Below are 243,793 nucleotides of genomic sequence, written 5' to 3' on the forward strand. Positions count from 1 at the left end.
TACCCCTGAAGGACCCCTACCCAACGTCACCGGACAGGAGGGTCCACACATGTCCACACCACCAACAGAAGAGGTCCACAGTGATGACAGCAGCTCTGTCCAACTGGATCTAGATGACCAGCCCAGCCCATCGGGGACCTCGGGACAGTCAGTTCCCCTCACCCAGTCACAAACCACCACAGACCTTCCCCCTCTGGAAACACCAGCACAGCACCCACCCAGGGGGCCCATACCTCCGTCCCGAGGACACGTCAATCAGCTGTGTGTCCACCACTACAGGGGCAGGAACACAGGGGAACTTGGAGGGCTGCTGTGCGACAGGGGGCGGACAGGCCAAGGTAATCCACTCTCCACGAGGCCCTCTCCTCCATCATGGGAGCCTACCACCACTCCCAGGAGACGATGGCAACGGTACTGGCCAAGTTTCAGGAGACCCAGCGCCTGCAAGAGGAACAGTATATGGGCTTCAGGGAGGAACTCAGAACCATCAACTCCACCCTGGGCACCATCCTAGGGGTGCTGAAGGAAGTACTCAACACCAGGAGGGACACTGTGGCACTACAAGGGGCCCCTGACACTAGCATGGACGATCAACTGCCCACCACCTCCGCTAGTGGACAGGACGCCCCGCCACAGGACCACCACACCATACACTGGGTAAAAACGAGAGACAGTAGAGAGGTAGTAGTGTTAAAGTACATGTAGTAGGCAGGTCTGTACTCTTACCTGTGTCTCACTGGAAATATTGCTGGATCACTGAGTCCCTGTTGTTCATGTCTTCTTCCTCTGCTTCCTCATCTTCACTGTCCACAGGCTCCACAGCTGCAACCACACCACCATCTGGACCATCTTCCTGCAGAAAAGGCACCTGTCATCGCAAAGCCAAGTTGTGAAGCATACAGCAGGCCACGATGATCTGGCACACCTTCTTTGGTGAGTAGAATAGGGATACACCTGTCATATGGAGGCACCTGAACCTGGCCTTCAGGAGCACGAATGTCCGCTCGATCACCCTCCTAGTTCACCCATGGGCCTCATTGTAGCATTCCTCTGCCCTTGTCCTGGGATTCCTCACTGGGTTCAGTAGCCATGACAGGTTGGGGTAACCAGAGTCACCTGCGAATGATGAGGGACAACTGTTAGACACGCACTAACCTGGAGGGATATCCCCAGACCCAGACAACCATTCCCACTGACTTGCTTCCAGGTGCTCACCTAATAGCCACACACGGTGCCTCTGGAGTTGACCCATCACATAAGGGATGCTGCTATTCCGCAGGATGTAGGCGTCATGCACTGAGCCAGGGAACATGGCATTCACATGGGAGATGTACTGGTCTGCCAAACATACCATCTGTACATTCATCGAATGATAACTCTTCCGGTTTCTGTACACCTGTTCACTCCTGTGGTGGGGGGGCAAAGGCACATTGGTCCCATCAATGGCAGCTATGATGTTGGGGATGTGTCCCAGGGCGTAGAAATCACCTTTCACTGTAGGCAAATCTTCCACCTGAGGCAAAACTATGTAGCTCCGCATGTGTTTCAGAAAGGCAGACAACACTCTGGACAATACGTTGGAAAACATAGGCTGGGACATACCTGATGCAATGGCCACTGTTGTTTGAAAAGACCCACTTGCAAGGAAATGGAGCACTGACAGCACCTGCACTTGAGGGGGGATTCCTGTGGGATGGCGGATTGCTGACATCAGGTCTGGCTCCAACTGGGTACACAGTTCTTGGATTGTGGCATGGTCAAACCTGTATGTGATAATCACATGTCGCTCCTCCATTGTCGACAGGTCCACCAACGGTCGGTACACCGGAGGATGCCGCCATCTCCTCACATGTCCCAGTGGACGTTGCCTATGAAGGACAACAGCGAGCACAGAGTCAAACAACTCAGAGGTACGTACCCACAGTTTATACAGAACACCATTCATACACAAAAGATGGCCTGTATGTGTGTAGAGTCTAGGCTTAGGTATGTGTGATACAGTTGAAAATGAAGCCATGGTGGCCCCTCAAATGGCGGCTGCCTGACCTGTAAAGTGGGACAATGGGATGTGAGGTAACTGCGCTGGTGTTGTACACCGTCGCGGTAGGCGGTTGAAGACCGCGGCACAATGCTGCATTGGTTAACATTGGACCCTATGGGTCCCAGGAGCCAATGACGATGTACGCCGGCGGTGACGGTACGCACCGTCGCGGACGTGACCGCCATTTTCTATCTGTTCAATCACTCGATACCTGATCTTCGACAGGAGAGGACCTACACTGCAAGTGCTGCTGTGACCTCGGTCTGGAAGAGACAATGGCTCGAGTGTCTGGGGAAAGTGACCCTGCCTTCACATCGGAGGAGTTGGAGAAGCTCGTTGATGGGGTCCTCCCCCAGTACACGCTACTCTACTGTCCTCCAGACAAACAGGTAAGTACACAGGGAGCATGTTGTATGGGCTATGCCTGTGTGGAGAAGGCTGGATGTAAGAAGGAAGGGGGGAGAGTGCTGCGTGCATGAAAGACGGTGAATGCATGTGCCACATGGCAAGGGTAGGGATGGGGACCAATCAGTTTGACGGTGCAGTTGGTAATAACTTCTCTTTTTCTCCTGTACATTTTATGTAGGTCAGCGCCCACCAGAAAAAGGATATTTGGCGTGCCATCGCCAAGGACGTCCGGACCCTGGGGGTCTACCACAGACGGAGCACCCACTGCCGGAAAAGATGGGAGGATATTCGACGCTGGAGCAAGAAGACGGCGGAGGCTCAGCTGGGGATGGCCTCCCAACATGGGAGGTGTGCCCGTCGCACCATGACCCCCCTGATGTTCAGGATCCTGGCGTTGGCCTACCTGGAGTTGGATGGGCGCTTGAGGGCATCACAGCAGCCAGAAGGGGGTGAGTACACTCTCATTCTGCTGACTTTGCGTGCAGTGGAGGTGTCTGGGTGGGGGAGGTGGGCTGTGGGTTTCCCTAGGCCAGGGCGAGTTCCGTAGGCAAGGCCCCTCCGTAAGGCAGGCCATGTGGCACCCCACCCCAACTCTGTAGAGTGCCAAGTACAGCTAGTCATGCCCCTGTGTCATCTATGTGTGCAGATGTCGTCCATAGCCTCGTAGGCCATTTCCCAGCAATTGAACAGTGGACCCCAAGAGTGCAGCGTAGTGCAGGGGGCTTCTGTGTCTGTCGTGTCCGCCAACAGTAGCGGTAATGCATGCACTCAACATGTCTTTCTTCTGTCGTCATCCCCTTTTTGTGGTCTCCCTGTTCTTGTGTGCATTAGCATCATCAGGCGGAGGAGCAGTGGCACCGGAGCACGAGGGAGCTGCATCCCACATGGCCCTGGAGGGCGACACTACGGATTCAGAGTTCACCAGTGGGACGGAGGGCGAGGGACAGGAGCTGACACCAGCGACACAGACTCGTCCTCTGATGGGAGCTCCCTTGTGGGGGCGGCAACATCTGTGCCCCCGCATCTACAAGTACAGCCGCCACCCCCCCACCAGCACCGCCCTCCCAGCAGCTCCTCAGCCTTTGCCCCGTGCCCACTCACCCAGGAGGGTGGGCATCACCTTTGCCCCAGGCACCTCAGGCCCTGCCCCAGTCACCCCTGCTGCCCTCAGTGAGGAGGCCATTGACCTCCTCAGGTCCCTCACTGTTGGGTAGTCTACCATTTTGAATGCCATCCAGGGTGTAGAGAGGCAGTTGCAATAAACAAATGCATTCCTCGAGGGCATTCATTCTGGTCAGGCGGCCCTTCAGCGAGCTTTTCAGACTCTGGCCTCAGCACTGATGGCAGCAATTGTCCCCGTCTCTAGCCTTCCCCATCCAACTTCCTCCACCCAGAGCCAATCCCCTGTACCTCAGCCTATCCCAAGCACACCTACAGACCAGCATGCACACACGTCAACACACAAGGGAAGCTCTGGCAAACATAAGCACCACACATCCCACAGGCACTCACACAAGCATCACATACATGCAGACACACCAACATCCACTGCCTCCACTGCGTCCCCCTCCTCCTCATCTCCCTCTTCCCTCCCAGTCTCGTCTACACTCACACCTGCATGCACTACCTCTACAGTCACTACGTCCCTCTCCTGCACACCCACCACCACACCCCGCTCACGTGCAGTCACCACCCCCACTACCATTCACACGTCCGCTGTGTCCTCTCCCAGTGTGTCTGTGACGCCCCCTCCCAAGATACACAAACGCAGGCACACACCCACCCAATAGCCATCCACCTCACGACAGCCTCCAGCGCATGCACCTTCACCCAAAGTCACCAAACGTGCACCTCCTACAACTACCACCTCTTCCTCCACTCCCAAACCCCATCCAGCTACCCGTCCCAGTGTGTCCCAAAAACTTTTCCTGTCCACCCTTGACCTCTTTCCCACACCTCCCCCACCCCGTCCGTCTCCTAGGTCCCGAACTAGCACCTCAGCCACAACATCTCCAGGACCAGTGGTGCCTGTAGTCACCGGAATCTGGAGTACACCGGCCACCAGGGCAGCCAGTGTGGCACGGAGCCACAGCACAGAGAGTCCCCCACCTGTGAAGCATCAGAAGTTGGCCAGTGCCCGGCGGGAGAGGGGGAAGACTCCAGCCACCAAAGCCGCTCCCAGGGGTCCCGGTGGGAGTGTGGAGTCAGCTGGGACACCTTCCAAGGTGGGGAAGGGCCACAAGAAACCCGGCAAGTCTAGGAAGAGTAGCACGGCGGAGAAGACCGCCATCATCCCCGATGCCCAGGAGCCCACCTCCAGCACAAGCCCAGCTGCCCAGGACAGGTCCGCCAGCACTATACCACCTGCCCAGGAGGGGCCCGCCAGCACCAGCCCAGCTGCCCAGGACAGGACCGCCAGCACTAGCCTACCTGCCCAGGAGAGGCCCGCCAGCACCAGCCCACCTGCCCAGAAGGCCACCACCAGCAGTAGCCCCGCTGGGCCACGAAGGACCGCCAGCACAAGCCCCGCTAGGCCATGAAGGACCGCCAGCAGCTGAGATCCTGCAATGGAGACCACCATCTCAAGCACCGCTGCACAGGGCACCGCCGTCTCAAGCACCGCTGAACAAGGCACCGTCAACTCAAGCACCGCTGCACAGGGCACCGCCATCTCAAGCACCGCTGAACACGGCACAGCCGTCTCAAGCACCGCTGAACAGGGCACCGCCGTCTCAAGCACAGCTGAACAGGGCACCGCCGTCTCAAGCACCGCTGCACAGGGCACCGCCGTCTCAAGCACCCCTGAACAGGGCACCGCCAACTCAAGCACCGCTGAACAGGGCACTGCCGTCTCAAGCACCACTGCACAGGCACCGCCATCTCAAGCACCGCTGGCCCATGAGCGGCAAGGGCACTGACGCAACTGAGTCCGTCAGGGGGTGAATGATGCACTCTGGGCACCATGCCCCCTCCAGAACCAGTGGGGACTGTCATCCACTACCTCTGTCCTTAGCAGGATGAAGCACTCTGGGCACCATGCCCCCTTCAGAACCAGTGGAGAAAAGCATCCACTACCTCTGTCCTTAGCAGGATGAAGCACTCTGGGCACCATGCCCCTCCAGAACCAGGGAAGACTCTTATCCACTTGTGAGACTGTGGCTTTTCCCTCCCCAGGATATGGCAGTGGGCAGCCCACCCACTGTAGAGACTTGAGAGACTGTGGCTTTGCATTCCCCAGGATTGAACAGTGGGCAACCCACCCACTATATAGACTTGAGAGACTGTGGCTTTGCACTCCCCAGGATGGAACAGTGGGCAACCCACCCACTATATAGACTTGAGAGACTGTGGCTTTGCACTCCCCAGGATTGAACAGTGGGCAACCCACCCACTGTAGAGACTTGAGAGACTGTGGCTTTGCACTCCCCAGGATTGAACAGTGGGCAACCCACCCACTGTATAGACTTGAAAGACTGTGGCTTTGCACTCCCCAGGATGGAACAGTGGACAAACCACCCTCTGTAGAGACTTGAGAGACTGTGGCTTTGCACTCCCCAGGATGGAACAGTGGGCATGTGGCCCCCTCGTGGATTTGGCGTTGTGCACTCAAGCGGCTGAGGTGCCCCCCTTTCCCTCCCCCTGAGGTGCCTGTTTAGTTGCTCTCTGATGCCCCTGCAGTGTTCTCTCTGTCATGGTCGGGGATCTTGTGTGGGCCTCGCCCATACCGTGTGGTCCCAGTGTTCCACGGACTTTCTTAGAGCACTACCTAGACTACTATGCATGGTATATATTATGTACATGGTGTATTTATATATTTCTGCCTACTTGCTTTAAATATATTACAATGGTTACACTCATTTTCTATTGTCTTTGCATTCTTCCGGGGGGGGTTGGGGGTGTAACAGTGATGTATTGATATGCATTAGTGTGTGTGTTGTAGTGGGTGAGGGTGGGGGTGTTGCGTGTGTGTGTCCCTGTTTTTTGCCACCCCCTCCCCTGTGTCGTAGGTGCAGTACTTACGTGGTCTTCGACGCCGGCGTTCGTGCTCCTGGTAGAGGAGCAGGAAGACTATTGCAGGGAGAATTTGGAGTTCCGGGTCCATGGCGCCCTCGTTCCTCGTGGGGTGTGTAGAGGTGAGCGTTTTCCCTTCGGGATTCCTGTTTCCGCCGTGTTTTTATCCGCGGTGAATCCACCCCGGAAAAGGTGGCAGATTGGCCTGTCATAATAGTGTGGGCGGTACATTGTCTCCCGCCTGTCTGTTGGCGGTGGCCGCTGCGCTGTTTTTTTGTACCGCCGTGGCGGTCGGAGTGTTAAAGTTGCTGTGTTGGTTGGCGGTTTCCGCCACGGTCATAATTGCACATTTTTTTCCGCCGGCCTGTTGGCGGTCTTACCGCCCCTTTAACACCGACCGCCAGGGTTGTAATGACCACCTTAATGTAGATGTTGAATAGCGTTGGTGAGATAATAGTGTCTTGGGGGGCCCTTGCTTTTGTAAAGTATGGTTTAGATGAGAAAGGGGGCTTATCAGTGACATTTGTCCTGTTTTGAAGGTAGGATTTGATCTAGTCAACAGCAGTCCCCTCTATGCCGGCTTCATAGAGTCTCTAGATTAGAGTGGCATGGTCAACTGAATCAAAGGAAGCTGAAAGGTGCAAGAGAAGTAGTATAGTGACCCCATTTCATCTACTGTGTTTTTAAGATCATCCCAGATGACTATAAGGGCAGATTCTGTAACTCTTACTGGACTATTTGGAAGTTGGAAATTTTGAAGTTATCTTCAATTATTTGTGCCATCTGGGCAAATGCTCCTCTTTCTATCAGTTTGTCCAGGAAAAGTCCATGGGTTATTGCTGTGTAGTTGGTTGGGTCATGTGAGTCGATGTTTGTTTTCTCTAATAACCAATGTATGTATGCCTTTTTAAAGTCTTCTAGAGAGATTCCTAGAGTTAAAACAATATTGAGGATTTTTCTTACTGGTGTAGCAGGAGGGGTAGTTAAAAGGATGTTCTTGAAGATATGTGGTGGACAAGGGTCAGAAATGCAGCGGGAAGGCCTGCTTGCTTTAACCAGATCCATAAATTCAATTTGTAATAGTTGTTTGAAAGAATGCAGAGGCTGGGTTAGCCTTCCCTTTGAGGGGATTGTCAGAAACGGTTTGATGTTGGTGGCTTTCCTTTGTTTTAAATAGGAGTCCAACATGTATGCTTTGGTTGTGTGATGATTTGCCAGTGGGTTAGTAAATTCTTGAGTCATGGGACGAGTTCCTTCAATGCATTTAGGTTTACGAAATTCTGTGAGGATTTTATAAAATTCTTTCGTTGTCTATTTAGCATTTTGAATTCTGTTTGTATAGTACTATTTTAGCTCTCCTTATTGTTGACTTGCATATTCTGTTACGTTTGTGTAGATGAAGTTTGTCTTGATTACTATTTGTTTTAAGCCAGGTGTGTTGCAAATTTGAAAATAGTTTTTTTAACCTTTTTTAGTTCAGCATTATTCCAAGGTGCTTGTTTTCGATTGTCCTGTTTTGTTGTTCTTAGTGGTATTAGCATATCAAACGCTTCCTGGAGCCAGTCATAACGTTTTTAATGGAATTTATTGTTATGAGAATAGTGTTGGAAGTTAGTTGTGTTTCTAAGTGTTCAAAATTGGGTTTTTTCACAGTCAATAGTATAGGGGGACGCTTGTAAGGTGGTCTTAGGTATGTTGATTTGTGGTGGTTTGTGTTGGGCAGCTACCAGATGCTGGTCTAACCCTGTGACTGGAGTAATCCTTTGAAAGGTAAATAGTATTGGATTTGCAAAAATGGCATCTAGGATGTGTCAAGCGATGTGTGTTTGGGTTTGCGAATGATCTGATGTAGATGTAGTATGTCTAGGCCAGTGACGATAGTTCTTGGATGTGGCATATTGGGTTTGTCAAACCATATGTTTAGGCCACCAATGATGCATATGTTGGAGTGTTGAGTCATAAAGTTTGAAAGTGTATCTAGAAACATGTCTGAGAATGTTGCATTGATGGGCAGTGGTCTATAAAGAAGAAGGAAGTTGGTGTAGGGTTGCATCTGGGTGTTAAACTGTGTTCCAGTGGCGGAATCTGCTAAGTTTTTCCATTCTGCACGCTGCTTGGAGTGCGCAGTTTGGCAAGAAGTCCTCCAACTGCCACATAGCGGTGTTTACCAGTGCCCGAGTTGTTTTCTACACCTAATATAATGACACATAATCCACTCTATTCCTGAATATAAATGTGATTCTGAATAGTAGTCTATGTTGTCATAAAGCAGAAATGTTCACAGCCATTCGGGAGGTGCACAGCATGATAGACTGTTCTGGAAATGCCGGCTGCATGCTTCCTTGCTCCTTTTCCTTCCGACTCCAAGGCGGCGTGTTGGAGGCCACACATTACTCCATTCCAAGCGACCTGCCTGGACACCCCAAATTCATCCATGTCTGCATGTAAATATCAGTGTGGCTTGTGGGCTCAGGACGTGCTATGGACCAACCTGGGCCCAGAAGGGACCATGAAGAGATGTGAATGGTGGCTACACAAGGTTATAGGTTGAGGGAGCTACTATTCAGAGTGTTATTGTATTATGTGTGCGGTGGGAGGTGGTGTGCCCATCACTGCACATAGCATTGTCAAAATCGACATTCATGATTGCTCAATACTCACTGCAGCTGAGTGACAGTGTTTAAGAATCAAATAATGCTTAAAACTATGGTGTAAAATTAAATAAAGTGTTTTGAAACCACTCTATCCAATGCAACACCAAAAGACCAACAACAGTATTACTTCTTCCTGTGTCCCAGTTTCCATGCCCATGTTGAAGCATTATGAATAATAAATGCTCTGGCCATTTGTGTAAATGGATAGACTTTTGCTGTGCCTTCTATCATGTCCAAGTAATATCTGTTGATAGAAAAGCTGGGGTAATAAAACTCTCTGCACACTGACCCCATGGAGTGAATACCAGTAGACCTACGCAGTCGATCATCCTAAGCGATTTTGATCAAATTAGGCATTAGTTATACCTTTTGTTTACAGCAAAAGGAAACAGGTGTGCAAACTGGTTACGATGATGATGATTATCATATGCTGCTTTTCTCCCTCTTGTGATATTTAGGAGCAGATTTATGGAAAGTGGCACTGCGCTGAGTGCAGCACCACTTTCCCTGCACTCCTTAGCACCCCACTACCACCACAGTGTGTGCCGTATTTAAAATATGGTGCACCATGGCGCAGGGTAAGGGGCAATAGTGTCATTTTTTTTATGACGCTATTGATGTACTCTGCAGGAGTAGTGCCAAAATATTGGTGCTACTCCTGCAGAGTACATAGGGCCCCATTCTAAAGAATGGCAGCCCCCTTTTAACGCCTGCTCTTGAGGCCTATAAATATGCCCCTAAATATAGCTATTAAATGCATCACTGCAGAAGGCCCCGGATTCAATTGGTTACACTAGGCCTCTGCCTCCCAACCTTGCGATCTAGCCTGTTTCAGACAGAAGCATGTAGCACATCAAAGAAAAGTCAAGAGAATAATATATTCAGCTGCATTTTTGCTCAGGCAGCTACCATTAGTATGCACTACGGCAGTCATCATTATTTCAATGGGCCACAGCACTAGTGTTACAAAGCTGAGAAATAACCTTTTAGACCTCATGGATATATTTTGTGGCACTCTGATGGTTTGTTGCTGCATGCAGAACTCCATTGTTTATTTTTAGCATCCTCCAATGTTGAAAAACATTTCTGCTCGCTGTTTAGGAAAAAGAGGGTGGGAAGGAAGGAATCAAATTGTCCATTGTTTCTATGCCAAAATGAATTAAATATTAGCACATAGTGGAACTCTGCCAAGTGACTCTGCTACACCTCCTTGAGGTTGAATGTTCCATCTGTAGGACTCTTAAAAGGCTGAAGGGAGGTTTTCTTTTATATTCTTGCTCAAGGCTTGTTTGGAAAGGAGAAAACACGCAGAAGTAAGTCAGCACGTGTCCCTCGAGGTATATGTGAAGGAAAAGAAAAACACCACAAAGGGTTGGGGAGCTCTGCAGTATTGAGTGGTGTTTATATGAAACTCTGCAGAACTCCGCAGAGTGCACCTTTGCGAGTTCCACCCACCCCTAGTCATAACCTCACAACCTTGTATGAAAATGTCATCAACTTTGTTGAGATGTATTGTTTTCTTGAATATAACAACTAGTCCACCTCCTCTTTTGCCTATGTGATTTTGCGTGACAGTTTGATAGCCTTGAGGAAAGGCTTATGCAACACAGGAGCCATGTCATCTCCCAACCATGATTTAGTTATGAAGAGTAATTTAGGTCGTGTGTCAGAGAATAGGTCTTAGATGTGGTCATTGTTTTTAAAGAGTGATCGAGCATTTATTGGTAGGCAGTCTAGAGATTGTGTTTTGGTTATGGTGTGACTGTGGAGTTGAAGAGTGAGTAGCAGGTGTATTATTAGTGTTGGCATTAACTGTTTGAAGATAGCCAGAATATTGTTTATCTATATTGTAATCCCCGTCCAGCAAGCTCAAAAGGTGTTTTGTTGGGTCTGCATGTATAGGTGGTGGAGATGGTGGTTAAGAGTGAGTTGGTGAGCTGTGTTGTTTTTGTAGAGTAGCCTTGTTGTGTAACAGACATGCAGATGCAAGGTTGTGGTGGGTGGCATGTTAATTTGTTTGCTTCTGTTTTGGGTGTAAGGTGTATGGGTTAGGGTTGTGGTGGACCATGTGGGTCATGTTTAAGGCACTAAATTGTTCAATAGATGAGAGACAGATGAATGAGTGTTGTTGTGTTAGAGTGTTTGTGGTATGTGAGGGTGGATATAGAAGATATGGGAATAAAGATTGTTTAGGATCTGTATTATTTGTGTAGTCATGAGGGTGGGTGTTCATTTCTATTTTGTGACAGAATATAGTATGACGTGTGTGAGATTTTGTTGTGCTGGTGTGTGTTATACTTTGTTTTGTGGAGTAATAATGAGTTGAGATATCGATGTAGTGAATATCTCTGATGATTTGAATGTAACGTACTGTTGGAGAGTGGATGTTGAGTGGAAAAGGAAGTGATGATGGGCGTTGGAGGAGAGTGCATGTTGTGTATGAGAGGGTAAGGACAGGGGCTATAAATGTTTGTGTTACATTTGGTAGCAGGAAGAGGTAATGATGGTCTTGTTGGTTTGAGGTAGTTCAACTGACAGGATGGGGTGCATAGTGTGGGAGGGAAAAGGGGAATTTGCACAGCCAGCCATTTTGTAGCTTGCACAGATGTTGATACACAGGGCTAGTGACCCACTCACTGATAATGTGACATGTAACAAACCATGAAGGATGCATGGTGTAACACATCACCAGTGCCAGCACACCTGTACTGTACCACATACAGGCCCTCATTCCAACCGCGGCTGTCAATGACCGTCGGGTTGGTGGACCGCGGGAGCACCGCCGACAAGCCGGCGGTGCTCCAATGGGCATTCCGACCGCGGCGGTAAAGCCGCGGTCGGACCGGCAACACTGGCGGTCTCCCGCCAGTGTACCGCCGCCCATTGGAATCCTCCAAGGCGGCGCAGCTAGCTGCGCCGCCGAGTGGATTCCGACCCCCCCTACCGCCATCCAGTTCCCGGCGGTTCTCCCGCCGGGAACCGGATGGCGGTAGGGGGGGTCGCGGGGCCCCTGGGGGACCCTGCAGTGCCCATGCCAATGGCATGGGCACTGCAGGGGCCCCCGTAAGAGGGCCCCTAAATGTATTTCACTGTCTGCTGCGCAGACAGTGAAATACGCGACGGGTGCAACTGCACCCGTCGCACAGCTTCCACTCCGCCGGCTCGATTCCGAGCCGGCGTCATCGTGGAAGCCTCTTTCCCGCTGGGCTGGCGGGCGGCCTGAAGGCGGCTGCCCGCCAGCCCAGCGGGAAAGTCAGAATCACCGCCGCGGTCTTTCGACCGCGGAACGGTATTCTGGCGGCTCCCGCCGGCCGCGCGGTGACCGCGGCGGGCGGGAGTCGGAATGACCCCCACAATGCCAACCAGACAGGGTCATTTTGATCCCCTCCGCTTAATGGCCTGAATCATAAGAGGGCTCAATAATTCTTGCAAAGCACAACAGGTACTATCATGTTTAGACCATCACAAAATAGACATTGGCCTCTTGCAGGATGCACATGTTGCAGAGCAAGCATGCGCTACCATAGTCTCTAAATGGAGTAGAAACCACTCAGTCTTCAACTATTCCTCATATGCCCGCGTGTCAACTTTGCCAGTTGGATGCGGACAGCCCATCCACCTACTGCATGAACAAAACTATTCTGTATGTAGATACATTCTCCAACTTGTAAGAAGGTAAACACATATTATTATTAAACTCCTATGGCCCCAACACAGATGACCTAGACTTTAATAGATGCATATGCAATAAATGTTATGCCTCTACACCACAAACAATACTTTGGGGAGGTGACTTTAACTTGGTCCTCAATAAGCATTTTGACTTGCCAAATGCTCAAACATGCACCCACCACTCGGCCGCAAACATGCTGGCTCACCAAAAGAATGCCTATGACTTGAAGGCTATCTGGAGAACATGATCCACCACCCAGGGGGAAGGTACACACATCTCCACAGTGAATGGGTTCTGAGCAAGATTGGATCACTGGCTAGGCACACCAGTGGGTAGACAATGGAAATTTAACATCTCCTGTGCACAGTGTCCGACCACTGGCCAATCAAGCTAACCATAACAGACCACTGCTCATTCATGTGGTGACTGTGGCCCCAGTCTCTTCTCAATGCTGCATGTGCAGAAGACCTAAAAAGGGAAATTCTTAATTACTTTCAAACAAACAACAGGTCCACACACTCACTAGGCAAGCTGTGGGAAGCCTTCAATGCCTATTTGAGAGGCATTTGCATTGCAAAGGAACATGGCATTAACAATGCCCTTTGTGACAGCCTTGCACAAGATTAGGTCTAAACACAATGAAGACATTGAGACAGCAGAACTGGAGGTAAAACATGCACACAATTACTCTTGTGCTAGGGAATATGCTGGGGCAAAGAAACCGAACAGGACTCTCGCTGCTGTGGTACGACCTAACAGGCACATATTAGCAATCAAATGTTTGCAGAAGGAGGACAGTCCTGTACTGCACTGTTCTAATGCAATTATGACTAAAATTATTGATTACAATTCTGGGTTGTAACGCATTGCACGTGCCTTCACCCTGCAAAGAAGTCATTGAGTACTTCAAATGTGTCGCTCTGGCCTGGTTTGAGGGTTCCTGGAAGAACTCCTTTCAATTCAGAAAATCAGGGCCACAATAGCAGTCACTCCTTTACTCTTGCAGTCCTATAATGATGTATAAAAAGCAGGGGACCTTGCCCTCCCAAGCTGTGTCAATCAATAATAGTCACTTACCTTCAAATGAGTAAACAGCCTGAACATCTGTAATACTACAGATCGTTCTCCTTCATAAATATGAATGCAAAAATTCTAGTCAAAACTCTAGTTAATAGACTAACTTTCTTGATTCCCAAACAGGTCCTCCCAAATCAGGTGGGTTTCATACCAGGAAGGTCCACAGCACATTATCTAAGAACGCTATCTGTTCTTATCCACCAACTGGTCCAAAGCAAGAAGCGGACGGCGGGTTCCTCGATGCCACTAAAGCTTTTGATTCAGTTGAGTGGCAGTATGTTTTTGTGGTCTTACTGCACATGGGCATACTCAGGTACTTTGTCAGCTGGGTGCAGCTTCTTTATTCATCTCTGATGTCTCGAATTGGAATGAGGGCCTACGGACTGAACCATTCTTTGTCAGCTGTGGCACTCAACAGGGATACCCATTGTCCTCAATACTCTATGCCCTCACTACAGACCCCCCTGGCTTGCGGCATTGGCCAAATACATGGGAAGTGGGGCCTTGCATTTCACACTGCAACCTGATAGTTTCTCCCTATGCAGATGACATACCCCTCTGCCTATCCAAACCAGTCTCTGGTGATACAAGTGTTCACCTTATTTTGTGGGGTCTCTGTCGTCACCAGCATTTGGAACACACCCACAATCGTTCCGCTTACACAGGCTACAGTGCCTTACAAACTGGACTTACAACTATCCTGGTCATTAAACATCTTGAGGTCTGGATCTATCATGATAATGAAGCAGTAATAAGGGGCAACTATGGAACACCCATGAAGCACACTGAGGAGCAAATCTGCTGCTGGATATTGCTGCCTTTATCCTGAAATGGAGGAATAGAATTAATCAAGATGATCATCCTACCCAAATTGCTTCGCTATCCTAAAACATCCCTATACTGCTGACCAAGCAGTTTTTAGGACCCTTAAATCACACTTGACCACATTAACCTGGGTGGCCCCCGATTTCAAAATTTACTACTGGTGCATTCAGGTACATTTTGCGTACATCTGGCATCGACCCCTACCATACATGGAACACTTGATAATCAAACACAATAATGTCTACCCAGTCCCACTGAAAGAACTGCTTGGATAGAATCCATGCTATAGCTGGTGGAGATTGACACAGTCAGCAGCACACAGCATGCATCGTAAAGATACATAAGTGACTCAAGCACCCAATTCTGTACTCCCCCAAGCAGCTATTGACCCAGTTCTGCCTCTGACCTCGCTAACTCATACCATACACCTTCACCGACAGCTGACTAGATGGAGAATACACAACCTAGATGATCTTTTTCCATCGAGCTGCTTTTTGGACAGCCCTACCGAGGTGGATGGTGATGCACCTCCCATTAAATACATTCACATATTACCTTCTTCAGGTAGTGTACAGAGACCACTACTCAACCTTCCCTCAAGGTTATTAGTAATTTTAGATTTTGTAAAACAGGGAGTTGCCCAGTTGATTCCACAAGAACTTGCAGAATTAAATTTTTTGTCTAGTTCCTGTCAGCTCTTGTGAGCTCGTGCTACCTCCTAAATCCTGTGAGTTGTTCTTAGCTTGAATTTCAGGCATGCAAGGAGAAGATTGTGTTCCTTTACACTTTCAATAACATCTTTTTTTTGGTGGGGAGCTTACCATAGGAAGGAGGGGAGCAATATGTTCTGAATTTTCATTGTGTTCTTTCACTGGAGATACTTCTTTACTATAGCTATTTACTCCACAACTTAATAGTAGATTTGTTTTTTGTGCTTGCATGCAGATTGCAATTTCTAACTATATATTTGCGTATATTTCTGTATTCTTATAATGTATATTATTTGTATGTATATTAAATATTATTTAAAATGATTTGACAAATTTCTAACATGTTTTTCATAATCTATTTACAATTTTGATACTTCTGTTTTTTTCCTCTTGATAGGTTTAGTGCTTGTTAAAGGGTTGTTCTTTTTCTTTTTTTCATTATTTGTTTTTGTTTTTTATTTGCACTGTTGAGAAAAAGCAATGTTTTAGTTATGGAAGTTTAATAAAACTTTTTGAATTTTCATTGTCTATTTTTAAATTTTCGAAGGTGTATTATTCATTTTTTTCAGGGGTTACACTGTTTTTTATTTATTTAATATAGTTACATGAGTTACACTTTGTTTTTTATTTATTGAATATAGTTACATTTTATTTTGCTATTGTTGCAATATGCTTTTTCTTCAATTTTGTAGCTTGCTCTTCCTTTTGCAATGTTTGTTTTTTTGCAGTTTAATTGGTATAGATTCCTGAGCCAGACTCCATTTATAACTTAGCCTTAGCTTGACTGAGTTATTTTCCATTGTCAGCCTCAATCAAGCTGTCTGCACAAAGGTACATACAGTTTTCACACAACATCTAATCATTGATTATCAGCAGAGAAAGAGACAGGATTCTGGCCAAGATGCCCAGAATATCTGCTTCTCGTGGTCGCCCTCAGGGTCTAAACCAAGGTATAGAGATGGTAGGCGTGCAAGAGGTAATGCGTGTTATGAACACTGGTTTTGGCTGGATTTTCACTCTGTGTTTCTGCCTTACTTTTCAGTCACAATCAGATAGATTACACAGTGGTCAGTTTGTTATTTAAACACTGAGATTTGACCATTTAGGTTAGAGAGGCTTTCATTCCAGAAGGAATTCCGAAGAGGTCAGATTCCAGACTGCTGATTGCTGTCCATTTTAGGCAGATATTATACATACGGAACAGAAGCTGAGCTCAGTTGATTTCGCAGTCAAAAAGCATGTTTTCCTTGAGAGAACAGCTGCGGCATCCACTCCTCCCTCTGATCCAGCTGAGAGTTTGATAAACACAGAGGCACACTGTGTTGCAGATATGCAGGGTGACAATCCAAATACTCTAATTGGTCACAGTTCGTTTACTTTATGCGCTCAGAGCAGTGCTAAAGATAGGGTGTAGGATCTAGGAAATATATTTCTGCGAAACATGGTAGAAATGTTTGCCATATTTACATTTATAGCAACTCCATAACAGAAATATGCTGTATATCTCTTTTGGACAAATTGCCTGTACTAAGTAGCAAGTTAAGGTAATAATTGTTTTTCAAACACACATTTTGTCATTATTAGTACAGATGCTTCCGTGTGACATTCTAAACACAAGAGGTGGGTTTCCCAATCACCACTGCCTTCTTGAGAACGAGGGGCCTGTATTATTTAACAGAAAGGACCTCTCCCCAGCAAGACGGAGCAAAGTGTTGGTCTGCAGTAAACCAGATTTGCCTTCCTCATAAATAGCACATTGAACTATGTTCTTCTGTTAAGGGTTAGGGGATCTAAACCTGTAAACTTAGATAAATAACTTGTATAGCAGTATTTTGGAACTATAATTTAAAAATTATTTTAAGATGAGCTTACGTACAAAAAATATATTTCATTTTTTTATAGTTAAGATAAAGTTAGATTTTAATTAAGTACTTACTGTCTAATTGTAGAGGAGTTATTCCTTGAGAGTGTTGCAGCCTTTCTGTTTATAACTTCAATTGCTCTGAGTGATGGTTTGCAGCACTGGTAGCTTGTTCTGTGCAGTTTCTTTATTTTTTGCAATTGGGAAAGTGTATTTGCTTACCAATTGGTTTCAGGTTTATTTTAATTGGCTGCAGAATTAGTACTTGGATTTTATGTTTAATTTTTTTAACCTTTATCCTTTTTTGTTGGTATTCATTGGTGTGGTTAAGTAAAATATGTTTAATTTCTTTATAATTATTACATAGAAATGCCCAGCAAAACTCCATTTAAATTACAATAACTCATACACAGAAATTAGAAATTCACCAAAATAAAGCAGAAAAGGAGTAAACTAAGGACCTCATTACGACTCTGGTGGTCTGGTGGCGGCTGGACGGCAGCACTCCAGGTGATCCAACTGACAAATTATGACCCTGGTGGTCAGACTGCCAGGAGACCGCCACCACCACCTCCATGAACATGGTTCCTCAAGGGGTGGCAGCGTCGGAGTTGTGGTCAGCCACTGCAGCGCTGAGTTCAGCACCACCATGCTGATCACAAGTCCAGTTTCCGCTATCCTTTTAATGGCAGGGACCCTGCCATGAAAAGGCTGGCAGAAAGACAGTGCTGGTGGCCACAGGGGGGCCCCTGAACTGCTCACGACCATGTCTTGGGCAGTGCAGGGCCACCCCTGCCCAGCACCTTCAGAATGCACACTGTCTGCTACGGCAGACATCGTGTATTGTGAGGGTGCTGGGAGCACCCTCTGTGCGACGGCATTAGCTGAGGCCAATGTCGCTGCACAGTTTCCAATGTGCTGACCACAGGAAATCTCTGATTTCAGAGGCGTCTGCCCCAGTGGAAACCTTGTAATCGGTCTTCTCTCAACAGGGCTGGCGAGCCGACGGTCAGCCCACCAACCTATGAATGAGGCCCTAAGTCTTACAATTAAAAAAAACACATCAATGATCAGTTAGCAGTAGATACTGGCAATCAGTCTTACAGAATTTGAAACTCATTCAGTCACACTTTTCCCTGCTAGCTGCCCATCTGTAGAAAATCTTTCAAGTAAATTGCAGGTATCCTTATGTAGTTCTTGCAATTTCTATGTGTTTTGTAGGGGTGGGTATCCTTGCGTAATTCAGTGCAGCGTAATCATGCATAATTACTGGTGGATTCTTCAAGATTATGCATAACTATGTCAAGAAAGTTAATTCTGTATTTAGCGCTATTTTTCAGCACAAAAAAAGGGTTCAAGAATGCTTTTTGTGCTAAGAAATAGCGCTGAATGCAATAGAACACCAGTAGTGAGCAAGAGCAGCCGCTTCAGATCTCTAAATGTAGCACTTTTCCTCTGCAAGTTACTCATAATTATGCAACAGGCCTAATTGCATAATTATCTGTAATTTTGCATGAAAGAATAATGTGGAATTACTGAAATTATCCCAACACTTTAGCATCATTAAATTCTGCCGAAATTCAGGGGCTCATAATGAGGTGGAAAAACGTCTGCCAAACGTCTGATGGGAGGGTTACTGCTACACAGGCTACCTCTCCACCGGCCCCATTAAGAGTTTCCTGCTAGGTCAGCGGGCAAAAATCTGAGTTTCTGCCCGCTGGCCTAGCAGGAAACAGCCTACAGCATTGTCTCCAGCTCGTAATTGAGCCGGCTGTAATGCTGTAGGGCACAGGGTTTACCAGCACCCTCGCAATGTTCACTGTCTGCTTTGCAGTGAACATTGCGAGGGCGCTGGCCAGGAGGGGCCCATGCCAAGTGCATGGGCAAGGCAGGGGTCCCCCGGGGGCCCCCTGTACCCATTCTCAGCCAACCTTTTGATGGTAGTGGTACCACCATGAACAAACGGGTGGAGAACGAGGTCATAATCCCCAGGGCAGTACAGCACTGGCGGATTAGGACTGCCACCCCATCCAGCCCGACTGTCAGGGTTGTGATAAGACGCTCGAACCGCTGCATTGGCTTCAGTCCGTCCACCATCTGTGAGTCTGGTGGTCTAGTGACAGCCAGACTCATAACAAGGCCTTTATCGTATTGCCCATTTAACACTTGGGGGTATATTTACAAGGCACAGTGCCACTCAGCATCAGTTCTGAAACACAGGGATGCACCATATTTACAAAAATACAGCACACCCCTGTGTTTCCCCTAGCGCTGGCACTAAATTTAGCTGCCAATACAGGCATCCTTACACGATAGTGCAAGGGTGTCTGCGTTGGAAGGAATGATTGCTTACATGCAGGAAAGTGTCTTTTTCTGCATATTAACAATCTACAATGGTGATTTGGCACTTCTATGTGTTAGTAATAATAATAGTAATAATAATAGTAATAATAATAATAATAATAATAATAATAATAATAATAATAATAATAATAATAATAATAATAATATTAATAATAGTTGTTGGTCCTGGCGCTTTTTGCAGGTTCATCCCCGGAGTTTTTGCCTCCCTACTCCAATTTTTCCCGACCTCTTGTTGTTGGCTCCAGGACTCTGAGCACTTTATCACTGCTGATCAGTGCCAAAGTGTAGGTGCTCTCCTTTCTAAAGTTGATATGATTGGCTTATACCTAATTAGCACATTTAATTTACCTGTAAGTCCCTTGCACTGTGGTATCCCTGTACCCAGGGCCTGTAAATTAAATGCTACTAGTGGGACTGCAGCTCTGCTTGCGCCAACCACTGGAATAGCCTTTCAAACTTGTCTCAGGCCTGCTGGCGTAGGGCCTGCATGCACAATTTTCTGCCACAGGGACCTGGCATCTAAATTTACTTGCCAGGCCCAGAACTCCCCTTTTACTACATGTAATTCACCCGTAAGGTAGGCCCAAGCTAGCCCTATGGGCAGGGTGCTATGTATGTAGCAGGCAGGAAATGTGCCTGGTTACCTGGCCTGTCCTGGTAGTGACTATTTGGTTTCTCACTGCTGTGAGTGCTGCCTCCTCATAGGATTACATTGAAAATGCCCTGCTTTATGTCTAGGGGGGTCTTGTCTGATTTTTGAGGGGTAGCGTAGGCATATTTAGTATGGTTGTAATGGTAGTGAGAAATGCTGCTTACTGGTGTAGGTGGATGTTTTATTACCATTTCAGAAATGCCACACCTAGAAAGTGAGCATTTCTCTGTGCTTATGACTCTGGTGTTTTGCAGTTTGACTCCAATCCACGTCTGGGCAGAGTGATAGTTAGGCTTTGTGCATGCTTTTCATAAAGCCTATACACAGGGAGGGTGGAGGTGTCACAGAGGTGCATCTGCATTTTGAATAGCCTTCCTGGCCTGAGATAAGGGGAGGCAGGGCACACTTGCTTCTGTAAAGGCTGTGCCCTGGCCTCACACAAAGGGCTCTTTACCCCCAACTCATGTCTGGAACCTGTGCTGGGGGAGAGAGGATACACTCCCAGAACCAGTTGTAATTGGTTGGAACCTCTTCTCCCCCTCTTTGTTAAACCTTTGCAAAACTGAGTGTAGGTACAGGGGATTGTTCCCCACATTCAGAGACACTTTAGAGGCACTTTTAACATGCTTAAACTGGACACAGAATGTTGCTGGAGGGACTCACCAGGAACTGCCTTAGGCTGATGCTGCTCTGCTTACCTGTGACCTGCTGGGTCACTTGGAGGAACTGCCACTGTCTGCATTCCCTTTGTGCTAGCCTGTTGCTGGGCCCTGCCACCCTGTGCTCTACCTTTGTGTCCCCAGGGGCTGGGTGCTGTGGCCCCTGATCCCTGTGATTGCCTGTTTGAAGCGCAGGAGGAGCACTTTAATTCTTACACAGTGCCTGAGGAGCGCTTCATTTTTTTTGTTGCCTAGTGCCTTGAGAGCACTTTATTTCCTTGCCCATAGCGCCTTGTGAGCGCTTCACGGTGTTGCAGAGCAGAGGGATCATCAACGCAGCCCAGATGGGCTTCCGCATCAAGCGCAGGGCACTGCACTGTCCTTACTGTCCCTAGGGCAGTGCTGGAAGAAGAATGGGGTGAGCGCACCCCTAGCAGTGCCCCCGGGCCGAAGCACACTCCGAGGAGTGCCCCTGGGGCACCAGCTGGCCCGACTTTGGGTAGGTCATCGCTGTGGCCTGGGCAGGCTTTACTTTGGATCCCGCACCATGTTGGCATCCGTCTGAGCGGGAAGGAGGCCTCATCGGAGGCCTCATCGGAGGCCACTTAGTTCCACTGAGGCCCCCTCAGTTGCATAGAAGCCGCAGGCAGTATGGAAGCCTCATTGGAGGCCCCCCGCACAGCTGGGCCCCTTTCTTTGGCACCACAGGAGTCGCAGGCCAGGCGGAAGCCTCATCGGTGGCCACCCAGCACTGCTTGACCCCTGTCATTGCTGCTCTGCTCCCCCTCGGGAGGGCTGGTTGTGGCCCCAGGGCCGCAGGGCCTGTAGATGCATCAGTTCGGCACGGGCCCCAGGAGGGGCCCCTGTATGAGAAGGTAGGGGGTGCATGTTGCCGCCCTCCCCTAATCACCAAGCGGCCCATATTTTGGCACTGAAGAGCACCGGGGGGAGGGGGCTTTTCTTCCTCATGGCACTGGCAGTGCCTTCAACATAAAAAGACAGGTACATTTCAGGTGTAACGTGTTCATTGTGGGCATTCTGGCTGATATGTTTCTGCGCATGACTTGCCATATATTTCGAATGTTCCTTTTATTAAGGGCATGCTGGAAATCATATGCTAAACTGTTTCTTTTTATGATGTGCCATATGCTCGCTAATGTTCCTGTTATGGACATTCATGCTAATCTGTGTTTATGACTTGCCATGTGTTTCCTAATGTTCCTGGTATGGGCATTTATGAGGATCTTGTGACATGTGGATTATTGTTGTAATGTTTTCCTAACTACTGCTTATGTTGCAGAATAATGAGCAACCTGTGTGCTATATGTGACTACTGCTTATTTCTGCAGGGAAACAGTACTGTGTAATGTTCTGACAACTGCTTGGGTGGCAGGGTATTACTGAAATGTGTCTGGTCTAATGATGTTGTGTACAATACAGTTTATTTTTATATAACTTGGTGTTGTGTTTCCTTTGTGGTGGGGCTAGTGCTTCACGTGTGTTATGTGTGTTGTGCCTTTTGGATAGACCTGGCTGCTTGTGCCAAGCTATCAAGGGAGTGAGCAGGGGTTATCTTGGGTGTGTAACTCCCTCGCCCTGACTAGAGTGGGTGGGTTCTGCCTGGCTTAGGTGCATACCCTAGCCAATCAGAAATCCCATTTCTAACAATAGTAATAATGTTATTATTATTATTGTTGTCATTATTATTATTGTTGTTGTTCTTCTTCTTATTATTATAATTGTTATTGTTATTATTATTATTGTTGTCATTCCGTATTTTTAAAGCTCCTCCCCCCGAGCAATCTGTAGACACTATTTAGTTCCAGAGGTGCATTAGCAGGAATCAATGGTGACTATAACAATATGCCATGTCTACAATCCATAACTCAGGCTAACCAGCAATGAGTATGTCTTTCAGGCCTTTCCCCACAAAGAAGAAGTGAAGAAAGCCATCAAACCTGTCAAGCAAAGTTTACATTCCAGGAGAAACAGCATAGACTTCCTGAATAGGATCACAATGATCCCACAGCAAGGCAAAGAGGGAGGACATTGATGTAGAGTGATAGGTCAGGTGTATGAAGCGGAGGTAGGCTTATCTTCAGTCAGGCCTGAAGGGAGACCTGCCCAGGGCCAACACTGGTTTTGGTTAATCTTTTCAAAGTCATGAAATCTCAGTTGCTGCTTTATTAAAGGATTCACACAGTTTCCCCTGTTGCTTAACATCTACATTGGAATATGGAATCCTGTTCTATATGCAAGAAGACAATATGTTACTTCTTTTGTAAATGTCCAATGCTATGTTCTCACTGTGTAATGTCCAATTCACTTTGTCCAATTCCCTAGCTATCATTCATTGGTGAATGTCCACTACTCACATGAAACTAAATCTAGACAAAACAGATAGGCTGATGGTCTCTTTGCAGGCCTCATCCAAGATATCTTTAGTATAGCCTAAATTCATTGCCACTTTACCCACTCCTTTGGCTGTGATCTGTAGTTTAGGTATTTTGCTAGCTGGTAGTCTGTTAGTAAAAGCTTAGATCAATCGTATCTCTGAAATTGACTTTTGGCATCTGCAAATCTTACAATCTATGTTCCTGTTAATTGATCCAGCTTATCTTATCAACAAACTCAATGCCTTGATTCAATAAAGGCTTGACTATGGAATCGCCATATATTTGGCCTCCCATGAGGCTTCAGTCCATAAGCTGATTCAAAATGAAGCACCCAGACTAATCATTCATATATATATAGAGAAGTATATCACACCTGGACTGTCACAACTGCATTGGCTTCTAGGGAAATGTTGGGTTGTCTTCAAACTATTGACATAAATAATATTGAGACACTACAGTATTGTGTCAAAACATTGTCACTTTTACTATCATCCTCCTATACTTAAAAAAATAAAGGAAAAAAATTGGTGTCAAAAATATTGTGGAAGGGAGGATTTATATTAACAACAGTAAATAAACACCAGTTTTTAATACACATTAAAATACTAAAAGTAAATGTAATGTAACATTTAAAAAAAAAATTACAATCAATTAATATAACACTAAGAATATTAACATAGACATATAAATATAGTTTAGTTTTCTTTAGCACTTTAAATAAAGTATACAAAATAAGCATAGAATTTTACTATTTATGCAACAGGTTGGAAAATTTTCAGCAAACCCGGTAATTTTACTTTGGATTTGACCACTGGTGTGATTAAGGCCCTCATTATGAACACGGCAGAAAATACAGTCGACCGCCGTGGCAACAGCTAACAGAAGACCGCCATTGGCGGTGAACAAAAACCTGCCAAATAATGATTAAAAAATCAGAACCCGACAAAAATCTCCCTGCCACCAGTCACTGCCAGGACCTTGTCGGCAGAAATGCTGGACCTCCCACCCCACCACCGCCGAGCACACAAACACCCCACCCTCCAAATAATGAAGCATAAATCACCACGGCGGTCAGTGGAAGCCGAACGACCATTGGCTGTACAGACCGCCACGGACGGCAAGTGGACCCAACATTAAGAAATGCACACATTGGCAAGTTTGAAACCCAGACACCTGACACACATCCACAACACTATAAAACACTCACAGCCACACCCCACAATCCTTTGCGACAAAATTAGGACAACTGCCCCGGAAGCAGAACCGAATGCCACAATACACAATACATACACCCAACCACACAAGAGCACCCTCACCTAGATCCACACAAGACACCATTCACAACACACACCATGGCACCCCCCAAACACCCACGCTTCACAGAAAGGGAGCTAAGGACCATGGTGGACGAGATACTGAAGGTGGAGCCACAATTATTTGGGGCACAGGTCCAGCACACACCCATTGCCAGGAAGATGGAGCTATGGCAGACAATAGTGAACAAGGTCAATGCAGTGGGACACCATCCACGCACCAGGGAACTACATCTGCAAGAGATGGCACGACCTGCATGGGAAGGTCAGGTCCATGGCATCCCGGCACAACATTGCAGTCCAGAAGACTGGGGGAGGACCTCCACATCACCACCCAACTATACTGACTGGGAGGAAAAGGTACTGGCCATCCTGCACCCTGAGGGACTCACTGGACTCACTGGAGGAATGGACTCGGGTAAGTCATCTACAATTACCCCATATCCCTCACACCTGTAATGCATGCACCACCCCAGCCACCAGGACCACTACCACACCCAGGCCACAATCACTACATCCAGTCACCCTGCATGCCCACAAACACACAGACAGGCCCACATCCCTCCCCCTGTGCAAAGCCACCTACCCCTGCAAGGAATCACAGAGGGGCTACACCACCGACAATGCACCTCCACATCCAAAGCAAAATGCAATGCAAACCTCACAAAGGCACCCTGCATGGCCCCAAAGTGTGACAACCTGCAAAAAAAAGCCCAGTCCTGTGCACCCCATCTGATCATGCAATTGTAATAGACATGTCCATTCCCCCCAACAGGCACCACCACCCATGACACCCTGACAGACAGGACAAGGAGTGGCAGTGCCCCACAGGGAGACAGAGGCAACACCCAGGACACTGGAGATGGAACCCTGGACATTGACGATCAGCCTGGCCCCTCACACAGTCCTGGACTGTCATCATCCAGCAGCCCCCCCAGGACACCACTGGCACCCCTACCACCCAGCCAACAACATCAGCCCAAGGCAACCGTCCCCACACCTGTGTATCCAGGCCACAGACTGGTGGTACACATGGACAGAGGCCACAGTCACCCCCTACCAATAGGCAGGAAGACGATGGCCCCAGTACAAGTAGTACCGCCAGATCTGTGCAGGGGACACAGGCACAGGGTGCTAGGCCCAGTGGGATGGCATCACTGGCCCAGGGGGAGGCACAGGATGGATGTTGCAGCCCAGGACGTGATCTCTGAGGTCCTGGGAGCAAATCACCATACTAAGGACAGATTGGCCCAGATAGTGTCCACCCTGGAGCAGAGTCAAAGGATGCTGGTAGCACACCACCAAGAGGCCATGGAGCAGTGGAAACTGCACAATGCCACAATGGCCACCATAGCAGGTGTGCTGCATCTTGTCTCAACACAGCCTGAGATCCACACAGACAAGGAAGCCCCTACTTCAGGCCAAGATACAAACCGAACAACAACATCATCAGCAGCAACAGCATATGTTCCACCATCTCAGGAAACATGCATCTCAACCCGTAAGAACAAAACCAGGCACCCGAAAGGTCCCTCAGGGCCAGATATGGCACAGTAACACCTGCCAAGACCAAGGCCCCCTCAAAGAAGTGACTCTGGCAAGAACTGTCATCCAAGTGTCACACTGAACCAACGACCAAACCTTGTAAAAACAACACCAAACACTGGAAAACATAGATGGACATACCACTACTGCCAACAAATGCTGCGACCATGTTGCCATATTGTACAACCACCAGTAGCCCACTACCCATCACTGTAAACTGCACAAGGTAATCCCTGCACCAAATAAAACACCAATTCACCAGTTACAATGTCCCCTGTCATTATGTCAAAACAAATTGAAGTATGGATGCAACTGTATTATACATCATTTATTCTTATCTGAGTAGCAGGAATTGCACCCCACGCATAACATGTTGTTGTGCCTACAGATTTGTCGAACTATTATACTATAATGTTACGTGTCCTATGCAGACCTGGTCACAGTAGCAATGTCTATTGACCCAACACCCCCCTAGATGAAAAGGCACACTGACAGTATGCTGCAGAGACAGCAATCTCATCGATTAGTCCCACATAGTTACTGGAAGTAAAGTTGTGTCAGTTGGGTCCTGGAATGTGCATCTTCCCCCTCCTCATCATCACCATCACTCACATCTTCTCACTGAGGAACCAGGTCTGAATATACAGCATCCTCCTCCTCCAAGAGGGGGATAGAATTCCTCACAGCCACATTGTGCAGCATGCAGCAGGCCACCACTATTCTACACACCTCTTCAGGCCCATAGGCCAGGTAACCACCAGAGATATGTAAGCAACGAAACCTAGCCTTCAGGAGACCTATTGTGCGCTCTATCACCCTCCTAGTCAGTCCATGGGCCTCATTGAAATTCTTCTCTGCATCTGTCCCAGGATTCCTCACTGGTGTCAGGAGCCAACGCATGTTGGGGTAGCCAGAATCACCTAAAAAGGGGGCAAAACAGGACTGACAATGACAACCCTCAGTGGCAGACAGCCTGGTTGTCTGCTATGTGCCAAAAAGTGTCAGACACACCTACCTATGATCCATCCTCTGTCCCCTTGTAGTTGTTCCATCTTGTGTGGCACACTACTGTTCCTTAGCACAAAGGAATCATGGACTGACCCAGGGAACATCACATTCACATGTGAGATGTACTGGTCTGCAGTACACACCAATTGAATGTTCATGGAATGAAAGTTCTTCCTGTTCCTGTACACTTGTTCACTGACTCTTGGGGGGATCATAGCTATGCACCTATCACATGGGGTATGTTGGCAAAGGCATAGAAGTCTGACGTGAAGGCAGGGAGGTCAGCACTTTAGGGAAACCTCCCAGAGGACTGCAGGTGTTGTACAAATGCATTCAGGAATCTGGACAGTTTAATGCTAAACATTGGCTGTGAAAAACCTGCACCCATGCCCACTGTCACTTGAAATGAGCCCGTGGTCAGGAAATGGAGCGCAGAGAGCACCTGCACTTCAGTAGGGATGGCATGCTGATTATGATTAGCCGGTCTCAGTGCTGGATCCAGTAATGCACAAAGTTCATGTATAGTAGCACAAGTGAGTCTGTAATTGATAATGATGTGACACTCCACCATGGTCCGCAATCAACAAGTGGTCTGTACACCGATGGGGCCTCCCTCGCCACAAGGGTCTGTACCTAGGTGGAGTATAGAACACATGTGAGGAACACACATACATCTGCACACAATGTTTCCTATCCAGCACTGCTGGCATGATTGTCGACGTCAAAAATGTGTAGTATGTGTGACATTAGGGCAACATGACCTCAATGATATGTCAGGACTGTTCAAGTGAGCTAATGTATATTGTTTCATGCCTATGGGTGTTTGGGGACAATAGGGCCTGCATGGTGCAGACAAGGAGTTTACAACTGCGTAGTTGAGGCCAAAATGTCTGCCCCCTGTAATCCAGAAGTGTTGTGCTGGAAGTGACCTCATATCACTAGCTTTTGACGTAATAGCGTAAGGCGGTGTTTACCGCTGTGCGCAAATTCATTGGTTAACATGGTTGTCAATGGGCATTTTTAGCGTATCACGATCTCCGCCGGTGGTGACAGTGTACACTGCCACGATGCATACGCAAACTTGTCACCCCAACTTCACTTGACTCCCGGATCTCGTGCATGAAGGTACTCCACTGAGTGTACTGCTGTGTCCTGCCTCTGGTCATGGAAATGGCACGTGTGGCGGGGGAAAGGGCCCCGGCCTTCACCAGTGAGTAATTGGAGAAGCTTGTGGACGGGGTTCTGCCCCTGTACGCCAAGCTATGCAGTCGGCCAGAGGTACAGGTGAGTAGGAGGATTGGGGTGCATGGATGGGTGTAATGGTGGTAGATGGCTGTATACATGTGTGCATGTGTGACACTGTATAGTCCTGGATTCCTGAAATGCTGTGTGTGTGTGTGCTGTTAGGCTGTTTAAAATGCCCGTCCCATAGTGGACATATAGCCAGCTATATATAATGGCCATTGTCTGACCTCAGTGTTACTTTTTCTGTTTCCCTCATAGGTAAGCACCCATCAGAAGAGGGGACTTTGGCAGGCCATCGCCAGGGAGGTGCGGACCCTGGGGGTCTACAACCGGCAGAGCACCCACTGCAGGAAGCGGTAGGAGGACCTGCGGCGCTGGGCGAGGAGGATCTGTGAGGCCCAGCTGGGGAAGTCCTCCCAACGAGGAAGGGGTGCCCGTCGGGCTCTGCCCCCCCCTTATGCAGTGCCTTCTGGTGGTGGCGTACCCGGACCTGGATGGGCACTTGAAGGCTGCACAGCAGTCACAAGGGGGTGAGTACAAATACCATACTTTGGCTCCCTGATGGATGTGTGCGGTCGTATGTATGCTGTCTAGTGGCAGGTACTCTGAATGATGTCCATCTACATAATGACCCCCTTGGGGAGTAGGGTTGTAAGGGTCAAGTCTGCAGTACTGTTTGTTAATCTTGGCGTGATTCTCATTTTGAGTGATTAAATTATGATGCCGGGGGCTCAGAGCCAATTTTAACCTAGCTTTCACTCTCCTCCTCTTTCTTTGTCAGTATGTACTGCAGACCCTATTGGATCTGCCATACCATCTCCGGTTGAGTGCCACCACTATATATGGGGTGGTCCGCCAGACATTGCAGTCACGGGCATAGCTATGTGAATAGTGCTAGGTGCAATATTTTGAGCGTGGGTGTATGTATGAACCAGTTATGTACCTCCATTCAGCAATTTACAATTGTCTCTCCTGTTTTGTCTCCCCATCCCTGTACTCTTGTGTTGTCTGTGAACATCAGCATCATCTAGCGAGGGAGCTGAGGCACCGGCGAGTGGGGATACAGTGACCCACGGTTCCACGGAGGCAGAGTCGTCCGACGCCTAGGGGACCAGTGTGTTGGAGGGCGAGGGGAGTACCATGGGGTAGGCAACTACCACTGGAGGTAGTGACTCTGATACCTCCTCCGATGGGAGCTCCCTGGCGGACCCTAGTGGGCCCACCCATTGTGTGTCATCTTCCACCACTCCCATACCATCACCGCCCTCCCATTTGTTACCCACCGAGTTGCCCGTGCCCACTCACCCAGAAGGGTGGGCGTCTCCTTCGCCCCAGGCATCACATCCCCTGCCCCAGTCAGCCCTGCTGCCCTCACGGAGGAGGCTATTGACCTCCTGAGAACCATCTCTGTAGGGCAGACAACTATCGTCAATGCCACCCAGGGGCTAGCATCAGAGGTGCAGCAGACCAATGCCTATCTGGATGGCATTCACGGTGCCATGTCTGGCCTACAGGGGTCTTTTCAGGCTCTGGCCTCCTCTTTGGCGGCAGCCAGTGTCCCTGGTCATTCCGTTCCCCCTCCAACCACCTCTACCCCTTCCAGCACCCCACTCCCTTCACCCGTCCAAAGCACACAATCTGACACACAGACACACACCTCAACACACAAGAAGCACACTTCGAAACGCAAGCACCACACCTCCACCACAGGCATACACACACCCAACATACACATTCACACACACCAACATCCACTTCCCCCAGTGTGTCCACCTCTTCTGCCTCTCTGTCTATCCCCTCTACATGCACACCCAGAGGCACTGCACCCTCATTCAATGTTGCTGGCCCTATTCTTGCAGTCACCACAATATCAAACATCCATTCATGCACCCCAGACACCACACCTGCACTCACCACAACGACTTTAGACACATGCAGCACACTCACCAGACTTGCAGGCACCCAGACAACATACATCTACAATGGCAGCCTGTCTTGCCCCACTGTGTCCACCCCCCTCCTCCCAAGACACTCAATCACACCAAAACACCCACCCATCACACATTCACCACACCTCAGCATACTGTCCAGTCACCTGCACCCATGTCACGCACACCTACACCTTTCACGTCTGCTCCCTCTACCTCCACTCCCACGCCTTCCTCCAGGTCCACCCCAATTGCCCCTAAAAAACTTTTCCTATCCTGTGTAGACCTATTTGAACCCACTGTCCCACCCCATCTCGTCCGTAAATGTGCACACCTTCTTGCCCTGTCCACTCCTCCCACATCACAGCCCACCCCTGTCCACCCTTCCCATTCCCAAGCTACCTTCCCTGTGAGAAAGAGACTCCGTGCTGGTCCTGGAACATCTGCCGCACCCCAGGCCAAGTCAGTTCCACCAGCTGCGAGCACAAAACCCAAGCCCCTTCCACCTTCCAAACGTAAATCAAAGCCCCCCTCCCAGTCGTAACTCCCCACTCCCACCACCCCCTGCTCCCTGAGGTGCATGGATGCTCCATTGTTGCCCCTATGAGGTGGAGTACCTTTGCACTTGTGGGAGTCAAGTTGGGGCCAATGTGGCCCATCGGACTACGTACACTGGACTGGGCATTGGCCTTATGTTGCACTTATATTGCTCATTGAGCTGAATAAAAATTAATGTGTGGCCAGTGTTGTTTATGGCACACTCTGGATCCGTGGTTCATCGTTTCATTGGTTGGGGGTGTTAGGCACATGTGTGTACTTTGGGAAGGTTGGATTTGCCTTGTGTTGGGTAAGTACCCCTTGCTGTGGGGTGCATGGCTTGTGCTGCTGTGAAGGATTGTGGGAGCGTTGTGGGGTGGGTGGGTATGTAACTGTGCCCTTTCTTCCCTTTTTTAGTAGGTTGCAGTACTTACCATCATCATGTTCGTCGGCGGTCTCGGTCGTGTAGGTATATGCAAAGGAGCAGGGCTGGCATGATCTGCAACTCTCTATCCAAGTCTGCTTCGGCGTGTTGTGTGTGCCTACGGCGATTGTTTCCTTTTATTTGGTTTGTTTCCGCCTGGCTTTGAGTGGCCGTGGTTTCCGCCCCAGAACTGACGGCAGTCTAGTGCTTCATTATTTGATGGGTGAGTAGGGCCTTTTCGTCGGCCGGTGGGCGGGCTCTGCCGTCATTGTCAGCACTCCTCTGCTGGCGGTGAGTGGTTTTCAGGCTGCCTCTGTTTAAGGTGGTTCATTATTTGGCAGTTCAGACCGCACGTCTGTTGGTGGTTGTTACCGCCACCACCGGCAGTGCGGTGTTTACCGCTGTGTTCATAATGAGGGCCCAAATGTGTAGTAATGTTTTGATTGGCTTCAGCAGCCTACAAATGATGAAATGTACACCTACTAAGGATGAAATATAAAAATGTGCAGGACTGCTTTCATTAGGATGCACTTTGAAACTCACTTAGAGGCGCACTAAGGCAGAATTTGGGTAGGCCCCTAGGCTGAGGGGTATTTAACTGAGTAATGAGGTGCCTGCAATTATCGGCTGAACTCAGGCATTCCGCCTGTGAACAAGGTCGGAGATGTCTGAAACACGTAAGGCCTGGAGAAATGCTAAAGAATTCTCTCTATGTTACTGGATTTGCTGCATTCCGAAATAAATATGAAACTGTTTGGGAATACGCTTTCGCTTTCATCTAAGGACAAATTTGTTTGCATATATATGTATATATATGCATTTGAAAATGGTATCAAATAGTACCACTTTTAAGAAATCCACAAATAATATTAACAGTGCAGCAGTTAGAAAAACATATATAACTAAATATAACAATTAATTAAACTGATAAAATAAATATTTTAAGAAATTAAATGAAAAATATAAGAAAGAATAATATAAATCCTAATAAATTGAAATAATATAAAACATATATTAACATGAAAGGGCATATTTACAAGGAATTGGTATAGGGCAGCCCCACAAGTCTTCTTGTTGCACTGCCCTATGCCAATATGAAAGGAAAGGCAGGAATGCACCATATTTACATTTTTGTCCTTTCCTCCTGCGCTGAGCACAATTGGCAGCCTAGCGCCAATGCAGGCACCCTTGCCCATGGTACAAGGGTGCCTTCTTTGCATGCAGGATTATTTTTGTGAAGGAAAGGGCACCTTCCTGCACAAAAACAATCCGAAGAGACATTTTCCTCTTGCCATGTGTGCTGAGGAATGCAGCTCACGTGAAAAGGGGAAAAAACTAGGAGAAATGAAAATATATCTCCTTGTTATGCCTGCTCTGGTTATACATAAGGTTTGGGTGCTGCCCAATGATTACAGGCTCTAGTAAATCTGGGGCAGTGTCAAAATCCATGGGTGTTGTGTGAGAATCCCCACTGCAACACTCATGGAATGCCTCCCTGGTGCAGAGTTGCGCTGCTTTGTCCTACTCCATATCTAAGAGGCCATGAAAGCCACGCAAAGTGGCTTTGCGTGGCCTCATGGATATGGTTGAAAGATTTGTGCCACAGAGCGTAAATAAACTGATGCGCCGGTGACACAAGCCTCTTGTAAATATGACCCACAGTATGAAACAGTAATAAGAAATACTGTAATGCATGTTAACAAACATTACCAACAGTATTTACCTTACAAAGAATTATTTTACTATTCCCATTGCATCCTAAAAAACAGTAGGGAAAATATTGAACTACTGAGTGGTTAGATTACTATTCCCAATGCAATCTAAGTAACAGTAGGGAAAATGTTGGAATCCAGAGGGGTTCCCACTATAGTCCATACAACAGTAGGGAAAGTGTTGAATTCTGGAAGGGTTAGATTTACTATTTACACTTCAGTGTAGCTAATAGTACAGAAAATGTAGTGCTTTGGAGGTAAAACAAACAACATTGCACATCCTAATCATTTGTACAAAATAAGTAAATACCTAAAATAAAAAAAATCTTATTATAAATGAAAAACACATGTATGCTACTAAAAAAATAAATAAAGAACACATAATCAAATTGTAAAAAAATAAAATAAATGTGAATAAATTGTACCTCCCTTCCACAACAAAATGAAAACAATAAAACACAGTCTTTACATAATTAATGCAGCATTTCTGTTTAACAAGAATAAAAATTCAAATAGAAAATATATTTTGCAAACATTAAACTATTCAAAACACAGGGGCATGGCCACGCAAGATGGCCAACAGGATGCGCGTTTGAGAGGCTCCCTCGTCCTCAGTGAAATCCTTTAATTAATCCTGCACAACTGGGCACACCGTGACAGAGCGCTGATAGCAGGGCCCCCGACTGCCCTGTGATTTTGTGGGGCTCCCTGTCTGCGGCGGAGCGCCGTGGCCGCATCGCTGGTGCTTGCGGCCTACCTGGTGGCTGCAGCCGGGGCCTGGAGTGTCAGCTTGGCTGGGTGCTGCAACCCTGACACGTGGCGGCCGGAGCTCGAGGCCTCAAGGGAAGCAGCGCGGAGGAGAGAGTGGCAGAGGAGAGTACAGCAGAGGTGGAAGAAGTTTGTCTCCCTCTGCTGCAAGGTGTGCTGCCCAGTTCTGTGGCTGGAGTGCGGGCCCACCCACGTGTTGTTGGAGTGGGAGGGCCATCGGGGAGGAGTGTCATAGCCGGGCAGGTCTTGGACTTGGCCGGGCCTGCGGTGGAGGACGTGGTGCGCCAATGCCAGGGCCCCTGAGAGGAGTGTGATGGGGGTGGGCCGTGGCTGTAGGGCCTGAAGACCAATGAGGGCCCGAGGCAGAGGCAGAACCGGCCCTCGGAGCCTGAGATGCTTCTGGAAGCTGCCCCTGAGGGTGACTGGGCTTAGCCTGGGGGGTCCCTAAGTGGAGCAACATTACTGACGGTGGAGAGGAGACACTGCGCCCTGAAGGTGTGCTGGGACCCAGGTCCTCGATAGATCCCTTGAAAGGGGGAGGAGTCCTTGTCGTTTGACCGGAGCTGTGGGGATGAAACTATGTGACTGCAGACACCAGGGGGTCACTAGGACTTATTGAACTGGAGGGGGTTGCCTCTCACCCCCTGTGGCTTCTCCTTCTGTCAAATTTTTACTGTTGCGCTCATTTGGGCTCCTCTGATGGGTAAAAGCAAGCGACTGGCCTCGTTGCAGGGCAATACCACAGAGTTATACACCACCCCTGCCATGTCTGGACAACGGGAGATGCACCTGACCAGGCGCAGGACTGATGTGGGTTTGGTAACCCCTGTCGCAGAGCCCATGAGAGCTGAACTGTTGGCGGCGATTCAGGGATCTAGGGAGGCATTGGAGGGGAAGATGAAATCAGTGGCAGTCGAGGTCAATCTTCTCCAGGTAGACCTCTGGAAGGTATCCGACAGGGTACACATCACGAAGGGCTCGATCTCCGAGTTACGGACGGAGGTAGACACACTGCGGAAGCAGATGGTGGAGGTTACTTCCAGAGCTGGGACCCTCGAAGATAGAGTGGAGGACGCGGAAGGTGGGTCCCGCTGCAACAACATCCGGCTTATTGGTTTCCCGAAGTGGGCTGAGGGGTCATCCACGGAGGCTTTTGTGGAGCATTGGGTGTGAGAGGTACTCAAACCCGTTGGACTGTCTCCTCTATTTGCGAGCAAAAGAGTGCATCTTGCATTGGTTGCTCCCCTTTGGCCCAGAGCACCCCCGAGGGCCATCTTAGCCTGCAAACTCAACTATAAGGACAGGGATTGCATCCTCCGGGACAGTCGTGAAATGGAGTCAGTTCACTTTGACAATCACAAGATTTTAATATATCTGGATTACACCAACAAAGTACAGGGATCCAGGAAGGGATTCTTGGGGGTCAGGGCTAAGCTGCGCTCGCTGAACATATGCTATATGCTACTGTATCCTGCCCGGCTAAAGGTCCTTCATGGCGGCAAGTCCCATTTCTTTGACATGCCAGAAGATGTGTGTAAATGGTGGGAGATATGGGACAAGGTACCTCATGGGGGAGTGAGACCCCGGAGGAATGTTGATGAAACTAGATGGGGTGCCGTAGATCGACATGGAGGTCTCGGGAGGCAGTCGGACAGTTGGAGCTGTCACCTTGAGAGGGTGGCAAGTCAGACCAGGGTCGAGATCCAGAAAGATGGCACGATGACACTGACATGTGAGGATGTAACAACTGAGTCCATGGAGATGGCTGATGCAGAGGGGGCGGAGGTTGTTGACACTGGCACTTGACTGTACAGTTGCTCGATGTACTGTGCACGCCATGTTTCTGACTTGTTCTCCCCCATTTTCTTTTTTTCTTCTGTCAGTTCTCTCTTGTCTGCTCTGGCACTGTGGGAGGGGAGGGCTGATTCCATCGGTTGGTGCTGGTGGGGCTATGGATACCTTAACTTGTAATACTTGGTCACGGGTTGGGACGTTATATGGTTTGGGGGCGTGACAGCCTCTCTCCACTATGAGTGGTAAGCCTTGTTTCAGAGGGATGGGATTAGGCTGTGGGTCCTGACAGCATGGTACTTTATGGATGAGCAGTAGTTGTTTCGATTGTTTTGCTGCCTGCCTGGGGGGGAGGGGGTGTTGAGTGTTTTGACTTCTTTTATACTGCTCCTAGGTTTAAGAAGAGGCTGTGTTCATGCAGCGCATGTGTTAATTCATACACATCTCTAATATCTGGAGGGGCAGGGGAGGGTGGTGGTTCAGAAAGGTGGAACAGCTCATCCGTGCTGAGAGAAGATCACAGATCATTATGGCGGAGCGCACGAACATCTTGACCAGGAATGTCCGGGGCTTAAAGGGCCACTTTAAACATTATAGGGTACATTCATTCCTCCACTGTCATAAGATACAAATAGCTTACCTACAGGAGACCTATTTAGTGGGGAAGGAGGTTCAGTGGTTGTGGAAGAAATGGAGGGAGCAGCTGTACTCTGCAACTTACTCTTCTTATGCGAGAGGGATTGCCATATGGATTGCACCTGGTGTGCCTTCAGACACACGTATAGCGAAGCAGATGTGGAGGGATGCTATGTGTTGGTCAAGGGGATGCAAGATGGTAGAGAGGTTATACTGCTTAACACTTATGCACCCAACATAGATGATAAATTATTCTTCATGCATCTACGAGAGTTATTGGAGGGCTGTATAGGGACACCAATCATATGTGCAGGGGACTACAATTGTGTCCTGGATGACTGTATGGATAGCTACCCACCCCAACAGGGCAAAAACCACTGATGTTGACCCTGCTTGCAGCAGCTATGCATGATTTGGGGTTCAGGGATAGCTGGTGGGATTTAGATCCAGAGGGTCATGAATTTACATGTCATTCACTGACACATAACACTTATAGTTGTCTGGATCGTATATTAGTGAGTGGCATATATCTGCAGTCCTTGGTGGAGGTGACACATTTGGGTCGGTTCCTATCTGATCATGTGCCGGTGTTGTTGGCGTTGCAATAGGGCCCGCCTGGGGGACATGTCCGCAGCTGGAGCATACCTCCGGATCTTTTAGCGGATCCAGCATGCTGAGAGGCCATTGCTGTTACGCTGACGGATTATCTGGAGTTAAATTGTCAGTCTGCGACCACCAAGGCATTGGGCTGGGAGGCACCGAAGGCTGTCATGCATGGGGCCTCTATGGGTGTGACATGTGGAGTGCGACGCCAACTAAAGGTGACCTTTGGGGTGCAGGAACCCAGGCTGGCAGTTCGGCAGGGCTCTGGGGAGACATTGTAGGTGGTGCGCCAGGAAATGCTACAAGTGCAGCACAAACGGCAGTTGGCATGGGACTCATTAGACAGGTGCATGCTTAGGGCATATTGTCAGTGACTCAATAGCGAGGGGGACAAATCGGGGAAGCCCCTTGAATGGATATTGAGGCCGGAACAGGAAATCCCCCCTATCCTGCAGGTCTGCACACTGAATGGGGACCTTGTAACTAATCGGCGGGAAGTCCTGGACGTATTTGTGGAGCACCTTCGTGGACTTACAGTGCTGGGGTGGCAGGTCCGCCGAGTGGAATGTGGGTTACCTGGATGGAGTTGGGCTGCCCAGGCTGGCCCATGTGTTCTGCAGGAATTGGACAGTGAGTTAGATGTGGAGGAACTAAGAGTGGCTATTCAGGCCCTCAGCAGATCCAGAGCTCCGGGTGGATTTCCTGCAGAGTTTTATAAGCTTATTCTGCCACATTGACAGGAAAGTTGTTAGAGGTATTTTATGAGTCTCAGGAAGGCGGGATACTACCAAGTACAATGTGGGAGGGGGTTATCTGTTTGTTGCTCAAGATGGGGATGCGGCCGACCTGTCTTCGTATAGGCCCCTTACGATGCTCAACACGGATATAAAAATATTGTGCAAAATGTTGGCAATGCGGCTGTTGACGGCGGTTCACACACTGCTCCATGAAGATCAATGTGGCCTTATGCCTGCCCATAGTACCACCCTTAACATCCGCCGACTCGCTCATGTATGACATGAAACGATGGACTGTGCCTCCAACTTGGCATTAGTATCACTCGACCTGGAAAAGGCGTTTGATACAGTGGAGTGGCCATATCTTATGGCTGTGCTGCAGGGAATGGGTTTTGGTCCTGACTTTTGCAGTTGGGTGCGCCTTTTGTATACTAGCCCTTCAGTTAAGGTTCGAATCGGGTGAGACATATTGGGGGAGTGGGAGGTGGGAAGAGGCACAAGACAGTGCTCCCCTCTCTCGCCACTATATTCACCCCTGCTATTAAGCCATTGACAATTCTCCTGCGTAGGGAGATGGAACGATGGGGTATTAAACTTGGTGATTCAACTCATGTTCTCTCTTTATACGCAGGTGATGCATTGCTATATGTCCATACCCCTGCCCGGGCGGTACTGGTCTTGCTTGAGACCTTTGGCGCGGTCTCGGGTCTCTGAGTAAATGTTGGGAAGTCACTCCTGTTTTCAATGAGCAGCTTGATGGGGGTTCCTGCTGATCGATTGCCTGAGCTTGGCCTCCGCTGGGAATTGGAAGGTTTTCAATACTTGGGTATCTGGGTGGCCCATATGGAGGAAACATAGAGACGCCTCAACGAGGATAGGGTTATGACCAATCTTGAGGGGTTGGTGGTCTTTTGGAGTAGACTGCCCCTGTGATGGGTAGGGCAGCTGTGGCGAAGATGGATTTTTCTTCTGCATTGCCTTTATCTGATTCAGAATGCCAAGTTCCCGATCCGTTCCTCCTTTTTTCCAGAAGTTATACAGTTTACTTATCTCCTTGGTCTGGGCTGGATGTCGTAGTAGGGTGGCATTGCCAGTTCTTAAATGGGATATGGAGGATGGTGGTAATGCCCTGCTTGATGTGCAGCATTACTATTATGCAGCCCATTTATGCGGCATGATGGCTGACAGTATCAGATAATTGGGAAAAGAGGTAGTTCCTCGGTATGTTGGGTGGTGATGCCCTGGTGCAATTACTGATGAGAGGAGGGAGGTCGATGGAGGGAGCTCCTTATCTAGTAAGGCAGACTGGGGAAATCTGGGAGGCATTTGTGGGTAAAGTGCTGGGTAGGGTACCATTTGACAGGGAGTTTCGCATTTGGGATCTTGCTTCATTCAGGGCCATCGACGCTGATATGTCTATGGATTGTTGGAGGGCAGGTGGATGCCAGAAAGGCGGGGATCTTTACCCCGGGGAAGTATTTACCGAGTTCCCAGAGGCTCAGGAAAGCTTTGAAGTGGGGCCTGGCCAGTTTCTGCAGTATGTCAAGATGGAGAGTGTGGTGCAGGAGGTCTGGGTTGGGTTCCTGGCTGCCCCGCAGCCATCCCAAGTGCTGGGAGGCTTGCTCTGATGGGGAGAGGGGGGGACACCTCATTTCATTATTCTATAAATCTGTCAGAGGTGATCAGGTGCTACCCCAGTGTGTGGCACGTGCTACGTGGGTGAGGGAGTTGGAGGAGCTGATAGCAGATGAGGATTGGGCAAAAGCGTGTATGCTGGTGAAGAAAGTGTCCTGTAATCACAGATATAAGTTGCTCCATTTTAACTTCTTGCACCACGCATATGTGACCCACAAGCGCCTTAATCAAATACCTGCTGATAGGGAAGCAAAGTGCGCGAGATGTGGACAGTTATGCGCTAGTTTTTTGCATTTAGCCTGGACATGCCTTGGGGTTCAGGGGTACTGGGAAAAGGTGGTTCCAAAGATAAAAGAGGGGACTGGCATGGCGATACCCTTGACCCCGAAGACCTGCCTTCTGGGAGTGGTACCTAGACCCAGGGGACAACAGATACATCATAAAATGGCCCAACTAGCGTTGCTGCTAGCCCAGAGACGAGTGGCCATATGCTGGATGAGTGCTTGGGTACCCAGAGAAGCATCATGGCAGAAGGATCTCCTTGAATGGGGAGTAGCGGAGGAGGTGCAAATGCATAATGCCCGAAGGGACAGGGGGCCTCGGAGGCTATGACGTTGCGTGTGTCCCTACTACACAACTTTACAGAGGGGGATGAGTATGATTCTCCTGATGGCTCAAGTGAGGAGGAGTGTTGTGCAGACACCATTGTAGTCTTTTTTCTATTAATGATCGTAACGTTTAATGATGAACAGTGTTGCTGGGTGGGCCCCATGTGTGGTTGTTGGGTCACCTGGGCATTAATGTGCCTTGCAATGCAGGGGACCCAGCTCTGGTGGACATGTGATCCAGATTGTATGTAGTGCCCTTACCCATGCTCGGGTGTCTGAAATTGTTCCTTCATTGAATTGCCGAAATGCACTGCTTGTTATGTTTTGTGTTATTGTAATGTTCAATCATGACTGATACCAGATGTGATAAAAATACCAATAAAGAAAGTTTAAAAAAAATATATATTCAAAGCACATAACACTGCATTATTCAATAAAACAATGCACTTGATATTTTCAATAATAAAATAGTTATTAATTATATATTATTAGCAATTAGTTAAAAATGTATAATTTCAAAACCTGCTCATCTTATTCTGCTACAAAACCAACAACCTGTTACTAAAATAGAAATCACCAAAAATCTCTGCAAAGGGCCGCAGAGGAGGAGATGCGTGGAAAAATGGTATGTGCGTCGATTTTGCCCCTTCACACCCGGACTTGCAGAGTTATTTTGCACGCGGGGAAGACGTTACATCGATTTCCGGGGCGCGGACGGGCCTCCTCTTCGGGTTGCGGGGTTTTCAGACGCCCCGGGGTCTGTGCGTGGAATCCTGGGCTTGTTGGCAAGCTCTGCGTCGTTCTGGTGGGCGATGCGGGGAAATTTCTCCCTCACGGCAGGCGCTGCGTCGATTTCCCCTCTGGGAGTCAGGCGGTGTTGTTCCAGGTCGGCTGTGCGTTGATCTGATGGGTCGTGCGTCGAAGTTCCGGTCGCACCGCAGGCGCCATGTCGATCTGTTCCTTGAGAAGTCGAGCGGCGGCGGCCCGGGTCGGCATGCGTGAATTTTTCACCGCAGAGCAAGCTGTGCGTCAAATTTTTCCCCGCACAAGGAGTCCAGTTGCAAGAGAAAAGTCTTTTTGGTCCTGAGACTTCAGGGAACAGGAGGCAAGCTCTATCCAAGTCCTTGGAGAGCACTTCTTCACCACAGCCAGGGAACAGCAAGGCAGCACAGCAACAGCAAGGCAGCAGTCCTTCAGAGAAAGCAGTCAGGTGAGTCCTTTTGGCAGCCAGGCAGTTCTTCTTGGCAGGATGCAGGTTCTGGTTACAAGTTTCTTCTCCAGGAAGTGTCTGAGGTGGTAGGGCAGAGGCCCTTTTTTATACCCAAATGTGCCTTTGAAGTGGGGGGACCTACAAAGAGTGGCTTAGAAGTGCACCAGGTCCCCTTTCTGTTCAATCCTGTCTGCCAGGGTCCCATGAGGGGGTGTGGCAGTCCTTTGTGTGAGAGCAGGCCCTCCACCCTCCCAGCCCAGGAAGACCCATTCAAAATGCAGATGTATGCAAGTGAGGCTGAATACCCTGTGTTTGGGGTGTGTCAGAGTGAATACACAAGAAGCTGTCAACTAAACCCAGCCAGACGTGGATTGTAAGGCACAGAAAGATTTAAGTGCAGAGAAATGCTCACTTTCTAAAAGTGGCATTTCTACAATAGTAATATTAAATCCAACTTCACCAGTCAGCAGGATTTTGTATTACCATTCTGGCCATACTAAATATGGCCTTCCTACTCCTCTCAGATCAGCAGCTACCACTTCAATAATGTATGAGGTCAGCCCCAATGTTAGCCAATGAAGGTAGCAGGCCTCACAGTAGTGTAAAAACGAATTTAGGAGTTTTACACTACCAGGACATGTAAACTACACAGGTACATGTCCTGCCTTTTACCTACACAGCACCCTGCTCTAGGGGTTACCTAGGGCACACCTTAGGGGTGACTTATATGTAGGAAAAGGGGAGTTTTAGGCTTGGCAAGTACTTTTAAATGCCAAGTCGAAGTGGCAGTGAAACTGCACACACAGGCCTTGCAATCGGAGGCCTGAGGCAAGGTTAAGGGGCTACTTAAGTGGGTGGCACAACCAGTGCTGCAGGCCCACTAGTAGCATTTAATCTACATGCCCTGGGCACATACAGTGCACATTACTATGGACTTATAAGTAAATTAAATAGTCCAATTGGGTATGATCCAATGTTACCATGTTTAAGGGGAGAGAGCATATGCACTTTAGCACTGGTTAGCAGTGGTAAAGTGTGCAGAGTCTAAAAACCAGCAACAACAGTGTCCAAAAAGTGGAGGGAGGCAGGCAAAAAGTTAGGGGTGACCACCCTAAGGCTGTCAGGTCTAACAACTCTCCAAAACTTTTAGTGAACAAAATGCTCTTGTTATCACCCTGCAATATCTTTATACTAAACTCTTGCTTGTTATCTGACCATCCCCAGAATTTATCTCTGCAGAGGTGTTTTGGTTGCAGCAGCAAAGGTATGGAATACTATCCACTTTGCTCTTCACTCTGACTCTGATTTGTCTTCATTTAGTAGAGTAATGAAGACATATACATTTTAGTTAGGTCACTTCAGCAGTCCTTGGGCTTTCTAGCACCATGATGCTTCAGTGAACGAGTGCTGTATAAGGGCTTGATTACGAGTTTAGCAGTCGGACGAGGCAACTGGCAAACTCGTAGGATGAGACCACTATCAACGCGGCAGCCTTACCCCCAGTCGTATTACGATGTTCCTACTGAGTTGACCGGTGGGAACATCGTATTACGACGTTCCTGCCAGTCAGCCTGGTGGGAACAGTGCACCGTTATTGGTCTTGGTTTCCCTAAGAGAACCGAGGCCAATACTGTAGCACAACAGTTCCCACGGAATGCGCACTGTCTGCAGAGCAGACAGTGCACATTCTGAGGGTGCTTGGCAGGGGTCCCCTGTGGCCCCAGTACTTCCTTTCTGCCAGCCTTTTGATGGTGGTTAAGCCAGCATCAAAAGGCTGGCGGAAAGGGGACTCATGATCAGCATGGCAGTGATGAACTCAGCACCCCGAGGCTGACAACAACTCTGACTGCTGTTAACAGAAATCTCCAGGCCCGTCTGGAGTGTGGTGGTCCAACCACCACAGCAAGGCTGGCAGTCACAAGACCACCAGTCTCGTAATGGGGCCCCAAGTCTTTTCCATAGACAATAGAAATACATTACTGATAAAAGTAAGGACATAAGCCATCGTCAAAAGGTCTTCCTGTGAACACATAATACCTTCAAAGGAGAGAAGAAAGGTGGTGGTATTGCCTGGGGAGAGAAGTATGGTATGCAATTCAGGACAAACTCCATAGTCATCTACAGACGTTGCAGCTAGCTCTAGTCACAAGGATCAAACCGGCCAAGGGCATGGCTGTCAAGTGTGGACATATACTAGAAAGATGTCAACAAGATTATTTCTCCAACCCATGTGGCCCCTGGGTCTATTCTATATGGGAGGCACAAGAGGAATTATAATACTGCTCGCAGAATTCGCAGAATTTGGGTGACTCCATGTTATGCTTGTGATGCAGAGTTCCTGCCAAATTTCACCAATCTGTGTGTGGTGGAATTATTTTGCCGTTTGCGTCTTACAGGAACAATGCGAGGCTCCTCAACACATGCTTGCGAGTGGGATTTGCCAGCCCTTGGTGTGATTTCCAGTCCCGGGGAGCCTACTGGTGCCATTTTCTAGCACCGGTGGGAGCGAGTGGTCTGGGTCAGAGAGGGCTGCCGTTCAAGTAGATTTGCTGCCACTCGAGTAGATTTTCTATTCGAGCTGCAGCAAGTCAACTCAAATGGCTGGTGCTTTTGCACAACACATGGTGCCGTATGTGCAGATTTTCAGCACTGCTCACACTAATTATGCTAAATTTCAGGGCGAACAGCATATTTTCTGCCCATTGTTGGAATTCTGTGCAATTTTGAAGATTGTTTCTGAAACTCTGTGGAATTCTACGAAGTGAAACTCTGTGACTTCTTCCTACCCCTACCTATTAGACAGCAATGGAATGGAGATCACAGGGGCAGGCGAGTTGGATACAGTGATAGATGTGTTAATTTCCAAGTTGTAATGTGACTAATGACAGTGTTAAACGTCTTAATAGGAGACAACTAGTTCCGAATGAAAATGTCAGTTATAATTATGTATTAGCCAATTGATGGATAGATATCTAGCGACTGTAACAAGAGTAAGTGTCAGTGAAAGGACAGGTGCCTTTAATAGCCCTTAATATGGAATGAAGGAGCAGATGGCCCAGAAGTGTGGCACTAGAGACTCTGTATTGCATGCTCATATAGCAAGTAGTTCTTGGACAGCATGTTGAGGGGCTACAATAGCCGTTGCATCTGAGTGCCAAAACGGCAGTAGAGTGAAGAACTATCAATGATAATACACAAGTGAGATGGAGAAATAAACCAAACAAGTCTATATTAACCAACTAATGTATGCCTATAGATTGCAAATTTATGACCTGCATGTTACACACTATGCTTCACAGCAGGAACACTATGGCCCTCATTACAACCCTGGCGGTCGGTGTTAAAGTGGCGGTAATACCGCCAACAAGCCGGCGGTAAAAAAAATGGGATCACGACCATGGCGGAAACTGCCAACACAGACAGCCACTTTCACACTCCGACCGCCACGGCGGTAGCAACACCGCGGCGGTCACCGCCAACAAACAGGTGGAAGACAATGTACCGCCCACTCCATTACAACTCGCCAATCCGCCAGCTTTTCCGGGGCAGTTCCAACACCATTAAAAGCATGGCGGAAACAGTCTTTGGAAGGGAAACCACTCACTGCTCGACACTCAACGAAGAACCAGGACGCCATGGAGCCCGAGCTGCAGGTCCTGCCGATGCTGGTCTACCTCCTCATACACGAGGAATATCAAAGGCAGCGGTGACAACCACGGTGAGTACTGCACCTAGCACACAGGGGAGGGGGAGGAAAAAGAGAGTGACACAGACACGGTACACGCAACACCCCCACCCCCACCCTCACCCACAACACCATACACACAAACACATGCAACAACACTACATTTACACTCCATTACCCCCTGGAAGGACAAAAGGAATTGAGTGAAATAAGTGATATTTTTAAAATATGCAAATATACGTAACAAATAGAAAAACAGTCTATACAAATATTTACAATATGTACAGAAGGCCATACATTGTCCTTTGCAAGTCTCTGTGGCCCACTGGGCCAAAAATCATGGGCTAAGCCCACACTTGACTCCTGCTGGCTCAATACGGAGAGAACACTGCAGGGGCATCAGGTCGAAAACACACAGGCACCTCAGGGGGACAGGGAAGAGGGGGACACCTCAGCCGGAAGATGGAATAATGCCACTACTCCTCGAGGGGGCTCCATGCCCACTGCTAGGTCCTGGGGAGTGCAAAGCCACAGTCTCTCACGTTTCTCAAGAGGATGGCTTCTCCACTGGTTCTGGAAGGGGCTCTGTGCCCAGTGTGCTTCATGCAGCTAAGGATAGGGTGAGTGGATGCATTTCTTCACTGGTTCTGGAGGGGGCCTTGTGCCCAGTCTGCTTCATCCTGCCGAGGATAGGGTGAGTAGATGCATTTCTCCATTTGGTTCTGGAGGGGGCCTTGTGCCCAGTCTGCTTCATCCTGCCAAGGATAGGGTGAGTGGATGCATTTCTCCACTGGTTCTGGAGGGGGCCTTGTGCCCAGTCTGCTAATTCCTGTCAAGGATAGGGTGAGTGGATGCATTTCTCCACTGGCTCTAGAGGGGGCTTTGTGCCCAGTGATGCAGCACTTGGGGTGTGGCAGTTCACATTCCCTCACCTGGGTGTCTGAGGCATGAGATTTGCATGGATGAAGTAGCATAATACTCCATGGCGGCAGCGCCACACTCCATCCTGCGGCGACTTAGGCTGCAAACTGGTGGTAGTGCTGGTGCTGGTGGGGTGCTTCCAGTAGTCGTGGAAGGCTCCAGGCCATCTCCTGCAGCCTCAGACGGACGCACACTGGGGCTGCTAGTGCTGGTAGTGGTCCTACTGTCAGCGGTGCAGGTGGCAGTGCTTGCAGCGGAGCTTGCGGTGGGGATGCTGGTGGTGCTGGCCGTGGTGCATGTGCTGGTGCTGCCAATGGTGGAGGGAGGCACCAGCCCATCTCCTGCAGCCTCGGACGGCTGCCCACTGGGGATGCTGCTGCTGACATTAGTGGTGCCAGCGGTGGGGCAGGTGGCAGTGCAGGTGGCGGTGCTTGTGGCGGTGCTTGTGGCAGCACAGGTGGCGGGGCTGTCAGTTCTGATGGTGGGCACCAGGCCCTCTCCTGGAGCCTCCGCGGCCTGAAGTGCCTTGCCTTGGCTTTTCTGCCCCTTCCTCACCTTGGCAGATGCTGCTGGGACCTTGACTCTGGCAGCTGGAGTTTTGAAGGCGGCCTTGCAGGGTGGGTTGTACTCCTTGGCCTTGCTGCATGCTGGCCCCTTCTTCACTTTGGCAGGTGACGGAATGGTTTGGTCCTTTACAGGGGTCAGTGGCACACTGCCTAGCCTGACGGGTGCCCCCTTTAATCCTCTGGGAGTTGCAGGTACCACAGCGGACACTAACTTGGTGGCTGAGGTGCTGTCCTGGGATCTGGACACCATGGCCCGAGGGGGAGTATGAGGGAGTGAGGGGTAGTGAACAGGTCAATGTTTGTAAGGAAAAGTTTTTTAGACACACTGGGACGGGAAGATGGAGAGGGTTTGGGAGTGGAGGAAGAGGGAGTGGTTGTAGAAGGTGTCTGTCTGCTGAGTTTGGGTGAAGGTGCATGGGTTGGATGCTGTTTTGAGTAGGATGGCTGTTGGGTGGGTGGGTGCTTGCGCTTGTGTACTTTGAGAGGTGGGGTCACGGACACACTGGGAGAGGGCACAGGGGACGTGTGTATGGTTGTGAGGGTGGTGACTGCTTGTGAGGGGTGTGTTGTGATGGGTGTGCTGGTGATGGAGGTAGTGGATGAAGATGTAGTGCATGCAGGTGTGAGTGTAGACACTACTGGACTACTGGGAGGGAGGTGGACGATGAGGTGAGGGGGACACAGTGGAGGCAGTGGATGTTGGTGTGTTTGCATGGGTATGGTGCTTGTGTGAGTGCCTGTGAGATGAAGTGTGGTGCTTATGTTTGCCTGAGCCACTTTTGTGTGGTGATTTGGGTGAATGCTGGTCTGAAGGTGTGCTTGGGATAGGCTGGGGTTGAGGGGATTGGGTCTGGTTAGAGGAAGTTGGAGGGGGGGCTAGACACAGGGACAAGGGCTGCCATCAGTGCTGAGGCCAGAGCCTGAAATGCTTTCTGTTGAGCCACCACACCAGAGTGAATGCCCTCCAGGTATGCATTTGTTTGATGCACATGTCCTGCTACACCCTGGATGGCATTGTGTGGTTGACTGCCCAACAGAAAGGGATCTCAGGAGGTCAATAGCCTCCTCACTAAGGGCAGCATGGCTGACTGGGGCAGGGCCTGAGGTGCCTGGGGCGAAGGAGATGCCCACCCTCCTGGGTGAGCGGGCAACAGAAACACGCTGAGGGGCTGCTGGGAGGGTGGTGCTGGTAGGGGGGGTGGCAGCTGTACTTGTTGTTGGGGTGGGCACAGAGGTGTCCCCCACCGCCAGGGAGCTTCAGTCGGAGGAGTCGCTGTCTGTGGTCTCCCCTCCTGTCCTCGTTGTGGTGTTCCCCTCACCCTCCATCCCACTGTTGCCCCCCCCGTGGATTCGGCCTCCAGGGCCATGTGGGATGCAGCTCCCTCTGTCGCCGGTGCTTCTGCTCTTTCACCAGATGATGCTAATGCACAAAAGGACAGGGTGACAAAACAAAAAGGGTGGGAAGAGACAGAGGATACACTTGGTCAGTGCCAGCAACAACACTACCGTTGGTGTACACAACACACAGGGAGCAGCCCTATGCACTAGGCCATGCCCAACCATTTACTGAGACAGTCACCAGCCCATGGGGTACAATGCCTAATGCCAGCATCTGCACACCAGAAACCTACAGGACCAGAAACCTACAGGACCTTACACTATTGGGGTAGGAGTGCGCCAGAGCCTGCCCAACAAGGGACCTACCCTGCCATGATCGCCCTGGCCTAGGGGCACCCACAACCCACATCCCCAACCCAGGGACCTCCTAACGCATGCAAAGTCAGCTTTCAGAATCTGTACTCACCCTGTTGTGGTTGCTGTGATGCCCTCAAGCACCCATCCAACTCCGGATAAGCCACCCCCAGGATGGGGGGGGTCATGGTGCGATGGGCACCCCTTCCTCCTTGGGAGGCCAGCCCCAGCTGGGCCTCCGCCGTCTTCTTTGACCAGCGGTGCAGGTCCTCCCATCTCTTGCGGCAGTGGGTGCCCCACCTGTGAAAGACCCCCAGGGTCCACACCTCCTTGGCGATGGCACGCCAAATACCCTTTTTCTGGTGGGCACTGACCTGGAGGGAAAAGACAGCAGAAAAGGGAATTATTCACCCATCCGGACCGTCAGACTCATTGCCCACCAGTTCCCACCCATCCCCTGATGCACATACTCTGACCACCTTACAAGCTGCACTCTGGCCAGGACGCCTCAGCACCCCCCAACATGTAAATTACATCCACAGCACTCCATACATTCATGGCCCACACATCATGCTCACAGTGTACTCACCTGTTTGTCTGGAGGACCGTAGAGTAATGTTAACTGGGGTAGGTCCCCATCCACCAGTTTCTCAAACTACTCCGCAGTGAATGCAGGGGCCCTTTCCCCAGACACATGAGCCATTGTCGATTCCAGACACAGGTCACAGCAGCACTTGCAGTGTAGGTCCTCTCCTGTTGAAGGTCAGGTAGCAAGTGAGTGAATAGACAGAAAATGGTGGTCACGTCCGCAGCGGTGCGTACTGTCACCGCCGGCGTACATCGCCATTGGCTCCTGGAACCCATAGGGCCCAATAATAACCAATGCGAAGTTGCGCCGCAGTCATCGACCGCCTACTGCGACAGCACACAACACCAGCGCAATTGCCTCATTTCCACTTGTCCCTCCTCACAGGTCAGGCAGCCGCCATTTCAGGGGGGCACAGGGCATGGCACCTAACTGCGTCACAGCAGATATTGGCACATCAACTGACTCTCGAGTTCACATACTGTTTCTGTAAAGTAAATAAATCAACATTAGTGCAATAGATGTGGGAATATGACCTTTTGCTCACCGTTCTTTTCCATAGGCTTCAACCGCTGAGGCAGAATATGAGATGGTGGTATTCTCCGGTGCACAGACCCCTGGTGGACCTTGCGACTATGGAGGACAGAAACATTATCCTAATATAAAGACTTGATCATGCCACAATCCAAGAACTGTGTGCCCAATGTCAGCTATCCGCCAGCCCACAGGAATCCCCCCTCTAGTGCAGGTACTGTCAGTGCTCCATTTCCTGGCAAGGGGTTCCTTCCAAACAACAGTGGCCATGACATCAGGGATGTGTCAGCCAATGTTCTCTAACGTGTTGACCAGAGTGTTGTCTGCCCTGCTGAAGCACATGTGCAGCTACATCATGTTCCCCCAGGTGGAGGATTTGGCCACAGTGAAGGCTGACTTTTGTGCCCTGGGACATATCCCCAACATCATTGGTGCCATTGATGGTACACATGTGACATTTGTCCCCTCCTCCCCCGGACAAATGAACAGCTTTACAGGAATAGAAAAAAGCTATCACTCGATGAATGTGCAGATGGTGTGTTTGGTGGACCAGTACATCTCCCATGTGAATGCCTAATATCCTGGCTCTGAGCATGACGCCTTTATATTGAGGAATATCAGCATCTCATAAGTGATGGGCCAACTCCAGAGGCACCGGATGTGGCTAATAGGTGAGCCAAAGGCCCCCACCCAGTATATGTTGGTGTCTGGGTATGGGATTGTCCCTAAGGGTTAGTGGGTGTCTAACAGTTGTCCCTCGATATTTGCAGGTTTCTGGTTACCCCAACGTCTCCTGGCTACTGACCCCAGTGAGGAATGCCAGGACAAGGGCAGAGGAACATTACAATGAGGCACATGGGTGTACAAGGAAGTTCATTGAAAGGACCTTCTGCCTCCTGAAGGCCAGGTTCCGGTGACTCCATCTGACAGGTGGATCCCTGTACTACTCACCCAAGAAGGTGTGCCAGATCATCGTTGCATGTTGCACAACCTGGCCTTGAGACGCCAAGTGCCTTTTCTGCAGGAGAATGTGCCTGGAGATGGTCTTGTGGCAGCGGAGGAGCCTGTGGACAGTGAGGAAGAGGAGGCAGAGGAAGAAGATGTGGACAACAGAACAAATATAATACAGCAGTACTTCCAGTGACACACAGGTAAGACACTGTACCTCCACTTAACATTTCAGTAATCTGTTGGACATTGTACAAGGCAGCCTCTTTCCCTATGTCTATGGCCACTGACTGTTCCCTTTGGAATCTCTATTTTCAAATCTCTGTGCCCCATTCTGGCTCCCGCGTATATGTACTGCTGCCCACCAAGGGTCATCCTGTAGTATATTTCACTGTACATTTGCATTGCAATGCTTTGATAATGTTGTACTAATACATTTGTGAATCATTAGACTGACCCCAGATTGGTATTTGTTTCAAGGGTGTTTATTTAGGTGCTCATAAGTATAGGGGTATATGCAAGGGGCTGGGGTGATGGTGGAGGAAAGTCCATGGTAGAGTCCAGTCTCTTGGTATCACAGGTGCATTGTCGAAGGGGCATAGAAAGGGGAGCAATGGTAGTTCAAGGTGGACAATGTAACAGAGTGGGACAGAAGGGTGACTATCAGGGGAGTCCTATTTCCTGGCGGGGTCTTGGCAATATTCTCTGGCTTCTGTCTGGATCGCAGGGACCGTTTGCGGGGTGGTTCTCCTTCTGCAGGGGGTGGAGTGCTGGTGGCCTGTTGTTCCAGTGGCGGGTAGTCCTGATCCCCAGGTACTGTCCCTCCTGCAGCCGCTGGGTCTCCTGCAACTTGGCCAGTATCTGGCCCATCATCTCCTGGGAATGGTGGTATGCTCCCAGGATGTTGGAGAGTGCCTCGTGGAGAGTGGATTCCCTGGGCCTGTCCTCCCCTTGTTGCACAGCAGTCCTCCCAGCTTCCCTGTTGTCCTGTGCCTCTGTCCCCTGAACCGTGTGCCCCCTGCCACTGACCCCAGTTCCCTTGTCATCCTGGGTTTGTGGGGTTGCCTGGGGTCCCTGTAGTGGTGGACACACTACTGATTGATGTGTCATGAGGACAGTGGCATGGGCCCGCTGGGTGGGTGCTGTGCTAGTGTTTCCTGAGGGGGAGGCTCTTTGATGGGTTGGGACTGTGGCTCGGTACCCGACTGTCCAGAGGTCCCTGATGGGCAAGGTTGGTCATTGTGATCCAGGCGTGCAGAGCTGCTGTCATCACTGGGGGCCTCTTTAGAGGGGGACTGGATGTAACTGGCACCTCCTCTCCGATGACGTTGAGTATGGGTCCTATTGGGATGCAAATGCATTGTTAATGTATCTGCGTGGGCCATATTGTTCATGGGTGTGTCTCCCTCTATGATTGTGATTTCCCTGTCGGCTTGGCCTTGTGTGAGTGGTGATTTTGTGGGCTGGGTGAGTCTCTCTACTGGGCATGCTGGGGTGATGGGTGTCCATGCAGGTCTATCATGGGTGTCCATGCATTGTTGTTGCATGCAGGGCTTGGCATTGGGATGGGTGGGTTGTGATGGTGGGGTATATGTGAGGTGGTGGAGTGATGGGGTGAGGGTAGGGGTATGAGTTTGTGATGGCATGCAGGTGGGTAGGGCGGGTTGAAGTAGTTAAGGTTTGACTTACCAGAGTCCAGTCCTCCTGCTACTCCTGCGAGGCCCTCAGGATGCATTATCTGCAAGACTTGCTCCTCCCATGTTGTTAGTTGTGGGGGAGGAGGTGGGGGTCCACCGCCAGTCCTCTGTACAGCTATCTGGTGTTGTGCAACCACGGAACGCACCTTCCCCCGTAGGTCGTTCCACCTCTTCCTGATGTCATCCCTGGTTCTTGGGTGCTGTCCCATGGCGTTGACCCTGTCCACGATCCTCCGCCATAGCTCCATTTTCCTTGCAATGGACGTCTGCTGCAGCTGTGATCCGAATAGCTGTGGCTCTACTGGGATGATTTCCTCCACCATGACCCTAAGCTCCTCCTCAGAAAACCTGGGGTGTCTTTGGGGTGCCATGGATGTGGTGTGAGTGATATGTGTGAGGATGTGTGGGGTGATGTGTGGGTGATGTGTTGTGGTGTATGCTGTGATGTGCGTGAATGGTATATGGGTGATGGTGTTCTGTGGCTCTGATTGAGTGGGTGCTCCTGGCTTGTCTCTCTCTGCTTGCTATCTGTTTTTCGCTGTAAGGGGTTGTGAGTAATGTGGGTGTGTATTTTATATTGGATTGGGTGTGTGGGTGTGGTGTGTGTATGTGTGTCAGGTGTATGTAGTTTGAATTGTCCAATGTGGTGTAGTTTTGTTAGTGTGTGTGCATTTTGAGCACGGCTGTGTGTACCGCAAATGGTTTAGCGTGATTGAAAGACTGCTGTGGTGATTCATGGGTCGTGATACTGTGGGCGTATTCCTGTTGGCATAACGGTGTGGGTTTTGCTATCACCAGTTTATCATTGACCTTTGGGCTGGCGGACTTGTGTGGGTGTCTGTATAGTGGCAGAATTCTCAGTGTGGGTCATAATACCCGTGGCAGAATACCGCCACGGTCACGATATGTTGGCGGCCATCAGAACGGGGGTAGGTGGCATTTACCACCAGGATTGTAATGAAGGCCTATATCTCTGTGCTATTTTATGATGGGCCAAACCTGTGACTAGACTGCACACAGATCTCTCCGGCAAATGCATTAGCAACCGCAACTATTTACACTACTATAATACCCTGGGTTAAAGCACCTGCTGCTGTCTATTTGTGACAAAAGACGTAATCCAAATGAGATGTGTTATCACATTTGTCCTTTTTGCCATTTCTATAGGGGGCAGAATTTTTTTTTAAAACAATGTATAAGGTGACATTCAGACTCCACTCAGTCTGTGTCTCTCGCGACTTCATTTTCCTTCTACTTCCAACCCTTTCCCAAATGTATAAATATTTCCATTTCCACTTTCCTTTACAGAGCTCAACCCGACCGAAATCTCGAAATGCTCTAACAGTTATGGGTCTGATGCAATGGTTTGGGTACTCGGCACTTGCGGTTCTTTAATTTGGAAGGAAGATCGCCTACACTTCTTAGCAGGGCTACAATACTTTCAATAAGGAAAGTATCTGCACTTTTCAGTATTAAAAATGTAATCTGGGATAATGAAGACCTACACTTTTATATTTTCGTTTCAAGAAGTGGTTTGATCCGAGTTAATAGTATATGTTTTTTTTTACCGAATCCGCCAGGATGAACGTTTGGTGGGGTTCATAAATGTGACTTGGCTTTAAGCACACTTCTTTGCATCAGGTGCATTTTTCAAGCTACTTTACAAGATAACAGCACGGTTTGTGAAGTGGGACAGAAAAAAGTTAGACTAAAATGTTTTGCAATAAAACTTTTGAAGACACAATAAACCAAAATTAGTTTCCATTAATATAGTCCCCTTCTACCCTCCAGTAAATTAATTACTTTTGGTGACTGTGACTAGCTCTATGGGGGTGGGGGTGGCTGTCTTTAAGACGCCAAGGCAGATATGTTGAGCAGTTTCCACTGTGATAAATGGTTGTGGTTATCTGCGTCCTTCAGACACTCTAAGTATAAGAACGGCCTGCAGTGGGGGCCTGAAGTTCATGGGCTGCCGTCCTTACGGTCACTCTCTCTCCCTCGGGTCCCTGGGAGGCCGGCGTGCTGTCCAAATGGCGACAAGTGATTTTCTAGGAGTACCTCTGCTCTGATCGAGGCTGCTTCGTCTGTACCTCCCCAGGCAGGTCTGAGGTGCGCCTCTCCTTAAGTGGGCGGGGTACAGAAGAGGCGGCCGAGCTGTGAAATAGGGCAGAGCTCCGAAGACAGGCGAAGTACATGGGATACCAAATACTGCACAACTCGGGCGCAAGGATGCTCGCTAGGGCTGCCTCCCGCTGGTCAACATGGGGTGGGTGCTGCTGCACAGCGGCGGTCTCCTGGCGCCACATCCATGCCCTGACCAGCGAGCCGGTGTCCTCCTCCGTTCAAGGAAAGCTGGCCCGGCCCTTCGATGAGATCCCGGGCGAGTGGAAGAACGGTTGGGTGAACCTCTACCGCTTCTGGAAGGAGGACGGCTTCCATAACATCCATGGCCTCATGGAGAAGAAGTTCCAGACCTTCGGGCCAATATACAGGTGAGAGGGAGTGGCTGGCGTCAGTGGCGAAGGAGCCTCGGCCTCCGCTCTATACATAACAGGAATTAATATGCTTCAAGCTGAATGTGGGTCCCTGATGGGTGCCCCTCTCCACCCTGTGCGCCGGGGCCTGTGGTACATCTTTCTTGCTTGGCTGCCTTAGGCTAGGATTGATCTAGGTAGGTAGAGGTAGGCGAGTCACTGAAAGCTGGAGCCAGACTCGAGCCAGGCTCGAGCCTCAAGCCTGGTTCTATGTCAGCATGGGGTCTCGTTGGAACCTCGAGCCGAACATTCATGTGGCTTCAGCCTGCCACCGTCATTCTACACTTCCTGCACAAAGAGGTAAGAGACAAGCAGAACCATTTTAGTTTAAAATGATAGCAGTTTAGTGGTTGATTTGCACAAAGTAAAACCAGAAAACCTGGATTAAACGTGGCTTCCTGTTTTACCAAATGTGTGATTTTAGGCAAGTGTTTTATTTTGGCGTCATCATTTTTCTTCAGTATCACACATGAAAGTACCTTCAAATGCGTGAACTCAGAGCACCAGCTGTATAAAAACTATTTGGGTTTGATTTAATACACTATAATGTTGTTTTGTCTATAGGAATGTCGGCCACAAACAAGGTTCGCATGACAACCGTCATGCCTCTTATCACTATCTTCAGGGTTGGGGCAGAGAAAGGAATGTTTCTAAGTTCATATTTAAAAACTATCACTTTTAATAAGCACTTATTATAAGTACAGTTTTATAATGTTACATGTTAATGTCAAATCTTCCACATGTTAAATGCACTTTTTTTAAAATTTGAAGAGGCTTTATCATATTTTGTGTGATGTTTGTTGTGCGATTTACATTATTAGCACTCTGCTTATGCACAGGCTCTAAGAGCCAAGCCGGACATTAGGCTCAGCTCTGGCTTGCCTTGTCAGTTTGTTGGCTCTCCCTTGGTATTCTGTGGGTAAGGGTTCACTGGTCAGTGGCAGAGGCTGACAGAGCTACAAGGCTATATAACCTTTCTTAACCTCTTTAAACTGAGCCATGCTACATTTGGCATGCAATTGACCGCCCTCTAGCACACCAACCCTCAGTTTGGAGTAGGGCAGAAAATAGGTCTGGCACCACATTAAAAATGGCCCCCATGAGTGAATCAGAAAGCTAAATAAAAGTGGTACATGATTGCCAATTGAGCAGTTATGAACTTGTACCAACACACTGTTTAAGTATTATGCAAGGTAGGGCAGATTGCATGGATTTGACTTTAATGCAGTCAATGTTTGTTTTAATATCAGGGAAACCAGCAGTAAAACCCAGTCCAGCAGACCACAGATGAGACCCACAAACAGCGGAAAGGCACAGCACTGTCAGACCAGTCCATCTGACATAGTCGGATAGCCCTGTAGGTCACCCCTACTCTGCCACCCTTTTAAATTTCCCCGCATTGGCTTCAGTAGAGCCATATTGGTGGTTATCAAAAGTCCGCATATTTCAGCATTGCTTTGTGGTGCATGTTCTCACTTGCAGCTCTGGTTGTGGAAAGAAGGTGTACTCTGTAAGAAAAAAAAAACGTATTTCCTATTTGGAGCATCCTACTAGTCTGAAATCCACCTCCACGAGTGAATGGGTGTGGAGATTACACTTCTATCTTGGGTTTATTGAATTTGAACAAAATGGGCATGAAGACTTCTCTGCTAGATTTACCCCTACAGAAACAGTTCAATAGCTTCGTGGCTGTAGAGATTAAATCTACTGTTTATACTCAGATTGGTAGTCCTAAAAGGAACGTGTGACTGAATTAACAAAATGCCCAAATGCCCAACCCTGTTGTTCTCCACCGAAAGGCACACTGGGGCAATGTGAGAAACCTTAGGGCTACTATCTGATGCTGCATCTCTTTTTTGCCTAGTTATGGATTCATTGCATTTACCGCATAATCCATCATCTGCTGCATAATCAGCATATTGTAACAAAAAACTATTTCTAGCTCCAACGGATCAAAAGTTGCTAAGATATGGCAAAATGTTTGCAAGCAGTGGAAGGCCCTTTGCAGAGGTCAGATGGTCATCTTTCAATTGCTTATTTCTGTATTTGGTTGTTAGAATGGTACTAATGAGGTAGACTTTTACCCAGACAGCATTACCAAGTGTTAAAGTCATTCATTAATGAAATAATAGTATTAAAAAATGTGTTACATAATTTGCCTCTTCTTGCCGCATAGTTTAGTCAACCGTGCTGCATAATTTGGTGCTCTTCTCCAGTGTCCCTGGTCAATACCCATGGATGACATCATAAGGTCTAAGTTGTTATTTGGAGAACCTGGAGACCTGGGTTTTATCTTGGTTTCCTCACTTGACCACATTGTGTGATCCTCGGTAATCACGGTGTTTCCAGTGGTTCAGTGCTTGTATTCTCCATACACAATAATTCCATTCATAGCTCATCAAATTAGCTGTTTGAAGAGAACATCTCGGCAAGAAGAGTGGTCTCAAGATGGGTACAGAGGGGGTAGAGACGTTTTAAGATATGGGCAAAGTGGGCTCAGGCCCAGGGTCCCACCCTTTCATGGGAGCACTGATAGAGCCAGCTCACTTGCCCTGTTGACCTTGAAAATATTCTTAAACTGATTATTTTAAATACCGTTTCCTTTAATTTATTTTTAATATGGATGATGTATGAGTCTATTACAGACATTTTGCAGAGAAATGTTGTGTTTATCTTACATGCAACTTCCGTGAAAAAAGTTTCCTTTAGGTCACAAAAGGACCTCACAAATGAGAAATGGGAGGGTGTCACCGTAATATTAGTGAGCTGCTGCTGTGTTACAATATTAAAACCGCACATTACTATTCCTGAATATTACATGAAAACACATTTTGAATTTGGACACTGTCAGTGACCTGGCCAAAGAGGTCAACAAAGAGTCGAAATGAAAACCTGTTTGGAACAGGGGGTGCTCCAAAGTACGTTTGGCCCAGGGCCCCCCAAGTCCTTAAGATGTCCCTGAGAGCGCCTCAGAAAGTGCGGCCTTTAAGATTCTTTCTGATGGGCGAATAGTTTAGCCGACAGACAGTTTCCCTTTTGGCTAGCTTTCATAGGAATTGCACCATAACTCGCAAGTTAAATGACTACGTCAAATAACAGTTGGGTGTGTGGGGGCGGGGAGGGAGGGGGGGCAGGGGTGCAGTTGCAGTTGCAAAACGGCTAAAGCTTTAGGGCGGTTTCAACCACAAAACCAGTTTTTTTTACCAGTTATCAGTCGTTCCCGCATCTCAGTTATTTTGCCGGATTCTGTTCCAACTTTTAATTGCTGCACCCCGGTTCACAAATCCCCCGTCGTGAAAGTTGTCAGTTATTAGAGCGCCAACTCTCCAGAGCCGCTCAACGTTATAGTGAGTCGTGCTCCCAGAGTGGGATTTCTTCTGTTATTTTGTCACTAGCATCTATCAGAACCGGGGTGGTGGTGAAATGGTGCGAACGGGGTGATGATGTTGTGAAGGAGAATACGGAGGGGATTGCAGTGAGCGAGGCCAGTAAGCGGTTATGTTTTGCATATCCATGGCTTTGTCAGAGGAGTTGTTGACGACGAGGATGAGAGGTAAGTTTACAAACGCGGAGGTGGTTATGGCATCTCTGTTTCTCCTAAATATAATATTTACTTCATACAGTGAACAGTTAATGGATTGAGCATTGCGGAGGGGTAATATCTTAAACACCCAAAAGGTGATGGAGGAAGGCTTGCAATCAGTGGCGTGACGCAAAATGATGGGGCCTCCGGTGCAGAATATGACGAGGGACCCATACGTCTCTCTTACCTCACAGATATTTAGTGACATTGGCCAGAACTGGGGACCCCACGGGCCCGAGAAGACATGGGGAGGGGGCTGCGCTGGAGGGGCGTGTGTTACGCCCCTGCTTGCAATGTCTAACCACCTTTACAATTTAGATCTAGGGCCGTAGCTTGGTCAATGATATTAGGGGAGTTGTGGTGGTGTGTGTGTGGGGGGTCGGGGGTGGTGAGGTTTCTCAACAAGTAACGGAGTGTACGAAACGAAAAAGGACAAGGGCAGCTAGTGGGAAATCTTTGGTAACATTAAGATACACATAAAAAGTCCAAAGCTGATGAAAACAAAAATATTCACCTTTACAGCTGATGAAAACAAAACTGTACACCCGTACGCAAGTACATGCAATACAGCCAAAATATATATGGAATCAATACTGGGAATACTATATACGGCAGTCCTTCAAAGTGGCAGGTTTACAAAGTGCTACATATAGGGCAACTCAATAACCCGTTGTCAGCTTGGGTAACAGTATAAACTTAAACAGCCAACAAGGGTGATGTTCACAAAAACAAAACTGCAGTAAATAAATATGCCTTCAGAAACCAATAGCGCACCGAATGAAACTCACAAGAAATATCAGACATTAAGGAGTCATGGAAAAAAAACAAAGAATGAAGGAGCGTGCATATCAGCAATGTAATGACAATTAGTTGACATGTCTTGGAAATAGAGGTATTAAGAAGTTATTTCAACAACAAAACATACAGATCTATCTAGAGTATTGTTTTGTTCATTTTTCCATATAGTGTTTCACTGAGATAGAAGTGTGCAATCCACTCATTACAAGGAACATTACTGGCAAAAGGCATCCCTGGGTTGTAGGAAATGCCCCAATTATGCCAGATCTATGTAAAATTATTGGGATGTAGGTCGACATTCCCTTCTCCTGTTGTACAACGTCGCCACACCGTCCTCAGGACTGAAAGTAGTAGAAAGTTACTGTAGACAACCCCTGAAAAGGTTCTAAATTAAAACAAACTGAAAAAACGAATTAGCTGTACGCCTAAAATACAATTCTGTAGGTGATGGTGTTTGCAGCACTGCAACCGTGAAGGCATGTGTGTAGCACAGTTCACACTTATCTGTGGTGAAATCAAAATGAGAGCAAAACATGCTGAATACAAAAACATGCTCGAACTAAAAAGCCAAAAAAACATACCTTTCTATAGGAGGAAAGGAACAAGCTTAATCTGAAATATTGGTAAGTGCATTTAGGACTCCATGTACCAAAAGTTCGTGAGGAACAAACAATATCCATTCGCACTATTCTATTCTGCTTTGTATGATGATGCAATATAAATAATCTCGAGATTAGTTGGAGGGTCAAGGCTCCGTTGTAATGAATTAAAACATCATGAATCTATCCCAAAGCATGCTGAAAACAGTCAATAACCATTTCTTGCTGATCAAGTTAGTAAGTAATAAGATTTATTGTTTAGTTTCTTAAAACCATAACAAAGGTGAAACGAAGCAAACACTTAAAAATACAATTGTGATGTTACTAAATCATCATCAAAGGATTGAGCGCATTGTACAGTTATTTCGATATGCGCTCCATGGGAGCTCATTTTAAACATAATAAAACATTGCTACTTAAGATTTTGCTTGCTTCAGTAAGAGTTGAGCATCGCTTAATGTCATTAAAGTCCATTGTCAGGCGTTGGGCTGTGAACTATCCTCCTGTGAATCGCAGGGACGATGGTACTGATTTATTAAATCTTGCTTTTGCGTCACCTGCAATAGAAACTTCACCAAAGCACAGTTCAGCTGCAGGTTTCCAGGTGCAAAGCACGTCATCACTGCTTGTCTCCGTGGCCGACCTGTTTCATTAAATTTGTTCTTTAGTAGGGCTTTTCGTTATAGTGCAAGATAGTTACATGAGCAGAGGACATGCAGGAGTTCTTCCGTGTCCTCACCACACAGGCGGCAGATAGAGTTGGTTAGGTCCCTCAGCCAGGGGGCTGCATTTAAAGCAAGTGGGAAGAGTCCAAGTCGATACTTTAAGAATTGATCCTTTATTCATCTCGAGAAACCCTGGCCAAGTTATAACTGTGGTGCCAAAGACGTGTAAGTGTGCAAAGTCATCCATGCATGAGACCTCTGAGAGAAGGAAGCTTTGTCCTCCAGTAGTGACTGAAGCCTAATCAATTTCTCAGTTGCTTTCTTGAAGGTGTTGTTCGGGATTGGGCTCCTCCAAAGATCAGTGAGCCCGCTCTTCTTAAGTGAATCATCTAAGTGGATTCTAAACAGGGAGATTTTCTCACGTTCAAGCTCTTGCCACATATGGTAGTTAAGAGTGCCGAGGGAGGCACCATGGGCTTTGCTCCACAAGTTTATGTAGGTAACGCATCGATCCAGGGATTGGTTCAGTAGACAAAACTCCAGTCTCAGTTGGGCGGGGGAGGTGAATCTGGGAATGTTAAATATCGTCCGATAAACTTTGCTCATTGCGTGGTTTAAGATATCTAAATCCCTGCCTCTTTGTGCTTCGCTCCCATATGCTATTGCGGGCAGGAGCTTGGCTTTTAACACTTGTAATGGGGGGGGGAGTGTAAGAAGGCCCATTCAGGTAAGTTTTTCGTCTTTTTAGAGATAGCGCTATGGCTAGGCTTTTTCCCATTAGACTTTTCCTTTGATGCACGAAGTTCCCCGATTCGTCAATAAAGACTCCAAGGTATTTGTACTTGTCTGTTTGAAGTCGTGTCTTACCCCAAAACCATGCTCTTGAGGGTGCTTTTGATCTAATTGACAGTGTACGTGTTTTACAAAAGTTTGCTGTCAAGGCATTAGTGGCTGAGTAGTGTTGAGTGGTGTTTAATAGTCTCTGAAGGCCTATTTCCGTATGGCTGATCAGTACGAGGTTGTCAGCGTAGATGAGGCATGGTAGTTCCAGGTCCCCAATTTTTGGGGGGTGCAAGTTGGTGAGGGTGAGTGAACCTGCTAAATCTGCTAAATATAGATTGAACAGTGTGGGGGCCAAAATACAACCCTGTTTTAGACCTTTGGTAGTAGGGATCCACCTTGAAAGATGAGTGCCTGTACCCAGTTTTATCTGGACTCATGTGTCCGAATGAAGGGCTATTATCAGGTGTAGAAGTGGATGTGGAAACCCCCAGTTTTCACGTTTCTTCCACAGCAGATTTCTGTCCACAAGTCCTTGAAGTCAACAAAGCATAGATGGAGCTGACGTTTCAGTGTTACAACTTTGTCAGTTAAAAGGGCAATGGCCATGATGATCGTGATGGTGCCAGTATGTTTGGAGAATCCTGTTTGGGTCATGGGGATTATTCCCTTTTCAGTGGACCATGCAAGCAGATGATCCAATAACAGACCTGCAAAGTACTTTGAGTCATTGTCAATTAAGGCAATCAGATGATAGCTATTGGGGAGCGACCTGTCCCCAGTTTTAAAGAGGGGGAAATTATGGACCCCTTCCAGGACTGTGGGACTATTCCTGTCAGACCTATTTCCAGATAGAGAGGTTTGAAAATCTTTTCTCAGAAGGGTCTTTTGTGCTTAAAGACTGCAGGTGGAAGTCCATTCGGTCCCGGTGCGCCTTCTCTCCTGCCCTTGACTATCTGATTTTTTATAGTAATCGAGTCAGTGAGTAACGTGAGCGGAGTCTTTAATAAGGGCCTGTGTGGAAGAAGACTTCCTGGCGAAGTCGTGCTTTGTGTGGCCATGCTAAGTGATGTCAGGCCGTTGAAATGGACTCCAAGATGTTCAGCCCAGACAGCTTCTCGTATATGCGATGTAATGTCACCATGGTATGGACATGTGAGGTTGCATATTGTACGCCAGGAGCGTGCGCTGTTGTTGCTCTTTGCATCCGAGTGTAGCCTGGCCCACAAGTCTTTACTGCGATTCCTAGTGATTGCCCATTTTAGCTTATTCAGTGACTGTTTATGTTGCCTTAGGATTGTCTGAAGGTCTGGATTGACCGGGCTGCTGTTGAGACGCCTTATACTGGATTTTATTTTTCTCTTTGCATCTCATAGTGCTGTCCTGTGGGCTTGTGCCAAGTGAGTTACGTCTGAAGGAGGTAACAGTTGCAAAAGTTGCACTAAGCCTAGTTGTAAGTTGTTCCCATTTCTGCACTTCGCTGGCGTTATTTGTTTCTGGTTCAAGTGCGAGATCCATTGCTGCTTTGGTGACATGATCAATGTTTGATTGCCCACATTTGACACGTTTGCAGTTTGCGGTGAAAGTGGTAATATATGAAATATTCGTTTTCTCCATTTTGGTTATCCTCAAGATGATGGAAAATTCCTGTGGGCAATGGTCGCTCTCGCTCCTGCTGCCTAGATGGTAGGAGCCTACTTGTTTGAACAGTGGAAGGGTGACAAAAGTGTAGTCAATTGTGGTAGAGGCTGTAGTAGAAAAATATGATGCTGCTGGAGGCGAGTCCTCAGTAAATCTGCCGTTCAGGGGTCTTAGCCGTAACAATTCTAAGCCATTGAGCAAGGTCCTGCTGCTCTTTGTGGGACGGCCGTATTTGTTTGCCCCTTGTGTATGAAGGTCCCAAGAGCTGGAAAGGGCAATTGAGGTTTCATCTGTTGAGGATCCTAGTAGATGCAAATTGAAATCGCCTGAGATGACGATGTCAGTCATGTCGGCTATGACACCGCTACTTTTACAGTTCTCGAGCAGAGCCACTAGGGGCCATATGTACAAACACATTTTCCCATAGACACAGAATGGGTAAAACCCTTTGTTACATCTGGCCCTAGGTTATTAGCATCACTGAGTTAAAGTTTGGGATGAAGATAGGTATATCCGAGAAGTATCTCTGCTGTGGGTGCACTCGTTATGGCGGCAATTGACACAATATTGATAGAGGAGTAGGTGAAGTGGAATGGGGTGGCTCTGACCGATAGTGCTAAAGAGACATAAGTGGCCAGGCCACCTTGTGGGTGTCCATACTTCGCCTTCTTAATTACTGGGGTGATTAAGCACATGTGGCCCTGCAAGTGGAATGGTTCATCCAGCCAAGTTTCCTGCATTAGTGTAATGTCAAAAGTGCTGATGTACTGGATGAAGTCAGAGTCAAAAGCTTTAGAAAGGAGGCCATTTACGTTTCAAGAACACATGTTTGACGATGGAGAGACCAGCTTTTTGTCTGAGGCTTGTCACCCTTGCCTATTGCAATTGTTGATTGTTTTTGAAACCCACCTTCGATCATTATTGATTAGAGAGAAATTGGCTGAGGTGAAGAGGTTTTGGGGCCGAGAGTCGCCTCTAGTAGTAGTGGAGGTACTTGAGGACACAGGAGAGCAGCCCCGGGTGCTGCTAGGTGTGGATCGTATTTCCCTGCACTAGGGGCCTGATTCAAGGGCAGGACCCGTTGTTAGCAGAGGAGTAGGGTATGTGATAATACTGATACCCCAGCGTTCGAAGGTTGAGCTTTCTCCTAAGATTGTTTAGGTGATTAGGCTTGACTTCCATGTGGCTTTGGTGGATTCAGGCGCAGTGGCGTTAGTTGGATGGAGAAATTCAACTGCTAGGAGATTAAGTTGAATTGAGACCACTTTTGGAAGGAATGTGTGAAAGTATCCAAAGAATACTCCCCCTGTTCAAGATCTCACCAGTTCCCTTAGATTTGTAGTGAGGATGAAAAATTAATGAGTTGGTGGTTAAGGGATCTCGTCGAGTTTTGAGTTTCTGCTGTGGATGCAGAGGGTTCCAAGGTGGGAGTCTCCTCCCAGATTCCAGCAGTTGTTCAACCTATTGGTTGTGGAGTTCCCCGCTTGTACATAATGTGGGGGGGGCTAGAAGGTATAGTAGTTGCTCCCAGGTCCTGTGGAGGAGGGGCCATTAGCTGGACTGGGGAGGAAATGGGGGAAGTTGCTTGTGTACGTTGACAGTAACTTCCAGAGAAAGAATCCACAGCAGGATGCTGGGGAAGCTGGAATTAGAGTTCCTTGGCTATACCCACCCCTTCTGCAGGCCAGGGGTACTCACTATTGGCTGCGTTTGTCTGCTTGATGGCTGAATTCGAGGGTGGGACCTCAGATGTTGTTGCTTGAGCAGATGGCATGGAAGACACAGCTTTTTTGGAGGCCCAGATATCAGATATTGTTAGCTTGGTGGCAGCTTCTGGGATCGCTCCATTCCCTGCGATTCCCTTCTTGCGGCCTTTCCTCCGCTGAGTACATCTCTACTTGGCATTAGGTTTCACCATAGCATTGCCACCCACGGGACTGCTAATTGAGTGTCTATCCCTTTAAAGGTTCGGGTGCAATAACTGTTGGGATCAAATTGCAAGAGGTTGCTGTTGCAGGAGTCTCCTGGAAGGGTCAGTTTGCCCTGTCATCGTTATTTGGCCCCAGGCCGATGGTTGTAGTCTTGAGTGGATCCAAGTGAATTTTTTCCAGAGCATGTGTGGAAAGGACAGATGAAAGATGCAAGTGTGGGTGCTGACTGGAGGCTCCAATTTTTTAGAGTTGCTCAGAGGTTGGTTAGCATCAGAGGTAATGTGGCTAGTTTGTCTATTATTGGCCTGCATGAGCAGCTTGTGGAAGTGCTCATGGGGTTATTTTGTGAATGGGTGAAGAGGGATTTGAGATTGCCTAATTTCTCATCAATGCCTGCTACAAATACTGCCAAGGTGTTGAGCTGGATTAGCTGCACATCCATTTTGTCAGATTGATAGTGGAGAGCTTCAACGAGAAGCTGCATGGTGTTAAGCAGGGGCTCCCAGGTGCCATCCAACTGCGGATTGTGGTGGTTTGTAGCAGGGTTCTGACCAGTTGTTGATGTAGCGCTTGTGTCTACGCTCACTCTAGTCCTTGCGCCGAAATTGGTAAACGGCTGACTAAGTGGTGGAATTATCACGTTGGTCCTTGCTTCGTCATCTGGAGACTGTTGGCTGGATTCTAAAGCAAGTTGAGTGGCAGAAGGGGAGTCCTAGGAGTATGCATCAAGCATATCTTCCCACTCTTGAGTGTTTAAGTAGGAGAGAGTTTCTTTGTCTGCCCCTGATCTGAGGCCCTCTGTTTTTGTATTTGGTGGATGAAATGGGGGGAGGGGGGCTAAGATCCTTCGTATGTTGCCGTTCCTTGGCAAGCAACATCTGGAGCCATCAGGAGTATGGCCATGGAGTCTGTGGGCAGCTGTCCCACCTTGATAATAAAGTCGGGCTGTGCCACTTTCAATCCACGGAGCGCCAGATGGATTTGGTGAACCGTGTTCTGTTGGGGGGAAGCCCACCAAGAATTCTCTGGAGTCTGCCTGGGCTCTTCATGCACCTCTGCTCTGAAGAATTTTGCAGGTTGCCCCAGGGGTGTCAAGGTTGTGCTGGTTGCGGGAGCCTGAGCCGGGCTTCGGCTTGAAGAAGCCCCCGTTGCTGAGGAGACATTTTGTGATTGAGAGCTTCCTGCTGTGTTTGTAAAGATCAGCTGGATTAATGGTGGCACTGCTATTGGAAAGGAGAACAGGTCTGCTGTTTTTTAGAAAAGAGAACTTAGTGTAGTTTTCGATTGGCAGTTACTGATGTGGCATTTTTTGGATTGTTCTAGGCTGTTTTTGGGTTCCAGACTGTGTCCAGCGTAAGGTCTGGAGATGGGTTGCTCTCCTTCTCCATCCAGGTCTGGCTCTGACTCAATCTCAATGAGGGGAATGGCATTCTGTGCCTCATGCTGGCTATCCGGAGCTTGAGGTCTCCTCTTCCTTTTTCCCATTGCAGTTTTGTTAGGGGGCGTCTTTCTTGTTTTGCCTGACCGCATGGTCATAAGGTCCCCTTTCCTTCTCTTCCTTCACTTGTTTTGCCTCCTGCAGTACCCGTGGGATTCAGCTGATGAGGTAATAGTGGTAGAGGAAGAGGTAGCGTAGAGGAGTTGATGGTTGGCTGTTGAACTGTCGCTCATTAGGACACTGGGCTCCACTGAGATAGAGTCAGATGCTGGTGCTACTGATGCTCCTGGCTTGGCAAGTGGGGCTCACCAGCCGTCCGCAAACCTCACCCATCCTAGGAGGGCCACATCCGTGGTTGCTGGGGCATGCCCTTTGCGGTTACTGAGTACAGTCATTGCACTCGCCTGACGCCTGTACACTGAAAAATAGGTCTAGTTGATCTAGGTGTTGTCCCCCGGGCTAGTTAGGTTGGGTTTGCTTTGGGATTGCAGCGTCTAGCCTAGGGTCAAAGGGTCCAAATGCTGGGGACGAGGGGGCCTGTATAGCCTGTTTGGCTGTGATATCCCCAGGGAGGGCAGTATGAACGAAAGAGCGGTTAAGGGCAAGGCTGAGTAGTCTGACCAGCACGTCCCCCACTTGCCGCCCTCTGCCTGTCCCTGCCTGCTCATCGGCACCACCAGGCAGGGGGCTCAGGAGGATCAGGAGCCTGGGGTTGGGCACAGGGGGTAAGACGCAAGGCAGGGGTGAGATGGAGGCCCCAGCGAGGCAGGGACAAAGGAAGGTGGGAGAGCGAGGACGGGGGCAGAACCAAGTGGGAGGAACCGGGGGCAGGAGGGAGGGAGAGGGAGAGGAGGGAGCGCTGGTGCAGATGCCTATAGCAGCAGGCCAGCAAGCCAGGCAATTAGGCGAGTGGGTGAAGCCTCTACCTGGCCAGTCCTGCTCTCCCTGCTACCACAGACCTTTGACACCCCCCCAGCCACACAGCCAGCCCAGCCTGGCCCAAACCAGCCCGACCCTGACACCTCACCAGCTCCCTGCCCCAGCACCGCACACTGCACGTCGTTATGACCTCCTCCTCTCAGCGCCAGCGCCTTGCACCACCCCTCGCCTTACCTCTTACTCCTTCCCTGTCCCGACCTGCCCTCTCCACTATTGGACACTGGGCTCCACGGCAAGACACGGACACGGATGGCAGACGACGCTCCTCGCACTCCTCGGTCAGCTCGGCTCTCTTGGGCTTTCGTTTCCGCTTCCGGGTCTCTGGCGTCTCGACTGGCCGCATGAGCAGCGAAAATATTTCTGGCTGGTCACTCACCTGTACTCACCTGTACGCTCTTCAAGTTGTCACCTCAGAGTGAAACTAGGAATGAATTTGGAACCACAGCATTTAACTGTCAAAATAGACAGGAAGCAAGCATCTATGATAAAACACCATCCACTTTATGATATCAGTGAGAGAATCAACAAAAGAACTTAGAATAACAATTGGTCAAAATGGGAAAGAATCAAATCTAGAGCAGATACCGCGCGAGAAAGCCAACTAAATGTGTTCCACGGCAGGAGCAACAAATCCGATACAATAGAACTACCAGTTAAAACACTAGAGTGTAACTCTATTTCAGTGGCCATGACATTAGACCGAATGCCGGCCGTCTTAGTATGGGACTACAAATCAGCAGGGGCAGTTCCTCTGAAATTGCAGAGGAGCGTCACCCCACTGGCTAAGAGCCAGCAGCTGGAAAATAATACAATATTTCCTTATCGTTTTATTTTTCAGCTGCTGGCTCAGCCAGCATGTGCAGAGAGGGGCAGGGCTGGACCATGGGAAGGGAGAGCAAGAGGGAGCAGTGGGGTGCATTAAGTGCGCATGTCAGTTTTGCCGGACACCTTAGGATGGCAAAACTGACATGCGCACTTAGATGTCTCCTACCCGGCTATGTTGCACACCCGGATTGGAGAAACTGCACAGGCCCCAGTGCACTGTCTCAATGGCAGACCAAGCTGCTCAGACCAATCCTGATGCTGCTTTCCTGCTAGGTATAGCATGAGAGAAGCACTGGGATTTCATGGGGAGCCTGTGCTGGTGTCTAAGGGACTGCTGGGACAGCAGGAAAGTAGAGGAGTGAGGTGGCAGGTGGCAGGTGGCGGAACGCAAAGTTTTTTTTTTTATTATTTGTGTTTCCCCTGTCCCTGTTGTGGTCCCCCCAGCCTCCCTCTTGACATGTGTGGTGGCTGCCGCTGCAAATCAGAAACAAACTCAGAGTAGAATCACAGGCCACAGTGAGTAGAAGTAAACTCTGTATGCGTCCCAATTCTGGCAAGACAACAAACATATGCATGGTGATATCTAACCAGAATATTAACTATATGGGAAAGTCAACTACTAAGCAATAATGGAGCTAATGGGTCAATATAACCATACAGAATAGAGCTGATCTGAATGACAGAGTAGCAATATTAGAATCTTATGTATGTGTGGGGTGCAGTGATTTCTTGGAGTAATGTATACATAAAATATTGTCAGAGATCCAACCTAATACTGAATTCAGAATGATGGATCAGTCATTTTTCTGTAGCGGTATCACATGAAACCGAACCAACAAGTGAACATGAAGGTGCATGAGTGCATCTATAATTGAATCATAGATCAATTAAGGGATCTATTAAAACAAAATACATTACAATATTGGATGTACAAAGATAATGATATACACAGAGTATTGAGCAGAGGTCATACTCGATGACAAACCAGTCTGTACGTACATTACAATGAGATTGTGATATATAGTAGGCTGTCTAAATTTGGAGAAGGAGCCATTTTCATGTTATAAACACAAAACAATCAAGTCAGTCTAAAATCAGATGACGATAACATGAGGAACCTCCTCAATTAAGTAAACAAAGCCAGGTGAGGAGGGTCATATACAGCACTGATCTACCTCTTGAGAGTGGCCATACCAACCTAACCATAACATATGGACTTCTTTGAAGGGAATGGTGAAATTACAATGGGGAAAAGCAGTTAAAAGTATCCATTGAAGCCAGGCAAGGATCTCAGACATGAACCCAGTTTAAAAAATATACACAAATTAACATGCACAGCAATATACAAAGATCATCTCCTTTTTAGGGTCGAGCCTGCGTTGCATGCGCTCGCGCATGCGTAACGCAGGGAGACTCTTTAGTATTTAGAAAAGGGCTCCGAGCCCTGTCAACTTCACGTCAGTGCTTTTTATTGGTTCGTGGGCTTCCCTAATAAAATCTGCTTGCTTTCATTAGTCGAAGGCACCCATATGTCATGCCTTTTCCGGTGGCAAGCCCTCCTCCAGCGCAGCGACCAAGTACAGAAAACATGCGAGGCTCGCTGTTTTCCATCGGGCTCGTGGACTTTTTTTTCCTCTAATTTAGAGCGCGATCTCGCTTGGCAGAAGTCAAGCACTTTACAACCTTGAATTCACTTTTTCGGGTTGTGTACATAAATACACTTTTGCCCGATAGGTGAAAAGTCGGGTTAAGAGTTTACAACGCGATCAGCTCTAACATGAGCAAACGCGAGACCCGTCGCATTGTAAATGCTTGTTAAGTTTTGCCTGCACGAACAAACTGTTCTTGCAAAATCTTTTGTGAGTTAAAAAATTCTTAAAAGGAGCTTAGAACCCGCCCATTATTTGCCTGAATTTACCATTGGTGGATTCCAAAGACGCTCTCATTTATGTGTTTCTGATTGGCCAGCACGTCGGCTGCTTTCACTTCCTGTTCCACCTTGCCATCCATGCTGTCGTGTGGAGGATGGACTAAGTACAGCTTCCAGTCACTGGCCACTGGCTACTGGTCAGTGTCCTTCTATTGGCTACTCACTGTGCAAGTACTCTCTGCAAGCACATTTCTTTGAAATTTGGGACCAGCAGTTTTATACGTGTCACATGCATTTCCAGGCCGTCTCTCTCCTCCCAGTTCATTGCCACCATCCTCCCCCAAGTGCCTGCAGAGGTCTTTAGTCTGATCGGGCACACTGCCACAGTATGATTGTGAGCAAAATGACCGGCTCCTCTTTTATTAATGTTCCAATTTATATTATTAGGCTTTTCAAACCATCCTCACATGTGCCGCCATAGACAGGGCCACACACCTGCATTCTACGAGCAGTGCATTTATGTTCGTTCAGTTAATGCACGGATGCCTGGGCACAGCTTCAAATGCTGATCATTTTGCTACAATATGTCTCCCTAGAGCGTTCTTGGTGCTGCATTAGTGTAGAATTAATGGGCGCTATTGGTGGAACAACTCCCACACCAATGTCTAAATACATTGCCCTGTGTATGCCCGTTTTGAAAAAATTAGTTGCCAGATGTAGGCCTAGTGTTGCATCAGTGTTGAAATAATAAGTCAACACTTGTGGGCACAGTGCAGCATCCATGTGTAAATACTAATTCCTCCCATGCGGACACAATGCAGCACCCATGTTGAACTAATGAGTCCCCTACATGCAGACCCAGTGTAAAATCCATGTAAAATCTGTGTTAAAACCGCTCAATGTGCAGGTGCCTTGTACACTGCACTTTTCTGCCACCACATTCCGAAGGGGACACTGTTGAAAGGTCTAGCGCATGGTGTGAGTTACCCTATGTAGGAAGTTGGCTCTGTATGTACTATTTCAAAGTAAGAAATAGCATGCACAGAGTCCAAGGGTTCCGCTTAGAGGTAAGATAGTGGCAAAAAGAGATAATTCTAATGCTCTATTTTGTGGTAGTGTGGTCGAGCAGTAGGCTTATCAGAGGGTAGTGTTAAGCATTTGTTGTACATACACAGGCAATATATGAGGTACACACACTCAAAGACAATTCCAGGCCAATAGGTTTTTATATAGAAAAATATATTTTCTTAGTTTATTTTAAGAAACACAGGTTCAAGATTTACAAACAATACTTTAAATGAAAGGTATTTCACTTAGGAGCTTTAGGAACTTTGAATTAGCAAAATAGCATATACAGTTTTCACACAAATGGCAATAAGCTATTTTAAAACTGGACACTGCAATTTTCAACAGTTCCTGGGGGAGGTAACTGTTTGTTAGTTTTGCAGGTAAGTAAACCACCTACAGGGTTCAAAGTTGGGTCCAAGGTAGCCCACCGTTGGGGGTTCAGGGCAACCCCAAAGTTACCACACCAGCAGCTCAGGGCCGGTCAGGTGCAGAGGTCAAAGTGATGCCCAAAACACATAGGCTTCAATGGAGAAGGGGGTGCCCCGGTTCCAGTCTGCCAGCAGGTAAGTACCCGCGTCTTCGGAGGGCAGACCAGGGGGGATTTGTAGGGCACAGGGGGGGACACAAGTCAGCACAAAAAGTACACCCTCAGAGGCAGGGGGCGGCCGGGTGCAGTGTGTAAACAGGCGTCGGGTTTGCAATGTAATCCAAAGGGAGACCTAGGGGTCTCTTCAGCGATGCAGGCAGGTAAGGGGGGGGGCTCCTCGGGGTAGCCACCACCTGGGCAAGGGAGAGGGCCACCTGGGGGTTGCTCCTGCACTGGAGGTCGGATCCTTCAGGTCCTGGGGGCTGCGGGTGCAGTGTCCTTACCAGGCGTCTGGTCTTTGAAGCAGGCAGTCGCGGTCAGGGGGAGCCTCTGGATTCCCTCTGCAGGCGTCGCTGTGGGGGTTCAGGGGGGTCAACTCTGGCTACTCACGGGCTCGCAGCCGCCGGGGAGTCCTCCCTGTAGTGTTTGTTCTCCACAAGTCGAGCCGGGGGCGTCGGGTGCAGAGTGCAAGTCTCACGCTTCCGGCGGGAAACGTGTGTTCTTTCAAAGTTGCTTCTTTGTTGCAAAGATGCTTCTTTCTTGGAGCAGAGCCACTGTCCTCTGGAGTTCTTGGTCCTTTTAGATGCAGGGTAGTCCTCTGAGGCTTCAGAGGTCGCTTGTCCCTGTGGAACGCGTAGCTGGAGCAGTTCTTTTGAAGTGGGGAGACAGGCCGGTAGAGCTGGGGCCAAAGCAGTTGGTGTCTCCGTCTTCTCTGCAGGTTTTTCAGCTCAGCAGTCCTTCTTCGTCTTAGGTTGCAGGAATCTAGTTACCTAGGTTTTGGGAGCCCCTAAATACTCGATTTAGGGGTGTGTTTAGGTCGGGGGTTAGTAGCCAATGGCTACTAGCCCTGAGGGTGGCTACACCCTCTTTGTGCCTCCTCCCTGAGGGGAGGGGGGCACATCCCTAATCCTATTGGGGGAATCCTCCATCTGCAAGATGGAGGATTTCTAAAAGTCGGAGTCACCTCAGCTCAGGACACCTTAGGGGCTGTCCTGACTGGCCAGGGACTCCTCCCTGTTTTTCTCATTATCTCCTCCGACCTTGCCGCCAAAAGTGGGGCCGTGGCCGGAGGGGGCGGGCATCTCCAATAGCTGGAGTGCTCTGGGGTGCTTTAACAAAGGGGGTGAGCCTTTGAGGCTCACTGCCAGGTGTTACAGTTCCTGCAGGGGGAGGTGAGAAGCACCTCCACCCAGTACAGGCTTTGTTACTAGCCACAGAGTGACAAAGGCACTCTCACCATGTGGCCAGCAACATGTCTGGTGTGTGGCAGGCTGCTAAAACTAGTCAGCCCACACTGGTAGTCGGTATGGTTTCAGGGGGCATCTCTAAGATGCCCTCTGGGGTGTATTTCACAATACAATGTGCACTGGCATCAGTGTGCATTTATTGTGCTGAGAAGTTTGATACCAAACTTCACAGTTTTCAGTCTAGCCATTATGGTGCTGTGGAGTTCGTGTATGACAGACTCCCAGACCATATACTCTTATGGCTACCCTGCACTTACAATGTCTAAGGTTTTGCTTAGACACTGTAGGGGCATAGTGCTCATGCACGTATGCCCTCACCTATGGTATGGTGCACCCTGCCTTAGGGCTGTAAGGCCTGCTAGATAGGTGACTTATCTATACCTATAGGCAGTGTGAGGTTGGCATGGCACCCTGAGGGGAGTGCCATGTCGACTTAGTCATTTTATCCCCACCAGCACACACAAGCTGGCAAGCAGTGTGTCTGTGCTGAGTGAGGGGCCCCCAGGGTGGCATAAGACATGCTGCAGCTCTTAGAGACCTTCCCTGGCATCAGGGCTCTTGGTACAAGGGGTACCAGTTACAAGGGACTTACCTGGATGCCAGGGTGTGCCAATTGTGGAAACAAAAGTACAGGTTAGGGAAAGAACACTGGTGCTGGGGCCTGGTTAGCAGGCCTCAGCACACTTTCAAATCAAAACTTGGCATCAGCAAAGGCAAAAAGTCAGGGGGTAACCCTGCCAAGGAGGCATTTCCTTACACCCTATTAGTCATTCCCCAGCCATTTCGTCCTGCATGTCCAATCGTTCCTACACGCCAGGGCCTCTTTCAGCTGTTCCTGGATGCCACGGCCCCTCTCAGATGCCACTGCACACTCAGCCACACCCAGCCATTCTTTTGCTAATAACAGCCAACAGTTGGTGTGCAGTGGAAACAAAGCCGACCAGACAGTTAAGCCTTCCTGCCAGGGTGCCTGCTTGCCGTAATGAAATACAAATGTGCACTACGTGTTAATCTGCAAATGTAAAGGGTGCTTTGGAGCCAGTACTGGCTTTGATTGACTTAATCACTCAGAGCTTTGTGATGACAAAGAATTATTCTTTTTGAGTGGTAGTGCAAAGAGTTAACAACTGGGCTGTGAAGTGCATGCTTTTAATTGTAATTGAATTTATATTGCGCTTACTACACCTGGAAATGTTGAAGGGACAGATGTTTTGTAGGAAGTTGGCTCTGTATGTGCTATTTCAAAGTAAGGAATAGCATGCACAGAGTCCAAGGGTTCCCCTTAGAGGTAAAATAGTGGCAAAAAGAGATAATACTAATGCTCTATTTTGTGGTAGTGTGGTCGAGCAGTAGGCTTATCAAAGGAGTAGTGTTGAGCATTTGTTGTACATACACACAGGCAATAAATGAGGAACACACACTCAGAGACAAATCCAGCCAATAGGTTTTGTTATAGAACAATATCTTTTCTTAGTTTATTTTAAGAACCACTGGTTCAAATTCTACATGTAATATCTCATTTGAAAGGTATTGCAGGTAAGTACTTTAGGAACTTTGAATCATTTCATTAGCATGTATACTTTTTACATAAAACACAATAAGCTGTTTTAAAAGTGGACACAGTGCAATTTTCACAGTTCCTGGGGGAGGTAAAGTAATGTTAGTTTTAACAGGTAAGTAAGTCACTTACAGGTTTCAGTTTTTGGTCCAAGGTAGCCCACCGTGGGGGGTTCAGAGCAACCCCAAAGTTATCACACCAGCAGCTCAGGGCCGATCAGGTGCAAAGGTCAAAGAGGTGCCCAAAACACATAGGCTTCAATGGAGAGAAGGGGGTGCCCCGGTTCCAGTCTGCCAGCAGGTAAGTACCCGTGTCTTCGGAGGGCAGACCAGGGGGGTTTTGTAGGGCACCGGGGGGGACACAGGTCAGCACAAAAAGTACACCCTCAGCAGCGCGGGGGCGGCCGGGTGCAGTGTGCAAACACGCGTCGGGTTTGTAATGGTTTTCAATGAGAGATCAAGGGATCTCTTCAGCGTTGCAGGCAGGCAAGGGGGGGGCTCCTCGGGGTAGCCACCACCTGGGCAAGGGAGAGGGCCTCCTGGGGGTCACTCCTGCACAGGAGTTCCGTTCCTTTAGGTGCTGGGGGCTGCGGGTGCAGGGTCTTTTCCAGCTGTCGGGAAATGGAGTTCAGGCAGTCGCGGTCAGGGGGAGCCTCGGGATTCCCGCTGCAGGTGTCGCTGTGGGGGCTCAGGGGGGACAACTTTGGTTACTCACAGTCTTGGAGGTGCCAGAGGGTCCTCCCTGAGGTGTTGGTTCTCCACCAGTCGAGTCGGGGTCGCCGGGTGCACTGTTGCAAGTCTCACGCTTCTTGCGGGGAGTTGCAGGGGTCTTTAAATCTGCTACTTGAAACAAAGTTGCAGTTCTTTTGGAGCAGGGCCGCTGTCCTCGGGAGTTTCTTGTCTTTCTCGAAGCAGGGCAGTCCTCAGAGGATTCAGAGGTCGCTGGTCCCTTGGAAAGCGTCGCTGGAGCAGGTTTCTTTGGAAGGCAGGAGACAGGCCGGTAAGTCTGGAGCCAAAGCAGTTGGTGTCTTCTGTTCTTCCTCTGCAGGGGTTTTTCAGCTCAGCAGTCCTCTTCTTCTTGTAGTTTCAGGAATCTGTTTTCCTAGGTTCAGGGAAGCCCTTAAATACTAAATTTAAGGGCGTGTTTAGGTCTGGGGGGTTAGTAGCCAATGGCTACTAGCACTGAGGGTGAGTACACCCTCTTTGTGCCTCCTCCCAAGGGGAGGGGGTCACATCCCTAATCCTATTGTGGGAATCCTCAATCTGCAAGATGGAGGATTTCTAAAAGTTAGAGTCACCTCAGCTCAGGACACCTTAGGGGCTGTCCTGACTGGCCAGTGACTCCTCCTTGTTGTTTTCTTTGTTTCCTCCGGCCTTGCCGCCAAAAGTGGGGGCCGTGGCCGGAGGGGGCGGGCAACTCCACTAGCTGGAGTGTCCTGCGGTGCTGTGACAAAGGGGTGAGCCTTTGAGACTCACCGCCAGGTGTTACAGCTCCTGCCTGGGGGAGGTGTTAGCATCTCCACCCAGTGCAGGCTTTGTTACTGGCCTCAGAGTGACGAAGGCACTCTCCCCATGGGGCCAGCAACATGTCTCTAGCGTGGCAGGCTGCTGGAACCAGTCAGCCTACACAGATAGTCGGTTAAGGTTTCAGGGGGCACCTCTAAGGTGCCCTCTGGGTGTAGTTTACAATAAAATGTACACTGGCATCAGTGTGCATTTATTGTGCTGAGAAGTTTGATACCACACTTCCCAGTTTTCAGTGTAGCTATTATGGTGCTGTGGAGTTCGTGTAAAACAGACTCCCAGACCATATACTCTTATGGCTACCCTGCACTTACAATGTCTAAGGTATTGCTTAGACACTGTAGGGGCACAGTGCTCATGCACTGGTGCCCTCACCTATGGTATAGTGCACCCTGCCTTAGGGCTGTAAGGCCTACTAGAGGGGTGACTTATCTATACCTGCATAGGCAGTGAGAGGCTGGCATGGCACCCTGAGGGGAGTGCCATGTCGACTTACTCGTTTTGTTCTCACCAGCACACACAAGCTGGCAAGCAGTGTGTCTGTGCTGAGTGAGGGGTCTCCAGGGTGGCATAATACATGCTGCAGCCCTTAGAGACCTTCCTTGGCATCAGGGCCCTTGGTACCAGGGGTACCACTTACAAGGGACTTATCTGGATGCCAGGGTGTGCCAATTGTGGAATCAAAAGTACAGGTTAGGGAAAGAACACTGGTGCTAGAGCCTGGTTAGCAGGCCTCAGCACACTTTCAATTCAAAACATAGCATCAGCAAAGGCAAAAAGTCAGGGGGTAACCATGCCAAGGAGGCATTTCCTTACACAACCCCCCCCCCCCAAACAAAAGAGGATGAGACTAACCTTTCCCAAGAGAGTCTTCATTTTCTAAGTGGAAGAACCTGGAAAGGCCATCTGCATTGGCATGGGCAGTCCCAGGTCTGTGTTCCACTATAAAGTCCATTCCCTGTAGGGAGATGGACCACCTCAACAGTTTTGGATTTTCACCTTTCATTTGCATCAGCCATCTGAGAGGTCTGTGGTCAGTTTGAACTAGGAAGTGAGTACCAAAAAGGTATGGTCTCAACTTCTTCAGGGACCAAACCACAGCAAAGGCCTCCCTCTCAATGGCACTCCAACGCTGCTCCCTGGGGAGTAACCTCCTGCTAATGAAAGCAACAGGCTGGTCAAGGCCATCATCATTTGTTTGGGACAAAACTGCCCCTATCCCATGTTCAGAGGCATCTGTTTGCACAATGAATTGCTTGGAGTAATCTGGAGCTTTTAGAACTGGTTCTGTGCACATAGCTTGCTTCAGGGTGTCAAAGGCCTGTTGGCATTCTACAGTCCAGTTTACTTTCTTGGGCATTTTCTTGGAGGTGAGTTCTGTGAGGGCTGTCACAATGGATCCATATCCCTTCTCAAACCTCCTATAGTACCCAGTCAAGCCAAGGAATGCCCTGACTTGAGTCTGGGTTTTTGGAGCTCCCCAGTCTAGAATAGTCTGGATCTTAGGCTGGAGTGGCTGAACTTGGCCTCCACCTACAAGGTGTCCCAAGTAAACCACAGTTCCCTGCCCTATCTGGCATTTGGATGCCTTGATAGAGAGGCCTGCAGATTGCAGAGCCTTCAAAACCTTCTTCAGGTGGACCAGGTGATCCTGCCAGGTGGAGCTGAAGACAGCAATATCATCAAGATAAGCTGCACTAAAGGATTCCAACCCAGCCAGGACTTGATTCACCAACCTTTGGAAGGTGGCAGGGGCATTCTTTAAACCAAAGGGCATAACCGTGAACTGATAATGCCCATCAGGTGTGGAGAATGCTGTCTTTTCTTTTGCTCCAGGGGCCATTTTGATTTGCCAGTACCCTGCTGTTAAGTCAAAGGTACTTAAGAATTTGGCAGCCCCTAATTTGTCTATTAGCTCATCAGCTCTAGGAATGGGATGAGCATCTGTCTTGGTGACAGAGTTGAGACCTCTGTAGTCCACACAAAACCTCATCTCTCTCTTTCCTTCTTTGGTGTGAGGTTTGGGGACTAGGGCCACTGGGCTAGCCCAGGGGCTGTCAGAGTACTCAATTACTCCCAATTCCAGCATCTTGTGGACTTCCACCTTGATGCTTTCCTTAACTTGGTCAGACTGTCTAAATATTTTGTTTTTGACAGGCATGCTGTTTCCTGTGTCCACATCATGGGTACACAGGTGTGTCTGACCAGGGGTTAGGGAAAAGAGTTCAGCAAACTGCTGCAGGACCTTCCTACAGTCAGACTGCTGTTGGCTAGAGAGGGTGTCTGAGTAGATCACCCCATCCACTGAGCCATCTTTAGGGTCTGATGAGAGGAGTTCAGGGAGAGGTTCACTCTCAGCTTCCTGGTCCTCATCTGTCACCATCAACAGATTTACATCAGCCCTGTCATGGAAGAGCTTAAGGCAGTTCACATGGATCACCCTCTTGGGGCTCTTGCTTGTGCCCAGGTCCACCAGGTAGGTGACCTGACTCTTCCTCTCTAGTACTGGGTAAGGGCCATTCCATTTGTCCTGAAGTGCCCTGGGAGCCACAGGCTCCAGAACCCAGACTTTCTGCCCTGGTTGAAATTCAACCAGTGCAGCCTTTTGGTCATACCACAACTTCTGGAGTTGTTGGCTGGCCTCAAGGTTTTTACTTGCCTTTTCCATGTACTCTGCCATCCTTGAGCGAAGGCCAAGTACATAGTCCACTATGTCTTGTTTAGGCTCATGAAGAGGTCTCTCCCAGCCTTCTTTAACAAGAGCAAGTGGTCCCCTTACAGGGTGGCCAAACAGAAGTTCAAAGGGTGAGAATCCTACTCCCTTCTGAGGCACCTCTCTGTAAGCGAAAAGCAGACATGGCAGGAGGACATCCCATCTCCTTTTGAGTTTTTCTGGGAGCCCCATGATCATGCCCTTTAATGTCTTGTTGAATCTTTCAACAAGGCCATTAGTTTGTGGATGATATGGTGTAGTGAACTTGTAAGTCACTCCACACTCATTCCACATGTGTTTTAGGTATGCTGACATGAAGTTGGTACCTCTGTCAGACACCACCTCCTTAGGGAAGCCCACTCTGGTAAAGATACCAATGAGGGCCTTGGCTACTGCAGGGGCAGTAGTTGACCTAAGGGGAATAGCTTCAGGATACCTAGTAGCATGATCCACTACTACTAGGATGTACATATTTCCTGAGGCTGTGGGAGGTTCCAGTGGACCAACTATGTCCACACCCACTCTTTCAAAGGGGACCCCCACCACTGGAAGTGGAATGAGGGGGGCCTTTGGGTGCCCACCTGTCTTACCACTGGCTTGACAGGTGGGGCAGGAGAGGCAAAACTCCTTAACCTTCTGGGACATATTGGGCCAGTAGAAGTGGTTGACTAACCTCTCCCACGTCTTGGTTTGTCCCAAATGCCCAGCAAGGGGAATATCATAGGCTAAGGTCAGAATAAACTCTCTGAAACCCTGAGGCACTACCACTCTCCTAGTGGCACCAGGTTTGGGATCTCTTGCCTCAGTGTACAGGAGTCCATCTTCCCAATAGACCCTATGTGTTCCATTTTTCTTGCCTTTGGACTCTTCAGCAGCTTGCTGCCTAAGGCCTTCAAGAGAGGGACAGGTTTCTTGTCCCTTACACAACTCTTCCCTTGAGGGTCCCCCTGGGCCCAAGAGCTCAACCTGATAAGGTTCCAGCTCCATGGGCTCAGTTCCCTCAGAGGGCAGAACTTCTTCCTGAGAAGAGAGGTTCTCTTTTTCTTGCTGTGTTGCAGTTGGTTTCCCAGCTGACTTTCCTTTCCTCTTGGTAGGCTGGGCCCTTTTTCCAGACTCCAGCTCTACTTTTTCACCCTGAGCCTTGCACTGTGCCCTAGTCTTGACACACACCAGTTCAGGGAAACCCAGCATGGCTGCATGGGTTTTCAGTTCTACCTCAGCCCATGCTGAGGACTCCAGGTCATTTCCAAGCAAACAGTCTACTGGGATATTTGAGGAGACCACCACCTGTTTAAGGCTATTGACCCCTCCCCACTCTAAAGTTACCATAGCCATGGGATGTACTTTAGTCTGATTGTCAGCGTTGGTGACTGGATAAGTTTGTCCAGCCAGGTATTGGCCAGGGGAAACCAGTTTCTCTGTCACCATAGTGACACTGGCACCTGTATCCCTCAGGCCCTCTACACTTGTCCCATTAATTAAGAGCTGCTGCCTGTATTTTTGCATGTTAGGGGGCCAGGCAGCCAGTGTGGCTAAATCCACCCCACCCTGAGAGACTAATGTAGCTTCAGTGTGACACCTGATTTGCTCTGGGCACACTGTTGATCCCACTTGGAGACTGGCCATTCCAGTTTTAGCTGGATTGGAGTTAGAAGTGGTATCTTTCTTGGGACAGGCCTTGTCTCCAGTTTGGTGTCCAGACTGACTACAGCTACGACACCAGGCCTTTTTGGGATCAAAGTTTTTACCCTTGTACCCAGAATTGTTTTGTGAAGAGGCTCGGGGCCCACCCTCCTGTGCAGGTGTTTGGGGGCCTGTAGAAGACTCTTTACTATTTTTGTTTTTGGCTGTCTCACCACCCTTCCCCTGGGGAGGTTTTGTGACCCCTTTCTTTTGGTCACCCTCTGTGGAAGTTTTGGACACCCTAGTCTTGACCCAATGGTCCGCCTTCTTTCCCAATTCTTGGGGAGAAATTGGTCCTAGGTCTACCAGATGCTGATGCAGTTTATCTTTGAAATAATTACTTAATAGGTGTTCTTTCACAAATAAATTGTACAGCCCATCATAATTACTTACAGCACTGCCCTGAATCCAACCATCTAGTGTTTTTACTGAGTAGTCTACAAAGTCAACCCAGGTCTGACTCGAGGATTTTTGGGCCCCCCTGAATCTAATCCAATACTCCTCAGTGGAGAATCCAAAGCCCTCAATCAGGGTACCCTTCATGAGATCATAAGATTCTGCATCTTTTCCAGAGAGTGTGAGGAGTCTATCCCTACACTTTCCTGTGAACATTTCCCAAAGGAGAGCACCCCAGTGAGATTTGTTCACTTTTCTGGTTACACAAGCCCTCTCAAAAGCTGTGAACCATTTGGTGATGTCATCATCATCTTCATATTTAGTTACAATCCCTTTAGGGATTTTCAACATGTCAGGAGAATCTCTGACCCTATTTATGTTGCTGCCACCATTGATGGGTCCTAGGCCCATCTCTTGTCTTTCCCTTTCTATGGCTAGGATCTGTCTTTCCAAAGCCAATCTTTTGGCCATCCTGGCTAACTGGATGTCCTCTTCACTGGAGTTATCCTCAGTGATTTCAGAGAGGTTTGTCCCTCCTGTGAGGGAGCCAGCATCTCTGAATATTATGCTTGGAGTCAGGGCTTGAGAGGCCCTGTCCTCCCTAGATAGGACTGGTAGGGGGGAATCACCCTCCAAGTCACTATCATCATCCTCTGAGTTGCCATCTTCAGAGGGGTTGGCCTTTTCAAACTCTGCCAACAGCTCCTGGAGCTGTAGTTTGGAAGGTCTGGGGCCCATTACTATTTTCTTTATTTTACAGAGTGACCTTAGCTCCCTCATCTTAAGATGGAGGTAAGGTGTGGTGTCGAGTTCCACCACATTCATCTCTGTACTAGACATTATGCTTCTAAAAGTTGGAATACTTTTTAAGAATCTAAAACTAGTTCTAGAATCTAATTCAAACTTTTACCAAACTTTTAAACTCTAAAAGAAATGCTAAACAGGATCTAACACAAGGCCCTAGCAGGTCTTTTAAGAATTTAGAAAAAATAGTTCAAATTGCAAAAACAATTTCTAATGACAATTTTTGGAATTTGTCGTGTGATCAGGTATTGGCTGAGTAGTCCAGCAAATGCAAAGTCTTGTACCCCACCGCTGATCCACCAATGTAGGAAGTTGGCTCTGTATGTGCTATTTCAAAGTAAGGAATAGCATGCACAGAGTCCAAGGGTTCCCCTTAGAGGTAAGATAGTGGCAAAAAGAGATAATACTAATGCTCTATTTTGTGGTAGTGTGGTCGAGCAGTAGGCTTATCAAAGGAGTAGTGTTAAGCATTTGTTGTACATACACACAGGCAATAAATGAGGAACACACACTCAGAGACAAATCCAGCCAATAGGTTTTTTATAGAAAAATATCTTTTCTTAGTTTATTTTAAGAACCACAGGTTCAAATTCTACATGTAATATCTCATTTGAAAGGTATTGCAGGTAAGTACTTTAGGAACTTTGAATCATTTCATTAGCATGTATACTTTTTACATAAAACACAATAAGCTGTTTTAAAAGTGGACACAGTGCAATTTTCACAGTTCCTGGGGGAGGTAAAGTAATGTTAGTTTTAACAGGTAAGTAAGTCACTTAGAGGTTTCAGTTTTTGGTCCAATGTAGCCCACCGTGGGGGGTTCAGAGCAACCCCAAAGTTATCACACCAGCAGCTCAGGGCCGGTCAGGTGCAAAGGTCAAAGAGGTACCCAAAACACATAGGCTTCAATGGAGAGAAGGGGGTGCCCCGGTTCCAGTCTGCCAGCAGGCAAGTACCCACGTCTTCGGAGGGCAGACCAGGGGGGTTTTGTAGGGCACCGGGGGGGACACAGGTCAGCACAAAAAGTACACCCTCAGCAGCGCGGGGGCGGCCGGGTGCAGTGTGCAAACACGCGTCGGGTTTGTAATGGTTTTCAATGAGAGATCAAGGGATCTCTTCAGTGTTGCAGGCAGGCAAGGGGGGCGCTCCTCGGGGTAGCCACCACCTGGGCAAGGGAGAGGGCCTCCTGGGGGTCACTCCTGCACAGGAGTTCCGTTCCTTTAGGTGCTGGGGGCTGCGGGTGCAGGGTCTTTTCCAGCCGTCGGGAAATGGAGTTCAGGCAGTCGCGGTCAGGGGGAGCCTCGGGATTCCCGCTGCAGGCGTCGCTGTGGGGGCCCAGGGGGGACAACTTTGGTTACTCACAGTCTTGGAGTCGCCGGAGGGTCCTCCCTGAGGTGTTGGTTCCCCACCAGTCGAGTCGGGGTCGCCGGGTGCAGTGTTGCAAGTCTCACGCTTCTTGCGGGGAGTTGCAGGGGTCTTTAAATCTGCTACTTGGAACAAAGTTGCAGTTCTTTTGGAGCAGGGCCGCTGTCCTCGGGAGTTTCTTGTCTTTCTCGAAGCAGGGCAGTCCTCAGAGGATTCAGAGGTCGCTGGTCCCTTGGAAAGCGTCGCTGGAGCAGGTTTCTTTGGAAGGCAGGAGACAGGCCGGTAAGTCTGGAGCCAAAGCAGTTGGTGTCTTCTGTTCTTCCTCTGCAGGGGTTTTTCAGCTCAGCAGTCCTCTTCTTCTTGTAGTTTCAGGAATCTGTTTTCCTAGGTTCAGGGAAGCCCTTAAATACTAAATTTAAGGGCGTGTTTAGGTATGGGGGGTTAGTAGCCAATGGCTACTAGCACTGAGGGTGAGTACACCCTCTTTGTGCCTCCTCCCAAGGGGAGGGGGTCACATCCCTAATCCTATTGGGGGAATCCTCCATCTGCAAGATGGAGGATTTCTAAAAGTTAGAGTCACCTCAGCTCAGGACACCTTAGGGGCTGTCCTGACTGGCCAGTGACTCCTCCTTGTTGTTTTCTTTGTTTCCTCCGGCCTTGCCGCCAAAAGTGGGGGCCTTGGCCGGAGGGGGCGGGCAACTCCACTAGCTGGAGTGTCCTGCGGTGCTGTGACAAAGGGGTGAGCCTTTGAGGCTCACCGCCAGGTGTTACAGCTCCTGCCTGGGGGAGGTGTTAGCATCTCCACCCAGTGCAGGCTTTGTTACTGGCCTCAGAGTGACAAAGGCACTCTCCCCATGGGGCCAGCAACATGTCTCTAGCGTGGCAGGCTGCTGGAACCAGTCAGCCTACTCAGATAGTCGGTTAAGGTTTCAGGGGGCACCTCTAAGGTGCCCTCTGGGTGTAGTTTACAATAAAATGTACACTGGCATCAGTGTGCATTTATTGTGCTGAGAAGTTTGATACCACACTTCCCATTTTTCAGTGTAGCCATTATGGTGCTGTGGAGTTCGTGTAAAACAGACTCCCAGACCATATACTCTTATGGCTACCCTGCACTTACAATGTCTAAGGTATTGCTTAGACACTGTAGGGGCACAGTGCTCATGCACTGGTGCCCTCACCTATGGTATAGTGCACCCTGCCTTAGGGCTGTAAGGCCTACTAGAGGGGTGACTTATCTATACCTGCATAGGCAGTGAGAGGCTGGCATGGCACCCTGAGGGTTGTGCCATGTCGACTTACTCGTTTTGTTCTCACCAGCACACACAAGCTGGCAAGCAGTGTGTCTGTGCTGAGTGAGGGGTCTCCAGGGTGGCATAATACATGCTGCAGCCCTTAGAGACCTTCCTTGGCATCAGGGCTCTTGGTACCAGTGGTACCACTTACAAGGGACTTATCTGGATGCCAGGGTGTGCCAATTGTGGAATCAAAAGTACAGGTTAGGGAAAGAACACTGGTGCTAGAGCCTGGTTAGCAGGCCTCAGCACACTTTCAACTCAAAACATAGCATCAGCAAAGGCAAAAAGTCAGGGGGTAACCATGCCAAGGAGGCATTTCCTTACACAACCCCCCCCCTCAAACAAAAGAGGATGAGACTAACCTTTCCCAAGAGAGTCTTCATTTTCTAAGTGGAAGAACCTGGAAAGGCCATCTGCATTGGCATGGGCAGTCCCAGGTCTGTGTTCCACTATAAAGTCCATTCCCTGTAGGGAGATGGACCACCTCAACAGTTTTGGATTTTCACCTTTCATTTGCATCAGCCATCTGAGAGGTCTGTGGTCAGTTTGAACTAGGAAGTGAGTACCAAAAAGGTATGGTCTCAACTTCTTCAGGGACCAAACCACAGCAAAGGCCTCCCTCTCAATGGCACTCCAACGCTGCTCCCTGGGGAGTAACCTCCTGCTAATGAAAGCAACAGGCTGGTCAAGGCCATCATCATTTGTTTGGGACAAAACTGCCCCTATCCCATGTTCAGAGGCATCTGTTTGCACAATGAATTGCTTGGAGTAATCTGGAGCTTTTAGAACTGGTGCTGTGCACATAGCTTGCTTCAGGGTGTCAAAGGCCTGTTGGCATTCTACAGTCCAGTTTACTTTCTTGGGCATTTTCTTGGAGGTGAGTTCTGTGAGGGCTGTCACAATGGATCCATATCCCTTCACAAACCTCCTATAGTACCCAGTCAAGCCAAGGAATGCCCTGACTTGAGTCTGGGTTTTTGGAGCTGCCCAGTCCAGAATAGTCTGGATCTTAGGCTGGAGTGGCTGAACTTGGCCTCCACCTACAAGGTGTCCAAGTAAACCACAGTTCCCTGCCCTATCTGGCATTTGGATGCCTTGATAGAGAGGCCTGCAGATTGCAGTGCCTTCAAAACCTTCTTCAGGTGGACCAGGTGATCCTGCCAGGTGGAGCTGAAGACAGCAATATCATCAAGATAAGCTGCACTAAAGGATTCCAACCCAGCCAGGACTTGATTCACCAACTTTTGGAAGGTGGCAGGGGCATTCTTTAAACCAAAGGGCATAACCGTGAACTGATAATGCCCATCAGGTGTGGAGAATGCTGTCTTTTCTTTTGCTCCAGGGGCCATTTTGATTTGCCAGTACCCTGCTGTTAAGTCAAAGGTACTTAAGAATTTGGCAGCCCCTAATTTGTCTATAAGCTCATCAGCTCTAGGAATGGGATGAGCATCTGTCTTGGTGACAGAGTTGAGACCTCTGTAGTCCACACAAAACCTCATCTCTCTCTTTCCTTCTTTGGTGAGAGGTTTGGGGACTAGGGCCACTGGGCTAGCCCAGGGGCTGTCAGAGTACTCAATTACTCCCAATTCCAGCATCTTGTGGACTTCCACCTTGATTCTTTCCTTAACTTGGTCAGACTGTCTAAATATTTTGTTTTTGACAGGCATGCTGTCTCCTGTGTCCACATCATGGGTACACAGGTGTGTCTGACCAGGGGTTAGGGAAAAGAGTTCAGCAAACTGCTGCAGGACCTTCCTACAGTCAGACTGCTGTTGGCTAGAGAGGGTGTCTGAGTAGATCACCCCATCCACTGAGCCATCTTTAGGGTCTGATGAGAGGAGTTCAGGGAGAGGTTCACTCTCAGCTTCCTGGTCCTCATCTGTCACCATCAACAGATTTACATCAGCCCTGTCATGGAAGAGCTTAAGGCGGTTCACATGGATCACCCTCTTGGGGCTCTTGCTTGTGCCCAGGTCCACCAGGTAGGTGACCTGACTCTTCCTCTCTAGTACTGGGTAAGGGCCACTCCATTTGTCCTGAAGTGCCCTGGGAGCCACAGGCTCCAGAACCCAGACTTTCTGCCCTGGTTGAAATTCAACCAGTGCAGCCTTTTGGTCATACTACAACTTCTGGAGTTGTTGGCTGGCCTCAAGGTTTTTACTTGCCTTTTCCATGTACTCTGCCATCCTTGAGCGAAGGCCAAGTACATAGTTAACTATGTCTTGTTTAGGCTCATGAAGAGGTCTCTCCCAGCCTTCTTTAACAAGAGCAAGTGGTCCCCTTACAGGGTGGCCAAACAGAAGTTCAAAGGGTGAGAATCCTACTCCCTTCTGAGGCACCTCTCTGTAAGCGAAAAGCAGACATGGCAGGAGGACATCCCATCTCCTTTTGAGTTTTTCTGGGAGCCCCATGATCATGCCCTTTAATGTCTTGTTGAATCTTTCAACAAGGCCATTAGTTTGTGGATGATATGGTGTAGTGAACTTGTAAGTCACTCCACACTCATTCCACATGTGTTTTAGGTATGCTGACATGAAGTTGGTACCTCTGTCAGACACCACCTCCTTAGGGAAGCCCACTCTGGTAAAGATACCAATGAGGGCCTTGGCTACTGCAGGGGCAGTAGTTGACCTAAGGGGAATAGCTTCAGGATACCTAGTAGCATGATCCACTACTACTAGGATGTACATATTTCCTGAGGCTGTAGGAGGTTCCAGTGGACCAACTATGTCCACACCCACTCTTTCAAAGGGGACCCCCACCACTGGAAGTGGAATGAGGGGGGCCTTTGGGTGCCCACCTGTCTTACCACTGGCTTGACAGGTGGGGCAGGAGAGGCAAAACTCCTTAACCTTCTGGGACATATTGGGCCAGTAGAAGTGGTTGACTAACCTCTCCCACGTCTTGGTTTGTCCCAAATGCCCAGCAAGGGGAATATCATGGGCTAAGGTCAGAATAAACTCTCTGAAACCCTGAGGCACTACCACTCTCCTAGTGGCACCAGGTTTGGGATCTCTTGCCTCAGTGTACAGGAGTCCATCTTCCCAATAGACCCTATGTGTTCCATTTTTCTTGCCTTTGGACTCTTCAGCAGCTTTCTGCCTAAGGCCTTCAAGAGAGGGACAGGTTTCTTGTCCCTTACACAACTCTTCCCTTGAGGGTCCCCCTGGGCCCAAGAGCTCAACCTGATAAGGTTCCAGCTCCATGGGCTCAGTTCCCTCAGAGGGCAGAACTTCTTCCTGAGAAGAGAGGTTCTCTTTTTCTTGCTGTGTTGCAGTTGGTTTCCCAGCTGACTTTCCTTTCCTCTTGGTAGGCTGGGCCCTTTTTCCAGACTCCAGCTCTACTTTTTCACCCTGAGCCTTGCACTGTGCCCTAGTCTTGACACACACCAGTTCAGGGAAACCCAGCATGGCTGCATGGGTTTTCAGTTCTACCTCAGCCCATGCTGAGGACTCCAGGTCATTTCCAAGCAAACAGTCTACTGGGATATTTGAGGAGACCACCACCTGTTTCAGGCTATTGACCCCTCCCCACTCTAAAGTTACCATAGCCATGGGATGTACTTTAGTCTGATTGTCAGCGTTGGTGACTGGATAAGTTTGTCCAGCCAGGTATTGGCCAGGGGAAACCAGTTTCTCTGTCACCATAGTGACACTGGCACCTGTATCCCGCAGGCCCTCTACACTTGTCCCATTAATTAAGAGCTGCTGTCTGTATTTTTGCATGTTAGGGGGCCAGGCAGCCAGTGTGGCTAAATCCACCCCACCCTCAGAGACTAATGTAGCTTCAGTGTGACACCTGATTTGCTCTGGGCACACTGTTGATCCCACTTGGAGACTGGCCATTTCAGTTTTAGCTGGATTGGAGTTAGAAGTGGTATCTTTCTTGGGACAGGCCTTGTCTCCAGTTTGGTGTCCAGACTGACTACAGCTACGACACCAGGCCTTTTTGGGATCAAAGTTTTTACCCTTGTACCCAGAATTGTTTTGTGAAGAGGCTCTGGGCCCACCCTCCTGTGCAGGTTTTTGGGGGCCTGTAGAAGACTCTTTACTATTTTTGTTTTTGGCTGTCTCACCACCCTTCCCCTGGGGAGGTTTTGTGACCCCTTTCTTTTGGTCACCCCCTGTGGAAGTTTTGGACACCGTAGTCTTGACCCAATGGTCCGCCTTCTTTCCCAATTCTTGGGGAGAAATTGGTCCTAGGTCTACCAGATGCTGATGCAGTTTATCATTGAAACAATTACTTAATAGGTGTTCTTTCACAAATAAATTGTTCAGCCCATCATAATTACTTACACCACTGCCTTGAATCCAACCATCTAGTGTTTTTACTGAGTAGTCTACAAAGTCAACCCAGGTCTGGCTCGAGGATTTTTGGGCCCCCCTGAATCTAATCCTATACTCCTCAGTGGAGAATCCAAAGCCCTCAATCAGGGTACCCTTCATGAGGTCATAAGATTCTGCATCTTTTCCAGAGAGTGTGAGGAGTCTATCCCTACACTTTCCTGTGAACATTTCCCAAAGGAGAGCACCCCAGTGAGATTTGTTCACTTTTCTGGTTACACAAGCCCTCTCAAAAGCTGTGAACCATTTGGTGATGTCATCACCATCTTCATATTTAGTTACAATCCCTTTAGGGATTTTCAACATGTCAGGAGAATCTCTGACCCTATTTATGTTGCTGCCACCATTAATGGGTCCTAGGCCCATCTCTTGTCTTTTCCTTTCTATGGCTAGGATCTGTCTTTCCAAAGCCAATCTTTTGGCCATCCTGGCTAACTGTATGTCCTCTTCACTGGAGTTATCCTCAGTGATTTCAGAGAGGTTGGTCCCTCCTGTGAGGGAGCCAGCATCTCTGAATATTATGCTTGGAGTCAGGGCTTGAGAGGCCCTGTCCTCCCTAGATAGGACTGGTAGGGGGGAATCACCCTCCAAGTCACTATCATCATCCTCTGAGTTGCCATCCTCAGAGGGGTTGGCCTTTTCAAACTCTGCCAACAGCTCCTGGAGCTGTAGTTTGGAAGGTCTGGGGCCCATTACTATTTTCTTTATTTTACAGAGTGACCTTAGCTCCCTCATCTTAAGATGGAGGTAAGGTGTGGTGTCGAGTTGCACCACATTCATGTCTGTACTAGACATTATGCTTCTAAAAGTTGGAATACTTTTTAAGAATCTGAAACTAGTTCTAGAATCTAATTCAAACTTTTACCAAACTTTTAAACTCTAAAAGAAATGCTAAACAGGATCTAACACAAGGCCCTAGCAGGTCTTTTAAGAATTTAGAAAAAATAGTTCAAATTGCAAAAACAATTTCTAATGACAATTTTTGGAATTTGTCGTGTGATCAGGTATTGGCTGAGTAGTCCAGCAAATGCAAAGTCTTGTACCCCACCGCTGATCCACCAATGTAGGAAGTTGGCTATGTATGTGCTATTTCAAAGTAAGGAATAGCATGCACAGAGTCCAAGGGTTCCCCTTAGAGGTAAGATAGTGGCAAAAAGAGATAATACTAATGCTCTATTTTGTGGTAGTGTGTTCGAGCAGTAGGCTTATCAAAGGAGTAGTGTTAAGCATTTGTTGTACATACACACAGGCAATAAATGAGGAACACACACTCAGAGACAAATCCAGCCAATAGGTTTTGTTATAGAAAAATATATTTTCTTAGTTTATTTTAAGAACCACAGGTTCAAATTCTACATGTAATATCTCATTTGAAAGGTATTGCAGGTAAGTACTTTATGAACTTTGAATCATTTCATTAGCATGTATACTTTTTACATAAAACACAATAAGCTGTTTTAAAAGTGGACACAGTGCAATTTTCACAGTTCCTGGGGGAGGTAAAGTAATGTTAGTTTTAACAGGTAAGTAAGTCACTTACAGGTTTCAGTTTTTGGTCCAAGGTAGCCCACCGTGGGGGGTTCAGAGCAACCCCAAAGTTATCACACCAGCAGCTCAGGGCCGGTCAGGTGCAAAGGTCAAAGAGGTGCTCAAAACACATAGGCTTCAATGGAGAGAAGGGGGTGCCCCGGTTCCAGTCTGCCAGCAGGTAAGTACCCGCGTCTTCGGAGGGCAGACCAGGGGGGTTTTGTAGGGCACCGGGGGGGACACAGGTCAGCAAAAAAAGTACACCATCAGCAGCGCGGGGCGGCCGGGTGCAGTGTGCAAACACGCGTCGGGTTTGTAATGGTTTTCAATGAGAGATCAAGGGATCTCTTCAGCGTTGCAGGCAGGCAAGGGGGGGGCTCCTCGGGGTAGGCACCACCTGGGCAAGGGAGAGGGCCTCCTGGGGGTCACTCCTGCACAGGAGTTCCGTTCCTTTAGGTGCTGGGGGCTGCGGGTGCAGGGTCTTTTCCAGCCGTCGGGAAATGGAGTTCAGGCAGTCGCGGTCAGGGGGAGCCTCGGGATTCCCGCTGCAGGCGTCGCTGTGGGGGCTCAGGGGGGACAACTTTGGTTACTCACAGTCTTGGAGTCGCCGGAGGGTCCTCCCTGAGGTGTTGGTTCTCCACCAGTCGAGTCGGGGTCGCCGGGTGCAGTGTTGCAAGTCTCACGCTTCTTGCGGGGAGTTGCACGGGTCTTTAAATCTGCTACTTGAAACAAAGTTGCAGTTCTTTTGGAGCAGGGCCGCTGTCCTCGGGAGTTTCTTGTCTTTCTCGAAGCAGGGCAGTCCTCAGAGGATTCAGAGGTCGCTGGTCCCTTGGAAAGCGTCGCTGGAGCAGGTTTCTTTGGAAGGCAGGAGACAGGCCGGTAAGTCTGGAGCCAAAGCAGTTGGTGTCTTCTGTTCTTCCTCTGCAGGGGTTTTTCAGCTCAGCAGTCCTCTTCTTCTTGTAGTTTCAGGAATCTGTTTTCCTAGGTTCAGGGAAGCCCTTAAATACTAAATTTGAGGGCGTGTTTAGGTCTGGGGGGTTAGTAGCCAATGGCTACTAGCACTGAGGGTGAGTACACCCTCTTTGTGCCTCCTCCCAAGGGGAGGGGGTCACATCCCTAATCCTATTGGGGGAATCCTCCATCTGCAAGATGGAGAATTTCTAAAAGTTAGAGTCACCTCAGCTCAGGACACCTTAGGGGCTGTCCTGACTGGCCAGTGACTCCTCCTTGTTGTTTTCTTTGTTTCCTCCGGCCTTGCCGCCAAAAGTGGGGGCCGTGGCCGGAGGGGGCGGGCAACGCCACTAGCTGGAGTGTCCTGCGGTGCTGTGACAAAGGGGTGAGCCTTTGAGGCTCACCGCCAGGTGTTACAGCTCCTGCCTGGGGGAGGTGTTAGCATCTCCACCCAGTGCAGGCTTTGTTACTGGCCTCAGAGTGACAAAGGCACTCTCCCCATGGGGCCAGCAACATGTCTCTAGCGTGGCAGGCTGCTGGAACCAGTCAGCCTACACAGATAGTCGGTTAAGGTTTCAGGGGGCACCTCTAAGGTGCCCTCTGGGTGTAGTTTACAATAAAATGTACACTGGCATCAGTGTGCATTTATTGTGCTGAGAAGTTTGATACCACACTTCCCAGTTTTCAGTGTAGCCATTATGGTGCTGTGGAGTTCGTGTAAAACAGACTACCAGACCATATACTCTTATGGCTACCCTGCACTTACAATGTCTAAGGTATTGCTTAGACACTGTAGGGGCACAGTGCTCATGCACTGGTGCCCTCACCTATGGTATAGTGCACCCTGCCTTAGGGCTGTAAGGCCTACTAGAGGGGTGACTTATCTATACCTGCATAGGCAGTGAGAGGCTGGCATGGCACCCTGAGGGGAGTGCCATGTCGACTTACTCGTTTTGTTCTCACCAGGACACACAAGCTGGCAAGCAGTGTGTCTGTGCTGAGTGAGGGGTCTCCAGGGTGGCATAATACATGCTGCAGCCCTTAGAGACCTTCCTTGGCATCAGGGCCCTTGGTACCAGGGGTACCACTTACAAGGGACTTATCTGGATGCCAGGGTGTGCCAATTGTGGAATCAAAAGTACAGGTTAGGGAAAGAACACTGGTGCTAGAGCCTGGTTAGTAGGCCTCAGCACACTTTCAACTCAAAACATAGCATCAGCAAAGGCAAAAAGTCAGGGGGTAACCATGCCAAGGAGGCATTTCCTTACACAACCCCCCCCCCCCAAACAAAAGAGGATGAGACTAACCTTTCCCAAGAGAGTCTTCATTTTCTAAGTGGAAGAACCTGGAAAGGCCATCTGCATTGGCATGGGCAGTCCCAGGTCTGTGTTCCACTATAAAGTCCATTCCCTGTAGGGAGATGGACCACCTCAACAGTTTTGGATTTTCGCCTTTCATTTGCATCAGCCATCTGAGAGGTCTGTGGTCAGTTTGAACTAGGAAGTGAGTACCAAAAAGGTATGGTCTCAACTTCTTCAGGGACCAAACCACAGCAAAGGCCTCCCTCTCAATGGCACTCCAACGCTGCTCCCTGGGGAGTAACCTCCTGCTAATGAAAGCAACAGGCTGGTCAAGGCCATCATCATTTGTTTGGGACAAAACTGCCCCTATCCCATGTTCAGAGGCATCTGTTTGCACAATGAATTGCTTGGAGTAATCTGGAGCTTTTAGAACTGGTGCTGTGCACATAGCTTGCTTCAGGGTGTCAAAGGCCTGTTGGCATTCTACAGTCCAGTTTACTTTCTTGGGCATTTTCTTGGAGGTGAGTTCTGTGAGGGCTGTCACAATGGATCCATATCCCTTCACAAACCTCCTATAGTACCCAGTCAAGCCAAGGAATGCCCTGACTTGAGTCTGGGTTTTTGGAGCTGCCCAGTCCAGAATAGTCTGGATCTTAGGCTGGAGTGGCTGAACTTGGCCTCCACCTACAAGGTGTCCCAAGTAAACCACAGTTCCCTGCCCTATCTGGCATTTGGATGCCTTGATAGAGAGGCCTGCAGATTGCAGAGCCTTCAAAACCTTCTTCAGGTGGACCAGGTGATCCTGCCAGGTGGAGCTGAAGACAGCAATATCATCAAGATAAGCTGCACTAAAGGATTCCAACCCAGCCAGGACTTGATTCACCAACCTTTGGAAGGTGGCAGGGGCATTCTTTAAACCAAAGGGCATAACCGTGAACTGATAATGCCCATCAGGTGTGGAGAATGCTGTCTTTTCTTTTGATCCAGGGGCAATTTTGATTTGCCAGTACCCTGCTGTTAAGTCAAAGGTACTTAAGAATTTGGCAGCCCCTAATTTGTCTATTAGCTCATCAGCTCTAGGAATGGGATGAGCATCTGTCTTGGTGACAGAGTTGAGACCTCTGTAGTCCACACAAAACCTCATCTCTCTCTTTCCTTCTTTGGTGTGAGGTTTGGGGACTAGGGCCACTGGGCTAGCCCAGGGGCTGTCAGAGTACTCAATTACTCCCAATTCCAGCATCTTGTGGACTTCCACCTTGATGCTTTCCTTAACTTGGTCAGACTGTCTAAATATTTTGTTTTTGACAGGCATTCTGTCTCCTGTGTCCACATCATGGGTACACAGGTGTGTCTGACCAGGGGTTAGGGAAAAGAGTTCAGCAAACTGCTGCAGGACCTTCCTACAGTCAGACTGCTGTTGGCTAGAGAGGGTGACTGAGTAGATCACCCCATCCACTGAGCCATCTTTAGGGTCTGATGAGAGGAGTTCATGGAGAGGTTCACTCTCAGCTTCCTGGTCCTCATCTGTCACCATCAACAGATTTACATCAGCCCTGTCATGGAAGAGCTTAAGGCGGTTCACATGGATCACCCTCTTGGGGCTCTTGCTTGTGCCCAGGTCCACCAGGTAGGTGACCTGACTCTTCCTCTCTAGTACTGGGTAAGGGCCACTCCATTTGTCCTGAAGTGCCCTGGGAGCCACAGGCTCCAGAACCCAGACTTTCTGCCCTGGTTGAAATTCAACCAGTGTAGCCTTTTGGTCATACCACAACTTCTGGAGTTGTTGGCTGGCCTCAAGGTTTTTACTTGCCTTTTCCATGTACTCTGCCATCCTTGAGCGAAGGCCAAGTACATAGTCCACTATGTCTTGTTTAGGCTCATGAAGAGGTGTCTCCCAGCCTTCTTTAACAAGAGCAAGTGGTCCTCTTACAGGGTGGCCAAACAGAAGTTCAAAGGGTGAGAATCCTACTCCCTTCTGAGGCACCTCTCTGTAAGCGAAAAGCAGACATGGCAGGAGGACATCCCATCTCCTTTTGAGTTTTTCTGGGAGCCCCATGATCATGCCCTTTAATGTCTTATTGAATCTTTCAACAAGGCCATTAGTTTGTGGATGATATGGTGTAGTGAGCTTGTAAGTCACTCCACACTTATTCCACATGTGTTTTAGGTATGCTGACATGAAGTTGGTACCTCTGTCAGACACCACCTCCTTAGGGAAACCCACTCTGGTAAAGATACCAATGAGGGCCTTGGCTACTGCAGGGGCAGTAGTTGACCTAAGGGGAATAGCTTCAGGATACCTAGTAGCATGATCCACTACTACTAGGATGTACATATTTCCTGAGGCTGTGGGAGGTTCCAGTGGACCAACTATGTCCACACCCACTCTTTCAAAGGGGACCCCCACCACTGGAAGTGGAATGAGGGGGGCCTTTGGGTGCCCACCTGTCTTACCACTGGCTTGACAGGTGGGGCAGGAGAGGCAAAACTCCTTAACCTTCTGGGACATATTGGGCCAGTAGAAGTGGTTGACTAACCTCTCCCACGTCTTGGTTTGTCCCAAATGCCCAACAAGGGGAATATCATGGGCTAAGGTCAGAATAAACTCTCTGAAACCCTGAGGCACTACCACTCTCCTAGTGGCACCAGGTTTGGGATCTCTTGCCTCAGTGTACAGGAGTCCATCTTCCCAATAGACCCTATGTGTTCCATTTTTCTTGCCTTTGGACTCTTCAGCAGCTTGCTGCCTAAGGCCTTCAAGAGAGGGACAGGTTTCTTGTCCCTTACACAACTCTTCCCTTGAGGGTCCCCCTGGGCCCAAGAGCTCAACCTGATAAGGTTCCAGCTCCATGGGCTCAGTTCCCTCAGAGGGCAGAACTTCTTCCTGAGAAGAGAGGTTCTCTTTTTCTTGCTGTGCTGCAGTTGGTTTCCCAGCTGACTTTCCTTTCCTCTTGGTAGGCTGGGCCCTTTTTCCAGACTCCAGCTCTACTTTTTCACCCTGAGCCTTGCACTGTGCCCTAGTCTTGACACACACCAGTTCAGGGAAACCCAGCATGACTGCATGGGTTTTCAGTTCTACCTCAGCCCATGCTGAGGACTCCAGGTCATTTCCAAGCAAACAGTCTACTGGGATATTTGAGGAGACCACCACCTGTTTCAGGCTATTGACCCCTCCCCACTCTAAAGTTACCATAGCCATGGGATGTACTTTAGTCTGATTGTCAGCGTTGGTGACTGGATAAGTTTGTCCAGCCAGGTATTGGCCAGGGGAAACCAGTTTCTCTGTCACCATAGTCACACTGGCACCTGTATCCCTCAGGCCCTCTACACTTGTCCCATTAATTAAGAGCTGCTGCCTGTATTTTTGCATGTTAGGGGGCCAGGCAGCCAGTGTGGCTAAATCCACCCCACCCTCAGAGACTAATGTAGCTTCAGTGTGACACCTGATTTGCTCTGGGCACACTGTTGATCCCACTTGGAGACTGGCCATTCCAGTTTTAGCTGGATTGGAGTTAGCAGTGGTATCTTTCTTGGGACAGGCCTTGTCTCCAGTTTGGTGTCCAGACTGACTACAGCTACGACACCAGGCCTTTTTGGGATCAAAGTTTTTACCCTTGTACCCAGAATTGTTTTGTGAAGAGGCTCTGGGCCCACCCTCCTGTGCAGGTTTTTGGGGGCCTGTAGAAGACTCTTTACTATTTTTGTTTTTGGCTGTCTCACCACCCTTCCCCTGGGGAGGTTTTGTGACCCCTTTCTTTTGGTCACCCCCTGTGGAAGTTTTGGACACCCTAGTCTTGACCCAATGGTCCGCCTTCTTTCCCAATTCTTGGGGAGAAATTGGTCCTAGGTCTACCAGATGCTGATGCAGTTTATCATTGAAACAATTACTTAATAGGTGTTCTTTCACAAATAAATTGTACAGCCCATCATAATTACTTACACCACTGCCTTGAATCCAACCATCTAGTGTTTTTACTGAGTAGTCTACAAAGTCAACCCAGGTCTGGCTCGAGGATTTTTGGGCCCCCCTGAATCTGATCCTATACTCCTCAGTGGAGAATCCAAAGCCCTCAATCAGGGTACCCTTCATGAGGTCATAAGATTCTGCATCTTTTCCAGAGAGTGTGAGGAGTCTATCCCTACACTTTCCTGTGAACATTTCCCAAAGGAGAGCACCCCAGTGAGATTTGTTCACTTTTCTGGTTACACAAGCCCTCTCAAAAGCTGTGAACCATTTGGTGATGTCATCACCATCTTCATATTTAGTTACAATCCCTTTAGGGATTTTCAACATGTCAGGAGAATCTCTGACCCTATTTATGTTGCTGCCACCATTGATGGGTCCTAGGCCCATCTCTTGTCTTTCCCTTTCTATGGCTAGGATCTGTCTTTCCAAAGCCAATCTTTTGGCCATCCTGGCTAACTGGATGTCCTGTTCACTGGAGTTATCCTCAGTGATTTCAGAGAGGTTGGTCCCTCCTGTGAGGGAGCCAGCATCTCTGAATATTATGCTTGGAGTCAGGGCTTGAGAGGCCCTGTCCTCCCTAGATAGGACTGGTAGGGGGGAATCACCCTCCAAGTCACTATCATCATCCTCTGAGTTGCAATCCTCAGAGGGGTTGGCCTTTTCAAACTCTGCCAACAGCTCCTGGAGCTGTAGTTTGGAAGGTCTGGGGCCCATTACTATTTTCTTTATTTTACAGAGTGACCTTAGCTCCCTCATCTTAAGATGGAGGTAAGGTGTGGTGTCGAGTTCCACCACATTCATCTCTGTACTAGACATTATGCTTCTAAAAGTTGGAATACTTTTTAAGAATCTAAAACTAGTTCTAGAATCTAATTCAAACTTTTACCAAACTTTTAAACTCTAAAAGAAATGCTAAACAGGATCTAACACAAGGCCCTAGCAGGTCTTTTAAGAATTTAGAAAAAATAGTTCAAATTGCAAAAACAATTTCTAATGACAATTTTTGGAATTTGTCGTGTGATCAGGTATTGGCTGAGTAGTCCAGCAAATGCAAAGTCTTGTACCCCACCGCTGATCCACCAATGTAGGAAGTTGGCTATGTATGTGCTATTTCAAAGTAAGGAATAGCATGCACAGAGTCCAAGGGTTCCCCTTAGAGATAAGATAGTGGCAAAAAGAGATAATACTAATGCTCTATTTTGTGGAAGTGTGGTCGAGCAGTAGGCTTATCAAAGGAGTAGTGTTAAGCATTTGTTGTACATACACACAGGCAATAAATGAGGAACACACACTCAGAGACAAATCCAGCCAATAGGTTTTGTTATAGAAAAATATCTTTTCTTAGTTTATTTTAAGAACCACAGGTTCAAATTCTACATGTAATATCTCATTTGAAAGGTATTGCAGGTAAGTACTTTAGGAACTTTGAATCATTTCATTAGCATGTATACTTTTTACATAAAACACAATAAGCTGTTTTAAAAGTGGACACAGTGCAATTTTCACAGTTCCTGGGGGAGGTAAAGTAATGTTAGTTTTAACAGGTAAGTAAGTCACTTACAGGTTTCAGTTTTTGGTCCAAGGTAGCCCACCGTGGGGGGTTCAGAGCAACCCCAAAGTTATCACACCAGCAGCTCAGGGCCGGTCAGGTGCAAAGGTCAAAGAGGTACCCAAAACACATAGGCTTCAATAGAGAGAAGGGGGTGCCCCGGTTCCAGTCTGCCAGCAGGTAAGTACCCACGTCTTCGGAGGGCAGACCAGGGGGGTTTTGTAGGGCACCGGGGGGGACACAGGTCAGCAAAAAAAGTACACCCTCAGCAGCGCGGGGGCGGCCGGGTGCAGTGTGCAAACACGCGTCGGGTTTGTAATGGTTTTCAATGAGAGATCAAGGGATCTCTTCAGCGTTGCAGGCAGGCAAGGGGGGGGCTCCTCGGGGTAGCCACCACCTGGGCAAGGGAGAGGGCCTCCTGGGGGTCACTCCTGCACACGGGTTCCGTTCCTTTAGGTGCTGGGGGCTGCGGGTGCAGGGTCTTTTCCAGCCGTCGGGAAATGGAGTTCAGGCAGTCGCGGTCAGGGGGAGCCTCGGGATTCCCGCTGCAGGCGTCGCTGTGGGGGCTCAGGGGGGACAACTTTGGTTACTCACAGTCTTGGAGTCGCCGGAGGGTCCTCCCTGAGGTGTTGGTTCTCCACCAGTCGAGTCGGGGTCGCCGGGTGCAGTGTTGCAAGTCTCACGCTTCTTGCGGGGAGTTGCAGGGGTCTTTAAATCTGCTACTTGAAACAAAGTTGCAGTTCTTTTGGAGCAGGGCCGCTGTCCTCTGGAGTTTCTTGTCTTTCTCGAAGCAGGGCAGTCCTCAGAGGATTCAGAGGTCGCTGGTCCCTTGGAAAGCGTCGCTGAAGCAGGTTTCTTTGGAAGGCAGGAGACACGCCGGTAAGTCTGGAGCCAAAGCAGTTGGTGTCTTCTGTTCTTCCTCTGCAGGGGTTTTTCAGCTCAGCAGTCCTCATCTTCTTGTAGTTTCAGGAATCTGTTTTCCTAGGTTCAGGGAAGCCCTTAAATACTAAATTTAAGGGCGTGTTTAGGTCTGGGGGGTTAGTAGCCAATGGCTACTAGCACTGAGGGTGAGTACACCCTCTTTGTGCCTCCTCCCAAGGGAAGGGGGTCACATCCCTAATCCTATTGGGGGAATCCTCCATCTGCAAGATGGAGGATTTCTAAAAGTTAGAGTCACCTCAGCTCAGGACACCTTAGGGGCTGTCCTGACTGGCCAGTGACTCCTCCTTGTTGTTTTCTTTGTTTCCTCCGGCCTTGCCGCCAAAAGTGGGGGCCGTGGCCGGAGGGGGCGGGCAACTCCACTAGCTGGAGTGTCCTGCGGTGCTGTGACAAAGGGGTGAGCCTTTGAGGCTCACCGCCAGGTGTTACAGCTCCTGCCTGGGGGAGGTGTTAGCATCTCCACCCAGTGCAGGCTTTGTTACTGGCCTCAGAGTGACAAAGGCACTCTCCCCATGGGGCCAGCAACATGTCTCTAGCGTGGCAGGCTGCTGGAACCAGTCAGCCTACACAGATAGTCGGTTAAGGTTTCAGGGGGCACCTCTAAGGTGCCCTCTGGGTGTAGTTTACAATAAAATGTACACTGGCATCAGTGTGCATTTATTGTGCTGAGAAGTTTGATAACACACTTCCCAGTTTTCAGTGTAGCCATTATGGTGCTGTGGAGTTCGTGTAAAACAGACTCCCAGACCATATACTCTTATGGCTACCCTGCACTTACAATGTCTAAGGTATTGCTTAGACACTGTAGGGGCACAGTGCTCATGCACTGGTGCCCTCACCTATGGTATAGTGCACCCTGCCTTAGGGCTGTAAGGCCTACTAGAGGGGTGACTTATCTATACCTGCATAGGCAGTGAGAGGCTGGCATGGCACCCTGAGGGGAGTGCCATTTCGACTTACTCGTTTTGTTCTCACCAGCACACACAAGCTGGCAAGCAGTGTGTTTGTGCTGAGTGAGGGGTCTCCAGGGTGGCATAATACATGCTGCAGCCCTTAGAGACCTTCCTTGGCATTAGGGCCCTTGGTACCAGGGGTACCACTTACAAGGGACTTATCTGGATGCCAGGGTGTGCCAATTGTGGAATCAAAAGTACAGGTTAGGGAAAGAACACTGGTGCTAGAGCCTGGTTAGCAGGCCTCAGCACACTTTCAACTCAAAACATAGCATCAGCAAAGGCAAAAAGTCAGGGGGTAACCATGCCAAGGAGGCATTTCCTTACACAACCCCCCCCCAAACAAAAGAGGATGAGACTAACCTTTCCCAAGAGAGTCTTCATGTTCTAAGTGGAAGAACCTGGAAAGGCCATCTGCATTGGCATGGGCAGTCCCAGGTCTGTGTTCCACTATAAAGTCCATTCCCTGTAGGGAGATGGACCACCTCAACAGTTTTGGATTTTCACCTTTCATTTGCATCAGCCATCTGAGAGGTCTGTGGTCAGTTTGAACTAGGAAGTGAGTACCAAAAAGGTATGGTCTCAACTTCTTCAGGGACCAAACCACAGCAAAGGCCTCCCTCTCAATGGCACTCCAACGCTGCTCCCTGGGGAGTAACCTCCTGCTAATGAAAGCAACAGGCTGGTCAAGGCCATCATCATTTGTTTGGGACAAAACTGCCCCTATCCCATGTTCAGAGGCATCTGTTTGCACAATGAATTGCTTGGAGTAATCTGGAGCTTTAAGAACTGGTGCTGTGCACATAGCTTGCTTCAGGGTGTCAAAGGCCTGTTGGCATTCTACAGTCCAGTTTACTTTCTTGGGCATTTTCTTGGAGGTGAGTTCTGTGAGGGCTGTCACAATGGATCCATATCCCTTCACAAACCTCCTATAGTACCCAGTCAAGCCAAGGAATGCCCTGACTTGAGTCTGGGTTTTTGGAGCTGCCCAGTCCAGAATAGTCTGGATCTTAGGCTGGAGTGGCTGAACTTGGCCTCCACCTACAAGGTGTCCCAAGTAAACCACAGTTCCCTGCCCTATCTGGCATTTGGATGCCTTGATAGAGAGGCCTGCAGATTGCAGAGCCTTCAAAACCTTCTTCAGGTGGACCAGGTGATCCTGCCAGGTGGAGCTGAAGACAGCAATATCATCAAGATAAGCTGCACTAAAGGATTCCAACCCAGCCAGGACTTGATTCACCAACCTTTGGAAGGTGGCAGGGGCATTCTTTAAACCAAAGGGCATAACCGTAAACTGATAATGCCCATCAGGTGTGGAGAATGCTGTCTTTTCTTTTGCTCCAGGGGCCATTTTGATTTGCCAGTACCCTGCTGTTAAGTCAAAGGTACTTAAGAATTTGGCAGCCCCTAATTTGTCTATTAGCTCATCAGCTCTAGAAATGGGATGAGCATCTGTCTTGGTGACAGAGTTGAGACCTCTGTAGTCCACACAAAACCTCATCTCTCTCTTTCCTTCTTTGGTGTGAGGTTTGGGGACTAGGGCCACTGGGCTAGCCCAGGGGCTGTCAGAGTACTCAATTACTCCCAATTCCAGCATCTTGTGGACTTCCACCTTGATGCTTTCCTTAACTTGGTCAGACTGTCTAAATATTTTGTTTTTGACAGGCATGCTGTCTCCTGTGTCCACATCATGGGTACACAGGTGTGTCTGACCAGGGGTTAGGGAAAAGAGTTCAGCAAACTGCTGCAGGACCTTCCTACAGTCAGACTGCTGTTGGCTAGAGAGGGTGTCTGAGTAGATCACCCCATCCACTGAGCCATCTTTAGGGTCTGATGAGAGGAGTTCAGGGAGAGGTTCACTCTCAGCTTCCTGGTCCTCATCTGTCACCATCAACAGATTTACATCAGCCCTGTCATGGAAGAGCTTAAGGCGGTTCACATGGATCACCCTCTTGGGGCTCTTGCTTGTGCCCAGATCCACCAGGTAGGTGACCTGACTCTTCCTCTCTAGTACTGGGTAAGGGCCACTCCATTTGTCCTGAAGTGCCCTGGGAGCCACAGGCTCCAGAACCCAGACTTTCTGCCCTGGTTGAAATTCAACCAGTGCAGCCTTTTGGTCATACCACAACTTCTGGAGTTGTTGGCTGGCCTCAAGGTTTTTACTTGCCTTTTCCATGTACTCTGCCATCCTTGAGCGAAGGCCAAGTACATAGTCCACTATGTCTTGTTTAGGCTCATGAAGAGGTCTCTCCCAGCCTTCTTTAACAAGAGCAAGTGGTCCCCTTACAGGGTGGCCAAACAGAAGTTCAAAGGGTGAGAATCCTACTCCCTTCTGAGGCACCTCTCTGTAAGCGAAAAGCAGACATGGCAGGAGGACATCCCATCTCCTTTTGAGTTTTTCTGGGAGCCCCATGATCATGCCCTTTAATGTCTTATTGAATCTTTCAACAAGGCCATTAGTTTGTGGATGATATGGTGTAGTGAACTTGTAAGTCACTCCACACTTATTCCACATGTGTTTTAGGTATGCTGACATGAAGTTGGTACCTCTGTCAGACACCACCTCCTTAGGTAAGCCCACTCTGGTAAAGATACCAATGAGGGCCTTGGCTACTGCAGGGGCAGTAGTTGACCTAAGGGGAATAGCTTCAGGATACCTAGTAGCATGATCCACTACTACTAGGATGTACATATTTCCTGAGGCTGTGGGAGGTTCCAGTGGACCAACTATGTCCACACCCACTCTTTCAAAGGGGACCCCCACCACTGGAAGTGGAATGAGGGGGGCCTTTGGGTGCCCACCTGTCTTACCACTGGCTTGACAGGTGGGGCAGGAGAGGCAAAACTCCTTAACCTTCTGGGACATATTGGGCCAGTAGAAGTGGTTGACTAACCTCTCCCACGTCTTGGTTTGTCCCAAATGCCCAGCAAGGGGAATATCATGGGCTAAGGTCAGAATAAACTCTCTGAAACCCTGAGGCACTACCACTCTCCTAGTGGCACCAGGTTTGGGATCTCTTGCCTCAGTGTACAGGAGTCCATCTTCCCAATAGACCCTATGTGTTCCATTTTTCTTGCCTTTGGACTCTTCAGCAGCTTGCTGCCTAAGGCCTTCAAGAGAGGGACAGGTTTCTTGTCCCTTACACAACTCTTCCCTTGAGGGTCCCCCTGGGCCCAAGAGCTCAACCTGATAAGGTTCCAGCTCCATGGGCTCAGTTCCCTCAGAGGGCAGAACTTCTTCCTGAGAAGAGAGGTTCTCTTTTTCTTGCTGTGTTGCAGTTGGTTTCCCAGCTGACTTTCCTTTCCTCTTGGTAGGCTGGGCCCTTTTTCCAGACTCCAGCTCTACTTTTTCACCCTGAGCCTTGCACTGTGCCCTAGTCTTGACACACACCAGTTCAGGGAAACCCAGCATGGCTGCATGGGTTTTCAGTTCTACCTCAGCCCATGCTGAGGACTCCAGGTCATTTCCAAGCAAACAGTCTACTTGGATATTTGAGAAGACAACCATCTGTTTCAGGCTATTGACCCCTCCCCACTCTAAAGTTACCATAGCCATGGGATGTACTTTAGTCTGATTGTCAGCGTTGGTGACTGGATAAGTTTGTCCAGCCAGGTATTGGCCAGGGGAAACCAGTTTCTCTGTCACCATAGTGACACTGGCACCTGTATCCCTCAGGCCCTCTACACTTGTCCCATTAATTAAGAGCTGCTGCCTGTATTTTTGCATGTTAGGGGGCCAGGCAGCCAGTGTGGCTAAATCCACCCCACCCTCAGAGACTAATGTAGCTTCAGTGTGACACCTGATTTGCTCTGGGCACACTGTTGATCCCACTTGGAGACTGGCCATTCCAGTTTTAGCTGGATTGGAGTTAGAAGTGGTATCTTTCTTGGGACAGGCCTTGTCTCCAGTTTGGTGTCCAGACTGACTACAGCTACGACACCAGGCCTTTTTGGGATCAAAGTTTTTACCCTTGTACCCAGAATTGTTTTGTGAAGAGGCTCTGGGCCCACCCTCCTGTGCAGGTTTGTGGGGGCCTGTAGAAGACTCTTTACTATTTTTGTTTTTGGCTGTCTCACCACCCTTCCCCTGGGGAGGTTTTGTGACCCCTTTCTTTTGGTCACCCCCTGTGGAAGTTTTGGACACCCTAGTCTTGACCCAATGGTCCGCCTTCTTTCCCAATTCTTGGGGAGAAATTGGTCCTAGGTCTACCAGATGCTGATGCAGTTTATCATTGAAACAATTACTTAATAGGTGTTCTTTCACAAATAAATTGTACAGCCCATCATAATTACTTACACCACTGCCTTGAATCCAACCATCTAGTGTTTTTACTGAGTAGTCTACAAAGTCAACCCAGGTCTGGCTCGAGGATTTTTGGGCCCCCCTGAATCTAATCCTATACTCCTCAGTGGAGAATCCAAAGCCCTCAATCAGGGTACCCTTCATGAGGTCATAAGATTCTGCATCTTTTCCAGAGAGTGTGAGGAGTCTATCCCTACACTTTCCTGTGAACATTTCCCAAAGGAGAGCACCCCAGTGAGATCTGTTCACTTTTCTGGTTACACAAGCCCTCTCAAAAGCTGAGAACCATTTGGTGATGTCATCACCATCTTCATATTTAGTTACAATCCCTTTAGGGATTTTCAACATGTCAGGAGAATCTCTGACCCTATTTATGTTGCTGCCACCATTGATGGGTCCTAGGCCCATCTCTTGTCTTTCCCTTTCTATGGCTAGGATCTGTCTTTCCAAAGCCAATCTTTTGGCCATCCTGGCTAGCTGGATGTCCTCTTATCTGGAGTTATCCTCAGTGATTTCAGAGAGGTTGGTCCCTCCTGTGAGGGAGCCAGCATCTCTGAATATTATGCTTGGAGTCAGGGCTTGAGAGGCCCTGTCCTCCCTAGATAGGACTGGTAGGGGGGAATCACCCTCCAAGTCACTATCATCATCCTCTGAGTTGCCATCCTCAGAGGGGTTGGCCTTTTCAAACTCTGCCAACAGCTCCTGGAGCTGTAGTTTGGAAGGTCTGGGGCCCATTACTATTTTCTTTATTTTACAGAGTGACCTTAGCTCCCTCATCTTAAGATGGAGGTAAGGTGTGGTGTCGAGTTCCACCACATTCATGTCTGTACTAGACATTATGCTTCTAAAAGTTGGAATACTTTTTAAGAATCTAAAACTAGTTCTAGAATCTAATTCAAACTTTTACCAAACTTTTAAACTCTAAAAGAAATGCTAAACAGGATCTAACACAAGGCCCTAGCAGGTCTTTTAAGAATTTAGAAAAAATAGTTCAAATTGCAAAAACAATTTCTAATGACAATTTTTGGAATTTGTCGTGTGATCAGGTATTGGCTGAGTAGTCCAGCAAATGCAAAGTCTTGTACCCCACCGCTGATCCACCAATGTAGGAAGTTGGCTCTGTATGTGCTATTTCAAAGTAAGGAATAGCATGCACAGAGTCCAAAGGATCCCCTTAGAGGTAAGATAGTGGCAAAAAGAGATAATACTAATGCTCTATTTTGTGGTAGTGTGGTCGAGCAGTAGGCTTATCAAAGGAGTAGTGTTAAGCATTTGTTGTACATACACACAGGCAATAAATGAGGAACACACACTCAGAGACAAATCCAGCCAATAGGTTTTGTTATAGAAAAATATATTTTCTTAGTTTATTTTAAGAACCACAGGTTCAAATTCTACATGTAATATCTCATTTGAAAGGTATTGCAGGTAAGTACTTTAGGAACTTTGAATCATTTCATTAGCATGTATACTTTTTACATAAAACACAATAAGCTGTTTTAAAAGTGGACACAGTGCAATTTTCACAGTTCCTGGGGGAGGTAAAGTAATGTTAGTTTTAACAGGTAAGTAAGTCACTTACAGGTTTCAGTTTTTGGTCCAAGGTAGCCCACCGTGGGGGGTTCAGAGCAACCCCAAAGTTATCACACCAGCAGCTCAGGGCCGGTCAGGTGCAAAGGTCAAAGAGGTACCCAAAACACATAGGCTTCAATGGAGAGAAGGGGGTGCCCCGGTTCCAGTCTGCCAGCAGGTAAGTACCTGCGTCTTCGGAGGGCAGACCAGGGGGGTTTTGTAGTGCACCGGGGGGGACACAGGTCAGCAAAAAAAGTACACCCTCAGCAGCGCGGGGGCGGCCGGGTGCAGTGTGCAAACACGCGTCGGGTTTGTAATGGTTTTCAATGAGAGATCAAGGGATCTCTTCAGCGTTGCAGGCAGGCAAGGGGGGGGCTCCTCGGGGTACCCACCACCTGGGCAAGGGAGAGGGCCTCCTGGGGGTCACTCCTGCACAGGAGTTCCATTCCTTTAGGTGCTGGGGGCTGCGGGTGCAGGGTCTTTTCCAGCCGTCGGGAAATGGAGTTCAGGCAGTCGCGGTCAGGGGGAGCCTCGGGATTCCCACTGCAGGCGTCGCTGTGGGGGCTCAGGGGGGACAACTTTGGTTACTCACAGTCTTGGAGTCGCCGGAGGGTCCTCCCTGAGGTGTTGGTTCTCCACCAGTCGAGTCGGGGTCGCCGGGTGCAGTGTTGCAAGTCTCACGCTTCTTGCGGGGAGTTGCAGGGGTCTTTAAAACTTCTACTTGAAACAAAGTTGCAGTTCTTTTGGAGCAGGGCCGCTGTCCTCAGGAGTTTCTTGTCTTTCTCGAAGCAGGGCAGTCCTCAGAGGATTCAGAGGTCGCTGGTCCCTTGGAAAGAGTCGCTGGAGCAGGTTTCTTTGGAAGGCAGGAGACAGGCCGGTAAGTCTGGAGCCAAAGCAGTTGGTGTCTTCTGTTCTTTCTCTGCAGGGGTTTTTCAGCTCAGCAGTCCTCTTCTTCTTGTAGTTTCAGGAATCTGTTTTCCTAGGTTCAGGGAAGCCCTTAAATACCAAATTTAAGGGCGTGTTTAGGTCTGGGGGGTTAGTAGCCAATGGCTACTAGCCCTGAGGGTGAGTACACCCTCTTTGTGCCTCCTCCCAAGGGGAGGGGGTCACATCCCTAATCCTATTGGGGGAATCCTCCATCTGCAAGATGGAGGATTTCTAAAAGTTAGAGTCACCTCAGCTCAGGACACCTTAGGGGCTGTCCTGACTGGCCAGTGACTCCTCCTTGTTGTTTTCTTTGTTTCCTCCGGCCTTGCCGCCAAAAGTGGGGGCCGTGGCCGGAGGGGGCGGGCAACTCCACTAGCTGGAGTGTCCTGCGGTGCTGTGACAAAGGGGTGAGCCTTTGAGGCTCACCGCCAGGTGTTACAGCTCCTGCCTGGGGGAGGTGTTAGCATCTCCACCCAGTGCAGGCTTTGTTACTGGCCTCAGAGTGACAAAGGCACTCTCCCCATGGGGCCAGCAACATGTCTCTAGTGGGGCAGGCTGCTGGAACCAGTCAGCCTACACAGATAGTCGGTTAAGGTTTCAGGGGGCACCTCTAAGGTGCCCTCTGGGTGTAGTTTACAGTAAAATGTACACTGGCATCAGTGTGAATTTATTGTGCTGAGAAGTTTGATACCAAACTTCCCAGTTTTCAGTGTAGCCATTATGGTGCTGTGGAGTTCGTGTAAAACAGACTCCCAGACCATATACTCTTATGGCTACCCTGCACTTACAATGTCTAAGGTATTGCTTAGACACTGTAGGGGCACAGTGCTCATGCACTGGTGCCCTCACCTATGGTATAGTGCACCCTGCCTTAGGGCTGTAAGGCCTACTAGAGGGGTGACTTATCTATACCTGCATAGGCAGTGAGAGGCTGGCATGGCACCCTGAGGGGAGTGCCATGTCGACTTACTCGTTTTGTTCTCACCAGCACACACAAGCTGGCAAGCAGTGTGTTTGTGCTGAGTGAGGGGTCTCCAGGGTGGCATAATACATGCTGCAGCCCTTAGAGACCTTCCCTGGCATCAGGGCCCTTGGTACCAGAGGTACCAGTTACAAGGGACTTATCTGGATGCCAGGGTGTGCCAATTGTGGAATCAAAAGTACAGGTTAGGGAAAGAACACTGGTGCTGGGGCCTGGTTAGCAGGCCTCAGCACACTTTCAATTCAAAACATAGCATCAGCAAAGGCAAAAAGTCAGGGGGTAACCATGCCAAGGAGGCATTTCCTTACATGTATTTACAAAATCCATTATGTACACTCTGGGTATTACTAAAATCTATATTTTGGAAGCACTATTTTATCTTAAACGTTTTGTGCATTTTGTAGCAGTCTATCTTATATTGTGTGTAATGCAATTTTAAAATAATGAATTACATATTCTGATGCTTTCTGTCACAGACTGTGATCTTGCAGCATTAGAAATACATGTAACTTTTCTCCACTGCACCAACCAAGACTTAATTCTGTGAATGACAAAGCCAGTAGATTTTGCCTGGGCGAAACGTATTGACTTTGCCAATGCTTGTTCTCTCTATAATCCCTATCTCTCTCTGGCTGGTGGTGATAAAAGTGGACTTTACAAAGATGGGTCAATCAATCTCAGTCTCAGGAGTACAAAAAAGGCTGTACTCCCAAGTCATATTGCCCCATCCACCCATTGACTCTTTGGGCCTGATTTAGAGTTTGGCGGACAGGTTACTCTGTCAAAAACGTAACGGATATCTCATCCACTATATTACGATCTCCATAATCTATTATAGGATTATAATATGGCAGATGGGATATCCGGCATGTCTGTGACAGAGTAACCACCTCTGCCAAACTCTAAATTAGGCGCTTAGTTTCATAAATTTCAGTCCTGACTTTCCACATCCACTTGCTTTCCAGTCAGGTCACACACAGCTCTGCAAATTCACTTCAGTCCTGAACTTCAGTGTTGTTCCGATACTAAGTCATAAACAAATGGGTCTCCCAGTGCACCTTACTTGCAACACCCTTTGATATCCTTTTGAGTCACACACAACTGTGCCAATGCCCCTCAGAAGTGACTTGCATCTGTCACATTTCTATTTCTCCCACAGACTCACACACACATTACCTCTTTCACACACTCTTTCCCAGTTGGTGCACACAGTTCTGTTGGTGCACTCTCCCACGTGCAGCATGCCCTGCTTCTCAGTGAAGGAGCACAATTTCTGCAAGTACAACCAATTCCAGATCTACTACATTCTATTTCACTCCAGTCTTGTGTGTAAGACACACTGCTCACTCGCTAGGTGCAGCAAACCCATCTTTCTTTCACCTTCTTTCACTTCTGACGTCCTTTTAATACGCTGCTCATAAACTTGGTCAGGCCACAAGCAGTCTGTGCTGTTCAACACCATTCCATCTCTTTAGTCACAACGTGGTAAGCACACTAGCTCTTCCAGAGTTGAGTGCCAAACGGAGCTGTAGCCCTGCTAAATTTGCCAGGTGTGGGCATGACCAGCTGCTCTAATCTAGATTTTTTCTTTGTATTCTGGAACTTGCAGTCTTGTTTAGCCCATTATAATACCAGGAATGCTTGCCCCAGAATGCCAAAAAAGCAGGACAATAGCTCCAGCCAGTCACACATAGATGTGGGAAATTTGGCAAATCTTGAACTTTGATAATGTAATTGGTCCAGATCTCCAGCCATTGCTTTCCAGTGCATGTGCGCCCACACACACACTTGACCACTCTCTCTTTTTCTCTTACTTTAGAAATGCTTTGACAATAGTTTCTGCTGACAACTCCCAACCAGGAGAAGTCATTTGTATCCAATCCCCACTGAAAAATTATTCATTTTGTCATTACACTTAATCATGGTGATTGCCAAGTGTTACCATTCTATCTTAACACACAGGCACACCCAGACATGCAAGCTGAGACAAATGCTTGCAGACAAATGCACTGATACATACCAACAGGCCCAAAACCAGACATATTATTTTAGATGGTTTTAAACAAGTGACCAGTGATTATGCACACAACTGCTCAGCATGCACATTAACCATGTTAATTACTGGGTACCACTGGCAAGCACTCATTATTTACAGTACCTTAGCATCATAGCAATAGCCGTACTATTAATATTTGCTTCAAATTCCTGGTTGAAATAGTACCTACCTACAGGACTGAAATGAGTGGTACACCAAAATGTTTAGACCTGACCACATCATAAGTGCCACTTCCTAAATAACAAACGCAGGGTAGGAAGGGTGCAACGCAATAATCACAGCCACTGGAAGCAGTAAGTAGCAGTGCTGTGGGGATTTTTGGGTTCAACGGCTTGGACTGTGTTTAACGGACAAGCTGTCTATTCCCAAAACCACAAAAATGCAGTGTCACACTACCTTCCAACTCTGATGTCATAATGACAATGGGGTCAGAAAGGTGACTATGGCCCTCACTAAAACCCTGGTGGTCAGCGGTAATTTGGGGAAAGGTACTGCAAACAGGCTGCTGGTATCTTTTCCCAAATTATGACGTTGGCGGCATATCACTCAGTCCACCAAGGTGGTAACAGCCACTGGACTGGAGACTTCGGTCTCCAGCCAGGCTGCCGTCACAGCCCACCCTCAGGATTATGACCCCCCTACCGCCATGCTTTTTGTGGCAAGCGTACAGCCACAAAAACCATGGAAGCAGGCACTATCAGTGCCAGGGAATTCCTTCCCCGACACTGATAGGGGTCTACCCCACCCACCTCCCCTCCCCAGAGTCATCGCCCATCCTCCCCCTCCCTTTCCTGCCCCCGCACATTTACCCACCCACACGCGCACACATACACGCTCATACACACACGCATAACCACATCCACCCACACATGCACACATAGATATCCACACACTGCAACACACACCAACATACTTTGTCGCACACACGCATTCACAACACACAACATACACGCACACTCACATTTAGTCATTTACGTACGCATTCAATGCAAAACACCCACATGCACGCATAAAAAAACAAACACCCCCCTACACACACACACAACACCACCACTCACGCACACAACAACCCCTATCCCCCTCTCCTGTCAGAGAGCTCAACTTACCTGCTTGCAGGGGGTCCTCTGGCAGGAGATGGGACGCGGCGCTGCTGTCAGCAGCAGCGTCCGCCAGCAAAACTCTGCCAGGCCGTATCATTGCTCATGATACAGAAGGTGGTGTTTTGCTGACGTGGCGCTGCACCTTACCGCCGTCTGCCGCCATGACCGTTGCCGGTATTCCGCCAGCCTTCTGGCAGGATTCCGTGGGCGGTCATAATGCGGGTGGGCAGCTGGTAGCCACGGTGACGGTATGTTGGCGGCCGTGGCAGTAGGGGGCAGTTACCACCAAAGTTGTAATGAGGGCCTATGTGAAAGACAAAGGACTGGCTGAAGAACAAATGTAAAAGTGGACCACCCTCTTGAACCACTGATCCCGCCTGCAAATCGCAAACTCACCACAGACAGGGTGAATGCTCACCCTGCAGCAACAAGCTGTATAACATGATAACAGGACCGACCCTACTAACACAGAACACCAAGCATGTGAACTGACTGAAAAAATATTTGAGGTTGGTGGGGCTTCTGCAGGGTTATCCCCAAACTGTGTGCCTTCACTCCTCCTATTTTTGCTGAATTAATTTTTGCTGGCCTTAGGACTCTGCACACTTTACCACTGCTAACTGGTGCCAAAGTGCTGTGCTCTCTCCTCTAAAACATGGTAAGAATGGCTTATACTCAATTGGCATATTTAATTTACTTAGATGTCCCTAGTAAAGTGGCACTACATGTGCCCAGGGCCTGTAAATGAAATGCTACTAGTGGGCCTGCCACCCTGATTTTGCAACCCACTTAAGTAGCCCTTTCAACTTGTCTCAGGCCTGCCATTGCAGCCTGTGTGCAGTTTAAAACTGCCACTTCGACCTGGCAAAATTAAACGTTTTGTCAGGCTCAAACCTGCCTTTTTAATACATATAAGTCACCCCTAGGGTAGACCCCAAACAGCCCGCAGAGCAGAGTGCAACATATTTTAAAAGTAGGGCATGCACTTTTAAGTTTTACATGTCCTCGTAGTGAAAAACTCAGTTTTATTATTACATTTATAAAGCTGTAACTTACAATAGGAACCAGTTAGAGAAGTCAAGTTTGGTGGCTAAAGAATTGAAAGCCCACTTTAATGGTAAAGACAGATTTTCAATCACAATTCTGAAAATGTTACTGTAAGAGAATTTTTCTTGCCATAACCATTTGGTGTCTACAGCCTGATCCTGGGGCACATGACTAGGTGTACTTGGCAGTCGGGCTTTGTGTATTGCTCCCATACAGTGAGACTTTGTTAGGTGTTGGCAGGATGAACCAATCTGACTTAAGGGAGAGGAGCTGCCACCTACCACATTTTCACATCACAAAGGCTCTTCCTAAGCACTCTCACAATGGGTATGTCACTAGTCTGTTGTGACCTCATACAAACCTGGGGCCACTGCAGGGAGGAAATGGATGCCTGAATCCTGGTGGGGGGGGGGTGGGGGGAGGTGGGTTGGAAACCCTCTCCAACTTTAAAGTAGGCACTAGGTATTATAATTGGACCTCAGACCCCATCTCTTCAGTACATTTCTGGACCTGTGGAAGCTCTGCCAGGAAAAATGACTGTTGTTCTGCTGAAAGGACTGCCAATCTGCTGGATTGCTGCCCTGCTGAACTACTGCCATGCTTGACTGCTGCCTCACTGAATTGCTGCCCTACTGCCTGAGTCAAAGGGATTGGGACCTGCAACTGAACCCTGGTCACCTAGAGGGACTCCATGGGCTAGGCTGGTGACTTTCTGTTCAGAGATATGGGGGCGTAAAATACTCTAAACCACCTGAACCAACACCCCGGTCCAGCCTCTGACCCCCAAGTGGTGACCCTCAGGTCCTGGATCCTTGGTGTGGCCTCAGGCTGAATTTAGGTTTTTGGGCTTTTGTGACTGTGAACTGGCCAGTTGGCTCTGAAACCTTGTCACTCTCACAGCATGCCAATGCAAAGTTCCATCAGCTTGACCCTTTGCATTACTGTATCAACTGCTTGCGAGGAGTGCCACCCCAAAGCTCCAGCCCACTTGTTTGCATTATACACAGGATCTTCACACTACAGAGTCAACTGTCCATGAAGTTTCCATGCTCCTTGTGGTCCTCTCCACCCTGAATAGGACTCTGCACTGGACTGAGAAGGTGAGTATTCAGCTGGACTAACCTGGTCATTTAACAACCCCTCAACCAGTAACACAATTTCTTATAGGGGGTGTGCACTCCATACACTCTATAGTGCCCAGCCATATGTAAATTAGTGTTGGTCCTGCTCCAACAGGAACAGTCTACCCCAAACCGCCAAGCCAAGTCCTGTCTGACCCAGAACACAGGCAACCCTAGAATGGGTTCATCTAGACTGGGGTTATTGAGTCGAGTGTAGCTTGGTTCTAGTGGCACAGTGAGCACTGGCCCATGTCTGGGCATACCATTGTCACTGAGGGCATTACTTCAAAGACACAAAAGGTGATGGGAGGAAACGCATAAAAGGTGATGGTCGAAATGCTTGCAATAAGTCTAACCACTGACAATCGCTCAGGGTACATTCCAACCCACTATTCCTTTGCCCACCATTCCACCTTAGATTAGACCCAGCCAGTACAAAGAATGAGTGCCTGTAGGAAGCTGGCTCTGTATATACTATATCAAAATGAGGTATAGTGTGCACAGAGTCCAGGGGTTCCCCAGAGGCTCAGCAGAGGCTAAAGTAGATAATACTAATGCTCTCTTTTGTGGTAGTGTGGTTGAGCAGTTAGGCTTATAAGAGGGCGGAGCAAAGCATTTGTTGTACACACGCAAGCAATAGAAGAAGCACACACTCAACTCCAGACCAATGGTTTTTATATAGCAAAAATATATTTTCTTAATTTATTTGTAGAACCACAAGATTCAAGTTGCATGTAAGTACTTCAATAGATTCCTATTTCACACATATATCAATAGTACTTGAAATCAACAAGTTATACAGTTTTTGAAATATTGGCAATTATCTGTTTTAAAAGTTGACACACTGCAATTTTCAAAAACAGTTTCTGGGTGGAAGAAAAGTTAGTATAATTTACAGGCAAGTACTTGTCTTACAGTCACAGTCTCTAGGGGTTAGGAAGTCCACAGGTTGGGGTTCAAGTTAACCCCAAACACCCACCACCAGCAACACGGGCCGGCTGAGTGCAGAGGTCAAAGTGGAAGCAAACTTAACATGACCTGCCTGCAGGTAAGTACCTGTGACTTCAGAGGGCAGACCTGGGGGGTTTAGAGGAGCACTGGGGGGGCCACAAATAGGCACCAAACACACAGCCTCAGTGGCTCTGGAGTGGCTGGGTGCAAACAAGGTGTCAGGTTTCCAATGTTGGTTTAGGAGGGCACCCCGGGGTCACTCAAAGCTGCATGCGAGGTCCAGAGGGGGACTTGGACAAACCACAGGCTGGACAGGGAGGAGGGCCGCCTGCTGAACGTAGCTGCACTGGAGGTCGGGTTCTCCAAGGCCTGGGGGCTGTGGGTGCAGTGGGCCTTTGGGTGTCGGATATCTTCGTCTGGAGCTTTCACAGTAAGGGGGGTCCTCGGGATACCCTCTGCAGGTGGCGTCATGGAGAGGTTGACCCATGGTGGGTGCTTGCTCACAATCTCCTGGTGACTCTCTCTAGCTGGTTGGGCCACCTGGTCACCGGCCAAAGGCGTTGGGTGGGGGATGGTCAGGACTGACAGATCCGGGGAGGCTCTGGAATCCTTTGGTGAAGTTCTTTTTCTGTACAGGGCCGCTGTACTCAGGAGGTCTTGGTCCTTTGGGGTGCACAGCAGCCCTCTGGAGTGTGGCAGAGGTCGCTGGTCCCGCTGGATGTGTTGCTTTCTTTGTGCAGGTTCTCAGAAGCAGGAGACAGGTCGGTAGGGCTGGGGCCAAGTCAGTTTGCGTCTTCCTTCTTCTCTGTTGGGGGTTCAGCTTAGCAGTCCTTCTTGTTTCTTGTCAGGTCTCCAGGAACCCTTTGGGGAAGGAGACACAAACCTAACCCTATTGGTCCCTGTCCTCCAAACCAATATAAAGGACTCTGCAGGGAGAGGGGTCACCTCAGCTCTGGACACTTTAGGGGTGGTCCTAGCTCTAGCCCCATATTGTATTGTGTGTACAAGCAGAGCGAGTGTGTGCCTCACCCTTGCTTCTAGGAATTACAGTGGTTCTACCACAAGCGTATTTTTGAAATAATAATAAATGCAATAGGTTTCACCTTGGAAATCTTTCTCTCCAGAACACAGCCATTCATTGACTAAGGGGTATCAGTCCTGCCTTTGGGTGAGAGTGTTAACTAGGCTGTACATTAGCGTGTATATTACATATTTTCACTTGCACTGGTTTCACTCTTTGCTGGTCCTTGTTGTAGTTAATATTATTTACATATGTGCCTTGGTGCCATCAGACCTTGTGGGTTATTTACTAAGGTTATATGCTGGTGTTTGCGCAGCGCAAAGTGACACAAAGCATTGCGTCATTTTACTTTCTATTACAGAAGCCTTTCGGAGCAGTGCAAAGATACATAGCACTGTTTGAGTGCCTGTGCTAGTACATTTAGGCCTGTGTTTGTTGCCAATATATCAGGATTTACCAACCTTTTGGGTAAGGGTACCAGCGGTGCGCACACTGTCAAGAATTACTAGCACTGTCCAATGGATGCTCATATAATGCAAGAGTAATCACCATCTAGTATAGTGCTTTACTGTCATTTTTACTCAATTTGGCATTTACAAATATCACATATATAGATACAAACTAACTACTAGAAGCGTTATTGTGCTATGGATGTATACCATCTATCAGGCATTAAAAAAAATCATGCCGTGGTGAACGCTATGCCAAGGTTGAACACCATTGTGTAGTGAATTCCCATGGAATACCAAGTATTACCACTATACTGCCAGGACCACCATTATGACATGGATGTGCACTGTGCCATGAATGCACACAATATGCCAAGAACGACATTCATGTTATCAGGGCTCACAATTATCTAAGAAATAGGCACCTGATACTGTAAGTGTCCACAATATACAGAAATTACTATTATTATGCTAAGAACACATTACCAAAGCCGGTAACTGGACATCATCCAATGGATAACCATGGGTTTGCCAATAACTAGTACAATTCTGCCAGGGCCAGCACTTATTACCATTGTGTGCAATGGACATCATCACATGGATGTCCAAAAGTTGTGAAGAATTACCACCATCATACCAGGGCCAGTATTCTACCAGGGATGGGTAATGCATGCGCGTCGTCAGATGGTTGTCCACAAGTTGCAAAACAAATATCATCAGGATGTGTAGTTGGAACAAAGCACCTTATGCATTCAAACACATTATTATGGACACACACACATTCATACACACAAACACACAAACAGAAAGCATCAATTTTAGTTCATAAAACAATTATTTTTGCTTGGAGTTGCCGACCTTGCTGTCATATACAAGGCCGGCACCTGCTCCTAACTACCACTCTAAGATGAAGGGGACAGAACAGGCCAGAGGGGAGTATCTCTGGCAGCTTTTGCAAGGGTAGGAGGGGAGCAAGCAACAGTGCCAGGGGAAGTGCAGAAAGGGAAGTGACATTAGTCCAATGGAGTAAACAAGAGTAACTGGGGAAAGATAAGCGAGGACGTAACGAAGAATATGTGGTGGGCTGAAGTGGGAACCATGCAAGCATCAGTGCCTAGGGTGTGCTTGAGGTGGCTTGGAAAAGTAGGAGTGCCTCAGGAGCACCTGGATGTGGTTGTGCAGCCAGAGGAGGGTGCCATTGGGCCTCTCTCCTCACTCTTGGGGAGGGAGGATCTTCATACTTCTCGATGATGAGAAAATGTCCTACAGAGTTTATACCTTTGGCTAAGGGATTCCTTTTTATGGTCTAGTTTGACAGCACAATGTAGGAGGCTGGACTGGTTTGTAGTGGGTACCTAAGGTACTTACACCTTATATCAGGTCCAGTTATCCCTTATTAGTCAATGTAGGCAGTGTCTAGAAGCCAGGCTCTCTAGGGGTAGTGTGGATGAGCAGCCAAGTCTTAACTAGGAGACATGCAAAGCTCATGCAATACCACCGTAGTCACACAGTACTCACACACATGAAAGAAAATACTCAGTGTGACAAAAATAAAGGTACTTTATTTTGGTGACACAAATGCCAAAAATACCATAGAGACTTTACTCTCTTAGGAGATAAGTAATGCACAAATTATGTACACTAGTATTCAGAAATAGCTGTAAAAACAGTTAAAAAACAGTGCAAATAGTGAAAATCACAATAGTTAGAAATGGGCCTAGGGGGAACACAAACCATATACTCAGAAACTGGAATGCAAATGTTTGTTTCCCACCTAGGCAAGTGTAGTGTGCAGAAGGACGCTGGGAGTATTAGAAAACACCAAAGGTAATTATAGAACCCACCCCAGAGCCCACGAAAGCAGGAGTAAATCACAGTAACTTTCTAGAACACACAGAAACAAGAGAAAGAAGATTATGCAAGAACCAGAAGAGACTGTTAGGCACCAATGATTGATTCCTGGACCTGAAGATATGTGGAAGAAGGGGACCAAGTCCAAGAATCCCAGAAGAGTACAGGGAGAGGGGGAGCCAGAGGGGACTCTCAGCAACTCAAAAAGCCCTAAGAAGACCAGGCAGTGCGCACAGGAGTCCTGCAGCACGGGGACAAAGGAGGTGCAAAAGGAGGCCCACGCAGCACTACATCAAAGGGTCCCACGCTGCCGGAGAAATACTCAGGAAGGTGTGCATCGCAGGATAGAGTGCTGGGGACCAGAGCTGCATGGTGCACAAGGAACTTTGGGGGAGGATGCCAAAAAGCCTTGGCAACTGCAAAACACGTGGTGCACAGGGGTACTGTCTTGCCTGGGGAGGCAAGCTCTTACCTCCACCAAAGTTGGACAGTAGGACGTCAGGACCATCGGGACCAGTTCCGTCCACCACCCGTGATGCTGGCTCTATGCACTTTGTAAGGAGAGGGGACCCACACCACTGGTAATCAATGCAAAGGGGTGCCTGCTGAAGAAGGGGAGTAACTCCTTCACTCCAAGGGAGATTCCTTCATTCTTCTAGTGCAGGCTGAAGATAGGCTGTCCTCTGAGATGCACAACCTGGAAACAGTTGCAGTTGCTGGCAGGAGTTGAAGAGACAATGTTACAGAAGTCGTTTTTGCTTCTTTGTTGCAGTTTGTAGAGTTCCTGAAGGGTCTCGATGCAGTTTCTTCAGTAAGAAGGTGAAGTAAAGGATGCAGAGGATTTCTGCTGGAGTCATGCAATCCAAATCTGAAGAAGCACCCAAGAGAGAGACTCTAAATAGCCCTGAAAGGGGGATTGGTCAGATAAACTGGTAAGCTCCTATCAGGGGAGGGCTCTGTCGTCACCTGCTGGCACTGGCCACTCAGATGCTCCCAGAGTTCCCTACCAACTTGGAATCCAAGATGGCAAAACCCAGGGACCCTCTGGAGGAGCTCTGAGCACCATCACTGCAGTGGTGATGGACAGGGGAGTGGTCACTCCCCTTTCCTTTGTCCAGTTTCACGCCAGAACAGGGACTGGGGGTCCCTGAACTGGTGTAGATTGGATTATGCAAGGAGGGCACCAAATGTGCCCTTCAAAGTATTTCCACTTCCAAGCCTGTAACGCCTATTTCTAGAGGGAGAATGTGTAACACCCCTCTCTCAAAGGAAATGCTTTGTTCTGCCTTCCTGGGCTCGAGCTGCTTGATCAACAGGAGGGCAGAAACCTGTCTGAGAGGTGGCAGCAGCTGGGGCTGCCTGGAAAACCTCAGAAGGCTGTAATGGCATTATTGGGGGTCCTCCAAAGACGCCCCAGAGTGTATGGAATCATACAACCAATGCTTGCAAAAGCATGGGAGTATAATTCCTGCACGTTTGATACCAAACATGCCCATGTTTGGAGTTACCATTATGTAGCTGGACATAGGTGGTGATCTATGTCCAGTACACTCGTAAAATGGCATCCCTGTACTCATGAAATCTGGGGAAATGGGCCTGGAGGTCATGGGGACACTTCTGCTAGTGCAGGAGTACCCTCACATGCATGTACTCTGAACCCTGGCCTCAGGACTGGAGGGCCTGCTATAAGAGTGACTTATAAGTGACCTGGTGTAGTGTTAATGGCAGTGAAAGGGTGCATGCACCTTTTCACGCAGGCTGCAATGCAGTGGCGGCCGGCAGCTTTAGGAGGGAGGGGGACAGGCGGGAAGCACACACACACATACACACACACACACTCATAATTTCACCCACAGACACACACGCACGCACGCACATCCATTAACACTCATAACATTCAAACATGCATGCATGCACCAAACATTCATTTTAAAAGTTCACACACACTCATTCTTTCACGCACACACGCAGGCACGCACATCCAGTAACAACAATCATACCATTCAAACATGCACGCACGCACCAAACATTCATTTTAAAACATCACACACACACTCATTCTTTCACACACGGATGCACATCCATTAACACTCATAACATTTAAACATGCAGGCACTCACCAAACATTCATTTTAAAAGATTACACACACTCATTGTTTCACACACACACACGCACATCCATTAACAACACTCATACCATTCAAACATACACGCACGCACCAAACATTCATTTTAAAACATCACATACACACACACTTCAGCCTCAAAGTCCCTGGAGGTTTGGGACTGCTGCCTTTCCTCACTGGCTGACCCTAAATCAGCCAATGCGGGAAGGCAGAAGTCCCAGCCTCGTCACAGAGTGGGATGGGGTCAGTGAGACTGCTGACCCCACCCCACTCTGTGACAAAGTGTGACTGATTAACACTCGCCCTGGGCGCTTCAGTGCTTAAAGCTGAAGCGCCCAGGTCGAAGTCAATGGGTGACGCTTTCCTCGTCACCCAGGGGAGGGCCTCGAGGCACCTTTGCTGAGCCGAGGAGGTCACACCCATAGGAGCTGTGACCTCCTCAGCCCAGCAAAGTTCAGCTCAGGCAGCCAGGTGTCTGTGCAAATCGCGCATGTCTCACTCCTGGCTGTCTGAGCTGAAAATGAAGAGTGTATTTCAGGCTGACCTTTGTTCAGCCTGACAGACACTCTTCATGAGGGGCAAAAGGTAGTGGGGGCTACCTATGGGTGGCAAAAGATATGATGCAGCCTATAGAGATCCCCTGGACCCCCTGTGCCCTGGGTACCTAAGTACCATATACTGGTGGATTATAAGGGGGCACCAGTATGTCAATTGTGGGTGAAATACTGAGTTACCAGTATACAATAACCACAATTTAAGGGAGAGAGCATAACTACTGGGGTCCTGATTAACAGGATCCCAGTAGACACAGTCAAACACACTGACAAACAGGCCAAAAATGGGGGTTACCAAGCTAGAAAGAGGCTCCTTTCCTACACACAACTGTTGTCAACCAATTATGTTTTAATCACTGGGAGAGTGGTTTTGGCTCCAGCCACATGTTGGGAGCCAGGAGTACATGATTTGATTGTACAGCAGTCGTGTGCTTCTACAAAAAAAGCACTGGGCCTCCACACAGTTCTCATTTCATTTATTTATCCAGCTGCCTTAGCCTGACCTTTCAGGGACACACACATGACATTGTAATGCTATTTCAAATAGCTAGATAATTTATGGTGCTTTTCTGTAGCATTAGCACAGATGGCAGGAGGGCAGTAATTAACCTACATGAATTTTTAGTTCTGGCTTGACAGTGCAATTGTCACCTGTCCTTATATGATCAACTAAAAAGAGCTTTATGAACCCTACAGAGAGATGGGCTTAGACTCCACCCACATGTTGGCCCTTGAGAACTGTGTACAGGATTTGATTGGGCTGAATTTGTATGCTTCCATTAAAAAGGATGCCTGTATTTGACTTTTGGCTTATGTCATAGCTTATACTTACTGCAGTAGGACTGTAGTTGTTGTAACAAGCCAATGATCATCACTACGGACCTCATCTGTTTATTATGAAATGTTATGATGAAGACATTAGGCTTGATGTATTTACTGTGACAGTCATATTCTAAAGTTGAAAGACATTTAGGTGTACATTGCTATTTCTGCATATTTGGATTTCTATAATTTTATGCATGCTGGTTGCCAGTTTACATGCAGTTGAATAGGCCGTTGTTGGGTAAAGTGTAAAGCCAATGTTAAAGGGTAAAGGCGTTATCATTTAATTGGGAAAAACATTCCAGATTTCATAGCTTTGATCTGTTTATTCTGAAACGTTATGATAAAGCACTAAGCCTGACCTACCCATTATGAAAAGAATGCAATAGAGTCAATAGACCTTTAAGGATGGCTTGTTATGACACAGTGCTGAAGCCTGTAAGATTCTGTGTTACATGGAATTTCACAGATTATTGTAGTAGGGAAGGGCTTTGGTGCTGGTGATCTACCTGTGAGATAGAAGATATGAGCTACTATAAATCTTATTAGTCTGTCGTAAGAAAGATAGTATATACATTTCCAATTTTATGACTGTATGCCTGATGCTGGCCTTTTGCAAAAGCTTATGCTCAGTACAGTATGAGTTGGTTACAGTGACAAGTCAATGATAACAGTTAAAGGCTTGATTTGTGTGTAAGAAAGTGCTATACCTGTGCCATAAGTCTGCCCTGTTTATTATGAAAAGTATTAAAAAGACTGTAGCCTAGTTTATTTATTGTGAAAAGCATATGGTAAAGCTAGTACACCTCTAACAGTGGATTGTTGTCACATTATATTAGGTCATAAAAAGGTATTTGGTTACCTGCAATCTCTCAGACGACCGTCTTAGATATGGGTTATGGTGCTGGTCACCTACTCTAACAAACAATAGGAGTAGAAATCCATAGTGATGATTCTTGTTAGTCCATTTTGAGAGAGGCTGTGTATTAATTGGACAAAACAGATTTTGCGAACATATTGGTAATTTTATGAATGCATACCAAATGTTTGCCAGTTTCTGTGCATTTCTGTAGGCCTGGGTGGTATATAGTGTCAAGCCTTTGGTAAAGGGTAGAGACCATGGCTGGTCACTGAAAAATCTATGTCAGAATTATTTTTGAGTGATCTGTTTATAATGAAGGTCTTGCTTATTGTGAAAAGTATGCGCTTAAGGCAAACACCTTGTGAGCCTTGTGAGGATGGATTGCTATTGCACTATGCTGAAGCCTGTGGGCAAGCATTTTGTTAGATGGAATCACCCAGATTACTGTATAAAGCATGGGTTTAGTGCTGATGATCCACCTGAACAAGCCATAGAGATAGACAATTTGCACTATGGTAAACCTTATTAGGCTCCATTAGTGGTCATTATGGGGGTCATTCCGACCCTGGCGGTCCATGACCGCCAGGGCCGGGGACCGCGGAAGCACCGCCAACAGGCTGGCAGTGCTTCCTAGGCCATTCTGACCGCGGCGGTAAAGCCGCGGTCAGAAGAGGGCAACCAGCGGTTTCCCGCCGGTTTACCCCTGGCCCAGGGAATCCTCCATGGCGGCGCTGCTTGCAGCGCCGCCATGGGGATTCCGACCCCCTTCCCGCCATCCTGTTCCTGGCGGTTTTTACCTCCAGGAACAGGATGGCAGGAACGGGTGTCGTGGGGCCCCTGGGGGCCCCTGCACTGCCCATGCCAATGCCATGGGCAGTGCAGGGGCCCCCTAACAGGGCCCCATAAAGATTTTCAGTGTCTGCTTTGCAGACACTGAAAATCGCGACGGGTGTCACTGCACCCGTCGCACCCCTACAACTCCGCCGGCTCCATTCGGAGCCGGCTTCATTGTTGCAGGGGGTTTCCCGCTGGGCCGGCGGGCGGCCTTCTGGCGGTCGCCCGCCGGCCCAGCGGGAAAGCCAGAATGGCCGCCGCGGTCTTTTGACCACGGTGCGGTCATTCGGCGGTTCCCGCAAGGCGGGCGGCTCCCGCCGCCCGCCGGGGTCAGAATGACCCCCTATGTGTTGTTTTGATAACTGTATTTTGTATATATTTGCAATTTTATTATGGTATACCTGAAGGTTGCCTTGTGAGACAAGCAAGTGATAAAGTTTATAGGCTTAATTGTTTATAATGAAATGGTACAATATGCAGTGAGTCTGACATACTAACATACTGACACACCGTTGTGGAAAACATATCTTAAAGTCAATAGGCAGTTAGGCAGTTAAGGTTAGATTGTTATTATTCTATATGAAAGCCTACAGAAAAACATTTTTACCTAACTCACAATAGCTTTGCCTCAAGGCAATGAGGTGAAAACTAAAAGTGGGCCAAGTGGTGCATTTTACCACACAATGTTACATACTCAATGGTTAAAATGGCATACGTTTTTAGAAGTATTTTTCTAGCGGAACTCATGAAACACTTTAAAACGTAAGCGACTGCCTTAATATCTGGGAACGAGATTTCTCTACAGCAACACATTTTGCATACTTTGACTAATCTAAATTCATTGCTGAATACAATTAAGACTTGAGTACCTTGATTCGTTAGAATGCAAAATAACAGCAGAAAGTAAAAACAGTTTATGGTGTGGTAGTACACTGTCACTTACATAACATTTTCCATTGAAATGGCTACAAAATTCATTCGGTCATTCAGTTTTACTATACAGCGTGGAATTAAATTTGAGTAAATATTTAGCATTTGCACATTATTAAGTATAGTGTCCTGATTTGTTTCATTCTATTAAAATCTCTGTTTCCATCACACTTCAGAATTACATAAAAAGATGCTTCATTTGTGCTTTCCTAACTGCTAATGTGTTTTAAATATGTATACAGTTCAATTACAGATACTTAAATGTGTGTTATAAAAAATAACATCTTTCCCTTTCATACCCCATGTACTCCATAAAGATTTTCATTTAGTTCACTTTACAAAATCCTACAACTTTGCAGTCAGAGAAAGAAAAGTAAACACCATTCTCCATGTTAAAAGAGTAAGCAGCAATTTGCCAGAAGCTTGTAATTTGACCTCTTTCTTTGAACAGTGCAAATGTGACAAGATAAAAACTAAATCTGAAGCCATCTTTATTACTTATTTACCTTCTGAACTCCAGCATGGTTATTATAGCACCTGTCATCCCTCTTACCCCTATTTCTAGTGCCTATGGACGGAGCTCGAAAGCACATGGAGGGAGTCGTTGTTCACTGTCTCTGAACTGTGCTATCTGCAAGAGTTGAGCTAACTCTGAGAAATTCTGAGTTAAATATATGAGCTCTAGGAAGAGCAATCACATAAAAACAGACAAACACCTTCATGGTTTACAAATCCAGAGAAGAACAACAATCACTGTCTACGTCCGCACTTATGTTAGTGCATAAATATCAAAATATAGTGCAACACATTTCAAAGCGTTCTACTGCTCACGGACAACAACCTACCCAAAACGCAAAATTCATAAGTGTAAAGAGCGTTACTGTAGGTCAATCAAACTATAGAGTAATTCAATTATACAATCAATATGTTGATTATTAATGGGCCAGTCAAGATGGAAAGTTGTTCATTGAATAAATAGATACACCAGAGCTATGTTGTTAAAATCTCCAAACGTTTTTATTCTTCATATACAAAAATTCATCAGTACATAGAACACCACACATTGTGATGGATGAAATGCTTGCATTAATCTCAGCCCGTGGTACACCCTTTGGGCTATATTCCATCCCATCCGTCTCAACTTTGTCATTACAGACAGTTGAATCAGTTTTGGCCCACTCCCACTGAGAAATGGGGAAACCCTTGTTGGACCTGATAGGGTTTTATGCAATTCCGATGGTACAGGTTTTAAGTGAGTCCTATGATACAAGGAACTCAAGGCCAAGGCCCAGGAACACTGCATCCACTTGAGGAGATTCACATGACACAGTGCAACACTGGAAAAAAAACAGATCCGGACACCAGAGTTAAAGCGTGCCCCATTTTGCAGATTGAGCAGTTACAAGAAAAGGAAACAATGGGAAGGGTCAGTAGAATGAGATCAAGGGGGTGATTCTGACCCCGGCGGTAAAAGGCCCTTACCGCCGGTCAGAAGTCCGCCATCCTACCGCCGCGGCTGCGGTAGACCGCCACGGTCATTCTGACCACCAACTGTGAAACCGCCAAAAATCCGACATCCAAGGAAGGCCGCCACATCAGCGGGCCGCGGAAAACTGGAGATGACCAAACCTCCACCGTCACGCCAACACAAACACGCCCATGCCATTCTGACCCACGAATCCACGCGGCGGTCTTTCAACCGCGGTATTCCATTGGCGGTACACACCGCCGCGGTCAAAATACACACCCAGCTCCAAAACACTGCCACATTGGACATTCTGAAATACGCACACCTGAGACACATACAAACAACGCTCCCACACATCCAATCAACTATAAAACACCCACCCACATCACCCACAAACCCCCACTAGTTGGAAATCGGAACGAAGGCGAGAGCGAGAGAGATAGAGAGAGCGAGCACAGCAATAGAAAACCCCAACACACACAGGAACCCAACTTCATCACCCACACCACATCTACGCACACATCACCACATATCACCACGCACATCACCACAAACACCACCCCACACCTCATCCACACCACCCCATGGCACCCCAAAGACACCCAAGGTTTTCGGATCAAGAACTCCGGGTCATGGTGGAAGAAATCATGAGGGTTGAGCCCCAGCTCTTCGGCACACAGGTGCAGCACACCACCATAGCTAGGAAGGGAGAGCTATGGCAAAGGATCGTAGACAGGGTCAACGCTGTGGGACAGCATCCCAGAAATCGGGAAGATATCAGAAAGCGATGGAACGACCTACGGGGGAAGGTGCGCTCGATGATCTCCAGGCACAACATCGCTGTGCAGAAGACTGGCGGCGGACCCCCACCCACCCCACCCCAATTCACAGCATGGGAGCAAGAGGTGGTAAACATCCTGCATCCTGATGGCCTCGCTGGAGTACACGGAGGAATGGACTCTGGTAAGTCGAATCTCAACTACTTCACCCCCCCCAACCACCAGCATGCCAACCCCCCCCTCCCTCACCCCCAATATCACCCCCCAGCACATAACCTCCCTGCCAATGTCTCACCACCACAACCCACCCTAAACAACACCAACCCCTGAATGCCCACACAAACCATAGACAGCCACCACCAAAGCATGACCATTGCACATACCCATACACCACCCACAAACCCTCACAACACCTCCCACAAGGGAATGCCAGCACTGGGGGACAAGGGCACTCAAAATGCACGCCATGGCACACACAGAAACAATGACCATACTCCTTCACCCCTGCAGGGCCCGAACGGCAACACACCGCCACGGAGGGTCCAGAGATGTCCATCCCACCCCCAGAACAGGCCCCCAGCGAGGACAGCAGCTCTGTCGAACTAGAACCTGACGACCAGCCCGGACCATCGGGGACCTCTGGACAGTCGGTTCCCCACACACAGACACAGGCCACAGCAGACCCAAACCCCTCTGGGAACACCAGCACAGCTCCCACCCAGCGGGCCCATGCCTCTGTCTCGTGGACGCGTCAATCAGCGGTGTGTCCGCCACTACAGGGCACCCTGGCTGACCCAACACCCCAACAACAACAGGGACCTGGGGGCAGTGGTAGTGGGCACACCGTCCAGGGGACAGAGGCCCGGGGAAACAGGGCAACTGGGAGGGCTGCTGTGCGACAGGGGGGGGAGGACAGGCCCAGGGAACCGACTCTCCAAGAGGCCCTCACCACCATCATGGGAGCATACCATCACTCCCAGGAGACGATGGCGACGGTACTGGCCAGGTTCACCGAGATCCAGGCACAGCAGGAGGAACGGTACATGGGGTTCAGCAATGAAATCCGGGACATCGCTACCGCTATGGGGACCATAGTCCAGGCCCTCAACCGGATAGAAACCACATTGCGGGACCATGTGGCACCGCAAAGGGCCCCTGTCACTAGCCAGGAACAGCCTACCACCTCCGCCGGCGCTAGTGGTCAGGAGGCCCCCACACAACGATGGGCCCTCAGAACCCCACCTCCTGCTGAAGAACAACCACCCCGCAAGAGGAACCTGAGATCTCAAAGGAAGACAGAGTAGGATGCCAAGACCCCCGCCAGCCTAATATCCCCCGGATGTCATTCCACTGTCCCACAGTGTCACCCTGTCCAACCTTGAACTGCCCCTGCTCCATCCTTCCACAGCCATATGAACAATGCACCTGTGCGACCGAGAACTGGACTCTGCCATGGACATAACTCCACCCTCACCCTTCACCGTTTTAATACCATGTACCAATATATAGCACTAAAAATAACTCACGCATTGCACATAAATCATTCTGGAGTCAGCCTGTATTAATTACAAATGTATAACACATTACTTATCAATAATGTTCTGTAATTTATGTGTGGACAACATACCGATGTCTATAAGCATTAGCCCATGGGCTAACCAAGCAGAAGTCACGCAGTGGGTCATACAGCACTGAAAAGGGAAGGGAAAAGTAAACTTCAGTTTAAAAGAACTGGGGGGAAATACACAAAGTAAAGATGCAGGGGGCATTCAGTAAAAGTTAAATGGCGTGGGTGATTCCTACCTGTGTGCTACTGAAAATACTGTTGGATAACTCTGTCCCTGTTGTCTGGGTCGTCCTCTTCGTCTTCCTCCTCTTCACTCTCCGCAGGCTCCACAGCTGCTTCAACACCACCATCTGGACCATCCTCCTGCAGGAAGGGCACCTGACGTCGCAATGCCAGATTGTGAAGCATACAGCAGGCCACGATGATCTGGCACACCTTCTTTGGTGAGTACATCAGGGATCCCCCTGTCATATGTAGGCACCTAAACCTGGCCTTCAGGAGGCCAAAGGTTCTTTCAATGATCCTCCTAGTTCGCCCATGGGCCTCATTGTACCGTTCCTCTGCCCTGGTCCGGGGATTCCTCACTGGGGTCAATAGCCAAGGCAGGTTGGGGTAACCAGAGTCACCAATTAGCCACACACGTTGTCTCTGTAGCTGTTCCATCACATAAGGGATGCTGCTATTTCGCATCACATACGCGTCATGCACTGACCCAGGGAACATGGCATTCACATGGGAGATGTACTGGTCAGCCAAACAGACCACCTGGACGTTCATCGAATGGTAACTTTTCCTGTTTCTGTACACCTGCTCATCGTCATTGGGGGTACTAAAGCCACATGGGTCCCATCAATGGCACCAATGATGTTGGGGATATGTCCAAGGGCATAAAAATCACCCTTCACAGTGGCCAAATCTACCTCCTCAGGGAATACAATGTAGCGCTGCATGTGTTTCGTCAGGGCAGACAACACTCTAGACAAGATTTTTGAAAACATAGGCTGAGACATTCCAGATGACATGGCCACTGTTGTCTGGAATGAGACACTTGCCAGAAAATGGAGGACAGACAGAACCTGCACTAGAGGGGGAATTCCTGTGGGTTGGTGGATGGGGGACATCAGGGCTGGCTCCAGCTGGGCACACAGTTCATGTATAGTGGCTCGGTCAAGTCGGTATCGTAGTATGATGTGGCGTTCTTCCATTGTCGACAGGTCCACCAGCGGTCGGTACACGCGAGGATTCATCCTTCTCCTCGCAAGTCCCAGCGGACGGTGCCTAGGAAGGACAACATGGAGCACAGAGTCAAGCAAGTCACAGGTACGTTCACCACTGCATGCATAGCAGACGATTATCTGTGTATTGAAAGGCGTGTATGTGTGGCAATGCAAGGCCTAGGCCTGTGTGACGCAGTACAAATTATGCCATGTGGGGCCTTGAAATGGCGGCTGCCTGACCTGTGAAGTGGGACAATGGGATGTGAGGTCAATGCGCTGGCGTGGCACACCGTGGCGGTAGGCGGTCGAAGACCGCTATACGAAGCCGCATTGGCTAACATTGAAGCCTATGGGTTTCAGGAGCCAATAATGAGGTGCGCCGGCGATCGTGGTACGCACCGCCGAGGTTCGCACCGCCGCGGGCGTGACCGCCATTTTCTATCTGCTTAATCACTCGAGACCTGATCTTCCACAGGAGAGGACCTATACTGCAAGTGCTGCTGTGACCTCGGTCTGGAAGCGACGATGGCTGCTGCGACTGGGGAAAGGGCCCCCGCCTTCAGTTCCGAAGAGTTGGAGAAGCTCGTGGACGGGGTCCTCCCCCAGTATGCGTTACTCTACGGTCCTCCAGACCAACAGGTAAGTCCACTGGGTGCACATTGAATGGGCTATGCCTGTGTGGAGTGGGGTGGATGCTAAGTTGGTGGGGTGGGGGGCGAATGAGGAGTGCAACGCACGACAGATGAGAGCATGTGCCATATGGCAAGGTTGGGGAGGGGGGGGCAATCGCATCTAACATGCAGGAATATGATGATTTCTCCTTCCCACCCTGTACATGTCAAATAGGTCAGCGCCCATCAGAAAGTGGACATATGGCGTGCCATCGCCAAGGAAGTCCGGACCCTGGGGGTCCACAACAGACGGGGCACCCACTGCCACAAGAGGTGGGAGGACATCCGCCGCGGGACCAGGAAGACTGCCGAGTCACTGCTGGGGATGGCCTCCCAACCTAGGAGAGATGCCAGTCGTACCCTGACCCCCCTGATGTCCCGGATCCTGGCGGTGGCCTACCCTGATATGGATGGGCGCTTGAGGACATCACAGCGGACACAAGGGGGTGAGTATCAGCACATTCTGCTATCTCTCTGCGCAGTGGAGGCGTCTGGGTGGGGGAGGAGGGTTGGGGGTGACATTAGGCCAGGGCGCTTTCTGTAGTGTAGTCCTCTCCTTTAGGCATGGCCCTGTGCTCCCGGCCCCCACCTCTGTGGGGTGACAAGTACAGCTATCGATGGTCCAGCATCACACATGTGCGCCTTTGTCGTCTCTAGACCTGTTGTCCTAGTCAGAAGTACTGAGTAGTGTACCCCGAATGCGCGGCTTAGTGCATGAGGCTCCTGTGTCTGTCCTCTCCGCCAACGGTGTTGACATTGCATGCACTCAACCTGGTCTTCGTTTTTCTCCCCCCACCCTTCTTCTTCGTCTTCTTGTGCATGTGTGCATTAGCATCATCAGGCGGAGGAGATTTGGCATCGGAGCACGAGGGAGCTGAAAGTCACAAGGCCCCGGTGGAACCAGGAACAGACACCGAGGGCACCAGTGATCCGGAGGGCGAGGGGAGCACCACAACGGGGACCGGTGGTGACACCAGCGACAGCGACACGTCCTCGGATGGGAGCTCCCTAGCGGTGGCGGCAACATCCGGGCCCCCCGCCTCTACAGGTACAGCCGCCACCCAGCGCACCAGCCCCGCCCTCCCAGCAGCCCCTCAGCCTACGCTCCGTGCCCGCTCGCCCAGGAAGGCGGGCGTCTCCTTCGCCCCAGGCACCTCAGCCCCTGCCCCTGTTACCCCTGCTGCCCTCAGTGAGGAGGTCATTGATCTCCTCAGGACACTCATTGTTGGGCAGACTACCCTTTTGAATGCCATCCAGGGGGTAGAAAGGGAGGTGCATCGGAGCAATGCCTACCTGGAGGGCATTCATTCGGGTCAGGCTGCCCATCAACGATCGTTCAATACTCTGGCCTCAGCACTGACGGCAGCCATTGTCCCTGTTTCCAGCCTCCCTCTTCTGACTGCCTCCACCCTGTCTCTGTCTCCTGTTCCTCAGCCTATCCCATCCACACCATCAGACCAGCCTGCACACACCTCAACACCCAAGGGCAGCTCATCCAGACACAAGCACCACAGAACCCACAAGCATTCACGCAAGCAACACCCAGATGCAGACATTCCAACAGTCACTACCACCTCTGTGTCCCCCTCCTCCTCGTCTCCCTCCTCCCTCCCTGTGACGTCTACACTCACACCTGCATGCACACCACCATCAGCCAGTGCTTCCATCACCAGCACACCCTCCAGTCCAGTCCGCACACGTGCAGTCGCCACCCCCACTGCCATTTACACGTCCCCTGTGTCCTCTCCCACTGTGTCTGTCACCCCCTCTTCCAAGACACACAAACGCAGGCAGCCACCCACCCAACAGCCATCCACCTCACGACAGCCTCCAGCACATGCACCTGCACCCAAAGACAGCACACCTGACTCTCCTACAACCACATCCTCTTCCTCCACTTCCATCTCCACTTCTCCTACCTTTTACCTTGGTCCTAAGAAACTTTTCCTTGCTAATCTTGACCTCTTTCCCTCCACTGACCCACCCCCTCCATCTGCAAAGAGTCCCAAGAGCACCTCAGCCACCACCAGCCCAGCTTCGAGTGTCACTGTGGTGCATGGGTTCTGGAGCCCACCCTTTGCCAGCAGTGACACCTCAATCAGCAGCAAGGGGACAGCCAGCCCCCCACCAGGCAAGAAGACCAGGAAGCTGAAGTGCCGCCGTGAGAGGACTGACACGGCTGCCCCCAAGGAGCCAAGTTCGCCCACTTCACCAGCCACAACAGCTAGGGGAGGCAAGGGCCCGAGAGCCCCATCTAAGGAGCGAAAGGGCAGCAGGGCGGAAGAGTCAGCCAGCAGGAGCGCGGAGCGGGAGGGGCCCACAAGCCCCATCCCGGGTGTTAGGAAGGACACCAAAGGGCCCAGGACTCCGTCACCGAAGGGTCCAGGAACAGCACGGTCGGAGGGCGACTGAGCAGGGAGTCCAGGCCAGGTCTGGCTCCCTTGACCTACTGGACGAGCACCGCTGAACAGGGCCCCGCCGTGCAGAAGAGCACCGCTGAACAGGGCCCCGCCGTGCAGAAGAGCACCGCTGAACAGGGCCCCGCCGTGCAGAAGAGCACCTCTGAAGAGGGCCCCGCCGTGCAGAAGAGCACCGCTGAACAGGGCCCCGCCGTGCAGAAGAGCACCGCTGAAGAGGGCCCCGCCGTGCAGAAGAGCACCGCTGAACAGGGCCCCGCCGTGCAGAAGAGCACCGCTGAAGAGGGCCCCGCCGTGCAGAAGAGCACCGCTGAACAGGGCCCCGCCGTGCAGAAGAGCACCGCTGAAGAGGGCCCCGCCGTGCAGAAGAGCACCGCTGAACAGGGCCCCGCCGTGCAGAAGAGCACCGCTGAACAGGGCCCCGCCGTCTCAAGCACCGCTCCGCTGGGCCCCGCCGTCTCAAGCACCGCTCCGCTGGGCCCCGCCATCTCAAGCACCGCTCCGCTGGGCCCTTCATCCCAAGCACCGCTCCGCTGGGCCCCGACGTCTCAAGCACCGCTCCGCTGGGCCCTTCATCTCAAGCACCGCTCCGCTGGGCCCCGCCGTCTCAAGCACCGCTCCGCTGGGCCCCGCCATCTCAAGCACCGCTCCGCTGGGCCCTTCATCCCAAGCACCGCTCTGCTGGACCCCACCGTCTCAAGCACCGCTCCGCTGGGCCCTTCATCTCAAGCACCGCTCCGCTGGGCACCGCCGTCTCAAGCACCGCTCCGCTGGGCCCCGCCATCTCAAGCACCGCTCCGCTGGGCCCTTCATCCCAAGCACCGCTCCGCTGGGTCCCGCCGTCTCAAGCACCGCTCCGCTGGGCCCTTCATCTCAAGCACCGCTCCGCTGGGCACCGCCGTCTCAAGCACCGCTCCGCTGGGCCCTTCATCCAAAGCACCGCTCCGCTGGGCCCTCCATCCCAAGCACCGTTCCGCTGGGCCCCGCCGTCTCAAGCACTGTTAACGGTTCACTGTGCCCACCATGCATCCTCCTTGACCAGTGGAGACTGTAATCCACCTGATGGACTGTGGCTTTGCACTCCCCAGGATTGATCAGTGGGCAAGCCACTCACTGTAGAGACTTGAGAGACTGTGGCTTTGCACTCCCCAGGATGGCCGAGTGGGCAAGCCACCCACTGTAGAGACTTGTGAGACTGTGGCTTTGCACTCCCCAGGATTGATCAGTGGGCAACCCACCCACTGTAGAGACTTGGGAGACTGTGGCTTTGCACTCCCCAGGATGACCGAGTGGGCATGGTGGCCCCTTCGTGGATCTGGCGTCGTGGACTCATGTGGCTGTGGTGCCCCCCCCCCTTCCCTTCCCCCTGAGGTGCCTGTAGTTATTTCATCAGATGCCCCTGCAGTGTTCTCTCCAAAGGACTCAGGTCTCCTGTGTGGGCTTTGCCCTTGTGTTGCTGCACTTTGGCCCACGGACACTTTGAATCTCGTTAGTTGTGCAGGACTTATTGCCTCGGTTTTTCGTATGAACTGGATATTGAATTTGGATTTTTGAGTTGTCATTGCTATTTGACCGTGACTTATCAGTGGTTTTTTTTCCCCATAAATTTCGAGTCACTATTTAATTATGTCCTTGTTTTCTTTACGGGGGTTTGGGTGGGTTCACTGTGACTTGTTGCTCTGCATTGGTGTGTACATGGTTTGGGGGGGTGGGTGTATCGCGTATGTGTGTGCACGTGACCTTTCGTCCTCCCCCCTCCCCTGTGTCGTAGGTGCAGTACTCACCGTTGTCGTCTGCGGTGGCGTTCATACTCGTGGTAGATGAGCAGGTAGACGAGAGCAGGTAGGATGTTTAATTCGGGTTCCATGCTGTCCTCCTTCCTCGTGGAGTGCGTAGAGGTGCGCGTTTTCCCGTTCGTAGTCTGTTTCCGCCGTGTTTTTATCGGCGGTGCTCCCGCCCCGGAAAAGGTGGCGGATTGGCCGGTCATGATAGTGTGGGCGTTACATTGTCTGCCGCCTGGCTGTTGGCGGTGACCGCCGTGCTGTTTGTCGGTCCCGCCGTGGCGGTCGGAGTGTTAATGTGGCGGTCTCTGTTGGCGGTTCCCGCCAGAGTCAGAATTCCATTTTTTGGACCGCCGGCCTGTTGGCGGGTTGGCCGCCGCTTTATCACCGATCGCCAGGGTTAGAATCACCCCCCAAGTGCCTAGAAATGTGCAAGGCCAGTCCAAGCCACTGCAACAAACCTCAAAGTAGTATAGGGTAGTTTGATTTTCCACTAAATTGTGCCTACTGAGCCCAAGGCCCTAGTTCATGGAATGAACAAGGTAGGCAGATGCTCAGCTCGGCTCTCCAGGGCAGACATGAGCTGCAGTACCTTGCAGAATTGAGCAACCCGCTCTGCTGCATCTAGCATGGCATTCAAAGAGGTTGGATTAGAAGTTGTCAAGGGCAGGAAATGACACCTATCGGCTGCTGTTGTAGATCAAAGTCCTCTTGCTAGAAGTGAAAGCAGACTTTATGGATATAGTTGGGGGGGGGGGGAGGTGGTAGTGGGAAGGGACCAGACAAAGGAGAATGGAAGGAAAGTTAACTTATCTAGACATATTTATAAAAGGTGTTTTTTACAAGGTTCACAAGATCAGAACAGAGATGGGTTAAGTCTGATCAAAAATGAGAGCTACTAAATATGTGCCATGCTACTGTCAAAGCCAAAGCATTACAGGTCTCCTTTAACAAAACTATCCTTTGTTAGGTCTCATCTTAGGCAGTGCACATACACTTTCACTTGTGGCGATCTTTTGTTTCTTAAAAACAGAAAAATTAAAAAGGGGCTTCACCTTTTTTTGGGCAGGCCAATTTGCCCTGTTATCCACTGTGTGCATAGTGCCAGTCTAATTAAGGGCTCACTGAACAGCTGATTGTCTGACTTTAGGAGCTTGAGAGGGACGGCGAACCCCTGCTCAAAACATTTCCTTTCTCTAGTTTAGTATGACTAGGTGGAATCTGAGCCTTGTGAAGATTGTGTAATTTCTGGTCAGGCTGTCATCCTAGATCGCTAGTCTACTTTCCCTTCCTCGTTAATTGGGGGTATTTGTTCAGGAAAAAGAAAAAAAGAAAGAAAGGTGTATCACTACTGCTCATGTCATCAATTCTCATCCTTCCCTTTTGACACTACTTTGCTTATTCAACACTTCTGCCAGTTGTATGTTGCCATATTGATGACTGGACCATATCTGGTTTTCCCTCTTTATTGGGGAATCCTGTTACCTGTATGACTAGGCTGGCACTATGTGGCCGCTTATATCAATTAGGGCCTGATTTATAAGTGGGAGGAAAGGGTACTGCACCACAACAGCAACAGAGTATTGTTTCACCCAACCTGAAGGTCAGTCCACCTCATTTAGAGTTGCGCAGACCTTCAGTGTATAGACGACGGAAACTACTCCATCTCTGCCACGTAGAAAAAAACCTCCTGCAACCTGAAGGAATAAGGTCCGTCAAAAGTTTCACCATGTGTCCACCTGCCATATTTAGATTGGGTGAACACATGGCCAGTTTTAACTACAAGTTACTGCTATGAAAAATGTGTCAGTAAGGGGCCGTGTAAACATTTTAATGACATCCACACCATGGGAGAAAACTCCCATGGTGAATGGGTCATTGTTTTTTTTATTATCCTACTTTGGGGTATTATTTTTGAAAATTAAAAAAAGGTTTCTGTTTGTTGTACAGCTCCTTTATGTTGATGGAGCCATCCGTCAAAATTAGTATGCGTTTCTAGGAACCACCATCACAGCAGTTCCTGGAAATGCTGGAGATATCCGCAGGAGCAGCAGATATCTATAAATGTAGTAGGCAGAATACCCACAGTATGCAGCCTGCCATATTAACAGACGTAATCAGCCTCTCAGTCCTCATCACAACTATTATTTGTTCCTCCATCTTCCACTCTCTCTCACTCATCACAATAGCAGGTGCTGTGTCTCTTAACCCAATATTCAGACTCAGTGGTGATCACACAAGACATTAAAACATTTTCCACACAAGCTCCAAACAAAGAGAACACTCTTCCAGCTACACAGCCCACATGCTTTAGCTTGCTCTCCATGTAGGTAAGCACTTCAGCACCCTATGTAGAGATAGTAAGCACTATCTACATATACAATACAATACATGGCAAGCCTGCTCGTACCATCCAACAAGTCATAAGATAACTTCCTTGCCTTCTCCACCCACAAAACTACTACTATCTTAAACCAGCATCTCTTACATCAGCCCTTGTTCTGATACCCCTCATCCAATAGGACCTGCCTGCTCTTCCCTTTTTCATGACCTCTCACCAGTCACATCTGGAATAAAACAGCTTTCTCAGTGACTTATAATTGGGTTTGAACAGCATAGTTCATACAGTATTTTTGAATCACTCCAGTACTGGAGTACTGTGCACAAAAATATTCTGGGTTTTCGGGGGTTCTGATATGGAAACTAATGGTCCTATTCAGAAAAGTAAATTTGGTCATAAACATGTTTAATACTGAATTTAACATACTTACTCTGGCCAGGAATTCACAAAAGATGTTTTACATAAACTATTTTCATATGTGGAGATCTTTACCACAAGTGTTGGGTTTACCTGACCTATAAATCCCATAAATCCCCCCTGAGGGGTGGAAAAGTTGTGCTTAGCCTCAGAAATTTGTGAACACCCACAAACATGGTTGTTTGCTAATGTTCACAAACTCCTCTCCATCGCCTTTCCATCCTGGAAAGGGTCAGATACTTACTCCAACCAGAAGTTAGTATAACTCCCTTTTCAGGGTGAGGAGGGGAATAGATCACTCCCAGATTTGGTGAGTGGAAGGCCTTTCTCCAAAAGTAAAATTATTTTCCCACCAAAGAAATATAAAAGGGCATTTTCACAGGGAATTCAGTTCCTCTTCCTCCCACCCCTCTCACTGGCACAGCTGTCCACCATGAGGAATTCCACCCATGGCAACATGATCCTGATGGAAATGTAAAATGGCTTTCTCAGCAGTACACCTGCAGTCTTGCGCCTAGCACAGCTGGCAACATTTGTGAGTTCCAGAAAGTGAGAAAAAGTATGTGCAGGCAGAGGCGGAGATCTATGCCCATACTTTTCTTATTTTCTTTGTGACTCAAACCGTAAAACTTAATTTTGGTCTTAATTCACTCTTCTAGTTTGCTTCTATTCACACTGAGACACCAGCCTCAACTACATTCTATGGTGGAATCTGTATTATTCTTTGTCATGAGCTAGCAGGATGGTAGTATGAAAAGAGGTATCTTAGCATATCTAGTCAGAACCTAAGAGTGAGAGAGATGAGTGAGGCAACATGGTCAATTAAGTCATCACAAGGTGTGAGAAGATTCTATGAGGAAGCCTCTGCACAAGCAATTCATATCTTTTTACAGTGATGACCAATAATAATACTAATTATAACATTAATAATAAGAAGAAGGAGAAGAAGAAGAAGAAAAAGAATAAAAAGAAGCAGAGGTTCAGCATATAAACAGGAAAAATATGTGCCAAGGAAACTTCCTGGTGTGGATATGTGGCGTCTGAGAACCAGGCACATATTAGCAAGAATTCAGAGAAACAGATAACAACCTTTGTATAACATGACTCTCATCATTTTTTAAACCTCAATATCATTTTTATGGGATTTTCAAGTTGCACAGCCTTTTCAATCAATTCCAGAGTTCCACATTACAGCTTAGAATGACAGAAATGCAGAAAGCAAGCAAATTGCAGGGTGACCAAGAAGACAGAAGAGAGCACATACCTTCTAGGCTGGCCTGCTGTTCTATTGTCATTATTTTACAAAACTTAGCTAATGGTGTGGGCTGAGGGGACTTGCAGGTGCTCTTCAAAGTCCACATTCATAAGGAGTGGAGGTAACAACAGGTAGGCCTGTAGCCCTGGGACATGGGCAGGGTAGTAATAGAGTAGGAGAGTGGTACCTTCAGGGGAAGTAGAGACCTCAACTTCCTTGGCAAATGTACAAAACAATTGTAGAATTGTTTTTTGGCAAAGATTAAATCAAATGTATTTATTTCACAAACAAGAATAAGATAATGCATATGAACATATTATGTATATATAGGTAAAGAGCTCCAGAGTAAGTGAGCAACACTGTAGAAGTGAAATGATGCGTTAAAGTCAGCAAGTGCTATTTATAAAAAAAACCTCGACTGATGGAGATGTAACATTCAAAACACCACTCTACTAAAGGATGTGGTGTTTAGCATCGTACTTCTGAAATAACATTCTGCTAGTATATTTTTGTTAATGTTTCGACACTGTTAGCTGGATCTCAAAAGAGGTCATCATCAGGACACACAAAAAGGTAGCACAAAATTATGTAAGTGATTTTTTAATCTAAAATTAATCCTTCCAAGAATGAGTTTGCTTCAATTTGCAATTTGAAGTGGACATGACAGAATGTTCTCACTCCAGGATGAGATTATTCATCAATGATGCAAACTCCTTTTAATCTCATGTTGATTAAGCACCTTCAGAAAATCTCTCTTCAAAACAAAATGTAAGGTCAGAATTCAATAAATTCAGACAAAGAACTGATCTGAAACAAAGAATACCCAACAGAAAAACAGAGTTTAAATCTCAATATAACAGTATCTTCAATGACCTCATCAGTTTCTGACTGAGTACGGAGCTGCAGCTCAGATGCCAACTGTTGTTGAGTCTGACGGACAGGGAAAGCAGCTTTAGAATAATGATAGCACTTCAACCTAAATACAGTCAACCCCAAATGATCAAAAGCTATCCCTTTAGTGCAGGGTTATAGTACCATAATCTATGTACATGTGACAAACGTGGAACCACTTTGAAGTGTGATGCATGCTGCACAGGACTCTTATTCTGCCCAGAAGAGGTGGTGTAGTCCACCTAGCTCTATTGTGTATACAGTTGGATGTAGGATTTACCTACACATGAAAAATATGGATTTGGAATGTTTTTGGGTACCCCAGGTTAACTGCCTAGAAAAGAACTGAGATTATGCATCACTTGGACAAATGAAGGCAAAACATGTTGGGAAATACTGATCTTTTGAGAATGAATGGCATAAATGATGGCAATATCCTTCAAATGAGGATAACTTGATAGCTTAGAAAACAAAATGCCTGCAGTAGTCACCCAAGAAATGTGCACTTTACACCCAAAGTATAGTGTGTGCAATGGACTACTCACCCCCCAAACAAGCACTGACAAAGGCAATATATCTTACATATAGATTGTTGCCAGTCTTGTCATTCTGTATGCATAAGCATGCATCACAATACAGAATGACCCGGGCGCCATTTTCCTTATTTTTTAAATTTACAGTCCCAAGATGCTGACATGAACGTCAGTTAGGGATCTCCAGGGGTTGCAACTGTGACTCCTGGCTTTCCCCCTTGCGACCCCTGGCGCTGCCTTTGCGACCCCTGGCCTCAGAGGTGCCACAATCAGTGCCTGGAACACAGGGGCAGCTCATCCTAATGGACATCGGCCGGGGCTCCACTGTCCTATTTTCTATAAAAAAAAATATTACAGAAAATAGTAAATAATATTTGTCACTATTTGTGTAATAGAAAATAGAGTACAATTAAATGGAATATGATCATATTGGCAGTTAAGATAAATAAAACAGTTTTTAAATGTATGTTGTATGCATGCTTTCACATGAAAGTGTGCTTCTGTGAGAGTGTGTAAATGTGTGTGTATGCGTAAGCACTTGTGTGTGAGTCAGAGTAAAGGTCCAATGGCATGTGATGTCAATTTCGCTACCCCTGGCATTTTGGTAAATTGACACCCATTGATGCTGAATGCCACTTTGTTCAGTAAACAAAATACATATTTTCTTTTTAGTGTGAAAGGGGCCAATGTGAGTGGGAGTGTGTAGTGGGAGGAGGGAAGCATAGCATAAGGGGAAGAGAAACACGGGTGAGAGAGAAGCACACGACAGAAAGAACAATATGCAGGGCAATGATTTGGTGGGGGAGAATCACAAAAGAAAGCAAGTAACACATGTGGAAGAAAGCAACACAGGTTGGGAACGTGGTGACGTGCACAAGGCAGAGAGCAACTCAAAGCTCTGGTGCAGGTAATTGGTGGAGTAGAAATACAAGAAGGAGAGCTAGAAACACATGCATTTTCACTGAGTGTGTTAAAATCTGCTATGCGTGTAATGCATAATGTGCACACTTCCATTCTTCTCTGCACTGCCCAGCTCACTCTCCGTATTACTTAATCAGGCACAAATAATCAAATGAAGCACAAAACCACGAAATGGGTATCGTTGAACCCTCACCCAATCCAGAACGGGGCAAACTGTGCATAGCACAATGGATGTCTTTCAACCCTCCTTGTAGCAGTAGGTAAAGGTCTCTTTCAACCCTTATTCTAGAAATTTGCATTAAGTATCTTTCAACCCCCACACATCCCAAAGCAACTGGACATTTTGTTAATTTAGCAAAGGGTCTCCTTCAACCCACACCCATTCCAAAACAACAGGTCATCTTGTGAATTTATCAAAGTGTCTCTTTCATCCACACTCATTCCAAATTACGGGGCATATCATAAATGTAGCAACATGTCAATTTCAACCCACATACATCCCAAAACAACAGGATATCTTGTGAATTTAACAATGGGTCTCTTTCAACCTACACTCATCCCAAAACAATAGGTCATCTTGTGAATTTAGCAGTGGGTCTCTTTCAACCCACACTCATCCCAAATGACAGGGCATATAGTGAACTTAGCAAGGGGCCTCTTTCAAGTCACACTCAAACCAGAACAGTGAGTATCTCATGAATTTAGCAACAGACTAACCCTACACATTCACACTATACTGCCTACTCTTGCAGGCTTAGGAACACCCACCCTCTACTGCATGCTCTCACAGAACCAGAGACTTAAATGACACAATACATCTATCACATGCATGCAAAACATAGTCACATTCTACTGTGCACTCTCTTAAGACCAAGGTCACATTTCATACACTCACCCTCTACTCTGTAACCATACACAGACCCAGTGATACACAACACGAACTCAACTGTAGGCACTTCCACTCACCAAAGCTCCTGCACACTCTCACAGAAGTACAACCAGAAAACTAAAAATATTTTTTGCAATTGAAATCATCAGTAAAACTTCAGCATATCATTGCACACAATTGTCACAATACAACTAGACCTAGTATGTAGCCATTCAGCATTAGATTGCACATAACACATATTTAAAACATTCTCCTGACAACTTCACTCAAAGTGGCACAAATGAAAACATACACTGTGGCCGAAAAATCAAATGACATTTGTTTTAAGAAAATAAATGGCAAACCCAAAGTCCTCCACAACAGTGAGTGATATCTCACCCGAATATGCCACACAGAACCCATGACAGTACATGTGGAAGCAAAATCACCATGGCATAATAATAACCATGGTAGGTAACACAAAGTTCTCCACTATAGATGCCCATTTTGTGATTTTGTGTTTCATTTAACTTTTCCTGCATGGTTGAGTAATAGGTGGTGTGTTCTTGGGCTAGTGGGACTTGTATTTGAATGTGCTTTTGGTTTAGTATGGATGGGTTCGGATGCAACCACTGTGTGAATAATATTATAGGGTTGAATAATTCATAGGACTTATCAAAGGTAGAGTCTCTTACATTTTCTGCTTGTGTTTTATTATTTTCGATCTTACATTTCCTATTTACATTTTGTTATTTTCTAAAGAAGGGAGATGTGTTATAATCTGCTATGCTTGTAATGCATTATGTGCACACCCCAATTATTCTCTCCTCTGCTCAGCCAGTGTGCGATGTCATGGAATGCTGCTGAGTGACTGGAAGAGTGTGAGTTAGAGAGAGTAGGCTGAGCAGAGAGGATGCTGCTCCTGGTGGGTTTTCCTCATTAAGTAACTTGTAACTTATTCTTTAACCTTTAAAAAAATCTACAACCTCTATCCTACATGAACTGGCTACTTGGCTCCTACTTGCCAACAAGGAGTCTTTGAATACAACAGAGTGCTTAACCAAAACAATAAAATAGTTTCCTAAAAGCGAATACTGGAAGGAAACAAGTCAGTCAATCAAAAGAATGGTAAATAGGCTATCTTCCAGGAGAGAGTCAAACGGGAAGAGGAAGGTAAGCCATCAAATAAGAAGCATGCAAATAAGACAGTAAACACAATAAATGATAAGCAATGGGCTTGATATGAGGCCACTGTAAATTCACATAAGGTATTTTGCAACCAAGTAACCCACACTGCTTGGTAGGCAAGACCTAAGAAGTATTGCTATGGCTGTGCCTAAGGCATGCCTACCAACCCAAGCACATGGTAGTTCTCTAAAAAGAAATACGCTTTAAATACTGTGACATTCATAACAAGGACTGTGAAATCCTATATTACACCAGCTCAGTGTATTTATAAGGTTCTGCATTAAAAAGGCCCAGAGCCACGGTAATGAAAACATTTGATACTTCCAAAGACAGTGAATGTATGGCCTATCTAGTGTGGACAAATTGACTTCAGCTGTACCAAAATCAATAAAATACTTTAGAGTACATGCATGGAAATTATATTTTGCAAAACAGTTCTTTCAGATGCAATTGGATTAAATTGTAATGAACCACTTGCATGCCTCTTCAGGGGTAGTAAGTGTGAAATACATGCAATTGCAATACCATGCAATGTGCCTAAGCATCCCATTGAATAATTGCGTAAATGTCCTCCACGTCCCTGAAAAGCCTCTGTAAGACTTAGCCACACATGTCTCTAGGGAGGGAAAAAAGAAAGAGGGGAGGAGAATGGAAGAAAGAAAGAAAGAAAGAAAGAAAGAAAGAAAGAAAGAAAGAAAGAAAGAAAGAAAGAAAGAAAGAAAGAAGGAAAGAAGGAAAGAAAGAAGGAAAGAAGAAAGGAACAAAAGAAAGAATGCTAAAAGGCAAGACAAAAGCAAAGAAGGCCGAAAGAAAGAAAGAAACAAGTAAATAGTAAAGTAAAGAAGGAAATAAATAAATCAAAATTAACAAAATAATGAAAAAAGGAAAAAAGAACCATGAGGACAAAAAGAAAGAAATAACGAAAGAAAAAGGAAAAAAGGCTAAAAGAAAAAAGGAAAAAGGAAAGGAAGGAATAAGCAATGAATCAAAGAAAGAAGGAAAGAAAGAAAAAAGAAGGATAGTGGACAAAAAGAGCGAATTAAATAAAGAATGAAAGGCAAAAGAGAAAGAAAGAAGGAAAAATGAAGAAAGAATGAAAAAAGTAAAGAAGGAAAGCAAGAACGATGAAGAAAAAAGAAAGAAGTAACGAAAAAGAAAGAAAAAGGGAATTAAGAAGAAAGAGAAAGAAAGAAAGAGAAAGAAGATAAAAAAGGAAAGAAAAAAGGAAGAAGGCTAAAAAGAAAAATGGAAAGAAAGAAAAAAGGAAAGGCAAATAGAAAGAAAGAATTAAAGAAGGAACAAAATAACGCAAAAGGAAATAAGGAAGGGAAAAGAAGAGAAAAATAAAAATACAAGTGAGAAAAAGGAAGAAAGAAAGAAAGAAAGAAAGAAAAAAAGAAAGAAAGAAAGAAAGAAAATAGAAAGGAAGAAGAACGAAAAAAAGAATAGAGGGTTGCCAGTATAAAATAATGGATACGAACACCCAAATTACACCCCTCCTATGTTTAAATAAAACTATTACAAGTGTGCTGCAAATTAAACATCATAAAGTTTAGTTTTCTTCCTGAGCAAAGTTTATCAAAGAAGCTTTGGTGAAACGAAAACAGGAACACAATATGGTAAAATAGCAGCAGTCCACTTCAAAAGAAATTTACAACAGCATTGGAAGGAGAAAGGAACAGATAAAGCTAGAATGTGCCCTGGGCTTAATTCAATTACATCCTACTATTCATCAGGCAACCCTGGCACTAAGGGGATCTCCTTGTGTAGGGGATGTGTACCTTGTGAAAGACCAAACTGCAGTCACTCCCAGTGACGTTAACCAGAGGCTGACCCAGTGCCCCATGCTGTATGCTGTAGTGGGCAGAAACAAACTGAAAATGACACAACAACAGGCTAATGGGTGAAGAGAGGTAATGAAAACCCTTAAGTAAGTATACTATGCATATTATTTTAGTAAAATCGAAAAGGTCAGACCTAAGAAACGTTGTTAGACACACAAAAAACATTTTTATGAGCATTAATTTGTGACTTACACCATACGAAAATAGACAAGCCTGGAAAATGTTTAATTTCGGATTTTTTTTTTGTTGGTGGTCTTTGTATTGTATTAAGGCCTTTCGGTGGTACCCCGGTACTGAAAAGTTGAGCCTTTTCATAATGATGGAGTCAACATGTTTGTCACACTAAAAAATCAACCCCAAAGCCGGACTTTCGCATCTATTGTGCGTGTGATGAAATCTGCAAAATATATGTTACAAAAATATAATATGACATAAACATTGTACTGTCACATGATGTGTCTTAACATAGGAACAAATCATAACATACAGTCAAAAACAGGACTGAAGGGAGGGCTGCAGTGGCTCACACTAAGATCACAAAACCTATTTGTTGTTTCTTTTTGTTTTGTTGGCAGTGCTCTGTTTGCCTAGTGTAGCAGTCCCCTGAGGGTTTTACTGAGAACATTGGATACTGATGTTGAGGAGGCTTTGTCTTTAAGCATGCCACTTCTAGAACAAGCCATTCTGTCCTTAAACTTCTATCATTCATTCTGACATGAAAGACCGTGAGCTCCCTGCCGGGAGCACAGGAGAGAAGTGGCTCAGTGGAAATAGTGTAAGAAGTGGAAGCTGCAGAAATGAAATGCGAGGGTAGTGAGCAGGAATAGTGAACGGAGGAACAGCGGGAGGACAATACAATACAGGCGGGGATGAGTGTGAGGAAAGCGGTTTATAATATGGTGTGGTTGTGAGACCTCACCATGTAAAACAAGCATTTACAATGCAATCAGTCTGAGGTTTGCTCGAGTTAGAGATATTGCCGCTGTAAATTCCTAACTGGACTTTTCTTGCCACATAAATTGAAAATGAAAAGTTAAACAGTTGACATAAGTGAGCCAATTCAAAGTTCCACGGCCGCCAATAGCATGAGCGCAAAGGAGAGACACAAAAGGAAAAATAATTTTGCTGGCAGTCAAACGTATCAGCAATTGGGAAATTATCCATGTAACAGGGTCGATGTCCAAGGTGGTAACAAAACCGCCAAGGCAGAGACAAGCATAGAACATTTACCAAAGATAACAAAGGATTTTTGAAAGGCAAACCCACGAACGAGTGAAAGTGATGGGCGTGCGGTGGGCGTGGTTAAAAGCCTCAATACTTACAACACTTGCGTGCTCAACCTAAAAATCACTAATCCTTCTTGGATCAAGTCAGGCTTGTTTGTAAAATCTTAGCTCAGTCCTAGGTAGCTGTGGCGTTGAGCAGTAAGGCTTTAACGTAGGAACAAATGTAAAACATTTAGAAGTACTTAATAAGTGATTAATAAAGAAACACGACACAAAGGAAATCCAACGCTAATTTCTAAAACATAGATCTCATTTTTATGAATTTTTAGACACCAAAATAAACAATATCCACCAGAGGGTGTCGGAGATAGAAATTATTAAACCATTCATAAATCACTGTTTTTCACTCAAAATGCAAACAAGCAATGGCAACTACCATGTTTAACACTTACTTCAACCTCAATGTCAGAGCTCTCAATCATGGCCATTATAAACACAGTTTATAAGGTACAACAATTGAGAGCTTTGCTGGTTTCTCGCAGTGAGTGTAAGTGGGAGAAAATATTCATCCCACTGTTTTTAAATGGAAGCAGCCACTACTGTCTGAGGCGTTTTCCTCAAGCAGGGCAACACAGTCCTCTCTTTGACAGACCAAGGATCAGCAGGTGCTGTCCTTTCTTTGATGCAGTGTCTCTTTGCCAGGTACAGGGAATAGCAGGGCAGTCCCTCTTCAGCCCTCTCTCTAGTTCAGACATGCCCACAACAGAATGTTGTGACTATTAGACAATGGGCTACCAGGTCACTTCCCACCTAAGGCCTGCTTCTTGCAAAAGAAGGGGCATCTAGCCATCCCAAAGTGCAATATTCTGCCCACTTCTAAGATGATAGGAGCCTCCTCTTGGTGTGTGGAGCTTGATATCCCACCCAAGAGGTGTGGCTACCTAAGAGCTATACACCCACTGAAAAACTGGTTTAGCACCTGTTTTCCCCTCTCCATTCCCGACTCCGACCTGTCTGCCACAAGAAAAGAGCAGCCACTGTCATGCTCTCATGCTTGTCCTCCATTTGCCCTTCAAAGGCAGCTTCGTCTTTGAAGCTTGCCTTTTGGGCTCAACCCTGTAGTTTCCTGTCTGGGAGAGCTAGCACTTCTCTCTACAGCAGGCCTCTGTTGTGTCCTTACTACGGAGTCATTCACATGTCTTTCCGGGAGGGCAGAAAGATGTAAACTTGGGGTAATAGAGTGGAAACTTTCTAAAGTTGCCTCTTTCTCAAAAGGTTACAATATTTTTTACTAAAAGTAAAAGTCGGGTTTATAGCAACGATTATTTAATACATTGAACTATCAACTTTAGTAGTCACATTCAGAAATTAGCACAGTTGAGTTGTCAGCATATAACCCTGCACCTACCAATTGGGCTGCTAGCCTTTCTACAGTAAAAATGTCAATTTGTTTTTTGTTTTTTTACTGTTAGGGCATGTAAAAACACATGTAAAAACACATGTCCAGCAATTTAATATTTTTTTAAATATTTATCACCCCGTCCTAGGGCTTGACGGGCCTTATTTAGGCTGGGCTTATATATAAAAAAGAAGGTCTGGACTTTGTCAATCTGAAAGGCAAAGTCAAGTTAGCAGGCTGAAACTGCTCCACCAGTCTGCAGTGGTATGCTGGAAGAAATACTTTTTCTCGATGACACACGTGGTGGCACATTAAGTGCTACAGTCCACGTCAAACACTTAAACTTACAGGCCCTGGTTACCCTTAGTACCATCTACTAGGGACTTTTTGAGTATAAGCCAATTAAATATTCACTTTTAGGGTCATGATACTGGAAAGAGGTCTGGTTAGCAGGCCTCAGTGCACTCTCAGATTCGACAAACCAGTAACATCAGTACAAAGTTTTGGGGGTGATAATGCAAAAACAGGCATTTCCTTACAATGAGGGAAAAGGCAGCACACAAGTGAGAGGAGGGGCAACACAAGCTAAGGAAAAAGAACACAGGCACATGAGGTACACCAGGGAGAGAACAACGCAGATTGTGGAAGTAAGGGAGAACAACAGGAGGGAGGGTGTTTGAAAACACATGCACTCTCTTAGAGTCTTTACTCGAAAAAGAAAATAAGGTGTTCCCTGAAAATAGCTACACAAGAAGAGGACGGCAAGCAATTCAAATAAAAGCAAGCAAATGAAAGTGACAATAATGACAGCCAATTTCAATTAATGTCGAATTAAGTTGTTTTAAGCCTAAATTTCCAAGAACAATTTAGACTTACAGAAAAAACGATTTGTGAATATGGCCTGTGTAACCTGATCTTTATTGTGACATTTGTTCCCTCAAAAAAGCTCTCCCTTTGTATATGTGTAAGTCTTTCAATTTCGCATTTATTTTTTCAGAGAGAAGATTGGATACTACGAGAGTGTGAATATCATTCAGCCAGAAGATGCTGCTGCAATTTTCAAGGTAGAAGGTATCTTCCCAGAGAGACTAAAAGTAAAGCCATGGGTGGCCTACAGGGACTTCCGCAACAAGAAGTACGGCATTCTTCTGAAGTAAGTGCTGGATGAGTTCTCTGCTATGGACAGGCAATTACAAACCAGATGTAACACAGATAAAAGTCAACCTCACCTCGAAACAACCTTAGCCCACTTCCAAAAAAAACCTGAAATCACCCCAACTGCGAGTTCTTCTGTCAGACTGAGGCTATTCACTAGTCAATTGAATACAAACCAACATCAACACAACATCCCTCTAGCCAATCCTATGAAACATAATGAAGTGTAAAACAAGCCAGCCATTGACAAATGTTCTTGCGGGTAGCCAACATTCTACTGCTCGATTTCTGGTTAGTGCCACAAAACAACAAATTTGGGCAATTTATTTCAATACAATTGAAGCCAAATGTAACAGGAGCCAGTGAAACCTAACATGAACACAAACTACTCTTTCCAAACGCTAACATTGAATATATTTTACGATCAGTGCAGTGCTTAATTTGAGCCAGTGGGAGCACCAGCACATATTTTGGGGGATGGCACTTATTTCTCCACATCAGATATTTATCAAATGCAAGAGAGGGAAAATACACAGATCGGAAACACTGAGAAAGAGAAAGACGGCAAAAACGCCACAAAGAGAGAAAGCAGGAACCTGCCAGAGCTAGGAAGGGGGCAGGTAGTGACTGGTGGTGGATTAAAGACCACCTGCCTTGATATTCGCCTTAGTTCAACAGCTTCCGGCTTCCGAGCAGAGCTTCAGACACTGGCACTCTTTCTTTCACAAATGAAGCAATGGATCAGCAGACTGCATTAACCAAACTAAAGCTAGTCTAAACCCAATGAACCACAACCTCGGCTAAAACCAATGCAATTTAAACTCAATTTCTGTCAACAGAAACCAACTATGGCAAAACGCAAAAGAACCAGAACTCAGTTTAACAAAGACTGGGTTTTAGCTGACTCCAAAGTAAAACAATATATGCAAGCATAAACTCAATGCAAGCAAAAAAAAACACTGTTGAAGTGAACCTCATGCTACCAGAAGACACATTAGACAGTGGGGCCAGCAGCTTTAGGAGGGAGGGGGCGACGGGAAGCACACACACACTCATTCTTTCACACATGCACGCACGCACATCCATTAATACTCATAACATTCAAACATGCACCCATGTACCAAACATTCATTTTAAAAGATCACACACACTCATTCTTTCACACGCATGCACATCCATTAACAACACTCATAACACTCAAACATGCACGTGCGCACCAAACATTCAATTTAAAACATCACACACATACACACGCTTACCTTCAGCCTCCAGGTCCCAGGAGGGTTGGGACTGCTGCCTTATGAGGGAAGTCAGCAGTCCCAGCCTCGTCACAGAGTGGGATGGGGTCAGTGAGACTGCTGACCCCACCCCACTCTGTGACGAAGTGTCACTGATTGACACTCACCCTGGGCGCTTCAAAGCTTAAACCTGAAGCGCCCAGGGCAAGTGTCAATGGGTGATGCTTTCCTCGTCACCCAGGGGAGGGCCTCGAGGCACCTTTGCTGAGCTGAGGAGGTCACGCCCATAGAAGCTGTGACCTCCTCAGCCTAGCAAAGTTCAGCTCAGGCAGCCAGGGTCTGCGCAAATCGCACATGGCTTACTCCTGGCTGTCTGAGCTGAAAATGAAGAGTGTCTGTCAGGCTGGCCTTTGTTCAGCCTGACAGACACTCTTCATGACGGGAAAAAGGTAGGGGGGCGTGGCCCCTCAGCCCTAAATGACGGGCTGCCACTGACATTAGCACACCCAATGCAAGTTAGCACATCCAATCTCAACTCAACTCTCAGCTCCACTCTATACTGTAAGACAATGAGGCAAAGAAGTAAATGACTACCTTCTCTATAAATAGGGTTGGTTGAATTGTAACTATCTCTGCTAGATCATGTGCTACTGGGTTCCATAAGCTCCCCTGTTCACCATTCTTGTAGAGCAGCAAGTAAAACATAGACAAGCAGATTGTGTGGCACCTGCAAACTGTATGCAAGATAAGAGTAGAAGAAAGAAGGGAAGAGACTAAAGGAAGGGTGCAAAGTAAGGTGTGACGTCTTATACTAAAATTAAGGTGCATGTATCCCATGCCAGTATTTTCCTTTTATAGTTGTTTTTGGCAAGGAACAGCAATTATTCTACCAGGACAGAGGGATGGGCATTCCATGCCCACACCAGCCTATCCAGCCTTCCATCTTACTGAAAACCACAACAATACTTTTCAACAGGAGTAGCACATGCAAACCAGAATGGGTAACTCCATGCATCTCAATGATTTTGAAATGCAGGCATATTCTCATTATCTATGATCTTTACTAAAGGGAAAACATCACACTCAAGAGCATATAGGACCTCCTTTAGTGTTCCAAAACGTGTGTGCAATTGACTGGCCTCTTGCATGATTCCATTTACATATATGTCTAAAACGCCAGTGTTCCATCTGGTTTAGGATTACCCACGTTAAAGTATTCCTATTGAACATCAATAGAGATATTGAGATTATTGTATTGTTAGCCTTTAAACCTAAGCTTCAGTTCAAAATGGATCACATTGCTTTACAGTTTTTGTTGTGGTACTGTATGTGGATATTCCATTGTGAAGTCAAAGACTGGTTCCAATATTCTGCTAAGCTTTCATCGTTCTATCACTACTAATAACAGCTTGTAGCAGTTCACGCTGCCTCTGGAAGCCCGGGGGTGACTGGCTGGACAACACCGCTGGGAAACTGCTCCTGCCAACCAAAAATGCTACCAGTCTGCCTTACTATAGTTGCATGGCAGACCAGCAAGACATTTGTTTCAAAGGCAAATTTCCAAGCATGACTCATCTCTGGGAAACAATGACCTCTATTGCACTGGGACAAAGTGCGTAGGGTGCATTTTGAGCTTTTACCTGTTTGGTTCTGCCATTATGTACCTGTCTGAGCTGGACAGGAAAACAAATGGTTTATATGGTATCCGGAGGCTCACTTTTTTAAGGTGGGCATTCTGATCTCCTTTCAGCATGTTTGTGCTGTGCAATGAGGGATTTCACAATGGGAGGGATGGCAGCTGCTCCGCTGTCAGTAAAACCAGTACCACCCTCTACTGCACTGAAAATGAAGCACAGGAGGCAATGGGGGAATGGACTGGGAATCTGTTAGTCTTTGGCAGATGCGTGGTAGTGCACAACTTTAAATGAGACCTTCATTGATGCTTCTCCAACTCTCAGATCCATTCTCAAGGGAGAAGGAGATCCGAATACCATCCATGTCAATTTTCCATTGAAAGAGATGCTGTTACCAGCTCTTGGGGGTGCATGCACATTTTCAAAGGGAACAACAACAGAGGGGAGTTCTGGTTGACCCCAGGTGTAAAACGTTTTGGGAATAAATTATTGTGCTGATCCTGATGTGCTAGCTGCTGGACAAACTGCAGAAATAATCCATACTGAATTTGTTCTTTCACATCCCTGTCCATTTCTCCAGATGGTGGGGCAAGTGTTCAACAGTTACACACAACTATAGAACAATTATAATTAACTTCAGATTAATTACACACAACTACACATGTATTGTTGTTTCAGTAGACAGACCTACTTTTGTGAACCGGACATACGTGGTGCATAATAGGGACTGGAGACTTGCTATGGAAGAAGCTATTTTGTCACAGAAAGCAGAGTGCAGTGCTAAAAGTAATATTATTTAAAGAAGTCAGGTTGGTTATGCAATCTTTGAGACATACGAAAACAGAATGGTGATATCAAAACAAACATCATGCTCTGCTATCAGTTCAACAGTAAAAACTGGCACCGATGTCCATGTCTGAGGTTAATATTGTTAATAGTCTGATGATTTAAGCCACGTTAAGTCCAGTCCATCAAAAGTATCCACCCAAACAATTTACTCACTGTCAACAACTTTAACTAAATTAAGCTCAAATTAATATAAAATGTTTAGTTGACTTCAAAGCTCTCTCTGTAGTTATTCATTCATCTTTTTTTGGAGTCTGTTCTGTGTCGGTTCTGTGTCTCTTGAGACAGGTGGTGTCAAGACATGCAATTTTGTGACCATAACTTTTTACTTGAAATGGTTCTTGCCTCTGACAGTTGATATGCAATTAAGATCTTTATTTGAGGGCAGTGAACCAGTTCATCCTTTACAATGTTCCTATATATGTTTGTTCTTGATGGTTGTATTTACTCATGTTTTGCAGGACTGGTGAAGAATGGAGGTCCAACCGCCTGGTGCTCAACAAAGAAGTGCTGTCTCTGCATGTGATTGACCAGTTCTTGCCTTTACTGAATGAAGTAGGCGAGGACTTTATGAATCGGATCCACCACCAGATTCAAAGAAGTGGGCGCGGGCGGTGGACAGCAGACCTGTCAAATGAACTCTTCCGCTTTGCTCTTGAGTGTAAGGCTCATTTTCACTCTATGTTCTACTAGTAGAATGCCACAGTAGTAAAATTGAGAACATCCTGGTGCCAAATGAAGACACATCTACAGTCAGCACTATGTGATTTGCATTACTTAATACAGAGAGAGGGCTAGATGTCTTCAAGTAGTTTAATCCAAGCCCATTGTCCTAACCTGCACCCAATACATCCACCAAGCCTCATCATCCACAATTCCTACCCATTTCAGAGTGGTTCCACAGGAGCTGACAACTCTTCAAGAGACACAAACACAGAAGAACACCAACCTCTTCTCTCCTCATCCACAATTTAGCATAGATATGTATCAATCATCCGGTCATCGGGTGCAACAAGCACTCTTCAAAGTTATCACTGTACATCTAGAACTACTGCAAAATTCCTATTCTATACACCATGCATTATCCAGCCACTACATGAGCTTCTCGTGCTCCCTAAGTCAACTATGACTCCACCATCACAGGAATAAAAAAAAAGCATTGTTGATATTTATTTGTATGGCCCCACAAGGACATGTCCAAAGTGTGCATCAGGATGCCAGAGGCAGGAGTTTGATAAGCAAACATCTGGTGTGATGGGAATAAAGGGTATCAAAAATCAGTTCAGTTCAAATAACTTTTTTTTAATGAATGCCATAAAAGTATGAATTATACAATGCATTAAGGATTAAATACATATAAAATAGAAAATACAATACTACAAGTATAGAAATACCTGTTCAAAGCATAGGAAAATCCAAATTGATACATTGGTATAGATGATTAATTTAGGGATAAATCATGCCTTTAAATCCAGTAGACGATCAAATTTACAATATTTACAGGGTTGATCTACTCCTCAGTATCCACATATACCCCAAAACGTTTGTAACAGAAACAGAAATAAAAGGGTGTGTTTTGGTTCTTAGGATTCTAAGGGCAACCAGATAATGTTGTATTACCAACTGATGACACAGCCGTTTGATCCAATGCTATCTTAATCTCACATATGTTGGACATGCAAACAACACACGTGGTACTGTCTCACTCATACATTTACAAGCTGGGCATAACAGTGAATCATTATTCTTCCATTTGCCTGTAAATTCATGTGGAGGAAGGGCACCGATCCTGAATTAGAAATACAATTTCCTATCTAATGGTATTGTAATAGTATCCCAAAATGGTTCAAAAACACTCACACATTGAAAATCAAGAAACTCATCAGATAGCGTAGCGCTCTGAGTTTCACACTCAATATTCTGGAAGGACCAAGCCCAGTAATGTTTTTTAGCTCATCGTTTGTGGGAAACAAAGCAGTAGAAGGGGATGTCCACAGGTCGGACCAGTTCAAAGAAATGAGCAATTTCTTTATATTGACAAGCCATAAGACTTTGTTAGTGGTGTCAGATTTAAAATAGAGTATTCATCCAAAATCCAAAGTTAGATTTTGTGAATGCTGAGATCTATGATACAGAGGAGATCCAATTATTGAAGATATGTTAATGATTTCATTATAAATATTATCTGTATATATATATATAAGGTAACTATAACTCGTGCCCCTCCATGCACAGGTTTTTCTCCAATAATTTGACTGCTAATGATTCATTGATATTTTTATTGATGTTAAAAAGTTTTCATGAGTGCTGGGGTAGTTGGCAGTGAATGGCAAGGGTGTGGGTTACTTGAAATAACTCTAACTTTAACTGCTGAATATCTGTGGTTTTGCACAAGTAAATGCAGAACCTAAGCATAATGTACCAGAATTTCCATGTTTTTTTTATCTATTCTCTAACTATAATGTCCCTGTAAGATACCTTTTTTCAATGAATTTCTAAGTTTTTTTTATTGTAAAGTAATTTTAATTACTATATGTTAATCCAACCAATGCTGCGCTTAGCCTTCAGCTGTGCACAGTTGGGGCTGGCTGCAGAGTATGACCTGCAGCTAGGCCCTGCAGCCAGCCCCGTAAAACCACCCAACTGCACGCCAGACACAGCCGAATGGTCTGTCTCTCTGGGTATGAGAATAGGTGTGAGAGGATGTCTCTGGGTATGAGAATGTCTGTCTCAGTGTGAAAGTGGGTGCTTGAGGGTCTGAGTGGTTCTGTGAGTGGATGCATGAGGGTCTGAGTGGGTTTGTGAATGGATGTGTGATGGTCCTAATGGGTCTGCGAGTGGGTGTGTCAGTGTCTGAGTGGATCTGTGAGTGGGTGTGTCAGTGTCTGAGTGGGTCTGTGACTGGGTGCATGAGGGACTGCATGGGTCTGTGAGTGGGTGCATGAGTGCCTGAGGGGGTCTGTAAGTGGGTACGTGAGGGTCTGAGTGGGTATGTGAGTGGGTAGGTGAGTGTCTGAGTGAGTCAGTGAGTAGGTCTGTGAGTGGGTTCATCAGTTTTTTGAGTGGGTATCTGAATGGGTACGCAAGGGCCTGAGTGGGTTTGTGAGTGGGTCCGCAAGGTTCTCAGTCAGTGTGTGATTGGGAGAAAGAGTCTGAAAGAGAGAAATTGAGAGAGAGAGAGAAGGAAGCCCCAGGGAGGTGGCGGTCCCCAGGGCTGCGGGGGGCATGCAGCCCCCTGCATTCAAATAGAAAGAAGACCCAGGGAGGAGGCAGTCCCCAGGGCTGCAGGGGCGCCTCACTTCTCCAGCTGCATTCAGGTGCAATCAAGTCCAGGGAGATGACAGTTTCTGGGGCTACGGGAGGGGTGCACCCCCCCCTGCATTAAAGGAAAAATAATCCCTGGGGAGGGGGTGCTCCCTTCTTATTTTTTACTTTGGCCCTGGGACCTGGCCCACCTGAGGGCTTTAAAAAAAGAAAGCACTTTTTTTGTTAATTTTTTTGCCACACATTAATGAGTATTGCAGATTTGCCTCAATTTTATTTTAAAGAAATGCTTTTTTGCCCTGACCCCAGCACCAGAGCTAAGGGGTCCGGGTGTCTCTACCCTGGCACCTTTTCTTTTTTTCACATTTTTTTTGAGGGACGTGGCTGAAGCCTATTCCCAGGATGGCTGCCAACACATCCTGGCTGAAGTCTGGGCAGCCAATCAGAGGTCTGCATTTCTCTGCACAAGCTCTTCATGATTCGAGAAGGCATCGCTGCCAGAGATATAAAAATTTGGATTTCTTTACATTTCTCAAAAACTACTGAACGGAATTACACCAAATAAGTGAAAGCGTAATCTGCGTACTGAAAGCTAGGTTTCTGTCAAATTTTGTGTAATTTCATCAGGTGGTTCAGCCTGTAGTTGTATTTATAGGTCCCATGAGAATTAACATGGGAAATACAACCTTTTTCTCGGCCCCCGCTTGATAGATCACCCGAAAATTTCCGTGCACAACAGGAATCACGAGGCACCTTTTTGGGTAAAGTTTGTGAAGATTTGTCAAACTGGGCCAAAGATAAAGGTAAGTCAAAAAATACTTTTTACATGGAAGCATTTGCCGAACTATAACTTCCTGCAACTGCCACTGAGTTTAATATATATATATATATATATATATATATATATATATATGCGCAATGGAGCCGAAATGGGAGGAGTCCCTCGATCTCATGACTCGAAAAGACTTCTTCGAAGAAAAACAACTTGTAACACTCCGAGCCCAACACTAGATGGCAGGATAATGCACAGCATGTGAATCTGCAGCGTCCCATGCCACGAACATTATTTCAAACAACTTCAACTCCTACAGGCTAAACCACCGCTTTTGGGGAGATAACTGCTAGTCAATGCACAGCATGTGTATCTGCAGCTACACATGCCATCGAACGGAAAATGTCACTTACCCAGTGTACATCTGTTCGTGGCATGGGAAGCTGCAGATTCACATGCGCCCTCCCACCTCCCCGGGAGCCTGTAGCCGTTATAAGTTGATAAAAATTATGTACACTGGGTAAGTGACATTTCCCATATTCCATATATATATATATATATATATACGTATATATATATATATATATATATATATATATATAAAAATATATATATTCACACGTGTGTGTGTATAACAGTGTGATGTCAGACGTTTTCAAATTCCCATGGTTTCTTTCTTTTTACTGGTTTGACAGTCCATAATAAGTGAAGGGTGTTGTATCATATTCCGAAATATGTTTTTTTCTGATTCTGAACTCAATGCTGACTTTGCATTTTTTTCTGAACTTTGCAGCTGTTTCCTATGTATTGTATGGGGAGCGACTCAGACTCCTACAGGACTGTATTGATCCAGAGGCACAACGATTCATTGATGCTGTCACTAAAATGTTTCAGACCACCTCGCCAATGCTGTACATCCCACCAAAACTGCTACGTACTATCAACTCCAAAATCTGGACAGATCATATAGGGGCATGGGATGTGATCTTTACTCAAGGTGAGCAAAAGACTTCATTGTGGGATGAATAAGAAAAAAAGAATGTATCAGTAAAAGGAAACAAGAAAGGAAATCCTTTACATCTAATGGGGGGGCACGGAGAAGACTGTTTGAAAATATACTTGAATAGCAATGGTTTGCGCAGATCGCAAATGATCAGACCTTTGTAGGTTCTTTTACGGTCGTGATCAGATATGGTTCAATGCTGCAGCTGCAGTATAAGTAATTCAAATATAATTTTCCATAAAATCTAAATACTTCTTACATATTTTAAAGCATGCTTATATAAATTTATAAAAACGGTGGGAAAGAGGAAAAATAATTGACCGGTGTTGCGATCCAACATGTTATTTACCTTGTACATAAAGTTCCCAAAAAGCATAATACTATATCATAAAATTTCTCCATCCTGTCATCTGAGGGGGCGTGGCTAGGAGCTAACTAAGATGGCTGCCTCATCGGAACTCCTTTCCCCTAAACTCACAAACTCCATCATAATGTGACTAAAAGTGCAGGCGGGTATGACTTCATTAAGGTGGGGAGCGCAATGTGGAGGCCCTGGAACTGTTCATCTTACTCGACTGCTGTTGAAGACTTCAGATGAAATGCGCGGCATACTGAGAAACAGCAGCCAGTGGCCCTGGCATTGGTGCCAGCAAGGACGCACCACTCTGCTCCATTGCAGCGGGAGACCTCTTGACAACGGCAGAAGGCGAAATACATGATCAGGTTCCCCGGCCGAGCTCGGCCTGCAACTGGGCGCTCAGGCTGGGGCATTGGTCAAAAGAAGAAGATGGAGACTGTGAAATCCTTGTGACACTCTAGGGTCTGATGTCATCCAGATCCAACTATAGGGGAGATGGCCCGACCCAGGTGTTTAGTGCCACAGATCCCGGCTTGCATTTTAACATTGCATGCAATTTATGACTAGGGCCTGCATTAAGTGAAGATTGCTCTTTGTTATACATGTATAGTGTGGTAGTGCCCACAGCCCAGTGTGGTACCTTTCCTTGCAAACTTGGCACTCTGATAATAGCCCACATCACAGAGAGCCCCAGTTTGACTTGAGTTGCTGTGCACAGTCTAAGCAGTGTCACTGAGGATCACTCCAGAGGCTCATAAGACATGGGAAAGAATGACCCCCAAGCAGTCTGGGCTAACATTGGAATCACGACGTGGCTGCAGAGCGCAACAGGAGACTAAGGGAAATACTGATAATATGCAGTCACAAGATGATACTGAGAATATCTTGCTGCAATTGCACACCAGCCTACAGCATATAGAGACCAAGCTGGACAGAAGACTAGATCACATGAAAACATGGACCGTTAAGCACGACAGTCAGTTAAAAGATGTTAAACCAAGGCCCATATTTAACAAAAAGAGGCCCATCAGTTATGTTGTGCCACTTTTCTTGCGCCCCCCCCCCCACCGGCACCTACCGACACCATGGTTGCGTCATATTTATAAAACGCACACCATAGTGGTCATTAGCACAATAGGGACAAAGTTTTTGACACTATTGTGGTGCTTTGCTACACTTACATCATAAACTTTGATGCAAGTGAAGAAAGGCTCATAGGTTACTATCGGAGCGCCATTTTATTGCCTGATCTGAGCAGGCATTAAAAATTATGCCAAAAATGGCACAGTGAAATCTTGTAAATTTCAATGTGCCATTTTTGCAGTCCTACAAGCACCAGAACGCCCCCCCCCTTGCATACATTATGCATGGCGCAGGCATAATGTGGTGAAAGGGGTTACAAAGCGTCGCAATACATGCATTGCGCCACTTTGTACATATGGCATGGCAGAAAAGCCACTATAGCACCGCCTTAGAGTAAACAAAATTGTGCTACGGCAGTGCAAAGGTGGCCCTAGGGGCTCTTAAATATTCCCCCAAGAGTTTCAACACCGGAAGACATAGCCGAGAACCAGGAAGGCAGATGTCCAAGAGTAAGTCTTCAGCTACTGGCAAAATGGAAACCTACGTGGAATCATTTCTAGGGGAACTGCTAAACAAAGAGAACATTTCTCCGTGTATTGTCTGCCTGTCGCCGTCCTGCACCCCATAGTAGCTAGTCTCCTCAACTATTTGGATGGAGACACAGCAGTACACAGCACCACGACTGGCCAGAGAAAAGGGACTTCATGTACAAAGGTGCTGGCTTATATATATCCCCAACTTAATTTTGTTTGTGCATGAGACCAGGAGGGCTTTCATTGAGGTAAAGAAACTGTTTAGGGCCAATTACATTTCCAGTGCTGTGCTGTTCCTGGCAAAATTGATTGCATAGTCAGGTTGAGAACAGGGCTGTGTTCTTCACATTGCCAGCAGAGGCAATGAAACTCATCAAGTTCCACTTGAAGGAATGCAATAAGCACCAGGGGAGACCCCCAACCTTATAGGCTGCGGCTCCGTTTCTGGAGGCTTATTTGATGGTACTGACTAAACATGTTGAATATCTTGCTTGTATTTACAATCTGTAAACTATGATGCTTGCTGACCATTAATCACTGAGGGTGTGGCCTATTGGAGCGTTATCCATATTTGGTATGATTATAATGGTGAGAGGACGCTTGACACCGCTGCATGACGTAGGGTGAAGCAGATGCCAACTGTTATTTTATACTAATGTTTAGCAGGAACCTAAATATTCCATTGCTGTGTTCTACTCTGCTGTAAGCTAAGGCTGAGATGATACTAGCTTTAGATGGGTGGTGCAAGTTGGCAGTAGCCCCACATATGCCAAGGGACAAGGGTAGCTTTGCACCCCAGTGGGGGACCACTCAGTGCTTCACTTCTTATAGTTTTGACATGGCTGGTGTTGCTATTCTAATTCATGAAGCGCTGTTCCTTTCAGCCAATTATGTTTAGCTAGAGCCTTCTGGCAGATATAATTATCTCTTCGGCTGGTTACCCAACTCCGTTGTCACAGTCATAAAGTCACACACCTCAATTGTGACTCCCCGGAGTTCTTTGAAGACGCAACACAGTCATAGACGTGGAAACATGAATGTTTTCTGGGGGGTGACTTTAACCTGGTTCTTCATCCAGGGCTGGATAGCACGAACAGACGCAGGGCCAACGCCCCAATGCAGTATGTATTTTGTTTACAGATCCTTGAACAGGACTACCCAGTGACGTGGTGAGAGCTGAGGGTAGACAAACAGCTTACTGATATTACTCCTCTCCTCATACAACACACTGAAATATTAATTTCTGGCTTCAGCCACATGAGACAGTCGCCTGGATCTACTCTCTTGACTACTGACCTCACCCATTCTTAGATCATTCATCAGTCATCTGACCCCTTCCAGGGTCACAGACCTTGGAGTTTCTGGTTAGCGGCATTGTGTGACACTGTATTTAGGGCTGATTTAGCTGAGGCATGGACTAATATTTTGACAAAAACTTGGGCTTGGTGACACCCTACCATATGATATAGGAGGCGTTTAAGGTCTACATATGAGGCATAGCATTCTCTAGCATACAGTGGTCCTAAAATCAATAAAGACACAGCTACCCTCAAGACGAAATTTGCAGGTGGCTAGCACCTCCACGATTTAACTCCCAACATATCAACACTCCCCCTGCTTGATGAGCTACTGGCACGGTTTGAGGAACTGGCTGACTGAGAGATTGATGATCTTGGGAAACACGTCCAAGCTCAGACATATGGGGGGAGAGAGCAGCTGTTGTGGCTACTAAAGGGGAAACGGCCTAGAATGGTGGTCCAGTATTTATGTACTGTAGGTGGGAAAACTATTATAGAAACACACAGAAGTAGGTAAAGGAATTCCCTGCCTTTTACCACGATGATGGACAGCCTTCCAAACGACCCCACTGCGTTTACCGCCGATTCCGGTGGTGCGTTGTTGATGCTCAGAAGCACGAGGACATATCCACAAAGACGTACTAGTAACAATCACATTGCCAAAGGCACACAAGGTTGCTGGAGACGTTTTTTACCCCGTGGCCAATCACGTACTCTTACTGTACAATATAAACGGGGCGTATAAAACATGCTAGGTAACACTTACTGACATACTCGTAGAAAATACTCTGGTTGGGTAGGCCACGATGCTCATTTTACAGAAACTAAACCAATAACAATAAAATACACACACACTCTTTTAAACCTATCTGATTAAGTATTTTTTACCCATGATTCTAATTATGTATTGTATGTGCATATGTGTGTTTTATTCATGTGTGTGTGTGTATAAATATATATATATATATATGTGTATGTATGTATGTGTATATGTTGTTTCTGTGCCTGGCATGTTTGTGGATCATTGCATGGCTTCTGATATCTATGAATTTCTGCTCTCTTTTATCACACTTATCTACCCATCACTCTTATGTCATGTCTCTATCAAACTATCCTCCATTCTCACTCAGACTCATCCCAAATCCCTTCGACCACTTTCATCTCCTAAATATCTCTGCCTAAGCTCTTCCCCTCCACCTCCACATCTAACTCACCAAACCTCACTCTACCTCTGTGACCTCCCACACAACCCTACTAAATTCTCCTGCATTCATCTCACCCTACTTCTATGCTCTCCCTAACCCTTCCACATCCTCTTTCCCCTCCGCTCCCCTATTATTCATCTCAAGCCTTTGGATTGAGTAAATGAAGGCTAAACTCCCAATTAACACTTCTGGATTTCTTTCCTCCTCCACCCCTCCATTACTCCAGTCAATCTAACTAACAAACTCTCATATCTGCAACTCAAATTAACTCATAATAATACTAAAACTGTACTCCTTATTAAATTATACTAATCCATCACTAATTCTTGTTGGGTACCGGAGTAGCGTGCTACTCATCGAAAAGCGCTTCGACGCCTCGTCAGGGGTAGTAAGCGCTATATAAATACGATTACAATACAATACAAGATATTGTAGACCTTCTAAAACTATGATCACTCTATATTCTCTTCTGAGGTAGCTCTCTCTCAGGAACAGCTCTGTGATTTTCTTGAAGAGATAACCCTGGCTTGTGCCGGAGGGGAGATGGGTATGTTTTTACTCACCCTGATATTACTCCAAGAAATATTAATGGCTATGGATAGCTTGGCGGGAGGCAAAGTCCCTGGTTCCTATGAGCTAACATTTGAATTCTTTAAGGAATTCAAAAACGTTCTTGCTCTGTGGTTGCTAGAGCTCCCTCAGGATGCTTATAGGGTGAACTCATTGCCCTGGTTGACAGTGGAGGCCCTTATCTCTGTCATTTGAAGTCAGGAAAGGATCCAGCGGTAGGATCATACAGGCCCCTATCTCTTCTAAACACTGACAATTAAATCCCAGCAATGGCGCTGGCCAACAGACTGAGCGAACTGATGCCAGAGCTTGTGTTACCTGATCAGATGGTCTTTCTCCTCTAATAACCTCTGCAAATTGATGAGCATGATCCATTGCATCAGACCAGAGATACTAGCAGTCTCAGTTTTTTTAGATACAGAGAATGCGTTTGACTCCGTGGAGTAGCCATTTCTTTTCACAGACCTGAGCAGAATGGGTTTGGGACACTGCTTCTTGATCGCTGCTAAGCTACTATGGGCCGTATTTATACTCTGGTTGCGCCAAATTTGCGTCGTTTTTTTCGACGCAAATTCGACGCTAAACTAACGCCAACTAACGCCATATTTATACTATGGCGTTAGACGCTTCGGGCGCCAAAGTGCCCGGAGTGTGCGTCATTTTTTAGCGTGAACCCCTTCCTTGCGTTAATGATATGCAAGGGAGGCGTTCCCGTCTTAAAAAATGACTCCCAGGCCTTTACGTGGAATTTATACTCCCGGGCAAAAATGACGCCCGGGAGTGGGCGTGGCCAAAAACGGCGCATTTGCGCCGCTTTTTAACGCCTGGGTCAGGGATGGCGTTAAGGGACAAGTGGGCTCAAAATGAGCCCAGAGTGCCCTCCCCTGCCCCCAGGGACCCCCCCTGCCACCCTTGCCCACCCCAGGAGGACACCCAAGGACGGAGGGACCCATCCCATGGACATTAAGGTAAGTTCAGGTAAGTATTTTTTTAAAAAAATGTTGTGGCATAGGGGGGCCTGATTTGTGCCCCCCTACATGCCACTATGCCCAATGACCATGCCCAGGGGACATAAGTCCCCTGGGCATGGCCATTGGGCAAGGGGGCATGACTCCTATCTTTACAATGATAGGAGTCATGTTGATGGGGGATGGGCGTCGAAAAAAAATGGCGCAAGTCGGGTTAAGACGATTTTTTAGCGTCAACCGGACTTGCGCCATTTTAAGACGCCCTAACGTCATTTTTTCCCAACGCCGGCGCTGCCTGGTCTACGTGGTTTTTTTCCACGCACACCAGGCAGCGCCGGTCTGATTGCGCCGTCTAACGCCATTCCATAAATACGGCGCCCGCATGGCGCTTCAGAATGGCGTTAGACGGCGCAAAATATTTTGACGCTAAACTGCGTTAGCGCAGTTTAGCGTCAAAAAGTATAAATATGGGCCTATATACCGACCCTATGGCAAAGGTCTGAGTGAGTGGTTACTTGTCTGAATTATTCAGGCAAGTGAACAGAGACACATAGCAGGAATGTTCCATGTTGACATTATTTGCACTAGCTATTGAGTTCCTTGCTTCTCTGCTATGACAGATAGACACACTTGCACTGTGTTTCATTTGCTACGAGCAGGTACCTGGTCTCAATGTACACCTTTTCATTAGGAACCCTACTGAAAACTTAGATCCTGTCACACAAGACATTATTCATTTTGGAGGTTACTCTGGGCTGCGCATAAATAGAGTAAAATCAGGCATGGTTCCCACTGATGGGAGAGACTTGTGAATTTGTTTCTTAATTTACCCTTGTGTAGCAGTAGTAATTGGTTGTTTATCTGGGTGTCCTGATGAATAGAGAAAGGGAGCTGCTACTGCGTGACAACTATGGCCCTGTATTGGACAAATTAACTTTTCAGGTCGACCGAAAGATCTCCCTCCCATGGTCTCTGGTGGGCCTAGTGGGCAATCAAAATGATGGCCCTCCTAAATTTGCTATATCTCTTTGTAAATATTGCAATCTCCCCTTGTAAGCACTTTTTGTGAAGGTGCACTCTTTACATATTAGACAAGTTTGGGGGCATGAGGGGGAGGGGCAGAACACCATGTGTTAGATGGGATAGATTGATACACTCATGCAAACAGGAATGATTTTCAGTGCCAGATCTGGAAGGATACTTTGTAGTGGCCTAGGTACACTGCAGCATAAAGCAGGTTAGCACGCAATGCAAAACACTCCATGTCCCTATTGAACATGATGGAGTAGAAACCGGAGCACTGGGAAAAATACCCGCCACTGCGCTCCCCAAGCCGCATACATGCATCAAAACGTTTCGATGCATGCAATTGGCACTTATGACTCTTGAGAGGTGCACGGATGAGATGCCACCAGTAAACAACCCTGGTCTGGGCCTCATCAAGAATATATTAGTGCCGATCACACTGCATAGCTTAGTAGATGCACAGCATCATATGACCCATGCCACTGTGTAATGCGCTATTCGTAATTTAGTATGTGGCAGAGCCTCTTCTCAAACAATTCATTTGAGCATTAGCAGACCTGCTCGTTATATTTGCGCAGATGATACACAACTGGATCTGAAAATCTCTTCACCCGATAATATCAAAATGCTCAACTGCACCCTACAGAAAATCCGACAATGGCTGAATCATGATCACCTCATGCTCAACACCCTCAAAACAGAATTCCTTCTGATTGTCCCCACAATCACATTGCCCCAATTGAAGAATGGCTCAAACAACTCACAGTTCTTAATTGCTCTCCCTATATTATTGACTCTACTCAATCTTTAGATATACCTTTGGACAAATACCTGACTATGCAACGTCATATCAGGGCAACCACCAGGGGAGACAATCACCAACTGAACACTCTAAGGAAAGTCAAACCCCTTCTGCCCCCTGATGACTTTAAGCTAGCGGTACAATCCTTAATCATCTCACGATTAGATTACAAGAGTGCTACTCTAGTATGATTACCAAAACTAAACTAAAGCTGTCTACACTAAAGGCCACTTTGAACTCAGCTGCCAGACTCACAACAGGATCCAGAAGCATTGAGCACATTACTCCAGTCCTAAGACATCTAAAACAGCTACCGTTTGAAGTAAAAATCCAATTGAGGATTGCCTGCATGACTCTCAAGGCCCTTCAGTATAACACTCCTCTCTAATGGGCCAAAAACCAAAATACTTGAGTTCTCCGGGGGTAGTCACTGAATAAGAAACACAAACTCCCTATCATTGAAACCCCAGAAATTCAATAAAAAGAAAACTTACAAACACTCAATTTCTGGTCTTACCTCCTGAAATCAGAACAACCCCCTTGACTACCTCCTTCAAAAAAGAAGCAAAAAAACTTCTGATGCACAAATCCCTTCATCAGGAGTCTTGACGTCTCTCAGCTTTTCTATCTTCTGGTGGATTATTTCAGACCCTGGAGCTGCCTTGTTGACTGATATACTATATTGTGTTTGTTCCTTGATTACTCATTTCTGACTGTGGACTTTCCTGATCTTGGTTCTGCCAGCTGATTGATATACGTTATATGTGTTGTTCATTGCTATTCCTTCTTCATTTGTTATTGCTTATTCCCTTTCTATGTATGTATGGCAAGACTGCTTTATGTACAGCTCTCTGATACCCAGATGGGTCATGCTTGTGCTATATAAAACCCCTCAAATAAATAAATAAATACAATCAATCTCTGGAGCCATCTCATTGGACAAGGAGTTAGTGTCAGCTACTTTTGTAATGTTTAGCTTGTGTATATGTATTTCCACCTTATCAGGAGTTATGCTGTTGTGGACTGAAGTAGTTTAGCAGAATGGTGTGGTGTCTCCGTCGTGATCTTGGAATCTTGGTATCACATCATGATAGGAAAATATATCTGAGCAAATATAAATCTGGAAGAGGCAAATCAGACGGAACAGAATGGGAAACAAATCAGACCTATGAATAAGGTAAAAAAAATGAGAGAATGCGAAAGCAAGACAATGCAGCCTGGGAAGCGTAGCATCAAAATTTTGAGACATGTAAGTACATATAAAACAATAAAAAATCAGGAGCTGAGACAGAAGACAGCAGAAAATGCCAGGGCCATGATAAAGGACAGAAAAAAATGAAAAACGCAGCAAAGGAAGATCAAAGGATATGAATGATGGGACAAGGTTTATTTTGGGATATGAAGGGCAAGACTAAGCAATTCAGGTAAATTACTGTAGAATCAAAGAACACACAAATTAAGATAGAGGAGATTTAGACATGGGCAGAAAAAAGCAGAAACTAGAGCAGAAAAATGAGAATGGGGAGCATGTACCATTATTCAAGTTTGGAATATTTGGCTATCTCTATGACACAAACATCACTCAAACCTAAGTAAAGCCACACAAATACCCAATCAATATGTAGGAGACACACTGAATACGCATCTGATAAGTCATCATTGGTCACCACCACCCCACTCCGTCTTCCCAATTATCCCTACAATTTGCTTTCCCAAACAAAACAGACAGAACTCTGATAATCTCAAGCACACAACATGGCACCAAAGCTATTTAGTTGGCAAAGAACTCAACACACATCATAGACTCATTCAGCTTAAGGTAAGGTGCAAAATATCACATCACAAATGGTGAGTGGTGCCTGACTAGAAAAATCAGTCTGCACAGTGTAAACAATGGACAATTAAACATGCAGCTCAAGGGAAAAAACACAAAGTCCTCCTATACATGCATACATACGTATAACACCACAAATATATTTATTTGGATCTGAGTCATTTGACTTTCACAGTGACATGCACAAACAGTAAAGCAGATATTTACTGATGCTCTACTAACCATAAACATTGTAAAAATGATGTAAAATCATTTGACAGGAATCCCAGAACAATATTAAAAGAGAACACAGATTATCAAAATGACATACAATGGGGAGCATTCTATAAATGAAACTAGCATAACATAACACCTGTGGAAGACAAAGAAGGTGTAGATACACAGCAGTGGGATTCAGGGACAGTGGAAGGTGGGTGTGGGAAGAGGGAGACCAAGGAGATCAGAGAAAATAAAGAGTTTGCTAATGATAGAAGGCAGATGGTTACACAAGAAACAGTAAGCATGACTGGATATTTGAGAGAGACCAGTCTAGGCCAGAGAGAAGTTAGATGTGAGGAATGGGTTAGCAGTGAGAATCCTCTTAGAATTGTTGATGTTGCACATAAACTACGCATGGCAGGAACTAAAAGTCATGATGCCTAGTAGTCACATTGAACCATCTGCACTGAAATAAGAGGAATGCTATGTAGAAAGCAATTATGTTATTTTGAAGAGGATAAGAGCAATTTCCAGTACTGACATTAAAGTGTACCAAATGTTGATCTGTTTTTGCTGTGTTCCTTTAAGACAAGCAGATGGATTTGGTTAAGAGATTAATATATACATCCTACTGATAGGACAGAAATGGTGCTGCAGGATATAACAGAGGAGCTTTGATAAGAGTTCTGCATGGAAGTATTTCTAAACTGGCAACTAGGTTTGAAGATATGGATCCAAAGTGATTATCTCATGGCTCATAAAGTTACAGATACTCTTCTACATTAATCTTAGAGGACCAGGGTATGATTCATGTCTGGCAAAAGCTAGCTCATTGAAGCCTACATGTACATAGAGTGAACACACAACTCTCAATCTGAAGCTTGTTAGTAAGGTTCTATATTTAAAGTGTGAGGGGATTCCTTCAGTGGTGGCTCCCCTTTGGGGGGTTTTACAAATGATCTCATGGATTGTTTGTTTGCATGTAAAAGCTGTAATGTCAGATTGGCAGTAGAAGAGGGCCCCACGAGTTGTACTGTGCACGTGTCAGGCAAGAGCTTTCACAGCCGAGCCTCAAACAGTCACAATACGTATTTGACATGCTTCACTAGTGTCACACAGTGCAGGGTGTCAGAAAAAAGAAGCTAAAGGGCTTGTCAAGCATGCACACTTTGGCCTTGTCAGAAGACCGGAATAGAAAAAAGAGTCTACCTCCAACTCTATCCCAGCTTCTGATAGGGAAGAAGCTTGTGGAACTGGCTCTGGTATTCGATCGGAAGCAAGGGTGGGGGATCATGAGCCATGTAATTTAAGATCAAGAAAAATCTTATTGAAGATGATTGCCCCAGGTACTTTTATTTTCAGCAGCCTCACTCTCCGACTTTGTGTGCGTTTGTATGCTGAGGACTGCATGTATATGTCTTTGTAATCATTGTTTGGACTGTGTCTGTATGTATTTTTGCATGCCTGGGAGCGTGTTAGTGTTTGCTTGAGCTTAGTGGCGTTGCAAGGCCCCCACTCTGTCAGCTGAAGTGGGGGCAAGAGGGCTGCTCCTCAACTATAATGGGCTGATCAGACATATCCAGCGCAGCAGGCTCTAATAGTACAAGCACTAGTCAGAACAGGACAGGCAGCAAGTGTTCATAGTCAGCAGTTACTTGACCCTTACCACATTCAGCATTCCAAGCTTCTGCTGGGACAAAATCACAGAAGCAGACTGCCTCAGCACCCTCAGCACAGATCAACCTAGCCCCAAAAACAACCTTAACAAGGACATCAACAACTGAGTGGACTCCCTTGCACCCCTCAAACCTAACAAGCATAGTACATCAAACAAGCAGGCCAGCTGGTACACAGAAGACCTCTGAGACACCAAACAACCCTGTAAACAGCTATAAGGAAAATGGAGAGACAGCCTTGACACCACCGACAGAACTACCTACAAGGCTGCACTCAGATGCTGTCACCAGCAAATAAGAGACACCAAGAAAAAAACAGTAGTGGACCACATTGAAGGAAGCTCCAACAGGTGCAAGGAGATCTTCTCAATCATTAAGGTTTTCATCTCTCCCTCAGTCACTGTCAAAAACATTGCGGCTTCCCAACGACTCTGCAACAACCTATTTAACTTCTTCCACAGCAAAATTGCAAACATCTACAGCAACTTCACACACCAACCCAACCCCAGATAACGCATTGCTAACCTACACACCACCAACAAATATGACCACCTGACCTATAGACAACCCTCACCAGAAACAGCACAGCAACACTCATACGGGCTATCTATGCAGGGGCCCCAACGGACTCATGACTTCACTACATCAACAATCTGGGAACATCACCAATAGACACCAAACTGAAACACATCATCAACACCTTCATCATGCCTGACACTTCCCGAATGAATTGAAACTTGTAGAAATCAACACTCTCCTCAAGAAATTGAAAGCTGACTCAAATCAACTGAGCAACGTTTGACCCATCTCCCTGCTTCCCCATCCAGTGAAGGTGATTGACAAGGCCATCAACAAGCAATGCACAACCCAGGTTGAACCTCACCATATTTCAGACAACACTCAGTCAGGATTCAGAAGGAACCACTGCACCAGAACAGCACTCATCACGGCCACTGATGGCATTCAAATCATCCTGGACTGATGAGAAACAGGGGACCTCATCCTGCTTGACCTCTATGTGGCCTTTGACACTGTCTCCCATAATCCCCTCATCAGAAGACCCCACAAAATTGGCATACAAGAATCTGCCCTCAAATGGATCTGTTCCTTGCTCAAATGGTCATTGTTAAAAATGGGACCTCTCATAGATAAACACCAAGGAAAACCCCTGCACACCCCTTTTGTAGCTTGGCACAAGCAGTCAGACATATCTCAGAGGCAATGTGTAAAGTATTTGTACCATCAACACCAGAAAAGGACTCAACACCAGGTTAGAAAAATAGGCAATATTTATCTGACTAAAACAAGACCAAAACAACAAAGATCCAACATACACAAGCAAAGTTATTAATTTTTAAAGTTAAACTTCAATATAGCGCTTAGAAACATAAATGCTTCGAACTGGTGATATCACAACATCGTGACGGAGTCGTTCACAACAATCCGATGCTAATGGCTCTGGTCATGGAGTTACACAGACCCCCAGGTACAGTATCTTGTGAAAATGAGGAAACAAGCTGGGGCACAGAGTTGGGTATCGAGGTGTCACCGGATCCAGTGCGGCATCAGTCGGTTCCGGTGCTGCGAGCAAAGGAGCGGAGGTGTTGGTGCGAGGCGTCGGTCCTTGCTGTGAAGGTGAGACAGCGGTGGTGCGAAGCATTGGATCTGCGCACTTCCGACAGGGTTGATATCCGGCGGTCTTATTGTGGTGCGGTGAAGTCGGCTGTCACAAATGTCGGTGACATGGACTTCAGCGAGGCTGCTGCGGTATCGGGCCTGCGGGGTCATCCCACTCCAGTGAGGACCACGGCTTCAGTTACAGGTGGCACGGGATCCGGCAGGGGCCAGAGTCGTCCAAAGTCAGGACACTTGGTACTTCCTAGTTTTTCACCAGTTTCTCCTTTCAAGGCCCAGGGACTGGATTAGGCACCACTTGGCAGTGTAGGAGTCCCAGCAGAGAGTCCAGGTGCTGGCAGAGGAAGTCATTGATGGCCCTGAGACTTCAAAACCGGGGGCAAGCTCAGTCCAAGCCCTTTGAGAAACTTCACAAGCAGGATACATAACAAAGTCCAGTCTTTGTCCTCTCCAAGGCAGACGGCAGCAACTGCAGGGCAACCCAGCAAAGCACACACAGCAAAGTGTCAGTACTCCTCCTCCAGCTCTTCAGTTCTTCTCATTGGTAGAGGTTCCTCTTGATTCCAGGAGTATTCTGAAAATCTGGGCTTTGGGTTCCTCCACTTATACCCCATTCTGCCTTTGAAGTAGGGAAACTTCAAAGGGAAGTCTCTGTTGTTGATGAGATCCTGTCTTACCCAGCCTGGCCCCAGACACTCACCAGGGGTTGAACACTGCATTGTGTGAGGACAGGCACAGCCCAATCAGGTGTAAGTGTCAGCTACTCCCTCCCCACTCTATCCCAGGAGACTCATCAGGATATACATGCTACACCTCAGTTCCCTTTGTGTCACTGTCTAGAGGGAATTCACAACAGCCGAACTGTTAGTCTCACACAGACGTGGAATACACAACCAGGGAGAGGCACAGAATGGTTTAAGAAAGAAAATGCCCACTTTCTAAAAGTGGCGTTTTCAAACTGACAATCTAAAAACCATCTTTACCAAAGGATGTATTTTTAATTTGTGAGTTCAGAGACCCCAAACGCCTTATCCCTATCTGCTCCCAATTGGAAACTGGACTTAAAAGATAATTAAAGGCAGTCCCCATGTTAACCTTTGAGAGAGATAGGCCTTGCAACAGTGAAAACCGAATTTGGCAGTATTTCACTATCAGGACATGTAAATCACACCTGTACATGTCCTACCTTTAACATAAACTGCACCCTTCTCATGGGGCTACCTAGGGCCTACCTTAGGGGTCCCTTACATGTGAAAAAAGGGAAGATTTGGGCCTAGCAAATTGGTACACTTGTCAGGTCGAATTGGCAGTTTAAAACTGCACACACAGACACTGCAGTGGCAGGTCTCAGCCATGTTTACTGGGCTACTCATGTGGGTGACACAATCAGTGCTGCAGACCCACTAGTCGAAGACATCCAACTCATCCTCCCTTGTAGACAAGACAGCCATCACCAGAACCAACTTCACCAACTGCATGACAATGGAAGCAAGTTGGATGTAAATCAGCTGCCTGCAGCTCAAACCTTACAAGACAGAAGTACTGGTCTTCGGCAACAAGACTACCCCACAGGACTCCACCGGATGGCTGTCAGAGCTAGGGCCAACACTCATACCCACAGACCACACAACAAATCTAGGGATCATCCTAAATGACAAGCTTAACATGACGGCTCAAGTCAATGTAGTGTGCATCTCCTGCTTCCACATTCTGTGCATGCTGTGAAAAGGTTAGACCAAATCAGGGTTTTTAGGGCAAGAGGTGCCATTTTTTCTATGGTTAGTGGTGAAAATTCATTTCAGCATCAAAAGCAAGATGAGCAGCTTGCTTAGAGGTATAACAGCTGAGTCCAGCACTGAATGCACTACTCCCTGTGAGATCACACCATGCAGCTGAAGTAGTGTAAAAACAATAATAACCAGCACATTTTATTTTACATTTTAGATCATTCTGAATTTGAGATGTCACATCAGCCAAAATCTGTTCATGGGAGGATGTCCAGCTGGTTAAAAAACTGCTTGAAGGCTCTGTGCATCTTTGAAGTCATAGACAGCACTAGTAACACTTTATGTTGCACAACTCTGCTTGCAGGAGTTTGTGTTTCCCACTGTTCAATGTGAATGGTTGTTACAGTCCGAAGTTTTAAACAGGAGCAGCTAGTCAAGTATTCCACTGTAATGATTTCAACAGAATCCAAGACCCCATGAACTGTTGACACAAAGCAGCTTTTCTCAAACCCCAGACTTTGGCCTCCCCAATCTAGACCATGAAAGAACTGGAATGCTTCAAGAGTACACTTTTCAGAGTGCAGGGTGAACACTCTGCCTGTGTGAGTGCAGTGAGCATGTGTGAGTGCAAGGTGAGCAGTGTACCCATTTTGGTTGGGGTTGTGCAGTGTATGTGTGAGTGCAGGGTGAGTGTTGTGTCTGTAAGAGGGAACATAGAGCAGAATGCTTTTGCAAGTGGAGCTACATCAGTGTTTCAGTGTGAGAGCAGAGTGAGTGGTCTCTTTGTGGGGGACGTACCTTTGTAAATGCAAGTTGAGTTTTGTGTCTGTGTGAGTGCATGGTGACCTTTGTGTGTCTATGTGATTGAAATATAAGATGTGTGAGTGCAAGGTAAGCTGTGTGTCTATGTGACTGCAGGGTGAGCTGTGACTGTAGGGTAAGCTGTTAAGTGCAGGGAGAGCAGTGTCTCAGTGTGAGAGCAGAGCAACCCATGTGTCTGAGAGAGGGAAGAGATCTGTGTTTTTCTGAGTGCTGGATGAGCTCTTGGGTTTCTGTGTGCAGCGTGGTGAGTGCAGGAGGGTACCATTTGCACTCTTTCTAAAAAAAATGTAGTAAGTGATATCGAAGTGTATGCATTAAAATGCACAGTTTGCGCCCAGGCAAGTGTACTCCCCTTGCACATCCTCTTTGAACTGAGGCTTGCTCACTGCATTACTGCATTATACTTGGGTAGACCATTTCTCCTCACCACTTTTAAAATCCACCAGCCACCACTGGTTTTATTTATAACACCATTTCCACACTTTGAATGAAAATATATGTTACGGGCTGCTGAATTTCATGGTGCAGGTCTAGTCATTTTAAAAAACATTACCTTTACCCAAATAGCATACGTGCAAGCCTATAATTACAGCATGTAAGTAGAATTCCTCTATTGGGCCTAGAAGTTGAATTACTAAAGTTTTTTTTTCTGTCATTTCATAAAGTCCATAAAATCCTTGAGTCTGAGTCAGTTCATTCAATTCAGTGGCTCCAAATCCCCTTTGATGTTAACTGTGAAGTTTTTCCTGCCCATCCTCCTTTGATCCTCAGTCTTCCAGTCACCAGTGCTTAATTTGAGCCGGCGATTTCTGGTGCTTGGCACCAGCACTTATCTGTCAACACCGCCACTTATGACGGACAGCCATATGGTGGCAGTGTTTGTCTAATTTAAAGAGCGGCACAGCAACAGGTGTTTATTAATTCAATATACATCAGAAATTACTAATATCTGCCGCTCAAGCCATTTGTATAGCTGTGGGCGCCTGGAATAGTCTGAGGGCCTGATTTAGAGTTTAGCAAAGGGGTTACTCCATAACAATTGTGACGGATATCCCGTCCACCAAAATATAAATCCCACAGGATATAATGCGATTAACACCTATCCCAAACTCTAAATCAGGCCCTGAATTGTCACACTTGTGGGAGTGTGGTGGTTAGTAGGTATGTTAGTACTGCTATTTAGCAGCACTGGCAGGGGCAGTGGGTGGTGCCTGTTGACGAGGGCCCTGGCGCTTATTTTTAGGTTTTTACAAATTAAGCACCGCCATTCCTTTCTTCTATTGAAAAAGCCTACATTCACAGTACAATCAGTTGGTGTTTACTCTTATCAATTTTTACAGCGGACAAATGCATTCAGAACATCTACAGGGATCTGAGGCTCAACCAAAAGAACAAAAAAGAGTACAACGGGGTTCTAGCTAATCTCTTACTGCTGGACAAGCTGCACATCGATGACATCAAAGCTAGTGTGACCGAACTGATGGCCGGAGGCGTGGATACGGTAAGGAAATGAAAGACTGTGTTGGCGGAGATCACTGCCTCTTTTCAAGTATTAAACCCAGACATTCAGTCAGGTACCACTTACTAGAGCCCTAATTCAAGTTACTGAAAGAACTTTTACAATAAGAAAATGAAAATATTAACTTCCATAAAGCAAAAAAATAAAACATTGAACATATTACTTATTTGCAATAATTTATTTATGTTTTGTGTTTTATCGTTTTTAATATAGCACAAACTAACCACCATAGGGGGCAAAAGCTTTATGCCAGGATGCCAGGCTGAGCTTTAAAACAGACACAGCTCAATACAGTGAACATTGTCAATAGTTTGTCTTGATTCCATTTGTACAACAACATTTTACAACTTCTTGGGTATATCCACTACATTTGTGGCTTAACTACAGGCGTCCCTGAAGATATGCTGGTAACTGAACACCCAGGATTACTGAAAAGGAGGAAGCCATCGTAGAAATGAGGAATTACAATTGAAATCAGTGAGTCTGTTCTTATTCCCATCGGTATTCATCATTTTCTCCAGGTAGTTCACCTGGAAAATCCACCTGATTTTAAGAGACTGGAGTTTCTGGGAGGAAGTCATGAGATCTGCTGAGTACACATTGGTCTTGTAATTCCATTGGGGCTGGTAACTATTTTTATTGGTCAGGGGAGAACTGAAATTCCATTAAGGAGGAGGGCCAACGTGTTTTGTTTCTGGCCCTTTATTTCTGACCATATAAATCGTTAATGATTAGAACATTTTAATTACATTTTCAAAAAGTCATAGGCCCATATCCATCTAAGATTGAAAAATCATAAGGAAAGTTCATTTCTGGATTTGTACCTGCAATAGTCATGATTTAAGAAAAGAAACCTCGGTGCAATTGAAAAAAAACATTAATGCTCCCAACAAATGAACTGAAGGTTAAATTTAGTAGCAGTTGCTTAAATGCCATGCTCATAAAACGAATTCATAAAATTAATGCTACCTTGATAAGGTCTTTGGCTGATATGGTAAAACAAGCAAACATACAGAACATACAATATTCACTGGGCAAACTACGAAAAAAAGGAAATAATGACAAACAGATAGCTACATTATTAATAATAAAATAATAGAATTGCAGAAACAATTAACTTTTATCCTAAATAAGAAGGTACATATAAACCCTTTGGAATAATTATGTTGAGTCTACCACCTCTATCAGAATATGCCGTAGAAACAAACAGTTCTGAGTATTATTTTTAACACATTTTAGGACCGCCCGTCTTAGAATTTCCTAAGTATGCGTTAACGTATTGTCGAGCACTGGAAGACGTTTGCAACATTTGACTGGTCCCCTTCCTGTTGTTTATTGCCGTTCTTGGTTGTTAGACTGGTACTAATGAGGTGAAACCTTTGCCCAGACTGTTACTCTGGGTAAAAATGACAAAATAATTAATTAACACTTTCACAAAATATGCCACATTACAGCATCATTTAGTCAACCGTGCAGCATAATTTGGTCCTCCGCCTCCACATAATTCCAGTGGCCCGGTCTGTGAGTTACTCTGCCCGCTGCACCTACACCGAGTGGTGCAAATGTTTCAACTTGAGGTGATCAAAGTCCCTGAAACTATGAATTTGAACACTAAATAGTGTGACTTCAGGATGCCATTCACCACGGGTGTAGCTATCATTAGTGCACTGGGGCCCAAGGACACGAGGGGCTGACTGCATCCCATTTATGACTCTTTTTTACTACACAACTAGAGGCTGCAGAGGGCAATCATTTTGCGTGCATTAGGGCCATGGTTACCACTGATGTGTCTGACATCCACTTTCCCATAGTCAAAGATGTTATATTTAAATGTTTGAAATATGTGACCTCACACCATGGGGGTCATTCCGACCCGCCGGGGTCCGCGGGAGCACCGCCAACAGGCTGGCGGTGCTCCTGATGGCATTCTGACCGCGGCGGTATGGCCGCGGTCAGAACCGGAAAACCGGCGGTGTCCCGCTGGTTTTCCGCTGCCCTGAGGAATCCCCCATGGCGGCGCAGCTTGCTGCGCCGCCATGGGGGATTCCGACCCCCTCACCGCCATCCTGTTCCTGGCGGTTTCGACCACCAGGAACAGGATGGCGGTGAGGGGTGTCGTGGGGCCCCCGTAAGAGGGCCCCACTTTGAATTTCATTGTCTGCTTAGCAGACACTGAAATTCGCGACGGGTGCTACTGCACCGTCGCACACCTTCCACTCCGCCGGCTCCATTCGGAGCCGGCTTCCTCGTAGAAGGGTGTTTCCCACTGGGCTGACGGGCGGCCTTTTGGCGGTCGCCCGCCAGCCCAGTGGGAAACCCAGAATGACCGCCACGGTCTTTTGACCGCGGGACGGTCTTCTGGCGGTTCCCGCTTGGCGGGCGGCTCCCGCCGCCCACCAAGCTCGGAATGACCCCCCATGTCTTTCTTCAACCATATTTTATAAACTTTCATTTTGTGAATGGTTGATTGAAATTCTGTATTGATTTTTTGGAGTGTGGCCTAAGATTTTACTTTTTGCCATGTCTGCTTGCGGATTAGATATAGCTGTTAATGTTTGCTTCTGACTAGTGCACAAAATACTGAAATTGTTGATTTCAATGCTTCTTCGAGTAGGATTTTCTATTTTATCAAGCAAATTGAGACTTTGTCTAATTTAGCTGAAATTCTTGAGTGTCCCTCTTTTCACAGACCTCAATGACCTTGCAGTGGACGTTGTATGAACTGGCTCGTTACCCCATGGTGCAGGACAAACTGCGGGCAGAGGTTCTTGCAGCAAAGTCAGAAGCTCAGGGAGACATGTCGAAAGTGCTGAAAAGTGTCCCACTGGTAAAAGCTGCCATAAAGGAAACTCTCAGGTATAGCACACACTAAACTTCTCTCCATACCCAGGGGCGTATCTTCAGTGGGGGTGTTTGGGGTGTTACATCTCCCTAAAATTTGTATTCTTTAGTAAATAGTTAGGTATAAGTGCATTCAGTCCGGTAAAGTGTCTGTTGGATTTCACTTGGGAAATTTACATGCCCATACTGACAAAAACACACTCCCTTCTCTTGTCTATCTTTTAAAGGCCTTAAAAATGTTGATTAGCTTGAGAAATATGGGGTGTTAAGTACCCCCAATAATAAATCCCCTCCTTTCTTCCCACTGCTCTTTCAACCACCCCCATGTCCTGTTTCTCATATAATAAGTTTTAACAAGATGTCCAAGTTTGCTTGCTGGGAAATCTGAAACGTTTCTCCTCCCAGCACCCCCACCCCCCCAATAATATTGACCAAGCTACGCTCCTGACCATACCTTGCACACATCCAAAAACTTTATGAATACTCTCATCCTGGGAATAACAGATGACTGTATCAGGATCCTCCTTGATCTTCCCCTGTAGTAATTCCACATTTATGATCCTACATGAAGGTACCAAGTTTGCATTTTGATCCTATTTTCCTAGAAGAATCTAAAAGAGATGGAAATCAGTGAATTCTCCATACTCTAAGATTTAAATCCTTAATCTTTCATAAGGAGCATAGCCAGTCACCTGGTATTTTCCCACCATTCCACAGAGGTATCAAATCATCTGCTACTTCACCATGCCACTTCCCAAAATAGAAAATAGACCTTTCAACCACTGCAATTCTCTCAGTGGAGACAAAATCAGTCAGCAACTTTGAAGCATAAAAGAAGTACTCAACACGGTCCAACTCCACTTTCTTCAGGGCAATCCTTTGACATTTCGACTCAATGAGTACCCATACCTACCTCCTTCTTAAATATGAAATGCCTCTGAGTTGTTTATTTTGTCCTCTTGTATTGCCTCACTACTCCAAAATCATTAACACTGATTATTTCATGTCTCCACATTCTTCCGTGTGTCTATATACCACATGCAGACCAATATGTTGTGCAGCTATTACAGCTCTTTTTATTTATTGGCTTTGGCACCATGTCTGCATGTCACCGTCTGGTTGTTATTTCGCACCTGAATATCTGAACATTCACAGAACATAGCTATACTCATGTTAGTGGTGGGATGCCCATTTTAGTTGTCTTTTTATTTTGGGATTTTGATGTTGTATCTTCTGTGAACTCTGAATATAATTCTCTGTTGACTGATTCCATATAGAATGGGCCAGTCCTTGTTTTAGAAGTGTGGTTTACTGTAGATCGGCAATGTTCTTAAAGGAAGAATTCATTGAGATCCAAAGCCAGGGTTTTAGAATGTTTTTTGATTGTCCTCTGTGTTTGTTGGCTTCGGCATCCAGTACTCTGTTGCATGATCGTAGTCTGTCACCAAACGGATATTCTGGTTCTCTTCCGTTGAATGCACTGCAGACAATGTTAAGGATTTTTACTTAGCTAATCTTACAACTAGAAGTCAATAGAGCTCATATTGATGGGTGGTGGGACCCTCCTTAACATTGCCAGACAGAATTTCGCAGTTTTCAACATAGTAAGGATCTCTTGTAAGAAGGACCACGTGGGTAGATCACAACCACTACATTTATGTCTGTTTGTTGCTGAGGACAGTGGTATATCCATGTTGTGAAGCCAGAAGAACGGGAGAACATCTTGGGTGGGCTACCAGTCACACAAATCTCAACTCTGGTGCATTTATGTTTGAGTAAAAGGCTTCGGGTGAAGCAGACTTTCCTATATAATGCCCAAATAGTTGGTGATATGGGTTTCCAACTGAGTTACACTTATCCCAGGATACTGTAGGCTCTGTGTTACCTTACATCTTGTTCTTTACGTTGGCATCCAAGCTCTTTCTTGCATATGTTTAAAACATACTTTCAAGTTAAATACCTTTATGTAAACATGTTTGTTAGACTTTTCATCCTTGGGGTGGTCTCCCTTAACATTTTGCCTCTGTTTTCCAGGTTGTTGATGTGTGCTGGACTCTGATTTTGCTGTTTTTGTTACTCTGGACACTTTACCACTGCTAACCAGTGCTAAAGTGCAAGTGCTCCTTTACAAAATGTGTATGTAATTGGCTTATCCATGATTGGCATATTTGATTTATTAGTAAGTCCCTAGTACTGTGCACTAGAGGTGCCCAGGGCCTGTACATCAAATGCTACTAGTGGGCCTGCAGCACTGGTTGTGCCACTCACATAATTAGCTCTGTAATCGTGTCTCAGACCTGCCATTGCAGTGTCTGTGTGTGCAGTTTTAACTGTAAATTCGACTTGGCAAGTGTACCCACTTGCCAGGCCTAAACCTTCCCCTTTGTTACATGTCAGGCACCCCTAAGGTAGGCCCTAGGTAGCCCTAAGGGCAGGATGCAGTGTATGCTTAAGGTAGGACATATAGTAATGTGTTTTATATGTCCTGACAGTGAAATATTGCTAAATTCGTTTTTCACTGTTGCAAGGCCTGTCCCTCTCATAGGTTAACAAGGAGGCTACCTTTAAATCTGATTAATGTGTAGATTCCCTTTGGGAGCGGGTGGACATGTGGAGTTTGGGGTCTCTGACCTCACAATTTAAAAATACACGATTTTAAGATTGCGTGTTTGAAAATGCCACTTTTAGAAAGTGAGCATTTTCTTTCTTATACAATTTCAGTGACTCTGTCTGTTTGTGGATTCCCTGTCTGGGTCAGTTTGACAGTTGGGCTGGTTGCACCTCACACTAGACAGTGACACAAAGGGAGCTGGGGTGAAGTGTGCATTTCCTGATGAGCCATCTGTGCTAGGAGGGAGGGAGTGGTCACTCACACCTGAAAGGGCTGTGTCTGCCCTCACACAATGCAGTCTCCCCTGGTCAGTGTCTGGGGCCTGGCCTGGGCAAGGCAGGATTTCACATTCAAGAGGGACTGTGCTTTGCTTTGAAGTAGGCATACTTCAAAGGAGAAATTGGGTATAAGAAGGGCACCCAAAACCACAGACTTTAGAACACTTCTGAAAACCAAGAGGAACCTCTGCCTGAAGAAGAGCTGAAGAGCTGAGGAAGAAGAGCTGCCCTGCCTGTGCTTTGTGGAGCTATCCTGCAGTTGGTGCTTCTGCCAGAGTAAGAGGGCAAAGACTGGACTTTGTGTGTCTTCCATCTTGTGAAGATCTCCAAGGGCTTGATTTAGAGCTTGCCTCCTGTTATTTGAAGTCTCAGTTACAGCAAAGACTTCTCTCTGCCAGCACCTGGAGTCTCTGGAGAGACTTCTACTCTGCCCTGTGGTGCCCATCCAGTTCCTGGGACCCTGAAAAGAGAAGCTGGCAGCCTAAGAGGAAGAAATCCACGCACAGAATGCCGTGCGGGGAAAAGATCAACGCAACTCTGATCTGCGGCTGGAAAATCGACACGCCACCGGCTTCGGGCGGAGAATCAACGCTCGCCTGCAACGCGACTGAATAATCGGCACACAGAGCTGGAGAAACGACATGCAGCATAGCTGACGGAGGCTGGTGAGATCGCAACCCACGCTGTGTGGTTTTCAGATCATAGTGCAGCTGGATTTCTGACGCAAACACCGCTGGGCATGTAAAAACAACGCAAGGCCTGCCCAGACCCGAGAGTGCTGACCGGATCAACACATCACTCTCCTACAGACAGAAGAAATGATGTGCCCCTACCCGACGAAAGGAGAAATGACACAGGGTCTCACTCGTGAGTGAAATCGATGCATTGCAAGCCCCTTTTTGACGTACACTCGCCTTGCGGGGTTATTTTTGACACGCCCAAGGTACATTTTCATGCTAACAGTGTTAGTGTGTGTTTAAAACTACATGAAGCCTCTTTTTTGATTTTTAATTGATAACTTGACTTGTGTATTGTGGATTTTTGTAGTTTTGGTCTTGTTTTGTTTAGATAAATATTTTCTATTTTTCTAAACCTATGTTGTGTCATTAAGTTACTGTGTGTATTGGTACAAATACTTTACACCTAGCTCTCTGAAGTTAAGCCAACTGCTCGTGCCAAACTACCAAGGGGGTAAGCAGGGGTTAGCTGAGGGTAAGGGTCCTTGCTTGGACAGGGGGTAACCTGACTGCCAACCAAAGACCCAATTTCTAACAATGTTCATTGCAGTTAACTTTTTATAATTGAAGACAAAGGGCCTCATTATGAGTTTGGCAGTCTCACCACGGGACTGCCAAACTCGTGAGGAGAATGCCACAGTCATGGTTGACTGGAGGGAACATTGTAATATGCGTTCCCACCAGGTAGTCCGGCAGGAACAGTTCTAGGATATAGGACTCCGCTCATTTAACAGAGCTTAGTCCTATACCGTAGCACAGAGGGGGCTGGCCATGAGCCTTGGAATGTACACTGTCTGCAAAGAAGACAGTGTGCATACCAACGGTGCTGGGCAGGGGGAGCCCTGTACTGCCCATGTCATGGGTAGTGCAGTGGCCCCCCTGTGGCCCAGCACTGGCTTTCTGCTAGCCTATTTATGGCGGGGTCCTTAGTTCAGCATCGCCCTTGCTGGTTACAACCCCGACTGCTGCCACCATGTCAAGATCGAAGTTCCTAGCATGGAACATCAGTCTTTAGGCGGGTGCACCCGCCAAGGTTGTAATTTGGCGGTCAGACTGCCTGGAGTGCAGTCCAACCACCACTGTGAGGCTGGTGGTCCTAGGACCGCCAGCCTGGTAGTGAGGCCAAAAGTCTGTTTACTGTGAAAAAACTGTTTATTGTGTAGTAAGTGTCCACAATACAGCTAGTATTAGCATTCCATATATACAGTAACTTATAGATGTCCGTCAATATGTTTAGCTCCTATGCGTGTTAGTCTGGGGCTTTCTCACGTCAGGCAAAATTCGAACTCAGCTTCTTCGTTTATTGCTTTTCTGACTATATTAATTATCTTTTTCGGTTCAGTTTTGGGTTATGGTCATTACACAAATGTAAAATTTCTTTCTTGTTAACAGAGGCTGCAAAGTTTGACTAGTGGTGATTTCATGTCATTCTTTTTTAATGTTTGGGATGTGTTCTTGGGTTCTCATTTTCAAAGAAATTGTAGAACTGCCCACATAGGCTTTGTGCCATAAACAACAGTCAATGTAAACAACATAGGTTCATATTGCAAGTAATACAATGTATTATTAAATAATTTAAATTTCCTAGGCTTTGGTGCATAGTTATTCTGTGTTTACAAATGGATAAAAAATACAACAGAAGGGCAGCACATAACTGTAGCACATAAGTAATTACTGTCTCTGTCTTCCTCCCTCCTCTTCCCCTTTACACCCTTTCCTCTCTTGCTCTGAATCAAAGTCTAATGCTGAAATGTAAGTTCTGGTACCAAAAATGAGTGCCATTACCCTCCATCTACACCCTCAGACACAAATTAAGCACTGCCAATTTTCTCATTGAGACATTCGTCTCCTGGTTGAAACTGCAAGTACTGAGATGTTTGTATTTTGTTGTGCTACTAACAAGTGGTATTCTTCTCTGAAAAAAAACATGCTATCCCATTATTGACCACCCACCAGTACCTCCTCATTCTGGGGAAATAGAGGCTGGATGGAGATATAATACGTACACAACCATATCTGGGCACAGTGTGAGATCTGCTGTCTAGTTAAGCTCTATTTTTAGTATTAACTTCACCACTTTTGCTTAAAACGCATGTATCTCCTTTTTCCACAGGCTGCATCCAGTGGCTGTGAGCTTGCAGAGGTATATCCGACAGGACACTGTCATCCAGAAGTACCTCATCCCTGCTGGGGTAAGGGACTAAGCCACATTGAAGGTCATATTCTGATGTTTCTTTGCATTGCATCATCCAACCAAAGCATGTAGAGATTATGTTTTTCTATGGGGCTTATTCACAAGCCTCTTGCACTGCCGTAGCGTAATTTTATTTTGCGCTATGGTGGTGAAAAACAGTCCTACAACCCCGTATTTAGGAACTGGCGCAATGTCACCATTGCGCCTGTTTGTAAACCCTTGCACCACATTATACCTGCGCCAGGTATAATGTATGGAAGGGAGTCCTAAAAAAATGGTGCGGCAACATCTTCCAGATTTGACTGAGTCATTCTAGTGTCATCTTTTAACCTTGCCCAGGGCAGGCATTAAACGGACACTAGGCTGTTTTCTATGGCCCTCCCTGAACTTTGCTGGACTAGCATCAACATTTTTGATGCTGGTCCAGCAAAGCACCACAACTGCATAAAACATTTTGATGTAGTTGTGCTAACGGGCGCCATAGTGCACTGTATTATAAATACAGTGTTACCATGGTGTCGTTAGGGGGGCCCAGGGTGACACAAGAAAACTGGCGCTTCGGAGCTGATGTGTCAGTTCCTTGTAAATGAGGCCCTTAGAGTGGTGAAGGACAGAGAACAGAAATAATTCATGCAGTGATATAATAATGCAAATAACAAAAATAATAACAATCCTCATGATAATCTGGTTTTCATGCAAACATTTTTAAACATGGGGGCATGTTACACTTTTTAAGTCTGTTATTATCACTAGGGGTGTATTGAGTTACAAAGATATTTCGTCTCGGCCTGGAATCAATTGTTGACATTTTGTCAGGTTTGTCATTCGTCGAAATGTGTGAAGTGGCAAAGGCTGGTGGCTCACAATTCTGTGTAATGTTTTTAAACTTTGGGTAGTTATGCATGAGCCATAGTTCTGAAAAACCGATGGACTGCTAGGGGCTACTGGGGTGCTGGGAGGGAGACTGGTACTGAGTGGCAGCCGTTCAGCCCATGCCCTGCACAGAGCCCATGTGGCACTCTGGATTGGGCTACCTGACTCCCTAACTTTAATCCCACTAAAAGCATTTTGTGGCCCAAAACCCCTATTGTGTAGGCCCAGTTTCAGGATATGATTGATACACTGGCAGTTTGGTAGTTGCCTCCATCCTTGCTGATTTGGTGAATGTCATCCTTCACCACATTTATCAATATTCGTGCAAGGAACTCGACACCTGCCGCAGTGCAAATTCCTGGTCAAGGATGTCGCAAGGATATCATGTTGCAGGAGGAAATTGTATGGAAATTGGGATGTTGGGATGGTGAAAAGTCCCCTTTAGGCTCTAAAGAGTGTACATCCATCCCATGAGTTTATTTTAGTACTATGTAGGGTTTCTGAACACCCATGTCAGCACACACAAGGATCATGAGGTTTGTTACTGGAGAAACTGTATTCAGAGACATCAAAAGCTCACCTTGTGAATACATTGGAAAAAAGTGAATTTAGGGCGTACCTGGACTGGTGATTTAAATTACAATCAATGTTGTCCACAATCAAAAATTTGCAACAGAAACTGAAGACAGACTTAGGCCCTCATTACGAGTCTGGCGGTCCTAGGACCACCAGACTCGTGGTGGCAGTCGAACGTCCGCCAATGTGGCAATCTGACATCCACATTATAACTGTGGCGAAAGCGCCATGGTCTCACCGCCGGCAACGCCACTTTTTCACCAGCCGGCAGCCTGGCAGTGCCAGCGGGCTTAATCTGCCAGGGCAGCGGGATTATGACTCCCATGTCTGCCAGCTTTTGCATGGCGGTTCCACCACTGTGCAAACGCTGGTGGAGATGAAGAACCGGGGGCCCCATGTGGACCCCTGCACTGCCCATGCACTTGGCAAGGGCTGTGTAGGGGCCCCCATGGCCAGCCCCATTGCCACTTTTCACTGCATGAATTACAGGCAGTGAAAAGGGCGACGGGTGCTGTCACACCCGACACACTGTAACATTGCCGTTGGCTCGATTACAAGTCAGGGTCAATGTTGTGGGTAGTTTCTCACTGGGCCAGCGGGTGGAAACTATGTTTCTGCTCACTGGCCCAGCAGGAAACTCAGAATAGGGCCAGTGGGTGGAAGACCAAACTGCTGGTATTCCGACCTTAAGAGTGTGGCGGGCGGCCTTTGCAGTGAAGTCTTCCGTGAAGGCAGATATTCATACTCTTACAATGTCATTAGTTACATTCACAAAATCTTTCACCTAGAGTTTAAATAACCAGTATGAGTTACAGCTGAATTCCAGCAAACCCCAGCTGTCTTCCAGGGTATGACGCTGCTCATTTACTTTCCCTGCAGGGTATACCACGTGGTCTTTTATGTATTTCCATTTCTTGTAGGATAGTAACGCCACCTCCAGTAACATGTTATTAGTTTGAAGCACAGGCCAATGTTTTTTGATAATTTTAACCACCTGTTTGGTATGTGGAATCAAATAAAAAAAATTCTTCTTTAGTCCTGGTTTCAAGAGTTCTTCCCTGGCAGGGAACTAAGCCCTTTTCATCGTTGACCTGATTAGCTTACGGAGTAGCCTCTTCCTAGAAATTTGGACATGAAAATGTTAGTCTTCCTTATGGCTACAGTTTTGCCTCAGTCTCAGGAATTGCTCAAAGAGCAGGCCGGCTACCAGTCCCCTAAGGTTAAAGCTCTGGTAAGCCAAAAGAGCATTTCTTGCATAGGCTTTCTATAGAGGCTCGCAAATAGTTTCCCCTTGCCATGTCTAATCATAAGGTCAAAGAAAGGTTTCGTATCATGGTGGGAATCGCTCGTGAATTTTGAGTTGGGTTGGATTGTGTTGAGATACTAAGGCCCTCATTATGACATTGGCGGTAAATCCCACTTACCGCCATACTGACGGCTGCCAACTTCCTGCAGCGGCGGCGGGTATCTGTTCACCATATTATGATACACACACACAGCAATCCGTCAGAATTCAGCCACATACACAAACCTGCCAGACCAAAGGTCAGTGATTAAGTAGCAGTATCAAAACCCACACCATTACACCAACAGAACAACACCCACCACATTATGACCCACAAATCACTACGCGGACATTCAACGGTGGTAAAGCATTGATGGTACATACTGCTGCGCTCACAATCTACACCCACAGACAAAACAACACCACATGAGACAATTCGACACACACCAGACACCCATACACACACCACACCCACACACCCACACCACTAAAAAACACACATTACCCACAACCCTTTACGATTACAATGCATTGGCATGAGACTGACACCAAGGCCACTTAGCCAACTGGAGCCACACACCACTCACACCCATACACCACTCACGCACTCCACATCACACACTCCAACACATTACCTAACACACCCTCACCAACACACATCACATAACACCCATGGCACCACAAAGACACCACAGTTTCACAGAGAAGGAGTTAAGGGTCGTGGTGGAGGAAATTGTCAGGGTAGAGGCACAGCTATTTGGAGCACAGGTGCAGCAGATATCCATTGAAAGGAAGATGGAGCTATGGCAGAGAATCGGTGACACGGTCAACACTCTGGGACAGCACCTCAGAACAAGGGACAACATCAGGAAGAGGTGGAACGACCTACGGGGGAAGGTATGTTCCATAGCAGCAAGACACCTGCTGGCTATCCAGAGGACTGGCGATGGACCCCCACCTCCTCCCCCACAACTCACAGCATGGGAGGAGCAAGTCTTGGCAATACTGCATCCTGAGGGCCTGGCCGGAGTCGAAGGAGGACTGGACACTGGTGAGTCAACATTTATTACTTATCAATCCCCATACCTGCATGCCCTCACTCCTATCACTCCACTCCTATCACTCCACTCCATCCCACACACTCCACCATCACATCTCTTTAATCCCAATGCCAAGCCCTGCATGCTGTACCAATGCATGGACATCCCTCACAGCCCTTCATGGATACTCATCACTAAAGCATGCACAGCAAAGGGAAACTAACAATGACACCATACACAAACATACACAAGTAAAAGCTGGCAGGGCAAAACCAACCATAGATGTGAAGCCAAGGATGTACAATATATTGTACACATGAACCATAACACATCATTTACATCCCACAGGTACCCCTGCCAATGTCAGTGGAGAGGAGGTGCCTGCTCCATCCAATCCCCCAACAGAATAGGCCCACAGTGATGACAGTAACTCTGGACTTCAGGATCTGGCCGATCTACCTGGCCCATCAGGGATCACTGGACAGCCGATTACCCAAGCCCAGTCACAGACCACCACAGAGCCTCCCACATCAGGAAACAACACCACAGCGGTGTGCCCACCTGTACAGGGACCCCTGGCAACACCTTCTACTCAAGACAATCAGGGAGCTGGAGACAGGGGCAGTGGGCACAAGGTTGAGGGGACAGAGGCACAGGCCACCAGGGACACTGGGAGGACTGCTGTGCTCAAGGGGGAGGACAGTCCCAGGGAACCGGCTCTCCAGGAGGCACTCTCCGAGATCCTGGGAGCCTACCAACATTCCCAGGACACGATGGGCCATATCCTGGACAACGTGCAGGAGAACAGGCGGCTTCAGGAGGGGCACAATCAGGGGATCAGGGAGGACTTGCAGGCCATCAACAACACCCTGATCTCCATAGCAGGGGTGCTGGAAGACATGGCCAACTTTAGAAGGGAGGCAGTCTCACATCAGCGGGCCCCTGCCACTAGCCAGTCATCTGAACAGCCTTCCACTTCCACTTCCGCTAGTGGCCAGGAGGCCCCGCCACAGGACCCCCAGGCCACCAGCACTCCTCCCCCTGCAGAAGGTGAACCACCCCGCAAACGTTTCATGCGATCCAGACAGAAGCCAGATACACTTGCCAAGATCCCCGCCAGGAAATGAGACTCTCCTGATTGTCACCCTTGTGTCCCACACAGTCACCCTGTCCACCTTGAACTGCCATTGCTCCCCTTTCTATGACCCCTTGGACAGTGCACATGTGCTACAAAAGCCTCATTAACCCCTTTAGCTACTTTACTTTAAATGCATCTTAAAAAAAATACAGTGACATGGATAAGAATCCTCTGGCAGTATCATGAGTATATTTGAAAATATCTGTATATTGACCCTGTAGATTACACAACTGCTTAGCTCAAGTGAGGGTAAAATTGAGGGGGAAACGTCCTTAACAACGCGTCCTTAAGGACACGGATGTTTCCCATGCAAGCGACCTGAACAATATACCTGGAAAGAAAGAAATAAGGAGGTGGACAAGAGAGTAGATGATGTAGATATTATGCAATATATGTGAAATGATATAATATAGGTAGTTAGAATATAACTGATATAGTACCATAGAAATCCACAAGTGTAACATTTCAAATGGAGATATCTGTGCTAATTCAACAACGTCCAATAGGTGAACAATAAGTCCTAATTAAAATAACAGTGTTAATGGAGAAAGAGTCTTCAGTCTTAATGATAACAGCATGAATATAAATAACAATGATGTTGACTTAAGAAGGAGACAAGGAGATGAAAAGGGAAGGGACTTCCTTATTATGGGGGTCATTCTGACCCCCGCGGGCGGCGGTCGCCGCCCGCCTGGAGGGAGCCGCCATATGGCCGCTCCGCAGTCGAAAGACCGCGGAGGCCATTCTGGCTTTCCCGCTGGGCTGGCGGGCGACCGCCAGAAGGCCGCCCGCCAGTCCAGCGGGAAACCCCTCCCCACGAGGAAGCCGGCTCCCAATGGAGCCGGCGGAGTGGGTATGTGCGACGGGTGCAGTGGCACCCGTCGCGTATTTCAGTGTCTGCAAAGCAGACACTGAAATACAAAGTGGGGCCCTCTTACGGGGGCCCCTGCAGTGCCCATGCGATTGGCATGGGCACTGCAGGGGCCCCCAGGGGCCCCACAACACCCCATACCGCCATCCTGTTCCTGGCGGGCGACCCGCCAGGAACAGGATGGCGGTATGGGGTGTCAGAATCCCCATGGCGGCGCAGCAAGCTGCGCCGCCATGGAGGATTCTGCAGGACAGCGGAAAACCGGCGGGAGACCGCCGGTTTTCCTGTTCTGACCGCGGCTGAACTGCCGCGGTCAGAATGTCCTGAGGAGCACCGCCAGCCTGTTGGCGGTGCTCCCGCATCCCCGGACCGCCGGGGTCGGAATGACCCCCTATATTTCCTAATTAGGATAAAAAATCTTAAGTAGTACCAGGAAAAAGAATATGTATTAGCTAGAGACGGTTTCCTAATTTGAATGAAAATTCCAACATTATTATGCAATCTGTAAATGAGTGTTTTCATATGATGCCATTTTATATATTTCAATAAGCCGTTCATTAAGTGTAGGACGTTGTGTTGTTCTCTAATGTTGTAATATACATATTTTTACTACAGTGAGTGCAATAGCTATCAATCATCTTGTATGCTTTGTTAGATTTAGAAGAGCAGTAACATCATGCAATAGAACTAATTTTTCTGTTAAATAAATGGACACTGTTAGCTATGTGTAGAGAGGCATCCATGGAAGACCAGCAGTCCTTCAAAGATGGACATTAGAATAAAATGTGTAGTATATCACAATCCTCCTGAGGACCACTCCAACAGGTAGAATGATGTGGTAAACCTGCTGTCTTGAGTTTTTGTGGGAACCAACACCACTTATGAAGAGTTTTGAAAAGAGTAAATTTCAATCTGGCTTCTCCGATTCCTTTATCCATGTCCATGATAGCATCCGCCTATTCTTCCTCGATATAAACTACATTAAGTAACTCTTGCCATTTGATGTGGAGTTGTGCTAGTAGTGTAGTTTATGCACTAAGAGATTATAGAATCCAGAGACTGCTCCTTTGAACTTCCCCCAGATTCTAAAGTATTGTAACACTGGGGTATATTCGAATATTCATGGATATGGTCCTAGTCTACTAAATAGAGCTTGTTTTATTATTTCTCCTATTGAGAGTTAGGGAGTTGAAATTCTATCTAAAGCATTTCAAAGGTTTTAGGCTCATCTTCTAAAGTGAGCAAGAGATCCATCATTGGAATACCTGGTCTCTCCCATACCTCCCAGGAAAAAATCAGTTTCCCTATTCTAATATCAGCGTTATGCCATACGGGAGCTTTTTTATGTAGTCTCGGGTTAACCTTTAGGAGTTTTTGGTTATGTATTCCAATCTTAAGCAAAGATTAAATACCAGGGTTGGAAGGTTGTAAAGCAGGTGTTTTATGAGTATAAAACATTTGTAAACTTGAAGCTGCCTGTATAGATTTTCTTCCAGTAAGAACCCATTGTGTGCAATCATCCTGTCTCGGCTAAAGATACATCAGTTGAGTTAAATGGAGGGCTGTATAGTAATCCTCAGTGCATGGTAAACTAAGGTGATCATATCGCCTGTGAACAATCAGTTTGACGATTTTAAGTCTAGGTCTCAGAATCCCCAGATAAATGTTTTAATTCCTTTGTTATTGCTTTGCAATATTGATTTTTTTACTGTCAAAGGGAGCATACCTAAAACTTAAGTGAAATGGGGCACTATATAATTGTCATCACCTGTTCTCTACCTTAAAAGGGTAGGTTAACATGAGACCATTTTTCATACTCTGACTTCATTGTGGCAATAAGTGGATCTAAATTATTTTGAATCATACATGTTAAACCTGTGTTGATATAAATACGTAGATAGATCGGATTGTCCATTTTCCAATTAAAAGTGTAGCCTTAGATATCTGCTTTTGTTGTACCCTGGGACAACAGAATATATTCATTCGTATTACAATTAACTTTGCAGCTGAATTTGTAGCAGAAATGATCGAAAAGCGAGAAATGGTAGACATCAGTGCCGGGAGTGCGTAGTAGATAAGTGTGAGTAAGATGTCATCTGCATATAGAAGTATTTTTCAGATGCCTGCCGGTGAAGGATGCTTGCTACTTGTGAACACTCTCTTATTGCTGCAGCCAGTGATTCAAGTGCAAGTAGGAACAAAAGGGGCGATAAAGGACAACCCTGGCAGGTTCCTCTTTGCACTAAAAAAGATTTTGAAAGGGAACCCCCACAATTCACTTGTGCAGACCATGTCACATATAGACATTTGCCCTTAGAGATATATTCATTACTTAATCCCAACCTATGTAACGTATGGAACATATAGCTAGATTCAATGCAATTAAAGATCTTCTTGCCAGCTGAGGATAATGCTAATCTGTCTTCTTCAGCATCCTTGGAAAGCCAGAGTATGTCAGCCAAAGTGTGGAGATCTTCCTGGCATGAATACAACTTGAGAAATATGTAAAAGTTTAGCGATAACTTGCTTGGATCTTTTAGCAAGAATGGTGGCTAATATCTTTGAATCTGCATTCCGGTGGGACAGAGGACAATTGTTACTGCCCTATAATGGATCTTTTTCGTGTTTGGGAAGAACCGTTATGATAGCTGTTGAAAAATGGCCTCTCTGAATGGTCACACCAAACGTTTTTTTCGCTTCCTCCTCTTCTTTTTCTGACCTCATTTTTGCTGGCTTTAGGACTCTGGACACTTTACCACTGCTAACCAGTGCTAAAGTGCATGTGCTCTCTCTCTCCCTAAAACATGGTATACTTAATTTACTTATAAGTCCCAAGTAAAATACACATGTGCCCAGGGCATGTAAATTAAATACTACTAGTGGGCCTGCAGCACTGATTGTGCCACCCACACACATAGCCCCTTAACCATGTCTCAGGACTGCCACTGCAAGGCCTGTGTATGCAGTTTAACTGCCACTTCGACTTGGCATTTAAAAGTACTTGCCATGCTTTAAACTCCCCTTTTTCTACTTATAAGTCACTCCTAAGGTAGGACCGAGGGAACCCATAGGGCAGGGTGCTATGTACGTAAAAGGCAGGACATGTACATACATGTTTTATGTGTCCTGGTAGTAAAAAAACTCCTAAATTTGTTTTCCACTACTGTGGAGCCTGCTTCTTTCATAGACTAGCATTAGGATTACCGCCATATACTTTCTGAGTGGTACATTCGGATCTGAAAGGGGTAACCAGGTCATATTTAGTATGTCCAGAACAGTAATAGAAAATCCTTCTTATTGGTGAGGATTGATTTTATATTACTATTTTAGAAATGCCACTTTTATAGCATGAGCATTTCCTCTGCACTTAAAATCATCTGTGCCTTATAGCCTGTCTCCAATCAAGATCTGGTTTGTCCTGATTGACAGCTCCCTTGTGCATTTCACCCAGGCAACCACAAACAGGTCGCTCAGTCACACCTGCATTTATCTACATATTGAATGGGTCTTCCTGGGCTGGAAGGGTCTTACACTTACATTTCAAAGGTCAGTGGCCTGCCCTCACATAATGGACTGCTAAACCCCCTACTGGGACCCTGGCAGACAGGGCTTAACTGAAAGGGGAACTTGTGTACTTCAAAACCACTCTTTGTAGTCTTCCCCGCTTCAAAGGCATTTCTGGGTATATAAACTGGGTCTCTGACCCCACCAAATGAAACACTTCTTGGCCTACATCTGCACACTGTCAGAGGAGCTGTCTGGCTGCCCAAAGGGCTCATCTGGACTGCTTTACTAAGAAGGAATGCTGTCCTGTTGTTGCCCTGCTGCCCTGCTGGCCTCTGACTTTTCTGAGAGGACTCTGCCTTCCTCAAAAGTGCTCTTCAAGGGCTTGTATTGAGCTTGCCTCCTGTTTTCTGAAGTTTCAGGGCCAAAAAGACTTCCTCTCTTCAGGAAACTCCTTGTGCATTGAAAATCAATGAACCACCTTCTGTAATCGAAGCAAAGCCTGCATAGTGACCAAGAAATCGCCGCACAGCTGACCAGAACGATGCAGCCCTGACTTCCCGACTGGAAATATGATGCAGCGCCTACTTTGCAATGAAAATTAGACGCATCGCCTACTGGATCAACCCAGCTCCTGTGTCTTCTTCCAGCAGGTCAAGGATTTCCCCGCATTGTCCCTAGGTGTCAAAATATCCCCGCCCAGCAGTGAGGAACCAATACTGCGTGCCGAAAAATGACATAGATCCCTTGCAGTGTGAACAGAAATGAGGCATTGTGTGTGCCGCATTTGAAAATTCACTGTAACACCCTATTTTTCCATGCATCTCCTCCTCTGAGGTCTCTGTGCGTCGTTATTTTTGACGCATATCAGGTACAGTACGTAACAAAGTGACATCTGTTTATTTCTAAAGATTAAGGTGGTCATTGCAACCCTGGAGGACGGTGTTAAAGCGGCGGTAAGACCGCCAACAGGCCGGCGGTAAAAAATTTGGAATTACACCGTGGCGGAAACCGCCAACAAAGACAGCCACTTTAACACTCCGACCGCCACGGCGGTACAAACAAACAGTGCGGCGGTCACCGCCAACAGACAGGCGGACGACAATGTACCACCCACACTATTATGACAGGCCAATCCGCCACCTTTTCCGGGGCGGATTACCGCGTATAAAAACACGGTGGAAACAGGAATTTCGAAGGGAAAACGCTCACCTCTACACACTCCACGAGGAAGGAGGACACCATGGACCCGGAACTCCAAATCCTACCTGCGATAGTCTTCCTGCTTCCTGCTCCTGCTCACCGGCGGTGAAGACCACGGTGAGTACTGCACCTACGACACAGGGGAGGGGGGAGGCAAAAAACAGGGACACACACACGCAACACCCCCACCCTCACTCACTACAACACACACACTAATACATATCTACACATTATAGGTACACCCCCCAACACCCCCGGAAGAATGCAAAGACAAAAGGAAATGAGTGTAACTATTGTAATCTATTAAAATGCAGAACGCAAAAATATACATATATACACTATTAAAAAAATATACACCAAGAATAGTAGTCCAGGTATTGCACCATTCATAGTCCGTGGACCACTGGGCCCAAAATGCATGGGCGAGGCCCACACTCGATACCAGATCAAAACAGAGAGAACACTGCAGGGGCATCAGATAGAAATACAACAGGCACCTCAGGGGGAAGGGAAGGGGGGGCACCTCAGCCGGATGAGGGCACGACACCAGATCCACGAGGGGGCTCCATGCCCATTGATGTATCCTGGGGAGTGCAAAGCCACAGTCTCTCAAGTCTCTCCAGTGGGTGGTTTGCCCACTGTTCAATCCTGGGGACTGCAAAGCCACAGTCTCTCAAGTCTCTACAGTGGGTGTTTTGCCCACTGCATTATCCTGGGGAGTGCAAAGCCACAGTCTCTCAAGTCTCTACAGTGGGTGGTTTGCCCACTGCTGCATCCTGGGGAGTGCAAAGCCACTGTCTCTCAAGTCTCTCCAGTGGGTGGTTTGCCCACTGCTGCATCCTGGGGAGTGCAAAGCCACAGTCTCTCAAGTCTCTACAGTGGGTGCTTTGCCCACTGCATTATCCTGGGGAGTGCAAAGCCACAGTCTCTCAAGTGGATAACAGTCTCTACTGGTTCTGGAGGGGGACTGGTGCCCAGAGTGCTTCATCCTGTGAAGGACAGAGGTAGTGGATGCATGTCTCCACTGGTTCTGGAGGGGGACTGGTGCCCAGAGTGCTTCATAGGTAGTGGATGCATGTCTCCACTGGTTCTGGAGGGGGACTGGTGCCCAGAGTGCTTCATCCTGTGAAGGACAGAGGTAGTGGATGCATGTCTCCACTGGTTCTGGAGGGGGACTGGTGCCCAGAGTGCTTCATCCTGTGAAGGACTGAGGTAGTAGATGATGTCTCCACTGGTCCTGGAGGGGGACTGGTGCCCAGAGTGTTTCATCCTGTGAAGGACAGAGGTAGTGGATGCATGTGTCCACTGGTTCTGGAGGGGGACTGGTGCCCAGAGTGCTTCATCCTGTAAAGGACAGAGGTAATGGATGCATGTCTCCACTGGTTCTGGAGGGGGACTGGTGCCCAGAGTGCTTCATCCTGTGAAGGACTGAGGTAGTGGATGCATGTCTCCATTGGTTCTGGAGGGAGACTGGTGCCCAGAGTGCATCACTCACCCCGTGACGGACCCAGTTGCGTCAGTGCCCTTGCCGCTCAGGGGCTGGCGGTGCTTGAGTTGGCGGTGCCCTTTTCAGCCGTGCTTGAGTTGGCGGTCCTTCATGGCCCAGCGGTGCTTGATTTAGCGGTGCCCTGTTCAGCGGTGCTTGAGTTGGCGGTCCTTCATGGCACAGTGGTGCTTGATTTGGCGGTGCCCTGTTCAGCTGTGCTTGAGTTGGCGGTCCTTCATGGTCCAGTGGTGCTTGATTTGGCGGTGCCCTGTTCAGCGGTGCTTGTGTTGGCGGTCCTTCATGGCCCAGCTGGGCTGTGGCTGGCGGGGCCCTCCTGGGCAGCTGGGCTGTGGCTGGCGGGGCCCTCCTGGGCAGCTGGGCTGTGGCTGGCGGGGCCCTCCTGGGCAGCTGGGCTGGGGCTGGCGGGGCCCTCCTTGGCAGCTGGGCTGGCGGGGCCCTCCTGGGCAGCGGAGATGGGGCTGGCGGGGCCCTCCTGGGCAGCGGGGATGGGGCTGGTGGGGCCCTCCTGTGCAGCGGGGATGATGGCGGTCTTCTCCGCCGTGCTGCTCTTCCCAGACTTGCCGGCTTTCTTGTGGCCATTCCCCACCTTTGGAGGTGTCACAGCTGAGTCCACACTCCCACAGGGACCCCTGCGAGTGGCTTGCATGGCTGGAGTCTTTGCCCTCTCCCGCCGGGCACTGGCCAACTGCTGGTGCTTCAAAGGGGGGGGGACTGGCTGTGCTGTGGCTCCATGCCAAACTGGCTGTCCTGGTGGCCGGTGCACTCCACATACCTGTGACTACAGGCACCACTGGTCCCGGAGATGTTGTGGCTGAGGTGCTAGTTCAGGACCTATGAGATGGACGGGGGGGGAGGTGTGGGAAAAAGGTCAAGGCTGGACAGGAAAAGTTTTTGGGACACTGGGACGGGTAGGTGGAGGGGGTTTGGGAGTGGAGAAAGAGGTGGTGGTAGTAGGAGGTGTACGTTTGGTGACTTTGGGTGCAGGTGCATGCACTAGAGGCTGTCGTGAGGTGGATGGCTGTTGGGTGGGTGTGTGCCTGCGTTTGTGTATCTTGGGAGGGGGCGTCACAGACACACTGGGAGAGGACACAGGGGACGTGTGAATGGTAGTGGGGGTGGTGACTGCACATGAGCGGGGTGTGCTGGTGGGTGTGCTGGTGAGGGACGTAGTGGCTGTAGAGGTAGTGCATGCAGGTGTGTGTGTAGACGAGACTGGGAGGGAGGAGGGAGACGAGGAGGAGGGGGACAGAGTGGAGGCAGTGGATGTTGGTTTGTCTGCATGTGTGTGATGCTTGCGTGAGTGCCTGTGGGATGTGTGGTGCTTATGTTTGCCTAAGCTTCCCTTGTGTGGTGAGGTGTGTGCAGGCTGGTCTGATGGTGTGCTTGGGATAGGCAGAGGTACAGGGGACTGGGTCTGGGTGGAGGAAGTTGGAGGGGGGAGGCTAGACACAGGGACAATGGATGCCATCAGTGCTGAGGCCAGATTTTGAAAGGCTCGGTGAAGGGCCGCCTGACCAGAATGAATGCCCTCCAGTAATGCATTAGTTTGTTGCAACTGCCGTTCTACACCCTGGATGGCATTCAAAATGGTAGACTGCCCAACAGTGAGGGACCTGAGGAGGTCAATGGCCTCCTCACTGAGGGCAGCAGGGGTGACTAGGGCAGGGCCTCAGGTGCCTGGGGCGAAGGTGATGCCCACCCTCCTGGGTGAGCGGGCACGGGGCGAAGGCTGAGGGGCTGCTGGGAGGGTGGTGCTGGTAGGGGGAGTGGCGGCTGTACCTGTAGATGCGGGGGGCACAGATGTTGCCGCCACCACAAGGGAGCTTCAATCAGAGGACAAGTCTGTGTCGCTGGTGTCAGCTCCTGTCCCCGCCGTGGAGCTCCCCTCGCCCTCCGTCCCACTGGTGAATTCTGAGTCTGTAGTGTGGCCCTCCATGGCCATGTGGGATGCAGCTCCCTCTTTCTCCGGTGCCACTGCTCCTCCGCCTGATGATGCTAATGCACACAAGAACAGGGAGACCACAAAAAAGGGTGGGGGAAACAGAAGAAAGACATGTTGAGTGCATGGATTACCGCTACCGTTGGCGGCAATACAGACACAGAAGCCCCCTGCACTACGCCGCGCTCTTGGGCTCTACAGTGCAATTCCTGGGAAATGGCCTACAAGGCTATGGACGACATCTGCACACATAGGTGACACAGGGGCATGAATAGCTGTACTTGGCACTCTACAGAGGTGGGGTGGGGGGCCACAGGGCCATGCCTTACGGAGGGGCCTAGCCTACGGAACTCGCCCTGGCCTAGGGAAACCCACAGCCCTCCTCCCCCACCCAGATGACTCCACTGCGCGCAAAGTCATCTGAATGAGAGTGTACTCACCCCCTTTTGTCTGCTGGGATGCCCTCAAGCGCCCATCCAACTCAGGGTAGGCCACCGTCAGGATCCGGTACATCAGGGGGGTCATGGTGTGACGGGCACCCCTCCCACATTGGGAGGCCATCCCCAGCTGAGCCTCCGCCGTCTTCTTGCTCCAGCGGCGAATGTCCTCCCATCTTTTCCGGCAGTGGGTGCTCCATCTGTGGTAGACCCCCAGGGTCCGGACGTCCTTGGCGATGGCACGCCAAATATCTTTCTTCTGGTGGGCGCTGACCTACATGAAATGTACAGGGGAAGAAGAGAAGTCATTACCAACTGCACCATCAAAGTGAGTGGCCCCCACCCCTACCCTTGCCATGTGGCACATGCACCCACCGTCTTTCATGCACGCAGAACTCTGCCCCCTTCCTTCTTACATCCAGCCCTCTCCACACAGGCATAGCCCATACATCATGCTCACTGTGTACTTACCTGTTTGTCTGGAGGACTGTAGAGTAGCGTGTACTGGGGGAGGACCCCGTCCACAAGCTTCTCCAACTCCTCCGATGTGAAGGCAGGGGCCCTTTCCCCAGATGCACAAGCCATTGTCTCTTCCAGACCGAGGTCACAGCAACACTTGCAGTGTAGGTCCTGTCCTATCGAAGATCAGGTATCGAGTGATTAAACAGATAGAAAATGGCGGTGGCCAGTGCGTACCATCACCGCCGGCGTACATCATCATTGGCTCCTGGGACCCATAGGGTCTAATGTTAACCAATGCAGCATTGCGCAGCGGTCTCTGACCGCCTACCGCTACGGTGTACAACGCCAGCGCAGTTACCTCACATCCCATTGTCCCACTTTAGAGGTCAGGCAGCCGCCATTTCAGGGGCCCACATGGCCTAATTTCAAACTGCGTCACACATACCTAGGCCTAGTCTCAACACACATACAGGCCACATTTTGCGTATGGTTGGTGTTCTGGGTAAACTGTGGGTACGTACCTCTGAGTTGTTTTACCCTGTGCTCGCTGTTGTCCTTCATAGACACCGTCCACTGGGACATGTGAGGAGATGGCGGAATCCTCCGGTGTACCGACCGCTGGTGGACCTGTCGACAATGGAGGAAAGACATTTGATAATCACCTACAGGTTTGACCGTGCCACAATCCAGGAACTTTGTACCCAGTTGGAGCCAGACCTGAAGTCAGCAATCCGCCATCCCACAGGAATCCCCACTCAAGTGCAGGTGCTATCAGTGCTCCATTTCCTTGCAAGTGGGTCTTTTCAAACAACTGTGGCCATGGCATCAGGGATGTCCCAGCCTATGTTTTCAAACGTATTGTCCAGAATGTTGTCTGCCCTGCTGAAACACATGCGGAACTACATCGTTTTCCCTCAGGTGGAGGATTTGCCTACAGTGAAAGGTGACTTCTATGCCCTTGGACATATCCCAAAACATCATAGGTGCCATTGATGGTACCCATGTGGCTTTGGTCCCCCCCCCCCACAGGAGTGAACAGGTGTACAGAAACCGGAAGAGTTATCATTCCATGAATGTACAGATGGTATGTTTGGCAGACCAGTACATCTCCCATGTGAATGCCATGTTCCCTGGCTCAGTGCATGACGCCTACATCCTGTGGAATAGCAGATTCCCTTATGTGATGAGTCAACTCCAGAGGCACCGTGTGTGGCTATTAGGTGAGCCCCTGGAAGCAAGACAGTGGGAATGGTTCTCTGGGGTTTTCCCTACAGGTTAGTGTGGTCTAACAGTTGTCCCTTGCCATTTGCAGGTGACTCTGGGTACCCCAACCTGTCATGGCTACTGACCCCAGTGAGGAATTCCAGGACCAGGGAAGAGGAACTCTACAATGAGGCCCATGGGTGGACTAGAAGGGTGATCGAGCGGACCTTCGGCCTCCTGAAGGCCAGGTTCAGGTGCCTGCATATGACAGGTGGATCCATATTCTACTCACCAAAGAAGGTGTGCCAGATCATCGTGTCCTGCTGTATGCTTCACAACTTGGCTTTGCGACGACAGGAGGATGGTCCAGATGGCGGTGTTGTGGCAGCTGTGGAGCCTGTGGACAGTGATGAGGATGAAGCAGAGGAGGAAGACATGCAGAACAGGGACTCAGTGATCCTGCAATATTTCCAGTGAAACACAGGTGAGAATACATTCCTGCCTACTACATGTACTTTTAGACTACTACCTCTATCCTGTCTGTCGTTTTCACCCAGTGTATGGTCACTGAGTTGTCACTTTCCCTTACGGTTTCACAGATGTGGGTCCCAACATGTGTCATCTGCTTAGATTCATCATGGACTAGAGCTGTGTGACATAGGTATGTTGACATTATTATTTCAAGAACATATTGTCACTGTAATTGCAAATACACTATTTCGAAATCACAGACAGACTCAAGAACTTTTTGTGCTTTAGGTGTGTTTATTTAAATGCAAAATATTGGAGGGGGAAGTTAAATGGTGAGGGGTGATGGCGGAGGAGTGTCCATGGCAGAGTCCAGTCTATTAGTCTCACAGGTGCATTGCCCATATGGGCATAGGAAGTGGAGCTGGGGCAGTTTAATTATGGTAGGGTGACAAAGTGGGACAGTGGGATGACAATCAGGGTGGTCTCATTTCTTGGGGGGGTCTTGGCATCGTGCTCTGTCTTTGTCTTGGATCTCAGGGACCGTTTGAGGGTGGTTCTCCGTCTGCAGGGGGTGGGGTGCTGGTGTGGTGGTCCTGTGGCGGGGCGTCCTGTCCACTAGCGCCGGCGGAGGTGGTGGGCAGTTCATCGTCCATGCTAGTGTCAGGGGCCCCTTGTAGTGCCACAGTGTCCCTCCTGGTGTAGAGTACTTCCTTCAGCACCCCTACGATGGTGCCCAGGGTGGAGCTGATGGTTCTGAGTTCCTCCCTGAAGCCCATATACTGTTCCTCCTGTATGCGCTGGGTCTCCTGAAACTTGGCCAGTACCGTTGCCATCATCTCCTGGGAGTGGTGGTATGCTCCCATGATGGAGGAGAGGGCCTCGTGGAGAGTGGGTTCCCTTGGCCTGTGCGCCCCCTGTCGCACGGCAGCCTCCCCAGTTCCCCTGTGTTCCTGGGCCTCCGTCCCCTGGACCGTGTGCCCACTGCCACTGCCCTCAGGTCCCTGTTGTTGTTGGGGTGGTGGGTTATCCTGGGTTCCCTGTAGTGGTGGACACACAGCTGATTGACGTGTCCTGGGGACAAGGTATGGGCCCGCTGGGTGGGTGCTGTGCTGGTGTTTCCAGAGGGGGGAAGGGCTGTGGTGGCCTGTGCCTGTGTGAGGGGAACCGACTGTCCCGAGGCCCACAATGGTCCGGGCTGGTCATCTACATCCAGTTGGACAGAGGTGCTGCCTTCACTGTGGGCCTCTTCTGTGGGTGGAGTGGACATGTCTGGACCCTCCTGTCTGGTGACGTTGGGTAGTGGTCCTGCAGGGGTGGAAAGGCATGATTATTGCATCTGTGTGTGTCATGGTGTGCAATGGTTGGGTGACCGTGTACCCCAGTGCTGGCATTCCTGTGTGTGAGCTTGTGTGATGATGGTTTAGGGGGTTGTATGGGTATGTGCAGTTGGCATGCTTTAGTGATGGGTATCCATGCTTTGTTGTTGCATCCAGGGCTTGGTGTTGGGATGTGTGGTTTGTGATATTGGTACATTTGTGAGGAGTTGGAGTGATAGGGGTGAGGGCGAGGGTGGGGGGTATGTGATAGCATGCAGGTAGGGTGGGGGATGTAATAGTTAAGATTTGACTTACCAGAGTCCGTTCCTCCACCAACTCCTGCGAGGCCCTCAGGATGCAGAATCACCAAGACCCGCTCCTCCCATGTTGTTAGTTGTGGGTGAGGAGGTGGGGGTCCGCCACCAGTCCGCAGAACCGCCTGGTGGTGTCTTGATACCACGGAATGCACCTTCCCCAGTAGGTCGTTCCACCTTTTCCTGATGTCCTCCCGATTTCTTGGGTGTTGTCCCACTGCGTTGACCCTGTCCATTATTCTTCGCCATAGCTCCATCTTCCTTGCAATTGAGGTGTGCTGCACCTGGGATCCAAATAGCTGTGGCTCTACCCGGCTATTTCCTCCACCATGACCCTGAGCTCCTCCTCCAAGAACCTGGGCTGTCTTTGCCGTGCCATGCGGTGGTGTAGGTGATGTGTGGGGTGGTGTGTATGGTGATAAGTGTGGTGATATGTAGTGGTGTGTTGTGTGAGGTGCGTGGAAGTTGTGTGGGTGATGGTGTTGTGTGCCTGTGGATGCTAGTATTGTTGATGGTGGTGTCTCTCTCTGGCCTTCGTTCGTGATTTTTGGTCAAAGGGGTTTGTGGGTGATGTGGGTGTGTGTTTTATATTGTATTGGTTGTGTGGGAGTGGTGTGTGTATGTGTCTCAGGTGTGTGTATTTCAAATTGTCCAATGTGGCTGTGTTTTGTAAGGGTGTGTGTATTTTGAGCACGGCGGTGTGTACCGCCAATGGAATACCGCGGTTGAAAGACCGCCGCGTGGATTCGTGTGTCGTGATAGTGGGGCTTTATTTCTGTTGCTGTGACAGTGGATTTTTTGTTTTCGCCAGTTTGTCACTGACCTTTGGTGTGGCGGACTTGTGTGGGTGTCTGAATTTTGGCAGATTCCGAGCAGTGGGTCATAATGACCGTGGCGGAATTCCGCGGCCACGGTGGTGTGTTGGCGGTCTTCTGCACGGCGGTAAGCGGCTTTTACCGCCAATGTTGTAATGACCCCCTAAGACTGAAGTTTTTACCTTATTTTATTCAGATAAAGATTATCTATTTTTCTAAACCTGTGTGGTGTCTTCACTATGTTACTGTATGATTTATTGCACAAATACTTTACACATGGCCTTCTAAGATACGCCTGACTGCTCAGTGCCAATCTACCAGAGGGTGGACACAGGATAATTTGGATTGTGTGTGACTTACCCTAGCTAGGATTGTGGTCCCTACTTGGACATGGGTGTATACCTCTGCCAAATGGAGACCCCATTTCTAACAATAGCTTTGCTTGATAGCGAAAAGAGACTACCAGTTTCTGCCACTTCATTTTAGGCCTCATAAAGGGCATCTATTGCTTCTGGTTTAGTTCTGTTCTTCATTTATTGGGTATGGCAGAATCTCTCATAATGTCCCTCTTAAGGATGGCTTTTGCAGTTGCCAATAAAAAATGTGTGGAGAAGAAACTGAGCATCTGTTGTCTTTCAGACACATAGTTAAATGTGATTGTAATTGTGACATTTCTGCTGGTGGTTTGTATCTAGATAGGTTTAAATGCCATGGTTTTCTACTAGGGTGTTTCTGATGCCAATCAAGCTGAAGAGAGATAGAAGCATGATCTGAGAGTGCAATTTCTAAAATGTTACAGTCTAGTACTTGTGATATAATCGAATGCGATATAAAGATGTAATCTATTCTAGAATGGATATCATGCACTGCAGAGTGATATGCAAACCCCTTATCTGATGGCTGTAGTAAACGCCAAATGTCAATCAAACCATGATCTTCTTGGATGTCTCCAAGTATTCATCTATCTCTGCAGTGCGTTGTATCCAGAGGGACCATTCTGTCTAAGTTCACATCCAGGCTGAGATTTCAGTTGCTCCCCACCCCAGATTAGTTTCTGTTTAGATGGAGGAAAAAATGGACTTTGGTCCCAAAGGGGGCATAACTGGAACCCACTCCTAATATGCTATCAATTACTTTAAGATTGGCTAAAACAAACCAACCATCCTCATCTGGCCATGTCTGTAGTATTTGACATTGCAGTGTTTTACATGTTGGAATGGCTACATCACTTTTTCTAGTAGTAATGATGTGGAATCTCCTGACTCTGAGAAGGGGGTTTGCAGCTGTACAGAATCTGGCCTACCCAATCTTGTTTTAATTTTTCTGATTCTATACAGGATAAATGTGTCTACAGAATGAGAACGATACCTGTATGTCTGGAGGCTAAGAAGGAAATAACTTCTTTCCTTTCAATGTAATTGGTAAAACCATGACATCAATAGAGATAATTTGCATAGGACTAGTTGTCATGATGCTGACTGAAAATCTTAGGGTATATTTGTATTGTGTGAGAATGGGTCAAAAGGGTGAAAAGGGAAGAGGAGGTAGGTAAATGATATGGGAGTGTGATAACAGAAAATTACTGGAGGGTAGAACTTCTGGATCTGGAGTATAGTAAACCTGAAACCAATATGTGGAAAAATAATCACAAAATATTGTTAATACTAAACTCTAAGTGGTGTAAGTACACCATTCTAAATGCTATAATAGAGAAGAACACTACAGATCAAAGAATGTTTATCTTTTGTCAGTGGTGTACATCTCAATTTGAGACACAGAATTTGCAGCAGAGAAACTAAAACCACTCATGGTTAAAGGATTATGGGAAAAACATGTCATGGAGTTATAAAGTCCATCCAGAAAAAAGTCTGTACATACAAATACAAATACAATATATAATATACATGGTCTATTGAACAACAATGTATGAGAAAAGGAAATGAATCATATTCTTCAGAGGTAATAACTGCAGTAAAACAGTAATAAAATTATATTAATACATAACATGTATATACCTATTCTGTATATATATATATATATATATATATATATATATGTTAGATGGCATGTGTAGCTGCAGATACACATGCTGTGCATTATCCTGCCATCTAGTGTTAGGCTCGGAGTGTTACAAGTTGGTTTTCTTCGAAGAAGACTTTTCGAGTCACAAGATCGAGGGACTCATCCCCTTTCGGCTCCATTGCGCATGGGCGTCGACTCCATCTTAGATTGTTTTCTTTCCGCCATCGGGTTCAGACGTGTTCCTCTTTGCTCCGTGTTTCGTTTCGGAAAGTTAGTTAAATCTCGGAAAATTAGACGGTATTGTTTGCGTTCGTTATCGGGTTAGTAATAGCACTTCGACACCGAAGAAAAGAAGAGCTCCGGTAGCCCTTCGGGGCTTCCATACCCCGGCGGGGCCTGGTCGGCCCTACCGCATGCGTCTTCAAGGCTCATGGAACGGACCCCATTCCGCTTCTGCCCCGAATGCCACAATAAGTATCCTTATACAGACCAGCATTCGGTCTGTAATTTGTGTTTGTCCCCAGAACACAAAGAGGATACCTGCGAGGCCTGTCGGGCATTTCGGTCGAAAAAGACACTGCGGGACCGGAGAGCTCGAAGGCTTCAAATGGCGTCGACACCGGCAGGACTCCACGACGCAGAAGAAGAGGAAACTTTCTCCATTTCTGATTCGGACGGGACCGAAATTGAGCAGCCGGCGAGGCAACAAACAGTGAGTAAAACTGCCCCGGCCAAAACTCACACAAAAATAATGAAAGCCCAGGGGACGCCACCGCCTGCAGGCCATGGCTCAACCCGTAAGCAAGGTGACCAACCATCGGCACCGAAAAAGGACACACACGTGTCGAAGACATCCGACTCCGGTCGAGATACCAGCACAGAGTATACTCGGCACCGAGATACTGGCTCCGACCAAACTTGGCACAGAGATATCGGAACCCTGAAACCAAAAAAGGTGTCTTCAGAGCTGAAAAAGACTGCTGAAAAGGTTTTGGTGCTGAAACATCCAGCCTCGGAGCCGGAACAGAGCTCCTATACCGAAGAACAAGGCCTTTCATCACAGCTACAAGGCCATAAATTTGGACAAGAACTAGAGATGGGAGAGCCAGACTATACACAAAGTAGGCTCCGTGTACAAAAGGACACAGGGAAAATAAGAACTCTTCCCCCAATTCAAATGAAACGAAAACTCGTTTTCAAGGAAACAGAAAAACAGGCAAAGGCTAAAGTGGCTAAAGAAAAAACTCCACCACGTTTTTCTCCACAGCCATCGCCACAACACTCACCGCAACTGCCCCCAATTGCAACACCACCAATGATGCAATCACCAACGCACACAGGGATGAGCCAAGATGACCCAGATGCATGGGATCTATACGATGCACCAGTATCTGACAATAGTCCGGATTGCTACCCGGCAAGACCATCACCACCAGAAGATAGTACTGCTTACATGCAGGTGGTGTCCAGAGCAGCTACATTTCACAATGTAGCACTGCATGCAGAACCTATAGAGGATGACTTTTTATTCAATACCCTGTCATCAACACAGAGCCAATACCAGAGTCTGCCTATGTTACCAGGCATGTTAAGACACGCGAAACAGGTGTTTCAAGACCCAGTCAAAGGCAGAGCCATCACACCTAGGGTGGAGAAGAAGTGCAAACCTCCCCCTACGAACCCTGTGTACATCACGCAACAACTAACACCTGAGTCGGTGGTAGTAGGAGCAGCCCGGAAAAGGGCAAACTCACAGACTTCTGGGGATGCACCACCACCCGACAACGAAAGTCGAAAGTTTGATGCAGCAGGGAAAAGGGTTGCAGCACAGGCAGCCAATCAATGGCGCATCGCCAATTCACAAGCTTTATTGGCAAGATATGACAGGGCTCATTGGGACGAAATGCAGCATTTCATTGAACATCTTCCCAAAGAGTTTCAAAACCGTGCACAACAAGTGGTGGAGGAGGGCCAAAGAATCTCCAACAATCAGATACGATCGGCTATGGACACAGCGGACACAGCCGCTAGAACAGTAAACACGGCAGTCACTATTCAGAGACACGCATGGCTACGCACCTCCGGATTTAAGCCAGAGATCCAGCAGGCTGTGCTTAATATGCCTTTTAATGGACAGTAGTTGTTTGGGCCGGAGGTAGATACAGCTATAGAAAAGCTAAAGAAAGACACAGACACGGCCAAAGCCATGGCCGCGCTCTACTCCCCACAGAGCAGAGGCACATTTAGGAAGCTACCCTTTAGAGGGGGGTTTCGAGCCCAAAGCACAGAACCTTCAACCTCACAGGCCAGACCCACATACCAGGGCCAATACCAAAGTGGAGGCTTTCGGGGACAATATAGGGGTGGGCAGTTCCCTAAAACAAGAGGGAAATTCCAAAGCCCAAAAACCCCACAAACTAAACAGTGACTCCAATGTCACAAATCCCCAACACATAATACCAGTGGGGGGGGAAACTCACATATTATTACAAAAATTGGAAAGACATAACTACGGACTTGTGGGTCCTAGCCATTATCCAACATGGTTATTGCATAGAATTCCTACAATTACCACCAAATGTGCCTCCAAAAGCACACAACATGTCCAAACAGCACCTGGATCTATTAAAACTAGAAGTCCAAGCGTTATTACAAAAAGAAGCAATAGAACTAGTACCCAACCATCAGAAAGGAACAGCTTTTTACTCCCTGTATTTTCTAATCCCAAAAAAGGACAAAACACTGAGACCCATCTTAGATCTCAGAACACTAAGGGCGTTATTACAACTTTGGAGGAGGTGTTAATCTGTCCCAAAAGTGACGGTAAAGTGACGGATATACCACCAGCCGTATTACGAGTTCCATAGGATATAATGGACTCGTAATACGGCTGGTGGAATATCCGTCACTTTACCGTCACTTTTGGGACGGATTAACACCTCCTCCAAAGTTGTAATAACCCCCTAAATCTTTACATCAAATCAGATCACTTTCACATGGTGACACTTCAAGACGTGATTCCCTTGCTCAAAACAAAACTACATGTCAACATTAGACCTCAAGGATGCTTACTTCCATATACCCATACATCCTTCCCACAGGAAATACTTAAGGTTTGTAATCCAAGGAGTACATTACCAATTCAAAGTGTTACCATTCGGGATAACAACAACCCCAAGGGTATTTACAAAATGCCTTGCGGTAGTAGCTGCACATATCAGAAGACAGCACATACACGTATTCCTGTACCTAGACGACTAGTTAATAAAAACCAGCACTCAAAAACAGTGTCAACAACACACAAAATACGTCATAGAAACCCTTCACAAACTAGGGTTCTCAATAAACTACCTAAAATCACACTTACAACCGTGTCAAATACAACAATATTTAGGAGCAATAATCAACACAGAAAAAGGGATTCCCACTCCAAGTCCACAAAGGGTACAAGCATTCCAAAACCTAATACTAAACATCAACCCAAACCAACAGTATCAAGTAAGGTTTGTGATGAAACTTCTAGGCATGATATCTTCATGCATAGCCATTGTCCCAAACGCAAGATTACACATGCGGCCCTTACAACAGTGCCTACCAACACAATGGACACAAGCACAGGGTCAACTTTAAGATCTGGTGTTGATAGACCGCCAAACACACTCCTCGCTTCAATGGTGAAATCCTATAAATTTAAACCAAGGGCAGCCTTTCCAAGACCCAGTGCCTCAATACGTGATCACAACAGATGCGTCCATGGTAGGGTGGGGAGCACACCTCAACCAGCACAGCATCCAGGGACAATGGGATACTCAACAAAGACACCTTCATATAAATCAACTAGAACTACTAGCAGTGTTTTTAGCATTGAAAGCATTTCAACCGTTAATAGCCCACAAACACATTCTTGTCAAAACAGACAACATGACAACAATGTATTACCTAAACAAACAGGGAGGGACACACTCATCACAGCTGTGTCTCTTAACACAGAAGATTTGGCATTGGGCGATTCACAATCACATTCGCCTAATAGCACAGTACGTCCCAGGAATTCAAAACCAGTTGGCCGACAGTCTCAGTCGAGATCACCAACAGATACACGAATGGGAAATTCACCCCCAGATACTGCAAACTTACTTTCAAAACTGGGGAACACCGCAAATAGACCTATTCACAACAAAAGAAAACGCAAAATGCCAAAACTTCGCATCCAGGTACCCACACCCTCACTCTAAGGGCAATGCGTTATGGATGAGTTGGTCAGGGATATTTGCTTACGCTTTTCCCCCTCTCCCACTCCTTCCGTATCTAGTAAACAAATTGAGTCAAAACAAACTCAAACTAATACTAGTAGCACCAACTTGGGCTCGCCAATCATGGTACACAACACTACTAGACCTGTCAGTAGTACCTCATATCAAACTACCAAACAGACCAGATCTGTTAACTCAACACAAACAACAGATCAGACACCCAAATCCAGCATCGCTCAATCTAGCAATCTGGCTCCTGAAGTCTTATAATGTGGACATCTAGACCTTACACAAGAATGTATAGAGGTCATTAAACAGGCTAGGAAACCTACTACAAGACATTGCTACGCAAATAAATGGAAAAGATTTGTTTATTACTGTCATAATAATGAAATACAACATGCGTCCACAAAAAACATTGTCAGCTACTTATTACCCTTATAAAAATCTAAGCTAGCTTTTTCTTCCATTAAAATACAGCTCACAGCAATTTCTGCATATCTGCAAATTACACATTCAATATCACTCTTTAGAATCCCAGTCATAAAAGCATTTATGGAGGGTCTAAAGAGAATCATTCCCCAAGAACACCACCAGTTCCTTCATGGAATCTCAATATTGTATTAATACGACTCATGGGTCCACCATTTGAACCCATGCACTCTTGTGAGATACAATAGTTAACATGGAAACTAGCCTTCCTAATAGCTATCACATCGCTTAGAAGGGTAAGTGAAATACAAGCATTTACCATACAAGAACCCTTTATACAAATACACAAACATAAAGTGGTTCTACGAACAAATCCCAAATTTTTGCCAAAAGTCATATCACTGTTCCACTTAAATCAAACTGTGGAACTCCCAGTATTTTTTCCACAACCAGACTCTGTAGCTGAAAGGGCATTACATACATTAGACATTAAAAGGGCACTAATGTATTACATTGATAGAACCAAACAATTTTGCAAACCAAAACAATTGTTTGTAGCTTTTCAAAAACCTCATGCAGGAAATCCAATATCCAAACAAGGCATCGCCAGATGGATAGTTAAGTGTATTCAAACCTGCTATGTAAAAGCAAAGAGCAAAGAGAGACCTGCCTATTACACCGAAGGCACGCTCCACTAGAAAGAAAGGTGCCACAATGGCGTTTCTAGGAAATATACCAATGACAGAAATCTGTAAGGCAGCCACATGGTCTACGCCTCATACATTCACAAAACATTACTGTGTAGATGTGTTAACAACACAACAAGCCACAGTAGGACAGGCAGTATTACAGACATTATTTCAAACAACTACAACTCCTACAGGCTAAACCACCGCTTTTGGGGAGATAACTGCTTACTAGTCTATGCACAGCATGTGTATCTGCAGCTACACATGCCATCGAACAGAAAATGTCACTTACCCAGTGTACATCTGTTCGTGGCATGAGACGCTGCAGATTCACATGCGCCCTCCCACCCCCCCGGGAGCCTGTAGCCATTATAAGTTGATAAAAATAAACTTGTACGATTGTAAATTTGTAAATATATATCACTTTTAGACACATTATGTACATACATACTTACTCCATTGCATGGGCACTATTACTATATACTCAACTCCTACCTCACCCTCTGCGGGGAAAACAATCTAAGATGGAGTCGACGCCCATGTGCAATGGAGCCGAAAGGGGAGGAGTCCCTCGATCTCATGACTCAAAAAGACTTCTTCGAAGAAAAACAACTTGTAACACTCCGAGCCCAACACTAGATGGCAGGATAATGCACAGCATGTGAATCTGCAGCGTCTCATGCCACGAACAGATGTACACTGGGTAAGTGACATTTTCCATATATACACACACACACACATATATATATATGTGTGTGTGTGTGTATATATATGGAAAATGTCACTTACCCTATATGTGTGTGTGTGTGTATATATGGAAAATGTCACTTACCCTATATGTGTGTGTGTGTGTATATATGGAAAATGTCACTTACCCAGTGTACATCTGTTCGTGGCATGAGACGCTGCAGATTCACATGCTGTGCATTATCCTGCCATCTAGTGTTGTATATATATAGCAGGAGGAATTGATAAGATTTATCATCAGTTACTTTATCAAAAGAAGTGAATGACTTTTTAACTGATCTCGATTTGTCTCTGAAATCTTCCTGTGTGATTACCTCTACAAAGCGGTCCATTTTTTGTCTGTCAGACTGTTTCTTAAAGGTGCATACATGTCATCTACCAGTACGATGGCTTTGTGGATCATTCTGTAATTGAAGTTGAGTGATTATGTTTGTTTCATTCAGGGGTGGTGGTAATAAGTCCATGCGTTGGTCATCTAAACTGTCCATGAAGCATACTTGATCCTCAGGGTCTGTGTAACCTCTTGATTTCTTTCCATTGTAATCCACAATCAAGACAGATTCTAAAAGACCATATTTGAAATCTCATTAATGTAGTCTTGGACTGAGTTGCAGGTTTTTGTTTGGCATTAGTTTCAGTGGAAAAGTCTGCAGCAATAAATACTTTCTGGCCTTCCACGTCATATGGACCATGTGTATGAGCAGCTGTTAGTATTTGGCAGACCTGTTCATGATTTTGGAGGCATGCATGAATCAGGCTAGGTTTAGATTCAAGGGATGAAGGTTAAGTTCTTGACTGAATCCTGTGAGCTCTCCGTAACTTAAGGGGATGCTCAAAAGATATGTTTAGTAGCTGCAGTATTAAAGTTAGTTGCAAGCTCTTCACATCATTATTTGTCATTCACTTCCATTTTTTCTGGAATTCCATAAAAAAATGATTTTATTTCTTCAGGCCTATCTTCCAAATCTATTATGTTTTGTTTTAAATGCCAGATACAAAGATCCCAATACTCCACATTGTCTAATACTTCTTTCACTTTGGTAAGAAAAGAGTTGAGGGCTATCAGTATTGTCTTTATCTCTGTCACAAGTTCTCAAATTTTGACATCCACAGATCCCAATTGGTGCCCCACAGTGGAGATCACTTTCAAAATAAGGTCCATTGAAGCAGTGACTTGTGGGGCAGTAGTAAAAGTGCCCAAAGTTAGAGTGTTCTCTACTGTTTGTGTAAACAAAGTCTTTCTAATAGGTTTGCCACTAGACATACTGTTATACTTCAGCTTTAAAGAAAGCCATGAAAACATACATCCTAATAATCAAATATGGTACCCAATCGTCTCACACAATATTTAGATAGTAACAATGTAAACACAAACACATATTTGGATTTGAACAGACATCTGGGATTTTAAAGATTATGGCTGCATGTTACAACAGTCATCATTGAATACCAATGTATCAGAAATGTCACACAGCATTCATCTGCCTATCCAAATTTGCACTACACCCTCCACTCATACGAATTCCCATGTTTACATATTTCCATAGCAAAGTCTATGCAGTCAAATGAAGAGAAATACCACAGAATTAAAAGTTCCCATATGCTTCTCCTGCACCATGTACAACAGCAACTCAAAAACCCCTCAGCAGCCTTTCAACTTCCAAGAAACGAAATGTTGCTGATCTCCTCAGGACCTGCCTGTGTTTCTTGATCGAAATGAGTCTTTCACAGACTTTCGTAGCTACAGGAACGGTGTACAGCACCCACTTTCCTACCTGTATTTGCTTCACACACTCTGCCGACAGGAAATCACATAATTACGTAACAGAATCTGAACTGTCAAGTGAGGAGAAATACCTCAGAATTTAGATTTCTCATATGCTTCCCCTGTACAGTGTGAAGAGTTTAACCCTAGTTCATCAGTAATTTAATTCCCCTGTAGCAGCCTCCCAGCTTACACACAAGGAATGTCACTTATCTTTTCCGCGGCTGACTGTGTTTCCTGACTCAATGGGTTGTTCTTTTACAGATGCTCTCAACCGGAGGAATGGTCTCCGAGTGATTTGTAACTGAGCTTCAGGGCTTCAGGGCTTCTCATGTTAGAAAATACTTCAAAGTTATGTTGCCATTATTTAATTCAGGTTGCATTTCATTCTGGCTCTCCATGGATGCTTTTTGACAGCGGTTTGGGTAGTCCTTCCCCCTTCGAGTCTTGGAGCTCTACATCGAGGTGGCCATATCAGTCAGCAGCCGTGCCCCCAAGGCATACCATCTTACCAATCATGGAAATAGAACTCTGCTGTCCAACATTCTCCCTCTTTGAACCAGTGGCGTAACAAAACTTGAGCGGGCCCCCCTGCAAAGTACACTGAGGGAGGCATCTCTCCCCACCACACCACCTACCACTTTTGCAGGGGGGCCCTTCGGATCTCAGGGTCCTCTCGCACCACAGGGGCTATGGGGACTTATGTTATGACACTGCTTTTTAAAATACAAAACTTAAATCCTCTTCCTTCATCTGCGCTCCCTCTTCTATGCTCCACTGATCTGGTTTTCAACTCCTTCTTTGTCTTCCTTCTGAATGCTTCTTTTCCAAACTAAATACACTTTCTCCTACTATTTTCTTGATTTTTATTTTTTTTTACTTATTTTTTTATTTTATTGTTCAATATAGGAAAAGAGGGTGAGATAAATCTAATGTTAGAGCTTAAGCATTGTTATAGCACAAGCCGTCTAGGGCTGATTTCTTAAGGAGCTTCCATCCTGTCACGTAAACTTGTACTAAATAAATTACTTGCGCGCATATGTAGACCTGTGCATCTTTTCAGTAGCAATGAGCACTGATTGGCAGGTTTAGCTTGCAAGGCCACAGGATCTGGATTTTGACACTGCTCCTGATCATCCTTGAACTTGGATTCCTCAATGTGAGTTGCTACTTTGCACCAAGGTGGTCGAGACACTCAGCCACTGGTGTTACTAGCTGGTTTCTCATTACTGTGTCTTAGAAGAGGTGTCTTGAAGACTTGAGAAGAATTGTTGAGGTATGCTGGGTCAGTGTTAAGCCTTGACTTTGTGGGTATGGAGTTTTGGCCATGGCCCCTAAATGTGATTGAGACTTCAGCCTTCCTAAATCCACTCCTAATTCCTGCATTCAGTGCTCTCATCCACCTAGCTATTTCTGGAATATTGAGCCCCATCTCCCCTGCCTCCAGTGTTGATGTCAGGGGAGCAAATGTAGTACGAACTACATGCTATTTCTACTCCATAATAATCATCATCTTCTTCTTCCACTTTGACAATCTCCTGTCCCTTCAATATTTTGAACTCCACAATGGTTTCCATACTGTGAGCCAGGGGTCGATCTCTATGGTACTTGAAAATATTTTTCAACGTAAATTATTGACACTCCACATAGTCTTGTTATATGTGTTCCGGAAATAGACATAGATAACACACTTGATGGTGATAGTTGTGCCAATATTTGACATTACACTAATGGCACCTACAGAATGGGGTTCACTTTATTCCCCCTCTCCTGAATCATTCTCCAATGTAGGTAGAAGGCTCCAAGTGCTTGATAATTTGTTGGAGTTGACAATCTTTACCGATGCACAGCTGCTGAATCTTTGGCAACAAAATGTGCCTATCTGAGTCAAAATTGCCTCAAAAGAGTATGTTGGGGATGATGAGCTACAGTGGATACGTCTTCACCCAAACGCGGACAAGAACAGTCTGAAGAAGGAAGCTGATGGACATGCATATTACCAGAGGAGTCGCCATTGGACTTTGTGCCTTGAAAGACTTCTTCAAAGAAAAACGTCTCAATACTGGATGGCAGGAGTATGCAGAGCATGTGAAACTTCAGCACTACATGCACCGAATAAATGCTTACAGAGTAACTAACATAATCCCTTAATTTCTTCTTGTGACTTCCTCCTTCTACATGTGCTGCAGTCTTCAGCATATATAGAAAGAGGAATACCCCCTAAAGATTCTTTTTGTACGAAACAACATTGCTTCCTGCACAAAAACAATCATACTTGTAACTAAGGCAGTCTTGCACCATGGTACAAGGGTGCCTGTGTGGGCCCTCGGCTGCCTGAAGTGGGTCTTGGAAAATAGAGGGCAGAAGTATGACATATCTTAGTGCACATATTAACCCCTTCCCTGCGGGCTTTGGCCACTGGCCGGCGCCCGCACTACCTCCCTGGTGCGGGTCACGACCAGTGGCCGACACCAGGGAGGGGGTTAATAAATCCTCGGGTACATAGCACCCGAGGATTTTATTTTATTTTTTTCACATCCCAAGGAGACACGGAAGCTTCCGTGTCTCCCACCCGCCCCCCACCCGCCCCCCACCCGCCCCTTTGTGACGTCAGCGCGCTGCGAGGCGCGCTGACGTTACAAAGTTGATTTCCCTATTGGAGCAGGAAGCAGCCTTGCAGCCGCTTCCTGCTCCGATGGGGAAACGGCCTTCCCCACGTTTGGGAAGGCATCGTAAGAAAGGGCCTTCCTGAATATCACTTTCAGGTTTCCTGGCCCCCGATCGCAGCACAGCTGCGATCGGGGGCCAGGAAACACCACTAGACGCCAGGGATTTCACTTGGTGGGGGTCGGCGCCCTCGGAAGACGGGCAGGCCCCCACCCCCGGGGGCATATTTTTCTAAATAAATGGACAGGGGGTCTCCCGTGAGCAGGGCGACCCCCTGTGGGGGCAATATTTCTTTAGTTGTTGTAGGGTTTCCCTGGGGTGCATTTTGGCCCCCAAGGAAACCATACAACAACTAAAAATATATATATATATATACATATATATGTATATATAGATCTATATAGATAGATATATCTATGTAGATATATCTATGTACATGGATATATCTATAGATAGATCTGTAGATATATATAGATATATGTATATATATATAGATCTAGCTATAGATATATCTATGTAGATAGATATATATAGCGATAGATCTCTCTCTCTCTCTCTATATATATATATATATATATATATATATATATATATATATATATATCACTTTTGTCAATATGTGTGTGGTTTCCCTTGGGGCTGCGATCGGCCCCCAGGAAAACCAGACCCACATATAAAAGTGATATATATATATATATATATATATATATATACATGTATAAATATATATATATATATATATATATAAAGAGAGAGAGAGAGAGAGAGATTTGCCGCCAGTTGTCTTGCAGTTGCAGCTTGCGTCTTCAAAGCAATGCACATACTTCAACTGACGCTTTTCAACTGTAGCTTTTAGGCAGCAATAAAAAAGTCAAGTAAGTATTGTGACTTTGTTTCTGCTACAAAAGGGTCAGACTTGTCTAGTGGCAGTTTTAGTGCCATAAAGAAGCGCAGAAGGTTTATATGCCTACTGCAAAGAGCAAATCTGTATTTTATGTAAATAGCTGAGTACATTAGTAAAGTCAGCCATTACCTGCGCTATAATACCAATGAAATGTATGTGCGGGGTGGAGGGCGGCTATGGAGCGATGAAGGGCACTTTTGCTGGGTGGTAATGAGGGAATCCGAGGAGGAGGGAGTGGGAGCACCAATAATGATTGTTGGACTGGGCGCAGGAGGTGCTAAAGACTGTGATGAATGGTATGTGACAAGGTGTTTTTTGAGTGTCTTGAAAGAACGTGCTGATTGGGGGAAGAAGCGCCGGTAAGGTGGCCTCTACTGTTGCACGTATCTCACACACACCATTGATTTTGTGACTGTCTACGTAGGCTAGTGTTTTAGAGCAACAGTTTAGCCAATAGCAGAGATGGCATCCTGATGGATGACTGCTGCCGGCACTCGGGTTATAGAGGACAGCTCTGACATAGGATCAGAGACTGAGACATCAGATACTGAGACAGCATCTGGGGGATAGGACAATGGCGCAGACTCTGGGAGTGACTTTTCAGTCGGAGGAGTCCCATTCGATAACTCCTTTTCCAGTACATTATGAGGGAGGTGATGAGGACAGTCCTGCTGTCCCTTCGCAAGCAGTCTGTGCAACTGGGTAATAGTGGGTTAGCCCAACCCAGAGAGCAGGTGAATGCGGCGGCAAGCAGAGAGAGAGAGAGAGTGCTCTCTTGGGAGCTCCCCAATTTAGTTCAGCCCCAAATTCCACCGCCCAAATCGTATTGTGGAGACATCAAAATTATGGTTTTGTAAGGCAGGCACCTGTGTTTTTGGTCCTGGGTTCGGTGGCCATATAGAGAAACACACTAAACCCAAACAGTTCTGGAAACTAGACATTCGGGGGAGTCCACAGAGGTGTGACTTGTGTGGATTCCCCAAAGTATTCTTACCCAGAATACCCTGCAAAGCTGAAATGTTGAATAAAAACTCTATTTTTCTCGCATTTCTGTCACACAAACTACCGGAATATGCTGGGATCCACAAAATTCCTACCACCCAGTGACTCCTCACCTGTCCTGATAAAAACACTACCCCACTTGAGTGCCTACACCTAGTGCCTGCGTCAGGAATGGATCACCCCAGGGTCAACAGCTACCTCATGTAAGGACCAACATTGATCTATTCCTGTCGAGGGCACCAGGCCTACCCACACAAGTGAGGTACCGTTTTTATCTGAAGACTTCGGGGAATGCTGGGTGGAAGGAAATTTGTGGCTCCTTTCAGATTCCAGAACTTTCTGTCACCAAAATGAGAGGAAAAAGTGTTTTTTTGGCCAAATTTTGATGTTTGCAAAGGATTCTGGGTAACAGAACCTGGTCAGAGCCCCACAAGTCACCCCATCTTGGATTTCTCTAGGTTTCTAGTTTTCAAAAATGCGCTGGTTTGCTAGGTTTCCCCAGGTGCCGGCTGAGCTAGAGGCCAAAATCCACAGGTAGGCACTGTTTTCTATGAAAAAATGTGATGTGTCCACATTGTGTTTTGGGGCACTTCCTGTCCCGGGCACTAGGCCTACCCACACTTTGGCATCTTGAGCCTCTGCCTATAAAGCTTTCTCCCCTTTGAGGAAAACATATTTTTTCCATCTGAAATGCACAGAAGGATGCTCTATTTTTCAACCTTTGATATCTCTGGGTGGTAAAATGTTCCCTTCTGTCTTATGAAAGGACTATTGTTTCAAACCACTCTCCTCATTTAATTTTTAGCCTTATTCAAAACGCTATAAGTGTGCATGTGTTTTTCAACACTCTTAACGAGCACTGCACCAAACAGTAAATTGTTTGTATCTAAAGTTGACTTTGGGATAATTTCCATTAGAATTGTTTTTTGTATTTCTTCAATCAAAGCAGATTTGAGATTTCCTATAAACTAATGGCCCTTTGGCTAGATCCTTTAAGAAGAGTGGCAGCCACCATAACCCCTTTCGTCAGGGCTGCTTCTGGCATGTCCATAATACATGTCTATGAACCTGAAATATTTATCTTGTCTGATGCTGTTTCAATTATCTGTCCAATTTTCGTTCATATGTCTCTGCCAAATCTGAAGAAAAAAACTAATTAAAAGAGGACCCAAATTAGGTGTAATAAGCACCTTATCCTCAATACTAGGCCTCGAGCACTCTGTCTTCATAATGGCTCTTGCATCCTTATCTAAAGGACTGTGACCCACCATTATGGAATCCCCACTGTGCATCACCAGCCACCAATTTGCACTAACAGTGTATGATATAAAAATGGACTAAACATATCTTGCCTCTGTGGATCTTTCAACCCCCACCCATAACACATCCTTTCACTTCCTTATCTTGTGCCATCAAATCCTCCTGTTTGTAAATCTTTCTCTTCTAAATCTAGTGTGTCTTTATCACCATCTTGAATTGCTGATATAGAAATATGCAATTATCACATAGTAGTAGATGCTCCAAAAATGGTGCAGCTTTGAGTGTTTAGTGACATATATGAAAAAGGTGTGCAGCAGTGACACAGAAATACAAGATTGATTATAAAACACTTTCAATCAAGACAAAACACCCTATTATTCAAGATCAGGTTTTAAAGATATAGGCCCTCATTTCAACATTGGCGGCATTGACCGCCTACCACTACAGCGACGGCCGCCAACATACCGCTGCCGTGGCTACCAGCCGTCTACCGGTATCATGACCGCTGACGGAATTCCGCCAGAATGTTGGCGGAACACCACTGACGGTCATGGCGGCGGATGACTGTAAGGCAGCACTGCTGACAGCAGCACTGCCATGCCAGCAAAACACCGCCGACCATATCATGAGCAATGATATGGCCTGGCGGTATTTTGCTGGTGGACGCTGCTGCTGGCAGCAGCGCCGCAGACTGTCTCCAGCTGGAGGACCCCTTGCAAGCAGGTAAGTCAGGTTCTCCGACCGTAGAAGGGGCTGGGGGTGTTGTGTGTTTGTATTCGTATGCGTACATGCGGGTGTGAGTCGCATAGGATGCATGCGTGGATGAGTGATTGTGAGTGTTGTGTGTTGTAAATGCATGTGTTTGACAAGGTATGTTGGTGTGTGTTGCGGTGTGTGGGTATGTATGTGTGCATGCATGGGTGGTGGTGGGTATGCGTGTGTGGTTTTGTATATGTGCAGGGGGGGCAGGAGAGGGAGGAGGAAGGTGGGGGAGGACTCTGGGGAGGGGGCGAGGAGACCCCTATCAGTGCTCGGGAAGGGATTCCCTGGCACTGATTGTGCCTACCGCCATGATGTTCGTGGCGGTAAGTTAGCCACGAAAATCATGGCGGTAGGATGGGTCGGAATCCCAAGGGTGGGATTGTGGCAGCCGCTGGGCTGGAAACCGAAGTCTCCAGCCCAGCGGACATTATCACTCTGATGGGCAGTGTGTTAAAGTAGCGGATTTGGATGCCGGTAACCGCCATGGTCTAAATGCCATTTATTTTACTGCCGGCTTGTTGGCGGTATTACCGCCGCTTTCACACCGACCGCCAGGGTTGTAATGAGGGCCATAATCATTTAGCAGTCAGCTCTTAGATACATCAGAGATGGTTCGACCCCCATACACATCTTTCAAACAGGGTCATCATCAGTACAATGAGACAGCCTAGAGAGAAAATAGAAAAACACATTGTTGTTAACCTGTTCAATGGTTCACAACCAGAATGATGGCCAGCAGTGAAGGAAAGCCTTTTAGCTTATTTAACAACTTAATTGTTAGCACCAATTATTGACAATGCTTGGTACAGACAACAATCAAAATGAGCCAAAGTCCTTGAGGGTTCCTATAACTCATATGCTGATAATACCCCAAATAATGCATATGTCCAACAATGCGTGTTTATCTTGGCTACTCTATTATAACACCATCATGAACCATAGGTCAACCAAGTTTTTTTCCTAATCTAACAATTTTACATTTCTATGACAAATTTAATAAACCCCTTTTAACATGAAATGGTAACTAGATATTCCCCCTGGCACACACAAACACACACACATACACACACACGCACACAATTTGCTAACTATTCATGTCATATGAAAGTTCTTCATCAAAATATATTTGTCTTAGCTTTATTGCATGCATGTTACAAGTTAATAACTGGTAGATATATTTTGGTCCAAAACAGGCTCTTTTCTTTATGTCAAACTATTTCCTTAGCATCTGAAAAGAGGAAAAACCTATAACTGAATGAGAAGAACAATAATACACCCAAAGTTTTAACACTACACATTTCTAGATGCCAATATTTTAGGCAATGGCAGCCTGTACACCCCACCCATAACTGTTCAATTGGATTTCTCAACAAGACCATTCAAGAGTAGGGCCTAAAGAACCAGTTTACATGACATATCCTTTGCTTGAAAAAAATATTGTAATCTTAGCAAAGTGAGTTTAACTCAATTGTACCTAACAACACAGTTTGGAATTTCTGCTCGCATGAAGCAATTATTAAGAATTGTGCAACTGAATCAGCGGTTTGCTTTCCAACCCACATGACTTCAACCAACTTTTAAAAGTAATCAATAAGTACTAGGGCATACATCTTTCTAGAAATCCAAAGTTTTTATGATTCTAGTAAATCTAATACGGTTTTTCCTCACTGTCTGGAATTTCAGCATGAATATTACACTAGTTTTTTTTTATAGCTAAATGATTTATCACAATTGAAACAAAAGAAACATTTTTTTAAAATGTAGAAATCCGTTTATTTGTATATGACCAGCAAAACTGATCTCTTATCATTCTTTTTTAGAAAATGTTGCTCTAAGTGTCCTCTGTGTACAATGGAAATGTTGGCACAACAGATGTCTTTTGACAGAATAATACAATCTTCTTTAAATACCATATTACCCTTACCAGAAATGCATTATTTTACTTTCAAAACATTTTGCAATTTCAGTGATAATACATTTTTTATGTGAATAAAGTTTCAGTGAAAATTCTGTGATTTTCTATAAATTCTCATGAGTGCCTCATACCTTATAGCCTTGAAAAATTCACACTGACAATTATTTACAGCATCATCAACCGAGGCTACTACACATTTCTCAACACATTCAGACCATTGACCTTCATCAACATCACACAGTAGTCCAGACAGACAATCTGCAACCATGTTCCATAACCTAGGAACATAAATGACAGTAAAGTTATGTTCATATAATTTAGACAGATCCTAACCAACCATGATGATGCTTTATCAATTTCATATGCATTAAGCAAGGAAATCACTGATTTGTGGTCAGTTTTGATGGTAAATGTTTTCCCCACAAATATGTTTAAAATGATCCTCAACATCCCATGAACATGATGCTTTCCTCTCAATGGTAAAATATTTACACTCTGCTCCAGTAACGTTGTAGCTGCAAAAGCAGTATATTTTCTTCAACTGCTTCAGCTCTTTGAGAAACTGCCACAGCCATTTACCACTATCATCAGAATGCACTAGGTTATGGCCTACATGGGATAAATTCCTTACCCTGTAATGATGTTCCCTAAGGTTTCCACTTCACCAGGGTGCAATGTGTATTTCTCTATCTGGAGTGTCTTGTTGAATTTCAGTTATCTGAGTTAATCCAAAATGATGATTTTAACAGTATTGGTAAAAATAAGAATGTCATCCGGGAAGGCAATGACACCGTCCATATTACCAAAGAGGACATGCTTATGTTTTTTCAAAACAGATGCAGATGAAGCCAATCAAACTGGTAGTCAAATATACCTTCGGAAGTTAAGAAAGTGATTATATATCTGCAGCAATAGTGTAATCCTGCTTATTGGTTTACAGAGTTGAGCTCAAGCAAATTGAAACATTTTGCTTCTTGTAACTTAGTTAATTACTACTGCCTGTTTGCAACTTATATTTGTTTGCTAAGTGATCTCAAATCTGCATTAAATCACAACTAGTCCAGTTTTTATAAACAAAACTACTGGAGACATCCATTCAAAGGAATCTACTTGTTTGAAAACTCATTCTGCAAATCCCTAAGTAAATTTGATACTTCTTTGCACTCAATGGTAGATTTCTCAATTTCTGATTTCTAGGTATGCAATTTCCCTTAAATTTTATTATAGGTGAAAATCCTTTTACGCTACCTAAACATTTTTTTAGGTGATACTACATAATGATTGATTCAATACAGTTTTCAGTAGTCACACAGTAAGTAGGTAATCGAGCCCGCTGGTTTAAATAACATTCCTAACTTTCCCTGGTGATGCCACCATAGCACACGTTGGTCATTCTGTCCACATTCATTTTTCCCAGAATAGTATGTGATAAGGATGTGATAAATGCAATGAAATATCCAGAAATTTGAATAGAAGTCTTCTCATAACCATACACCTTAATATGTTTTGTTAGAAATGGAATCTCTGGTTGGCAGTCAGTTGGTACTCTGTCCAAGCAGTGACCCTCACTCTAGTCAGGGTAGTCGAGATACGCATCTAGGATAACCCCTGCTCACCCCATTGGTAGCTTGGCACAAACAATCAGGTTTATCCCAGAGGCAATGTGTAAAGTATTTGTACCCTCACACACAGTAGCACAGTGAAAAACACCACAAAGGGACTCATCACTGGTTTAGGAAAATAGCCAGTATTTATCTGCAAGACCAAAACAACAAAAATCCAACGTACACAAGCATAGTTATGAATTTTCAAAGATTAAACTTAAATATAGTGCTTAGATACACAAATGCTGCAATTTGGTGTTCTCACAGGGTCGGGATGGAGTCAGTCCCAACAATGCAACGTCAGTGGCGCCGGTCACGGAGTCACACAGACCCCCAGGTACAGTGCCTTGTGAAAATGAGGAAACAAGCGAGTGCACGGAGTCGGGGAACGAGGTGTCACTGGATCTGGTGCAGCGTTGGTTTCGGTGCTGCAGAGCAGAGGATCGGAGGTGTTCGTGTGATGCATCGAGTCCTTGCTGCGCAGCAGTGGATGTGAGTCTGCATCGGTGCGAGGTGTCGGTTCCTTACACTTCCAGTGGGGTCGATGTCCGGCGGGTCAACACTCGGTGGGGAGACCTCACAGGGTCACACTTGCACCACAGGGCTGCAAGTGCCACGACAGAGTCGGGTGTCACGAAGGTCAGTGACATGACACTCTGATCTCACAAGATCATGGGACGTCAGTGGCTGCAGCAATATCAAGCCTGCAATGTCTGTTGGGTTGTCACACCTCAGCGAGGACCGTGGCTTCAGTTGCAGGCGGCAGCGCGGTGTCAGGCAGCGGCGTCAGCCCGATGTCGCCCGATGTTGTTGCACTTGGTTTTTCACCAGATTTCACTCCCAGGGGCCCAGAAACTGGAGTAGGCACCACCTGCAAGTTAGAGTCCACAGCAAGTGAACCCAGAGGCTGGTAGGTGAAGCCTTTGCTGTCCCTGTGACTTCTAAACAGGAGGAAAGCTCAGTACAAGCCCTTGGAAAAACTTCATAAGCAGGATACACAGCAAAGTCCAGTCCTTACCCTCTCTAAGGCAGAAGCAGCAACTGCAGGCCAACCCAGGAAAGCACACACAGCAAAGGGGCAGTACTCCTCCAGCTCTTCAGCTCTTCAGCTCTTCTCCTTGGCAGAGGTTCCTCTCAATCCAGAAGTGTTCTTAAAGTCTGGGGTTTTGGTTCCATCACTTATAGCCATTTCTGTCTTTAAAGTAGGCAAACCTCAAAGGAAAGTATTGTTGTCCAAAAGATCTGCCTTGCCCAGGCCTGGCCCCAGACACACTCCACGTGGGTGGAGACTGCATTTTGTGAGGACAGGCACAGCCCTTTCAGGTGCAGGTGTCAGCTCCTCCCTTCCCACTTTAGCCCAGGAGACTCATCAGGATATGCAGGACATTCCCCAGCTCCCTTTGTGTCAATTTCCAGGGGGAAATCACAAACGGCCCAACTGTCATTCTGACCCAAACATGGATTCCACAAGGAGGCAGAGGCACAGACTGGTTAAGCACGGATCTGCCCACTTTCTAAAAGTGGCATTTTCAAACTACAAATCTAAAAAACAACTATACCAAAAGATGTATTTTTACATTGTGAGTTCAGAGACCCCAAACTTAAAATCTCTGTCTGCTCCCAATGGGAAACTTCAATTAAAAGATATTTGAGCACAGCCCCTATGTTAACCCATGGGAGAGATAGGCCTTGCAATAGTGAAAAATGAATTTGGCAGTATTGTGCAATCAGAACATGTAAAACACACCAGCACACATCCTACCTTTTAAGCACACTGCACCCTGCCCATGGGGTTACCTAGGTCCTGCCTTAGGGATGATTTACATGTAGAAAAAGGGAAGGTTTGGGCCTGACAAGTGGGTGCACTTGTCAGATTGGATTTGCAGTTTAAAACTGCACATAAAGACACTGCAGTGGCAGGTCTGAGCCATCTTTAGAGGGGTACTCGTGGGTGGCACAATTAGTGCTGCGGGCCCACTAGAGGAATTTGATTTACAGGCCCTGGCCACCTCTGGGTCACTTTACTAGGAACTTACTAGTAAATCAGACATGCCAATCATGGATAAACCAATCACCAATACAATTTACACAGAGAGCATATGCACCCTAGCATCCTTAGCAGTGGTAAAGTGACCAGAATCCTAAAGCCAACATAGGAGGAAGAAGGCAAAACGCTTGGGGATGATCCTGCAACAAGGACCAGGTCCAACAATTGTTATCTATTAATAATAATCATTTCTATTGTCTCATAAATATGACTTCGAAATAAGTATAAAGGTCGAGCCACTGTGAACTAAATCTAGGAACAATTCACAGTTTAGTGGTTTACATGGTTTGATATGTAATGTATCATCGTTCATATCTCTTACAAGAAAGACATCTTTCTCTTTAATGGCTGAGAATTCTTCAGGCCCATCTTCACTAACTAAAATAAGATTACTATTTTCTACTTTTGATTTCTTGCTATTATCACTAACTTCTTGGAAAGTATTCATATTGCACCGAGACTAACACTGGTGAAAGATGTCCTGTTTTAGCACATTTAAAGCACTCCGTTCATTTCAGCACAAGAGATTTTAATGTAATGTGACCTGCTATTACATCTTCTGCATTTTCCATTAAAATTATTTTAAAACTTGACTTTATTCACTTTGAATGTATCCATATGTTCGATGGCATGTGTAGCTGCACATACACATGCTGTGCATTATCCTGCCATCTAGTGTTGGGCTCAGAGTGTTACAAGTTGTTTTTCTTCGAAGAAGTCTTTTCGAGTCACGAGATCGAGGGACTCCTCCCTTTCGGCTCCATTGCACATGGGCGTCCTCTCCATCTTAGATTGTTTTCTTTCCGCCATCGGGTTCGGACGTGTTCCTCTTCGCTCCGTATTTCGGTTCGGAAAAGTTAGTTGACTATCGAAAGTTTTACGGTATTGTTTGCGCTCGGTACCGGGTTAGTGCTAGCACATTGACACTGAAGAAAGAAGTGTTCCGGCAGCCCTTTGGGGCTTCCACTCCTCGCCGGGTCCTGGTCGGCCCGACCGCGTCCATCTTCAAACCTCATGGACCGGACCCCCTTCCACTTCTGCCCCAACTGCCACGCAAAGTATCCTTATACAGACCAACACTTGGGCCCTCATTCTGACCTTGGCGGGCGGCGGAGGCCGCCCGCCAAAGTCCCGCCGTCAGGTTACCGTTCCGCGGTCGAAAGACCGCGGCGGTAATTCTGACTTTCCCGCTGGGCTGGCGGGCGGTCGCCTTCAGACCGCCAGCCAGCCCAGCGGGAAAGAGGCTTCCACGATGAGCCGGCGGAGTGGAAGCTGTGCGACGGGTGCAGTTGCACCCGTCGCGTATTTCACTGTCTGCGCAGCAGACAGTGAAATACATGTAGGGGCCCTCTTACGGGGGCCCCTGCAATGCCCATGCCAGTGGCATGGGCACTGCAGGGGCCCCCAGGGGCCCCGCGACCCCCCCTACCCCCGACCGCCGGGATCTGGATGGCGGTAGGGGGGGTCGGAATCCCCGCGGCGGTGCAGCAAGCTGCGCCGCCGCGGAGGATTCAATGGGGCCGCCGTACACTGGCGGGACCCCGCCAGTGGTGCCGGTCCGACCGCGGCTTTACCGCCGCGGTCGGAATCCCTATTGGAGCACCGCCGGCCTGTCGGCGGTGCTCCCGCGGTCCTCCGCCCTGGCGGTCAAAGACCGCCAGGGTCAGAATGACCACCTTGGTCTGTAATCTGTGTTTGTCTCCCGAACACAAAGAGGATACTTGCGAGGCTTGCCGGGCATTTCGATCCAAGAAAACACTGCAGGATCGAAGAGCTAGAAGGCTCCAGATGGCGTCGACACCGGCCAGACACATCGACGTTGAAGAAGAGGAGAGGTTCTCCATTCGAGATTCGGACTCGGACGAGCCAGAGAGTGAGCAGCCGAAAACGCAACAAACCGGGAGTAAACCAGCCCCGGGGAAAACTCACACCAAAATAATGAAGGCCAAGGGGACGCCACCGCCAACAGGCCATGGCTTAACCCGAAAACACGGTGACCAAACATCGGCACCGAAAAAAGGCCTTGCAACAGCCAAAGACATCCGACTCCGGTCGAGATACCGGCTCCGACCAGACTCGGCACAGAGAGTTCGGCACCCCGAAACCCAAAAAGGTTTCCTCGGAGCCAAAAAAGACTGCTGAAAAGATTTTGGTGACGAAACATGCAGCCTCGGAGTCGAAACACAGCTCCTATACAGAGGAACAAGGCCTTTCCACACAATTACAAGGCCACAGATTTGAACAAGAACTGGGCATGGGAGAGCCAGACCATACCCAGAGGAGGCTCCATATACAAAAAGACACGGGGAAAATCAGAACTCTTCCTCCAATAAAGATTCCAAGAAGCGGAAATGCAGCCACAAGCAAAAGTGGCTAAAGAAAAAACACCACCACAGTTTTCGCCACAACAATCACCAGCGCACTCGTCACATCTGTCCCCAGTAGCAACACCCCCAATGATGCAGTCACCAAAGCACCCAGGGATGAGCCAAGATGACCCGGATGCATGGGATTTGTATGTCCGGTCTCAGACAATAGTCCGGATTGCTACCCGGCACGGCCATCACCACCTGAGGACAGTACTGCTTACATACAGGTGGTTTCCAGGGCAGCTACATTTCATAATGTAGCATTGCATGCAGAGCCCATAGAAGATGACTTCTTGTTCAACACCCTGTCATCTACGCACAGCCAATACCAAAGTTTGCCAATGCTGCCAGGAATGTTATAACACGCCAAACAGGTGTTTCAGGACCCAGTCAAAGGCAGAGCCATCACACCTAGTGTGGAGAAACAATATAAACCTCCCCCTACGGACCCTATATACATCACACAACAGTTAACTCCTGATTCGGTGGTAGTAGGAGCAGCCCGGAAAAGGGCAAACTCACAAACTTCTGGAGATGCACCACGGCCCGACAAGGAAAGTCGGAAATTTGATGCAGCAGGCAAGAGGGTGGCAGCACAAGCTGCCAATCAATGGCGAATTGCCAATTCGCAAGCGCTACTGGCAAGATACGACAGGGCACATTGGGATGAAATGCAACATCTCATTCAACACCTTCCCAAAGAGTTCCACAAACGTGCCCAACAGGTTGTTGAGGAGGGCCAAACTATCTCCAACAACCAAATAAGGTCGGCCATGGACTCAGCAGACACAGCGGCTAGGACAGTGAACACGGCAGTAACCATCCGTAGACACGCATGGTTACGAACCTCTGGATTTAAGCCAGAAATCCAGCAAGCTGTGCTGAATATGCCTTTCAATGAACAACAATTGTTTGGGCCAGAGGTGGATACTGCAATAGAAAAACTGAAGAAAGACACGGACACGGCCAAAGCCATGGTTGCGCTCTACTCCTCACAGAGCAGAGGCACTTTTAGGAAGCCGCACTTCAGAGGGGGGATTCGGGCCCAAACCACAGAGACTTCCACCTCACAAGTCAGACCCACATATCAGGGCCAATATCAGAGAGGAGGTTTTTGAGGACAATATAGGGGTGTACAGTTCCCTAAAACAAGAGGGAAATTCCAGAGCCCAAAAACCCCACAAACCAGTGACTTCAATGTCACAAACCCCCACCACACAACACCAGTGGGGGGGAGACTTACAAATTATTACCACAACTGGGAACACATAACTACGGACGCATAAGTCCTAGCCATTGTCCAACATGGCTATTGCATAGAATTCCTACATTTGCCCCCAGATGTGCCTCCAAGATCACACAACATGTCCAAACAACACTTAGATCTGTTACAACTAGAAGTCCAAGCATTCTTACAAAAAGAAGCAATAGAACTAGTACCCAACCAGCAAAAAGGAACAGGTGTTTACTCCCTGTATTTCCTAATTCCAAAAAAGGACAAAACACTGAGACCCATATGAGACCTCAGAACACTGAATCTTTACATCAAATCAGATCACTTTCACATGGTGACACTTCAAGACGTGATTCCCTTGCTCAAACAACAGGACTACATGTCAACATTAGATCTCAAAGATGCATACTTCCACATACCCATACATCCTTCCCACAGGAAATACTTGAGGTTTCTAATCCAAGGCATGCATTACCAATTCAAAGTGTTTCCATTCGGCATAACAACAGCCCCAAGGGTATTCACAAAATGCCTTGCAGTAGTAGCCGCTCACATCAGAAGGCAGCACATGCACGTATTCCCTTACTTAGATGATTGGTTAATAAAACCAGCACTCAGCAACAGTGTATTCTACACACAAAATACGTCATAGAAACCCCATCGAACGGAAAATGTCACTTACCCAGTGTACATCTGTTCGTGGCATGAGACGCTGCAGATTCACATGCGCCTTCCCGGCAGCCTGTAGCCGTTATAAGTTGATGAAACTTGTACATTTCTAAATTTGTAAATATATACTATTCTTATACACATTATGTACATACATACTCACTCCATTGCATGGGCATTTTTTACTATATACACAACTTCTACCTCACCCTCTGCGGGGAAAACAATCTAAGATGGAGTCGACGCCCATGCGCAATGGAGCTGAAAGGGAGGAGTCCCTCGATCTCATGACTCAAAAAGTCTTCTTCGAAGAAAAACAACTTGTAGCACTCCGAGCCCAACACTAGATGGCAGGATAATGCACAGCATGTGAATCTGCAGCGTCTCATGCCACGAACAGATGTACACTGGGTAAGTGACATTTTCCTTCTTCAAGTTGTTACATCCATTTGACCATCCTTATCTTCATTTAAACGTTTGAATGATCTTGTTGCTCTATCTATACCTTTTGCTATTTCAACAGGTTCTGACAATGAATGATTTTTATGCCTAAAATGCAGCTCTTGTATTTCATTATTGTAATAATACAATATCACTTGATCACAAATATTTTCTTCAGTTACAGAGCCAAACTCACAGTTAGAAGCCAACATACTCAAAGTAGCAGTATAGTACTCAGTAGGTGCATTCATAAATGTATGCCACAAATAAAATTTGGCAAGTTCCATAACTAAATTAGGTTGTACAGTGAAATGTAATTTTAATCTCTCTAGCACTTCAGAAAAAAATATCATAATCTTGTGGTAAAATGCCCTGCGGTGGAGAAATTACCAGTAATTATCAAATAATTCTTGAGATTCAGCCCCAATTAAATTTAATCATAAACATTTGTTCCTCAAAGGTGTACAATAATTGCCTTCAGTGACAGTCATATGTTTGTTGAGTAAGCCAAATTATTTTGTCAACTGCACATGTATATCACCAGAGGTTTGTAACAAAGGAGGTGGAGGATTACCTCAATGTTGCATGCTATACTGCAGTGACAAGAATACATGGTCACTAAGGGCCACACTTATGGAAAAGTGGCGCATTGCGGTGCTGTGCCAAAAGTGGCAGTGTGGCACTGCGTCACTTTAGAAATGCAGGGATGTGCTGTATTTAAGTGAATACGGTGCACCCCGGTGTTGTCCCCTGCGCTGGCGCTAAATTCAGCTGCCAACGCAGGCACCCTTGCACCATCGTGCAAGGATATCTGCGTTGAGGGGTGTGATTGTTTATGTGTGGGAAGGTGTCCCTTCCTGCACATAAACAATCACTAATGAAGCTTTGGTGCTTCTGTGTGTGCTGCACAATGCAGCACACACTGAAGTGCCAAAGCTCCATTTTCAAATGATTGTTTATGTGCAGGAAGGGACAGCTTCCCGCACATAAACAATATTTTCTGGCATTTTTCTCTTTCTATGCACGCATAGAAAAAGCAAAAAACGAGGAGGAATAAAAGTATTCCTCATCGTTACGCCCTGCTAATGCCAGCCCTGGGGGTGGTGTAACAGGTTGGTGCTGCCCCAGGTTTTACGAAATTTCATAAATCTGAGGCAGCGTCAAAATGCAATGGGTGTTGCTGTGGCACGCCTCCTTGTAAATATAGCATAGTGCTTAGCGCCACAGGAGCGTCACAAAAAGTGATGCTCCTGTGGTGCTAGGGGCCTATGGATACGCCCTTGAATCTGTTTATATCAAATAATTGTTGAAGGATTAGTAACAATGTGGTTCAACAATGAGGTACATGAGTAATATAATAAAGTAAAATAGGTTACTTTCAAAATGTACACCTTGACAGCATACGCTAATCATAAACTGCCATGGATAATATGTCCATGTACAATAGTAATACTCACTAAAAGAAAGATGTCTGTGTGACCAAAATGGCAGCCTGTAATGCATGTATGAGCTTGGTGGCTCTCCTTCATCGATAGATGCCAAGTTGGTGGTGGTGTAACTCACCTGGGAGCTGGGCGGCTCTAGATTGGAGATGTGTATAGTACTGCTGATGGCATCAGGTGTGCACTGTGATGCTCTGGAGAACCACAGGGAATTTTGTGCAGGTGGCATTGGATGTGCGAAAAGTATGCAGCAAGTTATGCAAGGGATACCACTGCTGACAAACACAAAGGATGTTGAATGTGAAAACTGAAATGCTGAGATGACTGGAGGAAGTTGTTGACTATCAACGAAATTGCAGGTAAATGAAGACTCTACACAGCTGTTTTTTTCTGTATGTGTGGGGACCTGCTCCTCATCACCAATTTGAGGAGAGCATGGTATACCAAAAGCCCGTATATGTGGTTTTAATCGGCTATTTCTACCTGTCAAAATGAAATGTTTTTCAGGCCTAAACATTCCTTTCTAATACTTATAAGTCACTCCTAAGGTACGCCCTAAATGCCAATAAGGCAGGGTACATTGTATTTAAAACATAGTACATATATATTTAAAGTTTTACTTGTCCTCACAGCTAAAAACCTTAAAGCAATGCTGGTTCTCCCATAGGGAAACACAGGGTATTAATATAACAACTTATAATGCTTAATTGGGGTTTGGGAGCAGCTAAAAAATGATCCAATTACTTATTTTATTAGTGAGTTAAAATCCAACATAATGGTAAAGTCATATTTTATGGTGCTATTTTGAAAACTACACTTTTAGAAAGTTTCATTTTCCAGCCTAAGCCAAATGTGCCTTTTTGTCAGTTGCTGGGGTCAGCTAATTGTTGAACTGCTCCTCTGTGGTGAGATGTGGGTTGCTTCCAGACAGTGGACAAAAGGCGTGGGTGTGAATAGGTGCTTTTTCCTCCCTGCACAGTGTAGTCTGGAGTGCTGTGCCCAGGCCCTTCCTAAGCCCTAAAGGATGGCTACCCTGTCACTGACAGGTGTATCTCACATGTAGGCCTGCCTCCTTTCGCCTTCCCAGTCAGCCTGGCTCCAAACCCAGTGAGATAGGGCGGTGCCTCAGAACTAGTTTGGAGTGACCACAAAAGAGGCTTTGCCCATTTCCAAAGCCACACCTCTTGGCGGGTAAAGGGAGTTCTGACAAGGAGAAGAAGGGTTCTGCCACATTGGATTTAAGTGGAGAAGGGAACTGCTGGAAGACACATAGGACATGTTGCAGAAGTGGGTAGGGTCACGCCTGGGAAATTTATCTCATTGGTTAGGGAGGGGCCAGGAGTTTCCCTCATCCACAGGCTGACACCAGGCATAAATGTGGCAACTCCAGAACCCTCCTCTGAACTTCCTTGTACCTGTGAAAATGAGAAGAGGGGCTGTTCTGCTGGCACACACTGGCTTGAACCCATGAAATTAGAGGTGACTCTAAGGGGCAGTTGGCTGTTTGAGCTATAGGGCCAAAACAAGCTTCCAGAGGCCTTATCCTGTAACTGGCCAGCTGATCTGTCCTAGACCCTACTGCTGGCCTTGGTTGTTGTGAGTCTTAGCCCATAAGTGATCTCCCAAGCCCTAGACCCTTGGATGGTGTTAGAATGAACTCCTCCTGTCTAAACTGCAAAAGTTGACACTTAAACATTTTTGACAGCTTTTCCTTCATGGGAGGATACCAACACCCAAAAATGTCAGCATTGAATCACTCATCTGATTCAACTTGCTGGTTTGCTCCACTGAAGGAAATGTGTCTTCCAGAAAAGCTCTAAGACTGAACGTAGAGGGCTTCAGAAGGATTGACGCTGAGACCCAACTCTTCAACCTTGAGGCCTTCCTGGCACAGATTTTAGATTTCACCCTCTCTCAGCTTTCCCACTTTTGGCGACGACCATGCTAGAACACCAGTCTTCCGCAAACTGCCATTGTCAAGCCCTGCATCTGATCCAGCTTGCAAATTGCCCTGATGCCGACTCGTCAATGAGCACTTTTTCCAGAAAAATGTCTAAGTCTGAAGTTAAACTTTTCACCAGGGCGAACCTGGTCCCTCTAACCGACCCCCACTCTTGTGTGATCTGCAGTAACTTTTGGCTTTGACCAGATAACTGCAATTGGCGTTTTTTGCTTTTTGGAGATATTTTTAATAAAAACTTTAAAATGTATAATTTCTATTCTAAATTGGTCTACAGTTTTTCTTGTGTTGTGTTTTCCCTTTAGTGCTGTTTGAGTGTGGCATACGTACTTTAAATATTGTCTCTAAGTTAGACCTAGATGCATTTGTGCCAACTACGAGTATAAGCACAGGTTTATTTTTGTGACTTTTGTTGTTCATCCTGACAAGGATTGTGAATGTTTTTTGAGGTGGGTTCTACCCCTTCAATACATAATCTAATTTCTTACAGAAAATAAAATGTAGTTGTTAGACCTGGCATCCTTGGTGTGGTCTCCCCTAACTTTTAGTCTCTGCTTCCCAGGTTGTTGCTGTGTGCTGGACTCTGTTTTTGCTGTTTTGGGCACTGCTGACCAGTGCTAAAGTGAAAGTGTTCCCTATGTGAAATTGTATGTATAATTGGCTTTTTTCATGATTGGCAAATTTGATTTACTGATAAGTCCCTAGTAAAGTGCACCAGAGGTGCCCAGGGCCTGTAAATCAAATGCTACTAGTGGGCCTGCAGCACGGGTTGTGCCACCCACATGAGTAGCCCTGTAAACGTGGTTCAGACCTGCCACTGCAGTGCCTGTGTGTGCAGTTTTAAACTGTCAATTCGACTTGGCAAGTGTGCCCACTTGCCAGACTCAAACCTTCCCTTTTCATACACATAAGGCACCCCTAAGGTAGGCCCTAGGTAGCCCCATGTGCAGGGTGCAGTGTATGTTAAAGATGGGACATGTACTGATGTGTTTTAGATGCCCTAACAGTGAAATACTGCCAAATTTGGTTTGCATTGTTGCAAGGCCTATCTCTTTCATAGGTTAAAATGGGGGCTGCCTTTAAATATCCTTAAAGTGCTGTTTCCCTTTTGAGAGCAGATAGAAATGTGGAGGTTGGGGTCTCTGAATTCACAATTCAAAAAATAAGTTTTCTAGTGAAGTTGGTTTTTAGATTGTGAGTTTGAAAATGCCACTTTTAGAAATTAGGCATTTTCTTGCTTTAACCATTCTGTGACTCTGCCTGTTTGTGGATTCCCTGTCTGGGTCAGACTGACAGTTGGGCTGTTTGTGAATCTCCTCTAGACAGTGACACAAAGAGAGCTGGGGTGTAGCCTGCATATCCTGATGAGCCATCTGAGCTAGAGTGGAGGGAGGAATGGTCACTTATACCTGAATGGGCTATGCCTGCCCTCACACAATGTAGTCTCCAACCCACTGGTGTGTATCTGTGGCCTGGGCTAGGCACAGCAGGATCTTTTGAACAACAAAGACTTTCATTTGAAGTTTGCCTACTTCAAAGGCAGAAAGGGGTATGAAAAGTGGACTCAAAACCCCAGACTTTTAGATCACTTCGGAACAAAGAGGAACCTCTTCCAAGGAGAAGAGCTGAGGAGAAGTGCTGCCCCTGACAGTGACTGCACTTTGTTCGGCTATCCTGCAGTTGCTGCTTCTGCCTGAGGATGGGGACAACGACTGGACGTTGTGGTATTCCTGCTTGTGAAGAATCTCCAAGGGCTAGGACTGAGCTTGCCTCTGGTTTTGAAGTCTCAGGGACATCAAAGACTTCCTCTACCAGCACCTGGACTCTCCGCTGAGACCCCGGCCCTGCCAAATGGTGCCCTCCCCATGCCCTGGGCCCTTGAAAGGTGAATTTGGCAGAACAAGAGTTGAAATCCATGCACAGAATGCCATGCAGAGAAATTTCTGACGCACCATCTGCAACGTGGCTGATAAATGACGTGCCACCCACTTCCCGACTGAAATCGACGCTCCACCTGCATTGCTGCTGGGAGATTGACGCACTGAAGCTGGAGAAACAACGCAACACTCGATTGCGTCTGCTGATAACAGCACAAACCCGATGCAGCATGGTTTTCTAATACTGTTTGACCGGATTTCTCATGTATCATCCCTGGGCATCAAAGTCATCATGAACCTGCGCGGATCTGAAGTGCCCTGTCTGGAAATCGAAGCATCACTCTCTTGCGAGGGAGAAAAATGATGCATCGCCTACCCGACTAGAGACGAAACAATGCACGGCCTCACTTGCGAGTAAGGAATCAACGCATCACTGACTTTTCTAATGCATGCTCGCCCGTGTGGCTAACCAGGTACTCTGTGTAAAATCAACGTTTCCATTGTTTTCTGTGGAGTAAGACTCCTATTTTTTTGAGAATTCATATCTTGACTTGTATATGTTGGATTTTTGTCATTTTGGTCTTGTTTGATTTAGATAAATATTACCTATTTTTCTAAATTGGTGTGGTGTCCATTTTGTAGTGTTTTCACTGTATTACTGTGTGTGTGTTGGTACAAATACTTTACACATTGCCTTTGAGATAAGCCGGACTGCTTGTGCCAAGCTACCAAAGGGATGAGCAGGGCTTATCCAAGGTGTGTATCTCCATTACCCTAAATAGAGTGAGGGTCCCTGCTTGGACAGTATGCAAACTGACTGCCAACCACAGACCCCGTTTCTAATAGTAGTTTATTAATAAAGAGGTTCTCCAGCAGTGATGTGAACTTGTCATGGCTAACACTACAGAACACAAGTAACTATAACAAAAACATTTTGTGGCATCAGTCTCAAGGAAAAAGCTTACTAGATGATTGGTGTATTGTCAACTTGAATGAGTAAACAAAGCAAAAATGTATAACCAAATCAGCCAATTAAAATAAGAGTAACCACTAATAACATAATTTAGCAAATGCCACAGTGATACATTTTATTCACACCTAGCCAGAAGTTCAAAATTAGGTATGGCCCACTGAACCTTTAAAAACCTTTACGTGCAACTGTCAATGTTAACATATTTTTGATTTTGCTGGTACCTCAGGTCAGTCATTATTTAAAGTACTAAACTGAATGTGAAAGAGGAAAATTTAAATGATTTGCATGTAAAGTTGAAAACAGAACATTTTATAAATGCATTTGAATTAATTTTAGCACTTGATAATGTCTGCCTGTCTAACCGCAAAAGGACAGTTTTAAATAGGCTGGTATGTGTGAAACCAATTGCTCTCTAGCATGGCTGGAGAATCTTGAGGTTTAATTCCTTTAATGTAAGAATTTCTACTTGAAAATGTTGTTTATTCATCCTTGTTTTTGCAGACACTGGTGCAGGTCGGACTTTACGCGATGGGACGCGACCCCACTGTCTTTGCCAAGCCTGAGAAATACAACCCAGAGCGATGGCTGGAGAGGGATGCCAACCACTTCCGAGGGCTTGGCTTTGGATTCGGACCCCGGCAGTGTATTGGGCGTCGTATAGCAGAAATGGAGATGCATCTTTTTCTGATTCATGTAAGCGCTAACCATATAATTTTCACAGTATAATGAATATCTCAATGCCATCTTACCATTTGAAAATATATAGCACTGGTTGCACATCCTAGAGTGTTTGGTAGGTCTGTGGACGCATTGTCAGTTTGTCAAAGTGCTGCAAGCACTATCTCAGCAAGTTACATGAGTGCTCGTTTGTGGCATACAAGAGTTGCCATCTTCACCCTATGAGTGGAAGGGCAATCTCCAGATACAAAAAGCGGTTTATCACGCAAAGATGACTTAGTTCACTAAGATGCCTTGCTGAAAAAAGGACAATCCATACAGTTCACACCCTAGTCCTTTGGCTTCTGTGGGTCTGGATTAGAAAGCTCATGCTGATCCCTGTATTCTTTTCATGGTAAAGTATGTTGTGCTTTTTGTGTGAATCTCAGAGTATATATATACTTAGGCCCATATTTATACTTTTTGACGCTAAACTGCGCTAACGCAGTTTAGCGTCAAAAAGTTTTGCGCCGTCTAACGCCATTCTGAAGCGCCATGCGGGCGCCGTATTTATGGAATGGCGTTAGACGGCGCAATCAGACCGGCGCTGCCTGGTTTGCGTGGGAAAAAACCACGTAGACCAGACAGCGCCGGCGTAGGGGGAAAATGGCGCATGGGCGTCTTAAAATGGGGCAAGTCAGGTTACGTCGAAAAAATCGTCTTAACCCGACTTGCGCCATTTATTTTCGACGCCCATCCCCCATCAACATGACTCCTATCATTGTAAAGATAGGAGTCATGCCCCCTTGCCCAATGGCCATGCCCAGGGGACTTCTGTCCCCTGGGCATGGTCATTGGGCATAGTGGCATGTAGGGGGGCACAAATCAGGCCCCCCTATGCCACCAAAAAAATATATAAAAAATAAAAAATTATACTTACCTGAACTTACCTGAATGTCCCTGGGGTGGGTCCCTCCATCCTTGGGGGTCCTCCTGGGGTGGGCAAGGGTGGCAGGGGGGGTCCCTGGGGGCATGGGAGGGCACCTGTGGGCTCATTTTGAGCCCACAGGCCCCTTAACGCCTGCCCTGAGCAGGCGTTAAAAAGTGGCGCAAATGCGCCGTTTTTAGCCACGCCAACTCCCGGGCGTCTCTTTTGCCCGGGAGTATAAATACCACGTAAAGGCCTGGGAGTCATTTTTTAGACGGGAACGCCTCCCTTGCATATCATTAACGCAAGGAAGGGGTTCACGCTAAAAAATGACGCACATTCCGGGAACTTTGGCGCTATTCGCCTCTAACGCCATAGTATAAATATGGCGTTAGTTGGCGTTAGTTTTGCGTCGAAATTGCGTCAAAAAAAACGACGCAATTTCGGCGCAAACGGAGTATAAATATGGCCCTTAAAGTCAGTGTCCAATTCATTTCTGGATGATCTAGTAACCCTCTAACTGAGGGCTAATCACTGTACTGTGATAACTAACATTGTAAAACCTGAATTCATGTTTAACGGCAGGCTCACCCCTCTATAGTATATATCCCATTAGGAAGCACAACATGAGTGCAGAAAAACATCAAAAATATGTCTATAATAATTTTGACTGCAATGTCTCCTATTGTGTCGTTTTATGCCTTTCACATTTACCTGCTCTCCTGCTAAATTTTATTACTTCGCCAACCATTAAAGAACACCGAAGGCAAGTTTACATACCATAAGCATTACTTTCTATATAGTCAATGATGGAGGCCATCAACTAATCATGAACCTGCACACTGCCAGTACATAACATCAAAGGGAGAGAGCTCATTAGGCACGGCTAGCCAGGTATAGTCAATGAAAGAGAATCATTGCTCATGGACAGTTCTGCATCTTAGCATCACTTCTCTTTTTTCTGTTCCACAGCTGTTGGAGAACTTTAGGATAGAAGTCAAAAGAGAAGCCGAAGTGAAAACAACCTTCGATCTGATATTGGTCCCCTCAAAACCGATCCATCTAACTTTACTGCCTCTTCATTGATTTCCCTTTGTAAATGTGCGCCTCCTTCCTCCTGATGACATCATGTGCTGCATTCGGCCCTACTGCAGAGTGACTTGACTGGGTGGCACAGTTGCCAGCATTCGTGCACAATTGCCCACATTCGTTCTAGGATCAGTTGCACAACATTTTGTATTTGCCTATCCTTAGTGCAACTTTTAAATCATATGTCACATTCTTTCAGTGAACCACTTGGCCAGAAGAAGGATGCGGTCAGTGTTTTAAGGACAACACAGGGAAATTGAATGGATATTAATACTGGGCTGATCAAAAGCAGCTACTATATTGTGACAGAAGCAAGCTGCAGCATTGGAGAAACAGCTGTCAATAATAACACCACCCTTACCGGGCTTACAGTCCAGATGTTTTGGTACTAGAGCAGTGCCTCATTTATTCAAAATAAGTAGTAAGTGATGGGGCCCAACCGTTTTCTAGTGAGCCTGCAACAGTGCAACTGCTGAATAATAGGTTTGGTGATTACCAGGGCTTTCTATACATTACAACAGTTGTCAGACACAAATGCAATGGTTTTCAGCTGAGACCCCTACTAAGTTCTTTATGTTTTTCAATTGTTAAGAAAATCTAGCAATGTTGGTGACTTTTTTGGTAATTCCACTGTGGAACGTACATTACATGCATGTTATCTATGTTCCAGTTAGTATAACAGGTTGATTAGAAAATATAAGTGATAATTACGTAGCATGGCTTAACACATTTTCAGTATCACCTTTACATACATCTTGGATGTAGTTTATGATAAGCCATCTTTTGGTGTATGTATAAAATTGATGCGGGGGATGACAGCTGTATATTCTTTTTAAATTGTTTGTGACAGGTAAAGGCATGGTTGTTTGATGTGCGGTACGAGTGTGAATGGGTTTGTATGAATGATGTTTTTATGTAGGGTGGGGGGCTGTAATTCAGACCATTGTTATTGATCATGTATATGCATATTGTGTATAATTTTGACGCCTTAGTTTCGATATAATATTTCTTTCCTTAATAAACATTGTACAGATTCATAGTTTTTTAGGTTGCTGTTCTTTATCAACCTTGGATTCTTTATGTAGAACCTGCTTTGTGCATTGAATTGTCTCTTCTGTTCTCCCAATCTCACTCCAATATCGTTTTTGTCAGGGAGCCCTTGTTTCTACTTTCTTCCTAGACTCGATTCCACATCATGTCTCTTTCTTCCACCACCCTATGGTTCCTGTTTCTTTATGTTACCCCTGCAGGTTTCTTTTTAATCGATGCTTAATTCCTATTTCTAAGTTGTCCTACCTTTGGCTCCCTGTTTCTGTCTCCATTTTGTGCCCTACTCTCTCTTGATCTGGGACAAAGGGGGTCATTCCGACCCTGGCGGTCCAAGACCGCCAGGGCCAAGGACCACGGTAGCACCGCCAACAGGCTGGCGGTGCTTCCCAGCCCATTCTGACCGCGGTGGTAAAGCTGCAGTCAGAAAAGGGGATCCGGCGGTTTCCCGCCGGATTTCCCCTGCATGGGCTGAATCTCCATGGCGGCGCTGTTCCAACCCCCTTCCCGCCATCCTGTTTCTGGCGGTTTTTACCGCCAGGAACAGGATGGCGGGAACGGGTGTCGTGGGGCCCCTAGGGGCCCCTGCACAGCCCATGCCACTGGCATGGGCAGTGCAGGGGCCCCCTAACAGGGCCCCATAAAGATTTTTGAAAATCGCGCACCCGTCGCACCCCTGCAACTCCGCCGGCTCCATTCGGAGCCGGCTTTCTTGTTGCAGGGCCTTTCCCGCTGGGCCGGCGGGCGCTCTTTTGGCGGTCGCCCGCCGGCCCAGCGGGAAAGCCAGAATGGCATCCGCGGTCTTCTGACCGCAGAGCGGCCATTTGGCGGTTCCCGCCAGGCGGGCGGCTCCCGCCGCCCGCCAGGGTCAGAATGACCCTCAAAGTCTTTTCATGAAAACTACCTGGTCACCAAAAAATGAATGCCAGGATTCAGCACCTGCAATCACCTACCAAAGCACAGTAGTGTACAAAAATGGTGTCTTCGGGAGTCAAAACTCTATTTGACTTTGGTGTACCAAAGTTCGCTGTAGCACAAAGATGAGGTTCTCCTGCTCAGTTCCTCTTTCACTGTTGCTCATCTTTGTTGTCCACTCTGTATTGTCATCGTTTTATTAAATTTTTTTGCTGTTGTACCCCTCTCTCTGTATCACCAGCTGGATCACACTCTCCATCTGTGGAAAGTGCTATTGTTGTTCAACCTTGTACAGTCTACAGAGTATGCTCTTGCTTCTTTTGACCCTGTTTGTGTCATCCTTTTCCCTTGGGATGGGTCGTTTGTCACAATATTGTAGTTGAAATATTGACCTGCCAAATTATTGCATCCGCAACATCAACTGTTAATATAGTGTCAAGATAAGTGTATGTAAGTAAGCGTATATTCTTAACTCCATATCTACTTACCTTGATTGTATAGTAAAAGATTCAGTGCTTAGTTTTTAAAATATCAATACAGGGGGGGCCACACGATTTTCTTAGGAGCCCACCCCAGCCTTTCTGAATGCTGGGTTTATCGTTTACTATGGGTGCTTGGTGTTGGTTCTACCTCATGCCTTTCTGTTCCCTCACCTTACACCTTCTACCTGATCTTGCGCTTTCAAATTCTTTTTGCTCTCTGCTTAATGTGCTTAATGACTTTGTCACGGTTTCCCTATTTTCTTTCTTTTCCTATTAGGCAGGTGGGGGGGAGTTTTTTAATATGTTTTAACATGCAAGTTCATCTTTAATAGGCTATTCCTATTCTCTTTTCTGCTTGTCTACAAAGCACAAAAATATTTTATTTTAACACTTAGCAACACAAATGTGAGGTCTGTGTAAATTCACATTGGACATGTTAAATAAGGAGTCTCCGGTATGTAAATTAATACTCATGTTACCTTCTGTTGGATATGGGGAACATGCAACCTCCAGGGGCTTGGAATCCATGTACAGTGATCCTAAAACATCACTGTAATCCTGTTTTACAAATATGGAAGTCTTGACTCCACTGGGACTTGCTTTGGCACTCTACTCCTGGCTTCTTATACAGTTCCTACTAAGATAATGGGACTGTGTATTCGGTTGACAGAACTTCAGAATGTGGGGTACTAAGTCCATCCAAACCATCAGGAGCTATCTGCCCAATTCTGGCTAGCTCAAAGTGCCTCACCCAAACCCCTAACCTTATCAGGATGGAAGGTGATTATGGCAACCTAAACATGACACTTTGACTCAAAAGGAAGTTGTCATAACAGATCTTACCCTTTTGTTGTATTACCCATGCATAAGTTTTCAATACATTTATTGAAACAATTGTAGTCTTGCATAGAGAGAATGAGCTGAGATAATTAGGCAGATAAAACAAAGCAGAGTAACCAGCATTAGGAACATGGTAAAGAGAATAAACAATCAAAACATGGTGAATGATTTCTAGATATTCCTACATTACCCTAAGATTACACTAAAAGCATAATGCGTGTAGCCTTTGCCCGATCTAAGTGGTTAGCCTTAGCCCCCATACCTGTAGAACAGCATCAGGAATCAGCCTGTAGTGTGAATGGCAATCCTTTTGGCAAGCTGGTAGACAAGCGTCAGCAGATCTGCCTGTTGAACATACAAAATTTCTACCAGGACGATCACGACTGGAGTGCCCCTCTGCCCCTTCTGGGTCAGTGCATCATTTATAAAATCAAAGCAGCACTGTGTTAGAGGCAAAGCTCTGATGTAATCAAATGTCTTGTTATGTGGTTCCTACTTTGGTAATAAGACTGCGTGGTTAGGATGGCAAAATGGCAAAGTGTGGGAGTTTATCCACACAGTTAGTAACTGATATCCTAACTGTGACTAGATCACAGTGCCTCACCCAAACCTACAAACCCACCGGGGTAAAAGGTGATTATGGTAACCTGAATATAACACTTCGATTCCTCAGGGGAGTCGTGGAAAAGGATCTAACACATTTTGTACTTTTACTTATGCGCGCCAAAGAGAGACAAAAGATGCAAGATCATTTCTAATACATTTATAGAATAATCCCAATCTATCATATAAAGCATATTGCTAATAAACCAAGTTTTACTTTCTGTAAGAAATTAGATTATTTATTGAAGGTGTAGGACCCACTTCAAAGAATAATCATAAGCCTTGTCAGGGTGAACCACAAAAGTCACTAAATAAATCTGTGCCTATTCTTCTGGTAGCTTGGTACCAAGCTACAAAGGCAGCCAGGCCTAACTCAGAGACAATATTTAAAATATGTATGTCGTTCTCAATCAGTAATAAAGTGAAAACACAACACAAGAAAAACTCCAAACCAGTTTAGAAAAATAGATAACATTTTAATAAATAAAATGACACCAACACCAACACCAACAAAATTCCAATCAGTAGAACCAAAAATGATACATTTTTGAGTTTGAATTAAAAATAGCTCCAAAAAGCGAAAAATTGACAGATAGAACAAAGCAAGGTAATCAGCATTACAAACATGGTAAAGAAGATGAACAATCCAACCAATATGTATGTGGTTCTAGATGTAATGGAGGTTCCTACCTAACTCTATGCCTATTTTGACAGCATAGCAGTTGTAACCTTCTGCCTGGTCTGATTTAAGGGAATAGACCCAGCCCCATACCTGAAAAGAGTGTCAGGAATCAGACTGTGGTGTAGATGGCAATCCTCTTGATAAGCTGGCAGATCAGCACCAGCCAACCTGCATGTCACCGAGCATGCATCCCAGGATAGTCGTTGACGGATTATCTCTGCCCTCCATAGGTCAGTGCACCATTTACATAATAAACCACAACACATTTGAAATACAGCTCTGATACAATGTTGTATCTAGGCAATAGAAGCTGCCTACTGAACGGGCAAAGTGATACAATGTGTAAAAAGCCTTACTAACATGAATAAAATGTGAATAAAAACATAAGTTGTAAAACTAACCTAAAACAGGGATGACCAACCTGGGTCCTCACAACACTCTTCTCTTGGCAGCAATGAAGTACAGATTCTAAAATCCATCTAAAGTAGAAATTATCTAAAACCCTAAATGAAATTAAATGTCCATACCAACAAGTGGAGTATAATGATGAAAAGGCAGGCAATTAAAACTTCTAAATTTAAACAGGACCAAAGTCAAAAGTCATCAGACTTTGACATGAGGTCATCAAAAACATCAGTCGAGATGGAATCCAAGAGGGACCCTGCTTCCGCAGACTAAATAACCACTAAAGCCTCATCCAGGTGGTCAAGATGGCGGCGCGTGAGCGGACATGTATATCCGAGCTCCGCCGCCCGGGTCTTCTCCAGCTTCAGCGCGGCCCGGGGCACCTTCAGCAGGGGCCGCCCCGGCAGATGAGGGAGCCAGGGAGGCCTCTCGGGTGTGACCCGGAGATCGGCAGGGGGCCTGGAGGCACGACTGTGACGGCGGGCCTATGAGGCGGTTCGGGCCCAGGCCGCGTCTGAGTGCTGCGGGCGCGGCAGCTGGGAGCGGCCGTGGCAGCTGACGCCACACGGAAGGCAACAAGCCCATAGGCCCACTCCGGGCTCTGTCCTGGTCCTTGAGGGAGTCGGCGGCTGAGGTCGGGCCGCAGAGGTACGGAAGTGGGGGGGTCACGCAAAAGAGTGAGCTGCACATGGCATTCGTCCCTGAGGCCCCGTAAATCGCACGGCTCCGGGAGGGCCTACATGGGAGCAGTTTAAGGCACCTACAAAGAGTGGGAGTCCGGAGGTCCTCTAGGAGCCCGAAGAGCTGGGGGCCCTCCCGTATTTCAGGGAGGAGCCGGATCAGCCACACAGCAGGACTTTTCGGCCCACGCCGCGAGGTACCGGACCGGGGGTCCTTCCTTGGGCCTGGGGTCGTCGCGGGTTGTCCCTTGGTAGGCCCTGCAACCGGGACCAGCAACATAGAGGCAACCCTGACAGGGCTGCGGAGCTGACGACGGTCGCCTCACCTCGGACTGGTGAAATTCTGGGGCTGGATCGGGCTGTCCTGGGGAGTGGAGGCGGTCCGGCGAAAGTTAGATAGGGGACCACTGCAGAGGACTGCGCTGGGTGCTGTTTCCCTCTTGGAGTCGGCGGTCGAACGTTCCTATGATGGCGTCCTCTAAGCCCAAAAGAGACCAGTCGGTGAGGGAGATGTTGACAAGATCTCACCTTCCACAGGGCAAACCGGCTGAAGGGGCTGCCTCGGCGAGAGGGCTAGATGACCGAGGTGACGCGGAGGACGATGGAGGGGCCCCGGTTACTAAAGGCTTTCTTACCTCGTCCTCTCTCAGCATGGACTTGCAGGCGTTGTGCAGAGACATTTCCCAGGAGATGCGAGAGATGCAAGCAGACATTACCTCACTCGGGGAAAGGGTCTCGAGTATGGAAGACACCGAGGTCTCCCGGGGGGAAGAGGTTGAACAATTGCAACAGGAGGTCTTGCGTCTTCGAGAGCAGCAGGAACATCTGCAGATTGCGACAGAGGACTTAGAAAATCGCTCTAGAAGGCACAGCATTCGGATCCGTGGTGTCCCTTCTGGGGCGGAAGGGGGAGACATTAGAGAGTTCATCACTGCGCTGTTCCGCTCCATCCTGAGCCCTGATGACGCACAAGAACTCACTCTGGACTGGGTCCACAGAGCAGGTCGGATGGGGGAGACAGTGAGCGCCCTCCGGATATTTTGGCGTGTCTCCACAATTTTAAGTCTAAAGAAAGTATACTGCAGAAAACATGCAATCTCCCCCTGGTCCAGTTTCGAGGGCACACGCTCCAGCTGTTTCAGGACCTTTCAGTGCGGACATTGCAGAGGCGAAGAGAGCTTAAGCCCATCATAGAGCATCTTCGGGCGCACTCTACGCCTTACACCTGGGGCCATCCCTTCCGTCTTGTGTTCCGCTGGGGAGACCAGCTCCGTCAGGTGAAATTGCTGCAGGAAGCTTGTTGGATCCTGGGCCTGGAGGAGACAGAGCGGAACCCCGGGCTGCGTGAAGAAGCTGTTTCCGAGGGCCACCTGCGATGGCGGCGGAAAGAGAGGAAGTGGGGCAACAAGCGTTGGAGCGACAGTGTGAACTGAACAGCATAGTGGCAGGGACAAGTGCTTAGTTGCAGATTGTCTGTGAGGGTCGCTGCCGGGGTCTGGGGTAGTTTGAGAATGTGAAGGAAGCAGTTGGAGTTGGGACTGGGTGGGGGGATCTGGACGTAGTGGGATAACTTGGTGAGGTGTGGTCGACCCCTGTCTGGAACTGGCCTCTTTTTGGACGTTCGCTTGAGGACTTGTGTAAGTTAGATGTACACCTGTTGTGTACTTTTATTTTTCGTTGTTGTGCTTCCTCTGAAGATCCTGGATGCCCGAGATTTGAGCACTGCTCTTTTATGGATGAACCCTCCTCTAGCGTGGAAGCTGCGGATGCTCCTGGGGGGAGGCCCACGGTTGATGAGCTCCATCTCCTTGACTATCCATGACCCTTAAGTGCTTGAGCCTTAATGTTCGGGGGCTGAATAGTCCCACCAAGAGGTTGGCAATCCTTTCCGCTCTTGAGCGATCCGAGAGCCATATATGTTCATTGCAGGAAACACATTTTCTGTCCACAGATACCTATTGCATGCGCTCCAGGTGGTTTCCCCGACAGTTTTGGTCTTCCGCGCCTACAAAGCATGGTAGGGTGGCGATTTTGATTTCGAGGACCTTCCCTGGCGAGGTAATAGCTAAGGTACATGAGGTCAAGGGTTTGTTCCTGGCCATTAGAGTTTGCGTTGAGTCATTTCACTTTACAATTGCTACGTTATATGCCCCCAATGAATGGCAGGAATCATTCATGAGACAAGTCATGTCCCCCATGCTTACTACTCCGGACAGGGCTATTCTGATAGGGGGGACTTTAATTTGGTCATGGACAACGATTTAAACCGCTCTGGACAGCGTTCTGGGCAGACTGGGGTGTTGACGCCAGCGGGGCGACAGTGGC

General features: G+C 47.0%; 1 protein-coding gene across 1 annotated transcript; it reads left to right on the forward strand.

The window, feature by feature from the left end:
- Positions 1 to 53,578: 53,578 nt before the first annotated feature.
- Positions 53,579 to 236,851, forward strand: LOC138283945 (cholesterol side-chain cleavage enzyme, mitochondrial-like). The gene is made up of 9 exons (XM_069222213.1): positions 53,579 to 54,152; positions 146,323 to 146,478; positions 150,660 to 150,859; positions 155,028 to 155,231; positions 172,313 to 172,473; positions 175,181 to 175,347; positions 181,072 to 181,150; positions 233,642 to 233,833; positions 235,698 to 236,851. The coding sequence occupies exons 1-9, from the start codon at positions 53,854 to 53,856 to the stop codon at positions 235,809 to 235,811; spliced, it is 1,572 nt and encodes a 523-aa protein (XP_069078314.1). The 5' UTR covers positions 53,579 to 53,853; the 3' UTR covers positions 235,812 to 236,851.
- Positions 236,852 to 243,793: the final 6,942 nt, after the last annotated feature.

Source organism: Pleurodeles waltl, chromosome 3_1 (assembly GCF_031143425.1).
Source record: "Pleurodeles waltl isolate 20211129_DDA chromosome 3_1, aPleWal1.hap1.20221129, whole genome shotgun sequence".
NCBI lineage: Eukaryota > Metazoa > Chordata > Amphibia > Caudata > Salamandridae > Pleurodeles > Pleurodeles waltl.

Bases quoted from the DNA above. Each gene is read 5' to 3' on its own strand.
- LOC138283945 (XM_069222213.1), top strand. From the start codon at position 53,854: ATGGGATACCAAATACTGCACAACTCGGGCGCAAGGATGCTCGCTAGG. The intron at 54,153-146,322 runs GTGAGAGGGAGT...TTATTTTTTCAG, and splicing joins ACCTTCGGGCCAATATACAG to AGAGAAGATTGGATACTACG. The intron at 181,151-233,641 runs GTAAGGGACTAA...TTGTTTTTGCAG, and splicing joins AGTACCTCATCCCTGCTGGG to ACACTGGTGCAGGTCGGACT.